Below are 245843 nucleotides of genomic sequence, written 5' to 3' on the forward strand. Positions count from 1 at the left end.
TCACACAGCCAGTAACTTGTGGGTCCTAAATTTGAGCCATGCTGCCTTTAGCAAGAATGGAGGTCAGAGTATCACCACAGCATGTCCACACTGTGGGGTGATAAGCTGGGTCTGTTCCTAGGGGGTCCTGGCAGGGGCCTCAGCCAGTATCGTTCCTGTCCCCTAGGAGTCCCCAGTGCCATAGAGGACTAGAGGACCAGACTCCAAGAAAGACATTTGAAGGTTGAACAGGCCTCTTGGGGCATCTTGTCCCACCTTATCCTTGTACAAAAAAGGAAACAGGGGCCCAGAGAGAGGCAGACACTTGTTCAAGTTCGCACAACCTGTCAGAGGCCTTGCTTCTTAACCAGGCAGAGCTGCCTGCCCGAAAAAGGCACATCGTGCCACAGGACCCCTGGTGGTGCAGACAAGAAGTGCTCAGGGCTTAGAGAAGGGAGAAAATACCGCTGTCTCGGAGGCTAAGCCTGGGCAAAAAAAGAGGACAGAGAGGCTGCCAGGTGGGAGGACCTTTGGGCAAAGGCTTGGTGGTGGGACTTGTGGTCGGGGTCACCATGCAGGTGCATTCCCTGCCTGGGCATGAGGTCAGTCCGTGTGAGTCCCCTCTGCATGCTCACCTTGGTACCTCCCGAGACCAGCTATTCTGCTGCTGAGCTATTCCCACTGCTGTAGTTCTTCCTGCTCCCGAGCTGAAATCCTCCCTGCTCAAGTCTCCACCCGCTGGTCAGAGTTCTGCTGTTTGGGTTCCCCAAAAATGAGTGTCATGTCTGGCACTAGAGCCACTGAGTGGGAGGCTGAATCAGAGATTTCACCTGTGGGCAACTTGTTTGTCCTTCAGAATCCTCTGAGACGTCATCCCTCTCCACTAGGCAAAGTTTCGTCCTTTCTGCATTCCTGTTTTTTCAGTCGGTCTTTATTAAGCACCTAGTGGGTGCCAGACGCTGCAAGATGCTGGTTGAACTATGCTAAGTTAAAGCGACAAAACCTAGTGGAGCCCAAAATCAAGGAGGGAGAGAGAAAAACACATCAACTAATATGCGCAATGATAGTTGGGTCTTTTTACCAAAGAAATCAACCAAGGTTTATACATTACATTTGGTGGTGATGTCTCTTTGAAGTCCCTTATAATACAAAACGTCACCCTCTACTCCTGACTTTCTTATGGCAATATTTATTTATTTATTTATTTATTTTTGAGACAGAGTCTTGCTCTGTCGCCCAGGCTGGAGTGCAGTGATTTCGGCTCACTGCAACATCCGCCTCGTGGGTTCAAACGATTTTCCTGCCTCAGCCTCCTGAGTAGCTGGGATTACAGGTACCCGCCACCATGCCTGGCTAATCTTTTGTATTTTTAGTAGAGATGGGGTTTCACCATGTTGGCCAGGCTGGTCTCAAACTCCTGACCTCATGTGATCCACCTGCCTCCACCTCCCAAAGTGCTAGGATTACAGACATGAACCACCACGCCCGGCCAAAAAAAAAGAATTATTCATAGTGATGGTATATACATACATAGGAAGCACGGTTATGGGGCGTCCACCAGATCTCTTCATTGAAAAAGAGTGATCCTCTTTGCAAATACCAAATCATCTGTGTGGGGCTCCTTTCACACTGTGAGAACATGGTCTTCTTTAAAACTTTTCACCTAGGGGTTTTAGCATCTGTGATGGATTGAATTTTGTCTTTCCCAAATTCATATGTTGGATTCCTAACCCCTAATGTGACTATACTTGGAGACGAGGCCTTTCTGGAAGTAATTAAGGTTAAATGAAATCATACGGGTAGGACCCTGATCTGATAGGGTTAGTGTCCTTATAAAAAGGGACACCAGGCTTGGCATGGTGTCTCACCCCTGTTAACCCAGCACTTTGGGAGGCAGGAGGATCACTTGAGCCCAGGAGTTCCAGACCAGCCTGGGCAACATGCTGAGACTCTGTCTCTACAAAAAAATGAACAATTAGCCGGGTGTAGTTGTACATTCCTGTGGTTCTAGCTACTTGGGAGGCTGAGGTGGGAGGATCGCTATAGCCCAAGAGGTCAAGGCTGCAGTGAGCTGTGATCATATCACTGTACTCCAGCCTCGGTGACAGAGCAAGACACAGTCTTAAATTTAAAAAAATTAAGAGACATCAAAGAGCTTGCTCTCTCTCTGCCATGCGAGGACACAGTGAGAAGGTGGCCATTGCAAGTCAGGGAGACAGCCCTCACCAGGAACTGACCCTGCTGGACATCACTGATGATTCTTTATTTTTATTTATTTATTTTTTTTTGAGACAGAGTCTTGTTCTGTCACTCAGGCTGAAGAGAGGTGGCATGATCTTGGCTCACTGCAACCTTCACCTCCCGGGTTCAAGCAATTCTCCAGCCCCAACCTCCTGAGTAGCTGGGACTACAGGTGCATGCTACAACGTCCCACTAATTTTTGTATTTTTAGTAGAGACAGGGTTTTGCCACATTGGCCAGGCCGGTCTTGAACTCCTGACCTCAAGTGATCCGCCTGCCTTGGCCTCCCAAAGTGCTGGGACTACAGGTGGTGAGACACCACCATCAATCAACCATTGATGATTCCTTAAATCAGTGATGTAATTGGGATTACAAAATGGAGTTTTTCCTGGCTGGGCATGGTGGCTCATGCCTGCAATCCCAGCCCTTTGGGAGGCTGAGGCAGGTGGATCACTTGAGACCAGCAGTTTGAGACTAACCTGGCCAACATGGTGAAACCCATCTCTACTAAAAATACAAAAATTAGCCAGGCATAGTGGCGGGCACCTGTAGTCCCAGCTACTTAGGAGGCTGAAGCATGAGAATCACTTAAACCTGGGGTTGGGGGAGGGGCGTGGAGGTTGCAGTTAGCTAAGATCGCACCACTGCGCTCCAGCCTGGGTGAAAGAGTGAGACTCCATCTCAAAAAATAAAAATAAAAATTTTTTAAATGGAGTTTTTCCAGTTCTCACGTTCCCTCTATATTTATTAGTGGGCATTTTCTTTCTTTCTTTCTTTTTCTTATAGTTCTGGAGCCTGGGAAGTCCAAGATCAAGGTGCTGGCAAGGTAGGTTTTATTTTGAGGCCTCTTCTCTTGTCCTGTAGGCAGCCACCATCTTGCTGTGTGCTCACATCTAGCTGGCATTTTTCTTGTTTTCTTTTTCTTTATGAGACAGAGTTTTGCTCTTGTTGCCCAGGCTGGAGTGCAGTGGTACAATCTCGACTCATGGCAACCTCCGCCTTCCAGGTTCAAGTGATTCTCCTGCCTCAGCCTCCTGAGTAGCTGGGATTTTGGGCGCCCGCCACCACACCTGGCTAATTTTTGTACTTTTAGTAGAGACGTGGTTTCGCCATGTTGGCCAGGCTGGTCTCGAACTCCTGACTTCTGGTTGATCTGCCCACTGCAACCTCCCAAAGTGCAGGGATTACAGGCATAAGCCACCACGCCCGGTTTTTTTTTTTTTTTTTTTTGAGATGGAGTTTTGCTCTTGTTGCCCAGACTGGAGTGCAGTTCCTCAATCTCGGCTCACTGCAACCTCTGCCTCCCAGATTCAAGCAATTCTTCTGCCTCAGCCTCTGGAGTAGCTGGGATTACAGGCGCCCACCACCATTCCCGGCTAATTTTTTGTATTTTTAGTAGAGACAGGGTTTCACCATGTTGGCCAGGCTGATCTTGAACTCCTGACTTCAGGTGATCCACCCGCCTCAGCCTCCCAGAGTGCTGGGATTACAGGCATGAGCCACCACACCCAGCTTTAGCTGGCATTTTTCTACAAAGAGGATCTTCAACTAGAAATGAACCACAGTTTCTCCTTAAAATGGCAGGATAAATGCTTAATTCTCTAAGGAAAGGGTTTTGTTTTTTCTTTGTAAACAAGAGATTCTAGAATGTGTTTGTATGCTAAGAGGATAACTCTGTGGAAGGAAAAGCTGGATGGTACGAGAGATGGAGTTACAGAGGTGTAACATCCCCAGAAGGTGAGAGGATTTAGAATTCAGGTGGGGAAGGAGGAGAAGGGGTAGGATGTTGGAAGACAAAAGAAAAAGTGTGAGCTGCTCATCTGGGCAGAGTGATAGGGCCTGCTTAGTGAGAAATGCACCAGAGGATTGCTGGGCCTGGTTAGTGTCCTACTGAGGCTGGGAGTTGCGACCCTGTCTGCATAGCAAGCAGTTTTCTCCTCCACATTTAGAAGGTAAGGGAGGTCGGGCGTGGTGGCTCACGCCTATAATCCCAACACTTTGGGAGGCCGAGGCAGGTGGATCACCTAAGGTTGGGACTTCGAGACCAGCCTGACCAACATGGAGAAACCCTGTCTCTACTAAAAATACAAAATTACTGCACTCCAGCCTGGGCGACAGAGTGAGACTCCATCTCAAAAAAATAAATAAATAAATAATACAAAATTAGGCAGGCGTGGTGGCGCATGCCTGTAATCCCAGCTACTCGGGAGGCTGAGGCAGGAGAATCGCTTGAATCTGGGAGGAGGAGATTGCGGTGAGCTGAGATCGTGCCATTGCACTCCAGCCTGGGCAACAAGAGCAAAACTCTGTCTCAAAAAAAAAAAAAAAAGAAGGTAATGGTTAGATTCCTGCAGGCCTGGGTTTTCCAGGCAGGTACACTGGAGGGAGAGGGAGGGAGAGGGAGGACGGACAGTGCCAGGTCTTTGCAACGAATGACCATAAGGACTGACAGCAGAATCTAGGCTGGTTGAAAGCAGGAGTGAGAAGAGGAGGAGAGTGATGGCTAGCTGGGAAATGGATGAGAGAGGTCTCATTGGGCTTGCTGGGCTTTGATTTTTGATTTTGGTATCAGTTTTTAGAATTGTTTTATTTATTTATTTAGAGACAGGGTCTTGCTCTGTCACCCAGCCTAGAGTGCAGTGGTACAACCATGGCTCACTGCAGCCTCGAACTCCTGGGCTGCCCAGGCTGGTCTTGAACTCCTGGCTTCAAGTGATTCCCCTCTCAGCCTCCCAAAGTTCTGGGATTACAGGTGTGAGCCACCACACCTGACTTAGAATTGTTTTCAAGGAGCTTGTGAGTACATGGGCTGAAAGGATAGGAAACTGTGGTCAGAGAGTTGAGGTTTAATTGAATGAATGAATGAATGAATGAATGAATGATAGTGAACACTTATGTGGTATTTACTATGTGCCAAACACTCCTCTAACAGCTCACTGATTTCTCTCAAGACTTCTGTGAGGTGAGGTCTACTAAATTTCCATTTTACATATGAGGAAACTGAGGTACAGAAAGGTGAAATAACTTGGGCAGGGCACGGTGGCCCACACCTATAATCCCAGTACTTTGGGAGGCCAAGGCAGGCGGATCACTTGAGGTCAGGAGTTTGAGACCAGCCTGGCCAACAGAGCGAAACCCTGTCTCTACTAAAAATACAAAAATTAGCTGGGTGTGGTGGCTCACGCCTGTAATCCCAGACACTCAGGAGGCTGAGGCAGGAGAATCGCTTGAACCTGGGAGTTACAGTGAGCCAAGATCACATCACTGCACTCCAGCCTGGGAGACAGAGCAAGACTCTGTCTAAAAAAAAAAAAAAAACAGGTGAAATAACTTGTCCAAGGTCAGAGTTGGTCTGCAAACCAGGCAGTCTGGGCCCAGAGTCTGTGTTCCTAATCAAGGTTATTCTGAAAGGATGAATGAGGGCATAGAATCCACTTTGCTCATCCTAAGAAGTGCCAGCTGTCTCCTGACCTCAGATTGGGTCAGAGCCCTAATCTGGTTTAGAGAGGTCCAGAGACAAAAAACAATGAACACAGAAATATATAATTCCAGATTGTGATAGCCATAGAGGAGACAAACTGGATGCTGAGACCGAGAATAAGGAGACCTTCTTAGATGTGGCAGTCGGGGAGGCTTCCCTGAGGAGACGGCACTTCAATTGAAGAATAAAAAGGAAGCAGTACTGTGAAGAGCAAGAAGAAGAGCATCCTAGGAAGAGGGAACACCATGTAAAAACACTGTGAGACAAAAATTCAGTGTATTCTAGGAACTGAAAAAGATCCAAATGTGGGTAAAGGGAAAGATGGCTAAAGCTGGGACTTGAGACGAGGCAGGGGCCAAGCACACAGGGCCTCAGAGGACAAGACAAAGCTGCTGGATTTTATTATTCTTTATTATTATGGTATCGTATGTATTGTATTTTTATTTTTCCAAGCAAAATGAAAGGTAAGGCACTGGGAGATTTTAAGCAAGGGACTAATGTGGCCCAACACATATTTTAAAAAGTAGAAGCAATTTTTTTTTTTGAGACGGAGTCTTGCTTTGTCGCCCAGGCTGAAGTCCAGTGCCGTGATCTCCGCTCACTGCAACCTCCGCCTCCTGGGTTCAAATGATTCTCCTGCCTCAGCCTCCTCAGTAGCTGGGATTACAGGCACCGGCGCCACACCCAGCTAATTTTGGTATTTTTAGTAGAGGTGGGGCTTCGCCAAGTTGGCCAGGCTGGTCTCAATCTCCTGACCTCAAGTGATTCGCCCGCCTCGGCCTCCCAAAACAATGGGATTACAGGCATCAGCCACCGTGCCCGGCCTGAGAAGCAATGTTGTTATTTTGTTCTTCCATTCATTTGCTTATTCAGTCATCAATTCTTGAATTTCTTCATTCATTCTTTCTTACCTTCCATTATTTAGTTTTTCACTGGGCTTTCCTTTGTTCATCTGTTAATTCCTTTGTCCTTTGGTTGATTCACGTGTTCCTATACACAGAAAGCCTGCTACTGTGTGCTGGGCCTTGTGTGGGTACTGGAGGCATCTACAAGAGCCAGACCCCTGCCCTTGAGGAAAACATATCCCACACACCCATCCCCCAGGAACCAGTGGTGCCCCAGGCAGAAGATGCTGAGGTTCTGCTGGGGGTGTGGAGTGGGTAGAGGCAGCAATCAGGGAAGGCCTCTAGAGCAGATGCCTGTGAGTCAGACCTTGAAGGATGACAGAGCGAGCATGATACATTGGGGGGATCCCCCCAGAGCAGGGACCAGTCTCTCATCTCCGTGTTCCCTAAGGCTGGCACCTAAGACACAATTATAAACATTTGCTTGTTTGCTAATTGAACATGTGGGCCGATGGCCAGGCAGGGAGCATTTGATGGCGGAGGTGATGCTGCCCGGCTAGGGTGAAGCCACTCTTCCAGAGACCCTGCACTGCCACCGGCTCCTCTGTCTTCCTCCTCATCCCTCCTCCCATTTCCTAAGAGAAAAGCATTCTTATCTCCATCCCACCACTCTGTTACCCCAGGCACATTGGGCCACACTTGAGCATGTGTACGCATGCACACACACATCCCCACATGCCCCTGCCCATACAAAGAAACACACTTGCCTGCACACCATGGCCTAGTTGTTGATTCCAAAAGCAAAGTCATCATGTCATTGCTTTCTCTCTCTCTCTCTCTCACACACACACACTTCTGTGTTTACGCACACTCTCCCTGCCTCTCACCACATCCCAACAGACACATCCTTCTCCACCAAACAGCCCTCCCCACCACACCTCTTCCTCTCCTGGACCAGGAGGGATATTCCGGGTTCTTGCTTTAAGGCTGAAGTAACAGTGGTGGGAGTGGGGACTGAACCCCAGATTGAGGAGGGGTCAGGGATCCCTATCAGACAGAGAGACTGGAACTGATAGAGGATGCTACCGTGTCTCTTTTTGTTTTTAAAAATCTTTTTCCACATGTTCTAAGATACTCAGTTTTTCTTCCTTTTTTTTTTTTTTTTTGAGATGGAGTCTCGCTCTGTCGCCCTGGCTGGAGTGCAGTGGCGCCATCTCGGCTCACTGCAAGCTCCGCCTCCCGGGTTCACACCATTCTCCTGCCTCAGCCTCCTGAGTAGCTGAGACTACAGGCGCCCGCCACCACGCCCGGCTAATTTTTTGATTTTTAGTAGAGATGGGCTTTCACTGTGTTAGCCAGGACGGTCTTGATCTCCTAACCTCGTGATCCGCCCGCCTCGGCCTCCCAAAGTGCTGGGATTACAGGCGTGAGCCGCTGCACCCGGCCTTTTCTTTCTTTTTTTTTAAAAAAAGTCATTTTCTGCAACAAAACCCACATTCTTTTTTTGTTTTTGTTTTTGTTTTTAAGGCAGGGTCTTGCTCTGTCACCCAAGGTAGAGTGCAGTAGCTCAATCACAGCTCACTGCAGCCTCGACCTGCCTGACTCGAGGGATCCTTCCACCTCTGCCTCTGCAGTAGCTGGGACCACAGGTGCACACCACCACACCGAGCTAATTTAAGCAAAAATTTTTTTGGTAGAGATGGTGTCTCCCTATGTTGCCTAGGCTGGTCTGGAATTCCTGGGCTCAAGCAATCCTCCCACCCAACCTCCCAAAGTGCTGGGATTCCAGGCTGAGCCACTGCCCCCAGCCAGTTACTCAGTTTTTCTAAAACTGGGGTGCCTGGGGGAGGCTGACACCCTTCCCACTCCTCTGAAAGGCAGTTTCCTAAGGGAAGGGTCTTCTGCTGCTCACCACCCTTAACAGCCCTGTGTCCCCAGTGCTCAGCCCCTGAGGAAGGGAAGGCATGCTGACAGGGTCCATGTGATCCATGTCCAGTGGCTCTGGTGACAGTAGTCTGAAGTCAACTGGCTGTGAGAACTCGCGTAAGGCCAGTCCCGATCTGGTCCTCAGTGATGGAGAAAAGCCCCTCTTAACCTCCAATTCAATGATCCTAAAAGAGCAGGTGTTTTGGGGGTGCTGAAACTGCGCTTTTGGAGGGGGCTTTTGGGAAGGCCGGGCTGGGGACTCAGGTCTGGAGGGTGACAGAGCCGACCTCCAGTAAACCAGGGAGGAGGAAGGTGGGGGCGGGTGGGCCTAGGATCTGGGGGCGCCTCCTCGCTGCGGGGAGCTGGCTTGGGGCTAGGGCGTGACTGTCTCCCTGCCACCATCACCGCCCGCCGGCCGTGACTGCAATAAGAGAAGTCCGAGGCGGCTTCCTCCTCCCTGCCCAGCAGGGGCGGCGGTCAGAGGCGGGCAGCACCCCAGTTCTCCCCCGCACGCCGGCACTCGCGGCTGCTGGAGCCCCGGCTGGCTCACCCCGGGGCCGGGCAGAATTGGGCTCCAGGTAAGCGACAGCGTCGGGTGGGGACTGGGCAGGTCAAGCAGTGCCCTCCCCCTCGAGGCTCTGGAGAGAGGACTGGGGGTACAGGGGAAGAGAAGCCTGAACCTGGGGGTGGGGGGACACCTGAGCAAGGTGACAGCCAAAGGGACCCCAGCCCAAAAAGGCCTAAGGAGGAAAACGGGCGACCTGGAAAGCAAGGCTGATAAACCTGGGGGAGAGGGCGGAGGGGAGCACGGGGGAAGCCGACCAAAGGGACCCCCAAAAAGGTCTAGTGGGTAAAATGGAGGGGACTGATAAGAGTTTAGGAAGGGGGCTGAGGTGGGGGAGAAGGACTAAGGGGAATCCCCAGGAGGGTCTGGGGGAGAAACTGAAGGGATCGTGAGAGTGGGACTTTGGGGAGAAGCCGACGGGTCTGATGGGTCCGGGAGAGGGGAAATGGGTGGGGGTGCTGGAGGGAACAGGAGAGGGAGCTGGCGGGAAGGGGGTTGAGGAGAACGACTTCTGGAGGACGGAGAACCTGGGGTGCAATTGCGGGTCCAGGAAGTTCCCCTCTTCCGAGCCGGCCGAAGTCGGGGTGAAGCCCACAGCCCGCAGGGTAACGTTAGCGGCCGCGACCGCGGCCCCGCGACCCTCTCGGCCCGCCCTTGCGGTAGGTTCCGGGCTGCAGGGGACTCCTGCCCGGCGCGCGAGGCGTGGGTCCCCGCTTCCTGGGGAAGTCCCCGCCCTCGGCAGGGACCGGCCTCTCCGGGCGCCCCCTCCGCGCCCGCGGCGGTCTCGGCCCGCGCTCCCCGCGGGATCCGGGAATTGCTGCCGCCCCGACGGAAATCCTGCCTTTGACCGCGAGTGCCCGCAGGGGCTGCCTCCAAGGCAACGAGAGGGCGGGCCGCGCTGGGCCGCCGCGGGGCTCCGGGTGGGCGCAGCCCCCTTTGCTCTCCGCCTTCGCCCCCTTTTTGAATCCTCGGTCTGGTGGGTGGGGGGTGGGCTTCCCGACCGAGGTAGGAGGCGATGCCGCTGTGTTCAGGGATCCTGGGGTGGATGATCTGCTGTTTGAGAGACCTGGGTTCTTAGCAAGACTGGGCCCTTAATTGCTGTGTGACTGTAGGCAAGTTACAGGGCTTCTCTGGGCCTCACTTTCCTCATCTGAGGAATGTGGTGAGAAATGATCCTTGTGTCCACTCTTCCCCCACGAGAATCAGGTGCAGAAAGCAGTTTTTGCTGAGCGTCCTGAAGGGTTAAGGGCTATCCCTGACTCAGCGAGCCTCCCCTTCACCTTCTCAAAAGCATGCAGAGGAGACCAGCCTGGGCAGCACGGGGAGACCCCCGTCCTGTCTCTACAAAAAAATATAATTAGCCAGAAGGCTGGAAGTGGTGGCACCTGCTGTAGTCCCAGCTACTCCAGAGGCTGAGGCCGGAGGATCGCTGGAGCCCACGAGTTCAAGGCTGCAGTGAGAGCTCCTGGATGAGAGAGTGAGATTTTGTCTGTAAACAACAACAACAACAAAAAGCATGGAGGGGGACCAGACTGCCCGGCTCGCACTGACAGGGCCTCCAGGGACCAGCACACAGTTGGTGTCTAAATAGTTTATGGCTCTGATGAGAGCCCATACTGGGGAGGTCAGCAGAGTTGAAATCTGTCTCACACCCTCTCTGATGCTGCATCCAGTTGGCCGCCCCTCGGGTGTGTACTCTCAGGGGCCCTGATGTCCTTGGCATCCTTCCGACTGTAGTGATGATGGGAGAGCAGGACCCTGTTCCCACTTCACAGATGGGAAGATGGAGGTTTGGGAGTTGGCAACCTGCAGGGCCAACAGTAGGGACCAGAAGTCCAGGACATCTCGTCTCTGATGTAGCCTGAGCTGAGGCCTGAATCCTTACCTCATCCCTACCAAGTTTCATGTACCCTCCAGGGAGGAGGGTGTGGGGTTTAGGGGCTTCATGACTACTTCCTGTTCCAGTGAGTAGGTGCTCTCACACCCTCCTCCAGTGAGGGTGTGAGTGTTTGTATGTTTTGGGCTCTGAGTGAATGAGCATGAACCCTTGAGCATATGAGTGGATGTTTGGGTGTTCTCTGCAGCCACCTGGGGCTGATGTGGCAAAGGAAGTGGCCAGACCTCAGGAGGCTGGGTAGGGAACCCCAGAGCTGGGGAAGTAGGGGCCAGGGCTCTTCCCACGCAGAGCAGACTGGGCTGACCTAAGGTGGGAAAAGGCAGGATGTCCCCCTCACCGCCCCACTCCCCTGAGGGACCAGAGAGGGGGCTTCCTGTCTGGCCACACTGTGAAATCTAGACTCCCATCCCTTGGCTGCCCCTGGACCCCCGCCCCCCACCGCCATGGCTTCCATCTCCTGAAAATCCTGAGTCCCAGGCCAGATGGCATCTAAAGAGCTGTGTTTTAGAGGCTGGTGGGTGGTTTTCAGCAACAGGTGGAAAACCACTTTTACCCACAAGACGTGGAAAAAACTGCTGATGGCCTCGGGACCACATGGAGGGTAAAGGCCATCCCCGATCCTGCACACACCTGGCCTCACCACGGTGGTGGTGTAGTCAGACAGGGTTGGGTGGGTATGTCTTCTTCAGGAGGCAGTTTCGAGGCCTCAAGAAAGGATGGTGTGAGATGAAAGGGGGTTAATGAAGGCCGGGCACGGTGGCTCATGCCTGTAATCCCAGCACTTTAGGAGGCCGAGGTGGGTGGATCACCTGAGGTCAGAAGTTCAAGAACAGCCTGGCCAACATGACTAAACCCCATCTCTACTAAAAATACAAAAATTTAGCTGGGCATGGTGGCAGACGCCTGTAATCCCAGCTACTCAGGAGGCTGAGGCAGGAGAATTGCTTGAACCCGGGAGGCAGAGGTTGCAGTGAGCCGAGATCGAACCATCGCATTCCAGCCTTGGCGACAGAATGAGACACTGTTTCAAAAAAAAAAAAAAAAGAAGAAGAAGAAGAAAGAAAGAAAGAAAGGGAGTTAATGAGCAGTGGGGGCCTCAGCAAAGGCACTGGCATTCAGCCAGGTGGAGGGTCTCGGTGAGAGGACTGGGGGTGAGGGATGGAAGCCCGCCCGGTCTGAGGGATAGGGCCTAGTGAGAGATGCGGCACAGTGGGATGGGAGTCACCTGCAGACCTCAGCCTTGCTCCCTGACCCTCCAGTCCTGGCCTGCCCCCGGCCAGCCCAGAGCCTGGAGGAGAAGCCGGAACTCTTGCAGGATGGTGGTTTCCTGCCCCTGCCCAAAGTCCCAGTTCCCTTTTGATGAAATCCCCCAGGCGGCTGGGCCAGCTCAGCCCTCTCACCTCACCCTGGGAACTTCTCTTTCTTCTCAGCCCTGCCTAGTCCTGTACCCTCTGGTCCCACACCGTCACTGCCACAGAGGACCTTCCTCAAGGGAAAGGAGGGAAGTGAAAGTTCACTGGGCACTTACTGTATGTCTGATGCTTTCAGTGATGTGACCCCATTTGATGCTGAGAAGCAACCCCAGGAGGTGGACATTTGTATTCTTATTTTATAGGCAAAGATGCTGCCGCTCAGGGAGATGAACTGACTTGCCCAATGCCTTAAGCTAGTTGTCAGGCAGGCTAGAATTTGAGCCTAAATCTGCCTCTAGATCCCACAGATACTTGGTGAGGGTTGCGGGGGCAGGACATCCTGTGTCTACATCAAAGAACTGGCATAGCTTTGGGAAGTGTGGGCCTCGAAAAAGGATGGGTGGACCTGGGGTTCCTATGTCCAGCAGTAGGGGTGAGTGGGAGGCAGGGTCCCTCCCTGCTGGGTGACCAGCTGCCATATGACAGGGGTGGTGTGTTCGACCGGAAGTATGACATTCACTAGTTAGGAACAGCATGATCTCCTGCTCAGGCTTTGGAGAACCCAGCAGTGGGGGAGGGAACAGAACTCTGGACTTGAATTAATAGTCCTGACTTTGAATCCCTTGTCTGGCTGTGTGATCCTGGGAAAGTAACTTCCCCCTATGCAAAAGAGAAGGTGGAGTGGTAAATGGTCCCTGGGGGCCATTCTGGTTTTGGTTATTGGTCACACTTGGCCACTGCACATCGGGCAAGAGCCACATGTCATGAAGCCCTCACAACAACTACTCAGAAGGTGCAGATGCAACAACTAAGGCTCAGAGGCTTATGTCAAAGATCCAAGGTCATAGAGCTACTGAAGAATGGAGCTGGGGAGGGCCACAGGGCAGATGTTGAAGTGAGGGGCACTGCGGTCCAGGGTTGGACCTCAGTTTGATACTTGTAACCTGATTTTGACCCTGATGGGGATCTCGGAGGCGACTCCTGTAAACCAGATGTTCAAGAGACATATTTATAAACAGAACCAAGTGCCCAGAATGATGCTGTGGCTACTCTCTGAGCTGCCCCCTTTCTGGTATTAGCAGGCAGCGAAGTTCAGTGCTGAGAAAAGAGAGACCTGGCTTCTTCAGATTCAGCGACTGCCTGAGAAAATCTAGGCAGATATGGCTCTCTCTCTCTCTCCTGCGCCCCTCCCTCCCCCAACCTGCGCCCTGCCTGCTGTATCAAGGATTTAGAGCATGAGGCACAGGGCTCAGAACACTAGGTGCTCCTTAAGAGACACACGTTATTGCAGGGGTGTCCAATCTTTTGGCTTCCCTGGGCCGCATTGGAAGAAGAAAAATTGTCTTGAGCCACACATAAAATACACTAACCCTAATAATAGCTGATGAGCTTTAAAAAATTGCAAAAAAGGCCGGGTGCGGTGGCTCATGCCTGTAATCCCAGCACTTTGGGAGGCCGAGGCGGGCAGATCACGAGGTCAGGAGATCAAGACCATCCGGGCTAACATGGTGAAACCCCGTCTCTACTCAAAATACAAAAAATTAGCCAGGCGTGTTGGCAGCGCGCCTGTAGTCCCAGCTACTCAGGAGGCTGAGGCAGAAGAATCACTTGAACCCAGAAGGCGGAGGTTGCAGTGAGCCAAGATTGTGCCACTGCACTCCAGCCTGGGCAACAGAGTGAGACCCCATCTCAAAAAAAAAATCACACAAAAAATCTCATAATGTTTTCAGAAAGTTTACTAATATGTGTTGGGCCACATTCAAAGCTATCCTGGGCTGCATATGGCCCATGGACCATGGGATGGACAAGCTTGCATTATTGCTTCTACTAGGATTACAGAATGGACTAGTGGTTACAGTGGTTTTTGGCAACAAGTTGATCAGCATTGCATTTTAGCATCCTTTACTCACAATGTAATCTTGGGCAAGTTACTTAACATCTCTGTGCCTCAGTTTCTTCATCTGTAAAATAAGGGTAGTCATAAACCCACCTCATAGGTTCACCAAATAAGACCATGACTGGGAATTGCTTGGCAAGATGCTAGTCACTGTGTAACTGTTTAATAAATTAGCTCATTTTTACTGCCACCTGGATTTCTAGGAAGTCAAATTACTCTCCAAAGAATTGGTGGCACATAGAGATCAGAGCAAGAGGAGGATGAAGAGTCCTAGGGCTATTTTCATGCAGATGTCTGAGCAGAGTGAACCCAATCTGCTCTCCCTCCGTCTTTTTCCCTCCTTGTCTCTTTAGCTGTCTCTCTCTCTTTCTCTTCATCTCTGCCTCTCTCTGTTTCTATCTCTTTCTGTCTCTCAGTTACTCTTTCTCCTTAATTCTCATTTCTGCCTCTGTCTCTTTGTCTCTGTTTCTTTCTGGCAGTGTGTGCTGGAGCCAGCTAGTTACTGGCTCAGGGGAGTTCATTTTGTGTGTCTCTTCCACCCCAGCTTTCAGGAAGTCACTTTGGTAGCTTTAAATCAGCCATTGTGGGAATATTTACACCATGGAAATCAGAAAATGTGAAAAATCAGGGCTTTTTCTTTTCTTTTCTTTTCTTTTCTTTTCTTTTCTTTTTTTTTTTGAGAGTCAGTTTACCAGCATACCATGCTGTGTTTCTCTGTCTCTGTCTCTTCCTTCTATCTCTCTGTCTTTCTGTCTGTCTGGCTCTTTCTCTTTATCTCCCTGTATCTCTCAAACTCTGCCTCTCTCTCTCTTTCTTTCTGCCTCTCCTTTTTCTGTCTTTCCCCATCTCTTTCTTTCCTCTGACAAAACAGCATGAACATGGCTACATGCAGTGTGGCCCCTCCCTGCCTTGGGCCATGCAGATGTCATACCCTGTGCCCTACATCCCCTGACCCCTCAGCATACTGGTCCCCTGAGAGCCAGGCCTGGCCAGGGCTTTGGTCTGCATCAAGTTTGGAAGTGATAAGACCCAAGAGCTGCCTACCTCTGCCTGCTGACGACACTGTCAGCCCTGCCAGGGCTCTTCCTGAGCCCACAGAGCTTCCTTCTCAGATGCTGATAGTCTCTCCCTTCCAGCCATACTGGGCATGCAGAATTCAGGGATCCCCTCCATCTGATATAGATATGTTGTGGCAATATATACGTGGGTATTATTGGAAGTGGCAACATTGTATCTGTGTGTGAACATGAGAGATTGTATAAGTCTATGTTCTCCTATAGAGGAGAGCTCTATGTGGGTCCATGTCACCGGAGAGGGCTGTGTATATCTGTGTGTGTCTGTGCGTGTGTGTGTGTGTGTGTGTGTGTGTCCCTACATGGGGGGCAGGGGGACAGTGTGGGGGCATCCGCATTTGTGCATGCTAGCAGGAATGGCTGCATCTGTCTGTATCTGTGATAGGCAATGGAGAGAAATGCTTGAAAGCTCAGATTCTGGAGCCAAACACCAGGATACATCATGTCTGTGGCCTTCTTTTTTGAGACAGAGTTTCACTATGTTGCCCAGGCTGGAGTACACTGGCATGATCATAGCTCACTGCAGCCTCTATCTCCTGGTCTTGAGTGGTCCTCCTGCCTCAGCCTCTCGAGGCACGTGCCACCATGCCAAGCTAATTTTTGGAGTTTTTTTGGGTTTTTTTTGTTTTTTTTTTTTTGAGACAGAGCTTCACTGTCACTCAGGCTGGAGTGCAGTGACAGCCGTAAGCCACCGTGCCTGGCCAATTTTTGTATTTTTTGTAGAGATGGGATTTGCCATATTGCCCAGGTTGGTCTCGAATTCCTGGACCCAAGCAATCCTCTTGCCTTGGCTTCCCAAAGTTCTGGGATTACAGATATGAGCCACTGTGACTGGCCAACCCTGGGCAGGTTTCCAAACCTCTCTGTGCCTCAGTTGCCTCATCAATAATAATAATACTTAGGCTGGGTGCAGTGGCTCACGCCTGTAATCCCAACACTTTGGGAGGCCAAGGCAAGAGGATCACTTGAGGTCAGGAGTTCAAGACCAGCCTGGCCAACATAGTGAAAACCCATCTCTACTAAAAATACAGAAATTAGCCCGGCGTGGTGTTGGGCGCCTGTAATCCCAGCTACTCAGGAGGCTGAGGCAAGAGAATGGCTTGAACCCAGGAGGCGGAGGTTGCAGTGAGCCAAGATCATGCCATTGCACTCCAGCCTGGGTGACAAGAGTGAAACTCCCTCTCAAAATAAATAAATTAATAATAATAATAATACTTAAATCATAGGGTTGTGTGGATAAAATGAGATAATATAGGTAAAGTGCTTATGCAGTGGCCAGCACATAGTAAGTGCTATAAATTTTGTATTTGCTATTCTTTTATAGAGGGTGTGTGTGTGTGTGTGTGCACGCGCATGCACATCTATGTGCAGACGGATGAGGGCTGGAGGTGTGTGTATATGGGGTGTGTGTACACTAGAAGATGTTTGTGCTAGGAATCTGTGCAGAGGAGCCTGGAGCCTGTGCATGAGGCAGCTGAGGTAATGTGCCAACTGAGAAGGGGTCTGAAGGGGTGTGTGGATCTGGGTATCAGCATGGTGCGCCATTTGAGGTGTGTATGTGTGTCTTCCTGTGAGAAGGCTTTATTCTCACCCTTGGTTTTTCTGTTTTCTTTTTAAAATAGAGACAGGGTCTTACTCTGTCTCCCAGGCTGGAGTGCAGCGGTGCAATCACAGCTCCTGCAGCCTCGAACTCCCAGGCTTAAGCAATCCTCCCACCTCAGCCTCCCGAGTAGCTGGGACTACAGGTGGGTGCCATCAGGACTGGCTAATTTAAAAAAATTTTTTTTTGTAGAGACGGGGTGTCCCTATGTTGCTCAGGCTGGTCTCAAGCTCCTGGGCTCGAGCAATCATCCTGCCTTGGCCTACCAAAGTCCTGGGATAGCAGGTGTGAGCCACTGTGCCCGGCCTCACCCTTGTTTTTGTATCAGCCCCATATCTCTTTTCACCAGTCCCTGAAATCCCTCCCGCTGGGCCCTGGATGGCTTCCAGTCCTCCACCTCTATTTTCTGCCCTGGCTCTATAGAACTAGCCCTGTAGCATCCTGGGGCGTTTTAGACACAGTGGTTTCATCCCAGGGAGGGGTCCCGGGGCAAAGGTCTCAGGCAGGGCCCAGTGAACAGGGGCTATTTTAGGGCAGGCTTCTCACCACAGCCCGCCCCACAGTTCACCACATGGGTGTGATGCCCCCACCCCCACCCAACACACACATGAGAGATCACTTAGAGCAAAGGGTGAGAGGGGCAGGTGGGGCTAGGGTGGAGACCAAAGCACTGATGTGACGGAACCATCAGCCAGGCAACTGGACCTGGTGGATCCAGGAAGACTTTCTGGAAGAGGTGAGTGGTGCTAGGTAGGAAGGATAGGACCCAGAGAGAAGAGGAAGAGAATATCTGTAAGGATGACTGGACTGGGGATCGAGAGAGAGAAGCTGGGGGCCCTTGCTTCTAGGACCTTGGGGCCCCTCTGGGGCAAATCAGGGTTCACAAGGTTGGCCCCACCCTAAACTCTCCATTCTTCTCACTTCTTAGGAAACCAAGCCCTCTCACCAGTCGGTTCCTCTCTGAGTGTTGCAATGGCAAAGTTTCTGGCAGGGTGTGGGGGACCCTTGCTCAATGACCTCCTGCCCTGTTGCTCAGAGGATACCGCTGCCAGAAAAGGGTTGGCTCATTGTGGGGCTTCCCAAGGTACTCTGGTAGCCCCAGCTTCTGACCTGGTCCTTTCTCTGGTATGGGGATAGGAGGAGAGCTCCGGAGGCAGGTATCCACTGTCACTCAGCCACCACATGGAACCCTAGGGTGGCTGGGAGCACAGCAGGGTTCAGAGGAAGGACTGTTTTTTGTTTGTTTGTTTGTTTGTTTGTTTTTGAGATGGAGTCTCGCTCTGTCACCCAGGCTGGAGTGCAGTGGTGCGATCTCGGCTCACTGCAAGCTCCACCTCCCAGGTTCAAGTGTTTCTGCTGCCTCAGCCTCCCAAGTAGCTGGGACTACAGGTGCCCATCTCCACATCTGGCTAATTTTTGTATTTTTAGTAGAGACGGGGTTTCACCATATTGACCAGGCTGGTCTCGAACTCCTGACCTTGTGATCCACTCACCTCGGTCTCCCAAAGTGCTGGGATTACAGGCGTGAGCCACCGCGCCCGGCCGGAAGAACTGGTTTTTAGGAGATGGTGACTGGGGACTGTGAGGGAGCTGAGCATGGCTTGATAGAAATCCTGTTAGAGAGATGATTATAATGTACAAAATCATGCGTGTCTGAGTGTGTTCGTCTGTTAACCTGGCAGGCACCACATGTATATGTGCATGTGTATGTGTGTGTGCTATTGTGAGCTGGGGCTTGTTAGAGCCTGTATTGGCGTGTGATGGGGTTGGCACGCACACTCATGCAAATATATGCTGTGAGTGTTATTGTGTGACTGTGCTGGTGGGTCAGGTGAGTATGAGTGTGAAAGAGAGCTGGTGTGGGTGGTTTGCCCTATGTGACGGGGGTTGTGTAAGTGTGCCAGGGGTGATAGGAAGGAAAGTGAAGGCAGAAGTCATGCTGGGGCAGAGCCCAGGCCTTCTGGCTTCCTGAAGAGGGCAGGAGCTGGGCAGCTGCTGACAGAAACATTGGCAGAGACTTCATCTTCCTTGTCCTTCTGTCTCACCCTCAGGTCTCTGACCCCTCCCAAGGATCATGCCGCAGCCCCACTGACCCAGGAGTAGGGGCCTAAGGGGTGAGTGGGGTAGACTGAGGGCTTTCAGGGTCAGGAAACAGGGTGGGGGTGGCCTTCCTGAACCCCACAACTCCTCACAGCCCCCTCCTCCTACAAGGACCCTGTTGCTAGGTAACGGATGGGGGAGCCAGAATGAGGCAGCTTGAGAGGCTGAAGGCTGGACCCACGACAGGAAATGGCCTTGATCCCCCTCTGCAGTGACTCTCCAGGTGCAGACACACAGCCTCACACACACTCACACACAAACATGCGCAGATATATAGACATACATGCAGAGATACACACATCCAGAGACAGGCACACTGCTCCCACACAGAGATAGGTGCACATTCATAGACACACAGACACAGAGACACCCACTCACACAGACAGGCACACACATACTCACACAGAAACACATGCACACAAACACGGTCTTACAGACATATACACATGCAGCCAAACACATACACAGAGACTTTTATACACTCTCATATACACACAAACCTGCACACACAGACAGACATCCACAAAGAGCTGCACACACACGCATACCCACACAGGCAAACTCACCCATACTTAGAGACACACAAAGACGCACATGTACAAGCACACTGAAAGAGTCACAGAAACACAACATATCAAAGCAATAGGACCCAACCTGAGCAATATAGCAAGACCTTGTCTCTACTAAAAATCAAACAAATTAGCCAGGGGTACTGGCACGCACCTGTAGTCCCAGTTCTTGGGAGGCTGAGACCAGAGGATCACTTGAGCCCAGGAGATCAAGGCTGCAGCAAGCTATGATTGTGCCACTGCACTCCAGCCTGGGCAACAGAGTGAGATCTTGTCTCAAAACAAAACAAAAAAAGCAAAGCAATAGGAGGCAAAAATATGCAAATAAGCATAGCAATATCCCAATGTAGAAAGCCAGCCCCAGAGATATAGACATGAGCCAATGGGAAGAGAAGCACTGAGGGGGGACATACTGTGAGGCAGACTGAACGGTACAGTAGGTGGCCCAGTTCCGCCTTTATCCCTTACAGGGAGGACCCCAATCTAGGCCCAAGAGGGAAAGCCACATGCCTGTATGAGCGTATGAGCATGTGCATGCGCGTGTGTGCACAGGGTGGTGCACCTGGCAGGGGCCCTTGAGTGAGGCATGCCCCATTCTGTAGCAGGGAACCTGGAATGGGCTGTGTGTTCTGCAAGAAATTGGAGCCGGCGCCCACGGCCAAGGAGGATGCTGGCCTGGAAGGGGACTTCAGAAGCTACGGGGCAGCAGACCACTATGGGCCTGACCCCACTAAGGCCCGGCCTGCATCCTCATTTGCCCACATCCCCAACTACAGCAACTTCTCCTCTCAGGCCATCAACCCTGGCTTCCTTGATAGTGGCACCATCAGGGGTGTGTCAGGTGAGTCCAAGGGGTCGGAGGCAGGAGCTGCCTGGATCCTGGGAGAAACTGAGGGAAGAAGAAGAGATGCGAACTTGCCCTTAGGAGCCTCCAGGAGGATGTGGCAGATACAACCCCGCTTTCAAGATCACATGGGCTGAGGGAGTCTGTACAGCCCTACCATCAGAAACCACAGTCTGCAGGGGAGGGTCAAGAAGCTCTACTCCCAGTCTGAGAGGGGCAGGATCCTGTGACAGATGCAAGTGACAAAGAGAAACTTCTTGCCCTTTTAGGTGCCACTTCCCAGATGGGAAGTCTTCTTGGCGGGGAAGAGGAGGAGTGGGCAACAAGGGGATCCTCCATGGTGGGAGGAATGGGCTTGAAGTTGTGTGTCCTAAGCTGTGGAGACCAAATCAGAAATTCCTTGGACCCCAAAGGCCTTTGGGAATCGGAGCACTAAAGGAGTGGGGAGGTGCAGCACCTGGCTGGGGAACAGGAATTTGGGGTGCAGCCCCCTTGGTGCTTCTGCCCCATGCCCTACCCTGCTGAGTAGCCCTGACTCTGCAGGGATTGGGGTGACCCTGTTCATTGCCCTGTATGACTATGAGGCTCGAACTGAGGATGACCTCACCTTCACCAAGGGCGAGAAGTTCCACATCCTGAACAATACGTAAGTGACCAGGCCACCTAGTCAGAACATTGCCTGGGCTGGGAGCAGGACACAGACAGGAATCCCACCTGGTCCCTAGCCTCAGAATGCTCCAGCCTAGTTGGGAACACATATACATAACAATAAAAACCCTGGGTGACCGCAACTGTGTGCTGGTTGCGGGGGGTGGTGTTGGGCCACTGCACCCGGCCTGGAGGAGATGATTTTTAAGCTGAGGCTATAAAAATGAAATAGATGGCCGGGTGCAGTGGCTCATGCCTGTAATCCCAGCACTTTGGGAGGCCAAGGCGGGTGGATCACCTGAGGTCAGGAATTCGAGACCAGCCTGGCCAACATGGTGAAACCCTGTCTCTATTAAAAATACAAAAATTAGTGGGGCGTGGTGGCACATGCCTGTAATCCCAGCTACTTGAGAGGCTGAGGCAGGAGAATCACTTGAACCCGGGAGGCGGAGGTTGCAGTGAGCTGAGATTGCACCACTGCACTCCAGCCTAGGCAACAGAGGGAGACTCCATTTCAAAAAAATAAATAAATAATTAAAAAATAAAAAATAAAAATGAATAGACAGTGAAGGAAGAGGTAAGAAAAGAGGAAGAGAGTGAGAGAGAATGAGAATAAATGATGACTTCTGAAAACCACAAAGTGGTTCACCTTAGGTGGTTCATAAAATAAGGGATGCAGAATGGGAGAGAACAGAGGCTAGAGAGGTAGGCAGAGGCAGATTCTGCCAGGCTTTTTTTTTTTTTTTTTGAGTTGGAGTCTCGCTCTGTCTCCCAGGCTGGAGTGCAGTGGTGCAATCTTGGCTCACTGTAACCCCCGCCTCCTGGGTTCCAGTGATACTGGGACTACAGGCAAGAGCCACCACGCCTGGCTAATTTTTTGTATTTTCAGTAAAGATAGGGTTTCACCATGTTGGCCAGGCTGGTCTCGAACTCCTGACCTCAGGAGATCTGCCTGCCTGGGCCTCCCAAACTGCTGGAATTACAGGCATGAGCCACCACACCTGGTCTCTGTCAGGCTTTTTAAGCCACATTGAGAAGTCTAGATTTTATCCAGAAGGAAATCTGTAGCCATTTTCTGTGGGGAAGTGACCTAGTCAGCTGTCCACTGTATTCCCAATCCCCAGCCCAGCCCAGCTGGGGAGCCCAAGGAAGAAGCTAAGAGCCCTAAGTGCCCCTGAGCTTATTCCTTCTGCAGGGACAAGCCCTCCCAGGGAAGCTGCAGTGGCTGGGGCAGAGCAGACAAAAGCCCCAGTGGTGGGGGGTGTCCAAGATGAGGGTTTGGCAGGATTCATCTCTGCAGACCTGTGTGGCTCCACCTGGCCTCAGGGTGCCTTGGGGGCTGGGGGTGCTGCTGACCATGCCCTGTTCTGTGCCTACAGTGAAGGTGACTGGTGGGAGGCTCGGTCTCTCAGCTCCGGAAAAACTGGCTGCATTCCCAGCAACTATGTGGCCCCTGTTGACTCCATCCAGGCTGAAGAGTAAGTAGGGATTGGGGCAAGACCAGCCCTATGGACAGGACCCTGGAGTCCAGACTCCAGGGCCACCTCTTGGACAAGTCATTGCTCCAGTCTGAGCCTGTCTCCTTATCTAATAATTTTGTAAGGTCATTGTGAGAACAAAAGAAGATTGTACTGATAATAATAATAGTAGATAATACTTAAAGAGCATGTACTATGTTCTGGGCACTATTCAAAGTACTGTCTGTGTATTAACGGGGTTAGAAATTACTACTATCCTATTTTACAAATGAGGAAGTTGAGGCACAGAGAAAGTAAATATCCTGTGCAAGTTCACATGGCTAGTGAGTGGTGGAGCTGATGTATGAACCCAGATAGTTGGGCTGCATTTGCTAAGCATTACACATATTGCCTCCCAGTGAAAACAACAGTGTATGAGCTTTAAAAAATTGTAAAGTGCTGAAAAAGTGCAAGGGAGCATTACTAGGAATTAATTCTATTAAGGAGGCAAGAATTTTTCTTTTTCTTTCTCTTTTTGTTTTTCTTTTCTTTTCTTTCTTTCTTTCTTTTTTTTTTTTTTTTGAGACAGGGTCCTACTCTGTTGCCTAGGCTAGAGTGTAGTGTAGTGGCACAATCTCAGCTCACCACAGCTTTGACCTCCCTGGCTCAGATGATTCTTTCACCATGCCTGGCTAATATTTTTTTTTTAAGTAGAGATGGTGTTTCGCCATATTGCCCAGGCTGGTCTTGAACTCCTGAGCTCAAGCCATCTACCCATCTTGGCCTCCCAAAGTTCAGGGATTACAGCCATGAGCCACCGAGGCCTGGCCCAAGAGGCAGGAATTTATCATTCATTGAATACCTTTATATACTTGAGCAAGTATACTACAGCAAGTATTTATCGCCTTGGTTCACTTAATTCTCACAATAACACCGTTAATATTATTAGTTTTTTAAGAGACAGGGGCGTGCTCTGATGCCCAGGCTGGGGTACAGTGACATGATTTTAGCTTACTACAGCCTCAAACTCCTGAGCTCAAGTGATCCTCCCACCTCAGCCTCCTGAGTAGCTGATACTACCGGTGTGTGCCACCATGACTGGCTAATTTTTATATATTTTTTTATAGAAGCAGAATCTTGCTATGTTGCTCAGGCTGGTCTCAAACTTCTGAGCTCAAGCAGTCCTCTCACCTTGGCTTCCCAAAGTGCTGGGATTTCAGGCATGAGTCACCATGCCTGGCCTTGATATTATTATTTTAGACAGAGTCTTGCTCTGTTGCCCAGGCTGGAGGGCAGTGGCGTAATCTTGGCTCATTGCAACCTCCACCTCCTGAGTTCAAGCAATTCTCCTGCCTCAGCCTTCCAAGTACCTGGGACGACAGGCGCACGCCACCACACCTGGCTAATTTTTATAATTTTAGTAGAGACGGGGTTTCACCATGTTGGCCAGGCTGGTCTCAAACTCCTGACCTCAAGTGATCTTCCTGCCTCAGACTCCCGAAGTGTTGAGATTACAGGCATGAGCCACCGTGTCCGGCCCCTTGATATTATTATTGTTCCCATTTTATAGATGAGGAAACTGAGGCTCAAAAAGCTTTTAAAAATCTATCCTCACAAATGTCATACATATATGAGAAAAGAAGGGATTGAAGAGACTTTGCAGAGTGAGAATCCAGGACTCTGTGACTGATTTGGGTTATGGGGAGTGGGAGGAATCAAGGGTGACTCAAAGTCTCCTTAAGGAGCTGGGTGGATGACGGCACCATTTGCTAAGGCGGGAAACACAGGAGCAGGTATAAGTTCATGAGTTCTAGGGGGTATTTGTTGGATTGTGGTTTGTGGAGAGGAACATCCAGGTGGACGAGGCTGCCAGCAATTCGATTAGGTTGTGCTTTGTATGGCAGGCAACCAGCCCATGCTAATCCATGCCCCTGAATCAGCCCAGAGGAAGGGACACCTTTTCTTAATTGCTACTAAAACTCCTCAGTTTGTTTGCTGTGGCCCTTGCAGAGGGCACAACGGGCTAGGGCAGAAATTTGGGACTCATGAGAGTAAAGATGATCATTAAGGCTATATAGGAGGGGGCTGGGGGCGGTGACACATGCATGTAATCCCAGCACTTTGGGAGGCCAAGGCGGGCGGATCACATGAGGTCAGGAGTTCAAGACCAGCCTGGCCAATGTGGTGAAACCTTATCTCTACTAAAAATACAAAAATTAGCCGGGTGTAGTGGCAGGCACCTGTAGTTCCAGCTACTCAGAAGGCTGAGGCAAGAGAATCACTTGAACCTGGGAGGTGGAGGTTGCAGTGAGCTGAGATCGAGCCACTGCACTCCAGCCTGGGTGGCAGAGCAAGACGCCATCTCAAAAAAAATTAATTAATTAAAAAAATTTTAAAAAGCTATATAGACGGTTAAGGAAGAGAGTGGAGAGTGCAAAAGGTTGGCCCTAGGACCCCACTTTGGGGAAAGCTGCCCTCGAAGGAGAAGGAGCCATTGGAGAAGAGAGGAAATCCAGACCAGGCCAAGTCAGAACAACCGAGAGAGCGGAGAAGCTTCAGGAAACAAGAGAGGGCGTGTCAGAGGCTACCGCTGGATTTGGCAGTGGGGGTGACCTTGGTGAGAGATTTCTCTGTGTGAGGGTGGGAGGCGGAGGCCAGACAGCAGAGCCTGGGAGGGAGTGGGAGGTGAGGAAGTGGAGACCCAAGTGTGAAGCACTTTTTCAAGTGAAGGGAAGGTGAGAAGATACAGCAGAATGTTGATGGCAAGATGGAACTTAGAATAGTTTCCTTTGGGGAAATGAGAAATGTGGGCATGTTTGGAGGTTGTTGGAATAGAGAGGCTGCATGCAGGTGGAGGCTGCTGGCAGGAAGTGGGTATCACTGAGCAGGAGCGGGTAGGCGAGGTTCAGAGGTCAAGTACGGTGAGGCCCAAGTCTGGGGAGGTGGTAGGAGGCGTGAAGGAGAGGACGGACAATTATGCAGAGGACAGGAGGTTTGTGGGGAGCTTCATGCTTGTGTCCACATCTTGGAGCCAGTGTCACCAAGCACTGAGAGGTGCTCAGTGCAGTGTTGTGGTTACGGGTAGTGTGGTTAGGAGCACAGGCCCTAAAGCAGACAGCCTGGGTTCCTGTTTTAGCAACTGCTGCCCTGACTGTCTAATGGGGGTTAACAATAGTAGCTATCTCACAACATTGTTAGGAGAATTAAGTGAATACATACGTGTATTAAGGCAGACCCTAACACGAAATATGTGTGTTATTATTATAGTGATTATTAAGGAAATAGCTAATGTCATGCGTGTGGGAGGGGGGAGGGCTTTGAAAAAACTTGACAATGTGTCCTGTCTATACAGTCCCTCAACACTTCCTCCGTCCCCCTCCTGCCTGCCCTCCTGGACACACCACTTGCCAATGCCTTCCCCTGTTTCCTGAACTGTGCCTAGTACCCAGGGGCGGACTGACCTTCCCAGGGTCCACTGAGACTTCCACCACCCTTGGTTTGAAAACACGAGGCTCCTTTAATTCAACCCAAGATGGCCACAGGCCAGTTTCATGATCATCTGAGTCTTCTATGGCACCTGTGGTCACTTCAGCTCCCCCATTGTACCTGCACAGTTGGTTTAGGGCTACGGTTCAATCCCAGAAAGAATCCCCAAGGGAGAGGAGTGATTGAGGCCTGAGGTTGAAGTTTAGACTTAGGACAACATCCAAGTCTAAGAGAGTGCAGGAAGAGCAGTAGCTGGGGCGGGAGCAGCCAGAGAGAAGAGAAGCAGGAGACTGTGCTGCTCTGGAGGCCAAAGGAGGAAAGAGTTTGGAGGTGGAGGTGGGAGAAGGATCTGAGTGATCTGATTACTGGAGTGGTGAAAAAAGAACTAGGGAGAGCGGCAGAGGATTTTAGGTAGAGCTCATTAGCCAGCCTGTGGACAGGTCACTTTCCCTCTCTGAGCCTCAACTTCCTCATCTGTAAAATGAGTGCACAGAGGGGCTACAGTGAGATGAACTGAGGCTCCATGGCACCCTGATGACTGGGATTGTAGCAATTTTAATTCAAGAGAAACCTAACGAGAAGAGATGCTAACCTTTGCTGGGCACCTACTGTGTGCCAGGCATTTTACACTCCCCTTCTCTGTAATCCTCCCAGCCAGGATGTGAAGCAGGTGTACCAGCCCCATTGTACACATGGGGAAAATGGAGTCTTGACTTGTGAGGTGACTGTGCAGGAGGCTGAGGTGAGGTTTGAGCAGAGCGTACCTGACTCTTGCCTGCCTTTCCCAACAGGTGGTACTTTGGAAAGATTGGGAGAAAGGATGCAGAGAGGCAGCTGCTTTCACCAGGCAACCCCCAGGGGGCCTTTCTCATTCGGGAAAGCGAGACCACCAAAGGTAGGGGTGGTGCCACGCGCCAAGGCGACTGGGAGGCCCAGCCATTGGGGTAGGGCTAGGAGCGGTAGGCTGCTTGGGTCAAGGCCAAGACTGGGACCAGGTCCTAGGGATGCTGCTGTCGGGCCTCTCCCAGCTCCCAGACTAGGGCAGAGGAGAACAGCAAATCAAAAGTGATCCTTCTCCACAGGTGCCTACTCCCTGTCCATCCGGGACTGGGATCAGACCAGAGGCGATCATGTGAAGCATTACAAGATCCGCAAACTGGACATGGGCGGCTACTACATCACCACACGGGTTCAGTTCAACTCGGTGCAGGAGCTGGTGCAGCACTACATGGGTGAGGGCAGGGGCCTCAGATCCCTGAACCAACCAACTGAAGCATTGTCCAGATGGGGAGACTGAGGCCCAGAGAAGGGAAGGGACTACCAAGCAGTATTGGCCAGACGGAAACCAGAACCCAAGGATGGGGTCTGCCAGCCCAGGATCCAGCTCTGTGAGCTTCTGGAGGAAAGCAGTCCTTCACCAAGCAGCACCCCCTAATGACTGAACAAGGCATTGGCCAGTTTCTTGCCTCAAGGCCTCAATTTGTGGAAACTTGATGGAGTGTTTGTGCCGCCTGAATGCCCCACCAAGGCACCAGGACTGCCCTGTGGGCAGACAGGGAGCCATCATCACAGGGCCCTGAGCAGGGGGTAACAGAGGCTGGTCTCACTTTTGTGAGAAACTCTGGCTGCTGGTGGAGCTTGGATGCCAGGGGACAAGGCAGAGTGAGGGGTCCATTAGAAGGCAGTGGCCGTTGTCCAGGTGAGAGGTGGTGGAGGCCAGACTAAATCGGTGGCAGTGGAGTAAAGATGAAGCAGACGATTCTGAAGCTGGGTAGGAGGCAGAATAGGCCTGAGTTGGTGGAGAATTGGCTGTGGGGTTGAAGGGAAGGCAGGAGTCAATGCCCACGTTTCTGCCTTGATTGGTTATGCCAAGGATGAGGTCCACGGAAGACCATGGGCCTCATGTCCACACCTTTGCCTGGCATCCCAACCCCATTTCCACCTGTGAGAATCCCACCTTATCCTTCAAGGCCCAGCTGGAGGCTACCTCCTATGGGAGGCCCCCAGTCCTTACAGAAGGCTTACAGGGATCATCTCTCCCTCTGGGTGCCACCCCCTTCCTTGGGCACCAACATGTTCCCCTATTTAGTGGATCGGGTTGCCTTTCTTCCTGGCCTGTGACCTCACTTGGGGCCTAGTTCCTTATAACTGATCTTAGGGTCTGGCACCAGGCTGGGATAGAATAAGGAGTGGAGGGGGGTGTCCTGGCCCACCTGTGACTCTACTTCATGACCCCTCCCCTAGAGGTGAATGACGGGCTGTGCAACCTGCTCATCGCGCCCTGCACCATCATGAAGCCGCAGACGCTGGGCCTGGCCAAGGACGCCTGGGAGATCAGCCGCAGCTCCATCACGCTGGAGCGCCGGCTGGGCACCGGCTGCTTCGGGGATGTGTGGCTGGGTACGGAGCTCCCGGGGGCCGGGGCGAGGGCCTGGGCTCGGGGGAGAGGGTCCTGACAAGACAGCCTCCGAGCAGGCACGTGGAACGGCAGCACTAAGGTGGCGGTGAAGACGCTGAAGCCGGGCACCATGTCCCCGAAGGCCTTCCTGGAGGAGGCGCAGGTCATGAAGCTGCTGCGGCACGACAAGCTGGTGCAGCTGTACGCCGTGGTGTCCGAGGAGCCCATCTACATCGTGACCGAGTTCATGTGTCACGGTCAGGAGGCGGAGCCTGGTCGGGCGGGATTCGGGGTGAAGTTAAGAGGGGAGTTTTCAGGCGTGGGACCTGGGACGCGATCTGTGAGGGACAAGGGACAATGGGCAGAGTCCCACTAAGGGACCAGGTGTGTAAAACGACTGGAGGGCTGAGGTGGGAGCCGGGCCGAGTGAGACCACTAGGGAGCTGGGGAGGGGGGCGGTGCCTCCGGTGTTAGGCGGGTAGGGCTTGGGCTAACGAAGGCAGAATCGGGAATGAGGGAGGGTCTGGGGCGGAGTCTGGGTGGGTCGTGTCCGGGACACCAAGGAACAGAAGAAACGAGATGTGGGCAGAGTCCGTGTCTGGCAGCAGGGCCAGGACGAGACAAGTGAGGGGTTGAGGCACCCGCGGGGTCCTAAGTGAGGGGCGGGTCCAGGTGGGAGGGGCTGAGGGGCGGGGCCAAGCGAGAGGAGGAGGGGCTGGGGCCCGGGGTAGGGCTTTGCCGCTGACTTTCTGGCTTCTTCCCAGGCAGCTTGCTGGATTTTCTCAAGAACCCAGAGGGCCAGGATTTGAGGCTGCCCCAATTGGTGGACATGGCAGCCCAGGTAACTGGGCCAGCAGCCTTTACCTCCCGGACCTCCCACCTATTAACTCTTCACAAATTCTCTGTCCCTTCAAACGCCTGGGAGGGCGGCCCCGCCCCCTGCATCAGCTGTGCCTCCAGCTGTGCCTGAGAGGTACTGCCTCTCTTTCTGGGCCTCAGTCTCCCCCTCTGGAAAGTGGGTTTTTCAAATGGTCCCTCACCCCTCAAACAGGCCACGGTGTTGTGAGTCCACATGAGCTCCCATCTCTCCACACTATGGTCCCCCAGGTAGCTGAGGGCATGGCCTACATGGAACGTATGAACTACATTCACCGCGACCTGAGGGCAGCCAACATCCTGGTTGGGGAGCGGCTGGCGTGCAAGATCGCAGACTTTGGCTTGGCGCGTCTCATCAAGGACGATGAGTACAACCCCTGCCAAGGTGCCCTGTTTCACCCCACCTTCCAAGAGCTCCCCATGCAACAAGGGACTTCCATGGGGCCCCACGCACTCAGGAACCCTTCTTCACTCCAGGTCGCCCGAGTCACCCCATCCTGATGTAGTATGAGAGGGAATTCTGGGCTCAAATCCCAGGTCGGCCACTTACCAGCCATGTGGCCTTGGGCAAGTCACCTAACCTCTGGGAGCTGCCGTTTCTCTTCTGTAAAGTGACAATATTCAGATAACAGCAAATCAGCAGATGTTTACCAGGCACCTGCTATGTGACAGGCACAGCTATAATTCTTGAATGAAAGACAATGGCGTGTAACAGGGGGAATTCTGTAGCCAGAATGCCTGAGTATGAATCCCAGCCAGGTATTAACTCTGTGATCTGGGCAAGTTACCTAACTACTCAGTGCCTCCTTTTCCTCGTCTGTAAAATGAGTCTCTATCTCATGGGGGTTTTGGGAGGGTTAAATGAGTTAATGCATGCATATCACTTAAAACAGTGTCTGGCACACAGGAAAGGCTAGCCAAGTATTGGCCGTTATTAGGATAAGAATTATTGCGATTTTTGGAAAGTGCCCATCACTATACTAGACACATAGTAGGTGTTGACTAGATACCATGTCCTTTCTACTATGCCCAGAGACCCTTGTGCTCAGGATCCCCAAAATCCTCATCCCTAGAGTCCCCATTCTCTCTCTCTCTCTTTTTTTTTTTTTTTTTTTGAGATGGAGTCTCACTGTCACCCAGGCTGAAGTGCAGTGGTGCGATCTCAGGTTATTGAAGCCTCCCAGGTTCAAGCAATTCTCCTGCCGCAGCCTCCCTAGTAGCTGGGATTACAGGCACCCACCACCATGCCCGGCTAATTTTTGTATTTTTAGTAGAGACAGGGTTTCGCCATGTTGGCCAGGCTGGTCTCAAACTCCTGACCTCAAGTGATCCGCCTGCCTTGGCCTCCCAAAGTGCTGGGATTACAGACGTGAGCCACTGCGCCCAGACCCCATTCTCTTAATCCAGCTGTTTCCAGGGACCCCCTCACTAACTTTCCCTGCTCCCCCATCCTCTCCAGGTTCCAAGTTCCCCATCAAGTGGACAGCCCCAGAAGCTGCCCTCTTTGGCAGATTCACCATCAAGTCAGACGTGTGGTCCTTTGGGATCCTGCTCACTGAGCTCATCACCAAGGGCCGAATCCCCTACCCAGGTTTGCCTCGCCAGGGGTAGGGCTGGGATGGGGGATGGTCACGGGGAAGGGCTTCCACCTGGCTGTCCCTTTGACTGACAGAGACCCATCCTTCAGGCATGAATAAACGGGAAGTGTTGGAACAGGTGGAGCAGGGCTACCACATGCCGTGCCCTCCAGGCTGCCCAGCATCCCTGTACGAGGCCATGGAACAGACCTGGCGTCTGGACCCAGAGGAGAGGCCTACCTTCGAGTACCTGCAGTCCTTCCTGGAGGACTACTTCACCTCTGCTGAACCACAGTACCAGCCCGGGGATCAGACATAGCCTGTCCGGGCATCAACCCTCTCTGGCGGTGGCCACCAGTCCTTGCCAATCCCCAGAGCTGTTCTTCCAAAGCCCCCAGGCTGGCTTAGAACCCCATAGAGTCCTAGCATCTCCGAGGAGGTGGCTGCTCTGACACCACCTAGGGCAACCTACTTGTTTTACAGATGGGGCAAAAGGAGGCCCAGAGCTGATCTCTCATCCGCTCTGGCCCCAAGCACTATTTCTTCCTTTTCCACTTAGGCCCCTACATGCCTGTAGCCTTTCTCACTCCATCCCCACCCAAAGTGCTCAGACCTTGTCTAGTTATTTATAAAACCGTATGTACCTCCCTCACTTCTCTCCTATCACTGCTTTCCTACTCTCCTTTTATCTCACTCTAGTCCAAGTGCCAAGAATTTCCCTTCTACCCTCTATTCTCTTGTGTCTGTAAGTTACAAAGTCAGGAAAAGTCTTGGCTGGACCCCTTTCCTGCTGAGTGGATGCAGTGGTCCAGGACTGGGGTCTGGGCCCAGGTTTGAGGGAGAAGGTTGCAGAGCACTTCCCACCTCTCTGAATAGTGTGTATGTGTTGGTTTATTGATTCTGTAAATAAGTAAAATGACAATATGAATCCTCAAACCATGAAATACCCTTGAACCTTCCTTTGGGAGCGGGGGTGGTCAATAGGGGGTGAACGGACAGATATGGCTACAGGCAGCAGCAGGGGAAGCTGGAGAGGGCCCTAATGCCTACCAAGCACGGGGCATCCAAGGTGTGGAGTTTTAGAACACCCAGAGTCCCACTGCTCATCTGCACGTGAGTTTAGAAGACAAGCAACTGAAGATACATTAAAATGTCCCCTTCGTTGCTGATATGGCCTTCAATCTGTGTATAATAGGTTTGCTAATTCTTTATCTGAGTTCATCAGATTTGCCATTCATCACAGGCGCAATGGGACAACCTTAGGCCTCCTTTGCCAGGGCAGGGAGGAAGACCACAGTGGACCCTCTGGAGCTGTCAGACTCTCCAAAAGAGGACAGAAGAGGGGAGGAGAGAGAAGAGGCCTGAGGGTTAGTCTAACTCACTGGATCTCATTAGGGGAGTTTTGCCCCCAGGGAGATTTTGGAGAGGTTTGAAGGCAGTTTGATTTGTTTGGATCCTACAGGTAGGGACCAGGGATGCTGAACAACCTGCAGTGCACCTGCGCGATGATGAATCTTCCCACTCCCTCGTTCCCCTTAGAGAAACTCTGGAAGCTGACATGCCTCCGTGTGGAAACAAGGGGAGCAGGGAATAAAGATTCCCACCTCTCCCATCAGAAAATGTTTGTTGACCATCTGACTTACTAAGGGAATGGACAGAGAAGGAATCTGGGAGCTGGGAATCACTGCAGCAATTGGCAAATCATTACTGAGCATTGACTCTGCAAAGCATTGACTCTTTGCTAAGGAGGACCCTGGGAACACAAACATGAATAAGACCTGTCCCTGCCCTGGAGGAGGAGTTCATAGTCAAGCAGAGGAGGAAAATTATAATAATAATAACTCACTTATTAAGTGTCTTCTGAATGTCAGATGTATTTACAGCCATCTTTTCAATTTAATCCAGTACTGAGCCTGGTTCTGTGATTAGCCCCATTTGTAGGTGAGAAAACTGAGGCTCAGGGGTTACATGATGTACCAAGAGCATGCAGTGTATGTGACAGAGCTAGGATTTGAACCTAGAGCTTACACCAAAGCTCATGGTCTTTTCACTAGACTTCATTGCCTCTAGGCTTTGGGAAGAGAGCCTCTGTGGAGTTTGCGTGTGTGCGTGTGTGTGTGTGTGTGTGTGTGATCCTTCCTCCTCTAGTTATTGGTAGAAAGATTCCCTGGAAATCCTCCTATGCTGGGTGACCTAAAGGAAAGAAAGATAAGGCAATCAATGCAGATTGAGAATTCCCTGTGTCCTGCCCTGTGCTGGGGGTTGCTGAATGAGAGCAATAAGATGGAGAGAAGCCAAATGGCTGCTCAGAGGGGTTGTCATAGGGGTGGGAGCCTTAGCTCCACAGAAAAAGTCTCAGGGGCCAAGGCTTCCCAAGGGCCACAGTTTCTGGCTGACCAAACTCACAAGAGCCTGATGTATAAGCCAGAGGCCAGTGATTCTGCCTGCCATGAAATAAGCAGAGAAGAGCACGGCTCTGGAGCTGTAGTGCCTGGTGTGAATCCTGCCTCCACCACTCACTAGCTGTGTGGTTTAGTGCAAGTTTTTCACCTCTCGAAGCCTCAATTTCCTCATCTGTGAAATAGTAATCAAATGATCAATACATGTGAGCTCTCTCTGTCACTACCATTTGCAAATTGTTGACTGTGTGCCAGGCATCCTGCTAAGTGCATGCATGCTGCGATTTTATCCTCGCAGATCCCTATGAGGAGGAGTTTGTTGTATCTTCATGTTGCTAATGAGGAAACTGAGGCACAGTGAAGTGAATCAGCAGGACAGAAGTGGCAGAGCAGGGGCTTCCACCAAGTCTTCTGACTCCAAAATCAGTGCTCTCAGTCTCCATAGCCTTTTTCTGGGACCAGAATATTCTTGTCTGCCCTACAGGGCTCTGTCTGGTACCAGGATGCCCGTTTGGTTTCAACGAAAGCCCAGCAGGGCAGTGAACCACCTGGAGTTCACCAGGCCCCTCGCTGCTCCTCAGTAGAGACCAGAGCCTCCTGAGCCTGGAATCCCTGTGTCTACTGGTGCCTTCCTTGTCTCTCCCTCTGAAACAGCTAGATGAATTCTCCCTTGCACCCCGTTTTCTGTGCAGCCTTCTGTTCCCTTCAGATAGAGCACAATGCAATTGATTAGGCTTCTGCTTTCTCAATTTCAATCACATCCTCGCCCTGCCTCCCTGAGATTACAGGCGGGTCACCTTGATTGCGGTTTGCACCGTTCACAAAACTCTTCAGTCGTTTACAAAACCATCTCTCGCCTCATTCACTCCCCCACCTGGCTCTTCTCCTCCGTGATGCGTGGATTTTACTGGTTTAAGACTCAGAGGGCAATTTTATTTCCAAGTTCATGGTGGGGAAGGAGGACACCTAATTGACTAATGCTGGGTATTTCGCATGCATCATCTAATTTGATCTTCACCACAAGGCAGCGCAGATGTGTGATTATCCCCATTTTACAAAAGAGGAAACAAGACTCTGAGAGGCTACAACACTGGCTCAAGGTCATACAGGTGGATGGTACAGCCAGGATTTGAACTCAAAGTCTCATGTGTTCCCCGGGTCACATTTCTTTATTTGAAGGAGCAGCATGGGAAAGTGTCATATTGACCCAGAGTCAGGTCCAGGAAGGGCCTGGTGCACGTAGGGCTCAGGGGTAGCTCCCTACATGCTGAGGATTGTACTCGTAAAAGAACTAAGTCATTTATTAATTTCACACACATCTACTGATGTCTCCTGTAGGCTGGTCCTGTCTAGGAGGCAGAACAGCAAACAATGACAACACTTAGGGGCAAGGTCAGTCTGGGAGCCAAGTCTGGGGGATTTCTTGGAGTCTGTGAAATAAAAGTCTGCCTGATGAAGCAGCCAGAGGGTGAGGTCATCTCCAGCAGAGGGAACAGCATGTGCAAAGGCCCAGAGGTATGGTAGAGTAAGGCCCATTCAGGCTAGGCAAGTGCCAATAATTAGGCATGGGAGGGCTGAGGGTGCAGATGAGGCATGGAAGATGAGGGATGGAGAGTCAGAGGCAAGAAGTAGGAGGGGGAAAACCAAGGGGTATGGGCTCTGAGTTGTGGGGAAAAGAAAGAAGAAATCTGGGGGACCCAGGACTTATTGTGGGGAATGGAGTCTAGTCTGGATCCCACTGCTCCGGGACTGAGCTGAGTGGATCCTCTCTCCACTCCACCAGGTACAGTATCGAAGACACACACACACACACACACACACACACACACACACACACCCCCCAGGTACAGTATCGAAGACACACACACACACATACACACACCCCAGGTACAGTATTGAAGACACACACACACACACACACACACACACACACCCTGGTACAGTATCGAAGACACACACACACACACACACACACACACACACACACACACACGCGCCTGGATGGTCCTGCAGTGATGTTCACACTCTCTCTAGTGGTGACTCTGAGTACTACATCCAAAACTGCAAGAAACTTTCCCCACTCCCGGGATGGGAGAACCAGGTCTCTTCAGAAACTTCCCGCCACAGGACAGGAGATATGGCACAGTTCCTGCTCTCAAAGAGGTCACAGTTTAATGGTGATGGGTGCTAACGGGACAGATGCAGGCAGAAAATGACAATAAAGCTATGTGGGAGAACAGGGGAGAGTCCTAACTCAACTGGGCAGGGGAAGTCTGGGAGGCTTCTCAGAGGAGGTGTTGATTCATCAGAAACAAGAGTAAGAGTTTGCTTGGTAAAGAAAGAAGCAACAGAAGGACATTCCAGACTGGACAGAATTAAGTGAGCTCAAAGGCAAGAAATGAGACTGCTCAGGGAGTTACAATTAGGTAGGTGTGCTAGGAATGTGAAATTTCAGAGGAGTTAGTGGCTAAAGATGAAGATGGCAAAGGCAGGCATGGGTCTTGTCTACCATGCACTCGAGCTGGGATCCTAAGCCTTGGACAATGGGGAGCCACTGAAGGGTTTTGAGCAGGTCAGATTCACTTTTTTTTTTTTTTTTAGACGGAGTCTCACTGTTGCCCAGGCTGGAGTGCAGTGGTGCCATCTCAGCTCACTGCAACCTCTGCCTCCCGGGTTCAAGTGATTCTCCTGCCTCAGCCTCCCAAGTAGCTGGGACTACAGGCGGGAGCCACCATGCCTGGCTTATTTTTGTATTTTTAGTAGACACGGGGTTTTGCCATATTGGCCAGGGTTATCTCGAACTCCTGACCTCAAGTGATCCGCCCGCCTCGGCCTCCCAAACTGCTGGGATTACAGGCATGAGCCACTGCGCCCAGCCAGATTCACTTTCAGAAGGAACCCTTTGGTGACAATGGAGAGGAAAGATAGGAGGCGAAGAGGCAGGAGATGGACACCCCTCTTGGACACAAAGAACCATACCAGGTCACACTCATAGGACACACAGCTTTGACCGCGCCTATGAACCAGACATAGCGATACAAGTAATGGCACCTACAGACATGTCAGTGGGACCCCAGGCTGAGCACCCACAGACAAACCTGCACTGCTTCACACTCAGACACAGAAGTCAGGCCTGCAAGCGAAAGCAAACCGAGGACACAGGGTTACCCCCCCAGACACAGGCGCACAGCGGGAACCACACAACCCTGATGGCCACAGGAATTCACACACACTCAGTGTGGCTGTCAAGGGCCCGACCCTGCTCCCCCTCTGTCTCCCCCAGGTCCCTCACCACCTCCGGCAGGAACAAAGCTGACCTTTGCCCTCTGGCCTCTGGCCTCTCCTCCCACACCCCCTGCCCCAGAGGGAGGAGCTGTTTGAAGTCTGGGCTGCAGCTGGGGTTTCCTGTGGCCTAGAGGAATGTGGGAGGACTTGCACGGGGGAGGGGAAAGGGGCTGGCCCAGGAGGAGGGCTAACAGAGCCTGGGGGCCTTAGTCCCCACTGTACCACAATGAGGGAGGCTTCCTGCTTGCGTGGTCTCTTGGGCTCCAGCTTTGAGCTGTTCCCATCCAAAGAAGGGGAAAACCAGGGCCATAATGGCTCCAGTCCAATGGGCCTCTTGTTCCTGGATCTGCAGCTCAATAGCTTAGGATAGGCCCGCAACCTCTCTAAGCCTCCGTCTCCCCTTCTGCATACTGGGCTGAACCACCCTCTAGCAGTCCACACCTCTCCTGAGCAGCCCCAGGAGTAGGGCCACCCCCAGAACTTCCATATTCAGGGAGGGCCGTGCTAGTCCCTACCCAAGACTCACTTCATCCTGCCCTTTCCATGAGGTCTGGGGGCCTGGCTCCAGGCTGCTGGGACCTGTCAGTTATTGTCATTATTAGTGTGACTCATCATCTCTCTCACCATGCCCTTGCCAGTTTTCACAGTGCTTTTACATCTATATGCTCAGTTAATCTTCTCAACAGCTCTGCTTCTATTTTACACATGGGAAAACTGAGACTCACACAGATTGAGGACACACAAGTAAAATCAAGATCAGGACCAGGCCTGTCTAGCTCCTGCTCCACATGGCCTCTCAAACCCAAGGCCCCATTCCAGACTCTCATCTTTATTTTCCAGGGTCTAGCTACACCACCTTCTGCTTACACCGAAACAAAAGCGGCTGGAGGGAGCTGAGCCCAGAGAGGGATGATGCAGGCTCTTCCAGAACCTGTGTCCTCTGCCTCAAGCCTCCTTTCCCTCCTGCTCGCTGACAACTGCTGAAGCAGAAACGAAGATTAGACACTAGGTGGCAGCAGCAGCCCACGGGAAGACAGCTTGAGTTTGGGGAGACCACCCCCCACCAAACTCAACACAATTTGGAGAGGCTCCACGAAAAAGACCAGCCCCCAAATAACAGGGAGACTCTGCAATGCTTGGTTTCCAGTGATGATCAACACTTTAAGGGCCAATGGAATTCACCCTAACAGGGGAAGGGGACCGCTGAAGTAGCCTGGGGTGGGAGGGGCATGCTCGGGAAACCCTACCTAACTTCTATTTCCCTCTAACTCATAGAGCCACGGGCCCTACTAATCCTGCCCTCTGCATCTCTTTACTTAACCTCCCCCTCCCATGCTTTTCCCAAACTCCCCTTCATCTCAACCTACTGGGGCTCTCCACACCCCAGAAACCATCCTATACTATCCCACCCAACTCCCTCCTAAAACTTGATTCAAACTGAGTAGAGTCTTCATGACTACAGGCAGAATCTAATGGGTAATGGGGGAAGGGAGAGAAAGGAGGAGGAACCTGGGTCTCTTTCTCCCTCCCCAACGCCGAAGTCTGTCTGTCCTATAGGGGGCCAGCTAGGGCAAGGTGCCAAAGCCTCATCTATTTGGGATCACTTCAGGCCCAGGCTTTGGAGCTGCAGAATCTCTAATGACTTTAGCCACTACTTTTATGAGCATCTGACCTTATATTTCCCATTCAATGAATAAATCTTTGAACCCAAGTCCTAACTTGTCTGCAAGGAGAAGCTGCTCCAAGATGAGGGCCTCTCCAGTCGGTCATGGCAGCCCCATGATGCCAAATCAATAGTGTCCCATTTAGAGCCCTAGACCTCTCCTATTACTGCTGCACACACCCTCTGCCAAGGGCCAATAGAGAGTGTTCCCCAGATCCCCTCTCTTGTCCTCTGGGGGTACTGGACTGCCATAGAGAAGGAGCTTGGAAGGAGTGAAGGTGTGGGGAAGATAGTGACCAGGGAGTTGCGGTTGGCAAAATGTCACCAGCTGCCTTTGTCACACACTGGCCAACACCCTGCAAGGCCAAAGGAAGAGTCAGAAACAGGTAGGCCAGAGACAAAGGCACTGCTCTAGGAACTTCAGACCTGGAGCAAGATAGACAAGGCCAGCAGACACAGGGTGTGGAACGTCAGACACACAGATGAGGTGGTCCAGTGAGGTGGGACCACCGCAGGGCCAGTCAGGGCCGGCGTTGGTAGACACCTAGGACACAGGACACGACAGCCACTATGCATTATTCATCTCCGTGTCCCTTGCAAGCCCTGCATACCTCAGTTAACATTTGTTGAAGTGCCAAGAAAGGACACACAGACACAGGGAGAGAAGGTCAGTTACAGAAATGGAGGGAGTCACAACTCCTTGTCATAGCCCAGGGGTTAAGCTTGTGGGATTTGGAATTAGTCAGACCCTGGTTCAAATCCAGCTGGGTTCAGCCACTTGCTAACTGGAGAACCTGGACCTCAGTGCCCCCATCTCTAAAGTGGAAATAACAGCACTATTTTACCGCAGCAGTTCAGCCATCTCCGGGGGCGGTAACAAGGCCCTCAAGCAGCGCACATTCCCATCTGTGGGATAGGCTAGGCAGGGGGCCCAGGAGCCAGGGGCTGGAGAACACATGTGACCTGAAGAGGAGGTAGGTGAAAGTGCTGAGCCCAGCCCCCGGCCGCGGCAGGAGGTCAGCACCGTTCAATCTGAATCCTGCTTCCTGACACAACGCAAATGCTCAGCAGAATTCGGAAAAGGGTGTGTGTGTTCTATCTGCGGATTATCCAGGACTTTTGAGCCCTCGCCGCCCTTGGACATATAGGAAAGCTGGGAGTTGCAAGGGCGAAACCGAGGTCGGAGTTTGAGAGGAGGGGTCACTGAGTGAGGAAGCAGCGCTGGCTGGGTCTCCCCTGCTCCCCCGCCCCAGCAGCCCTCCCGCCATATATACTTTAGCTTTACTCAATAAGAAACCTTTTCAGAAAAGGATAACGTCCCCAGATTGAGAGAGCCGGTCCTCTCCTCTGCCCTCTCCCCCTCCCATTTAATTGGGACGCCCCAGAAAGTCGCAGCCCCTTTGGCTAATCCCCTGGTTCCCTATTCCACTCCCATTCCACTCTCAGACCCCGCCCCTTCACTCCCACCCGCAACCTCCGCTCGATCCAGAGCCCCCCGGTGGAGACAAGGAACACGGGGACCATTCTTAACCCTTGGGGAGGATCTTCGCCCGTTGGTAAACGAGGACGCGCTCCAGCCAGACGCGCCCCAGGCGCGGGGTCCCCGGGGCTCCTGGCCGCGCCGTCGGAGCAGCCGGCGCGGCCCCGCCCTCCCCGCGCGCGGAGCGGCCGGGGCGGGGACTACAAGTCCCGGCGTGCCGCGCGCGCGCTCCCCCCTGGGGTTCCGGATGGTGAGCGGCGAAGGTAAGGCGAGCTCGCAGAGGCAGCGGCGGCGGCGGCGGAGACGGAGAGAGGCAGGCAGGCAGGGCGAGGGCGAGAGACGGAGGGAGGGAGCGAGCGAGGCGGACCAGACAGACAGACAGGCGGGCGGGCGGGCAGAGCGAGCCACCCGCCAGGCTGCGCTCAGCCCCGCTCGCAGCGGAGAGAGCAGAAGGCAGGAGGAGGGAGGGGAGGAGGGGGAGGGAGGGAGAGAGGGAATCCAGCTACCACCACCCAAAGCCAGCGTCTGCTTTCTGTCCTCATTTCCTTTTCCCACCCAGCTTGGAGAGCAGAGAAAGGCAGAGAGAGCGAGAAATAGAGACAGTCTGAGAGACAGACAGACAGCCAGAGAGAGCGGGAGGGAGGAGGGCGGAGGAGGAGGAGCAGGAGGACTACGCGGGGCGCGTTCCCTCCCAGGTTTGCTATTGGGGGGGTGGGGGCGGGGGTGTCCAGGGCTGGGAGAGTGTGTGCGCGGCGGGAGGGCGAGGGGGGCGCAGAGAGAGCGAAGGAGTGATCGAGGTGGGGGGGCGCCGCGGGAGCGGGGGGCCGTGTCCAGCGGAGTTAGCGGCGGAGAATGTGAGCCGAGGCGCGAGCCATGCTGTCAGCGACGGCGGGCGGCTCAGGGCTCCTCCACGACTCCTCTCCTCAGCAGCCGGGCGCCCGCGTCGCTGCCACCGCCGGAAGACAGACGTCCCCCAAAACCCCTCGCCTGGCTCGGACCCACGGAGCCGGCAGCCCAGCACTCCGGTGAGTGGCGCCTCCTCCCCAGCCCCAGACCCCCGCTGGGGACCGGCCGGCCAGGCTCTTTTGTGCAGCGCACGGGGGGGGGGCCTGCGTCCCCCGGTCCGGTCCGCTGGACCCGGTGGCTGCGGTGCCCGCGGTGCGATCGGTCTTTGTTTCCACCGGGGCCCGCGGCTCGGCTGGGCTCGGCTCGAAGCCTGGCAGGCAGCGCCGGGAAGGGGGAGGGGGAGGTGGACGGGGAGGGGGGGCGGGGAGGGGGGGTTCTCGGGTTTCCTGGCCGCCCCGCGGCTCCCCCGGCTCGGGGGCGAGGTGCGCGCCCAGCGCTGCCGCGCGCCCCCTCCTCCTTCCCCCTCCCTCCGCCTTTGGATTTAAAACTGCAATTTGCTCTCCAGCTTGCTGAGAATGTGGTGGGGGGGGAATGAAGGGGGGACCGTGGGAGCGGAGAACAAGGCTGGATTTTAGGATCGGCGCTGGGAAAAGGGGAGACTGCGGAGGGAGGAGCCCCTCCCCTCCAACCCCCAAATCCCTAGGATCCACTGGCTCTCGGGGAGTTGAGGGGCGGGGACCTAATGACCCGGAGGGGGTGTGGGGCGGAGGAGGGATTTGGGGGCGGCTAGGGCTGGAGGGGTTGGGCCGCGTGCCCGGTTACCTGGCGAACAAAGTCGGCTTACTTTTGCATAAATAAATAAATAATCGCTTATCAATGCGTTTCCTCTGGGGCTCTGATTGAATCGGCCCCCTCTTCCCCAGGGGGTGGGGTGCTGAGTGACAGCTGTCAGCCCCCTAGGCAGGGAGCTGGGGTGAATTGCTGAATCTCTGCTCGCTGCTTGAGGGCGCCTTCCCCTGCTGGGTCTGGGTCCCCGGGCAGAGCCAGAGGGGCAGGGGGCTGGCTCTGAGTCTAGGAAATAACCTTGTTTCCTGTTCTACAGGAAAAGGGACAGCAACCCAGAGTTTGGGGGCTGGGGATGAGGACTGATGGGAGCTTGGGGGGGGTTCCCCAGCAGCCTGACCCCCCAGCCTCCTGCCAGGCGAAGGGGCCAGCTGAGGGAGGAAGGATGTGGGCCTTGCTGGCCGGAGGCGGGAGCTGGGGCTGTCCCTGAGGCGGGCAGCGGGCACAGAGCGGGAGGAGGGAGAGAGAGAAGCGGGGGCGGGAATTCTCTACCGCAGACCCTGGGGGCCAGGGCCAGATGTGGAGGGGTGGGGAGTCTCCCCTCCCTCCCAGCTTGGGGGCCCTGGGGCTGGGCTGGGAGGGGCTGAGCCTGGTGCCCTCGGTTCTGCACCAGTGCCTGACTGGCAGGGCCAGCTGAATTTGGGCCCAGGCGTCACCCTGGGAGGCAGGGCCGGACTGCACCAGCCTGGTCCCTGAGCACAAGGAGGGACCCTTGGGGGGCCTGTGCCTGTCTGGCTGGGCAGGCGTTTCCCGCCGGACCAGTTGGTGTCAGGCGGGACTTGGCCCCAGCTCCCTGGGCAGAGCTCAGGGTGTGAGGACAAGCTTTGCCTCCGGGTCAGGGTGGCCACATTTTGTCCGCTGCTGCTGTCGCCGCCGGCTGGGCGGGGGCATGTGCCCGGGCCTGGGCAGAGTCCTGCCAGGGGCATTTGGGGTGTTTCTATTGTTGGCTTGTTCCTGTTCTGTGTGGCCCGGTGTGTGTGGCTGTGTGAGCTGGGGCTGTAAGTGAAAGATTACCAGTCTGTCCCCCAACCTGGGGTGGGGGGGCAGGCAGGCTGGGTTGTGGGGGGACCCCCCAGGTGGCATGTGCATGCTGCTTGCCATCTCCCTCCTTTGAGCAGATGTGTATTTATTTTTATAGTAATGGAAAATCAAACTGGATAGTAAGTTGAATTCATTTTTTTCTCCTGCTGTGTCAATAGTTGGAGTAATCCCCAGAGACTGGTGAACTTCTGGCCCCAGAGCTCCCACTCTTCAGGGGTTGCAAAGACCAGTAAGGGCATAAGCTTTGGGGGACCAGTGGCTACCAGCCCAAACCAGTGAGTTGTCCTTCTTCATCCGGCTTTGGGGCAGATGCCCAGGTGGGCAGGCATTGCCCCCTCCCCAGGAATCCCCCACAAGCCCAAGGTGTAGTCTGGCCTTTCTAGTCTGGTCAGTGCCTAACTGTGCCCAAGCCCTCAGGGACGTTCCCCTGGTGGGCGCTCTCCTCCGCCTGGGCTCCCAGCCCACGTGCTGATATTTATTTTCTGTAGTAAAATCCATTTTTAATGCCGTTACTTTTGAAATAATATAGAGAGAAACAAATGTGATGTGTTTAAGTTGCCCTCTGTGAGTTTTTAATGTGATCTATGGCTGAGGTAGTGATGGAAGGAGCTGTTGGGCTTGGAGAAATTTGGTGTCATAAAGAAAAAGAGCTTGCTGTTTATTATTGTTGCTGGGCTGGGGGGTCTGGAACAGGGTCGTGGGAGCAGGGAGCCCCTACCACCCTCAGGCGCTGTGAATGGACAGCATAGCTTCTCAGTTTCAATGCGTGAGGGTTCTGGGGTTATTTTGCATTGCTCCCCAGCCCTTGATGGGGCCTTTGGGGAAGGGGTTTGGGAGCTGGGGGACTTTGTTACCCCCACTGCATGGGCTTAGATCTGGGCTGGGAGGCTTCTGGAACCCCCTGCTGAGCTAAGTGGAGGTGTACAGTAGGGAAGTTGGACTTGGATTCAAAAGATTAAAAGATGGGGTCTCCACCTGATTGCTGTGGTTGTGCTGGAGGCTTGAGGGGCAGACTGCCCCTGGCAGAAGACATTTGGGTAGGGGGAGCTGTTCTGGACTGGCAGAGCCCCAGAGGGACATTGTTGTTCTCCAATCAGCCTGGAGCACTGACTTTGAACCACTCCCACCTCTATGCTTCTGTTCCCCATTGGACAGGGGCTTCCTCCAGGCAAACCTGATCTCCCTCATTTCCCCCTTCCCCTCTTCTGTCCCACCCCCAGGTCAATTTCAATTTTTTTTTTTTTTTTTTTTTTTTTTTTAGTTTGTAGAACACAGAGCTCTGTGTCTCATGCCAGCCACCCAAGACCAGGGGGTGCCATGCCTGTGTACCAGATGCCCAGGCCCTTCTGGTCTGGCTTGGTGAGGTCAAGCAGACTCACTATTATGGGATGGAGCCCAGCTCTGTCTCTGGGTCCCCTGGGTCTCTTGGGACAGAGTGGGGAGGCGGAAGCCAGGATGGAGTGGAGCTGGGGACTATGGGAGGAAGCAAGGGTAACATTGTTGCTAATGCCTGCAGATGGGCCCCCCCAGGGAGGGGGGCGGGGGAGCGACCCACAACCACATGCATGGTGAAGAGAGAGAAAGATGGAGACCAAAGCCGGTGATGAGAGTGAAAGAGAAAACAGGCAAGAAAAGCTGGAATTACAGCCCCTGGAGGTGGGGGCCGGGGACCAAGAAGGCCTAGGAATATACCACTCCCCTCCCTGGAGCCAGAGAGGAGGCAGCACTGAGGGCCTCTCACCCAAGATCAGATTCTGGGGTTGTTTTTGGAGGAGAGACAAGCAGATGTTTGGGAAGAGGGAGGAGGACAGGTGGGAGAGAGAGAGAGACTCTCACAGGAGGAGGGAGAATGGGGAGACAGAGGGATTCCAGGGTTTTCAACAAATGTTTCAGGTCCCAGGGTAGCATCTCCCTTCTGCCCTCCCCAAATGCCTGGAACAGAGCTGAGCTTTTCTTGGGACGGGGCGGGCGGGGGGGGGGGGGGGGGGTGTGGCCTGCGGCAGGTACTGCACCCTACAGGTTGTCAGGTGCTCTGTGCCAAAAGACACCCAGGTTATAAAAGCGGGAAACATTAGGGTCCCAGAGGTGCCAGGAGCGTCATCCAGTTGGACGCCCCCAACTTGTTTGACGAGAGAAAGCCAAGTCTAGGGAGAGGAGCCACTTGCTCAGGGTCACAGATACCTTTGGCAAGGCCAGGCTGGGACCTGGGCTGTTTGCACTCCACCTCACTGTAGTTAGAGAATTGGAACAGCTGCAGGGGGCCTCCTGGGAGTGGAGGGGGCCGGAGCCTGGGGAGAGAAGCAGGCGGGCACCCTTGTGGCCAGAGCCCCCCCAGGGGAGGGGGAGGCGCCGCTGCTGCCGGGAGAGAGAGGGAGGGAGGCGAGAGAGGAGGGGAAACAGTGAGTCAGGCTTCCAAGAGCTGAGGATGAGAGAGCCAGAGCTGGGAGGGAGAGGGCAGGGAGGGCTGCTCAGAAGGGAGGAGAGGGAGGGGGCCCAACCAGGGGCAAGGAGAGCTGGAGAGGGAGGGAGCCAGCCCCTGGCCCTGGCCCTGGCCCTGTGGTAGGGCTGTGTGGAGGGTGTAGCCAATATGGACTTTGCCCATGGTAGGTCAGGAAGGAGCCTGATTCTGCCCCTGCAGCATCTCTTTCTTCTTTCCTCATTTATGATCCTACCCCAGGGTCTCAGGAGGGATGACTGTGTCCTCCCATCCCTTCCTCTTGGGCCTCAGTTTCCCCATCCATTGTGGGATTTGGACTGTGAGCTATTGGAGAGGGAGTGGGGGACAGGGACAGAGTAGCCAGGGAGAATGTTAAGGGATGCTGTCTGAAGCTGCTGGCTTTGTGACGGGGGCGCTGTCACCAGTGCAAGGTAGGGTGCTGGTCTCTGCGTTCATGTCATGACGGTGGATGCTGGTGTTGGGGGGCTTGGGCAGGCGGTGAGCACTGGGATGCACTGTATATATGTGTGTGTGAGGTGCGAGATTCAGGATGCCAGTGCCTAGACAGGGCCAGGGTCACTACATGGCCAAAACCAGCTTCCACTGTTGTGGGGGTGACACTGGTGTGATCCCCCCACGTCCCTATGGGTAGATGGAGGTGGGAATGGCCCCAGTGCAGTTGGCAAGAACAACCCCTCATGCCTGGAACTGGGACCAGAGCAGGAGGGGTCCCCAGGGACTGCCTGGAAAGGAGGAGGGAAGGAGCCCCCCTCCAGCCCAGCTGACAGGAAGCCCTGGCTCCCAGCCCCTCCTTCCCCCAAGGCCTGGCCTCTCCTGGCCCCTCCCTCCTGGATCCCAGCATCTCTTCCATTGGCCAGGGGATGAGGAAGGTGGGCATCAAGGATCCCTCTCCTGCAGGGCCTGGCTCCGGGGGCAATGGTGAAGTGAGAGTAAAGTGAGGCCCTGCCTCCCTCCAGCCCCCTTCCAGCCCCCTCCACCACACACACAAACCCAACTGCAATGAGGCCCTGTTTTCTCTCCTCTTCTGCTCTGGGGTCCTTGGCCTGGGAGCCCAGGGGAGGGGCTGCTTCTGCAGCTGGCTGGCCCCGAACTCCCAATTCAGCCCAGCTGCTACTGAAGCTTCCAGAAGCTGCAGCTCTGCACCCCCTCCCCACCCCCTGAGCCAGGAGAGGCCTTGCTGACCTGGGGGAGGGTGCCTTGGGGAGCGAGTGGGCACCCTTGGAAGGACTAACACAGACAGCCAGACAGATGGGTGGTGGAACAGATGGACAGAGACACCCACACACAGACAGACGGAGAGAGACGGACAGATGGACTGGGACAGGGAGAGACGGACAGACAGAGGTGCTGGCAGAGAGAGGAGGAGGCAGAAAAATGGAAGACAGAGACTTAGAGAAAAGAAAGGAGACAGAGTGACTGAGATGGAGAAGGAGAGAGATGGGGAGGCTGAGAGACAGGAAGAGATAAAGAAAGGGGGAAACCCAGACAGACAGAGAGAGGGAGGGAGAGGGAGGGAGAAGACTGCAGGCTGCAAACCACAAACAGGGATTTGATGAGAATCTGGAAGGTGTTTTCTCCCTCTTCCCTCCCCAAACCCCCAGGCCAGCCAAGTCTCCATTCCTTCCACCCCCGGCTCAGTTTCCAGCTGCTAAAGAGGTCAGGGAGAAAGAGCAAGAGAGAGAAGCCGCCCAGAGCCCCTTGCTCCCTGCTCCTCTTTTCATAGGGGGAGGGGGTTGCTGAGAGGCCTGCAGCCCTGACCCCTGCACCAGATGCACATGTGCACCTCTCTTGTCTTGGGAAACACCACCTCACATTCACCCGGGGGATGCCCCTCATATAAACGCAGCCCCCATGGTCACACCTGTCTACACAGGCCCTGCGTCTCTCTCTCTCTCTCTCTCACACACACACACACACACACTCTCACACTGTCACACACACACACACACACAAATTTGTGACATGTAAATCTCCACCCTCACACTCATTCTGCATCTCACGAACATAGCTGGTGAACACGCACCTGTGCTTCCTTCCCTGTACAGGTGTTGACTCACAGGCCCTGTCATGGGACACCCTCCCACATACAGTGGCAGTCACACCAGAGCACACAGAACCTCCCCCTGCCACCTGCCCCCCACCCCCATACTCTAACCCGGCTGGCAAGGTGGGGAGGCAGAAGGTCCTCTCAGTTGGTGAGAGCCCTTCTGGAAAGCTTCAGGGCCTGGCCTGGACACAGAGAAATGCCCAGTGGCTTGGGTAGTGGGGAGCTGTCTCAAAGGTGGTGAGGCATGTGTGTATAAACATGTGCTTGCATGTGCAGGTAGAAGGGATGGCGAGTGTCCTCATGGAGTGTGAGAGAGACTGGGTGTATGTGAGATAGGGTACGGGTGTGACAGGGAGCTCCAAGGTGTGTGGAGTGTGTGGGTGTGTGTGTGAGAGTGACTTGTCAGGTATGTATATGTGGATGCGCGTTTATGTGATAGGTGTGTATGTAAGATGGGTGTGTGTAACTGTGGGTTTTGCAGGGTGGGGTATGTGTGATGGGGGTACATATATGAAGGTTTAAGGGCATGGGGCAAACTGCATGTGTGAGCGTGCAGTGGCAGGCATGCATGTGGGAAGGTGTATGAGTGCGTGTGAGTGTAGGGACTATGCAGATATGAGGGTGTAGTTCAGGTGTGAGGCTGGGAGCCTGTTGCCTGGATTGGAGCAGTGTTTTCCAAGGCCTGAGTGCTACCTGAACAGGAACATCCAGCACAAGCACGTGGGAAGGGGCCCCCGGCCTGGAAGTTGGGCACTGACCCACACAGATGCACAAGGACAGACATACCCGCCCCTGTCCTCCCTCTTCCTCTCTTCTGGCGTCAGTGGTTTTTAAAGGAGCCTCCGTGAGGACTGTTTGCTGTGCAGTTCCCCCACCCCCAGCCTGTGTGTCTTCAAACACAGTGCTGCCCTCCAGGCAGCTTTGTGGAGGCTCCTGCCTCCACCATCTGAAGGCAGACGGGTGGGCTTGGATCTGCTGCTGCCCCCCAGGGAGCGAGGAGGCAGCTCTGCTCCTTGGGCCTGGGCACAGGCTGAGACAGATGGACTGCCTGTCTCAACATCCCCGCACAGGCACCCCATACCATAGGGGTTCTAGCGGGTAGCCCCCAGTTAGGCCCTGGAGCAAAGGCCAGGATGCTGCCCTTCATTCTCCCAGAGGGGCATCCCCCCTAACACACACACACCCTGCAGCCCCATCACCTCTCTGGGGTCCAGGGACTCAGTTACAGCTCCCAACACCTTCTAAATAGACAACTGCCCCACATACACACTCACAGCTCTAACACCTCTAAAACACAACTGCTCCACCTACAACACCCAGCCCACACACTTCCACAAACACACACACTCTACATACAGATACCTCCCGACATCCAGCTACCTCACATGCACATACCCCCAAACACACAACCACCACATGCTTACCCACAACCTGCAACACCTCCCTGACACCAGGAACCTGGTTTACAGCCCTCATACCTGTGCATGCACGGACGATAGCCTGTGGCACATCTCTGATATCAGAGACCCATTCTTCCCTTCCCACGTATGGAGGGACCTCAGGTCTCTTAACGCCTCCCCAGACCCTTGCAGGTACCCAATTAAAATCCCAATAACCTTTCCAGAGACACTCCCCAGCTCCTCCCCAAAACCACAGTGCATCCTCCACCAACCACAACACCTTTCCAGGCACATGTTCACAGCCCTAGTACTTAACCAAAACCCACATTTTTATGACCCCTCAATACATCCCTAAACACCCCAACACACACACACACACACACACACACACACACACACACACACACACACAGCTATCACACCCTCAGCATATCAACCCCCTATCCAACCCCAACACTGCCAGATACACCCAGGACCCAGCTACAGCCCTGCTACCTTCCCACTGACTCATACCCTCAAAGCCCTGACACCTCCCCAGACACACACACTGCCCACAGCCCCCAACGTTTCTCCCAGCTATAGCTCAGCACTTCCCCAAACACCGGTATCATCCCCTATACCTTTCCAAACATACAGCCTCCCCCTACAACACACATACACTCACTGCTTCAAACACCCACTCAAACAAGAACACCCTCTGTAGCCACAACATTTGCCTCAAACACACAGACATGGCTTCGGTTCTAGTATATCTCTAACAGATCAGGCCCCGAAGCTTCTAATACCTCCTGAAACTTGTGTACACTGCCTCCTGGATCCCGGCACCTCCTCAACAGGCAGTCCTAATGGCCCGGCCCCACCGCTTCCCAGACAGTCTCAGCTCCGGTACTTTTCCTCAGCCACCTAAGGGCCCAGGGACACCCCTACACCTCTCCAAACACCCCGATACCACACCCGTACACAAAGACAGCCTCAGCTAGTCACAACCCTGCACCCATTCTGTGCTCCACCTGCACCCCACGGCACCCTGTCACATACCCCGCCTAATCCTTCTGCAGCCCTCACTCCCACCGTTGGCACATTCCAGCACACCCTCTCCCCCACCTTGTTCCCCTAGACAGCCTCAGCCTGTCACACACATTGCTCACTCTTGTGTGCTCTCGCTCTCTCTCCCTCTGCTGCCCAGGCCTCCCCCTCTTCCCAGAGCCTCCTCTGCCTGGGGAGGCATCTCCACCCCTTCACCGCCCCAGGCCTTTCATTCTTGGACAGTGAGGCTGGACATCTGGTTCAAAGCTGCCCCACCCAAGACCCTGTGCTCTGGGCACCCTGGCCTGGGCTTAAAGGTTTGGGGCCCCTTTGGGGTGGGGGCAGAGCCCCTTGGCACCTGGTCATCCTGGTCTTTCAGCCAGGAACTCTCAGTACCCAGCCCTGCCCTGGCTCTGGCATGTATGTGGGAGAGAGGGACAGGGGGAGTTGCCCCCAGCCCACACTTTTTCAAGTGCTTGCCAAATCACTGCCTCCCTCCCCCAACCCCTTGGCTCACCTGAGAGGGACATGGGGCCTGGGGCTTCAGGGAGAGGGATGGGGAAGGTGCTGGATTGACATACTCCCCCCCACCCCCAAATCCAGGCTGCGGGGCTTGGTCTCCCTGGGAGTCAGTTCCGACAGTGAAGGTTACTTTACTAGATGCATGATTTTAAACGGAATCTCCACCATCTGTTCCACCCCCTAATTACAGATGCACAGAATCCGCCTCAGAGGGCAGCATGAGGGGAGTGATTTAGAGGCTGAGCTGCTTCTGCCTGCATTAGGACTGGGGAGATAGCGGGGCTCTGGGTATTGCTCACAGCCCCCAAATCCCTTCTCTTTCCTAGAGGTCCCTCGTGCCTCCTCTCTTGCTGAGGGAAGGCTCACAGAAGGGCTCCACTGATCCCCAAGACCCTAAAGAAGAAGCAACTGCAGTGCTGTGGGAAGGGTCCCCAAGACATCGCCTGTGTCCCAGCCCAGCAAGTCCTGGGATGCAGGCTCCATTAGGGCCTTAAAAAATTCAGTGCATCGATCTCCTGCCTGCCTCTTGTGCCCTGGGGAGCCGCAGGCACTGGCTTAGCCCAGCTGTCTGCCCACCCTGGGGGGATAGCAGGGATTGGTGAGATAGGGAGGGGTTCAGAGCAGAGGTGGGGCAGCCAGGTTCTGGCAGCAAAGCCCATGGGCAGGCATGCCAAGACCCACCAGGGGTGTTTGCACATATGTGCCCATCCGCCCTGGCACAGCTGGCATGCCTGACCCCAGCTGGAGCCATGGCTGTGGGACTGGGGCAGCACCAAGGGCCAGAGGGAATGGGCCAGGGCCTGGGTCTTAGAGGGTTCTGAGGGACACAGGGCTACACCCTGAGAATGGGTCCATCTTTGCCCATGGACACCAGGGACCTGGGTCCCAGCCTGCCTGGGGGTAGTGGTGGCGGCAGCAGTGGGCACACTGCAGTAGACTCTGGAGCATTCACTGCAGGGAGAGAGGGAGAGAGGTTGGGCTGGAGGAATTTTAAAGATTGCTGCAGGCAGGAGGGTCTCTGGAACCCTGTGGAGCGGGCAGTCATGCAGAAGTAATCCTATCGCTGCCTGCCTGGAGGAGTGGAGGGGGAGGGGAGGGACGGAGCTGCTCCCCCTTCCCCACCTCAGCCCCTGCCCCAGCCAGCCCTGGAGGGAGCCCGGGACCCTAGGGGCCTTCCCTGAGGAGACACCGTGTCTTCTCCGTTCCACCGAGGCCTGTGTCCCCTGGAGGGGCAGCACCGCAGCTGTTGCTCAGCTCCTTGCTCTGGGTTTTATAAATAATGCAGCTCGGAGGTGGGGCCAACTCTGCCCCTGGTCACCTTGGGTCACCCAGTATGGCACCTCCAGCTGGCAGTCCTTTGGCAGAGCCCCTCTCCCGTCCAGCCTGCGCCTCCTCGTCTGCTGTGTGAGCTTGGGCCAGGGGCCCAAGCCTCTCTGAGCTGGGCCCGAGGTAGAGGAGTGCGGAAGAACCCAGAAACCCTGGGTCCTTTCGTCCCACCCCCAGCCCTCACAGGTTAACCGGCAGCCGGCTCAGCCAATCCAGGCTAGAGAGGGATGACCTGTCTACAGGGGCCTCCTGCGTTCCGGCCCCTCCATTTTGCAGATGGAGCAACCGAGTCCAGAGGGGCGCAAGGGTGGTCAAGGCCAGCCAGCTGGGGAGCCCCCTCCTTCCTGCCCCATTCTGCTGTCACTCAGGCTCTTCTCAGCCTCAGCTCAGCTAAGAGCAGGGCCTGGGGGGGGAGGGCGGGGGATGTTTGGGAAAGTGGTTGCGGCTGAGAGGTTGCCATGGCGATGCTGCAGGATGCCGAGCTGAAGTGGGGGTCCCACAGGGTCTCTGGGGCCCCCAGCTCCGCACCCCTGTGGTCTTCTCCTCCCCATCTCCTGTCCCCCACCCAGATGTCTGTCAGGCGGCTCCGGTGACAGGCTGGGTGGGTGACAGGTGGTGCAGGTGATGGGCTGGGTGGGTGACGAGCTGGGTGGGTGACAGGTGGTGCGGGTGCGAGGCAGGCAGGTGACAAGCTGGGTGGTGACGGGCTCTGCGGATGACAGGCAGGGGGTGTGGTTGGCGAGGATGCTGTCTCCTGGCTGGTGGCCTGTTGCAGCCCCCTACCCTCATGCGTGTGCACACACATAGACTCTGGGCTCAGAGCTTGGGGCTAAGATACTAATGAGGCTTATTACTTGTGGAGGGGCAGGTGCCTAGGCTCACTAATGAGAGGCCTTTAACAAATAGGGGACACAGCTAGGGGGCTTCGAGGAATTCAGCTGGCCCTTCTGGGCTGAGACCCTGGGGGTCCTGACCTGGCTCAAGGATGAAGCTGGATCGCCTCCAGCCAGGTCGAGGATCCCTCTTCCCGCTTCTCCCTGGCCACTGGATTTATGTTAATACTAACCACAATTATGATCGCTACCATTGTTCAAGCACTTATTATGTGTCAGGCACTGTGCCAAGGCCTTTGCATGCATTTTCTCATTTCAACTCAACAGTCCTAGGAGAGAGGCACTATTACCCCATTTTACAGATGGGGAATCTGAGGCTGAGAAAAGGCACATGACTTCATATAACAAGTTACTGGTGCAGCTAGGGCATTAATCCGGGTCTGTATGTCCCTAGAACATGTGCTCTTAACCGCCCCACCAGTAAAACTCAGGTCTTGGTGCAGACTCCAGATCCTCTCTCAGGGACTGGAAAATGGGCATGTGGTGGAGGGGTGATCACCATAAACTCTTCAGCTCTGACTTGGGTGGCTGTGAGGACTCCTCCAGGTAGCTGCTGTGACCTTACCCCATCTGGGCCAGATTCTGGACAGAGGGCAGGGCTTAATGCTAAGGGGGGTGAGCCGAAAGGTGGTCACCTGGGATATCTGAGCCACTTTCTGCATTGTGCAGTGGGAAGGCTGAGGCCCAGAGAGGAGCAGTCACCACCCAAGGTCACACACCCTGTGAGCTGCAGGGCCCCGTGGGATCCCAGGTCTCCTGGCCTCTTGAAAGGGCAGGGCTGGGTGTGGTGCCAGAGCGGGGAGGCTACCTCCTCCTGGGCCCCACCCACCAGCCTAGTTTCCTCCCTGGATGTTGTGAGCACCCAGCTTCTAGGAGGGTGCAGGGGTCTGTTGGCAGACTCCTTAGGGCCATGCTCCCTCCCCATCAATCTGAGCCCCTAGTGTCAGTTGTGCCCCTCCCTTTGGAACCCATTGGGGTGGAAACTCCCTGGCAACAGCTGATGGATGGGTTAGGGCTTTGACATTGGCCTGGGGCCACAGCATGGCCCTGGAGGGACCAGGCTGGGGCTGGGAGGTGGGGGTTGGAGGGGAATTTAAGGGAAAAGAATTAGGCTCATAAATCATGGAGCATCTCGTTTCTCCTCCTCAACCTTAATCTCTTAGCAAACCTGCTCTCCAACTGCTCATCCAAGGTGCTGGGGGTTGAGGGAGCCCACCTGCCTGTTCCCCACTCCCTCCAGCTGATGCTCATCCCCTCCGGAAATTGCACCCTCCCACGAGAAAGAAAGAGCTGCAGCCACTATTGCTAGGCAGCATTAAGACAAGTCCAGATGACTGGATTTTGCCTCTGACTCATTGTGATGAGTAGGGCGGAGGGCTTCACTGCCTCAGTTTCCCCAACTTTGGACCTTAAATCCTCTCCTGATGCCTCTCAGCCCAGCCAGGAAGGAGAGCTAAGACCAAGAGGGATTTAACAGATGCAGGACACACAGCCTTGTCCTCAGACCCCCCAAGTCTGAGAGAAGCAAAACACTCACCTTGAGAGCCCTCGGACTTGGAGGTGAGGTGCAGAACCCAGGCTGGGTGTGTGCTGAGGGGTGGTGGGGGTGGGTGGTGCTGGGTGGCTGGCCTGGGAATACTTTCTTAAGCTAAGGCTGGGGCTTAGGGGAGGCCAGAGGAAGGGTAATAGTTTGCCTGGGGGTGCTGGGAAGCCATCTTTGGTTGGGAGGTGTGGGCCTGGAAGGGTCTGGCCTTCCCACAGGCCCAGGCAAACAGTAGATTGGAGTTGTGGGCCTCCCCGCCCAGCTCCCCAGGGAACTCGCTGCTGCCTGGCCCCAGGGACCCAGGCATCCTGGCGGGTGAGGGCGGGTCTCCAGCAGGCGCCCTGCCAAACCCTGCAGCCTGCTCACCAGGAATCTTGTTGCTGAGAGATGGAAAATCCCGGCCGGGCCTGCAGCTCATCCCTCCCCTCCAGGAGAAGGAGGGGCCCGAAGAGTCCTTCCTGTACCCCCAGCTGTCATCTCAGGGCAGGGCTCTCCTCAGCAGTGGGTGGGGCAGGGGGCCCAGGACAGGCCTCTAAGGCCCAGTCACATGTCCTGGAGCCCTGCCCAGCCCACAGTGGGCACTAGGGCACTCTGGAGGCAGAATGAGCCTGGTGCAGCAGAGGAGGGGGTGGGGGTGCTGAGGCCAGAAGGCGGCCTGGGTGGGGGCCGGTGCCTGGCCCTGGCCCCACTGGCTCCCCCAGGGCGGAGGGTGAAGGGTTGGTTCTCTCCTTGGACAGGAAGACGAATGATCCCATTATGGGAGCGTGATTTTATTCCACGTGTCACGGAGTCTGAGATTAACTTGCTCACCAGTCTGTGACAAACCCCTCACACCCAACGCACAGATACAGACACACACATATCCTTGGTCTCACAAACATCACACAGACCTAGATAAGCATCTCCATACTACAACACATGGCATAGTCTCCCATACAGAAACACAAGCACACGCTTAGATACACCGAGGCCTAGACCCACAGTCTCAAAAGCACAATGTGCCCTCACTCACACCAAGGCCGCATGGACCCACAAATGCAAACAGTAGTCCAGCAGGATGCTGGCACTCTCTACTCAGACATGCATGGAGTCTAGGACACACATAGACACCCACAAAACCAGACACTGCCATGCAGACAGGCATAGATCACCAGCCACACACACTGAGACAAAGGCGCAGAAACATATAGAGACAAAGACAGGCACAGACACACAGCCAGTGGTACTCACACGAGCACAGGCGTGCACACCCGGACACAGACAAAGACAAAGAAATGCCCAGAGGTTTTACTGTGGACAGATGTAGAGGCACACGCACATCTGGGCCTCGTCCTCGACCTCCCTGCCTAGGGACATGGTAATCTGGCGCCTGTGGCTCCAGGGAGGACTCTGAGGAATCTTCTGCTCTGTCAGAACCCCCCACCCTGGGCCCAGGGCCAGCCCCCACCTCTGGCACCAGGCCTGTGGTCGAGGCCATGGCAGCTGCACCCTCAGCAGAGCCCTGAAACCTCTTACCTACGTTCCCCACTGGTCACACTCACAGGGACACCATCTCCTCATGCACATGTTCACAACAACAGCCCCCCCGTACATAGTTTCTCACTCACTCACCCTTCCTTCATGTGTTCCCTCTTGTCTTTCTCAATCACTCCCTCCTAGCAGAAGTGCACAACCTCCATCATGTACACACACGGCATCCTGTGCACACAAAGCCTTCCTCACACACACCCATACATACCCAAGCCGTCATGGCACGCGTACACAGCCCCCCTACAAACACACACGTACATGTTTGCATACTTCCCTGCCTTCTCACACAGGCCAATTCACAAATGCAGTACACACATGCGTCCTCACCTCTTCTTGCCCATGTGCACACACACACACTGAGAGCCTCCCTCACACCATCATTTTCCTTCCTCTGTCTCTCATAAACACTCTCTCTGCCAAGAGTGTGGCCTGCTGCAGATTAGCCCTGACGGTATTTGTTACTGCTCTTCACCATGTCCTTGCCCTTCCTGGCCTCAGTCTCTCCCCGTCTACCTCCGGCCCTGCCTGCTGTGGCCTTGTATTCTTTTGTCATTCCTCTGTTTAGTCAGCAGGTCTATACAGAGCATTCATTGATTCATTCAACAAATATTGATTGAGCATTGATGATGAGTTAAGCCCTGGGGATACTGTGGTGACCAAGATGGACATGAGCCCTTCCCTCACAGGGCTCTCAGTTTTGTGACCAGCCTATTTGTTGCCTGTCTCTTCCAACTCCATTGTAAAGTAACCCTTGATCTTGGATGTTGAGAGATGTGTAGGAATTCATAAGAGGAAGCGTGAAAGGGTGTTCCAGGCAGTGGGAATAGCATATGCAAAGCCTGGAAGTGAATCAAGTGTGTTATGCTGAGAAAACGGAGGGACGTTCACAGACCAGAGGAGACACTGCAAAGAGGCCAGAAGGCAGATGTCACGGCGTGTAGATGCCATGCTCTGGGGCTTCAGTTTTATCCAGTGGGCTTCAAGGGGTTATGGGAAATCTTTGCTGGCAGGACCAGGGGAGGGAGAGACTGGAGGCAGGAAGGCTAGTTGAGGGGCTTTGGAAGTGCAAGTGGGAGATGATGGTCTAACCTAGAAGTGGTGAGTAGGATGGAGAGGAGATTCAATTAGGGTTAAGGATCAGTGGGGTTCCAGTTCCTGAGCTGAGTGACCTTAGGCAAGTCATACAACCTCTATGAGCAAGGTTCATCGTGCAAGGAGGGGGCAGTACAGGTGTTGGGCTTGTAGTAGCTGCTCAATAAATAATAGCCATTATTGTCAGTTATCACTTGGACATGGGGGGACATCAGATGAAGAGATTTACTGAGCATCTTCTGAGGGCTGGGTACTGTGCCAGCTGCTGGGGCCCAGACTCTTTTCTTAGTCTACAGAAAGCTCACCTGATAACCATATCACACAGACAGCAGAGAGGGAGTCTTCACCTTCACCTCCACCCCAGAAGCTTAAAGGAAATTGTCAGGGTTCTGGGTGGCTCATGGAGGAACTGGTATTGAGCTGGCTGGTAGAATTTGGGCAGGGAGAAGTTGGGGAAGGAGCTTCCAAGCAAGCTATGTGAACAGCAAGCCCGAGGGCAGGAACTGAGGTTGGTTGAGGTCTAACCAGTTGCTGCGTAGGACAGAAGGGAAAGTTGTGGAATGGGCCTATGGAGGCGAGGCCTCAGAGGCTAGGCTGGGAGAGGGCAGCGTGGAACTGAGCCGCCCTCTGAAAATCCAGTGTTGTAGTGTGACATGGAATGTACCCCTTAGAGAGTCAGCTTCAGGCTCTCCTACTAGGTCACTGGGTGACCACAAACAAAATGCCTTGTCTTCCCCGGCCTCAGTTTCCCCATCTGTGCAATGAGCCGATTAGTCTTGTGTAGGAGGGAATTCTGGCATCACGTCCTAGGGGTTGGTTGGTCTAGCCAACTGGGTCAGGCATTTTTCTGGCTTGGGATTCTGGGCCTCAGCAGTACTTTCTTCCAGAGCATCCTAAGCCAAAAGTGGAGGAAAGTGAGGGGTCCTCAGAGATGGATTTTGGGGCACTCCAAATGAGGGGCCAGGGACTCAGCACAGAAGAGGGGGGTCTTGCCGAGACCTGACTCCAAGCCCCAGAGGGGACCCAGAAGAGAGGACCAGGGTGCCTCTTTTCTTCTGCTCTGACCTGTGTGGTGGTAGATGTGGCCCAGTGTCCAACCCCCCGACCTAGAGGGTGTCAGGACCGTTCCTGTCCACTGACTGGGGAGCAGGGCTTGGAGTGCCCTGGGGATAAGGAGCCAGGAGGCCAATCTGGGGTGGCAGAGCCAGGTGGATGCCTATGGGTAGCTGGGCTCTGCCGTTGATATTTGGGGTTGCCGGGAGTTGTGGTGTAAGGCAGGTTTTGGTGACACACGCCTCCAGCCCAAGCTGCCCTGGATCCTGGCTTCAAGGGCCCCTTTAAGCATCTCACCTGTGAGGTAGGGCTAGGAGAGAATTAATTTCCTGTGCTATTTTAATTTTGCTGTATTTAATCTGCTGTTTATTTTAATTAATTAATGACGGGTAATCGCCTATCATAACCTACTGCCGCTGGCTCCTCTTCCTTTTCAAATGGGTGGAAGGCTGGGCCAGGTGATTGCCAGGTTAGCTGTGGGGGAGAGGGAGGTCCTTGGAGGCCTGTCCCTCTCCCCTTCTGCCTGTCTCATCCCAGGGGTCCTCCCCACCAGGGGTCCTCTCCTCCCATCTCACCTGTGGCTCCTCCTTTCCCTCCCTCTTCTCGCCCAGGTCTGCTTCAGGGCCTTGGAAGTAGTGACTGTGGCAATGAGGGGCCTGACCTGAGGCCCCTGCCTGTCTCTCAAGAAACAGTATTTTGATGTCATAGGATGGTGGTTGGAAGGATGGGGAACTTGCCTTGGATGGTGCTTAGGCACCCTTGGGGAAACTTTTGAAGTTGGGGGTCAGTTTTTAACAGTAGCCCCTTTCCCCTCTCCCCCACCCCAGTGCCCAAACAGCATGCCCATCCACATTGTCAGGCCTGTGCGACACCAGCATGTCTTAGTATCTATGGACATATCCGGAGGTATGATTTCAGTTATTCATTAATCCCTAGGACAGACCTCCAGGGGGGTTAACCCCTTGTATAGAGGAGATCGCTGAGGCTCAGAGAGGCTAAGTAACTTGCCCAGGGTCACACAGCAACTAAGCAGCAGGGCCTGAATTCTGGCCACAGTCTGATTGCATGGAAAGAGTTAACAGTTGGAGGAAGGGGAGGGGAAGTGGCTTGAGGACTAGGGTGGGGGGATTAGGTCAGAAGACTGATTAGGCCAGGAAATGGGGTCCTCTGCCTCTGGAGGATGTGGGGAGGAGGAGGGGGTCCCTGCCACAAGGGGCTTCTCGAAGGTGTGCAGTCTCTGCTACCTCTGCCCGTTCCCTTGTGTGTCTTCAGTTATCTGTTTGGAACAGGGGCTTTGTCACTAGCTCTGTACCCTACCACGGGGACCTTTCTAGAGCTAGGTGGAGCTCAACTTTTATTTATTTAACAAACACGTATATAGTGTTTACTATGTTCCAGATACTATTCCAACTTTATAAACAGATCTTCACTTAATTATTATTGCAGCCCTTTTATTAGTGTCTTTGTTTCATATATCAGAAAACTGAGGCATAAAAAGGTAAAGTGACTTGCCCAAGGTCACACAGTCAGTATGTGGTGGAGCCGCCCTTTGAACTTGGAAGGCTAGGATCCAGAGTCCTCGTTTGTTCATTTGTTCCTTCTTTTTTTTTTTTTTTTTTTTTTTTTTTTTGAGACAGGGTCTTACTCCTGTTGCCCGGGTTGGAGTGCAGTGGAGCAGTCACGGCTCACTGCAGCCTCGACTTCCCAGGGTCAGGTGATTCTCTTCTCAAGTAGCTGGGACTACAGGTGTGCACCACCACACCTGCCTAATTTTTTGTGTTTTTAGTAGAGACGAGGTTTTGCCATGTTGCCCAGACCGAGTAGCTGGGATTACAGGCGCCTGCCACCACACCCGGCTAATTTTTGTATTTTTAGTAGAGACAGGGTTTTACCATGTTGGCCGGGCTGGTCTCGAACTCCTGACCTCAGGTGATCTGCCCACCTCGGCCTCCCAAAGTGCTGGGATTACAGGCGTGAGCCACCACGCCTGTCCTGTCCTGCCCCCTTGATGCACTAAGTAGGAGATGGGAGCCCTGAATTCCTGGGGGATAAGGCATCTCTGGGGAGCCTCTAGTCTAGGCCGAAGGGGAGACCTAGCCCTGCCCTTCCCAACACTAAGTTTGATGGGGTGATAAGGCAGAGTGCTGTGGGGGAAACAGGCAGAGTGTCAGGCTGTGCCTCGCTAGGAGTGTGCAGATCAGTGGTTCAGAAGCCTCTATAGAGCACAGCTCACCCCGCTACAGTGCTGGCCACCAATGGGAGAGGTGGAAGGGTTGGCCTCAGAGAGCTTGCTGCCCAACTAACTGGAAAAACAAGGCTGATATGTGTGGTCAATTCTCAACAGTGGGATAAAACAATAAGAGAAAAACATTGCAAAAAAATCATGTCATTTAAAGAATTTGGGCTTTGAATCCTGTGTGTCCTTAGTTACTTGACTCCTCTCTGAGCCTCAGTTTCCTCACCTGTTGAGGGGAAATAATAATGGCATTGATGCTATAGGGTTTTGTGAGGCTCAAATGAGATAAAACATGAAGGTTTAGCTTTGGAGCAGGGGCTCAGTGAGCATCCATCTAGATGCTAAGATCCAATACCTGGAGAAAGAAAGGGTCCCTCCCTGGGGTTGGCATCAGAGCAGATAAGGATGGGAATGGTGAGGATGGAATGGGCAGTGAGCGTCCCGACTTTGGAGTCAGACTGCTTGGGTTTAAATCCCAGCCCCTGGGAGCTGCTTTCCCTCTCTGGGCCTTGATTTCCTTGTCTGTAAAATGAGTATAATACTAGTTCTCCTCTCCTCCATAGGGTGTTGTGAGGATTAAATTAGCTAATTAATTTATTCAACAACTAATATGAAGCACTTGCTGGGTGCCAGACATGTTTCCAGTCACTGCAGATCATAAGGGGTCATGTTAGCAATCTTATTGTTACCACCATAATCTGGAAAGAGGGGACAACTGCTTGGGAAGGAGGCAGAGAGGAGGCCGAAGCCTTCAGAATGGAGATAAGTGAAATGATAAGATGCTATAGAAATAATAAAGAGCTGATACTTAGTGCTTACTATGTGCCAGGCACATTTGCTCATGAAGCAGGGGCTCATATTATCCTTATTTCACAGATAGGAATCGGGTTCAGAGAGGTACAGTGACATGCCCAAGGAAACACAGCTAATAGGGAGAGGGTGGAGCTGCAGTGTGAGAGACTCAAAAGCCATACTATTAGTCACAAAGCTTTAAACCTGATTAAGAGACGGGTTACGGGTGAGGGCATTGATCCAGCAGAGGAAGGAGGCAGAGACCTGGCCAGGAGAGGGACAGGGGGAATAGAAAGGAAGGACAGAGGTGGGCAAGGCCTTCAACTTCAGGAAACAATTAGAGAATGAACCAAATCAACATACACTCCCCGAGTGGGTTTTCTCAGCAATAAACAACAAGACATGAGCTCAGGGAAGGGAACAAGTGAAGTCTGGAGGGAGGGCTTCCCAGAAGAGGTGAATCTTGAGAAATGGGTAGTTGAAAGAGATGGGGGAGCCAGAGCATGCCAGGCAGGGTGCAGGGCACCAGCAAAGGCCCTGAGGTGAGAATGAACGCGGCTTAGGGCTCAGAAGTGGGAGGAAATTGCTGAGTGAGATCAGGATGAGGATTGGGAGGGCTGGTGGCCTCAAGGACATAGGGAGGGTGACAGATTCGAGAGGCTTAGCTAATGTAGAAATAGAAATAAACGGCCAGGCACGGTGGCTCACGCCTGTAATCCCAGCACTTTGGGAGGTTGAGGTGGGCGGATTACCTGAGGTCAGGAGTTCGAAACCAGCCTGGCCAACATGGTGAAACCCCATGTGGTGGCAGGCACCTGTAATCCCAGCTACTCGGGAGTCACTTGAACCCGGGAGGCGGAGGTTGCAGTGAGCCGAGAGTGCGCTACTGCACTGCAGCCTGGGTGACAGAGGAAGACTCCGTCTCAAAAAAAAGAGAAATAGAAATAAACCCCCATCTGGACAGAAACTACAGTATAGTGATCAAGAAGGCAGGCTCTGCAGTCCAATCCTAGCTAAGTTGTGTCCCACCACGTGACCAGGGCAAGTCAACTGAACATCGCATCTCCAAAACACAGGGTCATCAAAGTACCTGACCCCTCCGATGAGATGCTCTGTGAGGAGTGCTTAGCACAGTGTCTGCCATGCAGTAAGCACTTGACTCATGCATTCATTCCTTAACCATCAAGTGCACACCTGATGTCAGGCACTTTTCTAGGACACACAGCAGTGAACAAAACAGACACAAATCCCTGCCCTCAAGGAGCTTACATTTAGAGGGTAAAACAGACAGTTAATGTAAAAACAAGTGAAATAAATGGTCGTTAGATGGTGATATGTACCAAGGAGGAAAATGAATCAAAGAAGGGGCATTGGGCATGCCCCCATTACAGGATTACTGCAGTTTTAAATCAATGTACAGATGGAGGCTGTTGTTACTCTTATTTGTATAGCAGGTTTTAGTAGAAAAAGCACCTTCCAGTTTACAAGGCAGTTATTCCTTGTGAGAATCAAGTGAGATACAGGTATTGCCATCCCAATTTTATAGATAAGGACACTGTGGCTTGAAGACAACAATCTGACTGAGTCAAGAGTCATGACTTTGAAGACAGTGCTATACCTACCTGCTAACTCCCTATGGGATTCGCTGTTCTGTTCCTGAGAGTCTAGAGGATAGATGAAAAGAGATGATGGGAATTGGAGGGGTGTGGGCAGTGCCGAGGTGGGTCAATGTCCAGGGATGGAGCTGCGCTGGAGAGCAGGGGCAGAGGCCTGTTTCCTGGAGCCAAGCCTGGCCAGCTTCTGCTGGTCTGGCGGAATCAGGGTGAGTTCAGAGGTTGGCTGGACCCAGAGGCAATCCCAAGGGCATAGCAGGGGAGGCCTGAGACACTGTGTGATTGAGCAAAGGGGCAGAATCTGTCCAGAACGGAGTGATTGTGTGGGTGGTGTTGAGACTCAGGGGAGGGGAAGAGAGGAGAGGAAGAAGTCAGCCCCGCTGACCAGATGAGAGAGAACAGCCAGGAGGTTGGTGGGGCCAAAGCTGGCTCTGAAGGCCCTTGAATGTCATGCTAAAGACCTTGGCCTTGATGTTGTCGTCAGCAGTAGGGAGCTGTTAAAGGTTTCAGGGCAGAGACGCAGAGTCATGAGAATGGGATTTGAGGAAGATGTAGCTAGCTCGAAGTGGAAGAGATTCAGGGGAGGCGACTGGAGGTGGGGAGCCCACCAGGAAGCTGTCATGGCCAAGTAGGTGAGACATGATGAGGTCAGATGAGACCACTTGGACTGGAGGAAGGAGTAGGGCCTGGGAGAGGATACCCCTGGGTTCTGGCCTTGGATCTGCCCAGATTTTCTGAGGGTCCCTTCTTTATTACGCACCTCTGTTTTCCCATTTGGATTGAACTAAAGGCGTGCCTGCCTTTTTTTTTTTTCTCTTGGTTACCATTTTGGCTAAGGACCCATTTTGAGAAGATGATGAGACCTAGGGGCTTTCTCTCCAGAAAAATTAAAAAAAAAAAATTTTTTTTGAAGTTTTGAGCCTGGGCAACATAAAAAATTAAGTAGCCAGGTGTGATGGCACATGCCTATGGTCCCAGCTACTTGGGAGGCTGAGGTGGGAGGATTGCTTGGGCCCAGGAGGTTGAAGCTGCAGTGAGCTATGATCACGCCACTACACTCCACCCTGGGATACAGAGCGAGACCCTGTCTCAAAAACAAAAACAGGCGGGACATGGTGGCTTACACCTGTAATCCCAGCATTTTGGGAGGCTGAGGTGGACAGATCACCTGAGGTCAGGAGCTCGAGATCAGCCTGGCCAACATGGTGAAACCTCGTCTCTACTAAAAACACAAAAATTAGCTGGGCATGGTGGCATGCACCTGTAATCCTAGCTACTCGGGAGTCTGAGGCAGGAGAATCGCTTGAACCCGGGAGGCGGAGGTTGCAATGAGCTGAGATGGCACCCCTGCACTCCAGCCTGGCGACAGAGCGAGACTCCATCTCAAAAAAAAAAACCCAAGTTTTTGGTTGGTTAAAATGTTGTGAGGTTTATAAACCTGTGAAGTCCATCTACGGAACTAAGCTAGATGATCAATAGTAATAAAAATAGCAGCTAGCATTAAATGCTTATTATGTGCCAGGCACTGGGCAGAGCGATATACCTCATGATCTTGTTAAAGCTATACAACAACCTGTGAAATAGTTACCATTTTACAGACGAGAAAACTGAGGAGGCCTAGAGAGATGAAGTGGCTTGCCCAGAGTCAGGGTTGGAAGTTAAGCCTGGGCTTGTCAGATCCAGACCCTGAGATCTTAACCACAAAGGTTAGCCAAGGATTCTAGGATTCAGGAAGAAGAAATGGCAGGGAAGGGGACAGGTATGGGAGGGTTTTCAAAGAAAGCCGTGGAGATAGCAGAGCAGGAGAAAAGGGAAGAGGGGTAGTGGTGCCAGCTCAGCTCTGAGGAGAGACGCATCAGGTAGTTGGAGGTAAGGGGCTGGAGATGCGGATTTCATTTAGAGCCCCCTGGCCTGGCTTCCAGAGGGCTTGGTATCTGTCCCACATGACCCCCAGCTAAGTGACCTGCTCTGGAGCCTGCTGGGAAGGGGTGGAGGTGGGGCCACTCTATCTCTTGGCCTCATTATATTTTGCCCCCTTGTTCTGCAAGGGCTTACCCCTAACTCTTTGACTCAGCCTCCAGTGCTGTCTCTGGAATCTACCCTCCCTCCCACATCCCAAGGCCATCAAGAAGGGCCCATGGGCCTTGATCTCTCTAGGGGAGTTAAGAAGTAGAGACACCCTTTCCATCCCAGAGAGGAGTCCTGGGGCCCATCTGCCGAGATCAGAGTAGGATTTGGAACCCAAGCACCAGGGAACCAGTGTTAGGCTCTGGTTTTAGATCCTGGCGGGCAGCACTGTCTAGAACCACAGCAGGAGGTGATCTAGATTAGACTAGGCCATGGTCTTGGGCTGGAATCTAAATTTATAGTGGGTTGGATTTGTTGCTCATCTAAAATGGTCATTCTGGAAAGTAAAAATTTTAGACTTTGTAAGCATTCAGTCTCTGTCATGAGTAGTACTTAACTCTGCCATTGCACCTTGAAAGCAGTCATAGACAGTGCATAAGCGAATGAGCATGGCTGTGTTCCAATCAAACTTGAATTATAAAAACAGACAACAGGCCATGGACCATAGTTTGCCAACCTCTGATCTAGAACCTTATTCCTCCTGAGGAGTGTGTAGATTTTAAACCTAATTAGACAGTGATCTAAGCAAACAATGTTGACATGTCAGGCTGGAACCTAGATCCATGGCAAGTTAACATGAAAGGTGATCTATAGTCACACTCTTGCTGGGATCTAGATATTGGGGATTGATGAACAAGAAATGCACTAAATAGTGTGTATAAAGCAGACTAAGCCATCATCTCTGGCTGAACCTAGATTCATGGAAAACTGGGGTGGGGTGGTGTGGGGTGGTGAGATTTAGACTAACACATAAGGCTGTGGTCTAGATATGAGAAAGTGAGTGAGCTAAAGTCACACAGATATGGATCCAGAGAAGGCAAAGCTTTAGTCCAAAGCCAGAACCCACAAGACCTAGAACACCAGCCTGGGCAACGTAGTGAGGCCCTGTCTCTACAAAAACGTTAAAAAGTTAGTTGGGCATGGTAGCATGTAGTCCCAGCTATGCAAGAGGCTGAGGTGGGAAGATTGCTTCAGCCCAGAAGATTGAGGCTGCAGTGAGCTGTGATTATACCGCTGCACTCTAGCCTGAGTGACAAAGCCAGACACTGTCTTAAAAAAAAAAAAAAAAAAAAAAAGATTTAGAACAGGACTATCCAGTAGACACGTAATAGAAGCCATATATGTGTCCGGGTGTGGTGGCTCACGCCTGTAATCCCAGCACTTTGGGAGGCCGAGGCAGGTGAATCACAAGGTCAGGAGTTCAAGACCAGCCTGGCCAACATAGTAAAACCCCGTCTCTACTAAAAATACAAAAAATTAGCTGGGCATGGTGGCAGGCACCTATAATCCCAGCTACTCGGGAGTCTGAGGCAGGAGAATCGCTTGAACCTGGGAGGTGGAGGTTGCAGTGAGCCGAGATTGCGCCATTTCACTCCAGCCTGTGCGACAGTGTAAGACTCCGTGTCAAAAAAAAAAAAAAGAGAAGCCACATATGTAATTTAAAATTTTCAAGTAGCCACATTAAACAAAGTAAAAAGGCATAAAAGGAAGTAACTGGAATTAATTTTAACAATTTATCTTTCTTTTTTTTTTTTTTGAGAGGGAGTCTTGCTCTGTTGCCCTCACTGGAGTGCAGTGGCACAATCTCAGCTCACTGCAACCTCCACCTCCCGAGTTGAAGCGATTCTCCTGCCTCAGCCCCCCAAGTAGCTGGGATTACAGGTGCCCACCACCACACCCAGCTAATTTTTGTATTTTTTGTAGAGATGGGGTGTCACCGTGTTGGCCAGGCTGGTCTCGAACTCCTGACCTCAGGTGATCCACCCACCTCGGCCTCCCAAAGTGTGGGATTACAGGCATGAGCCACTGTGCCTGGCCCAACAATTTATCTTATATAACCCAATATATCCAAAGTACTAGCATTTTAATGTATAAGCCTTATAAAAATTATTGAGGTATTTTACATTTAAAAAATACATTAAGACTTCAGAATCTGGTGTATATTTTGTACTTACAGTGCATTCCAGTTCTGACTAGCCACACTTGCATGTGGCTAGTGGCTACCATGTTGGACAGCACAGATTTAGAAACAGGCTTTTCTTTGGGACCAGGGTCCAGAGGAGTTATGAGCCAGAATAATCTGGAACAAGTAGGGTTGTACTCGCCAGAGGTTACACCCTTAGCAGACTTGAACTGGGTGTAGTCTGACTGCCTGGGAGAACATCTGGGCTGTGGGCTGGGGAGTCAGGGGTTCCCTCCCCTGGAGTCTTAACTCCCTGGCCTCAGGTGGAATCTCTGTTGGGGCTCTGGCCTCTCAGGGTATTCAGTATCACCTCTGAGCACTGGCCCCCAGTTCCTGTCCCTTATCCCAGTGTCACCTCAGTCTTGTCTGGCCTGGCAGGTCAGGGGGAGGGGAGCAGGGTGGCAGCTGGACCCTTGAGAGAGCAGGAGCTCCACCCCTCCGAGCCAGCTACTGCCAGCCTTCCTGGACTGACTCTGTGGAAACAGGGGGCCCAGAGACAGAAATAAACTGCCAGGTTTCCGGGGCGGAGTGGGGGACTTGCCAGTCTTTGTGCTTCCTTGCTTGGGAGTGGGGGGAGCAGGAAGCAGCTCCAAGCCCTGTCCTAGGCTGTTCCCCTGTATGCCATCTCCCCTCACCCCCAGATGCCCCTGCCCCCATGGCTCTGAGGCTAGGCTGAGTCTAGAATTTGATGGATTAGTGAAACCTAGGGGCCCATAGTCTGGGACTGACACTTGGGAGCAGAGAGTGGTCCTTAGGACTCTGGTCCCAGCTTGGTGCCCATTTCTAGAATCCTGTCCTGGGGGCCCCTCTAGCTGCCGCACGGCAGGAGCTGAACAGATTCAGAGGGCTGCAGTGGGGCAACCGACCAGGAGCTGAATGATTTGTATTGGATGCCCACGTCTGTCATTCACTGGCCAAAGGCAATTTTCTTTCCTCATTTATGATCCTATCCCCGGGTCTCAGGAGGGATGACTGTGTCCTCCCATCCCTTCCTCTTGGGCCTAAGCTTCCCCATCCATTGTGGGATTTGGACTGTGAGCTACTGGAGAGGGAGTGAGGGACAGGGACAGAGTAGCCAGGAAGAATGTTGAGGGATGCTGTCTGAAGCTGCTGGCTTTGTGACGGGGCGCTGTCACCAGTGCAAGGTAGGGTACTGGTCTCTGTGTTCATGTCATGACGGTGGGTGCTGGCGTTGGGGGGTGTGGGCAGGCGGTGAGCACTGGGATGCACTGTATATATGTGTGTGTGTGAGGTGCTAGACTCAGGATGGCCAGTGCCTAGACAGGGCCAGGGTCACGGGTCACCACATGCCCAAAAGCAGCCTCCACTGTTGTAAGGGTGACACTGGTGTGATCCCCCCATGTCCCTATGGGTAGATGGAGGTGGGAATGGCCCCAGTGGAGCTGTTGAGAACAGCCCCTCATGCCTGGAACTGGGACCAGAGCAGAAGGGGTCCCCAGGGACTGCCTGGAAGGGAGGAGGGAAGCAGCAATGCTTGTCCTGCCTGTGTCAGGGTGAACACTGTGTTCAGTGGTTAACGGGTTCTGGAACCAGAGTTTTTCTGACTTTAGGCTCTGACATTGTGTGACCTTTGGTGGGTCACTTAACCTTCGTGAACTTCAGCTTTCTCATTAACAAAAAGGGGATAATATTACCTGCTTTATGGAGGCCTTATAATTGAGTTAGCGCATGCTAATAATGCAGGGCAGGTGCCCTGTGTTAGCAGTGACCATTGGGTAGTCGCTAGGCACAAATAGGTGGTCAGTGAAAACGCATTGTTCAGATGTCCGGACGCTTTCCCTGCAGAGGGCCTTTTCAGACCCCTTCGTTTTAATAAGGAAAACGGAGGCCCCCAATTGTGACAGCGTTTTGCCCAAGGAGAGGCACACAGCAAACAAAACCTTTATATGGCACCTACCCTATAAAGCCGGGTAGCTCATCCCCAATTTACAGGTAAGGAAATCGAGGCCTGTGATTGGCCGCCAGTTCACGGTGGCGCTATCCAGTTAGGCCTCAGTCCGCCGCTGCGGAGGGAGCGCCGGGCCGCCAGTGCTCTCTGGAGGAGGGGCGTGCAGGTAGCGGGCGCCCTGGAGCCACTGCCCGAGCCAGGCACGCTATTAATAACCCCGCCACTCAGCCGCGTCCGAGAGCGCAGGTCCGGACCGCTGCCGGGCGCCTCCAGTCCCCGGGCCGGGGCAGAGCCCGAGCCCGAGCCCGAGCCCGACCCGGATCGCGACGGCCCTTCCCTCCCCCCGCCACGTGACCCCGCCCCCCCTCCCATTCCGCGGGCAGCAGAGGGCCCGGCCTGGCGGGCCGGGGGCCAGGAAAAAGCCGAAAACACCGAGGCCGGGCCGCTCCCCTCCCGCTCAAAATAGCCCCCGGTCGGGGCTGCCACGCATTCCGCCGGGCCCGGGGCGCGGGAAGGGGCGGCCAGCTTGGCCCCCGCCCGGCCAGACGTGGCTACCCGGCCGGGTTGGACCGGGTGGGGGCCGAGGGCGGGCCGCGCGGCAGGCCGGCATGTGGCTCTCCTTCGGGGAGCCTTGGCAGCCCGGGCTGCGCGCTGCGCGGGGATGATGGAGAGCTTCTGGAATTTCCTGCAGCTGGAGAGCGCGGCCGGCCGGGGGAGCGAGCTAAGCACGCAGCTCGGGCAGGGGCGCCTGGCGCCCGACCCTAGGGGGCGCCTCCGCGGCGAGGGTGGTGGGGGGAGACCTCGCCGCCCGGCCCCAGACTGCAGGAGTGGAGACAGCACCCCTCGCCTCCTCGGCCTCTCTTTTCGGGTCTGGCGGGGGTCCAGTCCCGCCCCTCCCGGCTTGCGCGGCGGCGAAGGGCCAGGTGCAGGCAACGCCCCTCCCCCAGCCGCCTGGTTTCCCTCTCCGCCCGTCACCTCCTCCGGGAGCCAGAAACTCTGTGGCCTCATCTGGGAGGGGGGCGGAGGTGGCAGGGATCAGTGGGCAGCTTAGCCTGCCAGGTAGCCCCAGAGGCGGCGGCGGCGGCGGGAAAACTCGGAGGCGGGCTCTTCGGGCCCTGAGAAGTGCTGGGTCTGCGGACTGGAGCTTCTTGCTCGAGCCAGAGGAATCTGAGGGCTGCTAGGAGGGAGGCAAGGCAGTCTTCTCCCAGCATGCAGCACCCCCGCCCCGCCTCCCAACTGCGGAGCCGATGTGGGGGCAGATGTGCTGGGAAAATCCTGGAGAATTTTCCCGACGGCGACAGTAGCTTTCTTTGAGAGCATTTCTGCACCTTGCAGGCCCCAGAGTCCAGAGAAGGGCCCCGGGATGGGAGGGGCTTCCTTTTACAAGAGCCCTGAGAATCCAGGAGTAGGTATGTGACCTCTCAGGGCTCACTCTTGGCACTCTGGCTTGGGGAAGGAAAGAGGTCTACCCTGCCCTTTGTTGGGGAGGGGAAGGGACGCTTTCCCACAACTTTGTTCCCTTCCAGCACCATTTGGTGCTCTGTAAACTGACGAACATTTTGGCAACTCAGCAGGCATCTTCCCCACCTGATGGTGGACCCTTCTCCCCCTGCCAGTGGCCCTTGTTCAGTTCTGTTTCCTGCCCCCACCTAGCATACTCTCAGCATGGTAAACAAAAGCAGTCGGGATAGGCACGCTTCACCTATGCCACAGTTGCCACTCGCTGGCTGTGTGACCTTGAACAAGTCCTTTTACTCCTGAGTTTCCCTTTCCTCACATGAAAAACTAGATAACACTAGATAGGCCATGGCCTTGTGGTGGGGCTTAAAGTTGCACAACATTTCAATCAGTTAGCATAGCATCTGCACATAGTAAGGGTGGGAAATGAAGGGCACCTGTGTGACATCCAGCCCCATCCTGAGGAATAGAGGTAGCCCCCAAAACATTTGAATTCCCTTCCCCTGCACCAAGCCTGTGAGATTTCACTTCCCAAGGTCTCTGTCACACTAGTCTCCTCACAGTGCTCCTTTTGCCTTCCACTGGGGGTGGGGCGGGGGCTGGCAGAGAGCTCCAGGCTGGCTCCCCAGGGGATGGTCCAGGCAGGCTGTGAGGCTGGTGGAATTCTGCTTTCCTCTTCCTCTCATCTCCTTGCTGACCTTTCACTCCATCACTGCCAGATACCCAGATTCAAATTCAGATGCCTTGGGGTTCCTCCTTAGCCCAGGATGTTGGGCCTGGGCCTGTGTCAACTCCCAACCTCTCCTATCCCCAGTTCTCCCTGTTTCCTGTTTGATTGGCCTTCCATGTCCACTGGGAAAGACCCTGGTGTACTGGAAGGAGCTCAAGGCCCCATTTGTTGTCTGTGTGAACTTGAGCAAATTACCCTACCTCTTGTGAGCCTCAGTTTGCTTTTCTGCAAAATGGAGTTGAAATAAAAACTACCTGGCAGAACATCTCTTTACTCATGCATCGCAGAGGCTTCCTGGCAGAGATCTACGTAAATAATAAAAGGCAGGGATGCCCCGGACCACAGAGGGAACTTGCATTCAAGGCCAGGTATAGGGAACTTTGTAACCTTCCCTTGCCTTTGGTTTGGGGAGACAGCTCTCTGGGGCCCTGGGATAGGAAGTGGAGCAGGAATGAGCATCCACCAGCTCTTTTTGGCAAAGCCTGGATCCCACCAAATTTATGTGGCCCAGATTCCAGGGCTGCGAGGTGCTCATGGCTTTGGATGCACTGTTGGGCAGTTCTCATAAACTCTCTAGGACTACAGATTCCCCTCCCAACTAGTCCAGTCCCACCTCCCTCTGCCTCAGAAAAGCCTTTCTGGGCTAACTGTACCCTACTCCCCAGTGTCTCTACCACCCATAGAGGGCTCCCATTGGGGAACTATGAAAGAAAAGGGCTGGCAACCAGTAGTTGGGCTGTGTGACGTTAGGCAGGCTGCTTCCCCTCTCTGGGCCTTGGTTTCCTTCCTCCTGCATAGCGAAGGAGGTTGGATTAGTGGCTCCCTAAGGCACCTTCTAGCTCTGACAGGCTCCAAGCCTGTGTTGACTGATGTATCCTAGGAGATAGGCGCACACAGAGAACCAAGTCAGCTCGGAGATTCCTGTCAAGGTATCTCCACCCCACCCCCAGAAGGCTGGAGTGCCTCCCTTCCTGAGACACACCCTTCAGGGATACTGGTGGAGGTTGTGGTGGATGGAGGGGGCATATCACCCAAGCCAGTGGCACCGCTGCTTCCCTAGGTCTCTGTTGTCTGTGGAGAGGCCTGTGCATAGGAATAAGAGCTTGTGTCAGGCGGGGCTGTGAGACTGTGTGCTTCTAAGGGAAGGGAATGTGTGTGTCAGTGACCAGTTGGCCTCCAGGGAATGGGGGCATGGCGCACAAGACAGCTAGCTCATGGGTTGGTGTCTCCAGAAGAGCGATGGCAGTGGGAGGGAGGAAGAAACATCCATGAAGCAGAGAGCCGGGCTTTGGGTCAGGACAGGCTCCTCAGAGAGGCTCCAGCCTCCTGGGGAAGCGGCTGGAGTCAGCACAGTCCCACACTGCGCGGTTTTGCCTGCACCTGGGTTTGTCAGTTGTTTATGGATGTTGAGCTGAGTGGCACTGTTTGGAATTGGAGTTGTCATGTACTGTTGTGGGGGTATCTGTAGGGGTGTTGTCAGGGCCTCCGAACAGTGCATGTGTGGCTGGCTGGGGTACGACGTGTAGCTGTCCAGAACAGTGTTGTAAGGCAGTAGGCAGCTCCTGGCCGTTTGGGCTGCTATCAGATGTCAGGTTGTACTGGGACCATCCGGTGGTGTTTTCAGGCTGTGAGTGAATCCTGGCCATGTTTTGGGTGCCTCTTCCCCTCTATCTTTGTACAGAGGGGTCCCCCAGGACACCTGGAGGGGGGTCTCCTGTCTTAATCAGTCCCTCCACAGGTAAGCAGGCAGGCAGCCTCAAGCCCCCTCACTCTCAGTAATTTTACCACGGTGCCTAAGTCAGGAACAGGCGTGAATTGACCTTTTAACCCCTTCCCCACCACGGGATTAGACTCTGTTTCCTGTTCAATCTCCTCCAGAACCAATTCCACCCCATCTGGACCACTCCCCAAAATGGATAAGCAACCCCCTCCATTTCTTTTCTCCCCCACCCCTGTCGGGCCTTGAGTTGGGGGGCTGAAGGCCAGGCTGGTGCAGGGTCTGGCAGGAGCTGAGGGCCCGGGCGGGAGTGATAAATATTGAAGAGGAGGGATTTCGGTGTGGGCTGGAGCAGCTGCAGTGGTTCGAGTGTCACACTATCTCTCCCCAGGTTTACTGACCCATTTCCATTCACGCGGCTGCTGGTTTCCTAGCAACGGCAACAGTCCCCCCAGAACAGGCGGAGTGTGTGTCTGCCATTAGCGACTGCCGCAACTGTGTCAAGGTTACCCCGCTCCCTGCAAACCCACCCCGGCGGGTTTGTTTTCTGCCAGCGCCTGGCACACACCATGCCAGCCTGGGAGGGGGAGGGGAGGGGGCTGGGGGCCAGCCCCAGGGCTTGGGTGAAGTAGGGGGCCGAGGAGGAGCTGCTGTTCCCGGTCCAGTGGGAGCCAACTTGGACTGAGGCCGAAGCAGCCACCCCCCCCTCCTTGGCTGGTGGAATTCCTGAGCCTGAGGGGAGCAGGGGGTGGGGCTGTCCCTCAGCCCTGACCCCCGAGATTCCAGAGCCTGGGGGGAGGGCTGTGGGCCAAGGGGGCCTCCAGGAAGCCTGTCCGGTCTGACCCCACCTGACTTGTTCTGCTCCTGCCCTGGCTTCTTCCTCCTCCTGCTGCAGCTCAGGGTTCTGCTCCGCTCCAGGCTCTTTGTCCCAGCCTGCCTCTGTGCCTGGTCTCCCCCATCAGACTCCCCAGGGCAGGGTTGTATTTCTCCTGTTGGACTAGGGGTTCCTGAGGTTGGGGTTCATAATGTCTCCTTTCCTTCTCCACCCTCAGCACTAGCTCATGACTATTTTTCCAAATGGCATGGGAGATGAGATGGGACATTTGGGGTGGCAGAGAATACTAGTGGGGACTCTCTGGATACCCTCATTCCACCACCGCTCGCTAAAGGAGATTCTTCCTACACTCCCTCCACCTGGCAGCCCACACTGGGTCTGGCCACAGGAAGTAGAGTACCCTGCCTTTTCTTCCTGAAAGTCAGGCTGCAAAGGGTTAAAGGAGCTCTCCCACCCCTTGCCTTGGTATGTGAGCTCCCCCAGGCTGGGGGGATGGGAGAGTGGGGGGGTCTGTCACCTTATAGCCACTCATGTGGTCAGCTCAGACCTGACCAGTCACATTCCTGCCCAGGAGGGCTGGGGCTTGAGGCAGAGGGGCAGGGGCAGGGGCCTGGAGGGGGCTGGTTTGCAGGAATGGAAAGGGGGAGCCAAGAAGCTGGGGCAAGGGGCTGCTGGGAAGTATTAAGATACATAAAGCTTGAGTCCATCTCCTCATTCCTCTAGGCCTCAATCTCCCTATCTTTCCTCCCAGTTTGCACCCCCTAAAACCTTCCAGTGGTGCACATGCCTGTGACACAGGTACAGACCTGGTCCCAGTTCTAAACAAAGAGAAGAGTGTGGCCAAGGCAGTTTCTGACATGCAGGGCAGCTCAGGGACTTGTTGGTAGCCTGCAGTGTGACTTTCTGGTGCTTAGGGGAGGTTGGCTAGGTTTTTGGCTGGGTCAGAGGATTTGAGATCTAGGGTACGGATCAAGCTGTGCTAGACAGTAGAAAGAGACCTGGGCGGGGACCCAGGAAACTTGGTTCTTTGCCCAGCCCTGTGCCTGACTCCTCATGGCCTCAGTATCCCCATTTGAAGGGTTTAGGCCAGTGGTCTCTAAAAGCCCTCCTGTCCTGTTAGTCAGTAGCCCTGGGTGAGGGATGAGGGGTGGGGGGCGATGGTCTGGAGGGGTGTGGGAAGCTGCCAGCTCAAGGGGGAGTTTGCAACGTGATCCCAGAGCGAAAATAGCCCAGGTCATTTTCAGCTGCTTGGGCGGAGGTATCTGATCCCGGCAGGGCAGCTTGGGCAGGGGGCAGGGAGGAGCATTCTGTAAAGCTCTCTGGGAAACCAGACCCTAGGATGGGAGGGTAGGGAAAGGTTGGCATGCCCAGCTGGGCTTCCTGAGACCCGCTGGGGGCCCAGGAATGGAAAGATGAGGAATGCAGAGGGTTAACAGGAGGTGAAGGCTGGACTCCAGCCCCCTTTGGGTCCTGGCCTGGCTGAGGTGAAAGGTCAGCTCCAGGGAGTCTAGGCACAGCTGGGGAAAGAGTAACCTGATCCTTCTCCCTAGCCAGACTCAGGGCATCACAGTGCCGCCTCCCCCAGGAAAGGTGCTTTGACATACCCAGGAAGGAGTTTGTTTCTACTTGTTCTCAGCAGGGGTTGGGGCTAGGGGAGGGTCCAGGCCTGTCGGGTCAGGGAGAGAGCTACAGGCCAGGCGCCCCAGCCAATATGGCAGTGCTTTGTCATCCGGGGGTCAGGGGAGGTGGAGGTGAGCCTGCTGGAAAGGTTAGAGGTAGCCTGTTCTGGCCCTGCTGTCACGCTGCCCCATTTATGACTCCTGACGGCCAGCATCAGGGCTGGGGAAGCTTAGAGGTAGGAGATGTTCCTCCCTTCTCCAAACACACTGAGTAGTGAGAGAACCCGCCTGGTACTAGACTGTGACAGCGAGGTATGTTTGGGGTGGAGAATTACACCTCAACTCTGAGATAGATGGCTTTGCTGTCTGCAGTTGTGTGTGTGGTGGGGTGCTAGGGTGTAAGGTGGTGTGATGGGAGGCTGAGATGATGCGACATGGAAGAACATGGGGTTCAAATCCTTGCCTGTCTTAGGCAGGCTATTTTACCCCAGCCTCAGTTCCCCCATCTACAAAATAAGACTAATAGTACTCACCATGTAGGGTGATGATGAGGATTGGCACAGAGTAAGTGCTCAGTAAAAAGTAACCTTAACAAGCCTTATTGGATGCCAAGGTCACACACAGTGTGGAGCCAGGATTGCAGCTGGCAGTGTGACTCCAGAGCAGGGGTTGGTGAGCTATAGACCATATGAGGGAGAAGACAGTTTCCAGAATGTGACTGCGTCAGTGTCCCCAGGGCTGTGCACTGGGTGATGGGGGGTAGTATCCAGATGATTTGGGGTGGGATGGGGTGAGGGGGCTTTGAGTATGTGGCAAGTGGGCGGGGGGGTTCGGGGCAGGGCTCTTCTTACGGCCGACTTCTGGGGCTTTCGCCAGCCCCCCGCGCCCCACCCTGGCAGGCTTTGTGCGGCTGTGTGGGTGTAGCTGTCCCTGGAGTGCGGCTGTAGGTATGTTTGAGAAGGCGCAGGCATCCCGAGAAAGAACAAGTCGCCTTTTGTACGCGTCCAGCCCCAGGCTGGGCTGGGCGCTCTCTGGGGGATCCCCTGTTTCCGCGCCCAGCTCCCCGCCCACGGAGAGCGCCCCGGCCCGGCCCGGCCCGCCGCAGGCTCCCACCTGAGGGGCGCAGCGAGCGGAGCGCCCCCTCCCGGGGACCCGCGCCGCGGCCGGGGGAAAGGGTCCGGGGAAGAGGGCGTGTCCGAAGCCCCGACCCCGCCCCTATCGACATCACTCCAGGTGCTACCAATCTCCGGGAGCCCGGCCCGCGCGGCCCGCCCCCTCGCCGGCACCGCTCCTGGTGTTCGGGACGCGCCGTGGGTGGAGTCGGCGGGAGGTGGAGGAAAAGGCAGGGCCGGCCTAAGGGGCGGGGAGACCGTTGAAGGCCTCGCCCTTCCAAGTCTGGGAGAGGCTGAACACGCGAGCGACCTGAGACCGAGCTGCTCTGCTCCCGTGAAGCTCCTCACAAGACCTCTCTCCTGGAGTGCTCCACCTTCCAGCCCACCTGCCCCAAGATCTTGCCAAGTACCACTTTCTGCAGGAAGCCTTCCTAGAACCTACCCTCCGATCTTTTCTGATTACCCGCACCCTCTAGGACCCTCTGTAGTTAAGGGCAGTACCAGCACTACTGCCAGCGCTAGCTGCCATCCACTGAGCAGTTTGCTCAGTGTACCCCACACTGCTCCATGGAATGGCTTACCGGCTGCATTTCTGCGGGCTGTCCACCTTGTACTATCGGGCCCTTCTCACCCACAGGGTTGGGTGTGCCTCTGGTCAGGCGTTACAGACACCGGCCCGCCTCAGAATAGCCACCACTGCATCCAGAGTCACACAGAGCAAGGAGGTAGGAGCATCAAAGCTGGAAACCAGGTTTCCCAGCTTCCTTCAGGCCTTTGGTTCAGGTGTGTGACTAAGAGCAGGGAGTTGCACGGAGACTTGCTTTAGGCCTCACCTTTCCCCATAGGAGGCCTCTGCCCTTCCCTGTCCCTCCCCACAGACTGGAAGAGCCCTAGGCCTACCTTCCTCTGCAATCCACAAATCTGGACGAGAACCCCAACTTCTGTGAAGAGGGAGAGATGTTGGGGGAGCTGGGAGGGCTTTTGCAAGCCAAAGGGGCAGTTCTGGGCTACAAGTATTGTGGGCACAGTGATTTGGGGGTGCTTGTGTTGGGGACATAATGATTTAGCTTGCAGGTGGGAGGTTCCAAGTTGAGCAAAGAGGAGGGTTAGGAGCCACAAGTATGTGGGGTTCAGTGCAGTGCAAGGGAGGCAGGGATTATGCTGGGCCAGCACTGCCCCCACCAACAGCCTGGCCCGGTGGAATGCTGGGAGGCCCAGGGATGGGTCCAGGCAGCCAAGGTGTCTCCGGTGGCACAGAAGCAGTTAAGAGCTGCCTCAGCCTGTTCCTTCAGACAATTAGTGACATCTCGCTTGACAACACCACACTGAGCCGATGCAGACCTCAGCCCCCCTCCCGGCCCCCCGACGGCCGCTTCAGCTGTTTATTCTTGGGCTTTAACAATTGGGATTCTGACTTGGAGGAGCGGGCGCCCCGCGCTGCCCTCTGACCCACCGTCGCCTTGGCAACTGGAGCCCGGTAGGCCTGGGCTCTGCGTTAGGATTACAGATCCTGAATTCACAATCTTGCTGCTTCCCTGCAAGCAGCAGTGGCAGCAAGCAGCAGCATGCAGGATCTTCAGCTAGACTGGAGGGGACAGAGAGGAGGAGGGTCCCCAGGGCCAGCCTGAGGCGCATGCAGGAAGCTGGGATGCCCACAGACGGCCTGGAGAGCAGTGCACCCTCCACAGCCTCCCTAGGACTGGGCAGGGCCTAGAGCCATGCTCCACTCCCAGCATCTCTGTGGCTCTCTGGAAACTTTCTTCCTGGTAGAGCCCCGAGGGCAGGGGCGAGGCTTCTTCCTTACCCTGCCTTTCTGCCTCAGCCCCCTACCATGCCCAGAGCTCCAAGTGCCAGCAGACTGTGCCCCTGCCGTGCCCGCCTCCATGGCAACAGGCCCCCCTCCCTCGACAGCTCTGCTCCTTCTTCCCCCCACCCTAGCAGCCAACTGCCCCAGCTGAAACCAGAGCCGATGCATCTGTGAGCCTCATGCCCAGACCCACATTCCATTTCTGTCCTCTGTCCCCCCCCAGTTCTGGCAATGACATCCCTCCTCCTCCTCCTCCTCCACCCCCCTCCCTCCTCACCTCTGCCTACTGCTGTTCCCCCCACACTCTAACACTTAGTGTCACCCCCTCTTCCCACCCCATCTGAGTGTGTCTCACCCTCCGACTGTCGCTGTGGGGCTCTGGGTGTGTCAGTCCCTCTGTCTGTCTCCGGCTCCCGGGTCGCTGGTGCTCTGTGCCTCCGCCTGTCTGTGCAGACTCCTCAGGTTCCTTCTCCATCTCTTCCCCCCTGTGCGTGTGTCTTTGTCTCTGCATCATCCTGCCTGTCTCTCTCTTTTGTCTTTTTCTTTCTCCTTGTCTCTCTCTCTTCCTGAGTCTCTTTCTTGCTGTTTTCCTTCCTCTGGCATGGTCGCCCTCTCTCTCCCTCTCTGGCTCTCGCCCCCTCCCTCCAGATCTTTTTCTCCTTCTGCCTCTTTCTGCCCTGTTTCTCTTGCCTCAGTGTCCTTCATCTTTCTGTCTCTCTTCCTGGATCTGAATCTCTGCCTTGATTTCTCCCGCCCCCTGTCTTTCTTCTGACTTTGTCCTTCTAAATACGTATCTTTCTTTCAGAGCTGGGCCTTTCAGTTCTCCTTACTCTATTTCCTACCAGGTTGTTTCCTTCCCAGGCCTATGAAGATTGGGGAGCTGGTGCAGGGGGCAGGGCTCCAGAGTCACCCCAAAGGATCCCTCTTTTAGTAGGGGCCAGATGTCCTGGAAGCCCCACTGGGCTTATGTGGTTGAACCTGAAATGGAGGGTGCAAGGTTGAAGAGCCTACAGAGAGTGTGGCACCAGGAAACAAGAGTGTGAGTCTGCCTTTCCAGGGTTTTAGGGGATGGGCTCCATCCATCTAGTCTACCTTCCACTAGCCCAGGGTAGGAACAGAAGATAGTTCCAGGAGCTAAACTGGCCCAAGAAGCTCGCTAGAGAACAGGCCTCACTGATTCTTGGGATTTGTCCCTTCCCTTGCTAAAATGATGGCAATTTCAGACTATGCCTCAGTTTCCCCAGATGGTATAGGGATACTATCCTTGCTTCATGTCTGACTTCTTTAAAGTGCTTTGAGTTCCTGGAACAAACTCAAAGTTATGAGGAACAAGGAAAGACTAGAGTGACTCCCGCCCCTTGCTCACCAGCGCCGGGGGACACCAGACAGAATGTTTGTCCAGGGCATGGGTGGAATCAGGGTCCTGTCTCCTTAAGGGTTGGGTGGAGGACAGTGCCTCGCCTCCCTTCAAGACTGGCAGCCCCTGCTGTCTGGCCCGCCCTCCCAGTCTGGGCAGTGGCCTCTGTCCTTCCTCTCTCGCCCCTCTTCATGGAATGAGCTTGGAGTCGTGGGCAAGCAGGCCCTGGGGTAGGGGAGTCAGACCTCACCTCTGGGTGTGGTGAGGCCTGGTCAGGCAGACCGTTCTAGGATCCTGGGGTCTGGGCACTACTCACCAAGGGGCCAGGCGGGGGAGTAGGGGTGCCTGGGGGAGGCAGGTTGCACGCAAGGCATGCTGGGCCCCCTCGGCGGGTGGGTGGGGGGAACAAAGCTGGCATCGAGGCCTCAGCTAAAATTAGCCGCTTCCCTGCGCGGGAGCGAGCATGCCTGCCAGCCGCCCAGATCGCCGCTGCCTCGGCAGGCCATCTGTCGCCACGCTTTACTCAGTCCCCCAGGGCCCCCCAGCTCCAGCCACCCCCAGGGGCTAGAGGGACTCTGCTCTGAGGCTGTCCGTGGCCAGGACTCTAGGCTCTTGTGCTGTCGTGCTGTGTGACCTCAGGCTAGGCCTTTCCCTCTCTGGGCTCCTGTAAAACGAGGGGCCCTAGACACTGACATCTCAGATCCCCTAGTCCTTCCAAGCACCAGGTGCTGCTGCTGGTCATGATGGGGTGGGAGGTGGGGTGCCTCCCTCCCCTTAGAGCCACTCCTCTTGTCCAAGCTTTGGGCCAAGTGGGGTTTAGGGTAAAGGTAGGGTATGGTGGACTCCTTTCAGATTCATTGGTCTTCATCGGGCGGCAGGGAAGCACTGCATCCAACAACACCCCAACATCTCCCCTGTCCCCCTCCACACTTGACCTCCAAGCAGTCTTAAAGAAACAGCTCCAGGTGGGGAGCCAGGAGATGGAGGCTGAGTTCAGCTGATCCTAATTTGCTCTGTGGCTTGGGCAAGTCTCTTAGTCTATTTCTCCCTCTCTTCAATCAGAAGCTTCCCATTTCTTGAGGAGCGGCCCACTTTATGCTACCTTGTCTCGTGAGGCTGGCACTCTTGTCCCTTTTGTACAGATGAGGAAGATGAGGTTCCTTGTGAGGAAGCAGGGGAGCAGGGGAGGCGGGCTGGAGCCCTCTGTGGCCTGAAGTTCTGCCTGCTGGTCTCCAGCTTCAGCTTCTTCTTTCTGACCCTGGCACTTCTCTCACTGCGGCCCCTTCCCCCCTCCCCGAAGCCAAAGAGGCTGAGCTGCTGCTCCAAGGTCACCCAGCTTGGCCCTGGAGGAGCTCAGACTGGAACCCGGGCCTCTTGGCTCTTGGCCTCCCTCACCACTATGGCCAGCAGGCTGGGCCTGTTCCCTGGGTGAGTCATATTCCTGGACTTTGGCCTCCTTGTCCCCAGCTCTGTGGCCTGAAGTTTGGAGAGGGGGCCTTTGTAAGGAAGAAGGGCTCCCCTGGAAGCTATGGGGGTCTCAAGCCATTATCCCATACCCTTCCCACTGAGCACATGGTGATAGCAACCCCTAACCGCCCTACTCCCCACTGATCTCTAAGCAGTCTCATAGTAAAAGCGCCTCAGGACAGCCCTCCCTCCACCACTCATTCAGCCCCCTCCCTAGATACACAACTACAGTGAATAAGAAATGGAGTGGAGTGGGGGCTGGGGGAGGTGGCATTTCCAGGTAGTCAGTGTGTCCAGGCAGCTTCCTCCCCAGCACTCCTCTCCCCCAGCACCCGCCACTGGGCGGGAAGCCACAGCACCTCCCCTCCTGGTGTCCAGAGGCCAAGGTCACACCAGAGCCCTGTGTGCCTTCACCTCCTCTGGGGCCAGTGGTGTTTGTCACTGGGGCAATGTGTGGCTGTGCCCGGCTCTGGCAGTGCTGGGGTGACATTCATGCCGTGTGAGCTGTGACGCCTCTGCAGGCAGAGGGACGGCACCACCCAGGCTGGTGACAGTGATGGGGGAGGGGTGAGGTGGGCTGTCACCTGTCCAAGGCAGCCGGGGAGGTGACATGTTGTGTACCCATCCCACAGTCTGCAGGGAGGATTCCCAGGCAGGGGCGAGGTTATGTCCCTGCCTCATGCTGTGTGGTGGGTGGAGGGGTCCATGCCTTCCTCACACCTGGAAGATGGGACTTGTCCCACGTGTGTATGTGTGTGTGTGTCTTGGTCAGCTGTGTGACAGGTTCTGTGTGTGTGTGCATGTGTGTGTGTCTTGGTCAACTATGTGACAGGTTCTTTGTGTGGGTGTGTGCATGCATGCGTGCATGCGTGTGTGTGTGTCTTGGTCAGCTGTGTAACAGGTTCTCTGTGCACTAGTGGGTGTGGGGGTGCCTGGTTGCGTGTCAGTTATGCCACTGTGAGGGGTAACAGACGCCTGCCCCATGCTGTCGAGGGTGTGTCAGGTGTGCCCATCTCATGTTTGGAGGAAGCGACAGGTTATGTGCTTAGTTCATCCCGTTAGGAGGGTTGTCACCAACTTGTGCGCCTGTCTCTGGCTGTTGTGTGTGTGAGATGTCACCATGTGCCCGTCGCAGGCTGTTGTGGGGAGTGGCATGTGTGATTCTCTCATGCTGTTGGGAAGTTGTCAGTAACTTGGGAGCTCGTGTCTCACTCTAAGGAGACGACATGTTTTCTGGTGATATGGGGCTGGCAGCTGGTGGGGCCTTCCCATGCAGACCACAGAGCCCCAAAGGGCTGGCCAGAGGAAATGCTTAGGGCCCTGAGCAGAGGGACAAGTGGGGGCTGGGGGGTGCTCAGTCCCGCATGATCTACCCTCTCACCCATATGTCAGCCCGTGGGACTGTTCCCCAGGGGGAGGGACCCAGCATTCTTCAGATGGTGTGGAGAAGGGCCTTTAGGGCCAGGGCAGGTGTGTGTCTGTGAGGTGGGGCACCAAGGCAGGGTTTGCATGGGGGGCAGGGGGCTGTGTCCCTGAGGGCCTGGGGACCCTATTTCCTGCCTCTCCTGCCCCTGAAACTGTTAAACTAATTCAGGCTCTGGAGCCACAGGATTAATCGGGGCAGCTCTGCGCGGGCCGGGAGCTCAGGTAGTCGATCAGTGCACCGGGGAGGATATTGGATTTCTGAACCGCAAGTCAGCACTATTCGGGCCTGTTATCTCTCTCAGGCTCGGGGGTCAGGAGGCGGGAGGCTTGGCGCGCTGGCCGCCCCCGCCCAGCCAGCTTGGGCGCGTCCACTCCCCCTGCCCACACATCCCAGCTCTGGCCTGTCTACTGCCCACACAGGCCTCCTCTCGGCCCTTCTCCCCGGCCCACCCTGCCTCTGCTTCGCTGCCTCTTTCTCAGGCTCCTGCAGAAACCCCTGGTCCCTGCTCTCTCCTGCCTTTCCCATCTCTGCCTGGCTTGCTTCCCCCGTGCCCCTCTCCCCTCTGGGGCTCTTCCTTGGTCCTTACTGGCCTCAGACTCACTCTGGGCCTGAGCTACCCCCTCCCCTCAGCCTCTGACAAGGTCTCACCCGCCTCTCTCTACCTTCCTCTCCATCTCCCTTCTTCCATGAGCCCCTCATCACCAGTCCGTCTCTGCTTTTGTGTTTGTGCGTGCCCGTCTCCCAGTTTCTGTCTTTCTCTGTCTCTCTGTCTCTGTTTCTCTCCCCATGTCTCTGTGTCTCCCTGTGTATCTTTCTCCCGCTTCCTCTCTGTCTTTTCCTCTCTCCCTCTGGCACGCTCTCTCTCTCTGTCTTTTCCTCTCTCTCTCTTGTGTGGTCTCGGCTGGTGTCTGCAACCAGAACAAATCTCCCCCAGCCAACACCCCCTGAACAAGGAGGCCAGAGCAGCTAATGGGAAACATGTGATTCTGCCTTGCGCCTGGAGCACCGTGAAGGGAGCCTTAGTCCCAGCCCAGCCCCTGCACCCCTCCTTGCTGTGTTCCCCCCACCACACTGTCCTCTGCCTCCCAGCGGCTCCCCCAGCCTGTGTGGGCACTGTTGGAAGTTCATTTACACTGGGTGGGGGCCTGACGTTTATCTGCTGGGGAGTATCAGGTTGTGGAGGGGCTAAGGGCAGCTTTGCTCCTGAAGTCCCCCCAACCCTCAGGGCCAGGCAGACCCCATGCAGACTCCCCCCACCCACCACCACCATATGTAGGAGAACAGGGCCAAGATGAGCCGAGCTGTGGGGGCCTGAATGGGGGGCAGCCAATCTACCCCCACTGGAGGGCTCTAGGGCCACCCAGATTTCCATCTTTTCCTTCCTCCTGGGCCTCTGGGGAGCTGCAAAGGTGGGGGCTCCCCAAGGGCTTGGGAGCTGCCGGGCTGTGTTTCTGTGCCCACCCAACCACAGGGAAAGGGGGGACAGATCAGAGGAGGGAGGCTCTGGCAGGTTGGAATTCTCCTTCTCTGCCTGTGGATAAATTGTCCCTAATCCAGGCTTGGGGAGTTGTCTGGCTCCTACAGAGAGAGAGAGAGAGGAAGGGAGGGAGAGGGAGGGAAGAGGAAAGCAGGCACACACAAACACAGTGACACAGACACACACACACCGTCTCACAAAGGGTATCTCACATGCATGCGCACACGCACTCACACACTGAGCCCTTCACAAAGGTACCACACAAACCCTGGGGCACCGTTGTGCTGACACACCATGGCACACAGACCTGCTCACACATGTTGACGCTGACACACGGCCATACTGGCACAATCATACAGTGACATAGCACAAGGACCCACTGACATACACAGAGACACGCTGTGGTACACAGACACACAATAAGGTCACACAAATCCACACATGCATGGACACACACACGGGCACATACTGACCCATGGTGAAAGAGACCCACAGGGACACTGTGGCCAGTCACACTGCCACACCATGACCCTGAAAACCCAGAGAAAGGCAGAGGTGGGAGGGAGGCAACACTGATCCACAGTGACACCAGTGCCTGCAGTCACAGGCCTCGAGATTGGAAACCTGCAGGGACAGCAGAGGATCAGCCTCACGCCCCCACCCCCTGCCAAACACACATCCAGAGAGCTCTGAGACAGGCAGGAGCCGGTTTGGCTCCTGACACAGCGAGATGCAGAGAGCCAGGCAAAGCGTGTGCACACCCAGGCATGCTCACACCCAGCCACAGCTGGGCTCACCTGGCTACACACAGGCACACATGCACCCCTGTGTCCTCACACACAAACAGGCTTAGCTAGACACACACACACACACACACACAAAACGAATAGAAACGTGAAAAGTGCACATACCCACATGTATGACTGAAGACACCAAATCCAGGCACACACTTAAGCTGGCATCACACATACACACACACAGCTGACCACAGCAGCCACAACTGAGCAAACGCATGATCCCACACATGGACACGCTTAAGCCCACATGTACCCACACGGACATACAGAAATACAGAGAAGCACACGAACAGGCTAAATAGACCCAGGAACCCACATACAGGTATATTTACCCAGACAGCTGAGCCTTGACAGATATGCATTTGCACAGGCAGAATCTCGATCACACGCATACAAACTCCCAGGCAACCAGAACCTATAAGCAGTCCGTGAGGCCTGGTTCCCAGACCCCCTCTGGGCTCCAGTACAGACCTCGAGGAGGCAGACAAATGGGCAGGAAGCAGGGGGGTGGTGAGGAGGGCCATGGTTATTAAAGAAAACAAGAGACATAACTAGTTACTGATGGAAATGGGTAAACGCCAGCTGCATATACACCCTTGTGGAAATTCGCATCCTCCATCACTCTGAACAGCACCTCTCACACCTGCATTGTCAGTAACCTCTTTGCATTATAGTTTCCCCAGATGTTCCTTCCCATTCATAAGACCTCACTTTTCCTATTTTATACATGAGAAAACTGAGAGCCAGAAAAGTTAACCGACTTGCCCAGAGTCACACAGTTATGAAGGTTGAGCCAAGGACTGTCTGACTCCCAAAGGCCAGGTTCCTTTCACTATAGTATATGTGCATGTATATGCATGTGTGTACATAGATGTGCAAAAACATTGCTTCTCAGTAGGAGCCTGGGGTTTCAAGAAACAGGTTTGGCTGGTGCAGTGGCTCATACCTGCAATCCCAGCACTTTGGGAGGCTGAGGCTGGAGGATTGCTTGAGCCCAGGAGTTCGAGACCAGCCTGGGCAAGTTGGTGAGACCCTGTCCCTACAAAAAATTAAAAAAAAAAAAATAGCCAGGCATGGTGGTGCATACCTGTAGCCCCAGCTACTCGGGAGGCTGAGGTGGGAGGATCACTTGAGCCCAGGAATTCAAGGTGGCAGTGAGCTATGATCATGCCACTGCACTCCAACCTGGGCCACAAAACGAGATGAGGCCCTGTCTCTCTTATTTTTTTTTTTAAAAAGAGTCTCACAGTTCCCAGGTGGGATAATGCGATGAGGTTGGAGGTGGATGGGACTCCATGTAGGAGAGCTTCCTGGCTCAGTGTCCCCCTGCACCCTGCTGTCTGGCTGGCTTACCCTGTGTCCATGCTTATCTCTGTGGTGCTGTGTTTGCTTCCACAGATGGGAGCTTGCCTGATTGTCAACCCATCGGCCTGGACCCCAGAGCCCACCCAGCTGAGCGTGTGCAGAGGGCCCCGAGTGCGGGGCGACGCTCAGGCCGTTGCAGAGACCACCCTGGAGATGCTGATGAAGACAGGCCTTTCCTGCTGAGCCCAGCCTATCTTCGCAGCCTGCTCAGGTAACAGTGTGCAGGGAAGTCAGGCTTGGGCCTGCGCCACCCCCAGGAAGTGGGGATCAGGGGAACTTGCCTCCCAGTCCCAACAGGGATCCCCTCCCAGCTTAGGTCAAAAAGAGCTTCTTTACAGAATCAAAACATATTAACCCAACATTTACTCAAACTCCCCATTATCCAGAAAGGGGAACTGAGGCTCATGGATATACAGTGAGTCCTACCTCCTAGCCTGAGGACTCTTCCCTGCGCCTTGATGACCTGAGAGAACTGGGAGGAGAAAGGGGTTGTGACAATGACCAGGACTCAGGGCAGAGGTGGAAACCAGAGTGCCTGATGTGTGCAGCTGCTGACCCCCCAGGACACCTCTCTACCGGAGTCTGTGGAAGCAGAGAACTGGGAGGCCAAGGTGAGGTGCTGGGAGGGCCTGGGTAGCCCAGGTATGCTAAGGTGCCCTTGCAGGACAGGGAGGGGGCGGGGGCAGTGGCAGGACCCACCTCCCTACTCCTGGCCCAGGTTAGCCCACCCAGGCTCAGGAGCTGCAGAGCCAGGTGAAGCTGCCCTGCCCTGCAGAGGCAACTCCCTGAACTGACACATGAAGCCTGCGGCTCCAGGAAGCTCCCTAGAGCTGAGCCTGCCTGGGGACCCCACCCTACTTCCAAAGGAGCATTCCTGGGGCCTGAGGTCTGGGGGTGGAGTCTCCTGGGATTGTAAGGGTGGGGAGGTACAGCTGTGGGAGGATGCGAGGCTGTGTGTATCCGAATGTAAATGTACAGGGCACTCAAGCTTGTGTGCAAGCAGGTGTGTGTGGAAGGCTCTGTCCTTCCATGCACATGGGGTAATATACAAGAGTTGTGTAAGTGGACTGGGCTGGGGAGCGTTCAAGGGCTGTGTATGTGGTACACGGAAGTATGAATATGCAGGATTCTGGGTGTGTACTGGGCAGGTGTGGGGATACTGTGTGTGCCACACTGGATGGCGTGTGTGCAAGGGTGCTAGTGTACACTGGAGAGATGTGTGTATAGACAACATCTGAATACACTGCGATGGTATGGTGTATGCACATGGGGATCTGTGTGTACACTGGCTAAGTGTGTGCTCAGGGTTCTGGGTACACAGTGGGAGTGATGTGCACATGTGGCTCCATTTGTGCTTTGGAGGTGGGTTGGGCAAGCCTTGAGCTGAGCTGGGCTCAGCAGTGCCCAGCCTTGTGGCCAAATCGCTGAAGTCACTTCCTTTCCAGCAGCAACTTTCCAGGAGGAGGAGTTCTTCAGACCTGGGCGGGGAGGGGGGGGGCGTGGAACAAGGAGCTCTCTGGGGAAGGAGGTGGGCGGGGGTGAGAGGCTGCAGGGAGGGCCTAGTGGGGCTGGAGGAGGGGAGTCCTCCGGGAGACAGAAGGAAAGACAAGGACGGGAGTCTGGAAGGGCCAAGGGCAGGAGGGGAGGGGGGCGGAGCAGGGCGGGAAGCTTAGTCCCTGGGTGACCTCGGAGGGAGGAAGGGAGGGCCGCCGGCAGGGTGACCCTCGGGTCCAGCCAGAGCTGGCGGTGGCGCCCGCACACCTGGCACCCAGGGCAGGGGGCTGGCAGGGGGCGCTTCTGGGGCAGACCTGCTTGCCAGGTGCCCTGCTCCAGGGAGGAAGGGGGTGGGCGAGGGTTGCACAAAGGAGCTCTGTGTGGCTGGGGGTAGGGTGGGGTGGGGTGTGCACTGCTGTGCTGTGCTGTGGGGGGGCCCTGATGGCCCCAGGGGGCGGGGCAGGGCCAGCTCCCCTTGGGGGCATCAGTGGCTCCAAGGGGACACCTAGTGGCGAGGGAGAGTAGTGCATCTAGTTGGATGGCTGTTGGTGGGAGGTGGTGACTCGAAGCTGAGAGGAGGATAGATTAGAAGTCAAAAATTAGAACTGATGGTTGGGACTAGGACCGTTGTAGGAGGCTGCAGGGGAGGGGGCTGAATCTCTGGACACCAAAGAAGTTTGATTTACAGAAGCCCAACCTAAATTCAGACACCAGCTTAATTGAATGAGATGGCTGTTTGTTCTTAAGGGCATAACTTAACCTCTCTGTGCCTCTATTTAAATGATGCCAAATGAGTGACAGCTGCCATTATTATTGCCATCATTGTTATTTGTATTATGATATTGTGCCTGGGATCAGGTTGAAAGAAGATCTTCAGGTGTTACTGTGTGGGCAGGTAGGCGGCTGAAGGGAAGGAGGTGGAGAGAGGTGATGACTAGTCCCTGAGGGACAGATCCTGAGAGATAAGGCCCCTGGAGGAAAAGGGAGGTGATGGGAAGGTCTCAGAGCAGCAGTAATGGCCCCTTTGATGCAGTGTTTTCCATTTGAGGACATCCCAGGGCCTTCGAACCAGGCTGGGAGGGAAATGGTAGGGGAGGAGGAGTGTGCAAGCTGGAGAGAGGGTCATGAGGCCGGAAGTGAGAGCTGGGGCTGGCAGCCTGGCTCCCCTGGGGAGGCAGTGGGTGGGGGAGGGGAAGGAGGGCTGGGGAAGGGGTGGGGTGGTCACAGCCACAGCCGGGGAGGGTGGGGCTGGGGACTCAAGGATGTGGGCTGGCGCTTCCCGGCACTGTGCACAGCAGGTTGGGGCCCCCAGCCCCCTCCCAACCAGCTGGTGTCCCTATGGGCAAGCTCAGACACACTGACCCAACAGCAGACAGGCAGACAGAAGTACCCCTTTGACTTTGTCCACAGACCAGGGCTAGGTGGTACCCTTGGGAGGGGTCCAAGAGAATGGCCGCCGGGGTGTGGTGAGGAGGGGAGCCAGCTGCTTCCCTCAGATCCTGGAGGCTGCAAAAGAGAGCAGTGGCCAGCCTCAGGAGGCCTGGCAGGAGGACGTGCCCAGAGGTCTTCACGGGTGGGTTGAACAGAAGCCACCACCGGAGAGGAGGTTTTTCTCTTCTGCCAAGATCACACCCTCAGGCCCCAGCTGGGAGGTCTCCAGAGCGGGGAAGGCTCGGCTAGCCTGACCCTCAGTAAGGGAGGGAGGGAGGGGGCTTCTGGTGGGCATCTCCAAGTGGGTGCCAGGAGCCACGGCGCAACCACACTGTTGGAAATTGGACTTGGAGGTTCCAGAGTCTGAGCCCCTTTTCTCGTTTGTGAGGGTGTCACCCACTGTCCTCCCTGTGAGGGCAACAGTGCTCCAAGTTCTTGGACTAGAGAGATCCTGACCTGGGAGGGGCCAGGTCCACAGCCAGGCCTGGGAGAGAGCAAAGTAGATGGGACCAGTAGGTGGGACAACGAGGAGCAGCTGAGTCCTGGAACCTGCAGAGAGAGAAGGAACAGTGGATAGAGGGATGTTCCACCTGGGTGGGCAACCAAAGGGCCCCTTCCTGTGCCATTTTGTGACCTCGGACAAAGTCTCTTTCCCTCTTCAAGTCTCAGTTTCCTCATCTGTAAAATGGGAGGGGCATGAGATGGCACTAGAAAGTGTCCCCACTGGGGTAGCTGGTTAAAAATACAGATTCCCAGGTGTCCCTTCACATCTATGAGTCACATTCCCCTGGACTAGGGCCTGGGTATCTGGAATGTTACACAGCTCCCCCAGGCCCAGGCTTTGGAAGCCAATGGGTTAGATAATTTTAAGGTTCCTTCCAGCCTTAAATTAGACCACGGCGCTAGAAGGAGCATTTTCAGAAGTGGCTGAAGGATTGTTACAGGAGCTGGGAGTGGAAGGAGGCTTTGGACTTAAGGCAGAATTAGAAATCCTGCCTCTTAGCAGCTATGTGACTTCAGGCAAGTTACACATCCACTCTGAGCCAGTTTCCCCTGTAACATGGGGATAATAAATCATGCCTCCCAGGCTGCTGTGAGGATTCAGTGGGTCACAGATGTGTAGGTGCTTTGTAGATTGCAAATCGCTGTCCCCCAAAGGGGAGTAGAGAAGTGTCTCTTTCTACTTTATCCTGTCCCCGAGTCAGCTCTGCAGTCTTCCTGTGGGGTGACAGCATGGGTAGGTGGGGAGAATCTACATGGGTCTGCGGCACATAGGTCCCAGGGATCCAGTACTAGGTCAGAGCCAAACATTAGGCAGTGAACGAGGTCAGTCTTTAAGACCCTCACAGTGTTGGGGTCCATTCAGCTCCCTGCTCCCTGAGATCCCGGCTCCTGGGATCAGCCATGGCCCTGAGTCCTCAGGCTTCTTGGGGAGTCAGACATGCCTGGATCTAAATCCCAGCTCTGCCCTGACCAGCTCAGGGAGTCAGTCGGTAAATATTTATGTAGCATTCATAGCCCAGGCCCCAGGGTCAGGTGATACAGCGATAAACAAGACGGATGTGATCCCTGCTCCTGAAGAGCCCACACTCTTGTGGGGGACACACTAAACAGCCAGTCACACAAGTAATTGATTATAGTTGTGATGAATACTATGAAGGTGAAATACATAGGGCTCTGAGAGGATGTAGCAGGGGCCAGGACAAGGCCAGAGGTAGGATGGAGCAGCAGAGTTTTTCCGATGAAGGTGGAAGAAGGATCAGAGAATGTCCCTTTTCACATTCTTAGGTCCCTCCCTCAGCATCCTTCTTGGGTCTGGAGAAGAAGAAAGAGCCTCAAGGGAAAAGGCAGGGTTGATTGCTTTGCGTACCTCATTTGTGTGCGTTCATTCATTCAACAAACTTTTTTAATTTAATGTTTTGGAGAAAGGATCTCACTCTGCTGCCCAGGCTGGAGAACAATGGCACGATCATAGCTCAGAGCAGCCAGCCTCAACCTCCTGGGCTCAAGTGATCCTCCCACCTCAGCCTCTTGAGTAGCTGGGACTACAGGTGTGCACCACCATGCCCAGCTAATTTTTAAATTTTTGTAGGGACGAGGTCACGCTATGTTACCCAGGCTGGTCTCGAACTCCTGGACTCAAGCGATCCTCCTGCCTCAGCCTCCCAGAGTGCTGGGATTACAGGTGTGAGCCCCTGCGCCTGGCCAAACAGCTGTTTTTTTTTAAACGCTGCTGTAGGCCATGTGCTGTTCTGAGTGTTGGGAAATACATATAGTGGTGAATAGGACAGATATCCTTGCTTTTATGGTGTTTACCATCTTCCAGGGGGTAGTTTCTGTAAGACTGGGGAGGATAATCATATTGATCTCATGTTTGTCTGGGGAATTTGATGAGATAATCTATATAAAGTGCTTGGCCCAGTGTTTGGCAACAGAAAATGTCCCCAAACTATGGGCTTTTATTGTTGACTCCCGGTGTGATTGCTCTGACCTCAGGCATCTTCACTTTTTCTTTGCAGCTCTTATCCCGCTAGTAATTAAGTCATTTATAATGATCTGATCAGTGTCTGTCTGTCCAGTCCTTGTCCAAAGTAGGTACTTTATAACTAATGAGTGTATGAATGAATGATGTTACTTTTATCTCTGAGCCTCCATTTCTTCATCTGCAAAATGGGGTTATTAATAGCCCCTACCTCACAGGATTGGTATGAAGAATTAAATGAAACGATGCCTGGACAGCTTCCAGCCCAGTACCTGGCGCGCAGTAGGTGCTCACTAAACCTGAGCTGCGATGGTCCTTTCCAGGCGCTGTCCACGCCCCGAGGCCTGGGCTCAGGCCGAAGTTGCTCCACAGCACCCCCAGCTGACAGCCAGCGACTGGCAGAGCCCCCAGGCACGGGGGCCCTCTCTCTTCCAGGTCAGCCGGGTGTCTGCGCTGGACAGAGCGCTGAGGGAGCCGGGGGTGGTACCTGGAGGAGGCCGGGCCGGTGGGCAGGGGTTGAGCTGTGGCCACCAGACCATTTGGGGAATTCAGATCTATTGCCCGTCTTGTTGCCCACAGAGATCTCCAGTGTGACAGCCCAGGCGGCAGAGCCGAGGGTGAGTGGTGGGGGTTCTCCTGGAGCCCTTTCGGGGTAAGAAGGAGGGAGGCCGTGCCCTTGTTAGAACTTCCTGGCCTTCTCCTTAAGTTTGATCACCCTGCTGATGTGCTTCCCTCTCAAAGGCAGGGGTCCTGTTCTTCCTGAGTGCATAGCCAGATTCCCAAAGGGGATGAGCTGTCAATAAGTGAAACTGGGCCGGGCATGGTGGCTCACGCCTGTAATCCCAGTATTTTGGGAGGCTGAGGCGAGTGGATCGTCTGAGGTCAGGAGCTCCAGACCAGCCTGGCCAACTTGGTGAAACCCCGTCTCTACTAAAATACAAAAATTAGCCAGGTGTGGTGGTGCATGCCTGTAATCCCAGCTGCTTGGGAGGCTGACACCTGAGAATCGCTTGCACTAGGAGGCGGAGGTTGCAGTGAGCTGAGATCACGCTGCTTCACTCTAGCCTGGGCGACAGAGTGAGACTCTCTTCCAAAAAAAAAAAAAAAAAAAGTGAAACTGGGCCCATGAGGGGCTCACTATACACATGGTGGTTTGAGAAAGGCTGGGAGTCAGCAAGGGGATGGGGCTTGGGGTGGGGAGGGGAGCTTGGTAAGGAGATGAGACCTCAGGAGGGAGGGGTCCAGGAGCTCATCAAGGATATGGGAAGCTGATGAGGATGTAGGTGTTCAGTAAGGGACCTCCTGCTCTTCCTGCCTGGCAGGTCCTGGTCCCGGCTTCTCGCACCCTCATGTCAGCCCCGGCCCCGCCCGGCGGCCTGCGGAGGACAAGGTCAGGATGCGTGTGAAGCCCCAGGGCCTGGTGGTGACTTCCAGTGCCGTGTGCAGCTCTCCTGACTACCTCCGGGAACCCAAGTACTACCCCGGCGGCCCCCCCACCCCCCGGCCCCTGCTTCCCACCCGGCCCCCTGCCAGCCCACCTGACAAGGCCTTCTCCACCCACGCCTTCTCCGAGAACCCACGCCCACCCCCACGCCGGGACCCCAGCACCCGGCGCCCACCAGTCCTTGCCAAGGGGGACGACCCGCTGCCCCCACGGGCAGCCCGTCCTGTCTCACAGGCCCGCTGCCCCACACCGGTTGGAGACGGCAGCAGCTCCCGACGCTGCTGGGACAACGGGCGGGTGAACCTGCGACCAGTGGTGCAGCTGATTGACATCATGAAGGACCTGACACGCCTCTCCCAGGACCTGCAGCACAGTGGTGTACACCTGGACTGTGGTGGGCTCCGACTGAGCCGCCCGCCTGCACCGCCACCCGGCGACCTACAGTACAGCTTCTTCTCCTCACCCAGTTTGGCCAACAGCATCCGTAGCCCTGAGGAGCGGGCCACCCCACACGCCAAGTCAGAGCGGCCCAGCCATCCCCTCTACGAGCCTGAGCCTGAGCCTAGGGACAGTCCCCAGCCTGGCCAAGGCCATAGTCCCGGAGCCACAGCTGCGGCCACGGGTCTGCCCCCAGAGCCTGAGCCAGACAGCACTGATTACTCAGAACTTGCTGACGCCGACATCCTTAGTGAGCTGGCCTCCCTCACTTGCCCAGAGGCCCAGCTGCTAGAGGCCCAGGCCCTCGAGCCACCATCGCCCGAGCCGGAGCCTCAGCTCCTGGACCCCCAGCCCCGCTTCCTGGACCCGCAGGCACTAGAGCCGCTCGGGGAAGCTCTGGAGCTGCCACCCCTGCAACCTCTTGCTGATCCTCTGGGGCTGCCGGGCCTGGCTCTCCAGGCCCTGGACACCCTGCCTGACTCCTTGGAGTCGCAGCTGCTTGACCCCCAGGCACTCGACCCCCTGCCCAAGCTGCTTGACGTCCCAGGTCGCCGTCTGGAGCCCCAGCAGCCCCTGGGGCACTGCCCACTGGCCGAGCCCTTGCGCCTGGACTTGTGCTCACCGCACGGCCCCCCCGGGCCTGAGGGTCACCCCAAGTACGCCTTGCGGCGCACTGATAGGCCAAAGATCCTGTGTCGCCGGCGGAAAGCCGGACGGGGACGCAAGGCAGACGCCGGACCCGAGGGCCGCCTACTGCCCCTGCCTATGCCCACGGGGCTGGTGGCCGCCCTGGCCGAACCCCCACCGCCACCGCCTCCTCCACCCCCTGCCCTGCCAGGCCCAGGCCCGGTCTCAGTCCCAGAGTTGAAGCCGGAATCTTCCCAGACCCCAGTGGTCTCTACCCGCAAAGGCAAGTGCCGGGGCGTGCGGCGCATGGTGGTGAAGATGGCCAAGATCCCCGTATCGCTGGGGCGGCGGAACAAGACCACATACAAAGTGTCTTCCTTGAGCAGCAGCCTGAGCGTGGAGGGCAAGGAGCTGGGCCTGCGCGTGTCGGCTGAGCCCACCCCGCTGCTGAAGATGAAGAACAACGGGCGGAACGTGGTAGTGGTCTTCCCACCCGGTGAGATGCCCATTATTCTCAAACGTAAGCGTGGCCGCCCTCCTAAGAACCTGCTGCTGGGTCCTGGCAAGCCCAAGGAGCCAGCTGTGGTGGCGGCCGAGGCAGCCACTGTGGCAGCGGCCACCATGGCCATGCCAGAGGTAAAAAAACGACGGCGGCGGAAGCAGAAGCTGGCATCTCCCCAGCCATCCTATGCAGCAGACGCCAACGACAGCAAGGCCGAGTACTCAGACGTCCTGGCCAAGCTGGCCTTCCTGAACCGCCAGAGCCAGTGCGCTGGACGGTGCTCACCGCCCCGCTGCTGGACACCCAGTGAGCCGGAGTCGGTGCACCAGGCCCCCGACACCCAGAGCATCTCCCACTTCCTGCATCGTGTGCAGGGCTTCCGGCGGCGTGGGGGCAAAGCAGGCGGTTTTGGTGGCCGGGGTGGGGGCCATGCGGCCAAATCAGCCCGATGCTCTTTCAGTGACTTCTTTGAGGGCATTGGCAAGAAAAAGAAGGTGGTGGCAGTGGCAGCCGCTGGGGTCGGGGGCCCTGGCCTTACTGAGTTGGGGCACCCACGCAAACGGGGCCGGGGGGAGGTAGACGCTGTGACTGGGAAGCCAAAGCGCAAGAGACGGTCCCGGAAGAATGGGACTCTGTTCCCAGAGCAGGTGCCCAGTGGCCCAGGCTTTGGGGAGGCAGGTGCTGAGTGGGCCGGGGATAAGGGTGGTGGCTGGGCCCCTCACCATGGGCACCCAGGCGGGCAAGCTGGCCGAAACTGTGGGTTTCAGGGGACCGAGGCCCGGGCCTTTGCCTCCACTGGGCTGGAGAGTGGAGCCTCAGGCCGTGGCAGCTACTACAGCACGGGCGCACCCTCAGGCCAGACCGAGCTCAGCCAGGAGCGCCAAAACCTCTTCACTGGCTACTTTCGCTCGCTGCTCGATTCGGATGACTCCTCCGATCTCTTGGACTTTGCCCTCTCAGCCTCTCGCCCAGAGTCCCGGAAGGCATCGGGCACCTATGCAGGGCCACCCACCAGCGCCCTGCCTGCCCAGCGGGGCCTGGCCACCTTCCCTAGCCGGGGAGCCAAGGCCAGCCCAGTGGCAGTGGGTAGCGGCGGGGCTGGGGCGGACCCCTCCTTTCAGCCTGTCCTGTCCGCGCGCCAGACCTTCCCACCAGGACGAGCAGCAAGCTATGGGCTAACTCCAGCCACTTCAGACTGCCGGGCAGCCGAGACCTTCCCCAAGCTGGTTCCCCCGCCCTCAGCCGTGGCCCGCTCACCTACCACCCACCCGCCTGCCAACACCTACCTGCCCCAGTACGGCGGCTATGGGGCTGGACAAAGCGTATTCGCCCCAACTAAGCCCTTTACAGGCCAGGACTGCGCTAACAGCAAGGACTGCAGCTTCGCCTATGGCAGCGGCAACAGCCTCCCTGCCTCACCCAGCAGCGCCCACAGCGCCGGCTATGCCCCACCGCCTACCGGGGGCCCCTGCCTGCCACCAAGCAAGGCCTCCTTCTTCAGCAGCTCTGAGGGGGCCCCCTTCTCTGGTTCAGCCCCCACGCCCCTGCGCTGTGACAGCCGGGCCAGCACAGTCTCGCCCGGTGGCTACATGGTGCCCAAGGGCACCACAGCCTCTGCCACCTCTGCAGCCTCTGCCGCCTCCTCCTCCTCCTCCTCCTTCCAGCCCTCGCCCGAGAACTGTCGGCAGTTTGCGGGGGCTTCTCAGTGGCCTTTCCGGCAGGGCTATGGAGGCCTGGACTGGGCCTCAGAGGCCTTTAGTCAGCTCTACAATCCCAGTTTTGACTGCCACGTCAGCGAGCCCAACGTGATCCTGGACATCTCCAACTACACACCGCAGAAGGTGAAGCAGCAGACGGCTGTGTCGGAGACCTTCTCTGAGTCATCCTCCGACAGCACCCAGTTCAGTCAGCCGGTCGGTGGCGGGGGGTTTCGGCGTGCCAACAGCGAGGCCTCAAGTAGTGAGGGCCAGTCGAGCCTGTCCAGCCTGGAGAAACTGATGATGGACTGGAACGAGGCATCATCTGCCCCCGGCTACAACTGGAACCAGAGTGTCCTCTTTCAGAGTAGCTCCAAGCCGGGCCGTGGACGGCGGAAGAAGGTGGACCTGTTCGAGGCCTCACATCTGGGCTTCCCGACATCCGCCTCTGCCGCTGCCTCAGGCTACCCATCCAAACGGAGCACCGGGCCCCGGCAGCCGCGAGGTGGACGGGGCGGTGGGGCCTGCTCAGCCAAGAAGGAGCGGGGTGGCGCAGCGGCCAAAGCCAAGTTCATCCCCAAGCCACAGCCAGTCAACCCACTGTTCCAGGACAGTCCTGACCTCGGCCTGGACTACTATAGCGGGGACAGCAGCATGTCACCACTGCCCTCACAGTCGAGGGCCTTCGGCGTGGGAGAGCGAGACCCCTGTGACTTCATAGGACCCTACTCCATGAACCCGTCCACGCCTTCCGATGGCACCTTTGGCCAAGGCTTCCACTGCGACTCGCCCAGCCTGGGTGCTCCCGAGCTTGATGGCAAGCATTTCCCACCGCTGGCCCACCCACCCACGGTGTTTGATGCCGGCCTGCAGAAGGCATACTCGCCCACCTGCTCGCCTACACTGGGCTTCAAGGAAGAGCTGCGGCCACCGCCCACAAAGCTGGCTGCCTGCGAGCCCCTCAAGCATGGACTCCAGGGGGCCAGCCTGGGCCACACAGCTGCAGCCCAGGCCCACCTGAGCTGCCGGGACCTGCCGCTGGGCCAGCCCCACTACGATTCCCCCAGCTGCAAGGGCACAGCGTATTGGTACCCTCCAGGCTCAGCTGCCCGCAGCCCGCCCTATGAAGGCAAGGTGGGTACAGGGCTGCTGGCTGACTTCCTGGGCAGGACGGAGGCCGCGTGCCTCAGTGCCCCTCACCTGGCTAGCCCACCAGCCACGCCCAAGGCCGACAAGGAGCCACTGGAAATGGCCCGGCCCCCTGGCCCACCCCGTGGCCCTGCTGCAGCCGCTGCTGGCTATGGCTGCCCACTCCTTAGTGACTTGACCCTGTCCCCCGTGCCGAGGGACTCGCTGCTGCCCCTGCAGGACACCGCCTACAGGTACCCAGGCTTTATGCCCCAGGCGCATCCTGGCCTGGGTGGGGGCCCCAAGAGCGGCTTCCTGGGGCCCATGGCGGAACCTCACCCCGAGGACACATTCACCGTCACATCCCTGTAGTGCCAACTGAAGTGCCGACTGGACCGCGAGGTTTTGTTCCTGGGTGAGTCTGGGGATGTGGGCGCAGTGGGCAGAGGCCTGGGGGTGGGAAGAGGACATCAGAGCTTAGGCAAGGACAGAGGTATGGAGTGCAGGAAGCAAATGCAGGATTTAAGGGCAAGGCTGGGGACTGAGAGCAGGGTGTAGGGATTCAGGATTCGCTGTTGCGGACAGTCTCAGGAGGAGATGGGGTGCTTGGGCTGGGAACTCAGCAGGGGGCTTGAACGTTCAGGGGGGTCTTGTGAATTGAAATGGCCAGAGGACTACACACTGGATGGGGCCCTGTAGTTTGGTTTATTAAGCTTTCAATTATTTGTTCATGCTATGTCTTGGGCAGGAAGTGAGTATTTCCCAGGAAATACGCTGATAAGGGTGGGCATTTGTATCGCCCTGTGTGAGACAGGTGAAGGGAGAAGCAGGTTGGACGGTCGTCTACCCAGGGTCTATCCAGAGGACCAGCCCTGCTGGCACCCCCATTTCCCTGGGAGCTTCACTGATTCTTAAGAGGCAGCCTGGTGAGGGCCAGGCCAAGAGTGGCCAGTATGGCGTGGTCACACACTCTGCAAGGGCTTCACAGGATGGTCCAAAACGTCCTCTCTTGGCCTCCTAAGGTACCCCCAAAGGCTATTTTCCAACATCTTTGGTCTGAGATAGGCTAGGTGTGGCCAGGAGCATGTGGGGTAGGGACCCAGAAGTGGAGAAGGGGTTCTGGGGTCCCACTGTCCCTGCAAACCTGCAGCCAGTGAGGCTATCTTCAGACAAAGGTATTTTGACCCTAGAAAAGCCAGTCCCTTTCCTGAAGCCAAAGACTTTTCTGAGAGTTCAGTTAAAGAGTGTTAAATGTTTTGATACTGTTTTTATCAGGTACTGTGACCTCATTAGTTGGAGTCAGTTTTAGTATTCTCAAGATTTGGTGTTTTAAAAAAGGAAAATAAAAGACAGAAAATGCCCCCAAAATGATCAAAGGGAACAAGGTTGAAGGAGCCATCTTCTTGAAGAACAGCCTGCTCCAGAAATACAGCCGCCACTGGCCCCACTTTTGGACAACAGATCTGTCACAAAATTGGCCCAGATGTGGTGGTTGGTGATGGGGCAGACTGGGGGCATGCCTGCGTCCCTCACCCTTCACCTCTGCTGCCACTGAAGCTTCCTGGGAGTTTCTCTTCCTGGAGGAGTAGCTGGGCTCCTGGAAAGTCCCATCCGTGCTCTGGGAGGCCATTCAAGGCCAGGGTGACTCAGGGTCCTGAAGTCATGTCAGTGGAAACTTGTTGCCCTCTCTCTGCCAGACCCCAGCTCCCCTGGTGCCTGAAGGTGACAAAGGGCAGCATGCAGGAGTCCGGAGGCCTCCGGGAGGACCATTCCCAGATTGGCCACCAACTTCCCACATGCCCTTGACCAAGCTTTTGCCCCTCTCTGGGCCTCAGTTTCCCCATCTTTTCAAGGAAATTTACTTTGATAATCCCTTAGGCTCTCGCAGCTCTGCATGGCAGAGACAATGAAGCAAACTTTTTTTTTTTTTTTTTTTTTTTGGCAGCATCTTTTCCTTCCTAATGAAGCCAGGCCAAGATTAAAATGGCCTTCCATTCCCCATGCGTCTCATTGCAAGCAGCAGAGCCTCAGATCTGAAGCAGGCCAGGGAGAAGCTGCTTAGGGTTTAAAATGTCAAACTCTTGATCCTTCTCACTGGCGGGGAGATGTCTCATGGATAATCCAGAAATGTGAAATAATCCAAAAACCGTTCCTCCCAGGCTCTGGGTGGGAAAATGGACGGGTGTGGGGGCTGGGTGTTTGGGCAGGTCACAGCTCAGTGAAATACATAATGGAACCACCCAGTGAGGCCTGAACGCAGGAGGAACTGGGATGCCATCCAGCCCCACATTCTGGCCCTGCTCCCCACTCAGGGCTGGGAGTTAACTGCGCTGTCCTCAAACCAATGCATTCCATTGTTCTAGAGACATCTGTCCAGCACCCACTAGAAGCCAGGCATTGGGGGCACCACAGTGAACACCACAAATGAGGTACTGGTCCTCAGGGGGCTTCCCATTTAGAGGGAAAGACAGCAAACAGTGGCATTAAGCGTGTGATGATTCCAGCTATGGGAAGCACTGTACAAGAGAAAAAAGCTAGAAGCTTGTGAGCGCACACAGCATGCTGACCGGACCTTGAAGCTGAGGCCTGAGGAGTGATGGGGCTGAACAGCTGGCGGGGAGGGGGAAGAACATTCTGGGCAGAGGGAACAGCAGTGTGGAAAGCCTGGAGGCAGGAAGGGGCTCAGCTTTAAGAAACTGCCTATGGGAAGGCAGTAAAGCTAAGTGAGGGGATGAGGCAAGCGAGGCCAGATCATGCAGGGCATTAGAAGGAGTCTGAATTTCATTCCCAGACACATGGGGATCCACTGAAGAGTTCCCTGCTGGAATTCCCCAGGCCACCGTGGAGCAGGGCTAGTGTTGAAGCAGGGAGACCAGCTGCAGTAGTCCACACATGCAGTGATGATGGCCCAGGCCAAGGTGGTGGGACGGCTGCCCCCTCTCTCTATCTAAGATGACCCACAGGCTCTAGGGCAACCCCCCAGTGCCAGGGGATGATCAAAATCACCACGGGAATGAGAAAGAGTTGGAGATACAGAGAAGGAGAGTGGCAAGGAAAAAGTTCATAGAGGGAGTTGCCACTCTCAACAGAGGGCTTAAGCAGGGAGGACAAGGACACGCTCATTCACCAATAGCAGTGAGCAGTTTTGACGCCAGGCACTGGAGAAGCAGCAGTTGAGCTTAGTTTCCCAACTTGAGTCCCTGTGTGTCCATCCAGTGCTGGGTACTGGGGAGACAAAGCAGGCATGACCCCTGTCCTCCAGTTCAGCCTCCACCCCAGGAAACTAAAACAAGTACACAAAGAACCTGAAAACACCTGGCAGAGAGTGGCAGGTGCCCAGAGGCAGTGAGAAACAAAGATTTGCTGGACAGCTGGGTGTTGTGGTCAGAAGTCAGCCCTCTGCCCCCTTGATGAGAACAGGGACATTTGTGCTGGGCCCTTTATGTAACGCTGCCTCACTGACCCTTCACAGCAGACTATCAGGTGGGGTGTGTCTCCCCACCACAACCCCCTGCCTCCCGCCCTATCCCACATTAGAGTTGAGGAAATGGGTGCAGCTCTGAACCTTGCCCAGGGGATCCATTAGCAGATAGTGGAGCCAGGATTAGAACCCAGTACTGTCCCTCCTGAGCCTGGGTGCTCTGCCATATGGCTGCCTCTCATCTCCCCACGCCTGATTCCCCATCTGCAAAAGGATAGGTTGGATTGGACAATCCCTACACTTTTTTTTTTTTTCTTTTTGAGATGGAGTCTCACTGTGTCGCCGAGGCTGGAGTGCAGTGGCACGATCTCGGCTCACTGCAGCCTCTGCCTCCTGGGTTCAAGCGATTCTCCTGCCTCAGCTTCCTGTAGCTGGGATTACAGGGGCGCACCACTGTGCCCAGCTAATTTTTTTGTATTTTTAGTAGAGATGGGGTTTCACCACATTGGTCAGGCTGTTCTCGAACTCCTGACCTTGTGAATCACCTGCCTCAGCCTCCCAAAGTGCTGGGATTACAGGTGTGAGCCACCGCACCCGGCCCAGTCCCCACAACTCTTGCTGGGTCTGACATCTTAAATGGATTTTGAGGTTCTGTGGAAGAAGCTGCACTGGAGCTCAACCTTCAAGAATAGGCAAGGTTTGCACACATGGAGACCGGGGGAAGAGCATTCTGGGCAGAGGGAGCTGTGGGCAAAGGCAGGTCACATCCCAATGTGGATTAGAAGATAAAAGCTCAGAGGAGACAGAATGGGGAATGTGGAGCCTGACTGATCTGAGAGCTGTGGCTGATGGGACGGGGAACAGAACGGGTCAAGCAAGGAGGGGGCCTTGGCCCTGTGCAGACATCTTCTCTGGGCCTCTAGATGGAAAGTAGAGCCAGACAGACTGGCTCCACGTTGGGCCCTGTGGGCTAAAGATCGACCCTATCAGACCCTGGGGACAGGGGTGGGAGGGTATGAAGGGCCCTCCAAGGTGTTCAGGATTCTCGAGTCCCTCTCCCCTCCCTACTCCCTCTCAGGCCTGACCTGAGGCCAAGAGAAATGTCACAGGTCCTCCAAGGTTACGCCGGCTAGGGCCTGACTGAAGCAGGAAGCAGTTTCCAAGGCCACCATCCAGCCGGGGTCAGCAGGCATGCCCGGGCCTGGACCAGGCCGCAGCTGCTCTGGGCTTTGTCTCTTCGTGTCTTGAAACCTCGAGAGGTCACTTGATCTTGCCTGTGACTCTGAGCAAGAGGCCTTACGTCAGGGCCCAGCCAGTCCTGCCCTGACTCTTCTGGGCACAAGTTCTTCCCCACACTCTCTGAGGCCATCCTCCCTCTGATCCTATCTCTTGCCACTCCTGCAGCCATGTTTAGGCCAGGCCTTGTTCTGAGCCCTCATTTCCTGAAAATGTAATCTCTCCGCGACCATACCAACTCACCCTTCTTCTTTCTTATCTTCCCACTTCCCAGAGCAGGGCCACGGAACTGGAGGGTGGTGGCTGGGAGCCTGCCTGTGGACACAGATAGGCCTCTATGCACAACCCAGTTCCATCCCTTACCAGCTAGGTGACCTGGTGAGTCATGTCACCTGATGAGTCACGTCACCTCTCTGCATCTCTTGTGAGAATTAAATGAGATTACACATGAAGCCCTTGGCCAGGTCCCTGGTACACAGTGAGCACGTAGTCAGTGGCTGGTGATGGGTAGGTAAATACCCCACAGAGGCTGAACTCCGGGGCCTCTGACCAGCCTGTGTGAGTCACACACCTCCAACCCTCGCCTCTTGTACCTTCATGCAGGACCATAGAGCCGGCCCTCCCTTGCCTGTGCCCCTCCTAGGAAGGAGCTTGTATTCTAGTGTGGATTTGGGGCCTTGGGGAGGCTTTGTGATAGCACCTAGTTCTTTGCTTTAGCAATTGGGCCGAGTCCTCCCTGGAGGACCCAAGGACAAAATGACCCGGCTCAGCTAGAAATGCTGTCATCACAGTTATGCACACCAGTCCTCTCCCCCACTGCAAATATGAAAAATATTTTCTTGTGACTGTAATATGTCATGATTTTTCCCCTGGCAGTTGTGCCATCTTTGTCAGCATAACCTTTGCTGCCATAGTGCACTGCGTTTGTGCTGGAAGGCTGGGGGAAGTAGATAAATTCTGTGTTCACACACATGAGCTAGTGACCTGCTTGGGGCCAGGCATTGTATCCAGTGCTGCAGGTATCACTGAGCAAGACACACAGTGCCCTGCCCCCACAGGGCTTGCAGCCTTTTACAGGTGTTTGTTTAAAACCTCCTTGCCAGGCGTGGTGGCTCATGCCTGTAATCCCAGCACTTTGGGAGGCCGAGGGAAGAGGATCACCTGAGGTTGGGAGTTCGAGACCAGCCTGGCTAACGTGGTGAAACCCTGTCTCTACTAAAAATACGAAAATTAGCCGGGCATGATGGCAGGTGCCTGTAGTGCCAGCTACTCGGGAAGCTGAGGCAGGAGAACTGCTTGATCCCGGGAGGCGGAGGTTGCAGTGAGCCAAGATCACGCCACTGCACTCCAGCCTGGGTGACAAGAGCAAAAACTCTGTCTCAAAAAAAAAAAAAAAAAAACCTCCACATGGGCCGGGCACAGTGGCTGATGCCTGTAATTCCAGCACTTTCAGAGGCCGAGGCGGGCAGATCACTTGAGGCCAGGTTGTTTGAGACCAGCCTGGCCAACATGGTGAAACCCTGTCTCTACTAAAAACACAAAAGTTAGCCAGTTGTGGTGGTGTGTGCCTGTAGTCCCAGCTATGTGGGAGGCTGAGGCAGGAGAATTGCTTGAACCCTGGAGCCGGAGGTTGCAGTGAACTACGATCGTACCACTGCACTCCAGCCTGGGCGACAGAGCAAGACTCCATCTCAAAAAAAATAAAAAATAAAAAATAAAAATCCTCCACATGAGCATCACTCTCTAGAACAGGGCCTGGGACACTCCCATGAGAAGGATCAGGGACCACCCTCTAAAACTGTTGTGAGCAGGGCAGGCAGCAGGAGATTCCTGGAGGCAGGAAATGGGTCTTGACAAATTTGAGACTTCAGAGGCTTTAGCTCTAGCTCAGCCATCTGGGTTTCTGGCCCCACTCCCTCCCTGCTCCAAGCACGCACCCCACCCCCAGCCCCCCAGTTCATTCTCCCCATTATGGCCACCAAAGTGCTTGGGTTTTGTTGTTGGGTTTTTTTTGTTTTTTTTTTTTTTTTAGCATTTTTAGATGCACAGTGTCTGGAGTCCCTAAAATATTTATTGGATGAATTGATTAAAACACATCTGCTCCTGTGACTCCATTGCTCTACACCTTCTGATTGCTTCCGTCCCTCTCCAGCCTCCTTCCTTGCCTATAAAATCAAGGCCCAGCTTCCCAGCATGGTATTCAAGGTATTCCAGGCTTCCGTCCTGGCACCTAACCTTTTTTTCAGCCCCGATCTTCCTCACACACACCCTCCCTTAACAGCCAGGAGCATGTGTGGAAACAGGAGGGAGCTCTGGGAGGGCTGGCTCCCAAAGGTGCCCCGTGCTTTTGCTGTTCCTGGCCTGGGTGGCCCTTTCCTACCCCATCTCCCACCTGTCAGTTCCTATCTTTCACTCAGACATCACTTCCTCCAAGAAGCATTCCAGGGTCCTTCTCAGGTCCAATTAATCTCTCACCCTTTCTGCATCCGTGACAGCCCTTCCTGGGAATGCCCTCCTTGCCACGCCATCAACTCCTTTAGGGCAATTACTCATCTCTGGGCACCGTCCTCCCCTCCCCCACCCAGTGTCTCATCATGCCTGGGACATTTCAGGTTTTTTTGTTTTTTTTTTTAACTTGAGTTGAAGAAAAAGCATGTAGAATAGGGAGAATTCTAAGAGGAAAGGTTAAGCCCTGGGGAACGGGATGGGACAATTTCACCCTGTCATCAGGAAGTGCTCCTAATAGAAGGGCAGGGACAGGGTGTGTAAATAAACCAGTTCAAATTCTCAGAGCTCACTGGGCCTGTGGACCTCTCCAAGCACAATCCATCCAGTTTACAAAGAGGGAAAGGTCCTCGCCTGAGGACTCAGAGCCACCTGGTCATTGAAGCACAGAAGGTAGAGCCAGGAAGGGCCCCTGGGGATTGCCTGGTTCCATGGTTCTTGCTCTTTCCTCAGCCTCCACTTCAGTTGCATGTCCAACACAAACCCATCAGGAATGCCTGTCTTTACATATGGCATCTCCAGCTGGAGGGTGGAGAGTGGGGGAGAGAGAGAGAGAGAGAGAGAGAGATGGAGGAGGTGAGGCTAGCCTCCTCCCAGGACAGGTAAGGAATGTGAGGCTCTGAGAGGTGGTAGAGACACAGGGTCACACAAGGCTGGGGAACCCCATTTGGTCCTACTGCCTCACAGCTGGGGAGACGGGAAGAACCTTAAGGAGGGAATGGCTGGCAGAGCTAGAGTTTTAAGGAGCACCTCTGGTCAGTAGTGGACTCACATTTGAAAAAATTCTCAGGCCGGGTGCGGTGGCTTACACCTGTAATCCCAGCACTTTGGGAGGCTGAGGTGGGTGGATCACGAGGTCAGGAGTTCGAGACCAGCCTGACCAACATGGTGAAACCCTGTCTCTACTAAAAATACAAAAATTAGCCAGGCATGGTGGCGCACACCTGTAATCCCAGCTACTCGGGAGGCTGAGGCAGGAAAATTGCTTGAACCCAGTAGGCAGAGGTTGCAGTAAGCCAAGATTGCACTGCTGTACTCCAGCCTGGGCAACAGAGCAAGAGTCCATCTCAAAAAAAAAAAAAAAAAAAAAAATCTCCAGGCCTGGCATGGTGGCTCACCACGCCTGCAATCCAGCACTTTGGGGTGCCGAGGTGGGAGGATCGCTTGAGCCCAGGAGTTTGAGACCAGCCTGGGCAACATAGTAAGACCCCATCTCTACAAAAATACAAACTAGACAGATGTGGTAGCATGCACATGTAGTCCCAGCTACTCAGGAGGCTAAGGTGGGAAGATCGCTTGAGCCCAGGAGTTTGAGGCTGCGGTGACCCTCGATCATGACACTGCACTGCAGCCTGGGTGACAGAGTGAGACCCTATCTCCAAAAAAAAAAAAAAAAAAAAGAAAAGAAAAAAAGCTTCTCTGGAGTAGAGGGAGACACAAACACAGTCTCCCCATCCCTGATTGGGAGCCTCATCGATAATTCAGTGAATTCCAGGTCCAACGGTACTTCTGCATACCAGTTGTGGGCTCAGCCCCCAGGAAGCAGTATCCTCTCCACATGGAGATGACTCACAGGCCTGGCTGCCTAAAAATGTTACAGGGATGGATCAGGCTTTGGGCCTCTGTGGTTTGCCTGTGACCCTTTGTCTTTGGGGCACCATCCCAGTGCCGGAAGATCTCTCCCATCACCTGTTCAGCTCCCTTATTTTATAGAATAGAAACTCAGGCTGCCGCAGTGGCTCACCCCTGTAATCCCAGCACTTTGGGAGGCCAAGGCAGGTGGTTTGCTTGAGTTCAGGAGGTCGAGTCTAGCCTGGGCAACACGATGAAACCTTGTCTTTACAAAAAATAAAATAATTAGCCAGGTGTGGTGATGTGCGCCTGTAGTACCAGCTACTCAAGGTGCTGAGATGGGAGGATCTCCTGGGCCTGGAAGGTGGAGGTTGCAGTGAGCCGTGATTGTGCCACTGCACTCTAGCCTGGGTGATAGAGTGAGAACCTGTCTCAAAAACAAAAAACAAAAAACAAAAAAAACCTGAAGCCCAGAGAGGGAAGGGACTTACTCTGGGTCACACAGGAAATCAGTCTCTCAAATTCTAATGCACTTTTTCTTGTCTGTTTTTTTTTGTTTTTTTTTTTTTTGAGACGGTCTTGCTCTGTCACCCAGGCTGGAGTGGAGTGGCACGATCTCAGCTCACTGCAACCTCCGCTTCCTGGGTTCAAGCAATTCTCATGCCTCGGCCTCCCGAGTAGCTGGGATTACAGGGTGTGTGCCACCACACCTGGCTAGTTTTTGTATTTTTTGTAGAGACGGGGTTTCTCCATGTTGGCCAGACTGGTCTTGAGCTCCTGAGCTCAAGAGATCCACCCACCTCGGCCTCCCAAAGTGCTGGGATTACAGGCGTGAGTCACCCTGCCCGGCCTCATGCACTCTTTTTTGCCTTCTGCTCTACTGCCTTGTTTGACATTGGACCCTTTCAAGAGAGTAGAGACTAGAGAGTAGAGGTTAGACCTTAACTCATGCCCTGGCAGCCAGTGGGCATGAATACATGTTTGCTGTTCACTTAAATGAAAGCACAAATATATATTCCTTTTCCTTTTTGGAGGAGAGCAGCCCCCTCTGGACAACCTGATTTATATGTGCTCTGCAGCACTTTGAATCTCTGCTCAGCTGTCCCTCACTGCTGCCAGTGCCAGTCCCCCCCTTGACAGGCAGAGACCACTTAATGCCCTGGCACCTCAGATGGTGAAACCACCGGAGCATGAGGACTCAGAGGAATGTGGCTCTGCAGTTGTGTGTCACGGAGGCACTAAAAGGTGAAGTCTGCGGAACAGTGGTTGGTGTGCTGGGGGCCGGTGCGTGCTAGCCCTGGGTGTGCAGCAGTACCACATATAGGTTCCTGCCCTGGAGGAGCCAGGTCGGGATGACAAGGGTATCGTAGCTATGGTAACAGGGTGGTCTAAGGAGGTGTTCTGAAGGTGTGCAAGGCCGGAGCTGGACCTTGACATGCTGACCAGACTCAGGTCAGTCCCCGCTCTGTCACTCAGTCAGCGTACGTCTCGGCCCCAGCATGTGCTGGGTAGTGTTCAGCAGTGGTTGAAGAGCCACAGTCTCTCCTGCCACGACCAGGTTAGCTGCCTCCCCAGGACCTTCCGTGGCACAGCCCCTGTCTCCTGCGTGGTAATTACCTGGTTTGGGGTCTGCTTTGCTTTCCCCTCTATCTGTGAGCCTCTCAAAGACAGGAACCAGATCGGTCTTGGTCTCTGCTTTGTCCCCAGTGCCTAGCACTGGGCTGCCTGGCACGTTAGTGTCTGGTCCTGCTTTGTGGAGAGCTGAACCTGGTGAGGTCAGGGTTCCACACAGCCACAGCATTCTCCCCCACCTCCATGAGAACCCTGGGGCTTTTGGGCTTTGATTTCCCCCCTCCCCCGCTCCTTCCCATCCCGAAGATTCTGCCAAAGTCTCTGGCTGGCCAAGTCCTGAAAGCTGGGGAGGGTAGTGGGAGGAGGAAGGTGAGACGCGATGGGCGGCTTAGCAGAGGGTGAGAAAGCCTCCTGCTGCCTGGCCGCAGGCACCGCGGGAATGGTTCTGGCAGGAGCCGCCTGCTGGGCTGAGATCACCATGGAGACCTGGCTTAGAGAGGGTCACTGGCAGTGGCTAAGGGCCTGGGGTGGGGGTGGGGGTGCAGGGATTTGTGCAGAGGCTCCCAGCCTGCCCCGGGGCCCTTGGAGGGAGCAGGGGAGGCTGGCGTTGGACAATATCAGTTTGCCAGTGGTTTGGAGCAGCCCATCCTAAAGTCCCCTTCCCTTGTCACCCCCAACACCCCAACAGAGGTTCTTTAGCTTGGCAACTGTTCTTCAGCCGCAATAGAGCAGTCCTCTGGATAGATGCCCCCAGCGCTCTGGCTCAAGCAGTTACCCCAGATAAAATCATTCTGCTCCCTAATAGACACCCCTCTTGTCTCTGCAGCCTGTTTACTGCCTGACTGTGGAGAGCTTGCATTCATCCCAGCAGCAGCCCTTGCCCCAAGAGCTGCTTTTCTACCTATCACCCCATTGCAGCACAGCTGTCACCCTCCCAGGCACACCGCTCGCCCCTACGGCTAGTATTCCATCCTCCTGCAACTGCAGGCAACCTGACAGCTTAACAAAGATGCAGCTCTTCTCTTCTCCTATGCCTCTGCCTGCCACCTGGTCTGATCCACCAGGATGAGGTGCTGCCCTGCCTCTGCAGGAGCCCACCTGGTTCCCCTGGACCTTGGGGGAGTCCTGGCAAGTCCAGCCTCAGGACAAAAGTCGTCCCCGGGGCTGACTGCCCAGCAGACAGCAGCCGAGGCTGAGCAGAATTTAAATGTGGCTCTGGTAGAAAAGGAAGCCAAGAAAGTACAAGGGAGGAGAGGCTTTCTGCCGCCACCTGATTCCTGCTGGTGTGGGGGAGGACGGATGGGCTCCTAAGGAACCTGAGGAGGCCCTTTCAGCATCCTCACCTCGCCCTTTAATTCGGATGGAGATGGTCGCACACTGAGGGTGGGAGATGTGTGTCTCGGGGCTCTGAGAGGAGGACAGAAGTCTGAAAGGACCAGGCTAATGACTGGAGCTCTTAGGAAGTCCCGAGCCCATCCCTGTCCTTCAGGGGACCTTCTCACTCACCCTAGCAGAGCTGTGAATCCAGGGGATCTAGCCAAGCTGGGGGTCTGGGTAGGGAAGTCAGATCCCCAGGGCCCCGCAAGCATAATGAGAACTGTCTGGGAAAAAGGGGTACTTCCAATCTCGAGTGTCTGGCGATGGGAGGAACTGGGAACTTGGGAGTGTCTGAGCTTCAGGAAGGCAGGGTTAAGCCAAACACAGATGGCATTGTGTTGGGCAGTTTCTCTGTTCTTTCACTGAGAAAGACTTCCTCCTCACCTCACCTCTCTAAGGAACAGAATGGCATTGGTAAGAAGAGGATTGGATTTAGAAGAAATAAAAGCAGTTGTTCACACCTGTGCTGTGTGCTGAGGCCCTGCCCTCCCCATGATGTCATTCCTCAGAACAGCCTAAGTTGGAGGAATTACTAAACTCATCATGACATGAGGAGGCAGGTTTGGAGAGCCCAACTGCCCCAGAAAAATAATAATGAATAATAATCAGTATAATTTATTATGCACTTAAGGACCAGGCTTCATCTGTCCTATACCGCTGAATCCTCCCAGCAAACCAATGGGGTAGTTCAGTTATCTTCTTTTTACAGATGGGCAAACTGAGGCTCACAGAAGTTCAACAACATGCCCAAGGTCATAGCACTATTAAAGGGTGGCACTGGTATTTGAACTCAGCTGTGTCTGATTCCAGAGCCCAAGCTCTTAACAAATTCCACTGCCTGGAACCCCAACTCCTCACCCAGCACCTGCTTCACCCTGTGTTTTGGGGCTTGGACACGCATATTTTACAGATGGGGAAACTGGGCTCAGAGAAGGCAGGTCTGAGTTTTTGTGAGAAAGAACAGTGGTTAGCTTTCCCCCTCACCCCGCTGAATCCTGGGAGGAGCTGGGTGGGGGTCTCCCTCTTCACTTCCCTGATCTCAGAGCACAGTCGATGCCTGCCGCTCACTCCTGCCTCTTCTCTTGTGTTTCTTTGCAGCTTTCAGAAAACCAACGCCAAGATCCCTCCCAGCGTCCACATCGTCCTCTGGCAGGAGCTCCTGCCCCTCTGCCTCCCACCCTGCCCCCTACACCCCCTGCAGACCCATCTCCCTCCACCCCCTCCCACCCATCTCCTCCACGCAGAAGCCGAAGGTGAGCCCTTTCTGCACAAAACCAGCAATTGTAAATACTTTTTAAAAATGTACAAAACTTAAAAACAAAACACAGTTTTAGAAAAAGACAAAAAAAAGAGAGAGCGAGAGAGCGAGCGTGTGCAAGAGGTTGCGAGCGGGGCCCCGAGGTGTCCAGAGCCCCTGCAAGTATGCACTGAGAAATTTATCTACAGGTCGTTTGACAAAAATGAACAATATCCTATTTATTGTATATACTGTTTTATTATAAATCGTGGATTGTATATTGCATTCTGTAAACCTGCTGTGGTCCCGTGGTGTGCAAATTCGCATGGTGGGGGGGAGGGAGAAGAACCTCTTGCGGGAGCTTTTTTTTTCTTTCTTATTTTTCACTCTTTTGGGTTTTCTCTTCTGTTGTTGTTGTTGTTGTTTTCTGTTGGCAGGACACACCCAAAGATCCAAGTTTGTATTAAAAAGAAATGAAAAAAAGCAAAAAAAAAAAAAAAAAAAAAAAACCAACCTTGTGTCTTGTGAAAGGGGGAGTGAGGGTGGAGGGAATGGAAGGGACACCGCTGGGTTTTGTCACCAGCTACTGGTTCTCCAGAGGAGTTGAAATACCTACACGTGTTCCTGGCCACTGAGTTTTCCCTTCTGCCTGAGATCTGGGTGACCCTTGCATCTGGGTTCCCCCTCATTTCACTCCAGGCCCTGCGTCTCCCCTGCCTCTGAGCTCCCCACTCTGCTGCTGAGGACATCCTGGCCCTTGATGATGCGTTCAGTCCCAGGTCCAGGGATTCTGCCTCTTGGACCTCCATTTTGTCCTAGGTCCTGGGTCTCCTCTGACTCTCCCTATATTCTATCCCAAGTCCAAGGTCTCCCCAAATGCTGGGTTTCCTCTCCCTGAAGAACCTCCATCATGGGCTCCTGCTTCTGGACCCCCTTATTCCATCCAAGGTCCCAGGTCTCTGCCTCGAGTCCCTTTGTGTGTCCTGTGTATTCGTGGCCTTTGGGCCTCACAGTTCTACTCTGGTTCAGGGACATCTCTCTTGGCGACACTCATTCCGTCCTAAGTCCCGGAACCCTCATGGGGCCTCCCTTTCCCACTAGGAATGGAGTGCCCCCCGTCTATGTATCTCCCATTTGCCCCAGGTCATCAGTCTTCTCTGCTTCCAGGCCCCTCATTTTACCCCAACACCCCCACATCTGCTTATGCAGAACCTGGGATATGACGAGGCCAGTCACCCCAGTGTTGCTCTGCCCTCCCCTTTCTGTCTACCCTGAACTCCAAATGTTTCCTCCCTGCTTTGGCAAACTTTGGAAAAAGAAAACTCCTAACCCTGTGCCTGCGTCTGGTGGGCCTGGAAGAGCTGAGCTGTTTCCTGATCCCTGACTTTGGGGACCTCTTGGGTGTCCTTGCCCAAATGATGCCCACTTTGGCCTCCCTGGTCTTTGGGAAGCAGTTTTTCCCATAGACTTATTTTATGTTTAAGTTCTGCTGAGTGTGGCTTCACGTCCCTCCTCAGTGAAGCTCAGGGAGATGCCAAGGGATTGTGCCACGGGGCCTGCCCTCCCTGACCCAGCCAGCTAGGCCCTGGCCTCAGGAGAGTCAGAGGAGCCCGTGGTCTGAGGAGGAAACACACCTTCTGGGCACACCTGTCTGGAAGAGGCAGGAGGACTCAGGTCACAGTCCCCTGAAACTGTAGCCTCTGTGCTAGATGCAAAAAGCTCATCCACCCACCAAGCCCCCTCCCTGCATCCCCCAGACTCAGAGATGAAGACATTACGCTACGCTTCCTGACTGCGGACGGGGAAGACAACACTACACTCAAGCTAACGATGCAGTATGAGCTGGAAGTGGGGGCAAGAAGCAGTGAGACCGCCTGAGAGTTAGGGAGGAGGGCTTCTCTGAGGAGAAAGCTTCTACAGAGCCAAGCCTAAGGTGCTGGGCAGAAAAGTGAGGGAGTTCTGGAGGAGGAAGAGGATGTGCAAAGGCCCAGAGATGCGAAAGGGTAACAGGAGGCAGGAGCCACAAGCAGTTAGCTCTGTTGGGCACACGCTGTGTTTAGGGAGGGGAGAGGGCTTTGGCAAGGTCACTCTGGGTAAGGTGGAGGCTGGTTGGAGCAGGTGGGCAGCATCAGAGAAAGCAGTGGGTGAGGCTCAGATAGGCCAACCACAGAGAAACCTGTGTTCAGCCTCAAGAATCACCCGCAGGGAGAAAATGCCTGTGTTCAGCGGCTGCTGAGGAAGAAGAAGAGACTCGGGGAGGCTGTCCAGGTGGGGCAGGCCGGGCCCAGTTGGCTTCAAGGGAATCAGAGTGGGGCCTGGTGAGTCCGGCTGAGGGCTCAGAGGAGTGGCGGCCCAGAGGAGGTTTTGGGGAGGGGAGGAGACAGTGGTGGATTGCTCAGTGGAAGGGACTGGGGATCAACATGAGATAGGTCTTGAGAAGGGGAGGAAGGGCAGTGAAGGGTTGTGGGCCCCAGGGCTCTGGAACTGGGGCAGAGAGAGGAGACCCAGGAAGGAAATGGGAGTTTGACGGGTTGATTATGGCACAGTGAAGGGGCCCCTTAACTCGAAGGGAAGATGGGGGTTCACTATGAAGAGAGGGGCATAGGGAGAGGGAAGTGATGGGAGGAAGGCTTGGTGAGAACAGGGGCTCCAGGAGATGGGAACGGAGGGGCAGCAAGAGAAAGGGTGCTCAGGAAGGGGAGGGGTTTCAGCCTAGGGTCTGCTGCTTAGTAAGGGGTGAGGCAGGCTGTGGTGTATTTTGGAGACCAGACTCGGGAGATGGACCAGGGCCTCTGGGATGGAAGGTTCTCTGTGCCCTTAGTTAAGGGCAGCAAAGACCCTGCACAGTGTATGGTGCAGGTTTGGGGCACACCCTGTTTTGATCTGTTCTTTTCAGAGGTCAGGGTCCTACCACCGCCCCAGTGCCACACCTGATCCCAGAATGCATCAAGGCAATGTGGCTCTCAGATACGTGGGTTTCGCCATCATTTATTAAACACTTCCCTGAGGTGTTCATTCTTCAGAACAATCTTTGAGGTAGAGAAAGATGCTCACTTGGTTTACAGATGAGAAGACAGGTTCCCAGACACAGAGTAAGGGACTGGTCCAAAGCTCACGTGGAAAGTGGCAGAAGTAGGTTGGCCTAGGCTTTAGGCCCTTCCTTTATTTTTTTCCCCCTTTTTGTATTTTTCTTCTATTTCTGCTTTTTAGAGATGGTGTCTTGCCATGTTCCCCAGGCTGGTCTCAAACCCCTGACCTCAAGCTATTCTCCAGCCTTTGCCTCCCAAAGTGCTGGGATTACAGGTGCGAGCCACCACGCCCAGCCTTTTTTTCTTTGTTAAATTTTTTTCCTGCCTGGTGCGGTGGCTCACGCCTGTAATCCCAGCACTTTGGGAGGCCGAGGCGGGCAGATCACCTGAGGTCAGGAGATCGAGACCATCCTGGCTAACATGGTGAAACCCCGTCACTACTAAAAACACAAAAAATTAGCCGGGCGTAGGCGCAGGCGCCTGTAGTCCCAGCTACTCAGGAGGCTGAGGCAGGAGAATGGTGTGAACCCGGGAGGCGGAGCTTGCAGTGAGCCAAGAGCACGCCACTGCACTCCAGCCTGAGCAACAGAGCTAAACTTCGTCTAAAAAAAAATTTTCCCCTTTCCTTTTTCTTTTTCTTTTCTTTTTTTTTTTTTTTTATCCCTAGACAGAGTCTTGCTCTGTCTCCCAGGCTGGAGTGCAGTGGCGCAATCTCGGCTCACTGCAACCTTCGCAGTTGCGGCAATTCTCCTGCTTCAGCCTCCCAAGTAGCTGGGATTACAGGTGCCCGCACGCCCAGCTGATTTTTGTGTTTTTACTAGAGACAGGGTTTCACCATGTTGGCCAGGCTGGTCTTGAACTCCTGACCTCGTGATCCGCCCACCTTGGCCTCCCAAAGTGCTGGGATTACAGGCGTGAGCCACTGCACCTGGCCTTTCTTGCTTTTTCATAACAGTTTTAAGGCGGGGCGGGGGGCGGAATCTGCTTATAAAATCCAAAAATTAATCCATTCTATAATTTAAAAATTTTTAATAATAGATATATGGCACTTATATATGCCAGCTGTTCCAAACGCTTTGCATATGTATTAATGCATTTGGTCTCCACCAGAATCCTATGAGGCTTCGTTGTAATGATTATTATCCCCATTTTACAGACCGGAGACTCAAGTGCAGAGAGGTAATTTATGAAGACCACTCAGTGAGTACATTCAAACCAGAACTTACTAAGTGGTGACACCAGAGTTCAGACCAAGCAGTCTGGCTCAGAAGTCTGTGCTTCACTGTACAGTTAAAAGTGAAAATCCTTGGGCGCGGTGGCGCGCGCCTGTGGTTCCAGTTCCTTGGGAGGCCGAGGCAGGAGAATCGCTTGACCTGGGAGGCACAGGTTGCAGTGAGCTGAGATGGCGCGACTACACTCCAGCCTGCGTGACAGATCCAGACTCCATCTCAAAAACAAAAAAACAAACAAAAAAAGTGAAAATCCTCTCTACTCCCATCCCTGGCTATAACCCCTGTGTCAACACTTGTTAGTCTATTCATGTACATAAGGGGTTCTAGATCCTAGAAAGGAATTGCCTGGAGAGCTTCAAAATGCCGATGCCCAAGTCCTACCCCAAAATATTCCAATTTTATGGGTCTGGGGTGGGGCCTGGGCATGGGGATTTTTGAAAGCTTCTTGGGTGGTTCCAACGCACAGCCCACTGGATAACCTCTAATTGAGCTGTTGAGCTGAGTGTCACACACACCTGTATTTAGTGTACTGTCCTAGGTGTGTGTACACTGTGATATCCATTAGCGTTTTTCACTCTGAGTGGCTGTCAATTACTATGGGTTCTCCCCCACACCAGAGACCTGGTATGAACATATTTATTCAAACATTTCTTAAGCACCTTCCAGGCACCGTCAAAGGCACTTGGGGACTCAACAGTGAGCAGGACAGTCAGGGGCCCTGCCTTTGAGTGTCTAATCTGATGGAATTGACAAATTTAGTCGTGCATTTTTCCCTGTGAGTGGCAGGGGTTCGAGCCCCTTGAGGGTTGCTGAGAGGGGGAAAGAGGGGTGGACATCTGACCCTCAGACCTTAGGACGGGGAGAGACTTTCTGGTGTGGCTGTGTATGCTGGGTCTTCTGGCCCTGTGTGGATGAGATTGAGAGAGGGAGTCCCAGGGCATGTTTCTGGGCTTGAATGAGTGTGGCTGGCTGTGTGGCATGTGTGTAAAGGTGTGCATGATTTGGGCCTGTGAAAATGTGGACGGTGGTGGTGGGGAGAGGAGGTTTTGAATGGAGGAGGGCTGTGTACAAGGTAGGCACTAGCCCAGTGCGTCACACAGATGCACACATGCATGTACACGTGTCCACACACACACAGCCAGCTGTGAGGAGGAGGCTGGCTTCCAGTCCCAGGGCCAGGAGAACTCTGCTTTGGGTATGTGGGGGAGGCACAGCTGGGGCTGGAAACTCTAGAGTGGGAGGGAGGGAGAGAGGAAGGGAGGCTGAGGAGCCGCATCCTTGATCTCTTCTGTTTCTGCAGTTCCGGACGCCGTGCTCTGGGTCTCTGTGTGCCTCTGAGTCTCCCTCTCTCTAATGTCCGGATCTTGGCATCTCTGTGCCTCTCTTCTCAGTCTTGGGCTTTGAGGCTGATCACGTGACTGGGTCTCCACCTCTCCAGCCTACTTGGCTGTGTCTCCCTCCATGTCTCTGTCTCTGCCTCCATGTCTGCCTCTGCCTCTGCCTCCGTGTCCTTCCCTGTCCTTGCCAGGTGGGGGGAGGGGGGCCCAGTGCTCAGGGAGCAGGTGTCGGCTCACTCAGGCAGCAGGGAGTGAAGCCGAGGAGGGCAAAGAGCCAGCAGCCCCTGGACACACAGCCACACTCCAGGAGACGTGGGGGCACTCACAGGAACACACAGTGATATGCATGGAGAGAGGGGCTCCTGAGGGCACTTACAGGGACATAGACGTACAAAAGTCCACACACAGCCACACCCGAAACACTCAGGGATGCCAGACAGATATCCACGGGCCACACACAGACACAAAGGCGCACACACAGGTACTCATTCTGGCACACACGGACATCCAGAGTCGCCGACACACCCAGGGCGTTCCTCCTGGGGAAAACCCAGAGACATGGACGCGCACACGGACACACACACACCCCTTGGGCTCGTACAGACACAGATACAGAGGCACAGGTACGCTCGGTTAACTGGCAGTCACACTCAGGCACTCGGGGCTAAGGAGGCAGATGAGCACAGACAGGCACAGACCCTCCAGGACAATCGGAGACCGACATAAAAGCACAGCAGGCCGGCCGAGGGACCCACTGAGGGGCACACCCAGGCGCGGGCAGAACGTCCTCAAGGACACACTCTTCCCTCGGGCCTCACTCTGGAGCACCTGGGGACACGCCCATGGGCGGCTGCACGGGCGGCAGGACGCCCCAGCGCACCTGGCGCCCCCGGCGTTCCCCTAGGCGCCCGAGCCGAGTGTGCGTGCGTGCCCGTGCGCGCCGCCACCTGTGGGAGGAGAGGTGCGCGCTGCGCCCGGGGCTGCCCGCCTAGCGCTGCGCGGGGGGAGCTGTTGCCATGGCGCGCAGAGCGCGGCCGCATACTAATGGGGCGGCCACGGGCGCTGCCCCCACAGCTGCCCCCCTGCCGGCCGGGCTCCCTCCTCCAACTCCTTCCTCCGGCTCCAGCCAAGTCACCCCGGGGCTGGCGGCCCTGGCCCACGCACCCCACCCGGTGGGCCTGAGCCCCTTGCCTAAGGCCTAGGGGCCCTCGCCTCCCCTTTCCTGGCAGAGAAGTCCCAGGCCGGGCAAAGGGCGGCGCTGGGGCCGGCGAGGGCGAGGGCGAGGGCGAGGGCCTGGGCGCTGCGGGGGCTGCCTGGCCCGGACTCAGGCACCAAGCGGGCACGGCAGCTGGGAGCGCAGGTGCTGCCCTGGAAATGGGGTGGTTGTCCTGGGAGGGGGCGGGAGAGGGGAAATAAAGGGGGAATTTAACCCTTCCTTCCCCCAGGCTTGGCTGGGGAGGGGAGAGGCCTTGACCAAGCCCTGCGCCATCTGCCTCCAGCGTCTCTCCAGTCCTGGTTGTGGCTGCTCTGAGGGTCCCCATCCCTCAGGACGTGCTCCTCATCACTCCAGGCCCTAAAGTGACTGGTGAAGTTAGGGGTGTGTGAAGTGCCCCAGGACTAGGTGGAGGGGGTGGTGGCACGTGAAGGGTTAATACGTCCTCATACCTTGATTCCAGTCCCGGAGCTGCCCTGACCCCCTACCCCCTCAGTCCCGCTGTGTTAATTGGCGCGGAGGGGTGAGGCCTATCCTGGCGTGGGGGGAGCCAGCAGAGGGTTTGCAGGTAGAGGCAGTGGGAGGGGGCCTAATGGAGGGGGGAGCCAGGCGGTTGCCTAGCAACCCCACAGCTGTCTGTTGACCTAGAAGAAGCTGCGCCGTCTTGACACAGCTGGTGTTTACATGTAACCGAGGCTCTGGCTTAGCGCTTGCTTGGAGGAAAGCTGAGGTAGGGCCCTCGTGGCAGCCTGGCCCCGGCCCCCGGCTGTCGTGGGCTCCCTGCCTGCCTGCCCTCTTTGCTTCAGCTCCCACCTGAAGTCCAACGGAGAAAGAGTGGGAGAGCAGATCTCAGGGTTGCAGGCTTTGGGGCTGGGGAAAGTTGCTGAACACACACACACATACACACACACACACACACACACACACACAATGCCTGAGGCCTTCCACACAGAAATGGTGGGAGATTAGGAAAAGCAGAGGCAGATTCCAACCCACATGGAAAACACCAACATACAGAGGGACACGTGGCCCTACAGACCTGCAAAATCAAACTGACCTAGGCACGCAACACAGGCACGGAGGTACCGCAGACATAATGACAACCAGGAAGACAGACACACAGAAACATGGTAATTGAAACACTGACACACAGATGCACCCACATACACCTCCATACACAGAACAAACAGGCACTGACCTTCTGACAGAGACACACACCCGAGCACACTGACACACAAACAGAAACCCCCCATGGTGACATCAGCAACTCCCACATGAATGCAGAGTCCATCCCTGCTAGTATCTGCAGGCCTGCACAATGAAAGGCAGAAACCCACATACACAGTCATCCATGTGCACACACAAGAACACAGAGAAGGTCGGGTGTGGTGGCTCACGCCTGTAATCCCAGCACTTTGGGAGGCCGAGGCGGGCAGATCACCTGAGGTCAGGAGATCGAGACCATCCTGGCTAACATGATGAAACCCTCTTGCTACTAAAAATACAAAAAATTAGCCGGGTGTGGTGGCACACGCCTGTAGTCCCAGCTACTCGGGAGGTGTCAGAGAGAGACTCCGTCCCCCCAAAAAAAAAAAAAAAAAAGAACACAGAGAAACATACAATACACTCAACTTGTACTGATTGACCACAGTGCCCAAGGCAGGCAGTCGCTGACACCACTGATGCAGGCAGGAGCCCGACATGTGGAGAGGCACAGGTCCCCAGAGGACCACGGGCCCTGACATGTCCCACCTGCACCCACACAAGTACCCATAGCACAAACACGTGCCAGCCTAGGGTGTGGTGTGGGCAGAGCTGAGACTCCTCCCTACCCACAAGCTCATCATCACAGCAGATCTGCCCTGGGGTCAGAGGGCCCTAGTGGCCCCAGAACCAGAGCCCAGTGAAGCCCTGTCTGGCCTGGGCTGCATCCGTAACCCTCAGGCTTAGGGAGGAGACAGCACCAGCCTTTTCCCTGGGAGCCCCTGGTCTGAAGGAGACAGAGCTCTGTCCCCTGGAGTCCCTGGATGGGCAGAAGAGGCACAGACCTGCTCTGTGGAGCTCCAGTCTGATGGGGGCCATATCTCCTTGCCAGGTAGACAGACACACAGACACACACAGCTCCTGGGGGGTTCTTGAGGGCTTCCTGAAAGAGGTGAGCCTGAAGCCTGGCTTTGGAGCCCAAGAGGAAAGGGGGAAGGGTGTGTACGGAGGAGGGCCTCCCTTCCTTCCCCTGTACCCCGCCCCCTCATCCAGCAGTTCCTCCTCCCCGCAGGGCCCAAGGGGCCGGCTGGGGCCCCACAGTCCCATCAGCCCAAGCAGTGAGCAGAAGGAGGAGAGCAGATATTTTTAGCTTCTCTGCCACTGACATTTCGCAGCAGGCGACCTGGGGTGAAGCTGAGTGAGTGCTGAAGGCTGGGAGAAGCCGACAGCGCCTTCCCACCCCCATGTACAAGCACACACAACTGTGCACACACACAGTTGTGTGCAATGCTCACAGACGTGGCCCAGCTTCAGGTACACAGTCACACGCCTAGACACACATGCACCTGTGCACGTACTTGGTTCATAGGCCACTTATGCTAGAAACCTCACACACTCAAGACACAAAAAATTTATCCATTCACACACCCAGACACACACGCACGATTCATACACCTAACACACTTCCCACACCCTGCCAAGCATGCACACTTTCATTCATCATTCATTGGAGAAATATGTATACAGTGCCTACTAAGTGTTGGGCCCTATTCTGGACACTAGGAATAGATTAGCAAAATAGTTAGCAAAATAGATAAAAATTTCAGTCCTAATAGAGTTTACATTCTGACAGGGGAAGTTTGACAATAAACAAAAAATAAAAAATAAAGTATAGCCTTAAGAACCACAAATATAGGCCAGGCACGGTGGCTCGCACCTGTGATCGCAGCCCTTTGGGAGGTCGAGGTGGACAGATCACTTGAGGCCAGGAGTTCAAGACCAGCCTGGGCAACATGGCAAAACCCCGTCTCTACTAAAAATACAAAAATTAGCCAGGCGTGGTGGCACACGCCTGTGATCCCAGCTACTCGGGAGGCTGAGGCACGAGAACTGCTTGAACTCAGGAGGCAGAGGTTGCAGTGAGCCGGGATCCTGACACTACACTCCAGCCTGGGTGACAAGAGTGAAACTCCATCCAAAAAGAACCACACATATAACCTAATCCCCCAAAATACACAGCCGCACATGTGAACAGCTTCCTAATATTCACTGCTCCACAAATACACACAACTGCACACACAACCTACAGGCAAGACTCATACAGGTAACTCCACACATATACCTCAAGACAATTACAAACATGTATACACATCCACACATATACGCAGTTACACATTTAACATGTAAATACTTAAGCAATTCAAACACATGATACATATTCATCCAGACACACACACACACACACACACAACACACACAATTGTACAGAGCTATACAGTTCACCTGCCTACATACACAGGATACAGCCTCCCTAAGAACATGTAAGGCAGGTTCACACAAATCCTTCCACACATAGACAACCACTCCCTGCCGGTCATAGACACACATTCCTGCAGTCCTTCCCCTCCCCACTGAAATCCCAGCTTGTCTGCCACTGGGTCATGTATGTTCATGGGTGTCCACACAGAGTCCTAGCATACTCGCAACCTCACGCACACTCTCAACAACCCTGCTGCAAAGAGACCACACACACTAAGTCAACGCATGCCCAGGTTCATGCCCCCTAGGTACCTGCAATCCCCTCCCTCCTTTTCCCATGAGGGCAGTTCGGTCACTGCACCCCACACCTGCACCCCGAATACTGACCCCAGGACTCCAACCCAGCTGCCCCCAGGGTTTGGGGGTTGGGCCCAGACCCTACAGGAGCCCTGGGGTCCCCTCCCCAAGGCCCCAAGAGACAGGACTCAGAGTCTCTGAACTCAGAGCTCGCCCCTGTGCCCAGGCTGGAGGTGGAGGTAAAGGGCAGCCTGGGCTTCTCAGCTCTGCCGCCAGTGCCCTCCCCTTGCTCTTCTCTCCTCCTTCCTCTCGTCTCAAATTCCTTTCGTTCTGTTTCTCTGTCTCCCCATCCCACCCCTATCTCTCCAATAGCCCTTGGCCAAAAACCAAGCCCTCTTCTCTTCCATATTCTGCCAGAGGGTATTGAAGCCCTGTGACAAACAGATGGACTAACAGGCAGACAGACATATCACTTGGGCAGCAAAAGCAACACAAAAAAGAGGTCGTTGTCATATCCCGAAGACCTGGGAGGAAGAAAAGATAAATGGACCAAGGGAAAGATAAGACTAAGTGGCCCATGGGCCAACATGCACAGCTAGGAGAAGGAGCCCTGGATTCCAGTCCTGGTTCTGCTGTGTGACCCTGGATCAGCTGCTGCTCCTCTCTGGGTCTTTTCTGCCTCTGTACAAACAGGGAGTTGCGGTAGGTGTTTTTTTGAGGCAACAGGACTCTCAAAGACACTGCAGCAGTTGTATAAACAGGGAGAGGAGCTGGGGGCCTTGAGGGCCTGGTTAGAGCCATAAAAGCCCCTCCCCAGAGGCTCTCCGCAGCCTCTTCCCCGCCCTAGGCCTGGGCTCCAGTCTGGGTTGAAGCACCAGAGGCCAACAGCACCCCCTGCCCCCAACATGCATAAACACATGTGCTCCTCCGAGACTCAGCTACTTCCTTTGCCCTCTCTGGACCTCAGTGTCCAGGCTTGTGCATTTAGGGGCTCAGGTTTGGGCTCTGTGCCTATGAGCCAGTCTATGTGTGCACTGTCTGTCTGTCTGTCCGTCTGCCAGCAGCCTTCAGGCGCCAGGAGGGGAGGCAGCAGTGGAAGGTGGGGGCAGGGAAGGAGGTAGCGTTGACAAGTTCCAACGTCTGGCTTTCCCTCCTGGAAACCCCGAGCTGGGGCTGGCCCCCCCTTCCCTTCCTGTCTCTCTCGCTCAAGCACGTCCCTTCTAAGAGCCCCTCTCTGCAGACGCCCCCAGTGGAACCAAGCCCAGATTCGCTGCCAAGAAGGCCGACATTTCTTAGACTTGCCACGTTAAAGGGGCCTGCACAGGCACGCACTCAAATCCCCCCCTCCATGTCCTCCGCCTGTGCACATTCAGGCGACCCGAAACACACAAAGACACGGTTGGACACAGCGGCCACCTGTGCACACAGGAGGTAGCACATGGAGCGCATCTGACCCCGGGCTCACAGACAAGTACAAACATAGCCATGGACTCCCTCCGCCCTCCTCCATTCAGCCTGCCACAGACCCAAGCACGCAGTTTCCAGCACACCGCGCTCACAGACACGCACAAACGCAGTCACACGCAGGGCCTTGCCACATAGAGAAACAAGTGCAAACCTGTAGCACAGCACCGTCACCATCACCACCACCGCCGCCGCCACCGCCCTGTGTAAATGCAACCACAGAAACACAATGCCTGTGCTGCCTGTTCCCTGTACACACAGCCAAGCATATACAGTCACACAGTGTTCCCCTGAGTCACTCTCAACAACCACACAGACAAAGTCTGTTGGGCACAGAGGCGCCCATACCCATCCTCTGGACATTTGGACTAGCCCACACCACCAGTACTGTGCCTTCCTGGGCACAAGACATGCACAAAATCCCAGCCACCTGCAGAGTTCCCTTCTGCACACACACTGTCCCTTGCACATACACAGACAAGCTCAAACCCACAGTTATGCTGTTATCCTCTTGTACACCATAAAATCACAGGGGCTCCCAACACACCCAGATGTGACATACACAAACTCAGGCACACGTACCGACTCTTTTGTGCATACAAAGATTTATTGGCACTGACGTGGTGCCCATCCGCTACCATGTGCACACACTGCTAGATCTCGCACGTCTCTGTACACAGGCCTGCGTTCAAACTCAGGGCACACAGCTTTCCCTTGTGCTTACACAAACACACAGTGGCCCCCGATGTCGGCACAAACCCACACACATAGCATCATCACCTGTGCACATTGAGGCAAACACAGACTCACAAACCACCCCAACGTGCTCTTCCATGCACACACATATGTGTGCATGCTCCCACAGACAGACCCAGCTATCGGAACCTCATTCTCAGACACTGCAGTCCCCTGGCCCCCAACCCCAGCTTCCTGCCTCCTTCCCTTGGCCGGCGAGGGTGGGGAAGGGCTGGGAAGGCTGGGGGCTGGCTCAGCCCTTGTTCCCTCCCTCCACCGGCTGGCTCGCTCCCTCCTGTCTGGCAGAGTCAGCCAGCCAGCCCAGCCCCGGCTCCGGCAGCCCTGACTGCTCTGGGCAAACTCTCGGCGGGTTGGTCTCGGCTGATGCCGCATCAGCAGCAGCAGCAGCAGGGGCGAGAAGGCTGAGGGTGGATGCCAACGTGGCAGACGGCAGGCAGGGCGGCAGGAAGGAAGCTGGGCCCGTTCTGCGCCCACTCACTGGGGGAGACAAAACCAAGGGGGCTGGATGAGCAAGCAAGGCAGCTGGGCAGGGGACCTCGTGCACAGCCTGGCTCTGGGCCCACACTGGCCCCAGACTCACGGAGTGACCTTGGGGAACTTGCTCCCCCTCTCTGGCTCTATTTGCCCCTTCAGCAAGTGGATAGTATGGACTGGACACTCCTCCAGGTCCAAATCCTTGCATCCAATTCAATGCTCTGTGGCCTCGGGCTAGTCCCTTCCCCTCTGGAATCTTAGCCTTTCAGCCCAACAATAAAAATTCTTCACCTCTGTATGGCTACGACTACTGATAAAAGGTTTTCAATCTACAAAATTAGCACCATTTTATAAATAAGAAAACTAAGGTTCAGAGAGGTCAAACAATCCACCCAAGGTTACCCAGCAAGAGAGTGACAGAGCTGGAACAAGACCTCAGGGCTTCTGCTTTAGTCTCCAAAATCAGTACTGCCTCCCTTTTCTTCCAGCCATCCCATGCCCCAACTCACCCTTCAGGGTTGTCTGCCCACACCACCTCCCAGCCCTGGGCCCCACTAGAGCCACCTGGCTCTGCCCTGGGGAGTCAGGGTGCAAAGGCCAGACAGGCCTCCCACCAGCATTCCAGCTGCCACTGGGAACACAGCTGTCAGCAGGGCCGGGAGAGCCAAAAGCCGCCTCCCCAGCAGGCCCGCATAATTGGTACATTGTCAGCTCAAAAACAGAACTGCTATGGGATCTTGGGCTCTCCAGGCCTCAGTTTCTTCATCTGGCTGGCTGTCGTGGATCGGAGGAGATGATCTCCAAGGGCCTTTTCAGTTTGGAGTGTTGCCTAAGGAGTGACCGAGGGAGGAGGCAGCTGTGCCAAGGTCCCCAGCCAGCCACGGGTGTGCCTCAGGTGTCCAGAGCCCTGGAATTGGGTCTCTGCCTCACCTTTAGTTTGGGGTGGGATCTGCATCCTCTCTGAGGTCCCACAAAAGGGAAGGGCTTGGAGAGAGTTTGCAGGCCGGATGGATAGACACACAGATGGAGGAACAAAGGTCTGAAGGAGAGAAGGAAAGAAAGTCTTCAACCTGCACTGAAGGAGGGTGCAAAGGCAGAAGACCGAGGGAGGCCCCCATGCCCTTCCTTTGTTTCTTTCGCCACCCTCTCCTGAGGCTCACTCTGCCCAACCCCACAGGGCTCAGTCTGTGGGAAGGACAAATGTGGGACAGTCACAGGTGGGTGCAGCATGCTGTGGGATGAGCCCGGGGACTGTGGAGGAGGCCCTGCTGGTTTGTGGGGGTGAAGAAGATTCTGGGGGAGGCATCACAGGTAATGAGCTCAGGTTTCCAGGAAGAGGAAGAGTTAGCCTGTATGTGCAATGATTACCCCCATTTTACAGATGGGGAAATCAATGCTTAGAGGTAGAGAAACAGAGTCAGGCCTTGCACCCAAGCCTGCTTGACTGCAAAACCAGTGTTTTTTGTGCTATGCCATGCTGCCTCCCGAAGGAGTACATTGCTAATGGTGGCATTTCAGATGTAGTGACAGTGCACCGGGAAGAGGTTCTGGACAGATGGTTCCCAACTGGGCCCCTGCCTCAGGCTAGCAGAGCAGAGGGTTGTCAGGGCAGGCAAAGCACGCCCTCCTCCACTCTGCTAGTGTGTGGGCTGTGGGCAGGTCCCCGCTCCACTCCTCACCATCCCCCTCCAGCCCTTTGGCCTTGCCTGGGTGACCTGCATGAGCTCAGCTTCCCAGCAGCCCTGCAGAGGAGTCAGCCTGGGCAGAGGCTGCCTCTGCCCTCTCGCTGCTTGGCAGTGCCAGGGGAGGCGGGGCCACGGAGGGGTTGGGGAGACTTCCAGCCACCAGACCTCCGGTCCTGTCCCCCAGCTCTGGTGCCCCTGAGGTCTTCTGCAGAGGGCCAGGCTGGGACAGGTAGTGTGGAGCTGGGCACGCTGGTCAGGCCCGTCCCTGTTGCTGCAGCCTTGTTGAGCTGCCATTAACAAGTGGCCGGAGGTTGCCGTGTCTCCATGGAGACCAGACAGTTAGTGCGGCTCCGGGGTGAGGGCCGTGATTAGTGAGTGTCAGCTTTGCCAGCCCTGCTCTTCCCACCACCCGCCTGCCGCTGGGCTCAGAGACAACAGGCCTGGCAGGGGGATGGGGAAGGACTGGGAGGGGGCTCAGGGCCCTCACAGGCAGGGGGGCTCCCAGGCCCAGCCCCAAGTGCTATGTCTTTGTCTCCCCCAGTGGCTCCTCAATTCCCCCTCCTCTAGTCTCCCGCGTTCCCTCCCCAATCCATCTTCCACACAGCGACCAGGGTGAGCTTTCTAAAATACGAGCTGCATCCTGACACTGCCTTCCTTTAGAACTTTCCATGGATCCCCGTCTCCTGGAGGCTAAGAGTCAAATTCTTTATCATGGCATTCAAAGAATTCATTCATTCATTCATCACTCATTCATTCAACAAATATTTTTTGAGCACCTACTATGTGCCAGGGAGCCTGCCAGGTATACATGGTCAATAAAACCAGCGAGATCCCTGCCTTCATGGAACTTCCAATCTAGTGAGGAAGACACACTGAGAATAAAATACAAGTCAAGGGATACACGATTACAATCATGAGAGTTGGGAGGAAGTGGAGAGAGTGCATTGGTAGAGAATAATTTGTAGGGGAGGCAGCCTAGTTAGAGTGGTCAAGGTGGCAGCATTTGGACAGTCACAGACATTGTTGAGGATCCATCAGTGTGCACAGCATCCCAGAAGGGAAGAATACTCCAAGGAATGGCCTGGGCCAGGGCCCCAGTCTCCTACCAAGGTAAGGCTCCGCCCTGCCCCTCTGCCCTGGCCTACTCCTCCCTCCCTCCCTCCAACCCCCTCCTCCATGGCTCCTATCTTGGTTAGAGGCACAGGGCTTACCCAGGTGAAAAAAAAAAACCTCTGAGTCATCACCAACTCCTTCTTCTCTCCCTGTGTTCTCCTCTCATGATTCCTGGGTCCCGTCAATTCTATCGTGTCTCTTCTCTCCTCGCTGCCACCGCAGACCCTGTCACTTTCACTCAAACTATCACACCTGCCCCAACAGGCTTAGCCATTCATTCGTTCCCTACCGATCATGGATTGAGGCTCCAGGCATTATGCCTTAGGGCCTTGTGGATACAGCAGTGAGCAGTGCCACACAGTCCCTGCCCTTGGCCAGAGTCCAGTCGACGAGGCAGGCAGGTGGGCAGGTCTGCAAGCACAGAGGAGGAGTAAGTAGGAGGATCTAATCTGGACTGGGAGGGGTGTCTAGTAGAGCTTCCGGGTGGAAGTGCTGGCTAAACTGAGACCTGAAGGTGGGCAAGGAGTTAGCCAGGCAAAGTCAAGGGAAAGATACTCTAAGCAGAGGCAAGAGCACGTGGGAAGGCAGGAAGTCAGAGAGGTCCGAGCCTGAGCTAGGGCTGGTGAGGAGCATGCTCAGATCTGCTCCCCGACAGCCAGGCTCTCCTCGTACAGCTCAGGCTCCACACTGCGGCTAGAATCACCTTTCTAAAATAGACGCAATAAGGCCAGGCACCGTGGCTCACGCCTGTAATCCCAACACTTTGAGAGGCCGTGGAGGGTAGATCACGAGGTCAGGAGATCGAGACCCAGCCTGCCCCACACGGCAAAACCCCGTCTCTACTAAAGATACAAAAAAATTAGGTGGGCGTGGTGGTGCATGCCTATAATCCCAGCTACTTGGGAGGCTGAGGCAGGAGAATCGCTTGAAGCTGGGAGGAGGAGGTTGCAGTGAGCAGATTGCACCACTGCACTCCAGCCTGGGCAACAGGGCAAGACTCCATCTCTAAATAAATAAATAATAAAAATAAAATAGGTACAATCCTGTCCCTTCCCAGCCCTTAAACTCCTGTTCTGTTTCCCCAGTCCTTTAAAGTCTGCCCTCAATAGCAAGGCACTGGAGGCCCTCAAAACTGCCTTTCGAACCTCATTTCCTACCATTCCTCTCAGCCAACTCTGTGTTCAGCCACACCCAAACAGGTCATATCCTTCCATATCCCTGGGCCTTTGTCCACAAAATACATTCCTCCTGGAATGCCCTCTGCCACTTTTCCAGGTGAACTCTTCATCCTTCAGAGCCCAACACAGATGTTCCTTTTCTCTAAGAAGCCTCTCTGGACCCCCACCTCCCCAACAAAAATGAGTTTCTCTTCTATGCCCCATTACAATTTATTTTTATTTATTTATTTTTTGAAACAGAGTCTTGCTCTGTTGCCCAGGCTGGAGTACAGTGGTGGGATCTCGGCTCACTGCAACCACTGCCTCCCAGGTTCAAGCAATTCTCCTGCCTCAGCCTCCTGAGTAGCTGGGATTACAGGTGCACTCCACTATGCCTGGCTAATTTTTGCATTTTTAGTAGAGACGAGGTTTCGTCATGTTGCCCAGGCTGGTCTCGAACTCCTGACCTCAGGTAATCTGCCCGCCTTGGCCTCCCAAAGTGCTGGAATTATAGGCGTGAGCCACTGTGCCCAGCCTATGCCCCATTACATTTAATTCCAGATAGCTAATACTCACTGAATGCTTCTTTCTATGTGCTAGGCTTTACATAAGCATTCCATGTTCGTGATCATATTTAACCTTCATGGTTATATTATTAGAAAGTGTCATCACTCCCATTTTGCTCATGTGAAACTGAGACTCAGAAAGGTTAAGTACCTAGCTCATTTCACAAACATAATCAGTGATAGAGCTGGGATTTGAACCCAGGCAATTTGTTGCCACCATTTATATGCTTAATCCTTATTCCCCACTACTCTACAGTAAGGTGTTCTAGCAATGTATTTGCCTCCCCTACCAGACTATACCCACTCCAGCACCTAGCTCTGGCACAGCCCCAAAAAGGATCTGCTGGTGGCTTTGGGATTCCCATCCCTTGGCTAGCAGCCCCGTTGGAGTCAGACAGATTCAGCTTTGAGTCCCAGTTCTCCCCTTAGATATAGCAAATGACTTCACCTCTCTGAGTCTTAGCTCTTCATCTTCAAAATGAGCTCAATAGTACCTGCCTTTCAGGGTTGTTGTGAAGATAATGAATGGCAGCCATTTTTACTATTTCCCAAGTGTCAGCTATGTGCTGTGCCAGGGTTTGTCATTTACTCTTAATTAGTACAGACCTTAGGCCCAGGCAACCGTGGAGACAGGGGCCCCAGGGTTTTAGAAGGCCACCTAGCCCTCCTCCACTAGGTGCCTCCCCATGGAGTGAGGAGTCAGAGAGGCCAAGAGGACATACCCACCCAGAGACCACTGTTACCTCTTTCTAGACCACCTCTGAGTACCCAGGATCCTAAATTTTGCTGAGCTAGTTTCCAGGGCCTGGGTGGGCCCTTCCCTCATCCAAACCACATTTCCAGGGTAGATTCCTAGGCCTGAGGGGTGGCCAAGGGCAGCAGGGGTGTGTGGATACAGCTTGACACGCAGGCAATGGGGCAGGCAGGGAATGTGGGAGGAGAAGGGCCTCTGGTGTACTCTTTTTTTTTCTTTTTGTTTTTGAGACAAGGTCTAGCTCTGTCACCCAGGCTGGAGTAACATGCCTGGCTTATTTTTGTATTTTTTGTAGAGACAGGGTTTCACCATGTAGCTCAGGCTTGTCTCAAACTCCTGGGCTCAAGTGATTCACCTGTCTCAGCCTCCCAAAGTGCTGGGATTACAGGTGTGAGCCACTGTGCCCCGCCTGCTGCTATACTCTTATTAGGGACAAGTTTGCCCTCACTAATCTTCACAAATGCCCTGAAAGGCAGGAATTATTAGCTCCATTTTATCTATTATCTTCTATCTATCTATCTATCTATCTATCCATTTATTTATTTTTTTAGAGACAGGGTCTTGCTCTGTCATCCAGGCTGGACAGGGTGGAATGTAGTGGTGTGACCATAGCCCACTGCAGTCTCAAATTCCTGGGCTCAAACAATCCTCCCACCTCAGCCTCCTGAGTAGAGGGTTTTTTGTTTTGTTTGTTTGTTTGTTTGTATTGAGGGGGTCTCACTATTTTGACCAAGATGGTCTCAAACTCCTGCACTCAAGTGATCCTCCTACCTTAGCCTCCCAAAGTGCTGGAATTACAGGCATGAGCCACTGAGCCCTGCCTTGCCCTATTTTATTTTATTTTATTTTATTTTATTTTATTTTGAGATGGAGTCTCTCTCTGTTGCCCAGGCTGGAGTGCAGTGGCATGATCTCGGCTCACTGCAACCTCCGCCTCCCAGGTTCAAGTGATTCTCCTGCTTCAGCCTCCCGAGTAGCTGAGACTATCAGCGCATTCCACCATGCCTGGCTAATTTTCGTATTTTTAATAGAGACAGGGTTTCACCATGTTGGCCAGGCTGGTTTCGAACTCCTGACCCCAAGTGATCCACCCGCCTTGGCCTCCCAAAGTGCTGGGATTACAGGTGTGAGCCACTGCGCTTGGCCCTGGCACCCCATTTTAAAGATAAAGAAACTAAGGCTCATCTAGAGGAGTGACTCCAAAGCCTGTTCATTTTACTCCCTCTGAGGAGGCTTTAGATCTAAATGTTTTACATATATTTTCTCATTTAATCCTCACAATGACCCTATGATGTAAACAATATTATTATCTCACTTTTCAGATGATGAGACTGAGGCACAGAAAGGTTAAGAAACTTGCCTACGATTGCATAGCTCATGAGTGGCAGAACTGGGAGTTGAACCCTGATAGTCAAGCTCTTAACCATGGGCTCTGCTGCCTGTTACCATGATCACAGTTATAACTCAGTTCCTTAACTTGGCTAGCAACCCCCTGCCTCAAACATCTGCCTGAGGACAGGAATACAGTGAAGGTGCTCTGGGTGCGCTCTGGGCGAAAAGCCAGAAAGAGGTAGAAATGGAATCCAATCTGAAGGCACCTGGGCAGAACATGTGGAAGGAGCTAGGGACTGGGGCTTGACCCTGCTCCTCACCCTCTGTCCTGCAGTGCCAGGACAGCTGGGCAGGGCCCCGGGGGCCGTTCAGAGAGAGGGACCTCTGGCCTGAGCCTGACACTATGTCCTCCTTCCCAGTCTGTGGCTTGAGAAGATGGCACTTTCCCAGGACCAAGGCAGAGGCTGCCCCCCCACTTCCCCTCCAAGGCCCAGCTGTGAGGCGCCTGCCCAAGCTCCCACCAGCCCCGCCTCTCCCACTCCCTGGCCAAGCTGCTGCTGCTCTGTGGTCACCTGGACCCAATTTTCTTCTTCCTGCCTCCTCCCATCTCTGGGAAGCACCCCCTTGGTTGCCCTGCCAATTTCCAAAGGCTTCTCCCCCAGGAAGCCATCTCTGCCTTCGCCCCAGTCTTACCCCCAGGTCCCCTACCCCCACTCGGAACACTCAGGCTCCTGTCCTTTCACCCCCACACACAGATAATCACTTGGACCATCAGCCCATTTTCCATTTGGTTCCTGGCGGAACACCGGGTCCGCCTGGCCAAACTATGAATTCCCTTTCCCTGGGCGGTATCACTTCCTGTGCTTCCCTCTCCCCCAGCAGTGCCTGGCAGGGAGGAGGCCACAGCCAGAGGGTTGCCCATGCATCAGGAACTGAACCTTAGCACTGAGAGGCCTGGAATCAGCATGACTATTCTTCAAGCTTTGGAGGTCAACCTCCCTGTCACTTGCTAAATGAGAAAACCCAAGAGGCCCAGGGAGGGGAAGGGACTTGCCTAAGGTCACCCAGAGGCCAGGCCAGGACTCAAATCCAGGTCTTCCAACTCTCAGACCCAGGCTTCTCACACTGTGTGAGATCAAGTTTCCAACCCTCCCAGGTACTCCTCATTTTCAGACAGATGACCAGAAAAGTACCTGAGAATGTACTGTCAGAAACTCAGGAGTTAATTCTGCCCCAAAGGCCATATCTGGAAAAGTCCCAAAGAGATTGTTAGTCCAATCACCCTCCATCCACTCCCATCTTTTTTTTTTTTTTTTGAGACGGAGTTTCGTACTTGTAGCCCAGGCTGGAGTGCAATGGCGAGATCTCGGCTCACAGCAACCTCCGCCTCCCGAGTTCAAGCGATTCTCCTGCCTCAGACTCCTGAGTAGCTGGGATTACAGGCATCTGCCACCACGCCTGGCTAATTTTTGTATTTTTAGTAGAGATGAGGTTTCACTATGTTGGCCAGGCTGGTCTGGAACTCCTGACCTCAGGTGATCTGCCTGCCTCAGCTTCCCAAAGTCTTAGTGGTGGCATGAGCCACCGCGCCTGGCCAACCACTCCCATCTTATAGACAAGCACACTAAGACCTGAAAGCAGACTGTCTCTAAAGAAAACAAAAAGGGGGCAGGACACTGTGGCTCACGCCTGTAATCCCAGCATTTTGGGAGGCCGAGGCGGGCGGATCACAAGGTCAGGAGTTCGAGACCAGCCTGGCCAACATGGTGAAACGCCGTCTCTACTAAAAATACAAAAATTAGCCGGACATGGTGGTGGGCGCCTGTAATGCCTGCTACTCAGGGGGCTGAGGCAGGAGAATCGTTTGAACCTGGGAGGCAGAGGTCACAATGAGCTGATATCACGCCATTGCACTCCAGACTGGGCAACAAGAGCAAAACTCCGTCTCAAAAAAAAAGAAAGAAAGCAAGCAGAATGGACCTCCTCAAGGTCACACAAAGCTGGGGCTAGAGCTCAGACAGGATTCCAGGTCGAGTTCTTGGAAGAATTAAGCATGGCCACCCAACTCATTCATTCAACAACAATTTGTCTGAGAACCTACTAATTCCAGGCTCTGTTCCAAGTGCTGAGAATATAAGGGTAAGAAAGACAATCATAAGGCCAGGTGCGGTGGCTCATGCCTGTAATCCCAGCACTCTGGGGGGCCGAGGTGGGTGGATCACCTGAGGTCAGGAGTTTGAGACCAACCTGGTCAACATGGCAAAACCCTGTCTCCACTAAACATATAAAAATTAGCCAGGTGTCGCCGGGTGTGGTGGCTCACGCCTGTAATCCCAGCACTTTGGGAGGCCAAGGTGGGCGGATCACCTGAGGTCAGGAGTTTGAGACCAGCCTGATCAACATGGAGAAACCCTGTCTCTACTAAAAATACAAAATTAGCTGGGCGTGGTGGTGCATGCCTGTAATCCCAGCTACTCGGGAGGCTGAGGCAGGAGAATTGCTTGAACCCGGGAGGCAGAGGTTGCGGTGAGCTGAGATTGTGCCATTGCACTACAGCCTGGGCAACAAGAGCGAAACTCTTGTCTCAAAAAAAAAAAAAAAAAAAAAATTAGCCAGGTGTGGTGGCACATGCTTGCAATTCCAGCTACTCAGGAAGCTGAGGCAAGGAGAATCACTTGAACCCGGGAGGCGGAGATTGCAGTGAGCAGAGATCACGCGACTGCACTCCAGCCTGGGCCACAGAGCAAGACTCTTGTCTAAAAAAAAAAAAAAGAAAGCAAGAAAGAATCATTGCTGGAAGAAACAGGAGGGGGCTTCTGGGTACAGGAAATGTTCTGCATCTTGATCTGGGGACTGGTTATATGAGTGTGTTCAGTTTGTGAAAATTCATATCAAAGTGTATGTTTTGATATGTGTACTTTTCTGCATGCATATTTCAGTTATATATTTTATTTTATTTTATTTTATTTTTTTGAGACAGACTCTCGCTCTGTCGCCAGGCTGGAGTGCAGTGGCACAATCTCGGCTCACTGCAACCTCCACCTCCTGGGTTCAAGTGATTCTCCTGCCTCAGCCTCCCCAGTAGCTAGGACTACAGGTGCTTGCCACCACGCACAGATAATTTTTGTATTTTTAGTAGAGACGGGGTTTCTCCATGTTGGCCAGGATGGTCTCGATCTCTTGACCTCATGATCTGCCCGCCTCAGCCTCCCAAAGTGCTTGGATTTACAGGTGTGACCCACTACACCTGGCCTGATTTTTTTGTGTGTTTTTTTGAGACAGAGTCTTGCTCTGTCGCCCAGGCCAGGGTGCAGTGGCGTGATCTCAGCTCACTGCAACCTTTGCCTCCTGGGTTCAAGTGATTCTCCTGCCTCAGCCTCCCAGTTAGCTGGGACTACAGGCAGTTGCCACCACACCTGGCTAATTTTTGTATTTTTAGTAGAGATGGAGTTTTGCCATGTGGACCCGGCTGGTCTTGAACTCCTGACCTCAGGTGATACAACTGCCTCGGCCTCCCAAAGTGCTGGGATTACAGGCGTGAGCCACTGCGCCCAGCCTAAAATGGATTTTTTTTATTTTGAGATGGAGTTTTGCTCTTGTTGTCCAGGCTGGAGTGCAATGGCATGATCTCCACTCACCGCAACTTCTGCCTCCTGGGTTCAAGTGATTCTCCTGCCTCAGCCTCCCGAGTAGCTGGGATTACAGACACGTGCCACCACGCCTGCCTAATTTTGTATTTTTAGTAGAGACATGGCTTCACCATGTTGGTCAGGCTGGTCTCGAACTCCTGATCTCAGGTGATCCGCCCACCTTGGCCTCCCAAAGTGCTGGGATTATAGGCGTGAGCCACCGCTCCCAGCCTAAAATGGATTTTTTAAAAAGACAGTCACAAGCACTGAGCTCACAGGGCTGTAGTATAGTAGGGAGGATGAGACATTAAACAAGGAATTACACAAATAATTGTTTAATTACAGTTGTGACAAGTGCTACAATCAAGTGGAAGGTGTTATGACGTATGGAGTAGGATGACCTGATCTAGTTTAGGGGTAGTCAAGGAAGACTTCTCAAAGGAGGTGGGGTATCAGCTGAACTGTAAAGAATAAGAGTTAACAGGGTGGGAATGATTCTCAACCCCTACCTCACACTGCACAAAAATTAATTCAACATGAATCATGCACCTAAATGCGAACACAAACACTTTAAATCTTATAGAAGAAAACATACAGGGCTGGGCTCAGTGGCTCATGCCTGTAATCCCAGCATTTTGGGAAGCCGAGGCGGGTGGATCACCTCAGGTCAGAAGTTCGAGACCAGCCTGACCAATAGGGTGAAAACCTGTCTCTACTAAAAATACAAAAATTAGCCAGGCGTGGTGGCGTGTGCCTGTAGTCTCAGCTGCTTGGGAAGCTGAGGCACAAGAATCGCTTGAACCCAGGAGGCGGAGGTTGCAGTGAGCCAAGATCTCACCACTGCACTCCAGCCTGGGCGACAGAGCAAGATCTGTCTCAAAAAAAAAAAAAGAAAACATATGGGAATATTTTCATGACCTGGAGATAGGCAAAGATTTCTTTTGTTGTTGTTGTTGTTGTTGCCGTGTTTTAGAGACAAGAGTCTTGCTCTGTTGCCCAAACTGGAGTGCAGCGGCATAATCATGGTTGACTGCAGCCTTGGACTCCTGGGGTTAAGCAGTCCTCCTGCCTTGGCCTCCCAAAGTGCTATGACTACAGGTGTGAGCCACTCTTCCCGGCCTAAGCAAAGATTTCTGAGGCATTGAAAGCACTAACCATAAAACAAAATTATCAGGCAGTGGGGGAAACATTCAAGACAGAGAAAACAGTATATGTGAAAGCCCAGAGGGGAGAAGGGGAAAGGTGTGTTGGAAGAGCTGAGGAAAGGCCAGAAGAAGCAAAGTCAGGGAGACAGTGAAGTGAGAGAAGGGCCAAGAGGTTGGAAACGAAGGTCAGGGATAACGTGACTTTAACCAGGGTTTGCAAAAACCTAGTATTACCCTCTTTGACGTGCTCAGGACTACAAGGTGTTGCCTACACAAAAAGGAGAATAAAAGGGAACACGCCCCCCTTCTCCCAGCTCAGCAGCAAGGCAAGGCCAGGCTTGGATTCTGCTTCTTTGCAATCAAGATACAGTTTTTTTACAACTTGAAAAGTCACTTAATCCAGGTGCCAGGATGAGGTGGGGCATTGCAGGTGGGGACTCGGGCTGTTAGGCCCCGTCCTGCCAGGCCCAGCCCTGGTCTTAGAGGAGCTGGAGTTTGCCAGCTCCCACCCACGCCTCAGCTCCTGCTATAGCCCCACCCCACCCCTGCTCAGCACCTGGACCTCCTCATCTCCTCTTCCCTCTCTCCCTCTCTTGGAGGGCTGACAAGTCCCACAGGAAAGAAAGAGCTCAGAGGTCAGAGTTTCCTCCACCTACTCGCACTCCCACATACATCCCAATATACCCCAAACCAGAGCTGGAGAGGGGGGCCTCAGGCAACCAAGTACCCACAGAGTTCAGCTGTCTCATCAGTCAGGCCTCTTCCCTGCAAGGCGCTCAGGAAAGACTGACGGTGGTGACTCCATTCAATTCAACCAACATTGAGTACCTGCTGCATGCCAGGCCCTGTGCTAGAGTTAAGAAGGGTGTTGTTCCCACTCTCTGGGAACTCTTGGGGCAGTGGGGGAAAGATGGTGCACACAGCCAACAGTATTACACGTGCTTTATAGTGGTGCAAAGTGCAATTGAGTATACAAAGTGAGACTGATTTCACTTGGGGAATGGTGAGTGGATATCAAGGAAAATTTCCTCTGAGCAGTGACTTCTGAGCTGGGCCATAACAAATCAGTAAGACTGCCAGTAAGAAAAGGTCTTTGAGGCCAGGCATGGTGGCTCATGCCTTTAACCCTAGCACTTTGGGAGGCTGAGGTGGGAGGACTGCTTGAGGCCAGGAGTTCAAGAGCAACCTGGCCAACATAGCGAGACCGTCTCTAAAGGAAACAAAAAGAAGCCAGGCGCGATGGCTCATGCCTGTAATCCCAGCACTTTGGGAGGCCAAGGCGGGCGGATCATGAGGTCAGAAGATCGAGACCATCCTGGCCAACATGGTGAAACCCCGTCTCTACTAAAATACAAGAAAAAAAAATTAGCAGGGCATGGTGGTGCGTGCCTTGTAGTCCCAGCTACTCGGGAGGCTGAGGCAGGGGAATCACTTGAACCTGGGAGGCGGAGGCTGCAACGAGCTGAGATCATGCCACTGCACTCCAGCCTGGTGACAGAGCAAAACTCTGTCTCAAAAATTAAAAAAAAAAAAAAAAAAAAAGAAGTGCTCCTTTTGGCAGAGGAAAGTATAAGAATTATAGTGACTACCAGGAGTGTGAGGTAGTTTGCTCAGCACCTTATGTATTCATTTAATTGTCACGATGACTTTGTGAAATTGTGTAATTATGGCCATTCTCCAGATGTGGCAGCTGAGGCTTTGAGACACACAGCTAGTAAGCGGCAAAACTGGGATTTCAACTCAGTGCTATCTGCTTCCATGAGTTGAACTTCTGCCACCTAGAGTAGCCTGAGCAAAGGACATGTGGCAACTTGAGCAGAGGGCCATGAGGTGAGGGCTGGAGGGCCTCACCATGAGGTGAGGCAGGGGTTGGGTTGGGGGAGCCTTGGTTGAGGAGTGTGGGCTTTATCCAGAGAGCAATGGCAGTGGGGGGCGGTATGGGAGGTTCACTAATGGGGGTGTGGGGTAAAGAAAGATGATGCTTACGATTAGCTTTCTGTTTTCAGAGGCCCTCTTTGAAGAGAAGAAATTAGAGGCAGAGAAACCTGTGTGGGAGTTGCTGCAAAAATCCAAGAGAAAGATGGGGGTTGAGGGATGAAGAGGAAGGTAGGCACCTGGGAGATACCGAGCGGAACCTGGGGACTGATTGGTTCCAGTGGACAAGTGGAGGGAGGAGTCCAAGCTGATGTCCCAGGATTTTGCCTGTGTGCTCCAAAAGGAAGCCCAATTATTAGGTTTTGTATTTCGTTTTGTTTTTTGTTTTTTGAGATAGGGTTTCACTCTGTCTCCCAGGCTGGAGCGCAGTGGCGCGATCAGGGCTCACTGCAGGCTCGACTTCTCCCCAGGCTCAGGTGATTCTCCCACATCAGCCTCCTGAGTAGCTGAGACTACAGGTGTGCTCCACCATGCTCGCTCATTTTTTGAACTTTTTGTAGAGATGGGGTCTTGCCATGTTGCCCAGGCTGTTCTGGAACTCCTGGGCTCGAGCGATCCGCCCACCTTGGCCTCCCAAAGTGCTCAGATTACAGGCATAAGCCACCATGCCCAGCCTTGGCTACTTTTTTTAATTTTTATTTTTATTTTTTTTTGAGATGGAGTCTCGCTCTGTCACCCAGGCTGGAGTGCAATGGCGTGATCTCGGCCTCCCGGGTTCAAGCGATTCTCCTGCCTCAGCCACCTGAGTAGCTGGGATTACAGGCACGTGCCACCGTGCCCAGCTAATTTTTGTATTTTTAGTAGAGACGGGGTTTCACCATGTAGGTCAGGCTGGTCTCAAACTCCTGACCTCATGATCCACCTGCCTTGGCCTCCCAAAATGCTGGGATTACAGGCGTGAGCCACTGCGTTCGGCCAATTTTTAAAATTTTTTGTAGAGATGGGGTCTCGCAGGCCAGGCGTGGTAGCACACACCTGTAGTTCCAGCTACTCAGGAGACTGAGGTGGGAGCCTGGGAGGTTGAGGCTACAATGAACCCTGATTGTGCCACTGTACTCTAGCCTGTGCAAGAGAGTGAGACCCTGTCTCAAAAAAAAAAAAAAAAAAAAAAGCCGGGTGCAGTGGCTCACACTTATAATCCCAGCACTTTGAGAGGCCAAGGCAGGCAGATCATTTAAGATCAGGAGTTCAAGACCAGCCTGGTCAACATGAGAGATGGGGTCTATGTTGCCAAGACTGGTATTAAACTCCTGGGCTCAAGCAATCCTCCTGCCTTGGCCTCCCAAAATGCTGGGATGAGAGGCATAAGGCACTGCGTCCAGCTCCAGTAATTAGTTTTTAACAACATACTAGGCACCCGCTAGCCGCCTACCATGACTCAGCCCCACATGTGGCACCTGCAAAATTCACTCCTGATGGGTGCTTTATTCTCCTCCAAATACTCATTTATATTCATCACCTATTTGTGTATGTATTTATCTAACATATATGGAGCACCTACTGTATGCCAGATGCTGTGCCAGGAACCGGGGATACATCAGGGCACAAACTAAACCCGTGTCATTAGTGATGTAATGGTTATAGCCGGTGGTCTGCATTTGAATCCTGATTTGCAACTTATTTTTGGTGAGTCCTGGCTCAGCCTCCAACTTGCTGTGACTTCAAGTGAGTCAGTGAACCTCTCATTGTCTCAGTTTCTTCATCTGTAAGATGGGGATACCAACAGTACCTACCATGCAGATTAAATGGGTTAAATGTAAAGTCCTGGGCCCCGGGTCAGCATTTGACATTAGCTATTATTAGAGTTTACATTTTAACGAGGATCCAATTGCACAATTAATTATTTAATTCATTATTATTATTATTGAGACGGAGTCTTGCTCTGTCGCCCAGGCTAGAGTGCAGTGGCGCGATCTTGGCTCACTGCAACCTCCGTCTCCCGGATTCAAGCGACTCTCCTGCCTCAGCCTCCTGAGTAGCTGAGACTACAGGCGTGTGCCACCATGCCTGGCTAATTTTTGTACTTTTAGTAGAGACGGGGTTTCACCATTTTGGCCAGGCTGGTCTCAAACTCCTGGCCTCAGGTGATCTGTCTGCCTCAGCCTCCCAAAGTGCTGGGATTACAGGTGTGAGCCACCACCACCCCTGACCTATTTAATTTATTTTTATTTTTATGTTTGAGACAGGGCCTCACTCCGTCACCCAGGCTGGAGTTCAGTGGCACAGTTACAGCTCACTGCAGGTCACTCCTCAACCTCCCAGGCTCAATCCATCCTACCACCTCAGCCTCCCGAGTAGCAGGGACTACAGGCACATGCCACCATGCCCAGCTAATTTATTTTTTGTAGAGACAGGGTTTTGCCATGTTGCCCAGGCTGGTCTTGAACACCTGGCTTCAAGTAATCCTCCCACCTCAGCCTCCCAAAGTGTTGGGATTACAGGCCTGAGGCACCACACTGGCCAATTATTTAATTATGTACAACCATGATAAATACAGCACTGCCGTCTTTTTTCTTCTGAAGGTGCCTCCTTCAGAAGTTGAGGGAAGGTTTCAGAGCAGGCGATGGTCCCACTGAGCTGAGCTGAGTGAGTTGGGGCTGGCCAGGGAAAGCATGAGGGAGGGAGGGGCAGTCGAGGCAAAGGGCACAGTGAGAAGGCAGACCCGCAGGTGGAAGGAGGCGCTGAGAGCTTTGTATTTCCAGAACTTTACTTGGAGCCTCAAAACAGTGCTGAGAAGTAGGTCAGGCAGATACTATGCCCCCATTTTACAGAAACGGCACTAAGGCCCAGAGAGGAACAATGACTTAGCAGGTCTGTGACAGAGGAGGCTCCGTCAGTGTTCTGCCAGCTGATCCAGGGGGCTGGAGAGGACAGGCCTGAGAAGAGGCCTTTGTCCCTTTGCCGGCTGGGGCGGGAGCAGCAGAAGCTGAGGCTGCAGCTGGCCACCAGCAGCTGTGGTGGCCAGAGCTGCATTCCTTCCCCTGCCAGCGAGCAAGTCCAGGCTTATGGCAGGGGCTGGGAATTTTCTTTTTGTCTTTTAAAAATAAAGCACTTTAGTCAACATTAAGTTGTGACTTCAAACAGACACAGCTCCTAAGTGTCCTCCCCAGCCCTAGTTCTCTCCAACTCCCCAGGGTAAGCCCCCAGTCAGCCAAGTTTCTGGGAAAGGCAGGAGGCCTGGACTTGGAGTCCAAAGACTGTGGTGAGCCTTGGCTCAGACTCCCGCTTGCTGTGTGACCTCAGGCAGGTCACCACCCTCTCTGGGCCTGAGTGTCCTCTGCAAAACAGGGAAGGGAGGGTTGGATGACATAAGGTGGGGTGGGGAGCCCAGCAGCTGGCTCCAGCCAGTGGCAACACAGCTCTGCTGCTCTCCAACTTTGAGGCAGTGGGGCCTTGGGGGTCCGGAAGCTGGGGACAGGCAGCCTTTCATCTCTGCTGGCCCAGGGTCGCTGCAGGTTGGCAGGCCCCACATCCCGAGATCGCGTTTCAGGCTGGAAGGGGCCTTCCTGTGACCTCAGCCGGCCAGGCCTGCCCCTGCCTCCCTCCTCCCCATTCTCACCAGAGGGAAGCAGGCAGTATCCCGCCCAAGGTCACCAGCCAGCAAGTGTCTGTCCTTCGGCCTGCCCTTCCCTCCCACCCGAACCAGCCCCCACCGGCCTCCCACTGTAAAGCCTCAGGTCTCCTGGGCCATTAGGAATCTGCCAGGCGAGGCGTGGTCTTTTTCCTCTCTCTTGTTTCTTGGCTTGTTTTCCCAGTTCTCCAACAGCTGCCTCCTGCAAAAGCCTCCGGGTGCGTGTACAGGAACATTTTTCTTTAAAAAAAAAAGAGAGAGAGAGATTGAAGAAAGACAGAGAAATACAGCAGAGTTTGGGTAAAAAAGCAAGCAACTCCTTAATCCTTTCCCTGTAACCTCTGGCTTCTCAGCTGGGCTGGCCCCAGGAACTGGGAAGGCAGGCTTTGCTGGGGTGAGAGGCCTGGGCTTGTCCCCCACCGCCCCCTCCTCACCCCCCTCTGTTCTCCGGGGTTTGGTCTGACTTTTGGAGCCAGGAGGAGACGAGCTGCAGGGCTCAGCAGGGCTGGGAACACATGGGGGTGCTGAGGAGCTTGGCTGGGACTTTGCCCCCTGCCCACTTGGCCACCTTCTATGGAGGCTACAGGATCCGAATATTTCACCCATAACTCATTCCCTCTCTTCCTGCTTTCGTTCCTTTATCCTCTGTCTTCGGAATCACTGGCCTGTCCAGTGCTAGCTCCCTGAGTGCCGTCTCCCATCCCTGCACCCCGTCACCCCACACGGGGCTTGGCTTTCTTGTTTTGTGAAAGTCATACACTTTCACACTTTGTCTTTATCCAGTCAGACCCCTCTGTAGAGGTGGCACTCAGTGTCCTGCCCTTTGTCCTGTCTGAGGAACCAACCCCTAATTATCTGTTGTAGTCACAGTTCCTGGGTCCATGCCTGACATATAGGAGGTATGTTGGGGTGCTTCTCGAATGAATAAATTCAAATCATAAATAGGTCGCTCAAAATATTCAGAGTGAGCCGGGCGCGGTGGCTCACGCCTGTAATCCCAGCACTTTGGGAGGCCGAGGCAGGCAGATCACGAGGTCAAGAGATCGAGATCATCCTGGCCAACATGGTGAAACCGCGTCTCTACTAAAAATACAAAAATTAGCCAGGCGTGGTGGTGCGCACCTGTAGTCCCAGCTACTTGGAAGGCTGAGGCAGGAGAATTGCTTGAACCCGGGAGGCGGAGATTGCAGTGAGCCCAGATCGCGCCACTGCATTCCAGCCTGGGCGACAGAGCCAGGCTCCATCTCAAAAAAAAAAAAAAAAAAATTCAGAGTGATCCTGCAAAAGGGACATTTGATGGTGATATATCTCTGTTAAAACTCTTCCATGCCTCCCCAGCACCCCCAGAATCCAGTCCAATCCTCTATCTCCACCTCTCCCCACTCACCAGCCCTCATCAAAGGATGTCCTTTTCCCCCAGTGAGCCATCATTTTTTCTCTTGCCTCTGGGCCTTTGCACATGAAATTCCAACCACCTGCCTGCCTCTCCTGGCTGTCTCAAACCTGTTCCCTTGTCAGATTCAAGGAGCAGAACACACATGTGTTCAGAGCCCAGCAAAGCAGGGATACTCAAGACTTTTTTTTCAAATGGTTTGACATTCAATAATTTTTTAAAAATCACTGAAATAGGCTGAGTGCGGTGGCTCATGCCTATAATCACAGCACTTTGGGAGGCGGGCAGATCACCTGAGGTTAGGAGTTCGAGACCAGCCTGGCAAACATGGCGACACACTGTCTCTACTAAAAATACAAAAATTAGCCGGGCATGGTCGTGGGTGCCTATAATCCCAGCTACTCCAGTGGCTGAGGCAAGAGAATCGCTTGAACCCAGGAGGTGGGGGTTGCAGTGAGCCGAGATCCAGCCACTGCACTCACTCCGGCCTGGGCGACAGAGTGAGACTTCATCTCAATAAAACAAGCAAACAAAAAAACACTGAAATAGTGTTCATGGGAAAATTCAGAACTTTATTGGAGCTTCTTGGTCTTATTTTCTGGTGAGTTTTGTTTTTATGTTGAATTTATACCTAGGTTGGTATGGCACTAGGTGACATGATCTGGCTCTGGTCTTTAAGTCTCAGCCTAGATGTCAACTACTTCTCTACTGACTCCTCCAGACCGGTTTAGGTCTCTTCCTGGTGCTCCCGAAGCCCTTCTTTTTTTTTTTTTTGTAGAGATGGGATTCTCACTATGTGCTGGGATTACAGGCATGAGCTGCCACACCTAACCCCCTATGGATTTTTTATATCCATATTTTTGTTTTGCTTATTCCTTTTCATTTCCTTGCCCCAAGTCTGTAAGCTCCCTGAGGGCCTAATATTTTTCTTTTTCTTTTCTTTTTTTTTTTTGAGACGGAGTTTTGCTCTTGTTGCCCAGGCTGGAGTGCAGTGGTGCGATCTCGGCTCACCCCAACCTCCACCTCCTGGGTTCAAGTGATTCTCCTGCCTCAGCCTCCTGAGTAGCTGGGATTATAGGCATGCGCCACCATGCCCAGCTAATTTTGTATTTTTCGTAGAGATGGGGTTTCTCCATGTTGGTCAGGCTGGTCTCGAACTCCCAACCTCAGGTGATCCACATGCCTTGGACTCCCAAAGTGCTGGGATTTGGGATTACAGGCGTGAGCCACTGCACCCGGTCAATATTTTTCTACTTCTTTTTTTTTTTTTTTTTTTTTTTTGAGGTGGAGTTTGCTCTTGTTGCCCAGGCTGGAGTGCAATGGCGTGATCTCGGCTCACCACAACCTCTGCCACGCGGGTTCAAGCGATTCTCCTGCCTCAGCCTCCCGACTAGCTGGGATTACAGACATGTGCCACCATGCCCGGCTAATTTTGTACTTTTAGTAGAGAACGGGGTTTCTCCATGTTTGTCAGGCTGGTCTTGAACTCCTGACCTCAGGTGATCCACCCGCCTCGGCCTCCCAAAGTGCTCGGATTACAGGCTTGAGCCACCGCGCCCAGCCATATTTTTCTACTTCTATACCTGCAGTGCCTAGTATGGAACCTAACATAAAACTGACCCAAGACATGTTACTCTCCAGTCGTTTCTTTTTTTTTTTTTTTTAATTTCTTCTAAAAAAAAATGGGATACATGTGCAGAACGTGCAGGTTTGTTACATAGGCATTCGTGTGCCACGGTGGTTTGCTGCACCTACTGACCCATCCTCTAAGTTCCCTCCCCTCACCCTCCAAACCTCAAACAGGCCCTGGTGTGTGCTATTCCCCTCTCTGTGTCCATGTGTTCTCAATGTTCAACTCCCACTTATGAGTGAGAACATGCGGTGTTTGGTTTTCTGTTCTTGTGTTAATTTGCTGAGGATGATGGCTTCCAGCTTCATCCATGTCCCTGCAAAGGACATGATCTCATTCCTTTTTATGGCTGCATAGTATTCCATGGTGTATATGTACCACATTTTCTTTATCCAGTCTATCATTGATGGGCATTTGAGTTGGTTCCATGTCTTTGCTATTGTAAATAGTGCTGCAATAAACATACATGTGCACGTGTCTTTATAGTAGGATGATTTATTTTATTTTATTTTATTTTATTTTTTGAGACGGAGTCTTGCTCTGTCACCCAGGCTGGAGTGCAGTGGCACGATCTCGGCTCACTGCAAGCTCCACCTCCTGGGTTCACACCATTCTCCTGCCTCAGCCTCTGGAATAGCTGGGACTACAGGCGCCCGCTACCATGCCCAGCCAATTTTTTGTATTTTTAGTAGAGACAGGGTTTCACCGCGTTAGCCAGGATGGTCTCGATCTCCTCACCTCGTGATCCGCCTACCTCGGCCTGCCAAAGTGCTGGGATTACAGGCGTGAGCCACCGCGTCCGGCCAGTAGAATGATTTATATTCCTTTGGGTATATACCCAGTAATGGGATTGCTGGGTCAAATGGTATTGCTGGTTCTAGATCCTTGAGGAATTGCCACAATATCTTCCACAATGGTTGAACTAATTAACATTCTCACCAACAATGTAAAAGCGTTCCTATTTCACCACAGCCTCACCAGCATCTATTGTTTCCTGACTTTTTAATAACTGCCATTCTGGCCAGGCGCAGTGGCTCATGCTTGTAATCCCAACACTGTGGGAGGCCAAGATGGGTGGATCATGAGGTCAGGAGATCGAGACCATCCTGGCTAACACAGTGAAACCCAGTCTCTACTAAAAATACAAAAAAAAAAAAAATTAGCCAGGTGTGGTGGCAGGCGCCTGTAGTCCCAGCTACTCGGGAGGCTGAGGCAGAAGAATGGCGTGAACCTGGGAGGCGGAGCTTGCAGTGAGCCGAGATCGCACCACTGCACTCCAGCCTGAGTGACAGAGCAAGACTCTGTCAAAAAAAAAAAAAAAAAGTTAGCCGGGTGTGGTGGCACCCGCCTGTAGTCCCAGTTACTGGGGAGCCTGAGGCAGAAGAATCGCTTGAACCTGGGAGACGGAGGTTGCAGTGAGCTGAGATCACGCCACTGCACTCCAACCTGGTGACACAGCAAGACTCCGTCTCAAAAATAAATAAATAAATAAAAATAACTGCCATTCTGACTGGCGTGAGATGGTATCTCTTTGTGGTTTTGATTTGCATTTCTCTGATGGCCAGTGATGTTGAGCTTTTTTTCCTGCGTTTGTTGGCCATGTAAATATCTTCTTTTGAGAAGTGTTCATATCCTTAACTCACTTTTTGATGGGGTTGGTTTTTTCTTATAAATATGTTTAAGTTCCTTGTAGATTCCGGATATTAGACCTCTGTCAGATCAGTAGACTGAAAAAATTTTCTCCCATTCTGTAGGTTGCCTGTTCATTCTGATGATAGTTTCTTTTTTCTCTCTCTCCTTTTTTTTTTTTTTTTTTTTTTTAAGACGGAGTCTCCCTCTGTCTCCCAGCCTGGTGTGTGCAGTGGTGTGATCTCGGCTCACTGCAAGCTCCGCCTCCCGGGTTCACGCCATTCTCCTGCCTCAGCCTCCCGAGTAGCTGGGACTACAGGCGCCCACCACCACGCCCAGCTAATTTTTTTGTATTTTTAGTAGAGATGGGGTTTCACTGTGTTAGCCAGGATGGTCTCAATCTCCTGACCTCGTGATCTGCCCGTCTCAGCCTCCCAAAGTGCTGAGATTACAGGCGTGAGCCACTGCGCCTGGCCGATAATAGTTTCTTCTGCTGTGCAGAAGCTCTTTAGTTTAATTAGATCCCACTTGTCAATTTTGGCTTTTGTTGCAATTGCTTTTGGTGTGTTTGCCCATGCCTATGTCCTGAATGGTGTTGCCTAGGTTTTCTTCTAGGGTTTTTATTCCTCAGGCTTTTTTTATTCAGTCCACTTTGCAGGGTAGATCATATTCTGTTCCTACTTCCTAATTCTGCCTGAGGAACTCCTACTCACCCTTCAAAACCCCTTCCAAATGGCCCTTCCTCTGTAAGCCTGTCCCAATCTCCCAGTTAAGTTCTCTACTTCTATAAGCTCATAGCTCCTACTGCAATCAGTGTCTTCCGCTTTTATTGTAATTTTTATGTATATCTTCTCCCTCATCAGATTGGGAGCCACTCAAGGGCAGAGTCTGAGTGGACTGATCCCTCCGTCCCCAGTGCCCTGCACAAGCCTGGCCAGGGCAGGCAGCAATGTATCCTTATTAAATGAATAGACTGGAAGATGTCACAAAGGGGGTAAAACTGAGGCAGGATTTTGGGCTGGGTGCCGTGGCTCATACCTGTAATCCCAGCACTTTGGGAGGCCAAGGTGGGCAGATTGCTTGTGCTCAGGAGTTCAATACAAGCCTGGGAGGCTGGGCCGGGTGGCTCATTCTTGTAATCCTAGCACTTTGGGAGGCCAAGGCAGGAGGATTGCTTGAGGCCAAGAGTTAAAGACCAACCTGGCCAACATAGCAAGACCCCCAGCCCCACCCCCATCTCTATTTAAAAAAAGAAGAAGAAGAAGAAGACCAGCCTGGGCAACATGGCAAAACCCCGTCTCTACAAAAAATAAATAAATAAATAAAAATTTGCCGAGCATGGTGGCACGCACCTGTAGTCCCAGCTACTTGGAGGCTGAGGTGGGAAAATCACTTGAGTCCAGGAGGTAGAGGCTGCAGTGAGCTGAGATAGCACCACTGCACTCCAGTCTGGCGACAGAGTGAGACCTTGTCTCAAAAAAATAAAAAACAAAAATAAATAAATAATTCAGGCTGGGTGCGGTGGCTCACACCTGTAATCCCAGCACTTTGGGAGGCTGAGGTGGGAGGATCACCTGAGGTCGGGAGTTTAAGACCAGCCTGACCAACATGGAGAAACACTGTCTCTACTAAAAATTTAAAATTAGCCAGGCGTGGTGGCACATGCCTGTAATCCCAGCTACTCGGGAGCCTGAGGCAGGAGAATTGCTTGAACCCTGGAGGCGGAGGTTGTGGTGAGCCGAGATGGCGCCATTGCACTCCAGCCTGGGCAACAAGAGTGAAACTCTGTCTCAAAAAAAAAAAAAAAAAAATTCAAGCAGGATTTTGAAGGTAGGAGGAAAGAGAATAACAGGTACTTACTGAGGGCATAGTACCAATAAAAACAGGCTGGGCACGGTGGCTCACGCCTGTAATCCCAGCACTTTGGGAGGCCGAGGTGGGCAGATCACGAGGTCGGGAGTTCGAGACGAGCTTGGCCAACATGGTGAAACCCCATCTTCAAAAAATACAAAAATTAGCTGGGCATGGTGGTGGGTGTCTGCAATCTTAGCTACTCAGGAGGCTGAGACATGAGAATCACTTAAACCCAGGAGGCGGAGATTGCAGTGAGCTGAGATCATGCCACTGCACTCCAGCCTGGGTGACAGAGCGAGACTCCATCTCAAAAAAAAAATAAAAATAAAAATCATAATCATCATCAGCAGCATCATCATCATGGGAACTATCACTAAATGTGCCATAGTGTGATGAGTAAGAGCACAGATTAAGCTCTACCCCTTACTGGCTGTGTGAGCATGTGCAAGTTATAGAAATCTCCTTGTGCCTCAGTTTCCTCATCTGCAAACTGGGGTTAGTAATAATATCTACCGTATCAGGAGTTAAATAGGTAAATATATGCAAGGTGCTGAGAACTATGCCAGGTACACATGGGCACTGTGTATTTCCTATCACTGTTATTCTCTCGATTGCTGAACACTTTGGTCCTGCCAGGCAGTTTTATCTGCCATCTCACTTGGTCCTCACAGCAGCCTGAGAGACAGGGATTATTGTCCCCTTTTACAAAGAAATGAGGCGTAAACAGGCCAGGCAGCTTGCTAAGGTCACTTGCTGGGTAAGTGGCAGGAATGGGATTTGAACCTAGGTCTCTCTGCCCCTCCCACCCACCCCAGTTCCCTGACTGTGGAACCTGCCTGAAGGAGGAGGAGGAGGAGGAGGAGGAAGAGGAGGAGATGGCATAGTGGGAAGGCAGGGAGGCTTCACCGAGCTGGGGCCTCGGAAGCAGAGCAGCAGGCATTTTTTCCAGAGCTTTCATTTCCGTCTGCTTCTTCTAAGCAGGTGAAAAACCCCACAGAGGGCCCTTCCCTGAGTACCCCCGCCCCCACCCTATTTCCTCCCCCACCCAGCACTGCCTCTGTCCCCTACACTGGGAGCAGGGAGGTCAGGCATGCAGCGTGGGGGATGCAGGGGAGGGGAGTGAGGAGGTGGGGGAGCATCATTCCAGATCCTTCCCCTCAGCAACCCTCTCTTCCCCATCAAAGGCACTCAGGGAGGAGAGAGCATTCCAGGTGGAAGGAATGGCAAATGCAAAGGCTGCAGATTAAGGATGTGGAGGTGGGGAAAGCCTGCGAGCTTGGCTGGAACCGAGGTTCGTGGCCCCCTGGGATTGCTCAGTGGAGAAGAACTTGTTTGACGAGAGAGAGAGAGAGAGAGAGAGAGAGAGAGAGAGAGAGAGAGAGAGACTGTGGACCTAGCAAGAGCTCAGGATGCCAGAGGGAGGGGGGTGACCTGGAGATCATTCTGGGCTCTGAGTACAGTGCTCTCCACCCTTCTCCCCTCAGATGGGGGTCAGGGAGAGGGGAGGGGTGATTCTTCCTGGTCCCTATGCTTTGTTGCTCCCCCTGGAATTCCTTAGCTGACTGCACTCTGTCAGTTCTGTACCCAGTGCTGGCTCATAGCTTTTTAACACATTCTCTCATTGCATTTGTATTTTCTCTTCAGCTCCATGAGACTAGTTTTATTCACTCCATTTTATAGGTTAGAAAACTGAGGCTCAGCTAGGTTGTTTTTTTGTTTTTTTGGGTTTTTTTGTGGGGGCGGGGAACAGAGTTTCACTCTGTTTGGCTGGAGTGCAGTGGCGCGATCTCGGCTCACTGCAACCTCTGCCTCCCGGGTTCAAGCAATTCTCTTGCTTCAGCCTCCTGAGTAGCTGGGATTACAGGCGCCCACCACCATGCCCAGCTAGTTTTTGTGTTTTTATTTTTATTTGAGAAAAAATGTTTTTTGAGCCGGGGTCTCGCTCCGTCGCCCAGGCTGGAGTGCAGTGGCATGATCTCGGCTCACTGCAACCTTCGCCTCCCAGGTTCAAGCGATTCTCCTGCCTCAGCCTCCCGAGTAGCTGGGACTACAGGCACGTGCCACCACGTCTGGCTAATTTTTTTGTATTTTTAGTAGAGACAGGGTTTCACCATATTGGCCAGGATGGTCTCGATCTCTTGACCTCGTGATCCGCCTGCAGCTGAGATTACAGGTGCCTGCCACCACGCCCAGCTAATTTTTGCATTTTTAGTAGAGACAAGGTTTCACCATGTTTGTCAGGCTGGTCTCGAACTCCTGACCTCAGGCAATCCGCCCGCCTCGGCCTCCCAAAGTGCTGGGATTACAGGCACGAGCCACTGTGCCTGGCCCTGTTTTTTACATTTTTATCTATTTATGTATTTATTTTGAGCCTAGGTTAGGAAACTGGCTAATTCTTGTATTTTTGATAGAGATGGGGTTTTGTCATGTCACCCAAGCTGGTCTTGAACCCCAGGCTCAAGCGATCCCCCTGCCTTGGCATCCCAAATTGTTGGGAATACAGGTGTGAGCTACCATGCCTGGCCCTTTCCCCTCATTTGTAAAATGAGGATGATAATAACAGGACCTAATTTATAGGACTGAGGCTGGGCGCAGTGGCTCACGCCTGTAATCCCAGTACTTTGGGAGGCCGAGGCGGACAGATCACTGGAGGTCTGGAGTTCACGACCAACCTGGACAACATGGTGAAACCTCGTCTCTACAAAAAATACAAAAATTAGCCAGGCGTGGTGGTGCGAGCCTGTAATCCCAGCTACTTGGGAGGCTGAGGCAGGAGAATTGCTTGAACTGGGGAGGCAGAAGTTGCAGTGAGCCAAGATCATGCCACTGCACTGCAGCCTGGACGACAGAGCAAAACTGTGTCTCAATAAATAAATAAATAATTTATAGGACTGATACAAGGATTGACGAGTTAATGCATGTAAAGCAATTCGCACATTCCTGGCACGTAGCAAATGCTCACTAAATGTTGGTCCTTATTAATATCACCACTAAATGCACAATACCACCTCCCACTCTGAAAGCAACTTCTTTATCTGCATTGCCTAAAAGGAAAAATTAAGGCTCCTATTTTGGGACAACCTTCAAGCAATCACTGTGCTAAGTGTTTCATATTTATGATCACATTTAATTTGAACATATCTGGAAAATAAAAACAATTATGGCCAGGCCTGGTGGCTCACACCTGTAATCCCAGCACTTTGGGAGGCTGAGGTGCTGAGTCCAGGAGTCCTAGACCAGCCTGGGCAACACAGCAAGACCCCATTTCTATTTTTTTTTGGAGACGAAGTCTCACTCTGTTGCCCAGGCTGGAGTGTAGTGCTGCGATCTCGGCTCACTGCAACCTCTGCCTCCCGGGTCTACGCCATTCTCCTGCCTCAGCCTCCTGAGTAGCTGGGACTACAGGTGCCGGCCACCATGCGTGGCTAATTTTTTGTATTTTTAGTAGAGATGGGGTTTCACCGTGTTAGCCAGGATGATCTCGATCTCCTAACCTCGTGATCCGCCCGCCTCGGCCTCCCAAAGTGCTGGGATTACAGGTGTGAGCCACTGCACCTGGCCGACCCCATCTCTATTTTTTAAAATTATTAAATAAAAACAATTATGATTTTCATTTTATCGATAAGGAAATTGAGGCTCAGAGAGGTGAAGTCACCTGCCCAAAGTCACACAGCTAGGAAGTGGTATAATAGTGATTCAAATCCAGGTTTGTCTGGCTCCAAAGTCTCGTATGACAATTCAGGCCGGGCACAGTGGCTCATGCCTGTAATCCTAGTACTTTGGGAGACTGAGGTGGGAGGATCGTTTGAGCCCAGGAGTTTGAGACCAAGCTGGGCAACATAGGGAGACTTCATCTCTAAAAAACAAAACAAAAAAAATCAGCCGGGCATAGTGGCATGCACCTGTAGTCCCAGCTATTTGGGGGGCTGAGGTGGAAGGATTGCTTGAGCCCAGGAGTTCAAGGCTGCAATGAGCCATGATTGCACCACTGCAAGCCAGCCTGGGTGACAGATTAAAATCCTGTCCAAAAAAAAAAAAAAAAAAATTAAGTTTAGATGACAACTTGTCCAGTTCATGGATGTCTGTATCAGCTTGAACCCAAACCATCTGCTCCAACTGCTGCCTCAGGCTCACTTCCCTCCATGCTGGGAAGACCAAGCATTGTTTACCGAGCGACTTTTATATGCCAGACAATTTACATATATTTCCCATTAAATCCTCACCCCCACCTTATGACCCTCTATTGTTATCCCCATTCCTTAGAAGCATAGCTGAGACACAGTGAGGTTTGATGACTGTTCAGGTCACACAATCCTCGGTGAGTTGGCAGAGCTAAGATTCAAACCCAGGTCGGTCTGCCTCAAAGCTTGCATTCTTTCAGGGACTATGAGAAAAGTACAGAGACCCTTGGTGAACAGCACTACTTTCTTATCTATTTATTTATTTATTACGTTTTTAAATAAATGAGATGGGGATCTTACTTTGTTGCCCAGGCTGGTCTCAAACTCCTGGCCTCAAGTGATCCTCCCACCTTGGCCTCCCAAAGTGCTGGGATTACAGGCGAGCCCCCACTTTCAAAGCTGGGTTTCCTCCCCTGTAACATCCTCAGTCATTCATCAACAACCATGATACTTTTCCTGGTGGCCCACAGGCCCTGAGTGCTCCACCCTTCCTCCCCACTGCCACCACCCCCATGGGCTTCCATGCCTTTCCACACCCTTTCCCTTGGCCTGCAACGCTTCTCCCAACCTCTTGCTCATTCAAGAATGGATGAACCCCAGGCCAGGTGTGGTGGCTCATGCCTGTAATCCCAGCACTTTGGGAGGCCAAGGCAGGTGGATCACTTGAGATCAGGAGTTTGAGACCAGCCTGGGCAACATGGCGAAACCCCATCTCTACTAAACATACAAAAATTAGCTGGGTGTGGTGGCACACGCCTGTAATCCCAGCTACTCAGGAGGCTGAGGCACAAGAATCGCTTGAACCCGGGAGGCGGAGGTTGCAGTGAGCCGAGATTGTCACTGCACTCCAGCGTGGGTTGCAGCCTGGGTGACAGAGCGAGACTGTCTCCAAAAAAAAAAAAGAGTAAATGAACCCCCATTCATCAACTCACCTCAGACATCATCTCTTCAGGAAAGTCTCCTTTGACCCCACCCCATCCCCTGACATTCACTCTCATAAACACATTGCACTTTACCTTCTGCTTCCTTATCTCAGTTTCTGTTTTTGATTTGTCTGATCACTTGGTTAACAACTTTCTTCCTTCCCAGACTTTAAGTTCCATGAGGGTCTGAGTCTGTTTTGCTTGCTATTGTAGCTACGCCACTGTCAGGCTGCCCTCTATGTGGTGGGTGCTTAATAATTTTTTATTGAATGGATGAATCCATGAATGAATAAATAGCTACCAGGCACTTTATACACATGACTCATTAACGCTACAATTAACTAATTGAATCCTCACAACTGCCCTTTTGTCATCATTTCAGAGAAGAGGTAGGTGAGGTTCAGAGAGCTAGAAAGTGGTGGTGCTAGGACTCGATCTCAGGTCTGCTTAACCCCAAAGCCACTGCTTTCTGCACAGCTGCCTCCCAGCACCCAACAGCCACAGCCAGGATTTAAATAGTCCTTGGTTGTCAGACCACATGTCCCAGTTTGAGCCCGGAGGACACCAATTCGGATGGCACCGGGGCCCTGCTGGCACCACCCCCTTGGCTGTCTCTGCCCTTCTGAAGTCTTAGGCTGCTTCCCCTCCCACTCCCTTCTTGGCCTCCTTCCTTTCCAGGGAGGGAAAAGGACTAGGAATTACAGCCAAGCAGCTCTTCTGGGAAAAACAATCCTGTGGTGAAAAGAGCCCTGTTCTGAGAGCAGAGAAACCTGGATTTAAGTCCTGGCATGGAGGCGGCCCTGCTGAGGGCTCACAGTGGCATCACGGCCCGCCTCTGAGCCTCTGCGTCCTCGTTTGAGATTCTGTGTAGGTTCTCGACCCATCTGTCACCCCCTTTCCACGTCCTGACTCCTAGGACCCCAGAAACAGCCTGGGCACACCCCTAGTGTCACTTTTCCTCAGGAACCCTGGTGGTTAACAGTAGCTGGGGGGTGGTCTGTGCCCAAGTCTACGTTGATCAGAGAGATGAGGGACTGACCTGGCACCCTTAAGACCTTTCCTGGAATGCTAAGGGGATGGGCGAGGGAAGAGTGGAGGGGAGGGGAGGGAAGTCATTCTCATATGATACCAGGCCTGAAAGGGAGAAATACAGGAATGGAAACCAAAAGAAACAGGTTTGAGTTCCGGGGCTGTTTCAAAGTCCCTGAAGGACCCTGGGTAAGTCATGCAACTTCAGGAAGACTCAGTTTTCTCTTCTGCAAAAATGAGGGTAATACCTGCCATACAGGGTTGCCATAGAGAATTAAGTGAGGTATCTTTGCTAACATGTTAATTTGTCACATTTCTATCTAGCTGTGGCATTTTTTTTTTCTTTTTGAGACTCGCTCTGTCTCCCAGGCTGGAGTGCAGTGGCATGATCTTGGCTCACTGCAACATCCACCAACCAGGTTCAAGCGATTCTCCTGCCTCCCAAGTAGCTGGGATTACAGGCGCGCACCACCACGCCCAGCTAATTTTTGTGTTTTTAATAGAGGCGGGGTTTCTTTTTTCTTTTTTGGAGACAGAGTTTTGCCCTTGTTGCCCAGGCTAGAGTGCAATGGCGCGATCTCGGCTCACCGCAACCTCTGCCTCCCAGGTTGAAGCGATTCTCTTGCTTCAGCCTCTGGAGTAGCTGGGATTACAGGCATGTGCCACCATGCCCGGCTAATTTTTTGTATTTTTAGTAGAGATGGGGTTTCACCATGTTGGCCAGGCTGGTTTCAAACACCTGACCTCAGGTGATCCGCCTAGAGGCGGGGTTTCACTTGGCCAGACTGGTCTTCAACTCCTGACCTCAAGTAATCCGCCCGCCTCGCCTTGGCCTCCCAAAGTGTTGGGATTACAGGCGTGAGCCACCGCGCCCGGGCTTTTTTTTTTTTTTTTTTTTTTTTTGAGATGGGGTTTCGTTCTTGTTGCCCAAGCTGGAGTGCAATGGCGTGACCTCGGCTCACTGCAACCTCCGCCTCCCGGGTTCAAGCGATTGTCCACCTCAGCCTCCTGAGTAGCTGGCATTACAGGCATGCGCCACCACGCCTGCGTAATTTTGTATTTTTAGTAGAGATGGGGGTTTCTCCAAGTTGGTCAGGCTGGTCTCGAACTCCTGACCTCAGGTGATCCGCCCGCCTCAACCTCCCAAAGTGCTGGGATTACAGGCATGAACCACCGCGCCCGGCCAGCTGCAGCCTTTTATAATCAACAAGACGAGCATATTCCCCACTCATGCATGAGTCCTCAACAACCACTCCCGCATGTGAGGCACAGACGACTGCTCCTATTTTGCAGAAGGACAAACTGAGACCCAGATAAATTCTGGAAGTTGTCTGAGGTCGCAGAGTGAAGTGGCTGAACCAGGGTTCCGCTCACTTGACCATGGCTTTTCAGTACTATCCCCCATTCCCAGGACCTGGGCCTTGCCCCGGATGGACTGTGCAGGACGGGATAGAGCTTGTGACTCACTCTCCCCACCCTACTTTCTGCCCTGGCTGAGACCGGAGTGAAGGGACAACACTATGCGCAACTTGAGGGGTGTCCACAGAAAGTTTACGGGCTTGGCCCCTTCCTTTCACTAAATCTAGCGGTTCTTTCAAGGCTAACAAGAAGAATTCATCTTTCAACACACTTTGTACGAGTTTTTACACTTTCTTAGGTGAGCTTTCCCTATTTTGAATTTAGGAGTCGGTTTACCTTAATCTCCACCCCCCACTTCACTTGGTTTGCACCCCGCTGTTTACTCCGATTGCGGAAGTCGCCCGGGTGGAGCTCTGGGGAGGGTACCCGTGAGTACGTCTTTTGCGTAGTTATTTAACTGGCGTTTTACTCAGGCCAATGGAATGCCCCGAAGCCCCGGGTGGGTGGGGCAGTGAGCCAATCAGGGCCATTGGCGGGGTGTGGCTGCGTCCCAGGGCGGGGAATCGCGTAATGGCGGACACAGGCCGGGCGAGCGCGGCTGGGGGCGTAGCGCGCTGAGGGGGTCCGGCCGTTTGGCAGCCCGCGAAGCGGTCCGCGGGAGCACACTCTGTGCGGAGACTGGGCGGCCGGCCGACCCTTCCTGTCGCTGACGGCGACTGCGGGAGGCCAGGTGAGCAACAAGTCCTCTTGGGTAGACCCCGCTGGGAGGCGCGGGCCCCGGCCGGGCCGCTCTTCCCGAGCCGTGCAGGGTCTCGGGGGACTGGGTGCCGCGACTCCTACTGCGGACTGGCAGAGGCCGGGCGAGCGGTCAGCGCGGGGTGGCGTTTTAGTCCACCCCACCCCCTCAGGGAGGGAGGGAGTGACCCGAAGTCCCCTTCGGAAACTTGGAGGGGTCCACAAGTCTGAGGGACTATGAGTGTCCCGGCCTGACCTGGTTTTGCCATCAGCTCGCTGTGTGATCTTGAGCAAGTCACTTTCCTCTCTAGGCCTTAGTTTACCCCCTGTGTAAAACGAGGGTTTCGTCGGCAGATGTATGTACAGGAGTTGGGTCCCAGCTGTTGTCTGAGACCTTGGACAAGTTCTTCCCCAGGCTGAGCCTCAGTTTCCATCTCTGGACCATGAAGTAATTGAGGTGCTCGTTGAGGCCCCGGCCTGCTAAATTAAGGAGGACACTGTGTGTGTGTGTGTGTGCGTGTGTGTGTGTGTGTGTGCGCGCGCGCGCGCGTACAGGATAGTCTGCAGAGTAAGGAGGAGAGTTGTCTAAAGGGGCTGTTCCAAGGAGGACGTGGGTGCTACCCAGACCATGATGGGGTGAGTTGGGGTCCTCTTGGTTCTCCAGGAATCCTAGAGCCTCTGAGAGGGAAAGTTTTAATACGGTTGTCCATAGAACCGGAGAAGAGGAAGGACTCCTTGGAGCCCCTTGGGGCTCTGATTGGAATTTAGGTCCAGAATTCAGGAGGGTTAGAAGGAAGAGGAAGAACTTTTATGGCAGCCCTACTAGGTGTCAACCCTTGCTTAGGCATATGTTCTTATTTTTTTACAGTGACTCTTGAGAATTTACACATAAGGAAACTGAGTTTCAGAGGAGTTAAGTAATTTGCCCAAGGTCGCACAGTAAAGGGCAGAGGTTACTTAACTAAATTGTTTCCTCTGAGAATCACTGGGCAAGGGGGAAGTCACTGCCCACTCAAAAGATAGTGTTAGGGAAGTTTGCCTTGTTACAAATGGGGGCAGAGGTCTGGCCTCAGATATGTGATTTGACTTCTGGCATGGGGACCGTCTTGATCTCTGGAAGGTTAATTATAAGTCCAGCCCCTTTATTCAGTCTGTAAGTTGGAAAGAACTATTTGTAAGTCGTAAAAGTCCCTTTGAAGTGTGTGTCAGGACCTCAGAGAGCTCCATTTGAATCCTGGTGGGGTTGCCTGTAGAAAAAGTTCAGCAGCTATTGGTGTATATAGACTAGACTTTGGTTCAGAGTGGTGCCAGCCCATTCGCTTCTTCTCCTCCATCAGAGGGCCACATTTTCTTGGGATGGGAGAAATTTCCCATTTGTTCAAATTTCTTTGGATTTCTTGGGTGAAAGGTTCAATAGCCCACCTTTGATTAAGCTTAATATCCCTTTCTTTGTGCAACCTGTTATTTGACTTCTAATGAGTGAAGATTGTGGATTTGGGGTAGGCGGTAGTTGGGTGCAATAACTTGCTGCCCTTAATTTTTCCAAACCTCAGAGCTTTTGGTTAATCAGAATAGTAGGGACGGCTATGGGTATTGTTCTCATATGTCAGTAGTGGAGAAGAAAATTGGAAGAGGAAGTTACTGAGAAAGAGGGCGTTTCTTAGCAGTGGAGCCAGTATGTATTTCTTTGTTTGAAATTCTAAAACCAGAAAAGCAGCAACTACAGGAGGAAGGAAGGAAAGAACTGTGAAACTTTTTCTTGTTCAGATATCTTTAAGAGCTATTCCTGTCTCTATCCATGTCCCAGGCTCTACTTTCATAGAAAAAGTCAATTGTAATTTGTTCAGTTTTCTTCTAGAATGAAATAATTTTAAATCTTAAACCCTCTGAGAATAGTTGTTTAAAAATCAGAGCATTTTATTGAGTAAATTATTTACAATGGATTATTCTTTTTCTCAGCATATTACTAATTCGGTCTTATATATAAAATATACATATAACATAAGAATATAAAATAAATATATAATATATAATATACATTATATAATATAATATACATTATATAATATAATATACATTATATAATATAATATACATTATATAATATAATATACATTATATAATATAATATACATTATATAATATATACATTATATAATATGATATACATTATATAATATAATGATATACATTATATATTGTATAAAAATATAAAATATATATCATATATTATATATAATATATATTATATATTATATATAATATAACATATATAATATATGATATATATTTATATAAATATATTTATATAAATATATATTTATATTTGTATATCTATTAAACATATTTATATAAATATATATTAAATATATATATTTATATAAAATATATATTATAGGCCGGGCATGGTGACTCACGCCTGTAATCCCAGCACTCTGGGAGGCCGAGGCGGGTGGATCACGAGGTCGGGAGATCGAGACCATCCTGGCTAACACGGTGAAACTACGTCTCTATTAAAAATACAAAAAGTAGCCGGGCGTGGTGGCGGGCGCCTGTAGTCCCGGCTACTCGGGAAGCTGAGGCAGGAGAATGGTGTGAACCCGGGAGGCGGAGTTTGCAGTGAACCGAGATCGCACCACTGCACTCCAGCATGGGCGACAGAGCGAGACTCCGTCTCAAAAAAAAACTCTCTATATAGATTATATTATATATATAATCTATATTTTATATATATGTTATATATAATATATAATATATGTAACAGATTATAAAATTTATATAATATATAAATGTAGATTATATGTAAATATAATATATAGATTATATATAATATATATCATCTATAATGTATGGGTTATATATGTAAAATATAATCTATATATTATATATATATCAGTCACCCAGGCTGGAGCGCGGTGGCGTGATCTCGGCTTACTGCAACCTCCGCCTCCCAGGTTCGGGCGATTCTCCTGCCTCAGCCTCCCAAGTATCTGGGACTACAGGCATGCACTGCCACGCCTGGCTAATTTTTGTATTTTTAGTAGAGATGGGGTTTTGCCATGTTGGCCAGGCTGGTCTCAAACTCCTGACCTCGGTTGATCCACCTGCTGCGGCCTCCGGAAGTGCTGGGATTACAGGCGTGAGCCACCACGCCCAGCTGAGTCTTTAGCTATATTTTAACTGTGATTTCAACCTAAGGAATTGATTTAGATATTAGAGGATGCAAATATCACCATCACTTGAAAAACACATAATAATGTGTTTGGCTTTTGACATGTTAAGTCTTTTTATGCTTTATTTTCCAGGATTGTGTGTATGTGATAGTTGTGAAGACACTGAATTTATTGCACGTGAAGCTCTATTAATACATTCATTCCCAATATGTTATATTTTCTGTAAAATAATTAGTCTTAATTAGTATACCGGTCCACAGTACCTTATTCAAAATCCTTGGCACCAAAAAAAAAGTTCTTGGGACCAAATGTATATCTGAATTTAAAAATTTTTGGATTTTGGGGTTTTAGAAAAGAAATATGGTACTATGTGTTATGTAATACCCCAGAGAGGTCAGGACGGCACTTTTTAAATCAGATGTATTTTATTATTTCTGTAGTAAAATGTCTGGATGTTCATACTAACTGGGATAAATAAATACTGTGCTGTCATTAGCCTTATGTCATTTCTTGTCAGGTTTTGCCTCCAAATGAATAATGAAAAATTTATTTTTCACAACCTTTGCATTTTGGAGATAAAGTGAAGGGACTGTAGATCTCTATAGGTAAAACTTACGTGATAGGCCAGGCGCGGCGGCTCAAGCCTGTAATCCCAGCACTCTGAGAGGCCGAGGCGGGCAGATCACAAGGTCAGGAGTTCGAGACCAGCCTGACCAACATGGTGAAACCCCGTCTCTACTAAAAATACAAAAATTAGCCGGGTGTGGTGGTGCACGCCTATAATCCCAGCTACTCAGGAGGCTGAAGCAGGAGAATCGCTTGAATCCGGGAGGCGGAGGTTGCAGTGAGCTGAGATCACGCCACTGCACTCCAGCCTGGGAGACAGAGCAAGACTCTGTCTCAAAACAAACAAACAAACAAACAAACAAAATTACATGATAACAAGAGCAATTACAAGGAAAAATATTGTATAGCCCAGTTAATTTCAAAGTCATGTGTCCTAAAAACAATATTACATAGAAGACACCTTTTGTTGTTTCTGTCATACAGAAATCTTACTGTGATTAAAATGTGCCTGATAAGCATTTTTCTTAAGTACCACAATTTATGCTTTAATATCTTCACTAGTCTCTGAAATTTTAGAATGACACCCTCCACCTCTTTTGTTTTTAATTTTAAAAATTTTATTTCTTTTATTTTCTTTTTTTCTTTTTTTAAACAGTAGAGATGGGCTCTCGAAATGTTGCCAGGCTGGTCTCAAACTTCTGCCTTCAAGTGATCTTCCCGCCTTGGCCTCCCCAAAGTGTTGAGATTACAGGTGTGATACTTCATGCCCTGCCCCCACCTCTTCTTTAAATAGTAATTTGTAGGGTCTTTGCTCATCATTTTTTGTATAGCATTTAAGAGAATTGTACTTTTTGCATATAATTCAGAGAAAAACAAATCAAATGCAGATCTGTAGATTCATGTTTGCCAATTTTTTTTTTTTTTTTGAGACCAAGTTTCGCTCTTATTACCCAGCCTGGAGTACAATGGCGCAATCTTGGCTCACTGCTACCTCTGCCTCCTGGGTTCAAACAATTCTCCTGCCTCAGCCTCCTGAGTAGCTGGGATTACAGGCATCTGCCACCACGCCCGGCTAAGTTTTGTATTTTTAGTAGAGACGGGGTTTCTCCAAGTTGGCCAGGGTGGTCTTGAACTCTTGACCTCAGGTGATCCACCTGCCTTGGCCTCCCAAAGTGCTGGGATTACAGGCATTAGCCACCACACCCGGCCATGTTTGCCAAATTTTAAAGCTGATTTTTTTCCTTTAGAGTTTTTTTTTTTTTTTTTTTTTTTTTGAGACAGAGTCTCGCTCTGTCATCCAGGCTGGAGTGCAGTGGCGTGATCTCGGCTAACTGCAACCTCCGCCTCCCGAGTTCACGCCATTCTCCTGCCTCAGCCTCCCGAGTAGCTGGGACTACAGGTGCCCGCCACCATGCCTGGCTAATTTTTTGTTTTGTATTTTTAGTAGAGACAGGGTTTCACCTTGTTAGCCAGGATGGTCTCGATTTCCTGACCTCATGATCCGCCCACCTCGGCCTCCCAAAGTTCTGGGATTACAGGCATGAACCACCGCGCCCAGCCTAGAGTATTCTTTAGAATGAGGTAAAAACTGTTAGTGGGATTTGGGTCAAAATTTTGTTTATTTTTAATTTATGAAGCTTCCACAATTTGCACATCTTGGTGTAAGGAGTTTACTAAAATACATTTAATTTTGAGTATTTTTATTTTAAGTGTATGCTATATGAGAAACTTCTGTTTACCAGCCATATGAATTCGGGTGGTTTCTTTAAATGGCCAAGGGCCTCTACTAGCACAATTTCAAAACTCAGGCTACTCTTAGTTTTCTCGGACATCTCTACTGTAGAGTGAGGTGGACTGGTATTGTTGGAGGATGAAGAATTATTTTTTCTCTTTAGAAGAAAGCCCTATGACAGCATGGATTGTGGAATTTTGTCCTTTAAGAAACCAAGTAGCTGCCTGGTTTGAGGGCCTGAATTCATCCACCTACTTGGGGTGGCTCCATAGTTCCTAAGAATGGTACCTTCACTGTTTTGGAGATACAAAGGATGAGAAACTGTATCAAGAGTTGCAGGTGGAGTCAGTGTGTGATTGGACTAGGGAATGGGAAAAATTATTATCGTTATTATTTGAGACAGGGTCACTCTGTTGCCCTGGCTTGAGTGCAATGGCAGTATCACAGCTCACTCACTGCAGCCTCAACCTCCTAGGCTCAAGCAGTCCTCCTCTTGCCTTAGCCTCCCAAATAGCTGGGACTACATGTGAGCGCTACCATGCCCACCTAATTTGTTAAATTTTTTAGAGACGAGGGCTCACTATGTTGCCCAGGCTGGTCTTAAACTGAGCTCAAGCCATCCTGCTGCCTTGGCCCCCTAAAGTGCTGAGATTACAGGGATAAGCATAAGCCACCATGCCCAGACCCCTCACCCCCTTTTTGTTGTTGTTGTTTGAGATGGAGTCTCACTCTGCCGCCCATGCTGGAGTGCAGTGGCGTGATCTCGGCTCACTGTAACCTCTGCCTCCTGGGTTCAAGGGATTCTACTGCCTCAGCCTTACTAGTAGCAGCTGGGATTACAGGTGCATGCCACCATGCCTGGCTAATTTTGTTTTTGTTTTTGTTTTTGTTTTCTGAGACAGAGTTTTGCCTTGCTGCCCAGGCTAGAACAATGGCATGATCTCGGCTCACTGCAACTTCTGCCTCCCAGGTTCAGGGCGAGTCTCCTGCCTCAGCCTCCCGAGTAACTGGGATTACAGGCATGTGCCACCATGCCTGGCTAATTTTTGCATTTTTAGTAGAGATGGGGTTTCACTGTGTTGGTCAGGCTGGTCTAGAACTCCTGACCTCAGGTGATCTACCCACCTCAGCCTCCCAAATTGCTGGGATTATGGATGTGAGCCACCACGCCCAGCCTAATTTTGTATTTTTAGTAGAGACGGGGTTTCACCATGTTGGCCAGGCTGATCTCGAACTCTTGACCTCAAGTGATTTGCCCACCTCGGCCTTCCAAAGTACTGGGATTACAGGCGTGAGATACTAATAATGCTTTAATTATGGCCTCTGTATTCTGCTTCATTCTTGTGTGCTCCTCTTCCATTTCATGGTCTGACCAGGAATACTTAAGCAGCATCCCTGGTCTCTACTCACTGGATGACTGGATGCCAATAGCACCCCCTCTGCCCCAGTTGTGATAACCAGAAATGTCTCCAGATATTGTTACTTTTATCCTGGGGGGATAGATTTCCCCGTTGAGAGCTACTGTATCAATAGGGGTAGGAGTGGTGGAGCAATAGAGGAAAGTGATTATAGATGTCCTCAGGTGCATGTTCTCCTTTTTCTCCTTCTTTCTGGTTATGCAGTTCCTGTCCCTGACTTTGGATAAGAAAATGAGAAAAATCAGGAGGTGACCATTTAAAAATAGCCCCATTATTTTTATTCTGTTCAAGTTTTATTTTATTTGGTTTAAATATATTAGAGCAGGACAGATAGCTGAATTATTTATGCAGATCTATGTAAATTTAATTTCTACCACTGATTAAGATTACATAGAGTAAAGAACTACTGGACTATTACTACCTACCTTGCATGAAAGACTGTTTCTCGGAAAAGCTCATAGCTGAAAAGTTTAACACTTAAAGGATAACCAGCATTGCTTATATAAAGAACTTGCCAGAACTTGTCAGGATTCTTGCTAATTTTTGAGCTTCATGGCTAAGATGTATCTCTTGATGTCCCTGCATAAACACTTCATAACTCCAAAAAACATGTTTAGAATGGGCATGCTTTTCTAAGCTCAGTATTTTTTGTGACAGGCGGATTGGTCAAGGCAGTGGTCCTTAGTTCCTCTGGGCATTCATAAATTAATGACAAGGTAGTGGTAACATTTGAAGACTTCATTCTCTTTTGGCCAACTCTGTACAATATAACATTATAATCATTCATGTTTTAGTCACCATTAAGGTAAAGTTGAATGAGTGTTTTTTCCTGTTCTGTTTGAAGTTATGAATGGTACTTTACAGAATTCAAATGTATAGTTATGAATAGTATCTCAGAATAGTTACCATTTATGCAAATGCAACACACTTCTTAACTTAGAAACCAAACAGAATTGAATTAGAAAAGAGAAGAATAGAAACAAGAATTGTTGAATGCTTGCTGAAGAAATAATGTTCAGATATAGAAGTATCTCAGAAAAATTTGCTTTTCATCATGATTTCCACAGACTAATAAATAATTTGAGATTGATAGGAGAGGCTATTAAACTTTGCCTGTGATATTTCTTTTCAAGCTCTGTTTTTCTTTCTGGTAAAATACAGAGAAGTCTGAGATGTACTCTCAGCTGTAAGATTAATTCCATTTGAACAAAATAGTTTCTTTTTTTTCTTTTTTCTTTTTTTTGAGATGGAGTCTTGCTCTGTCGCCCAGGCTGGAGTGCAATGGCCCGATGATGTTGGCTCACTGCAGCCTCTGTGCACGCCCTCCCCGCCCACCCCGGGCTCAAGCCATTCTCCTGCCTCGGCCTCCTGAGCTAAGTAGCTGCGATTACAGGCGCCCACCCCCATGCCTGGCTAATTTTTGTATTTTTAGTAGAGACGGGGTTTTGTCATGTTGGCCAGGCTGGTCTCAAACTCCTGGCCTCAAGTGATCTGCCCACCTCTGCTTCCCAAAGTGCTGGGATTACAGGCGTGAGCCACCACGCCTGGCCCCAAGTTTCTTATTTTGAGAATACAGAAGGCTTTTTGAGAAAAAGCAGTGGTTTGACTCATTTCCAATTTGAGTGAACATGTGCATGTGTATACACACATGCGTTATTTTTTTCATACGGAGTCTCCCTCTGTTGCCCAGGCTGGAGTGCAGTGGCGTGATCTCGGCTCACTGCAACCTCCACCTCCCAGGTTCAAGTGATTCTCCTGCCTCAGCCTCCTGAGTAGCTGGGACTATAGGCGCGTGCCACCACGCCTGGCTAATTTTTTTTTTTTGTATTTTTAGTAGAGACGGGGTTTCACCATGTTAGCCAGGATGGTCTCGATCTCCTGACCTCCACACATGCATTCTTTTTTTGTTTTTTTGTTTTTGTTTTTTGAGACAGACTCTCACTCTGTCACCCAGGCTAGAGTGCAGTGGTGTGATCTCGGCTCACTGCAAGCTCTGCCTCCCAGGTTCACGCCATTCTCCTGCCTCAGCCTCCCGAGTAATTGGGACTACAGGGAGGAGCTGGGAGTGGCTGGGACTACAGGCGCCTGCCACCACGCCTGACTAATTTTTTTGTATTTTTAGTAGAGACGGGGTTTCACCGTGTTAGCCAGGATGGTCTCGATCTCCTGACCTCCGCCCGCCTCGGCCTCCCAAAGTGCTGGGATTACAGGCGTGAGCCACCGCACCTGGCCCAACACATGCATTCTTAAATATGTCGTGTGGCTTGTGTGAATTTTAAGCTTTGTAATTGACATAGTAAAGTAACAAGAGCAGTTCATTTACTCTCAAGTATTTTGATTTGAAACCTCCTCTCCTTCCTCCATACCTGGCTTATGCCTTTGTTCTAGCAAGTACTCAGTTTATTTCTATTTTATTATATTTTATTTTATTTTTATTTTCTTTTTTTTTTGAGATGGAGTCTCATTCTGTTTCCAGGCTGGAGTGCAGTGGTGCTATCTAATCTCACTGCAACCTCTGCCTCCCGGGTCCAAGCGATTCTTGTGCCTTAGCCTCTCGAGTAGCTGGGATTACAGGTGCTTGCCACCATACTCGGCTAATTTTTGTATTTTTAGTAGAGATGGGGCTTCACCATGTTGGCCAGGCTGTTCTCGAACTCCTGACCTCAAGTGATCTGCCCAATTCGGCCTCCCAAAGTGCTGGGATTACAGACATGAGCCTCCACACCCGGCCATAAGTACTCAGTTTAAAAAGTTTGCTCTTAAATCAGGTCTTGAGAAATTTTGTTTAACTGTGTAGAAGAAGGTTTTGGGTCATGCCTATTGATACTTCTTTTCATTCACAATTGGGAACTATAAGTGAATTTCCCTTTGTAGAATATTGATAGTCTTTAAAGAATAGTATTCCTGAATACCAACGGCATCTGTGGAATTATGAGAATTATAAGACTAACTTCTTCCCTATCTTTACTTTTAAAGTTCCTTCAGCATTCATTGGATGATAATTTGCAAAGCATAGTGCTCCACTTTGTTGTATACTATTACAGACAGTCCCCAGCACTTGAGATATATTAGTAGCTACTTTTTTTTTTTTTTTTTGAGACGGAGTCTTGCTCTGTCACCCAGGCTGGAATGTAGTGGCGCCATCTTGGCTCACTGCAGCTTCTGCCTCCCTGGTTCCAGTGATTCTCCTGCCCCAGCCTCCTGAGTAACTAGGATTATAGGCATGTGCCACCACACCCAGCTAATTTTTGTATTTTTAGTAGAGACGGGGTTTCACCATATTGGCCAGGCTGGTCTTGAACTCATGACCTCAGGTGATCCACCCGCCTTGGCCTCCCAAAGTGCTGGGATTACAGGCGTGAGCCACCGTGCCAGGCCATTAGTAGCTGCACTTTATAGATAAAGTAAACTGGTTCTGAGAGATTAACTTCCTCAAAATTATTCAACTAAATAATGGAACATTTGAAATTGAAATGTCTTTTTTAAGATGAGATTTATATTTATTTTAAAATTATTTGGAATTTTTAAATAATAAAATAGAGATGAGGTGTGGGTATGTTGCTAAGGCTGGTCTCTAGCCCCTGCCTTCAAGTGATCCTCCCACCTTAGCCTCGAAGGTGCTGCCAAGATTACAGGTGTAAGCCACCAAGCCTAGCCAAGATTTTTTTTTTTTGAGATGGAGTCTCACTCTGTCGCCCACACTGGAGTGCAGTGGCGTAGTCTTGGCTCACTGCAACCTCCGCCTCCTGGGTTCAAGCAATTCTCCTGCCTCAGCCTCCCGAGTAGCTGGGATTACAGGTGCCTGCCACCACGCCTGGCTAATTTTTTGTATTTTTAGTAGAGATGGGGTTTCACCATGTTGACTAGGGTGGTCTTGAACTCCTGACCTTGTGATTCACCCACCTCGGCCTCCCAAAGCTCTGGGATTACAGGCGTGAGCCACCACGCCCGGCCCTAACCAAGATTTTTAAAGGTAAAACTTATATACAGTGAGATGGAAGTATATAATTAGATGAGTTTTGACAAATGTAAACACCTATGTAGCCAACACCCACATCAAGAAATAGAACATTTTGGCTGGGCGCAGTGGCTCACGCCTGTAATCCCAGCGCTTTGTGAGGTCGAGGCGGGTGGATCACCTGAGGTCGGGAATTAGAGACCAGCCTGACCAACATGGAGAAGCCCTGTCTCTACTAAAAATACAAAAAATTATCTGGGTGTGGTGACGGATGCCTGTAATCCCAGCTACTCTGGAGGCTGAGGCAGGAGACTCACTTGAACCTGGGAGGCGGAGTTTGCAGTGAGCTGAGATCACGCCATTGCACTCCAGCCTGGGCAACAAGAGCGAAACTCCATCTCAAAAAAAGGAAAAAGAAATAGAATATTTTTATAACCCTCCAAAGTTCCCTCCTTCCAGTTCCCCTTCCAGTCAATCTCCACCATTTTATAGGCAACCAATGTTCTGATTTCTATCCCCACATATTAAATTTACCTGTTCTTGAATCATATAGTATGCACACTTTTGTGTCTGACTTTTTCTGTTCAACATAAAGTTTTTCACATTTGTCCATGTTAATGTGTATACGAACCCAAGTCCTTTGATGCATATCTAGAGTTCTTTCCAACAAACCACAGCTACTAATTTGCTTATTCTTACATCATATCCTTTTTTTTTTTTTTTGCTTTGCTGTGTGCATGAAATTTATTTTCTACTTCTTTTCTTTCTTTCCTTTTTTATTTTTTTTGGAGGTAGAGTCTTCCCTCTGTCCCCCAGGCTAGAGTGCAGTGGCAGGATCTCGGCTCGCTGCAACCTCTGCCTCCCGGGTTCAAGCAGTTCTTCTGCCTCAGCCTCCCAAGTCTCTTTTTAGTAGAGACGGGTTTTCACCATGTTGGTCAGGTTGGTCTTGAACTCCTGGTTTCAAGTGATCCACCTGCTTCAGCCTCCCAAAGTGCTAGGATTACAGGCATGAGCCACTACACCCGGCCTGCCTCCCATTTCTAATATCCTAGATTTATTTATTTTTAAAATCTCTTTGAAGTTACAAAAGTAATACTTGCTCATTGCAACAGATTATTTTTTATTTTTTGAGACGAAGTCTTGCTCTGTCACCCAGGCTGGAGTGCAGTGGCATGATCTCTGCTCACTGCAACTTCCACCTGCCTGGTTCAAGTGATTCTTCTGCCTCAGCCTATCGAGTAGCTGGGATTGTAGGCATGTGTCAACACGCCCAGCTAATTTTTGTATTTTTAGTAGAGATGGGATTTCGCCATGTTGGCCAGGCTGGTGTTGGACTCCTGGCCTCACGTGATCTGCCAGCATCAGCCTCCCAAAGTGCTGGGATTACAGGCGTGAGCCACCGCGCCTGGCCTTAAAAAGACATTTTAAAAAAATCTGTACTCATATAGAAGCCCCTCTGGTCCCTTTGGTCTTCTGCGATATCTTTCTAGGCCTTCTCTATTTTACCTTTTTTGTGCTATGATGACTACAACTGCACATTCTATTCTAGGTACAGGTACACTTTGGTTTGTACAAGGATAGGATGATATGTTCTGTGTTTCCAAAGCTTTCATAATGACAGCCAGTATTTTGTTGCCTTTTTGTAGCTGTATTCAGGGTACAGTCTAGGGACTTTGAAACCCCTTTCCTATGTTAAAACAGGTAGTTTTAGAGCTCATCATTTGATAATTATAGTTTGAACTATTTTTCTGTCACTGAATTACCTTATTTTTGTCTACATGGAAGCTGTTTTTCACATTGCTGAACACACAGAGCCTTGCACCATTGTACTTCTATGTGTTGCTGTAGAGTCATCTGCAAACTGGGAAGATTTCACTATTGTTTTTTCTAGATAATTTCTAAAAATGTTAATTGTGGTACATTTCAGCCTTGATCCCTTGGGGACCCTTTGTTTATACATCTTTAGAGAAGGGACTGTGTCACAACTCTCTTATTTCTGTTTTTAAATGAATTCTCTGGGGGAAAAATAGTCTACTTATTTGCTCTTTTCAGAAGCCTCTAGAAGAGGTTTTTTTTTTTTAATTTTGTCCACTTAATTCTCATTATACCATGTGATGTAGTTTGAATATGTATCCTCTCTAAATCTCATGTTGAAATGTAATACCCAGTGTTGGAGATGGGGCCTGGTAGGAGGTGTTTGGGTCATGGGGGCAGGTCCCTCATGAATGGCTTGGGCCATCCCCTTGGTGATAAGTGAGCTCTCGCTCTGAGTTCACATGTGAAGTGCCTGCTTGCGCTTTTCCTTCCGCCATGAGTAAAAGCTTCCTGAAGCCTCCCCAGGAGCACATGCTGGCACTGTTTCCTGTACAGCCTGCAGAACTGTGAGCCAGTGAAACCTCTTTGCCTATAAATTACCCAGTCTCAGATATTTCTTTATAGCAATGCAAGAATGGCCTAAGACACCATGTACCTTCTCATCAGATGTGTATATGTGTTACCTAAGGCCTCATAAACAGTAGGTTTTCTGTAAGCCTTTGCTATATTAAACATTCAACAATAGGATAATGCCTAGTATTGGGTTATTAGTTTAACATTCAACAGATGTATTAAGTGCCTACTATGTGTCACGTACTACTAAGGATACAACTCAGTGATCTTGAGAAGAAACAAGGTCCATGCTCTCATGCAGTTTGGGAAGCCTTGGATAGACAGTAAAGACATAAATAAGGCTGGGTGTAGTGGCTCACGCCCACATGGGGAGGCGTGAGGCCAAGTATTTTGGGAGGCCAACGTAGGCAGATCACTTGAGCCCAGGAGTTTGAGACCAGCCTGGGTAACATGGTGAAACCCCATCCCTACAAAAAATACAAAAATTAGCTGGGTGTGATGGTGTGCACCTGTAGTACCAGCTGCTCGGGAGGCTGAAGTGGGAGGATCACTTGAACCCAGGAGGCAGAGGTTGCAATGAGCCAAGATTATGCCACTGCACTCCAGCCTGGGCAACAGAGGCAGACACTGTCTCAAACAAAACAAAACAAAACAAAAAGACATAAAAAGTTAAAGATTGTGATGTATGTTAGAAAATAAAATAGGGTGCTATAATAGAGAGTAATAGAGGAACTTAGATAAGGATGGTCAGGAAAGGCTTCTCTGAGAAGGTGATATACTGAAAGTGAAGAATGAAAATGAACCATCGAAATAGAGAAACGAGGGAAGAGAGTTCCAGGGAGAAGGAACTGTTGATGGCAGAAGCCCTGAATCAGGAAAATCCTTAGTGTATCCTGAGAGTGATGGAAGCCTACCATGGCTATGTATTAGTGAACGGTGGTAACAAAATATGTGATTGGAGAGATGGGTAGGAGCCAGATATTTCAAAGCTTTTTAGGACTGTTAAGGAGTTCTGTTTATTTATATTTTGAGACAAGGTCTTGCTCTGTTGCCCAGGCTAGTGGCACAGTCATGGCTCGCTGCAGCTTTGAACTCCTGGGACTCAAGTGATCCTCCTGCCTCAGCCTCCTGCGTAACTGGGACTACAGTTACATAACACCACACCTGCCTAATTTTTAAATTTTATGTGTAGAGATTGGGTCTCACTGTGTTGCCCAGGCTGGTCTTGAACCCCTGGCCTCAAGCAGTCCTCCTGCCTCAGCCTCCCAAAGTGGTAGGCTTTCAGATGTGAGCCACCACATCTGGCCAGGAGTTTTGTGTGTATTTTGTTTTGTTTTGTTTTGTTTTGTTTTTGAGACAAGATCCCACTCTGTCACCTAGGCTGGAGTGCAGTGGTGTGATCATGGCTCACTGCAGCCTTAACCTCTGTGGCTCAAGTGATCCTCCCACCTCAGCCTCTTGGGTACTTGGGACTACAGATGCAGGTCACCATGCCAGGCTAATTGTTTTATTTTTTATTTTTATTTTTTTTTGAGGCAGAGTCTCGCTCTGTTGCCCAAGCTGGAGGGCAGTGGCATGATCTCGGCTCACTGCAACCTCTGCCTCCTGGGTTTAGGCACGATTCTGCTGCCTCAGCCTCCTGAGTAGCTGGGACTATAGGCTCATGCCACCATGCGCAGCTAATTTTTGTATTTTTAGTAGAGGCGGGGTTTCATCATGTTGGCCAGGATGGTCTCGATCTTGTGACCTCGTGATCCGCCCGCCTCAGCCTCCCAAAGTGCTGGGATTAGAGGTGTGAGCCACCATGCCCAGCCTAATTATTTTATTTTTTATGGAGATGGAGTCTCACTATGTTGCCTAGGCTATTCTTGAACTCCTGGGCTCAAGTGATCCTCAGCTTCAGCCTCCCAGAGTGCTGAGATTACAGGCGTGTGAGCTACTTTGCCTGAGTGTGTCTTATTTTTAAGTAAAATGGGAAGTCTGGAAGAAGTGTTTTGTTTTTAAATTGAGGTGCTTGAAGATTTAAAAAAAAAAACTTTTTAATGAAAAAATATCAAGCATACATGTAAGTAAAGAGAATGATGTAATGAACTCCTATGTATCTATCTCCTAGCCTCAACAAGTATCAACTCATGGCCATTACAACAGGTCTTTGAATAACATTATTTTGTTCACCTTCATTGCGTTATAATGTTGATGAGAAAAAAAATGTATTCCTGGCCGGGGCTACTGTCTGTGTAGTTTGCACGTTCTCCCCACATCTGTGTGGGCTTTCTCCAGTACTTTGGTTTCCCTCCAGGTACTCTGGTTTCCTCCCGCATCACAGAATTGTTCATGTTTGATGAATTGGTGTCTCTAAATGGTCCCAGTCTGAGTGAGTGTGGGTGCGTGTGTGATTGATGGGATGGCATCCTGCCCAGAGTTGGTTCCCACCTTGCTCCCTGGGCTGCTGGGACAGGCTCCGGCCACCCATGACCCTGAACTGGAATAATTAGGTAAATACTTATCTTTCTTGTTTTTATTAATCTTTCTTAAATGTTTGTGTAGCTCACATTTGTTTCAGTGTTTAATATTGGAAGTGTTTTGGTCTTTCTTTAGAAGTTTGGTGATGTTTTTTGTGACCAGAAATATGCTATAGGAACTTAACTCTTGTTTACATTAGACTGTGGTAAAATTGGTTTTGTTATACATTGTTTTGCTTAAAGTAGTAATATCCAAGAATCTATTGATGAGTTAAGTGAGGACTTACTGTGTTGTTTCTTCCAATACCCCTCTTTCCTCCTCTGTTACAATTTTTTCCATGATTAACAATGTAACTTTTTTTTTCTTTCTTTTTTTTTTTTTTTTGGCCATGGAGTCTGGAGTCTTGCTCTTGTTACCCAGGGTGGAGTGCAGTGGTGCAGTTTTGGCTCACTGCAACCTCAGCCTCCTGAGTAGCTGGGACTACAGGCACCTGCCACCACGCCCGGCTAATTTTTTGTATTTTTAGTAGAGACGGGGTTTCACCATGTTAGCCAGGATGGTCTTCATCTCCTGACCTTGTGATCCGCCCGCCTTGGCCTCTGAAAGTGCTGGAATTAGAGGCATGAGCCACCACTATTGGCCATTTATTGGCTATTTATATGTCTATTTAAATCTGTTGCTTCTTTTAAAATTGGGTTATTTGTCCTTTTATTGTATTTTAATAGTTCTTTATTCCAGATACAGGTTGTTTATCAGATAAATTATTTACAAAGATTTTCTTCCATTCTGTGGGTTGTCTTTTCACTTTTCATGATCATGCCCTATAAAGCACAATTTTTTTTGTTGTTTGTTTCCTTTTTTTTTTTTTTTTTTTGAGACAAGGTCTTGCTGTGTCTCCCAGGCTGGAATGCAGTGGTGCCATCATGGCTCACTGCAGCCTTGAATTTCTGGGCTCAAGGGATGCTCCCACCTCAGCCTCCTAAGTAGCTAGGGCTACAGGCTCACATCTTCATGCCATACTAATTTTCTTCCTTTTTTTTTTTTTTTTTTTTGGTAAAGATGGGGTCTTGCTTTGTTGCCCAGATTGGTCTTGAACTCCTGGCCTCAAGCAATCCTTGCCTTGGCCTCCCAAGGTGCTGGGGTTACAGGCATGAGCCACCCTGGTCTGATTTCCCTTTTTTTTTTTTTTTTTTTTTGGAGACAGGGTTTCACTGTGTCACCCAGGCTGGAGTGCTGGAGTGCAGTCGTGAAATCTCAGCTCACTGCAACCTCTGCCTCCTGGGCTCAAGCAGTCCTCCCATCTCAGCCTTCCAAGTGGCTGGAACTACAGGTGCTAGCCACCATGCCTGGCTAATTTTTGTATTTTTTGTAGAGATGGGATTTCACCATGTTGCCCAGGCTGGTCCTGAACTCCTGAGCTCAAGTGATCCACCTGCCTCAGCCTCCCAAAGTGCTAGGATCACAGGCTTGCATCACTGCACCCAGCTTTGATTTCCATTTTTTTTTTTTTTTTTTTGAGTTGGCGTCTTGCTCTGGCACAGAGGCTGGAGTGCAGTGGCGTGGTCTCAGCTTACCACCACATCAGTCTCCCGGGCTGAAGCAATTCTCCTGCCTCTCGAGTAGATGGGATTACAGGCACCCGCCACCACGCCCGGCTAATTTTTGTATTTTTAGTAGAGACAGGGTTTCACCATGTTGGGCAGGATGGTCTCCATCTCCTGACCTCGTGATCTGCCCGCCTCTGCCTCTGAAAGTACCTCGATTACAGGCATAAGCCACCGTGCCTGGCCCTGATTTCCATTTTTAAAAGATTAATCCGGTTGCTACAAAGAGAGTGGATTATTTGGGGCAGGACTTGATTGAGGTGGGTTGAACAGGCTACTGCAGAAATCTAGGCAGTGATGAAAGTTTGAACTACTAGGTAGGTCGCTAAAGAGATGGAGAGAAATGGATGTGTTTAGTATATATTTTGGAGGTAGAGCTGATAAGACTTGTTGATGGGTTGAATTTGTGGGTCAAGGAAGAAGATAAGGATTGAACAGTCCTTCCTTCTGGACATTCTTCTCTTAGCTTTTATGACACAACATTGTTCTGGTTCTCTTTCTGCCTTCCTGATCGTCCTTTGTCAGTCTCTAAGTTGTCTCAGGCCTTGCTTCTCTTTTTTTTGCTTTTGTATTGAGAGGTCATCTACTCTTTGTGTGTGTGTGTGTGTGTGTGTGTGTGTGTGTGTGTGTGTGTGTGTGTTTGAGACAGGTTCTTGCTCTGTTGGCCAGGCTGCAGTACAGTGGCACCATCTCGGCTTTCTGCAGCCTCAGCTTCCTGGGCTGAAGTGAGCCTCCTACCTCAGCCTCTCAAGTAGCTGGGACCACAGATGTACACCACCATGCCCAGCTAATTTTATTTTTTGTGGAGCCAAGGGTCTCGAACTCATGGACTCAAGCGATTCTTCTGTCACAGCTTCTCAGAGTGCTGGGATCACAGGTTTGAGGCTCTGTGCACAGCCTACTCTTATGTCTTCTGTTACAACCTTCATGCAGTAACTGCCACATCTATATTTTTGCCTCTGAGCTCCAGTACCAGAATTCCTATTGGACCGCTTCATTGATATCCTACTTGTACCTCCAGCTTTTCATGAGCTGTCTGCTTTTGAGAACCTGTGGTCAGATTGTACAGGTTGTCTCCTCCTTGCTTGGGAGGCATGTTTACTGGTTTTAAGGATGGGTTTTATACCTTTTATGTAGGTTTTAATGATGAGTCCTTTGCTTTAGAGAAGTGCATTCCCAAGAAAATGCGTAGCACTCCTGGGCAGCATTTTGTTCTTCAGAACCTTGTGAGGAACACAGGTTTAATGAGAAGGTTCAGCTTATCTCCTGCCCACCCCACTCCCCAGCCCCCCAAATCCCCTGACTTACTGCTCTTCATTTTGACTCACGTATTTCTATTTATTTATTCAGTCAGTCAGTCATTTATTGAACACTATTCAGGGCTGGTATAGGTCTGCCAACATGCTAAACATTGGCCCCACCATTCTCCCAGTTCATCCAGTTGTAAAATCTTAGTTACTGTTGACTTCTCAACTCCTGCTTGTTTTCATGCCCAGACACTCTCAGATCCCTCCCTGTCTCTTCCTCCCACTACTGCATTTTAGGTCCTGTGTTACCTTTTGCCTTGATTATTTATCCTTATTTTCATCCCCCTCCCCAGCTCTATTCTTTTCTACTAAACTTAGGTGAGGTGTATAGTTTCTTCCTAAATATTCTATCATCTAGAACTCCAAATGTGTGACTCCCAATGCTTATTGACTAAAGTACAAACTCAGCCTGATATTTAAGATTCTGTGGCCTAGCCCCTACTTGTCTTTCCGGCTCTGTTTCCCACTACAGGCGCAATAATGCGCTCATCTTCATTTCTCAAAAATGTTTCATTATATTCTGCCTTTGTGCTTCTGCTGACACTGTCTGTACACTTCAGATATAATACTCCCTGTCACTACATGTCCAAATCCTGCCTATTTTTCATGCCCAGTTATATGACACTCTTCTATGATGGCTTCTGATATACTTAAAAACTACCTTGCTTATGATACTTAAACCATAACTTCACCTTTTTTTTTTTTTTTTGACACAGAGTCTCATTCTGTTGCCCACGCTGGAGTGCGGTGGTGCGATCTCTGCTCACTGCAACCTTTCTGCCTCTCGGGATCAAGCGATTCTCCTGCCTCAGCCTCCCGAGTAGCTGGGACTACAGGTGCACACCACCACACCTGGCTAATTTTTGTATTTTTAGTAGAGATGGGGTTTCACCATGTTGGCCAGGCTGGTCTCTAATTCCTGACCTCAGGTGATCTGCCAGCCTTGGCCTCCCGAAGTGCTGGGATTACAGACATGAGCCACTGCGCCTGGTCAACTTCATCACTTTTTACCTTGTTTTATGTTTAGGTACTTTTCTGATTTCTCCTATATGACTAAAGTCCTGAAACAAACTGGTTCTTGTATTTCTGTGCATCTTCTACAATGTTAGCACCTTTGTGCTTAATAGTTAATAAATATTTACTGAATGTGATAATGTTGTAGTGTGTCCTGGAGGCGGTACACTAGATCGAATGATCTCTTGAAGTATTAGCCAACTCTGTGACTTATTTTCATATATTTTTGTAGATTCAAAAGCTACAAGAAGTTTTTATAGATAAACTTGTCTGCTCATCTCGTTCTTTAGAAAAGTATAGAAAATTTCAAACATATACAAATGTGGAGAGGGTGATATAGTGAGGCCTTACATGCCCAACACTCAGCTTCAACAATTATTAGCTCATGGTCAGTCTTGTTTCATCCATACCCCTATTCGTTCCCTCATCCCCCTTAGATCATTTTGAAACAAGTCCCAGACATCATATCATTTAAATGCTAATTTCTGTATATAGCTGTAAAAAATAAAGAGACTGTTTTTAAAAAACATAACCACACTGCATCCTGTTAATGTTCAAATTTCCACAATTAATTTCTCTTTCTGCTCTCCCTTCATCCCTGCCACCCCTTCTCTCTGAACATTTGGTTTATTTGAATCAGGTTTCAGACACGGTTGATACATTGATTTGGTTTACATAGCTTCTATGTCTCCTTTTTTTTTTTTTTTTTTTTTTTTGAGGCAGAGTCCCACTCTGTTGCCAGGCTGGAGTGCAGTGGCGCGATCTCAGCCCGTTGCAACCTCCGGCTCCACCACGACACCCAGCTAATTTTTGTATTCTTAGTAGAGACGGGGTTTCACCATGTTGGCCAGGCTGGTCTTGAACTCCTGACCTCAGGTGATCTACCCTCCTTGGCCTCCCAAAGTGCTGAGATTACAGGCGTGAACCACCGTGCCCGGCCTCTTTTACGTCTTTTTTAATCTACAGGTTCTCTCAGTTCTTTTTTTTTTTTCCCCGGAGACGGAGTTTCGCTCTTGTCGCCCAGGCTGGAGTGCAATGGTGCAATCTCGGCTCATTGTAACCTCTGTCTCCCAGGTTCAAATGATTCTCCTACCTCAGCCTCCTGAGTAGCTGGGATTACAGGCGTTAGCCACCACGACCAGCTAATTTTTGTATTTTTAGTAGAGACAGGATTTCACCATGTTGGTCAGGCTGGTCTCTAACTCCTGACCTCAGGTGATCCGCCTGCCTCGGCCTCCCAAAGTGCTGAGATTACAGGCGTGAGCCACTGCGCCTGGTCAGTTCTTTTTTTCTCTGGTGTTTTTTTTTTTGTTATTGCTGCTGTTGTTAAAGAGACAAAGTTGTGTAATTTTCCCGTTCTGGACTTTGCTAATTGAATTTCTGTAATTCATTTATATTCCTCTATCCCTTTTATTCCCTATAAACTGGTTGTTAGATCTAGAGAGTGTTGTCTAATAGAAATATTCAAGCTTCTAATTAAATTTAAAATTTCAGCCTGGTCAACATGGTAAAACCCCATCTATACTAAAACAGAAAAATTAGCTGCTTGTGGTGGCATGTGCCTGTAATCCCATCTACTTGGGTGGCTGAGACACGAGAATTGTTTTAACCCAGGAGGTGGAGGTTGCAGTGAGCTGAGATTGTGCCACTACACTCCAGACTGGGCGACAGAGTGAGACCCTGTCTCAAAAAAAAAAAAATTATTTGGCACATTAAAAAGATAAGAAGAAACAGAAAATTGCTCTGTCACCCAGGCTGGAGTGCAGTGGCGTGATCTCGATGTACTGCAACCTCCGCCTCCTGGGTTCAAGCGATTCTCCTGCCTCAGCCTCCCCAGTAGCTGGGACTACAGTCGCGTGCCACCACGCCTGGCTAGTTTTTTATATTTTTAGTAGAGATAGGGTCTCACCGTGTCAGCCAGGCTGGTCTCCATCTCCTGACCTCGTGATCCGCCCACCTCGGCCTCCTAAAGTGCTGGGATTACACGTGTGAGCCACTGTGCCCCACGGAAATTCATTTTAATAATATACTTTATTTTGGCTAGGCGTGGTGGCTCACGCCTGTAATCCCAGCACTTTGGGAGGTCGAGGTGGGCGGATCACGAGGTCAGGAGATCGAGACCATCCTGGCTAACATGGTGAAACGCCGTCTCTACTAAAAAATCCAAAAAGTTAGCCGGGCATGGTGGCAGGTGCCTGTAGTCCCAGCTACTCGGGAGGCTGAGGCAGGGGAATGGCATGAACCCGGGAGGCGGAGCTTGCAGTGAGCTGAGATTGCACCACTGCATTCCAGCCTGGACACCATCTCAAAAAAAAAAACAGAAAACAAATGAAAAACTTTATTTTACCCAATAGTTGCAAACTATTATTTTTTTCTTTGTGTGTGTGTGTGTTTTGGTTTTTTTTTTTTTTTTGAGACAAGGTCTCACTCTGACACCCAGGCTGTAGTGCAGTGTGGCATTATCTCGACTCACTGCAACCTCCACTTCTCAGGCTCAAGTGACCCTCCCACCTCAGCTTCCCAAGTAGCTGGGACTATAGGCGTGCACCACCAACCCAGCTAATTTTTATATTTTTTATAGAGATGGGGTTTCTCCATGTTGCCCAGGCTGATCTCAAACTCCTGGGCTCAAACAATCTGCCTGCCCTGGTCTCCCAAAGTGCTAGGATTACCAGTGTGAGCCACCGCACCCCAGCCTGAAAAGTCTTATTATTTTAACATTAATATAATGACATACAATCAATAAAAAATTATTGTGATTTGTTTTTTTCTTGAGCTGAGCTCTCACTCTGTTTTTCAGGCTGGAGTACAGTGGCATGATTTCAGCTCATTGCAGCCTCAACCACCTGGGCTCCCACCTCAGCCTCCCAAGTAGCTAGGACTACAGGCATGCACCACCACACCCAGCTAACTTTTAAATTATTTGTAGAGACGGGCTTCATTATGTTGCCCAGGCTTGTCTTGAACTCCTGGCCTCAAGCCATCCTCCCACCTCAGCTTCCCAAAGGCTGGAATTTCAGGTATGCACCACTGCGCCCAGCAGCATCCTTTTTTAATATTAAATCTTTGAAAGTTGGTGCTTTGCACTTATGGCACATATCGGTTTGGAGTGGCCCTGGTTTTGGTGCTCCATAGCTGCATGTATGCAGTGGCTCCTGTTGTGCAGTGCTCCTCTAGAGGCTTGAACTGAATCCGGTTGCTTTTTTGGCAATAATACTTCATAAGTGGTGGTGTATTATTCTGTGAGGAGGCTCATAATGTCCAGATGTCTCTTTTTCTGTTGTACGTGGTCATGGATGATGATTACCTAGATCCATGATTTCATTAAATGTGTGAAAAATGATTAGATTTTAATTCTATCATTCTTTTTTGTTGTTGTTTATCATCTGGAATACTTCAAAAAAGAAAAAGTTTACTTTATCAACTCTTTGGTTACCCTGGGGTTTGATATGTACAAGGAAGGCAAGATAAATACTTAATTCATTCCCTTTATTCTTTTATTTACTAGTTTTCAAAATAATGAGTTGGTTTTCAGATATACTCCAGAGAGGACCAGTGACTTTTTAGGGTTTTTTAGGGCATGATCAGGAACTTTTAGGTGTTAACGTATTTGATGTGTTTTAATCCATTGCAGTTATTCTTATTGATGTTAACTTTGTTTCATATTGGACCAGTGGGAAGTTCTTCAAGCTAGCTCCTGATTCCTTTTGACATAATTTCAGCAGTCTTTGATAGTGTTCCTTGCTTTCTAGCACGATAATGTGTTCCCAACTCATCTTGTACATTTTCTGCCCTTTCCCCTAAGCTCTGGATCCTTTTATTGGGATATTGTGTTTAGAGACCACATTATTAGCTCCCTCATTTTGTAAAAGAGGCAGCTGAAGGCAAGAGAAGTTGAGTGATTTAACTAAGGTAGCACAGATTTAGTACCGTAATCTGCCCTAGAACCGTAGCCTTCCTTAGCCATTGCCATTTTGTCTTGCTTCCTCTGCCTAGTCTCTAGGACAGGTGGTTTAACTACATTTTAGCTTATACTGTAGGGGTCATCAGGGGAAGATAGGTTTTGTGGGTCATCATGGAGGTAGTATTAACCTCATTAATTTGGGCTAATTGGGGGAAAACCTAGTGAGAGTGTTGTAGGTTATTTTTCTTTAGATGCAGCTGTTACTTTGAGTTCATACAGTAATTGAAACTAGGCTAATAGTGTTACCAGGTTATTTTGTTAGATAGAGATCCTCGTACCTGGTTTAATGAATAGCTGAGAATGATGTGCAAATTAACTTTAATTGTATGTAAATTAGACTTGAAATGCTTAAAAACAGCTCATTAAACATTTCTCCCTGCAATCTTATTTAGACTGTTTTCTTAGTCTTTATTAGAGTGCAGAGGTAAACTTCAGCTCAGTTCTGAATATATCTCAACTTTCATGTGTGGAGTCTATATTAATAAAGTGTGGCTGTAGCGTTCAGAGAATTTTAGAAAGATATTTGAGAAGTAAAGAGGAACAGCATCTGAAAGTCAGACATCTGGCAGTCTCAGCCAGTCAGAATGTGTTTACTTGCATCTTTAAAAGTAAGCTGTTTTTCTCCTGCTGCTTTTGGAAATAAAAAATAAAAGTAAAGGCTGTAATCCCAGCACTTTGGGAGGCCAAGGCGGGTGGATCACGAAGTCAGGAGTTCAAGACCAGCCTGGCCAACATGGTGAAACCCTGTCTCTACTAAAAATACAATAATTAGCCGGGCGTGGTGGCACGCGCCTGTAATCCCAGCTACTTGGGAAGCTGAGGCAGGAGAATTGCTTGAACCCAGGAGGCACAGGTTGCAGTAAGCCAAGATCGTGCCACTGCACTCCAGTCTGGGCGACAGAGCGAGACTCTGTCTCAAAATGAATAAACAAATAAATAAATATAAAAGTAAGCTGAAAGTGCTTCTAAGTGGTAAAGATTGTTCATTTTACTTCAACAGTAGCATCAGCTCAGGACCTCACTCAGATAATTGTGTATATTGACACACAGAGGACCCAGGTGTATGAGGGCTGACTGTGTGGCCTATTGACTCTGTGGCCCAAAGTGTCATTTGACCTCTTTGAGCTTTAATTTATTTGTCTATAATTAGGTAGTTAAAATTGGGAGTAGTAATATATGTTTTTTTTTAACCTCACAGACTAATTGTAAGATTCATATCAGCTAATTAATCAAATGATATTTATTGAATTAATGAAAGATATGAAAGTACTTTTTTTTTTTGAAACAATTTTCCTCTTTTGCCCAGGCTAGAGTGCAATGGTGTGATCTTGGCTCACTGTAACCTAACCTCTACCTCCTGGGTTCAAATGATTCTCCTGCCTTAGCCTCCTGAATAGCTGGGATTACAGGCACCCACCACCATGCCCAGCTAAGTTTTTTTATTTTTAGTAGAGATGGGGTTTCACCACGTTGGTCAGGTTGGTCTCTAACTCCTGACCTCAGGCGATCCACCTGCCTTGGCCTCCCAAAGTGCTTGGATTACATGCGTGAGTCACCATGCCCAGCTGAAAGTACTGTTTAAACTAGAAGCTTTGTATGACCAAAATTATTATTAGAATAATATAGATGAGGCTGGGAGGCTGAGGCGGGCGGATCACCTGAGGTCAGGAGTTCCAGACCAGCCTGACCAACATGGAGAAACCCTGTCTCTACTAAGAATACATAATTAGCCGGGCGTGGTGGCACATGCTTTTAATCCCAGCTAACTTGGGAGGCTGAGGTTGCGGTGAGCCAAGATCCTGCCATTGTACTCCAGCCTGGGCAACAAGAGTGAAACTCTGTCTCAAAAAAAAAATAATAATAATAATAATATAAAGGAGGCATGTTAATATATACTAATGATCAGAAGCAGGACAGCAGACAAGAGATTCAAGTTGTCTGTCCAGAACTTTGCAGACATTTTACTATATAGGCATATGTAAACCTCACACCTCAGGTGCCTCTGACAGTATCATAGTTTTTTTTTTTTTTTTTGAGACGGAGTCTCACTCTGTCGCCCAGGCTAGAGTGCAGTGGCGCTATCTCGGCTCACTGCAAGCTCCACCTCCCGGGCTCACTCCATTCTCCTTCCTCAGCCTCCTGAGTAGCTGGGACTACAGGCACCCGCCACCACTCGGCTGATTTTTTGTATTTTTTCTAGAGACGGGGTTTTACCGTGTTAGCCAGGATGGTCTCGATCTCCTGACCTCAAGATCCGCCTGCCTCAGCCTCCCAAAGTGCTGGGATTACAGGTGTCACCGCATCCGGCCAGTATCACAGTTTTATAGCAGTACCACTGCAGATGTGAAGACCCCGAGTTTCTAAGAAAAAGTTAAAATATCTATAATATATTCTGTTCAGAAAATAATTGATATGCACAATATATTTTACAGATTTTCATTAAAATACTTTCAAAAAGCATAGTCTCTAAATAATTATTTCCATTATCTGACAGTTTTACCTTATATGAAGTCTGCCATTCTCTAAAAGCAGCTAACGGCCAGGCATAGTGGCCCATGCCTGTACTCCCAGCACTTTGGGAGGCCCAGGCAGGCGGATCACTTGAGGTCAGGAGTTCAAGACCAGCCTGGCCAACATGGTGAAATCCTGTCACTACTAAAAATACTAAAATTAGCCAGGCATGGTGGCACACACCTGTAATCCCAGCTACTTGGGAGGCTGAGGCACAAGAAATGCTTGAACCCAGGAGGCGGAGGTTGCCGTGAGTCTAGGTCGCACCACTGCGACAGAGTGAGACTCCATTTAAAAAAAAAAATTAAAAAAAAATAATAAAAATAAAAGCAGCTAACACCTGCACTGAATATCAGCAACTGTTCTAAATTCCTTATTATATTTACTCTTTCATTTTTCTCAATAATCTTATGAAGTAGGTGCTATTATTAATCTCCATTTTATAGATGGGGAAACTGATATACAGAGAGGTTAAGAAATCTACCCAAGATTCTTTATTGGGATTCTGGGTTGAGGGAAAAATTTTCCATAAAGAGCATTAGTAGGGAAGGGTATGGTGGCTCATGCCTGTCATACCAGCTCTTTGGAAGGCCAAGATGGGAGGATCGCTTGAGCCCAGGAATTTGAGACCAGCCTGGGCAACATAGAGAGACCCCATCTCTCTCTCTCTTTTTTTGTTTTTCTTCAAGAGCATTAGTGAGACAACGGGTAAAAGTTAGATACGAACTTTACATTAGATAATAATAGTGTGTTATTGTTAAATTTCCTAATGTGATAATTGAACTGTAGTTTGTTTTTAGAAAATAACCCATTGAAGTATTTGGAGAAAGGACATGATGTCTACAACCTATTATCAAATGGTTAAAAAATTAATAATAGGGCCAGGCACGGTGGCTCACACCTGTAATTCCAGCACTTTGGGAGGCCAAGGTGGGCAGATCACGAGGTCAAGAGTTTGAGACCAGCCTGGCCAGCATGGAGAAACCCCGTCTCTATTAAAAATACAAAAAATTCGCCGGGAACGGTGGCATGTGCCTTTAGTCCCAGCTACTTGGGAGGCTGAGGCAGGAGAATTGCTTCAACCTGGCAGGCAGAGGTTGCAGTGATCCGAGATCGCACCACTGCACTCCAGCCTGGGTGACAGAGCGAGACTCCATCTCAAAAAAAAAAAAAAAAGTAATAAAATAGTGAGTGGCCGCGTGTGGTAGCTCAGACCTGTAATCTCCACACTTTGGGAGGCCAAGGTGGGAGGATCACCTGATCCCAAGAGTTTGAGACTGCCTGGGCAACATGGTGAAACCCTGTTTCTACCAAAAATACAAAAAATAACCAGGCCTATTGGTGTGTACCTGTAGTCCCAGCTACTTGAAAGGCTGAGGTGGGCCAGGCGCGGTGGCTCACGCCTGTAATCCCAGCACTTTGGGAGGCCGAGGCGGGTGGATTACGAGGTCAGGAGATCGAGACCATCCTGGCTAACACGGTGAAACCCCGACTCTACGAAAAATAAGAAATTAAAAAAAAAAAATTAGCCGGGCGTGGTGGCGGACGCCTGTAGTCCTAGCTGCTCTGGAGGCTGAGGCAGGAGAATGGAGTGAGCCCGGGAGGCGGAGCCTGCAGTGAGCCAAGATCCGTCGTCACTGCACTCCAGCCGGGGAGACAGAGCGAGACTCCGTCTCAAAAAAAAAAAAAAAATGCTGAAGTGGGAGGATCGCCTGAGCCTGGGAGGTCAAGGCTGTATTGAGTCATGGTAGCGCCACTGCACTCCAGCCTGGGCGACAGAGTGAGACCCTGTCTTAATTAATTCATTAATTAATTAATTCTGTGTGTGTATGTGAATGTGTGTGGAGAGATGTGTAAAGTAAATGTGGCAAAATGTTAGCAATTAGTGAACCTAAGTGAAGGGTATATGGGAATTCTTTGTAATATTCTTGCAACTTTTCTCCAAGTTTGCAATTATTTCAAAATAAAAAGTAAAAACCTTTTTTTTGTTGTTTGTTTTTGTGTTTTGAGATGGAGTCTCGCTCTGTCACCCAGGCTGGAGTGCAGTGGCGTGATCTCTGCTCCCTGCAAGCTCCGCCTCCCGGGTTCACACCATTCTCCTGCCTCAGCCTCCCGAGTAGTTGGGACTACAGGCGCCCACCAACACCCCCAGATAATTTTTTGTATATTTAGTAGAGACGGGGTTTCAGAGTTTCACTGTGTTAGCCAGGATGGTCTCGATCTCCTGACCTCGTAATCCACCCACCTCGGCCTCCCAAAGTGCTGGGATTACAGGCGTGAGCCACTGCGCCTGGCCAAAAACTTTTCTAAGGTTATACAGCTGAAGAGTATATTTAGCAGAGCTGAGATTTGAACCCAGGTCATTTGGTTTCAGAATTCATGTTCTGAATTATAGGACTATTTTGCTCTATTCACAGTGTTAGATAAATGAGGTATATCTGTACTCCATTTTGGCTGTGGGACTATGATTGGACGCTGAACATGGGGCTATGTTAATAGCTCTGCCTCCTGGTTCTTCAAGGATAGGGTGATCATATAATGTGTAAACTGGTTCACTTTTAAGAGTGAGAGAAAATACTTTTAATAATCACTCTGGGATGATTGATGTAAACCAAGGTGAATGGACACCCTGAAAGGATACCTCTTGGCAGAGTTTAGTTTTCACAAATGTGACAGGACATGATAATTGCTTCATTATAATTGAATCTTGTTTACCATGGATTCTTATTTACATAATACAGGTGCATTTTTTCTTTCACCAACAGAACTCAGGCCTTTACCTGATTCATTTTCATATTCTCTCGATTTTGCTAATTCTTTTACTTCCCTCCAGACCACTCAGGAAATATTCTTTGTCAAACTTCATTTCCTCCAAGTCTGAAAAATACCAGCAGGAATTTCTATAACACTTGTCCCATTAAAAAAAAAAATTGGCATTTAAAACCATAAATCCCAAAATATCTTTATTAACATGATTTCTACAAGGAGAGGAGCTGGTAAATGCATCTGCATTACTGGACTGGCAGAGAAATATTACTGTCATCAACTTCCTATAGATATTTGGAAATAACCTTATTGTATGGTACTAGAGGCTGTGTTAATGTTTGTTAAAAAGGATTATACCAGTCTAGAATCAAAGCATATGTGTTATCTCATTGATCTGTTATACTTATTTGCAGTAACACTGTTCTGAAGCTGCGTCCAATTAGAGGTTGTCCTTCACTGATAGAGGGCTAGTATTTGTAGTCAAATCGCTAAACTTTCAAAATTATTCTAATAGAATCTATTGTGGATTTTTAAAGATCAAACTACCTTTTTGCTTCCTTATACAGTATGTATTTAACCAAGTATGTATCCACTAGGGTGATAGGGAGTGGGACAGGCAAGGACACTGAAATTTATATCAGATAGCCTTCCTACCAGTTAACTACTGTGGTATAAAGTATGGGGGAAGAATGGATAAAACACATGTGAACATAAGTTTTTTTTAAACCACTAAAATGACTTTCCCCTTAAATTATGAGATGTACTTTTATAGTAATAATAGTCTTAATTACATTTTTATTTTTTAAAAATAATGTATATTTTATAGTTCAAAGCTGTTTAAATTTCCTATTCTTGGTGGCTGTTTTCTTTAAATTCAGTGAATTCCTATATTTAAAAGGATAGATGTTTTATTTATGTCAAATTTATGAATGTGGCCCAGCAGGATGGCTCAATGCCTGTAAATCCTAGCACTTTAGGAGGCTGGCTCACTTGAGCTCAGGAGTTGGAGACCAGCCTGGATAACATAGCCAGACCTTGTCCCTACTAAAAATTTTTAAAATTAGCCAGGTATGATGGCACATACCCATATTCCTAGCTACTTGGGAGGCTGAGGCAGGAGGATCACTTGAGTCCGAGAGATTGAAGCTACAGTGAGGTATGATCACACCACTGCACTGCAGACTGCATGACAGGCACGGCCAGGTCTCAACAACAACAAAAAATTCACAAATGAGAATGGCCTCTGAAACTTTTTTTTTTTTAGATGGAGTCTCGCTCTTGTTGCCCAGTGGAGTGCAATGGTGCGATCTCGGCTCACTGCAACCTCCGCTTCCTGGGTTGAAGTGATTCCCCTTCCTCAGCCTCCTGAGTAGCTGGGATTACAGGCGCCTGCCACCTTACCTGGCTAATTTTTGTATTTTTAGTAGAGACAGGGTTTTACCATGTTGGCCAGGCTGGTCTCAAACTCCTGACTTCAGGTGATCCGCCTGCCTCAGCCTCCCAAAGTGCTAGGATTACAGGCATGAGCCTCTGCGCTCGGCTGCCAATTTTTACAATTTTTTAAAAATTTTAATTTTTTATTTTTTTTGAGGCAGAATCTCGCTCTGTCACCGAGGCTGGAGTGCAGAGGCGTGATCTCGGCTCACTGCAACCTCCACCTCCCAGTTTCAAGCAATTCTCCTGCCTCAGCACCCCGTGCAGCTGGGATTACAGGCGTGCACCACCACGCCCAGCTAATTTTTGTATTTTTAGTAGAGATAGGGTTTCACCATGTTGGCCAGGATGGTCTCAAACTCCTGGCCTCAAGTGATCCACCTGCTTTGATCTCCCAAAGCACTGGAATTACAGTGAGCCACTGCCCCCGACCTAATTTTTACTTAATTTTTAAAAATCTGTATTTTTGAGGAAAACTACAAATATTTCTTATCTTTAACTGGGATCAGCCATGCATTAATGAAAATGAACTATTAAAATAATAAAATAAATACCTATTTGCCTTGAATTACCAATTTTGTGTTTTTTATTTGACATAGGAAATCAACAAGGCCTTTTTTTTTTTTTTTTTTAGAATCTCGCTCTGTCACCCAGGCTGGAGGGCAGTGACGCGATCTTGGCTCATTGCAACCTCCGCCTCCAGAGTTTAAGCACTTCTCCTGCCTCAGCCTCCCAAGGAGCTGGGACTACAGGTGCAGGCCACCAGGCCTGGCTAATTTTTTTTTGTATTTTAGTAGCGACAGAGTTTCGCTGTGTTGCCCAAGCTGGTCATGAACTCCTGAGCTCAGGCAATCCGCCTGTCTCGGCCTCCCAAAGTGCTGGGATTACAGGCATGAGCCACCGCGCCCGGCCAACAAATACTTTTGACAACACTGTGTGCAAAAGACACAATCTCCTGTCCAAAAGAAACCTGTATTCTGAGAACACAGAGATACGTTAAAATATTGAAATATTAGGCTGGGTGTGGTGGCTTATGCCTGTAATCCTAGCACTTTGGGAGGTAAAGGTGGGAGGATTGCTTGAGGCCCAGGAATTTGAGACCAGCCTGGGCAACACAGTGATACCTAATTTCTACAAAAATTTTTAAAAATTAGCCAGGAGAGGTAGCTCACACCTATAGTCTTAACTACTCAGGAGGCTGAGGCAAGAGGGTCACTTGAGCCCAGGAGTTTGAGGCTGCAGTGAGCTATGGTTAAGCCACAGCACTCTAGCCTGGGCAACAGAGTAAGACCCTGTCTCTTAAAAAAAAAAAAATAGGTCACAATATTGTTGAATCCCAGATCTTTATGTCTGGATTATACTCTGCCATTATTCCATTCTTCCATTCTTCTATCCGTTTTGTCTTAATAACAATAATTTTTACTAATCCACCTCCTGGGCCCAAGTGATCCTCCCACCTTAGTCTGCTGAGTAGCTGGGACTTCAGGCGTCGGCCACCATGCCTGACTAAGTTTTGTAAGTTTTTGTAGAGGCAGAGTTATATCATGTTGTCCAGGCTGGTCTTGAACTCCTGAGCTCAGGGGATCCACCTGCCTCAGCCTCCCAAAGTGCTAGGATTATAGGCATGAGCCACTGCTCCCGACCCTACTAATCAATTTAATAAATACTGTTTAAGTTAATTTGAGGACTTACATAAAAATGGACAAACTCCTAGGAAAAGATAACTTACCAAGATGATGTAAGAAAAAAATAGAAAACCTGGTCTGGCGTGGTGGCTCATGCCTATAATCCCAGCACATTGGGAGGCCGAGGCAGGTGGATCACTTGAGTTCAGGAGTTCAAGATCAGCCTAGCCAATATGGTGAAACACCCCATCTCTACTAGAAAAAAATACAGGCAGGGCACGGTGGCTCACGCCTGTAAATCCCAGCACTTTGGGGGGCCGAGACGGGCAGATCACCTGAGGTCAGGAGTTTGAGACCAGCCTGGCCAACATGATAAAACACCATCTCTACTAAAAATACAAAAAAAATTGCCGGGCGTGGCGGCGGACGGACGCCTATATTCCCAGCTACTCGGGAGGCTGAGGCAGGAGAATCACTTGAACCCGGGAGGCGGAGGTTGCAGTGGAGCTGAGATCGCACCATTGCATTCCAGCCTGGGTGACAGAATGAGACTCTGTCTCCAAAAAAAAAAAAAAAAACAAAACTTTTAACTATTAAATAAATGGAAGTTTTACTTAACTTCTTCCAGAGGAAAGCACCATGACCAAATTATGTATTTATTTATTTATTCCTAACCACTAGGGAATATCCAAATAATTTTCCACTTAAATTTGATCACTTTCAAGATACAGCCTGTAGTTTTAAAATCAGTTCTAAATTTCACTTTCCATGTTGTTGTCCCCTACATTAAAATGGTGAACTATGGTTTACATTTTTACTTCCTGGCCTATCTGATATGGACCTCTACTAAGGGGACCCAGTTGTCCTGTTTTCTTTTTCATTAGCTCCTACTCCTTATCTCCTTCCTTGCCTTTTCTCTGATTTTTTTTCTTCATAGTCTGCAAGAGTCAGAAAGAACCTTTCCATTGTTGTTTTTTTTTTTTTTTTTTTAGAGTCTCGCTCTGTAGCCCAGGATAGAGTGCAGCGGTGCAGTCTCAGCCCACTGCAAGCTCTGCCTCCTGGGTTCACGCCATTCTCCTGCCTCAGCCTCCCGAGTAGCTGGGACTACAGGTGCCCGCCACCATGCCTGGCTAATTTTTTGTATTTTTAGTAGCGATGGGGTTTTATTGTGTTAGCCAGGATGGTCTCGATCTTCTGACCTCGTGATCCTCCTGCCTCGGCCTCCCAAAGTGCTGGGATTACAGGCGTGAGCCACTGCACCCATCCTAACCTTTCCACTGTTTAGAAATTTGTTTCCCCGTAGATTTATGTTCATCTTTCTGTCCATTTATCAGGAATTTTATGAAGATTTGATGAGTGACAGAAGGGCTGCTTAGCACCACAGGATTTAAAAGATAGTACCTTCCCTCAAAGAGCTCACAGTCTTCGTGTTCCAACTGTAATATGGGATGGATTCTATAATAAAGTAATAATAGAGTTCTCTTGGAGTAGATGAAAGCTTGATTAATTTTTTCTGGGGAATGGGGTCAGGATAACTTCATGGAAGCAATTACACTTGAACTGGGCCGGGAAGCGTTAATCACATTTTAAGAAGCAGGAAAAAACAAAAAGGTAAGTAATCCAGGAAGTGGCAAATGTCTTGAGTGAAATCACAGAGACACTGGAGTGCAGGGCTTCTGTGGTGAGCAGTGAGTGGCTGCAGGCTAGAGCATTGGAAAGGTGTGGCCAGAGATGAGGCTAAACAAGTATGTTCGTGTCAGTTAATGAAGGGCCTTAAATAACACATTCTCTCTGATAATTCCTAGTCTGATTTTTCTCAGTCTCGGCCGTTCTCACATCCCTAACCCACCCCCAATTCTCAGATAAAAATTTTCAGGTTTCCTGCTATGTCATGTGTTGATATAGGCCAGAGATTTGGTCATACAGTTTTACCTTAGTGCTGAAAGAGACCAGACTTCATCTGGTTAATTATTAGGAGGCAGCTGCTGGCACATACTCTAGCCATTCCAGACTTTCATGGAGAGAGCTTGATCTCAGTGTTTTGGAAAAACAAAAAGTAACTCCTTCCTATGAAAAGGGTTGGGGTGCTCAGCCTCATCAGTAATCGGAGGAATGCAAATTAAAACTGCAGTGATATATTGGTTTTATGTTCATCAGATTGGTAAAAATTAAAGTCTGACAAAAAATGTTGGGAAGGATGTGAAGCAACTAGAACTCTGCAAGCAGAAGTGTAAATGAGCACAACCATTTTGGAAAAACAATTTGGTATTGTCTCATAATTAAAGATGTACATGCCCTGTGACCCAGAAATTCCACTCCTGGGTATCTACCCTAAAGAACTTTACATATGTGGACCAGGAGACATGTACAAAAACATCCATAGCAACACTGTTGACAATAGCAAAACAAACTAACAGAAAATTCAAACTGGAGAAAAAATCTCAGTGTCGATCAACTTGAGATTGGATAAGTAAATCATGATATGTTCCTACAATAGAATACTATATAGCAGTGAAAAAGTAAATCGCAGCTATAACAACATAAACTAATCTCAAGAACAAAAAGTTGCAGAAGGGTATATACGTTAATATTAGAAATAAAAAAATCAGGTCAAGACCAACCTGGGCAATATAGTGAGACACTGTCTCTACAAAAAAATTTTAAAAGTGGCTGGGCGCAGTAGTTCATGCCTGTAATCCCAGCCTTTTGGGAGGCCAAGGCGGGAGGATCCCTTGAGCCCAGTAGTTCGAGACCACCCTGGACAACGTAAGAAGACCCTGTCTCTACAAAAAATTTAAAAACTAGCAGGGCATTGGTGGTGCCTGCCTGTGGTCCCAGCTACTTGGGAGGATCTCTTGAGCCCAGGAGTTTGAGGCTGCAGTGATCTGTAATTGCACCACTGCACTTCACCGTGAACAACAGGAAAACAGTCTAAAAAAAAAAAAAAAAAAATTAGTTGGGCATGGTGGCACACGCTTGTGGTCCCAGCTACTCAGGAGGCTGAAGTAGGAGGATTGCCTGAGCCCAGGAGTTACAGGTTACAAAGAGTGATCATGCACTGCATTCCAGTCTGGACAACAAAGTAAGACCCTGTATCTTTAAAAAAAAAAAAAAAAATATATATATATATATATACACACATATATATATATATACACACACGTATATATATATATACACACGTATATATATATTAGAGTCATGAAGTTCTAGAATGTGACACTAAACAATATAACATTTAGAGATAGAAATGTGATAAAACTATAAAGTAAAGGAAATGGTAAACACATCACACATTTAAGATAGTTATTTCAGGATAAGGAAAGGAGATGGCTTTGGGAGAGTATGCAGGGGGCTTTAAGGCTAATAGTAATATTCTTTTTTGTTTTTTTGAGACAGAGTCTTGGTCTGTTGCCCAGGCTGGAGTGCAGTGGCGTGATCCCAGCTCACTGCAACCTCTGCCTCCCAGGTTCAAGCATCCTTCTGCCTTAGCCCCCCAGTAGCTGGGATTACAGGCATGTGCCACCATGCCTGGCTAGTTTTTGTATTTTTAATAGAGACTGGGTTTTGCCATGTTGGCCAGGCTGGTCTTAATCTCCTGACTTCATGATCCTCCCGCCTTGGCCTCCCAAAGTGCTAGGATTACAGGCGTGAGCCACCGCGCCTGGCCCTTTTTTTTTTTTTTTTTTTTTTTTGAGACAGAGTCTTGCTCTGTCACCCAGGTTGGAGTGCAGTGGCGTGATCTCCACTCACGGCAACCTCTGCCCCCTGGGTTCAAGAAATTCTCCTGCTTCAGCCTCCTGAGTAGCTGGGATTACAGGCGTCCACCACCACACCTGGCTAATTTTTGTATTTTTAGTGGACACAGGGTTTCATCATTTTGCCCAGGCTGGTCTCAAACTGCTGACCTCAAGTGATCCACCCACCTCAGCCTCCCAAAGTGCTGGGATTATAGGCGTGAGCCACCACTCCCGGCAGTATTCTTCTTAAACTGGGTGATAGATACACTGACATTTGCTATGTCATGATTCTTTAGAGTTTACATATATTTTTAATTTTTAAAATTTTTATTTTAATTTTTTGAGATGGAGTCCCATTCTGTCACTCAGGCTGGAGTGCAGTGGTGTGATCTCAGCTCACTGCAACCTGCCTCGTGGGTTCAAGCAATTCTCCTGCCTCAGCCTGCCGAGTAGCTGAGACTGCAGCTTTGTAACACAACGCCTGGGTAATTTTTTGTATTTTTAGTAGTGATGGGGTTTCACCATGTTGACCAGGCTGGTCTCAAACTCCTGACCTCAGGTGATCCACCCACCTCAGCCTCCCAAAGTGCTGGGATTACAGGCGTGAGCCACCGTGCCCGGCAATATTCTTCTTAAACAGTGATAGATACACTGACATTTGCTATATCATGAGTCTTTAGAGTTTACATATATTTTTAATTTTTTAAATTTTTGTTTTTATTTTAATTTTTTGAGATGGAGTCCCACTCTATCACTCAGGCTGGAGTGCGGTGGTGTGATCTCAGCTCACTGCAACCTGCCTCCTAGGTTCAAGCAATTCTCCTGCCTCAGCCTGCTGAGTAGCTGAGACTACAGGTGTGTGACACCATGCCTGGGTAATTTTTTGTATTTTTAGTAGAAATGGGGTTTCACCATGTTGGCCAGGCTGGTCTCGAACTCCTGACCTCAGGTGATCCACCCACCTCAGCCTCCCAAAGTGCTGGGATTACAGGCACGAGCCACCGCGTCTGGCCTATTTATTCATTTATTTATTTATTTTAGACAGTCTCACTCTGTCACCAGGCTGGAGTGCAGTGGCACGATCTCAGCTCACTGCAACCTCTGCCTCCCTGGTTCAAGCGATTCTCCTGCCTCAGCTTCCCAAGTAGCTGGGACTACAGGTGCGCACCACCACGCCCAGCTAATTTTTGTATTTTTAGTAGAGATGGGGTTTCACCATGTTGGCCAAGATGGTCTCGATCTTTTGACCTCGTGATCCACCCGCCTTGGTCTCCCAAAGTGTTGGGATTACAGGCGTGAGCCACCGCGCGCGGCCTGTGTCTGGCCTATTTTTTTAAAAACTATATCTCTGAATAATTTTAAAGCATTAAGAAAAGATTGCTGACATTTGATCTAGCCTAGTGTTCTCCCTAGTTCTTCTTTTGCAAGTAAAAACTGAGGCTCAGAGAAATTAAATACAGTGGTCTCCTGCCTTATCCAGTTTCAATTACCTGTGTTCCACTCTGGTTCAAAAACAGGTGAGTACAGTACAGTAAGATGTTTTGAGAGACCACATTCACTTAACTTTTACTAATATTACTGTAATTGTTCTATTACTGTTCTTAATGTCTTACTGTGCCTAATTTATAAATTAAACTTTATCTTATGTATGTATAGAAAAAAATACACCTCAGTACTATCTGCAGTTTTAGGCGTCATCTGAGGGTATTGGAACTATGTTCTGAGGATAAGGGGTGACTACTGTAATTTAATTGTTCAAGGAAGAAAGTGTACCTAGTCTTTCAAACCCAGTATAGCACACTTTGTAGCATCCTGTTTTGCAACTCTCCTGTTCTGTAGATTCTGTCAATTAGAAATGCTTCTACTTGGACTTCTGCCTTAGTCTTTCACTCCCTCATGTAGTACATTCTCCATACTGCTGCCAGAGAGAGCTTTCTAAATGCAAATCTGATCATGTCACTCTCTGGCCTCAATCTTAAATAGCTCCCTATAGCTTTTAGCACACTCTGTTAAGTGCTGTAGCCCGGCATACAAGGCTCTCTGTGCCTCAGCTTTTGTCTGCCTTATTAGCCTCATCACTCATGACTTCCTGCACTTCAGCCACATAAGCCATTTACTGTTCCTGGAACACTGTTTTTGCCTCTGCATATGCTACTCCCTCCACCTGGAAGTTCTTAACTAGGTTTATTTGTCCTTTAAGACACCTTTTCTTAACTGACTGCCCCTCTTTGCCCCAACTTGAGCTGGATACTTCCATTATACCTTGAACTTAACATTTGTAGTCACACTTACCAGAGTATTATTGTCCCCTTTATTTATATCTCCAGGAGCTTGCAAGCTCTGTGAGGACAGAGGAGGTATTAAATTAATATCCTAAGTGTGTGGCACAGTGCCTGGTATATAAGTTTCACTGAATGAACAAATAATTGTATATTACTTTATACAAAGACAATATATATGTATGCTTTTTTTTTTTCTTTTTAAGAGATGGGATCTCACTATGTTGCCTAGGCTGGCCTCAAATTCCTGGGCTCAAGTGATCCTCCTGCCTTGGCCTCCCAAAGTGTTGAGATTACCATTTGTGTGCCAGATTTTCACCAGCTCTACCCATATTTATTGAGGAAAGAAATGAAGAAGGGAGGGAAGGGAGGAGAAGGGAAGGGAACAGAAAAGAAGGGAGAAGGAGGCTGGGTGCGGTGGCTCACACCTGTAATCCCAGCACTTTGGGAGGCCAAGGCAGGCAGATCACCTGAGGTCAGGAGTTCGAGACCAGCCTAGGCAACATGGAGAAACCCCGTCTCTACTAAAAATACAAAATTAGCCAGGCGTGGGGCGCATGCCTGTAATCCCAGCTACTCAGGAGGCTGAGGCAGAAGAATCGCTTGAACCCGGGAGGCAGAGGTTGTGATGAGCTGAGATTGTGCCATTGCACTCCAGCCTGGGCAACAAGAGTGAAACTCTGTCTCAAAAAAAAAAAAAAAAAAAGAGGCCGGGAGAGGGAAAAAAGAAAGGCAGACAGCTTGGTGGGTAGATGGGTGGGACAAAAGTATTGAGGAGAGGAAGACAAGAAGCTGGTTTGGGAGATTCAGGGTCTTATTAACATTTTAGGCCAAGTACCTGGAAAGTTTAAAACACCCTGTATTTCTTTGGACATGTGCTAATTATCATGACTTATTCTGACATTTCTTAGCCTTTTTGGAAATTTCTCTTCTTGGCTGATAACTATCATTTTTCTCTCTTTACATTAGGGAGTAAGAGCTTTGAGGTACAAGAATGAGACGGTTGTGGCAGACAGCTCATGTTGTCACGGTAGTCTTGGTCTCTAATTTTTTTTTTTTTTTTTTTTGAGACGGAGTCTTGCTCTGTTGCCCGGGCTGGAGTGCAATGGCGTGATCTCCACTCACCGCAACCTCCGCTTCCCGGATTCAAGCGATTCTCCTGCCTCAGCTTCCCGAGTAGCTGGGATTACAGGTGTCTGCCACCACACCCAGCTAATTTTTGTATTTTTAGTAGAGATGGGATTTCACCATGCTGGCCAGGCTGGTCTCGAACTCCTGACCTCAGACAATCCGCCCACCTCAGCCTCCCAAAGTGCTGGGATTATAGGCGTGAGCCACCATGCCCAGCCGATAATTTTCAACTTCTTTCTCTGCTCTGACCCAGATTGGACCCTGAGTTTGAGGGGTAAATGTAGATCCTCTCTCGTGACCTGGTGGGATGCCAGAATCTATTTCTAAAACAAAGGTTGAACTTGGGTTATCTTCTCTCAGGAAACAGTGCTATAAGACTGGAGTTCCAGACACCCTCCTTATCCTTATCTTTGTGAGAGCCAAAGCACAAGAAGCAACTATGGCTTCATTCATTTGATTTGATAAACTTTTTTTTTTTTTTTTTTTTTGAGATGGAGTCTCGCTCTGTTGCCCAGGCTGCAGTGCAATGGCCCGATCTCAGCTCACTGCAACCTCCGCCTCCTGGGTTCAAGTGATTCTCCTGCCTCAACCTCCCAAATAGCTGGAACTACAGGCATGCGCCACCATGCCCAGCTAATTTTTGTATTTTTAGTAGAGATGGGGTTTCACCATGTTGGCCAGGCTGGTCTCGAACTCCTGACCTCAAGTGATAGGGCCCTCCTTGGCCTCCCAAAGTGCTGGGATTATAGGCGTGAGCTACCGCACCTGGCCTTGATAAACATTTATTGACCATTCTCTTGGTACCTAGCGTGGTGGTAGGCACTAAGATTAGAGATGACTCATAGCAGCCTCAGAGAACTCACAGTCTAGTAAGAGAGCAAGTGAAAAAACCGCTCATTTTAATCCCGTGTGTTGGTATAGACATGGACAACGTGTTATGGATATTTAGAGAACCATTATGGCATGTGGAAGAGGGGACACCAGCTTCCTTTGGGGCAAGGCCTATCAAGAGGTGTTTCGCTTGAGCTCAGACTTGGAAGACCTTATAGGCTGGTGGGGGTTGTGGTGGATGGTCAAACTTGAGCAAAAGTATGGAGGTAAGAGAGAACATAGTACAGTGGGGTGTGATGGGAAGGTCTGTAGGACTGCAAAGAGGTATATGTGTATGAGAATGTGACAGGAGATGAAACTGAAGGCATATAAAGGGCCATATTGTGGATGACCTTTTTTTTTTTTTTTTTTTTTTTTTTTTTTTTAAAGATGAGATCTCTCTCTTTCACCCAAGCTGGAATGCAGTGGTGTGATCTTGGCTCACTGCTACCTCCGCCTCACAGGTTCAAGCGATTCTCCTGCCTCAGCCTTCTGAGTAGTTGGGACTATGGGTATGCACCACCACACCTGACTAATTCTAGTAGAGATGGGATTTCACCATGTTGGCCAAGCTGGTCTCGAACTCCTGACTTCAAGAGATCCACCCACCTCGGCCTCCCAAAGTGCTGGGATTACAGGCGTGAGCTATTGTGCCTGGCCAGTGGATGACCTTTTCTACTTTCCTAGATAAACTGGATTGTCAGTAGAAGTGTTTCCATTTGTCCAATGTTCGGTGTTAGTGTTTTACTATTGTCTTTTGAGTAACTGAGTTTCATCACTTTTTATTTCTTTGATTTGTTCTTTTTTTGATACCCAAATTTGGAACTCTCTTTATTCTTCAGGTGATTCTGCTTTGAGTACGATCTAGTCAAACCCTACACTCAGACATTGTGGAATGGATGATACACTGCTTTTAAGGCAGTTTGGAAGGAGGATGATTTAAATGACCTTCAAAGACTAATGTCAAGCCCCCATGTCAATGTCACTGCAATTCATGCATGCATGGAGAATAGGAAAGGAATTTAATTGTGGAGGAGGGGAATTGTAACCCTGTTTGAATGGGTAGTTGAAAGTCCTGGGCCCGCCCCTAAGGCTCAAAAAAGGACTTTCTTACATTTGCTGCCAAGAGGTCAGAGGGAGAGCCCATATAAATACCATCCTCCCTCGGGGTGTGTGAGCCAGTCTTATTCTTTTACTTCCACAGGTGCAGAACAGGTTCACCAAATAGTATTCTGATCTCCCTTGAACAGAATCTGACATCATATTGTCCTTCTCTAGAAAATCAATCCCTTTAAAGCATGGAACATGGCAATTTTAGGTCAGCAGGCATTTAAAGACACCTTTTTAACTTTCAAGGGCTGGCCTAATAAGATATATTTTGTACAAAATACCAGTGTTATCAAGATGAAACTTGAATCATTTAAATTTTGCAAGGGACTTAGTTTTAGCTGCTGGTGTACCTTTTACCTATGAAATTACTTCTTATTTTAATGGTGCTGTCCTTCTGGAGCACTGTGATCATCATCAGGTATCAGGCTCCATTCCTTCAGCTAAACTTTCGTAACTGTTCGGAATCCATTAGTGTTTGAGATGAGGGAACCCACAGCAACCCATGTCACTGTCTTTTCGGACTATAAAATAACTTTCCATAGTTAGGCTGGATGACTGCAGAAACCAGTGCCTTACATAGTCAGGAGCTGCTGCAACATAGCTACAATCTGAACAACCAAAGGAATTAATCACAGCCAGCCTCATCCATTTCATTAATTTGTTTTGCCAAATGGTATCAGTGAGGCAGAGATACACCTTTGGCTCATTAATACAAGATCTGAACGGGAAAAATCTATTTCATTGAAATCCTTGAGAGTTGCTGAAAACACATGATATGTCTTAGTACTTTAAATAGAACTGTTCTAATTTGGAGGGAAACTGCTGTACAAACATGGCCCATTGATACCTTCACAGCTTATCTATTCATGCCGCTCTTGCCATTTCTGAATTTTGGAAAAAGTTCTGTGTTAATGTAAATATAATTTTATTTTTCTAAATACTCATATCTTAAAATAATACTCATTAATAGATTTTGGTAGGAAAACTCCATCTTCTTAATTTTTCATTTATATAAGCTTCTTCCCTGCATTCTGGAAGACATTCTTCAGTATATATACTGTGTCAAAGCCCATTTTCAAGGCAGTTTATAGAGATTTAGCTATGCAATTTATTTACCATTGGTCACCAAGAAAGTAAAAATGGAAGAACCAGAAGGCCGCTGAGGGAAAATGTTATAACAGCATACTCCAGGGGCTAGAGACCAGAGAGCAAGAAGAATGCTCACGGGTGGTCCCAGGGAACTATGATTGATAGTAACAGAATAGCAATTAGGTAATGGAAAGTTCCGGCTACTGTACCAAAGACATTCCTCATCTTTTTTTTTTTTTTTTTTTGGAGACAGGCTCTCACCCTGTCACCCAGGCTGGAGTGTGGTGGCACAATCTTGGCGCACTGCAATCTCCACCTCCCAGGCTCAAGCGGTCCACCCACCTCAGCCTCTTGAGTAGCTGGGACTACCAGTGTGCACCACCACGCCTGGCTAATTTTTGTGTTTTTTGTAGAGACGGGGTTTTGCCATGTTACCAAGGCTGGCCTCCAACTCCTGGGCTCAAGTGATCTGCCTGCCTCAGCCTCCTAAAGTGCTGGTTGGGATTATAGGCGTTTCTTCTAACAAATTTTGTCTTGGAGTTGTCTTTACAAGTGAAGCTTTTGTGATTATTGGAATGCTATAGAATTCATCTCTAGGCTTCTTGTCCCACTAAAGCATTAGAATTTAAAACAGACCCTTTAACATGATTTATAGCAGACAAGAAATACCAGTTCAGTTTGGGCAGGTGGTATTTAATTGCCCCTCTTTGCGGTCCCTGTAAAATTGTTTGTGGGTGAAATCACAACAAAGATCCATAAAGAACAGCTTTATATATATATTGAAAGAGATATCAGTTTCTTGCATTTTTCTAATGTCAAAGGTTAATTTAAAATATTAATGCTGAAAAGATGAAGATATTAAATCTAGTCAAGAATACATGTACATATTGTAATTACTTTTTACGATTAAAATAACTGGATTATATTTAATGAGCTATTTACATTTAATAATTTAAAAAGACTTATCTTTTCAGTATTTCCTATATGCAGAAAGAGATGGGAGAAAACTCACTTCTGATATAATTATCTTAGTTTGGGCTAAATAGGAAAAACAACTGTGCTTTTTAGAAAAAGAGAAGAATATTATATTAAAATACACATACACAGATTAAGAATTACCCATAGGAGTGTTTTAGTTCATTGTAAAAGAAGATGAAAGATTAGGTGCTTTAAAAAAAAAAAAAAAAAGTCCCTGATGAGAAGATTTGATGAGCTAAACAGAGAATGAAACTTAAAGCGATTCTCAGGGACCCTGTAGATAAAAGTAACCCGTCAGAAGTGTTGGAACCCCTAATGCCTAGCTGTTTGAAAACAGGAGTTTGAAAAGCAGTAGCATCTGCACATGTTATCTGAGGCTGGGATTTTAAATAAGCCTGTGTTTATGTTGTTTAAAGGAAAGAAGTGAAGCCCCTGAGCATCTGGCTAAAATTGGGCGCAGAGAGGGAGAAAGCAGTATGTTATACTCATTAACACCATTTCAGTTTTAGGGTAAATAGGAATGCTTTCTTGTGTTAGCATGCAGTCTTTTTTCCATGGGAGATAAACTAGTCTGGAATTTGATGGCACTTGTGTACAAAGATGAGAACTATGGGCGTATTTGTCTAACTTCTTAGTTTGGGTGTTTTGCATAGAGTCAGTGTGGTGTCATGGAAAGAACATGAATTTTGGACACAGTTGGACCTGGGTTTGAAAGCTGTCTGTCCGTGTGACTTTCATAAAGTTATGAATCACTCTGGGTTTTAGTTTTCTGATCTGTAAAATCAAAATACTACTACTTACCTTGGAAAATTGGAGGACTAGAAATATTCAAGAAAATGTGAATAAATATCTGGTACATTTTAGGAATTTAACAGGTATTTATTGAGCAGACACTGTAGGATGAAAAGAAATGTTAAGAATCCTACTTTGTCTCCAGATAGTTGCTGTTGCTACTACTGCTTTATGTTAGGTTTAAAGATATTTTGTTTTTCAATTCCTGTACTCAAAGAGTTGTATACACCAAAAATCTGTGCTATAAAATAGACTGTAGTGACTGCTGTAAAAGAGGTTCAGCATACCTCATTGGCACTTGGAGGGAGGAAAATGACTTTAGACTGGAAGATTCAGGGAAGGCTTCTTAGAAGTGGTGACACTCACCTCGGGCTTTTAAGATGAAAGATTGTTTGTATGTTTTTATAAAGAAATACCACAATCCAGATAATAGTCTCTTGAAGAATGTTTTGCCTTCAAAGTACTTAAAGTGAAAATACTGGATTGACTCTTGACTGTGATTGGGAAGACTGATACCCTTTGTTGTAATCCTTAAAATAGGTATAATGTAAGCAGAGGCCATCCATCTTTTTCAGTATTTGTCTCCATGTTCCTGAAGAGCCTGTCTCAGAAGGTAAGAGGCCCACCTACTTCTTGGCCTCCACTGAAACCAAATAAAAGAGGACCATTTAGGAACACCTTTGTGTAATGCTCTTTGTTGTTTAATTTGACCTGCTGTCTTTAGATTATTTCATTACTAGGAGGTAGGTCCATATAAACTCGTCATTCCTTGGAGTTAGTAATAATGAGAGCTATCAGTTACTGAATACCTACTGGGTGCTGGGTACCCCTCTGGAATGCTTACATATGTTATCACATCTTATTCTTAGAACTATCTTAGGTTGGCCATGGTGATTTATGCCTGTAATCCCAGCTCTTTGGGAGGCTGAGGTGGGAGGATCACTTGAATTCAGGAGTTTGAGACCAACCAGGGCAACATAGTAAGACCCTGTTCCTACAAAAAGTGAAAACATTGGCTGAGCATGGTGCTGCACGCTTCTAGCCCCAGCTACTCTGGAGGCTGAGGTGGGAGGATTGCTTGAGCCCAGAAGACTGAAGCTGCATGAGTCACATTCACACCACTGCACTGCAGCGTGAGTGACTGAGCCAGACCCTGTCTCAAAAAAATAAAAACAACTAAGGCCAGGCGCGGTGGCTCACGCCTATAATCCCAGGACTTTGAGAGGCTGAGGTGGGCAGATCACAAGGTCAGGAGTTCGAGACCAGCCTGGCCAACATGGTGAAACGCCGTCTCTACTAAAAATACAAAAATTAGCCAGGTGTGGTGGTGGGTGCCTGTAATCCCAGCTACTCATGAGGCTGAGGCAGGAGAATCACTTGAACCCAGAAGGTGGAGGTTGCAGTGAGCTGAGATCACCCACCCTGCACTCCAGCCGGGGCAAAAGAGCAAAACTCCGTCTCTAAATAAATAAATAAATACAACTATAGTATAAGGTAGTTTGTATTTTCCCCATTTTACGGATGAGGCTCAGAGAGATTAACTACCCTAAGGTCATATAGCTAGTGGCTCAAGAAATCCTTGCTTGCTTTGTCTGAACATTCTTCTGGATTTACCAAGCTATATTAAATTTTTTTTTGTTTTTTGAGGTGGAGTTTTGCTCTTATTGCCCGGGCTGGAGTGCAATGGCGCAGTCTTGGCTCACTGCAACCTCCGCCTCCTGGGTTCAAGCGATTCTCCTGCCTCGGCCTCCCAAGTAGCTGGGATTACAGGCGCCTGCCACCACGCCCAGCTAGTTTTTGTGGTTTAGTAGAGACGGAGTTTCACCATGTTGGCCAGGCTGGTCTTGAACTGCTGACCTCAGGTGATCCACCCACCTCAGCCCACCTCAGCCTCCCAAAGTGCTGGGACTACAGGCATGAGCCACTGTGCCTGGCCTTTTTTTTTTTTTTTTTTTAAGAGACGGTGTCTTGCTCTTGTTGCCTGGGTGGGCCTCTTACTCCTGGAGTCAAGCGATGCTTTCACCTCAGCCTCCCAGGTAGCTGGGACCACAGGTACATGCTACCACACTTGGCTAATTTTTTATTTATTTATTTATTTAGAAACAGGGTCTCACTGTGTTGCCCAGGCTGGAGTGCAGTGGCACAATCACAGCCTACTGCAGGCTCGACTTCCTGGGCTCAGGCAATTCCCCCCATCTCGGCCTCTAGAGTAGCTGGGACTACAGGTTTTCGGCACTGTGCCTGGCTAATTTTTTTTTTTTTTTTTGAGACAGATCTGTTTCCTAGGCTGGAGGGCAGTGGCGCAGTTTTGGCTCACTGCAACCTCTGCCTCCCAGGTTCAAGCGATTCTCCTCCTGAGTAGCTGGTTTTACAGGCATGTGCCACCACACTTGGCTAATTTTTGTATTTTTAGTAGAGACGGGGTTTCACCATGTTGGTCAGGCTGGTCGCAAACTCCTGACCTCGTGATCCGCCCACCTCGGCCCCCTAAAGTGCTGGGATTACAGGCATGAGCCACCACGCCCGGCCCTTTGGCTAATTTTTTGTGTTTTTCATAGAAATGAGGTTTATCCATGTTACCCAGGCTGGTCTCAAACTCCTGGGCTCAAGCAGTCTGCCCATCTCAGCCTCCCAGAGTGCTGTGATTATAGGCATGAGGCACCACGCCTGGCCTATTTTTATTTTTAATTTTAACTTTAATTTTTTTGAGATGGAGTCTCGCTCTGTCTCCTAGGCTGGAGTGCAGTGGCACAATCTGGTTCACTGCAACCTCCACCTGCTGGGTTCAAGCGATTCTTCTGCCTCAGCCTCCTGAGTAGCTGGGACTACAGGCACGTGCCACCACGCCTGGCTAAGTTTTGTATTTTTAGTAGAGACGGGGTTTTACCATATTGGCCAGGCTGGTCTTGAACTCTTGACCCTGTGATCTGCCGACCTCGGCCTCCCAAAGTCCTGAGATTACAGGCGTGAGCCACTGCACCCAGCCTTTATTTTTAGTTTTTAACTTTGATAGGTACATAGTAGTTGTATATGTTTATGGGATCCAGCATATTTTAAAATTTTTTGTAAAGATAGGGTCTTTATATGTTGCCCAGGCTGGTTATATTGATTATTTATTTTATTTACTATTTTTTTTTAGAGATGAAGTCTCATTTTTTTGCCCAGGCTGGAGTGCAGTGGAGCAATCAGTCATGGCTCACCACAGACTCAAACTCCTGGGCTTAAAGGATCCTCTTGCCTCAGCCTCCTGAGTAGCTGGGACTACAAGTGCACACCACTGCACTCAGCTGAGTTTTTCTTTTCTTTTTTTTTTTTTTTGAGATGGAGTCTCGTTGTGTCGCCAGGCTGGAGTGCAGTGGCACAATCTTGGCTCACTGCAACCTCCACCTCCCAGATTCAAGTGATTCTCATCCCTCAGCCTCCCGAGTAGCTGGGACTACAGGCATGTGCCACCACGCCCGGCTAATTTTTGTATTTTTAGTAGAGGCAGGGTTTCACTCTGTTGGCCAAGCTGGTCTCGAATTCCTGACCTCAAGTGATCCACCCACCTTGGCCTCCCAAAGTGCTGGGATTACAGGTGTGAGCCACCGCGCCCAGCCACGTTTTTCATTTTTTATAGAGACAGGGCCTTGTCATTTTGCCCAGGCTGGTGTCAACTTCCTGGGCTCAAGTGATCCTCCCACCTTGGCCTCCCAAAGTGCTGGGAGTACAGTCATGAGCCACCACTCCCAGCCAGTATGTATTTGTATATCCAAACATAACTAAACATAGAAAAGGGGCTGGGCATGTTGGCTCACTCCTGTAATCCCAGCATATTGGGAGGCTGAGGCGGGCAGATCGCTTGAGCTCAGGAGTTCGAGACTACCCTGGGCAACATGGTGAAACCCCATCTCTACCAAAAATACAAAAAATTAGCCGAGCGTGGTGGCATGTGCCTGTGGTCCCAGCTACTTGGGAGGCTAAGGCGGGAGGATAGCTGGAACCCAGGAAGGGGAGGCTGCAGTGAGCTGAGATTGTGCTACTGCACTCCAGCCTGGGTGACAAGAGTGAAACCTCATCTCAAAAAAAAAAAAGTGTTATGATCTTATGGGACCACTGTCATATATGTGGTCCATCATAGTCCATCATTGACTGAAATGTTGTTATGTGGTACATAACTATTCTCTTGTAAGTCTGAGTTATAGAATGCATTTTAGTGTTAGAGAGATTTTTTAAAGACCACCTTGTCCACCTTCTGAGGCTGGAGGATTGCTTGAGCTCAGGAGTTCATGGCTTTAGTGCACTATGATTGTGCCTGTGAATAGCCACTAAATTTCAGCCTAGGTAACATGATGAGACCTTGTCTCTAAAATAATATGTTTATATTTCATTGACTCAGGTATACATTTTTTCCTCACATTTTAACATCGCTTTTTTTTTTTTTTTAAGACAGGGTCTCACTCTGTCACCAGGCTGGAATGCAGTGGTGTGATCACTGCTCACTGCAGCCTCGACCTCCTGGGCTAAAGTGATCCTCCCATATCAGCCTCCTGAGTAGCTGAGACTACAGCTGTGCGCCACTGCATTCAGCTAATTTTTGTATTTTTTGTAGACGGGATTTCTCCACATTGCCTAGACTGGTCTAAAAAGCGTGAGCTCAAGCGATCCACTCTCCTTGGCCTCCCAAAGTGCTGGGATTATAGGCATGAGCCACCATACCCACCCCATTTTAACATCTCTTGAATCGTATGCCTCTTTCAATCAGTGGCATCCTAAATTTGATGAAATATGGTAGAAACCCATTGGAATTGTGACTTTTCCATAAATACTAGTGGTAAAGTTCAAGACTTCTGTTTATCATATTAGCTCTCCTTGAAAAACCTTTCCGTCTGTTTTTTTACATCCAAATTCTATGCAGTTCAGATCTTAGGTTTTGGGTTTTGTTTTGTTTACTTTTGTTTTTTTGAGACAGAGTCTCATTCTGTCTCAAAGGCTGGAGGGCAGTGGCATGGATCTTGGCTCATTGCAGCTTCAACGTCCTGTGTTAAAGTGATTCTCCTGCCTCAGCTTCTCAAGTAGATGGGACTACAGGTGTGTACCACTACACCTGGCTAACTTTTAATTTTTTTTGTAGAGACAAGGTCTCACCATGTTGCCCAGGCTAATCTTGACCTCCTAGGCTGAAGTGATCCTCCACCTCGGCCTCCCAAAGTGCTGGGATTACAGGCATGAGCCACTGCACCCAGCCCCAGTTCAGATCTTTAAGGTTCCAAGGAGTCTGTTCAGTCCCTTCAGTTCACAGTGATCTTTTCATCCTGTCTATTGTCATAATTGAACTTCTATTTATTTGCTATATTGTTACTTAACTGTGGTTTTCTCTCTCTCTGAACTAAATTATAAGCTCCTGGAGTCAAGGGAAGAGATTTTATACTTCTTTGTGTCTTTTAGTGTCTTCTTGATAAATATTCAGTGATTGATAACAGCACTATAATTAGTAGTTAACCATTAATATGACCTGAAGCTTATTAAGACAGTATTGTATAATGCTTAAGAGAACCATATATAAACATTTAGAACAGGGCATGTGCTAGATAGATGTCAATCATTCTACTGCTACTACTACTACCACCACTACTACTACCATGATACTACTATTACTACTACTGTTGTTTTAATTATTCTGTGCTAGGCACTGTGCTAAACGTTTTATACATGCATTATTTCATTTTTCTTCACAACAACTTTACAGACAAGGGGTCATGATAATGATTTAACAGGCTAGGAAATAGACTGAGAGACTGCTTGCCAAGGTTCCAAAGCTATAAAATGTGGCAGTGGTGGAGTGAAACCCACACCTGTGTCTCTTAATGTTCATGCTCTTGCTCTGCCCCACTGCTTACTAGATTTTTAGGGCTTTGGCAACTTCCTGGTAAACTGAGGTTAGAAAGGAAAGAACAGATACTTATTTTTCCCTCTGCTCAAGGACTTTAGCTTGTAAGTCTCATGCTTTGAGTGCTGACTAAACGTTGTGAGAGGAAGTGGATGTACAGCTGCCCTTTGCTGCTGACTCTTAGTCAGTTGCTGGTGGCTTGGCCATTAGTGACAGATGTGTGTGTGACACTTTTTCAGGAATGAATTCTTGTTACAGCTGGCTATGGAGTAGTTCATATGGAATTGCATGGCAATTTGCTCCATAATTCCACTCCTTATCTCACATGTAGTTGTGATTGCTAGGTCTCTCTCCTCACTTAAGTTGGTGTATTAATAGTCACATCTCAGGACTGCTGCTTCCGCCCACCTGCTCCATGACCACACAGTGTGTTTGTGTATTGCCCTGAAGTGTCAACAGAACATTTTGCTGAATTTTCTTTTTGTTGTTGCTCTGCAATCATCTTTTCCCTGGCCTTTCTCAGTTGTGTAAAGTTGGTTTCTTTCTTGGTCTTTCCATCCCAGAGAGGGTGCAGTTACTGCAAAGAGAAGCTTGAAATAAGAAGTAAGGCATCATAACAATTAAAACAAATGGTTACACAGCTAGCCAGATGAATTGAGACTTAGTGCCTGATGTGCAGTTCAGCTCTTATTATCTCCTTCCTCTTCTATTTTCAAACCTGCCACTGTAGCTAATCCACCAGTGGGTACTCTAATACCTTGACCAAAGGAAGTTTAACCTAGTACAGTACTCAGTGCTGCTTGCAAGAGCCAAGAAAGAAAGGTTGCAGTCTAGCCCCATCTTCTCCATCGCATAGTATGATAGTAAAATGGGGTTAGACCCTTCCATAAAACCAAGCTGTGTATTGGACTTTTGGCTGTTTGTCTGGGAGAATACATGCCCAGGTTTGGCTTCCTCCCAGGTACTTGGAGAGGAATGCATTTTGTATCTGTCCTCTTATCTCAAATTTCTGGGTACCATCAACTGGAGAGCACTCTCTTCTGTCATTGGCTATAAATTTAAAAAGAATCGTTTAAATATGAAGGGTATTTTATTGGGGCTTGTGTGAGTTATTGACATATTTCTAGTAATCTAGTGAATGATTTGAACTGATTTGTTGAGGTTTGATACTTTTTTTGTTTTGTGTGTGGTTGTTGTTTTTTCAGAACAGCTTAGTTGTTTTTCATGTTAAACTCCTGTGTAAATTTAATGTTCAGTTGATGACAATAGCTGAAAGAAATCTGATACCTTATTAGGAGTAAAGGGTAAGATTTCTCCATTTATAAGTACAATTATTCATAATCTATATTTATCCAATCAAAGTAAAAGCCCATTTAGATGGGTAGTTTGAAGTATTTCAAACCATACAATTTTGGTGATATGGGTTTTACTAGAAATTGGCATTAGATTGGGAAAGTAAAATGAACTTTGTCTGTAACTGAAAGTCATCAGTGACCACATTGTAGATCCTGTGTAATTTAAGTGGATCCATAACAAGGAATTGGGCCAAGATGGAGATACAAGAAATACTTTATGCGGGTAAATCTTTTCCTCAGAGCTCAGAATACTTTGCATACAAAATCTCTGTTTCATATAGCATCTTTCAAGCATTTTTTAGTGTAGTTTACAGCTGGACTAGAGGGATGAATTGAAATTTTATCCCCGATTGCCTGTCATCATTAGACTGAAAGCTAGAATCCAGGTTTCCAACTCACAGTTTAAATGTATTTTCTTTTGGACAACCAGATGGATCCTGCTAAAAAGAGAGTCTAATTTTGGCCATTTAAAAGACAGTTTTCTATGAAAAAGTTGATACTAGAAGAAACCAATTTTGAAGGTTAAAGAGATTCCCCCAATTTTAGTTTTAAGAACGAAACTATGATTAGACCCTTAAGTGTAAAAAGGTAAGAACAAAAGGTGCTATTGCCCCCAAAAGATAATAAAAAGTTATGGAATTACCAGGTGTGAATGAATGGTCCTTCATAGATGTACCTTATGCTCAAGGAGTAAGATACTGGAGTTTAGAAGTTCTGTTTCCTCAGCTACTGTCTTAAAGCCATATCAAGACAAGAAGTATCCCTACACTGATTGGATGTAGGCACAAAATTGGTGTGTCATTCCTTTATGAAATTGGAAATATCTCTTTTAGATCACAAGTAAGCCCTTTTTCTCAGTTTTCCCAGTCAAATACTTTCTGTATCTACCGCAGGAGTTCCATTTCTGTCCTACTAGCTCCTTCGGACATTGTTTTAGTGACCTAAACGGATTTGTCATTCCTTGCGCTTGGAGAGAGTGTGTGGTTATATTTGTTAGTTTAGCCCCACCCTGTATTTCAACAGGAAGTGGGTGGGTGCCTAAGCTTATAATGAAGTGTTCTTCCTTGTAGTTGCTGCATGGTAATGAGGACTGCTATATGCAACAGTAAATTCATACTTTAAACATTTTAATATACAGACTTAAATTTCAGTAAGACCATGTATTGTCTGTCATTTTGAAGTCAAATGACTATTCAACTTTCCAACTGAAATTCTCAAACCTAGTGAAATGCATATTCTTTTTCTTTTTTGTTTCTTTCTTTTTGAGACAGGGTCTGGCTCTGTCACCCAGGCTGGAGTGCAACCACTCCAGCTGGTGTGATCATAGCTCTCTGCAACCTCCAAGGCTCAAGCAATCCTCAGTCCTCCTGCCTGAGCCCCCTGAGTAGCTGGGACTACAGCCGCATGCCACTACACCCAGCTAATCTTTTTGTTTTTAATAGAGATGAGGTCTGGCTATGTTGCCCAGGCTGGTTTCGAATTCCTGAGCTCAAGCAGTCCTCCTGCTGCTGCCTCCCAAAGTATTAGGATTACAGGTGTGAACCACTACACCCAGCCATGTTCTTTAACATAAAGAAATGTATCTCTTGAAAGAGGAAACTCAAGAGTAAACCTCTTCTCATATGTCCCCATCCAAAGTGCTGTTAACTATAGAACAGTGGGAAACGCTGAAGTGAAAGCAGAAGTCCTAATTGCCACACATGCAACATCCCCACATGTTCCGTCCCCTGCTACTGCTGATCAGCATTTTGGGGGTATGTTTCAAAGAGGAACTGCCTTGAGAAGCATTTCTGTTGTGATGGTTATTGCTATAGCTCAAATATGCTTGCTTTTTGGATGTGACCATAGAAATCTGCAGGTGTTATCAGTGACCTTGGCTCAAAATGTAGCATTGTTTATTTGTCATGAACAGCTAGTAATAAACATAGCCAGAAGAATGAGCAGTCATCTGTCTTCTGGTAATAACAGGAATTCAGAGTGTGGGGCACAGATGAATGCATCCTCCCTTCTCTCACAGATATCCCTCCCTTTGTGTTTTCTTCTACCCTCCAACCCCCAGCTCACCCCATCCCACCCCACCCCACCCCACCCCAGGCTGTTGGGAGCAGTCATGAGAGTTCAGAAAGTAGGATGGGTATCAGAGTCTCTGTTGCCTAGACTGGAGTGCAGTGGCACAATCATACACACTGCAGCCTCAACCTTCTGGATTCAAGTGATCCTCCCACCTCAGCTTCCCAAGTAGCTGAGACTATAGGCATGTAGCACCACACACCCAGCTAATTTTTAAAATTTTTTGCAGAGACAGGGTCTTGCTTTTTTGCCCAAGCTGGTCTTGAACTCCTGAGCTCAAGCAATCTTCCGGTCTCAGCTCCCAAAGTGTTGGGATTACAGGTGTGAGCTACTGTGCCTGGCCCCAGAGTCTCTTTTTAACTTTATACTGACCAAATGTGATATACAAAAGTATTCCATGATAGGCTGGGCATGGTGGCTCACGCCCGTAATCCCAACACTTTGGGAGGCCAAGGTGGGCGGATCACTTAGGTCAGGAGTTCAAGACCAGCCTGACCAACATGGAGAAACCCCATCTCTACTAAAAATACAAAAATTAGTGGGCATGGTGCTGTATGCCTGTAATCCCAGCTACTTGGGAAGGCTGAGGCAGGAGAATTGCTTGAACCTGGGAGGCGGAGGTTGTGGTGAGCCGAGATTGTGCCATTGTACTCCAGCCTGGGCAACAAGAGCAAAACTCCGTCTAAAAAAAAAAAATTGCATGATAACTTCAAGTATACAGACTTGAAGAATCTCACTGTTTGAGGGGACCTTAAAGGGCCTCATCCAGTTTCCATTTCAAAGCACGAATGCCATCATGGCACTAACAGTCCAGACTGGTACTGCCAGGCCATGGCTAGGAAGTTCTGGCAGTCTTTTATTTGTTTTCAGACTCATTCTCAAGTCCCTTAGGCTGAAACTTGCTACAGATGAAGATGGGGTTACTGCTGAATCTGGCCTGGACGTCTGGAGCTGGTCCAAAATACAGTTTTTCTTTGAAATTTTTTGGGTAGCTAACTCCTTGATCAGTCCAGGAGCCTCTTGGGTATAAATAACCTCAGGGCTCTGTCTGGAACTTCCTTTGGGCCATTCTAGATCTCCCAGGTCCTAGTAATTAGACAGATGTAGACCTGGAGAAGGGGCATGATTCATGGCTATAATCTGCCCCTCTCTACGGTCCCTAAATGTGCCTCTGATTGTGTGTTCAGAATGCAAGTGGATGTTGGCTGAGTGAGGAGATCATGGCAGCTTGGGTAGAAGCACATCTAGAAATTTTAGAGCTGGGAAGCTTCTAAAAGATGTTTAGCTTAGTCCGTTTATTTTGTAGATGAGGACACAAAGCCCAGAATAAAAATTATAACATCTTTGATTTAGAAGGCATTGTAGAGGTCATCTAGTCTGACTTTCCAACACCTTCATAAATGCTAGAAATTTCTCCCCCAACGTGCCTGATAGCTGGTCATCCAGAGCACAGGGCTGGAGAACTCATAACCTTATCTAAAGATAAGCCATTCTACTATCGGACAATTCTAATTAAAATGACCTAGATAAATTGAAATCTACTTCCCTGTAACTTTTATATTCTCAGCAGTTCTAATTTAATTCCTCTCCTATTTAACATCTCCCAAGGTAAGACCTTCTCAAATCCCCAAATTAGCAGATATCACTATAGTATATAATTTCCCTAATCAAAGTAAAAGATGTCTGAAAAAGACCTTCACAGATACCATAAAGATAGGGCATTCCACTCTTTCATGTATCCAGAATTTCCTTTTTTGACCAAGAACCACCACTTCACTGGTTTTCTTCACTTTGTCTTCGTTTTCCTTCATTGGCACTAGCATTCAGCTCTTTTCTGACGCTTTTGATAAACATACATTTTATCACTTTGTGAGTATAACTGTATAAAACTAAAGAGAGCAGCCAGTGGGGCTGAGGGGCTGGACTCACCCCTGCAACTGCCACCTGTCTAGTTTCTCAGTTCATATTTGCTAGCTGTGGTAGGGTGGGCCTTTACATTTCTACTTTCTCCTTCTCAGCCTGTGAAGAATTTCCCAATTGGTCTTCTTACTTCCAGCCCTCTCCTGCCCAAATATAACTCCTGTGCTTATGCAGAATGATTTGTCTAAAATGCAAATGTGACCCTGTTGTCCTTCCTTAATTCAGTGGTTCCCCAACATCCAGTGCACTATACCAGTAAGGTGCTACTGATGATAGAGGAGCCTTTCTCAACTGGAGTTCCATGAAAGAATTAAATCTTAATGTCATTAGGCATTCATTATATGTAATATATTAACTTTTCTCCAGTACGCGTAGAATGGTGCTAGTTATGTACAGTCTTGAGGGGAATTGAGAAAACTCACTCTAATCATCCTTTTTGTTCTGTGGTTCAGATGAGGAATCCAGTTATGAAAGACTGGAAGAAAGAGATAGTATATGTTCTTCAGGAGGTCCAGGATCACAGCTGGAAGCAGCCTCCAGGAAAAACCTGCCAAATTCCTTTGAAGGCTAGAGTTTTGTCTTTAAATTTTTAATGTAAATATTGCATTCCACCATATAATATGTCTATGGTTAAAAGTATTTTTAAATATTTATCAATGAGGGGCCCGGGTATGGTGGCTCACACCTGTAATCCCAGCACTTTGGGAGGCCAAGGTGGGAAGATTGCTTGAAGCTAAAAGTTAGAGACCAGCCTGGACAGCATAGCAAGGCCCCATCTCTATAAAAAATAATAAATTAGCCAGGCATGGTGGCATGTGCCTGTAGTCCTGGCTACTTGTGAGGCTGAGGTGGGAGCATCACTTGAGCTCAGGTGTTTGAGGTTGCAGTGAGCTATGATCATGCCACTGCACTCCAACCTGGGCAACAGAGTGAGGCCTGGGTGACAGAGTGAGACCTTGTCTCTTAAATCATAAGATAAAATATTTATCAGTGAATAGGATTTATTCTACAGGAGGATTTGCCTAGGGTCTGTGGAACCACAAATAACTGCCTCTTTTTTTTTTTTTTTGAGACGGAGTTTCGCTCTGTCGCCCAGGCTGGAGTGCAGTGGCGCGATCTTGGCTCACTGCAAGCTCCACCTCCCAGGTTCACACCATTCTCCTGCCTCAGCCTCCCGAGTAGCTGGGACTACAGGCGCCTGCCACCGCGCCCAGCTAATTTTTTGTGTTTTTAGTAGAGACGGGGTTTCACCATGTTAGCCAGGATGGTCTCGATCTCCTGACCTCGTGATCCGCCCGCCTCAGCCTCCCAAAGTGCTGGAATTACAGGCGTGAGCCACCGCACCCGGCCTATAACTGCCTTTTTTTAAAAGCCCTGTAGTGGGTCTTTTATTTTATATATATTATTTAATGTCTCTAGGAAAATTGCCCCCAAGATCACACAGTAAGGTGTACTAGTCAGGGTGCTAACCTAAGAATGTGTCGACTCCATAGAGCCGATACATTTTCTATAACTTGAAGTGTGAGAGAGAGAGCCTAGAAATCTTTTTGCCCAATTCTAAGTTTATTTTCACCTGAATGTAAGATTTTTTTCTTCTTGGTCAAGTTACTGTTGTGGTTCAGATCATGCATAACTCCATGCTTCTTGTACAAACCAATCCTTGATTATCCAAAAGAAAAATGAGCAATGGTGCATGTCATTTCACATACAAGGAATTTTGTCTCTCTTTGGTGGCTTTGAAACAAATCACTTTAAACGATAACAGATAAACTTTTCTAATTGTTTTGTCCTAATAGATATTGACATATTCTTATTTCTCGAGTACCCTCCTGCTGGTTGTGGTAACTGGCCTTTTTGACAATAAGCCATTTGCTTTAGAAAACTTGGTTCCAGGTAAACCCCAAACAGATGACATACAGTTAGTTGTTTGTTCTGCTTATCCAAGGCACTTAGAAAACCATAAATGCTAAAGTACCAAGGTGTTAGAATTTGCCCCCCACCCTCAATCTGAAATTTATGTAGCCATCTGGAATCTAGTTTCCATTAGGTATCCAGAGGGAAAGTCCAGAATGCCCTGTCATTGGTCACATTCAGCACAGCATTTCAAGATGGTCTGGTTCTTTTAGCTCCTCTGAGAAGCTGGAATGAGTACTCAAATGATTACCAGTGGAAGAGCCACAGTGGCTGTTTCCAGTCATTCCTGGCTGTACACCAAATTTCTGGTTGATCTTGAAAGTTTGAAATTTGGGAATCTAAGGACACCTAGAGGATGGTGTTCAGAGCCCTGCAAGGTTCTTTCATATGTAACCTCCTCCCACCTTTCCTGTTCTAAACTCTCTTTACCATGTGTTACTGAAGATTGCCTCTTAGTACCTGATACCCTTTACATTAAATAAAAGAGGGAAAGAGTTAAATGGGAAAGTCCAGGGTTTGGACTAGAAAACCCATGGGGTCAAAGGGGGAATTCAGCAGAGAAGTGGAATGGAAATCATTTCCTTAGACAGTAGACAAGTATTCAGGAAACACCTCTGCACCCCAAAGATAGGCACAGCTGCCACACAGTGACTATTAAAGGGAGGTTCAAAGTTATAAGCAAACAGCTGATTCTCTTGGTTCTTGGGCTGTTGCTGTTGGTGACAGGAAATCTTGTTCCCCAAGCTGCTGGCTTCCTGTTTTATTTTTACTTGTAGCAGATCAGAATGTCCATAACAAGGAGCAGTCTGTTCCAAAGGGTTCTACTCTCCCTTTGAGCCTGAAAGATTTTTTTTCTCTTTTGGTCATACAATATGTTTGTAATATTTAGTTTGGTTTAAGCATTTTGTATTCACAGTCAACTTTTTGGTGATGAGCTGGTGTTTTAAGATTTGATGTAAATAAACCCTTGTTTTGCTTTTTTAAATATATAAAGAGGAGTTTATAATATTGGGGACTTGGCCCAGCTATTCGGAAAGCTAAGGTGGGAGGATCATTTGAGCAAGGCGGTCAAGAATGTAGTGAGCTGTGATCGCACCATTGCACTCCATACTGGATGACAGAGTGAGACCCCGTCTCAAAAAAACAAAAAGGCTGGGCGTGGTGGCTCATGCTTATAGTCCCAGCACTTTGGGAGGCTGAGCTCAGGAGTTCAAGACAAGTCTGGGCTACATGGCAAAACCTCATCTCTACAAAAAAATACAAAAATTAGCTGGGCGTGGTGGTGCATGCCTGTAATCCTAACTACTTGGGAGGCTGAGGCAGGAGGATCGCTTGAGCCCAGTAGGTGGAGGTTGCAGTGAGCTGAGATCGTGCCACTGCACTCCAGCCTGGGTGACAGAGCGAGACCCTGTCTCAAAAAAGAATAAAAAATAAGAAAAAAAACTTGAGGACTTAGGTATGTTAACTTTATGCTTTACCTTTTCATGTGAAGTGAATTTGTCATTTTCCCTAGCATGAAAACCATTAGGCTGTTTTAGATTTCTTTAGTTTTATAAGATGTGGAAAGAGGATCAGTCCATTGTGCCTTGACTGTAGTCATATCCATTTTGTGGAAATTAAAACCCTCTCCTATCCTTGTAAAACTAGGAATTCGGTAATCTAAATCTAAAACAATAGCTCAGCATGAACCTGAAGTGCTGGGGGATTTCCTAGGGAAAGGGGCTCAGCCCACCGGATAAGAAACAGTAACTGGAAGGTTTCCGGATCTGCTCCAGACATTTCCTGCTGTCTCTAGAGCCTTTTGGCCCAGGTGTGTTGAACCGGATGGGAGCAAGAAAGGGAGCTGTTGGGTAGAAGAGAAAGCACCAGGGAATCTTACAGCACAGTTTACTCAGCATCATGTTTGACATATTGAATGTGTAAAATTTTTACTTTATATCCTCTCGTTCAGTCAATTTACAAACTAAACTTAAGAGATACTGGCATTAGTAGTTAGCTATACTTTTTTTTTTTTTTTTTTTGAGACGGAGTCTTGCTCTTGTCACCCAGGCTGGAGTGCAATGGCGCAATCTCAGCTCACTGCAACCTCTGCTTTCCGGGTTCAAGCAATTTTCCTGCCTCAGCCTCCTCAGTAACTGGGATTACAGGCACCCGCGACACGCCTGGCCAATTTTTTGTATTTTTAGTAAAGACAGGGTTTCACCATCTTGGCCAGGCTGCTCTCGAACTCCTGGCCTTAGGTGATCCACCTGCCTCAGCCTCCCAAAGTGCTGGGATTACAGGCGTGAGCCACCATGCCCGGCCTAGTGGTTAGCTATACATTAACAGCCATTTACCAAGGAAGGACTGGAAAAGTTATATCCTGATGTATATCAATCACTATTGGCAGCTTGATTTCATTGTGGAGACTATCAGGTGACAGTGTTCTTTTTTGATCTTTATAATTGGTGGCCTAGAATCTGATCTGTCCTGGTTATGAACACCCCAGGGATAGGATCTGTACCGTCCAGTGTCTGCTGAATGGGCTGTTTTCTAACCATGCCTCCTTGCCTCTGGAGACTCTTGTTGGTTGGAGCAGTAGTTGGCACTTTAATGTTTCTGTGCTGCCTATGTACCTCAGGCAGCAGTCACCAGTCCAGAATTTCTAAACTTACATAGCAGATCTTCTAATAGCAAACCTTAAAAAGGGCAAGGGAGAGAGGACTTAAAAATGAAAGAAAAAAAAAGATAGGGAGAATGAAGTTTTTTTTAAAGCTGTTTTAGATCAGGGTAAGACCAAAAAAAAAAAAAAAAGATTCACACAGCCCTAGTGTGCCTGGAATTTGTGGTTGAGTAATACTTTCCTGTTATTTCTTTTTTAGGTTGTTTTTCACCATTCAGAACATTGCCTGAAGCAGGTCCACCATGCCGTTAGTAACGAGGAACATCGAGCCAAGGCACCTGTGCCGTCAGACGTTGCCTAGCGTTAGAAGCGAGCTGGAATGCGTGACCAACATCACCCTGGCAAATGTCATCCGACAGCTGGGCAGCCTGAGTGAGTGCCTCGGAGAGCCTGTGCTTTGCCCTCAGGGGTCGTTGGTGCTCTTTATTTAGTTTCCTTCTCCTCCCGCGTTCCTATTTCTCCCCCATCTGCCTTCCCTAGGTAATGCGAAAATGTATCCTCCCTCTCCTCCCCAAAGAGAGGCTCCCTTTTGGTGTAGCTTCTTCTCTTCAACCTTCTTTATCTACCACCACCCTCTAGGTTCCCTCCTCCCTCCCCCTCCACCTGCTTCAACAGAAATCTGTGGGAAGGGTGGCAGGAAGGGCTGCAGCAAAAACTGCAGACGGAATGACAGAGCAGAATTCTGTGTGTGTAAAGTGGGAGGTTCACAGAGCAGTATCTTGGGTTGGGGAATGTGCCTGTAATTACACGAGCTGTTCGATGTAGCCTGACTTTGTTGAAGCCTCAAATGTGCCAATAGTCTTTATCTACCCAACACCCCCACCCCTTTTCTTCCCAAAGAGGAGTAAAGCAAACATGCCTTTGGAGAGATTCTGACTGACTTGTCCACCCTGGTACACACTTAATTGTGCTGCAAGCCCCCAGGTCCAAGTTCAGGGTACAGATTACTTCTGCAGTCTCTGGGGTATTGGGAGTTTTGCAAGCTGTGTGAACATACAGTGACACAAATAGTAGCTGGAGCCATTCTTCCTTAGGAGGAAGATGGGGGTTAGCCCAGACTGTTTTGGAGCTGAAGGAAAGCCAGCTCAACTATATATATTTTTTTAATTGGCAAGAATGAATGAGACTGCCTTGGGTGGGGTACATGCATGTGGTTTGGATTTCATTCTGAATCAAGTTGACTTTGTTTGCTTGAAGCTGAGATATGGGAAGGGCAGATGCTTGGATTGGCTCTGCATTTATCTAGTGCCACTCCAGCTCCCATAAGAACCTCCGTCAAAATGCCATTTTAGTGATCTTCCTTAGCAAAGGCATCTTGGTGTGAATTATTTCAGATACTCACCCCTCCTATCGCATCACTGCCCTTAGTGAAGGCAGTGTAATATCAAGAAAGCCTGCATTCTCCCATATAGCAATAGGCCCAGCCTTTAAAATAGGAGGCTGAGGAGACAGAACTCTATGACCAGATGATGTATGGAGTCTGAGATTCCTAAGCCTTCACCTACCTCAGGGATCATCTCAGTTGATCCAGGGCTTAGAGAAACCTAGATGGGGCATCATGAAGAAATGAAACCCTGCCAGTGCCTGTCTTACACAAAGGAACACTGACAGTAGCACAACAGCAGTGCAGCTGACAAGGAAGCACATCAAGGCTGCAGAGACCTCACTGCTTTTTAAAGGCATAATTTCTGCCTCTCTCTGTCTCTCTCTGAGAAGGCCAAATGGGTGGAAGTCAATCAATCACACACTGGTTCCTTCTTCATAGGACAAAGAACATCTAGCTAATGATGCTTCTTATTTCCACTTACTGAAGTTACGCTCTCTCTCAGCTATTTTTCCAGGGTGGTGTTGATGGATGCCATTGCTCACACTCCCACTTGTGATCAGACCACTCCTATCTTGGGGAAGCTGATCTGAGGGCCAAAGTCACCTTATGCCCAAGGAAACAAGATTTTCTTACATTGTGGGGGCTAACTGATCCTTTATTCATCCAATAAACTTGTGTTGAACATATTTTATGTACCAGCTGCTGAGGGGATACTCAATAATAATAAGAATAAGAATAAGAGGCAATAATAAGAAATTGTCTCTGCCCTCCAGGAGCTCATAATCTACAAGGCGAGGCAGAAATAAATAATTCCTAAGAGGAGAGAATGGGGAGAGAGTGAGAAGGGAACCCACATTTGTTGATTGCCTACTTTATGCCAGGTTTGGATAAGATCTTGACATAGATTATCTCATTTAATCTTCTCAGTAATCCTATGAGATTAGGTGGTGGTATTCCCATTTTTCAGATAAAGAAAATAAGGCTCAGAAAAATAAGGTAACTTGGCCAGGCACAGTGGCTCATGCCTGTAATCCCAGCACTTTGGGAGGCTGAAGGGTGTGGATCACTTGAGGTCAGGAGTTCTAGACCAGCCTGGCCAACATGGTGAAACCCGTCTCTACAAAAAATACAAAAATTAGCTAGGTATGGTGGCACACACCTGTAATCCCAGCTACTCGGGAGGCTAAGGCACGAGAATCGCTTGAACCCGGGAGGCGGAGGTTGTAGTAAGCTGAGATTGTGCCACTGCACTCCAGCATGGGCGACAGAGCGAGACTTCATCTCAAAAAAAAAAAAAAAAAAAAAAATTAAGTTAACTTGCCTAAAGAGATACAGCCAGTAAGAGGCAAAGTCACTGTTTAAACTCAGACTTCCTACAGATTTCTCAGCTCTGTCCCTTACTCGCTGTCTCTGCCAATATTGCCCTGGTTTAGACTTCATTGACTTTCACCTAAACTATTACCCAAGCCTCCCTCTACCTTCTTTCTCTGATCCAACCCCCTTAAATCTGTTCCTATATCCCTGCCAGAGTGATCTGCCTAAAAATCAAATCTCACTTTTTACTTTTTATGATTCTGAATTTCTGAAGCTTTGAAAGTTCTGTGTTAACTTTTGTAATGTAACAAGTGTTTTTATAGTCAGAGTACACATCGCAACTATTTCTCTCCCCTCTTCCTCACTGTGGAATTATTTAAGTTCCTTGGCCTAGCATTCAGGACCCTGCAAGACCTGCCTTCCTTTCTAGCCTCATTTTCTACAGTCTGTCTTCCATTTTACAATTTTTTTTTTAATTTTTGTGTTTTTGAGACAGAGTTTTGCTCTTGTTGCCTAGGCTGGAGTGCAATGGCGAGATCTCGGGTCCCTCCCTGCAGCCTTCGCCTCTGGGTTCAAGTGATTCTCCTGCCTGAGCCTCCCGAGTAGCTGGGACTACAGGCATGTGCCACCACACCCAGCTAATTTTTTTTTTTTTTTTTTTTTTTTGAGACGGAGTCTCACTCTGTTGCCCAGGCTGGAGTGCAGTGGCGCCACCTCGGCTCACTGCAAGCTCTGCCTCACAGGTTCACGCCATTCTCCTGCCTCAGCCTCCCAGGTAGCTGGGACTACAGGCGCCCGCCACCATGCCTGGCTAATTTTTTTGTATTTTTAGAAGAGACAGGATTTCACCGTGTTAGCCAGGATGGTCTTAATCTCCTGACCTCGTGATCCGCCCACCTGGGCCTCCCAGAGTGCCGGGATTACAAGCGTGAGCCACTGCGCCTGGCCAATTTTTTGTAATTTTAGTAGAGACGGGGTTTCATCTTGTTGGCCAGGCTGGTCTCAAACTCCTGACCTCAGGTGATCCAACCGCCTCGGCCTCCCAAAGTGCTGGGATTACAGGCGTGATCCACCACGCCCAGCCTTCATTTTACAGTCTTTTAAAATGGAAAAAGGGGGCTTGGCATAGTGGCTCACACCTGTAATCCCAGTACTCTAGGAGGCTGAGACACAAGTATTGCTTATGCTCAGGAGTTCGAGACCAGTCCTGGCAATATACTGAGACCCTATCGCTACAAAAATTAAAAAATTATCCAGGTGTGGTGCTGTACACCTGTAGTCCTAGCTGGTTGGGAGGATAAGGTTGGAGGATCGCTTGAGCCTGGGAGTTCAAGGCTGCAGTGAGCCATGATCATGCCACTCCAGCACTGGCCAACAGGGCGAGACCTTGTCTCAAATAAATAAATAAAATGAAAAAGGAAAGCAAAAAAGAATGAATTATCAGCTACTAGTAATTCTCCTGAGACAGACCATGCTCTCTCATATGTCCATACAGTGCTCTTGCTATCCCCACTGGCTGAACAGCCCTTGCCATCTTTGTCTGTCTGGCTGCCTGTAGCTGATCCTTCAAGGCCCAGCTCAGGAATCTTCTCTTCCAGGTTGGGCTAAGACTGTTCCTCTGAGCTCCCGTTACATGCCTATATTATCCTATCACATTGTATCACAAATCACCTATGTCTCAATTAAAAATTATTGGCTGGGCACAATTGTAATCCTAGCACTCTGGGAGGTGGAGGCGGGAGGATTGCTTGGGCCCTGGAATTTGAGACAGCTTGGGCAGCATAGTGAGACCCTGTCTCTACAAAATATAAACGAAATTAGCTGGGTGTGGTGGCGTGTGCCTGTACTTCCAGCTATTTGGAAGGCTGAGGTGCAAGGCTGGGGTAGGAGGATCACTTGAGCCCAGAAGGTGAAGGCTCCAGTGAGCTGAGATAGCACTGCTGCACTCCAGCCTGGGCAACCAAAAAAAAAAAATTGTTGAAGGTAGAAATCATGTGTTGTTTGTTCTTGAACCCCAGTGTCTACCTTGTATAGTACCTGTCACCCAGTAGAAACTCAGTAAATGTCGAATAATTCACGCCTATATATTTCCCACTATTCCGTGCTATTGATGCACAAAGAATGTAGGAATGGAAAGAATACTTTCTGTGGGTAGTGGGGGCACAGGTAGGGATAGGCGGGGTCAAGGAAGACTTCACAGAAGAGGTTACATTTGAATGGGACCTTGAAAGATGACTGGGATTTCATCTAGCTGAGAGGAGTGCAGGGAAGGGTTCATATGTGCTTCAGGCTCATGACCTTGGCCTCATGTGCATTGTACCTGGGTGGAACTTCTCAATTTAGTAGTGAAAGTCTGATTATGGAATGGATAAAGCATAAAACTAAAAATTCCACAGCCATAGATGGCTCTGTGACAGCACATCCAGAATTCTTATTTTTTCTCAGAATAGTGAGATTGGCATTTCCCATATTCGGTTGCTGTATCTTAGGAAATACAGGCACAGCCAGCCAGCACTTTGTATCAGTATTGTGGCCACTTGGGAGAATGGAACCCCCACTTGGGTCATTAAAAAATCAAGCTAGATATTGGGTTTCTAACTGACTGCAATGTGGGTGAGGGGGTGGGGCATGCCATTGGGGAGCTCCAAGACTCCCACTCAGACTTCAATAAGAGCAGCTTCACATTTTTAAACATCAGTTTTACCTGTTCTACTTCCACGTAACATTTCATTTGAAGTGTTCTGCTAAGGAAAAAACAAAATTGAAGACTGCTTCCTAGAATCTTTTGCAAAATGTGATATCTGTATGAATGTTGGATAATGATGGATATTGGGTCTGTCTTGGTAATCTGAGTGAGTGAAATTTAACTCTGAACAAGACACTTTGGTTTTTCCTAGTTCAGTATCACACTTCTGTTTTCAGAAGTTGGAGTAATTTTTAGCACTTGAAGAATAGATACTATCAAATTACTGATTGGAATTATATTTAAAATTTTCCTCTAAGCTTAAAACTTAGGGCATTTAGGCTGGGCACAGTGGCTCACGCCTGTAATCCCAGCACTTGAGGAGGCCAAGGCGGATCACTTGAGGTTGGGAGTTCGAGACCAGCCTGGCCAACATGGTGAAACCCCTTCTCTGTTAAAAATACAAAAATTAGCTGGGCCTGCGCCTGTATTTCTACTTGGGAGGCTGAGGCAGGAGAATCTCTTGAATCCAGGAGGCAGAGGTTGCAGTGAGCTGAGATTGAGCCATTGCATTCCAGCCTGGGCAACAGAGCAAGTCTCTGTCTAAAAAATAAAAAAAAAATTTTTGAAAATCAAAAACTTAGGGTATTTAGAATTAACACCTTTTTTTTTTTTTTTTTTTTTTGAGATGGAGTCTCACTCCGTTGCCCAGGCTGAAGTGAAGTGGTATGATCTTGGCTCACTGCAACCTTTGCCTCTTGGGCTCAAGCGATTCTCATGTATCAGCCTCCTGAGTAGCTGGGATTACAAGATGATGTGCCACCATGCCTGGTTAAATTTTATATTTTTAGTAGAGACAGGGTTTCACCATGTTGGCCAGGCTGATCTCAAACTCCTGGCCTTCAGTGATCCACCCGCCTCGGCCTCCCAAAGCATTGGGATTATAGGCATGAGCCACCGTGTCTGGCCTTAGGTATTTACACTCTTAAGTCATGTAATGTGGTTGAGGAGTATAAGGAAGAATCTCATTGTAACAACTCACATTTTTAGCTCACTTAATCCTTATGGTAACTTGATGTGGTAGATATTATCCCCACTTTACAGATGAGGAAACTAAGGCTGGGAGATTGTGACTTGCTGATGAGTACACGAGTATAAATAGAAAGAGCTGAGACTGATTCAAATTTTCTTTTTTTTTTTTTTTGAGACGGAGTCTTGCTCTGTCACCCAGGCTGGAGTGCAGTGGCACAATCTCGGCTCACTGCAAGCTCCGCCTCCTGGGTTCATGCAATTCTCCTGCCTCAGCCTCCTGAGTAGCTGGGACTACAGGCGCCCACCAACACGCCCGGCTAATTTTTTGTATTTTTAGTAGAGATGGAGTTTCACCGTGTTAGCCAGGATGGTCTTGATCTCCTGACCTCGTGATCCGCCCACCTCAGCCTCCCAAAGTGCTGGGATTACAGGCATGAGCCACTGTGCCCAGCCCAGATTTTCTGGTTTGAAGTCAACTGCTCCTTCCATGTCTCAGTATGGTTCTAAGTCTGCCTCGGGCCTGAGGTGATGAGATAGTGGGGAAGCCTTCACACCACCTCACTTCCTCTTAAAACAGAGATCTTATTGTTACCAGTTTTATATGTTGAGGTTCTGTGTAAGGTTTTTTCTTGAAAACCACTGTGCCACACTGAGCCTCTACTTCTACTATCACTACCCCCTTCACTTAAGGAGCAGGAAATCCTAGGTACTCTTGGTGACTCTTGGTGTAAGTTGATTGGTTTTTTTTTTCCCCTCCAGAATAGCTGGATGGTTAATAGATATTTTTCTTTTTTCTTTTCTTTTATTTCATTTTATTTATTATTATTATTTTTGAGATAGGCTGGAGTACAGTGGCATGATCTGGGCTCACTGTAACCTCTGCCTCCCAAGTTCAAGTGATTCTCATGCCTCAACCTCCTGAGTAGCTGGGATTACAGGTGTCCGCCACCACGCCCAGCTAATTTTTTTTTTTGAGATGGAGTCTCGCTGTCTCACCTAGGCTAGAGTGCAATGGCGCGATCTTGGCTCACTGCAACCTCTGTCTCCCAGGTTCACGCAATTCTTCTGCTTCAGCCTCCTGAGTAGCTGGGATTACAGGCGCCTGCCACCATGCCCATCTCATTTTTGTATTATTAGTAGAGATGGGGTTTCACCATGTTGGCCAGGCTGGTCTCAAACTCCTGACCTTAGGTGATCTGCCTACCTTGGCCTCCCAAAGTGCTGGGATTACAGTCATGAGCCACCACGCCTGGCCTAATTTTTTTGTAATTTTATTAGAGGCAGGGTTTTGCCATATTGCCCATGCTGGTCTCAAACTTCTGGCCTCAAGTGATCTGCCCACCTTGGCCTCCCAAAGTGATGGGATTACAGGCATGAGCCACCATGCCTAGCCTTCTTTTATTTTTAACAGATATTTTTGAGCTTGGTTTATTTTCCACACATAATGTTGCATATTTCTCTGTTTCAACCTTCCAAACACAATTTTCCATTACCTAGACAAGCATGATACAGTATGGTTTTCATAGGAACTTAGCCATATTATGAACAGGGATCAAATAAAATCCTCAACCTGCAGAGTAGAAATGCTTGTCAGCCAATTTGAGTTCTTTGAGCTCAGGAGCTTCCCATAGTTGTTTAGGTCACAAACGATCAATATGCAAGGACTTGCTTCTTCCTTGATTAGAAGTCCTTATTGACTTAAATTTACCAGCAATTCAAAATATGCAGTTGATTGGTCTTATCCCCACTCTTCAGGTTGTACTGGGAAGGTGAGCTGCAGTTCACCCTGAAGGTGCGGTTTTGGCCTTTCAGGCTATTTTTTTCCCCCTCAAATATGGACTAAGCATAAATGTAGTTTTGAAGCTAAAAATTAGAGCCTACTTTAAATAGTTCTCAAAAAAAAATTATCATTTGATTGGGCACAGTCTCTTATGCGTGCCTTCACCTTGCAAGAAGCTCAGAAGGTAGGCCCGGGCACGGTGGCTCATGCATGTAATCCCAGTACTTTGGGATGCTGAGGTGGGCAGATCACCTGAGGTCAGGAATTCAAGACCAGCCTGGCCAACATGATGAAACCCCGTCTCTACTAAAAATACAAAAAATGAGCCGGGCGTTGTGGCAGGCACCTGTAATCCCAGCTACTCAGGAGGCTGAGGCAGGAGAATCACTTGAACCCGGGAGGCAGAGGCTGCAGTGAGCTGAGATTGCGTGCCACTGCACTCCACCTGGGGGATAGAGCAAGACTCTGTCTCAAAAAAAAAAAAAAAAAAAAAAAGCTCAGATGGTATATTTATTCATATGCACCACTTTTCATTCCTAGTAAGAATGTGCCTGTGGCTTGGAATGACAATATAGAGGTAGTGTCAAATTGCTGTTATGTTTCTTTGGCTGCAAATTCTCCTTGCATTCCAGGGTTGAAAGTACGGAACTTTTCTTTTTCTAAAAAACAAGACATTGTGGAAAGAGACCACTGCTATGTTGTTTTTCAGAGAGGGCTTGAAAGTTTCAGCTTTTCACTTGGTTCCTGAGATGTAGATTTGAAGGATTGTAACCTAGAGCAGACTTTGAAAGTTATAGGTTACAAGCCGGGCATGGTGGCTAGAACACCTGTAATCCCAGCACTTCGGGAGGCCAAGGTGGGCGGATCACTTGAGGCCAGGAGTTTGAGACCAGCCTGGGCAACCTGGCAAATCCCCATCTCTACCAAAAATACAAAAATTAGCTTGGCATGGTGGTGCGCATCTGTAATCCCAGTTACTCGGGAGGCTAATACATGAGAATCGCTTGAGCCCAGGAGATGGAGGTTGCAGTGAGCCGAGATCACGCCACTGTACTGCAGCCTGGGCGACAGAGGGAAACTGTCTCCAAAAAAAGAAAAAATATATATAAGTTATAAAACATAAAGTAATCTTCCCACCTCTTAAAAGAAGTTGTATATCTCTGCTATGGCTTGTTGATAAGCTTAGGGCCCCTCAAAGATAACACAACTGATCATAGTTGTTCACTGTATTTTCAAGGCTCCACTGAGGAACTAATTTCCTATTTTTCATGTTAATTTTAGATACGTAGAACGTCCTCTGAACTCCCAATCTGTTTTTCAGAACCGTTTTATAAGGTACTTTTACAGAACAGCAAGAGGCTAAGGGCTATAGGCAAATGTGTAGTGTTTATTTTATTTGGAGTCTCGCTCCGTCACCCAGGATGGGGTGCAGTGGCTCGGTCTTGGCTCACTGCAACCTCCGCCTCCCGAGGTCAAGCGATTCTCCTGCCTCAGCCTCCCCAGTAGCTGGGATTATAGGTGCCTGCCAGCACGCCTGTCTAATTTTTGTATTTTTAGCAGAGACGGGGTTTCCCCATGTTGCCCAGGCTGGAAATGTGTAGAAATATTATCTTTTCTTCCAGGCTTAATTTTTTGCATTACACCTTTCAGTTTTATTCAGCCTGTTTTGAGTCTCATGACTGTTCACGTCTGTCAAGAAGACTCTATTAGTTATAGAACATATGCAGCCTTCCTAAACTATGAAGAGTATTTCTCTGTCTCTAAGAGCAGTCATCTGCATATAGCCCAAACCGTCTTAGGGTATGTGTGTGTATATGTATGTGTTTGGGGGTTAGGGAACACGATCTTTAGTAGCCAGTTTTTGTGACCATTTACGTTACTTCTATGCACTAGTGACTTGGTTTCTTTGCTCTTTCCAGGTAAATATGCAGAGGACATTTTTGGAGAGCTCTTTACTCAGGCAAATACCTTTGCCTCTCGGGTAAGCTCCCTTGCTGAGAGGGTCGACCGACTACAAGTTAAAGTCACTCAGCTGGATCCCAAGGAAGAAGAAGGTAAGAAAGCTGAGCTCAGCATTTGCAGGTTCTGCTGAGCAGTTTTGTAGAATTTTTTTTCCCTGATTTATTTAAAAAAAAAAAAAACGTGAGGAGAGAAATCACAGAGACCTATAGAGTTTTGCTTTGAAATCACACAAGCCTGAGTGCTGGAAAGAACCTTTTTAGCTCCACCACACCCCCATGCACTCCTTTCTCCCATTCCCCCAATTCCTTCTTTCTCAAATTTCCCCTCCCTCAATCGTATTTTGCTACCATAAAAGTACTTGGAAGATTCATTCCTCCTAAGGAGAGGCCTGCTAGATCTGGCCACATAGTAAACCTTTGTGTTGCCTCATTTTGTTCAGTCTTGAAACGACTGGGCTGCTGACAGCCTTGTGGGGCTTCCCCAGAGGGGGAGGGAAAAAAAAAGCCTGGCTGCGGACAGCCGCAGCCAAGAAGTGCAGCAGCTGAGGCCTCTCCGACTGGTGTGACTCAGTGTTTGCTCAAATAGCCTGTCGTCCATTTTCTAACGCCTTCCATCTTCTCTCAGTGTCACTGCAAGGAATCAACACCCGAAAAGCCTTCAGAAGTTCCACCATTCAAGACCAGAAGCTTTTTGACAGAAACTCTCTCCCAGTGCCTGTCTTAGAAACATACAATACCTGTGATACTCCTCCCCCTCTCAACAATCTTACCCCTTACAGGTAATGGCTGGCTAGTTCCTCCCTTTTTCAACCTATGGTTTAATAACACTAGATTTTTTTTTGTCTGAAGCGGTTGTTTCCATCAGAGGATTGTATCTAAAAGCTTACTGCCTACCCCAAAGTTGTGGTAGTTTGTGTGGCAGCAGAAACTAAAATTCACACCATAAAAATTGTCACTTATTATTGTTTGGTTTCTGAAATTCATAGTGAGTATAATACATATTGAAAGTTTACTGTAACCATTGCATGCTACAGAGTTTAATTTCATATAAGCCAGGTCCATCTTGGATTCCATCCAAGGAGTTTAGTTATTATAGAACCAAAAGGACTTTGTTACAAGGCGGTCCTACAGCATGGATCCCAGGGGCAACATTCTAGCAAGGCTCCCACTTACTTGGAAACCACTAGATTACCAGATGTTTGGGTGTGTTAGTGGGGCCAGCCTCTTGGACTGGCTGCTCTGGGCCCAAAGGGGTCTTTCCAAAGCTTAAGGAGTAATTCGCATTCTTCCAAATGAGCATCGTTCACTTTGTTTTGAACATCCTTTGGACATTTCCTTCTGTAAGGACCTACTCTGCTGTGCCTGGACTTGAAAAAGAAGGTAGCCTTATAGACAACTTAAAGCCCCTCTCCTCTAGTGGTTTGGTAGTTTTGTCATCCTGCAAAAAACCACTGAAGAGGGGCAGAAGGCGAATATTTATCTTGCTTACACCCATACATATCTTTGGAGCAGGTAAAAAGTAATTACAGATAGCTGGAGGCAGATGTCTTCTATCAGACATGTGTACACTGCAAGGTAGAGTGTGTGTGTGTGTACCCACGTGAAATTCAAGGACACCAGTCGGATTCAGGGAGCCTTCTCACACAGATATAAAGTACATGGCATCTGTCCTTCATTTTACTTGTAAAATTATGTTTGCCCCTTGGCTTTCAAAGGGACCAGCATAGCAGGACAGAGGTTTGACTCTGCAGCCTCCGTTATTGAGTCTAGTTGGGTTTGGGCAGAGGGGTTGTGGGGCAGAAAGGGGTCATACAACTGATAATATTGTAGCGAGTATAACATAGGGTTTGTGTGGTGAGATTGCATAAACAAATGATATTAGGAGAATTTTATTCTTCAGTTAATGGTATTTTTCTTTTTAGCATACAGTGTCAGAATTAGCGTGGCCTCTCAGTTATCTGAACTTGGTCTAACAGAAATGAGTGGTGGTGTATCTAACTCAGGAGACGATTTAATATAGAAATTATTAATGTTTGATTTGGAAGTGCTTTCTGTGTTGTGATAGGATTGGAGGGTAGGGAATAGAATTGCCTTTCCAGTTCTTTTTAGTTCAGAATAATGTTAAGATAAATGTTCACTCCTAAGCACATCCTTTCTGGATAGTGAGAGGACCTTATCCATGTCAAAATGCAAGATTCCAACTAGGACCATTGAATCTGGCAGATAGCCCTTATATGGATACTAAGTAGTTTACTCTGTCCCACTGGCACAGCCATTAATTAGAAGCTGGTGATTAAACCTTGTGGTCTTACAACAGCTGGCCATCTTTTCTCACTGGAGCCCTCTTGTGGTTGGGGTGTATGTGGATGCTGAGCTGTTCTAGAAGGGAGCAAGAAGGTGGAGTGCTGTGGTTGGTTTTCTGTGTGTGCAGAGAAATAACAGCTGTAAACACACACTTTTCACGTATATATGTGTACATATGCATACACATGAACTCCCACATGTGCACACAGGTTTCCGGTGGGTGGGAAGCTACTGATGCTTCCTAGAGAGTCCTTGGGGAACTGGTGGGAAAAGAGGAACCAGTGGTAGAAATCCCCTCTGATGTACCAGGAAATCCGAATATCCTCAGAGAGATCTCTGTGGCCATGCAGATCATCAGAAGTAATCAGGATCCCTGCTGCTATCACCTGTACTTGCCCTGACAATGCAAATTCATCTACCAGGAATTGAAAGTAAGGCTAAGGTTCTTAAAAAGTCTGATAAGTAGAGAGGTGCCATTTGGGGGCATTGAAATGCTGGTATGGGAGAGGAGGTATGCAATCGATTCAAATGACTTCTTGATTCCTTGGTGTAAAAACTGCTAACTGGTAGGTGTTTGGAATATTGGATTTGGTTGGGAGCTCATCTGTCTACTGACAGCTACTTGTCTTCATTTCTATCCCAGGGACGATGGAAAAGAGGCACTCAAATTCTACACAGACCCTTCATACTTCTTTGATCTTTGGAAGGAGAAGATGCTGCAGGACACCAAGGATATCATGAAAGAGAAGAGAAAGCATAGGGTGAGGGGAAAGGGGCCTCTGTTCTCCACATCAGTAGGCACGATTGTGGAGGGGGATAAAAAGGAAGCCAGTGTTATGTGAAGTAATCATTTCAAGTGGCTGCTTGCTTGGATGCCAGGTGAAACTCTTAAAAAAATGTGTCCACACCAAGCACAACCAAGATGAAAGTATAAATCATACCAAAAATGTGTTTGTTCCCCCCAGTGCTATTAACAATTGAGTATATTCAGGCTGAGTTTTAGAAATTGACTTTTCTATTCACCATTTATTTCTCTTGCAATTTGCACCTGACTCTGCTGGACACTCAAGCTAGGCTAGTCCCTTCTCCACTAGTTTTGCAGCTCATTTCTCAGAGATCAGCACAAGGTTCTGCAGTGTTTGATTTGCAACAGGAGCAGTTTAATGCCTTCGCTACGGGCTGGGCGGGGCTAGGGTGGGGGGATATATGTAGGTTTTGAAGATTCTCCCTCCCCATAGACTCTTCCTGGTATGTATGTGACCTACCAGTTGCAACCTCAGTCCCATTAGCCTGGCTGCCAGGAGGGCCAAGAGAGTGCCAGGGGCAAGAGCAGCTGCACAGGCGGAAAAATTCTTCATTGATTTTTGTTTTGTTTTGTTTTGTTTAAACTATTTCCTTATATGTGCCCCAGATAACTGCAGGTCTCATTACATCTCATCTCTCTTGACTGACCTTTGGGGCTGAGCAAATAATAAATAGCTGTTTACTAACATCTAGCAATTAGAGCTTTTCAAAAATGTGAATGAGTTATCCAAAGAGGAAGTGGGGTTCCCGTTGCTGGAGGCATTTGAGTGTGGGATTGAGCAAATGTTTCACCCGGGGATGGTTTGGATTAGATGGCCTCTGGGTCACTTCAAACCCAGTAATTCTGTAAGTTCTGTAGTTATTGTATGTTGTCTAGGCAGATTATCTCTTAGATACGCATCCATGAAGATGGGTAGAATTTTAATGAAGAACTTGGAAAATATTCTACAAAGACCTTCCTGTTCCTTTTCATTATAGAAAGAAAAGAAAGATAATCCAAATCGAGGGAATGTAAACCCGCGTAAAATCAAGACACGTAAGGAAGAGTGGGAGAAAATGAAGATGGGGCAAGAATTTGTGGAGTCCAAAGAAAAGCTGGGGACTTCTGGGTAGGTAATGCCTTTGTACTGTTGGTAGCATTCTTTGAAGGGGCTGGGGACAACAGTCTGACAGCTCTGGTGTGACACCTTTCACACCCCCTGAAGTCTGTCTCTGTGGCTTAGATCAATACCACTGTTAATCAGCTACTTTAAAGTGCATCCATCTGGTGATGAAAATTTGCTAAATAAATCAAGAGATTCAGCAATTTAAATGAGGTGATTGGAGTGGTCTGGAAAAGAAAGCCCATGGCTCCTAGTGCCCTTACTCTGCGAGATACACATCTAAGGGCCCCAGAGGAAAGACTGGAAAGGGAAGAAAAGTGGTCTTGGGAATCCTTTGCCTCCAGAGCATTGATTTGAAGGTCATGCCTAAGAACTGGGCATTTCACTCTCAGGGCTGGGGAGGGCTAGGCAAGAAAGCTGTTCACATCACCAAAGCAACTTTTCAGTCAGCCTTTGTCAGTCATGGGAGAGAAGCTAGCCAAGGGACTGAATGCAGACCTCATAGACAGTGTGGGAAAGGTTGCTCGGCCAGTATTGAGGCTATATATCTCTGTGGAGAAGTAAGAGGTGTCAGTCTGACCCCATTTCCCAATACCAAATCACACTGGAGGTTTAAAGGGGGAAAAAGATGGTTTTAAAGCTTGGTTTGATGCTTATCCTGGTGTCTGACCTGGTTGACATTCAAAGCCAAGTCACCATGACTGCTTGGCATGAATGTCGCCCTGGTTTTTTCTCTAAATACACTGCATCATGGCTGTCAGAGAACCATGCCAGCCCATGCTGGGTGTCTAGGAATGATAAAAGGAAAGAGTTGAGTTGTTCTTGCTTTTAGAAATAACTCTACCATGAAAATCTTGACTTTTAAAAATCTTGACACTTCTGACACTTGTTCTTCGTGGATTAAGAGATCTGCTTTAAAGAGTGATGAAGATGGTGAAAGGAAAAAATGAACCTTTTTCTCTACTGGGAAATCAGCCCTGAGGGTACCTTCATTACCTTCACCTCCCAGTAAAGGGGGACATTTTGTTCCACGGACCAATCCTGTTCAGACAGGCACTTGTCATAGGTTCAGTGACTCTAAGGCCAGAAGCTTATGTGTTCAGAATGCCAGCTACCCATGTGTGTCTTCTTTTTGTGGAGTAGGAAGATGAGGATTTGCCTTCCATTTTCCTGTTGTCCAGGCGGTTTGGAGTTGGGGCTTCATGGTTAGTCTATCTGGACATGCCTGTTGGTGAACCTATAAAGAGACGTGCCAAGGCTCCAGGGCTCCAGGCCTTGGGGATTTTCCACATCAGAGCATCTTTTGATTCAGTTAGTTTTCTCCAACTCTGTTCTCCCTGGGGTCTGTTTTAGATGAGTTCTTTAGATCCCAACAATGGTGGAAAGAGGGGGAGGTGGAGCAGAGCAGGCCAGATTTTGCTAGCTGATGCTTGGTGTATTTGTGCTTGTTTGAAGTTTTGTTGTTGTTCACCCAGAACAAATTCACCCAAGGCCCAGTGCACTGAGGGACAGGTTTTCATGAGACAAGCCCTAGCACGCTACTTTAATCGTCAGCTCATTTTGTTTGATAAGAGACCTGGCAGAAAGACCACATTTACTACCACATAGCACCCTGCATTCATCCTCAGCTTGATTTTGCAATCCAGTGCCTCCTTGGCCTTCGAGCTCTCCAGAGGCTTGCTGACCTCAAAATCAGGCTGTGTGCCAGTCACGTGTTTGCAGCTCACTAGCCTCTGAGACTTGGCTTCACATTTGTCACAGGACAGACTTTGGGATTCAGGTATATCTGCACCTGACACTGGGGAGAGAATTTAAAAGAACTGCTGGGTTTGACAAGGCCAACACTGGGCAAGGAACAGCATGGTTTTGATAATCTGGGTTGAATCCTGTTACTACAAACAATTCAGCATAAATATCTGGGATATATTTGACAATAGAATATTTAGTCTTAAAATAAAATTTCAGTGTAACAGAAAATATGTGGGAAATATACCTATTTTACTTCTCCCTAATAGCTTTTGTATCAAATGCATTTTTGTAGTACCTTTTAAGAAGAAAAAACCCACTCAGGCTCTTTAAATGACAGTTTTTGGCATTCGGTTCATTGTCAGGTATCCACCCACTTTGGTGTACCAGAATGGCAGCATTGGCTGTGTTGAAAACGTGGATGCAAGTAGCTATCCGCCACCACCACAGTCAGACTCTGCTTCTTCACCTTCTCCTTCCTTCTCCGAGGACAACTTGCCTCCTCCACCAGCAGAATTCAGGTAAATGGTGGTACCTACTCCATCCACTATTGGTAGTTATACACTTGAGAACAAAAGAATGGACCAGGAGCAGTGGCTCACGCCTGTAATCCCAGCTCTTTGGGAGGCCAAGGTGGGAGGATCTCGTGAGGCCAAAAGTTCAAGACCAGTCTGGGTAACATAGCAAGACTTCATCCCTACTAAAAATCAAGAAAATTAGCCAAGCATGGTGGCAAACGCCTGTGGTCCCATCTACTCAGGAGACTGAGGTGGGAGGATCGCTTGAGCCTGGGAGGTTAAGCCTGCAGTGAGCCATGATCATGCCACTGCACTCTAGCCTGAGTGACAGAGCGAGACCAAAAACAAAAACAAACAAAAAAAAAGAGTTAAAACCCTAGGTCAGGACCACTAAAATAACTTCAAACAAGACTGTCTAGATAATAGAAATAATTAACACTGTATGTATATGTTGCTTAATTCTCATAGGAGTCCTCTTTTGAGGTAGGTACTGTTACTATCCCCATGTTACAGTGAGTAAACTGAGGCACAGAGGGGTCAATGAAATGACCCAAAGGTCACAGCCAGTAAGGGCAGAGCCCTGATTGGTCAGTTGAACTCCAGAACCTATATTCTTAACTACTCCTGTTTTGCCTATACCCAAACAAATGGAAATCACCAGCTTCTTTCTTGTTTTTTCCTTAACTTTATTTTATTTATTTATTTATTTATTTTTGAGACGGAGTCTCACTCTGTCACCCAGGCTGGAGTGCAATGGCGCGATCTTGGCTAACTGCAAGCTCCGCCTCCCGGGTTCACGCCATTCTCTTGCCTTAGCCTCTCGAGTAGCTGGGACTACAGGCACCCACCACCACGCCCAGCTAATTTTTTGTATTTTTAGTAGAGACGGGGTTTCACCGTGTTAGCCAGGATGGTCTCGATCTCCTGACCTCGTGATCCGCCCACCTCGGCCTCCCAAAGTGCTGGGATTACAGGCATGAGCCACCATGCCCAGCCTTTTCCTTAGCTTTAACTCATCATGAAATGAAGTGGTACAATCTGCTGTCCATGATATAGTTAGCAGTTACCTTGCCCAGTTGTCTAGGAACCTAGCATAGAGTCACTTCCTCTTAGTGCTTCTGGTTAGTTTCACTGCTGTGTCAAATCTCCAGAAACAATGAAACAAAGGGAAAAGGGGGATGAAACTCCAAATTCGTCCATTTTGATATTTGTGCATGTCCCTGGCAGAGGTGTACAGTGGAAGTGTTAGGCAGTAATGACTGAAAAGAGATCTGAGAATTGTTTAGATTGCACTGTTTTCTCCGTTACTTTTGTCCTTTCTGATGCCTGATAAATGAGAGCTTTGAAAGGTGCACTTTTCTCCTTGGGTACTTCTTAATTAGAAATTGAGTATGTTGAGGACCCCTCGGATGGAGACCTAAAGCTGTGCTGTCCTCCTTCTCTCCCCTCATTCTTCTTGGCCCTAGAAACCATTAATCCCAAATCTCCTTCTGCTTCCCAAATCACTTCCTGCTGGTGGCCCTGTCAGATGCAGCTAAGGCTGGAAGGTCTGTGGAAAATTCCAAAATGTCTGCTTTCCTAAGGAGTAGCTGTTAGTGCAGGGTAGATACAAAGGTGGAAAAAGAAAACCTTCAGCTTCACACATGGCCTGAGACCTTGCAGCTGCAGCCGAGCAAATCTGATCCCAGGAGAGGTGTAGCTTTAATCCTCTTTCAGGCCTGGGTCAGGAGTCTGGTGGCACATTCATTTCCCATCTCTGCAGATTCTCGGATTGAGATTCATTCTCTCTCAAGATTTCCCCACATGAGCACTGAAGATGCATTCACCTAAATCTATATCCCACTCAGGTGTGGTCAGCCTGGCTTGGGTTTCCTGCCCTCTCCAATGCTGGTGAATGTTAATAGCCTGAGAAACAGAGCCTAGTGTGTGGGTGGTGTTTGAATTTTTATTCCAGTTCTTTCTTGCATGCACCCTTAAACTGGCTCCAGGATTAAACTAGCAACTGCCATGGACCATCCTTCTTAGAGAAGGGGAGGGAAGGTGCCTTCCCCTTAGAGCTGGAAAGGCAGAGGGGGCCGAAGAGATGTCTCAGCTAGCCTGTACCTGATAGAGGAATCTCAAGTCCACTTCTTGCAGGTAGTTTTACTCAATCTGTCTATCCTCCTCTACTGGTGGGAAGCTCATTACCTTAAAAGGCTGCTTATTTCATTATTGGTCTGTTAATGACCATCTGTAGGCTTTTCTTTCTGTTTAAGTGAAAGTGAAATGGTATAGTCAACCAAGATAAACCTCGGCCTGTAGACAAGGCTAACTGTAGATAGGTGTCTGCATTCTAAGGGTGATGGTGAGTCTTTTTTTCTTTGGCCTTTTAGTTACCCAGTGGACAACCAAAGAGGATCTGGTTTGGCTGGACCCAAAAGATCCAGTGTGGTCAGCCCAAGCCATCCACCACCAGCTCCTCCTCTAGGCTCTCCACCAGGCCCTAAACCCGGGTTTGCTCCACCACCTGCCCCTCCGCCACCTCCGCCTCCAATGATAGGCATCCCACCTCCACCACCGCCTGTAGGATTTGGGTCTCCAGGGACGCCTCCACCACCCTCACCCCCATCTTTCCCACCTCACCCTGATTTTGCTGCCCCTCCACCTCCTCCTCCACCACCAGCAGCTGACTACCCAACTCTGCCACCACCTCCCTTGTCCCAGCCAACAGGAGGAGCACCTCCTCCTCCCCCTCCTCCTCCTCCTCCGGGGCCCCCTCCTCCCCCTTTCACTGGTGCAGATGGCCAGCCTGCTATACCACCACCGCTTTCTGATACCACCAAGCCCAAGTCCTCCTTGCCTGCCGTGAGCGATGCCCGTAGCGACCTGCTTTCAGCCATCCGTCAAGGTAAATTTCAATGGTGGGTTTGGGACTGTGGAGCCTTGTCTTTCTGAAGCTGGGATGACTGATTGGGGGATGGGTGAGGGGGTCCCTGTGCCCTTCCCAGGAAACGGCTTTCATTGGGTGGGGAGAGATTGGGACATTAGGCCTGGGAGCAGCCTGAGAAAAGGCTTCACCCTAAAAATATGGAGATTTAGATTTCTTTCCACCTTGGTTTAAAGTAAAGGATTCTTTTCTTCTTTTTTTTTTGTGGGGGACGGAGTCTGGCTCTTTCGCCCAGGCTGGAGTGCAGTGGCTCAATCTCGGCTCACTGCAAGCTCTGCCTCCGGGTTCACGCCATTCTCCTGCCTCAGCCTCCGGAGTAGCTGGTACTACAGGCGCCCACCACCACGCCCGGCTAATTTTTTTGTATTTTTAGTAGAGATGGAGTTTCACCGTGTTAGCCAGGATGGTCTTGATCTCCTGACCTCGTGATCCGCCCGCCTCGGCCTCCCAAAGTGCTGGGATTACAGGCGTGAGCCACCGCGCCCGGCCAAAGTAAAGGATTCTTAAGCTGGGATCTTTGAAGTCCTTGGGAAATATATGCTTATGTGTGTTTGCATGCATTTTTTTTTCCTTGGGGAAGGATCCCCATTTTTCATCAGTTTCTCCGAAGGGTTTTGTGCCTTCGGAAAAAAACAAGAATCACTGTCCTAGTGGGTCCTTGTTCAGCTGGACTCAGCAACCCCCCAGCCTTCTCCACTGCTCTGCCCTTCATGTCTTCCTTCCTTGCCCCCTGCCCTCTTTCTAACTCCTTTTTTCTCCCATTTTCTTTTATCTCCTCTTTTCTCCTCTTCCCTCCCCTCCCCTTTCCTCCCCCTTCATCATCTCACCCTCCTGGAACATTGGAGCATTTATTCTATCAGGGGCCAGGTCTGGTCCCAAGGTGTTATCGTGGTTTGTTCTGTTTGTGATCCTCAAAAAACTTCTAATCTAGAGAGGACAGTCTATGGCAGCTGAGCCCCATTATAATTGATGGAATTGGGCAGGCTGAGGGTCTGCTAGATGGAATGTGGTGGCTGCTCCCCACTTCAAAGCCTTATGAGAAGTCCTCACCAGCCTGAAAGTGTGTAAACCAGAAAGGACAGCAGGCTGCCTTTCAGACACACCTGTGACATCAGGGCCATCAATTTCATAAACTCATCTTCTTCTGCTTTTCCATAACAACCTTCTTTTTCTCTATCCTTTCCAATACCACTTACCCATTGGTGGCCACTCCCTCTTACCCAGTTCCAGATGGATTCCAAGGCTGAGGACACGCCTTCCTCACCCTTCTGTCTCTTTGCCACTAGGTTTTCAGCTGCGCAGGGTTGAGGAGCAGCGGGAACAAGAGAAGCGGGATGTTGTGGGCAATGACGTGGCCACCATCTTGTCTCGTCGCATTGCTGTTGAGTACAGTGACTCAGAAGATGACTCCTCTGAATTTGATGAGGACGACTGGTCCGATTAACTCTTTCTGCCTGCTGCCCACCTTCTTTTTCTTTCCTTCCTACCTGCCTTCTTTGATGCCAACCCCAACAGACCCGTAGGGGGAGAAAAGGGAGGAAAAAAGTAATTTTAAGGGGCCAAAGCTTTCCCTGAAGCAACCAAAGATATATCCAAGTGCTTCCTCCAAGTCAACATGTATTTCCTCTCCCCATTTTCAGGCCCTGTGGGGCTCCTGAGGTTCAGTAGCTGGGATGTTCCCTCTTTCCTTCAAGTGCCTGTTGCATATTGAAAGGAAGGAGAAATCCCAAAGCAGATTCCTTTGATCGGGTTTCTGTTGGAGATGAGGCCTTCCCTTAGGAGCCATATTCAACTACAGCCTTCTAAAACCTGTGCCCTCAGCCACTTCGAATGCCAGCCACCTTCTGGTTCTAAAACGGGGAGTGGTCTGAATGAACACAGCTGACCCCTTTCCCGTGCACTGAAAGGGCAGAGTAGGCCGAAGGGTCCAACGGCCAGACTGCCTCACCGTCTGCCCTAATCAGCAGGGTGGGCCTGCCTTTTGCTAAGCGATCTCTATGCCTGGGATGCCCTTTATTCCAGGAGGCATCAAGCCTCTAAAGAATGTCTCACCTCCTCTGCCCAAAAATGATGCCTTTCTGTAGGCTGGTGTTGTTGCCTCCCTCCCAGGATCCCTTTGGTGAGTATGGTGTTCAGGATGCACCACCACCACCTCTAGATACCTTCAGGCAACACAGCCCAGTTTTAACCTCTAGTATCCATGACCAAACTGTCCCTGACACATGAGGACAGGGGCCTCTTCTGGCTGTCAGGAGCAAAGCCTGAAGACTTGGAGCTGCAGGACTGGAAGAACAGTGGAGCCCCGTGGGTCTCACCCTTTAAGGATGCTGAGGCCTAGAGATGGGAAGTGACTTGCTCAAGGTCACACAATTGGATAGTGACATAGCTAGAGCACAGAGTTCCTGATTCCAAGTCACCTGTGCTTTCTGGGACCAAAGAATGGGCACCTGCTGGAGTCCGGGCAGAGCTTTCTCAGTTGTATTGCTACTCCAGACCTCACCATAGGTTGGGGTCCCAGTAGGAAGGCTCAGGGTCTGTGCCAGCCCTGTCGGTGCTGCTTAGACCTTCATAGCCTCTCTTGTCATTCTTTGTTGCCCCTTTTCTGTCACCAGCCAACCACATAGCCTTGGGACCAGCCTCTCTGGGGGACCAGAAGTAGTGAGAGAGGAAGGGGATAGGCAGCTTTGACAGGTGCTGTTTTCAATTCCACTGCAACTCCTCCCCCTTTTATTTCCCCAATTTAAACAAAGATTCTGCCAACTGTGGAAACTTCAGTCCCTCAGGCTGGCAGCCATGCCAGTACCTGCCTGGGGTGGGGGGGTGCCTGGCAGCCATGAAGCAGGCTGAAAGGCAGAGGGGCTCCAGGTCCTGTTTCCAGCTCCCCTCACTGCACATGGTGAAGCTCCCTCCCTCCCTCCCTCCCCGCTTTTCCCAGAGCTAATACACAGGTGCTATTATTCAGAAAAAAACTGGTCAGCTCTAGCCAACAGTGAGGTTTCTTTTCTTCTGCCCTAACTATTGTGTAGCCTCTTATGCTGAAATCGGCTTCTGCTGGCTTCTCCGGCTTTCAGAGCCCTGAAACAAAGAGAAACAGGATCTGTCCCTACCCAGCACAGCAAATGGTTGTAGTAATTGCCAAAGCCCTCATAAAGCCCTCCGGCTTGAGGAGAGAGTGCATAGTCATGGGTTCTGCCTCTGTGCCCTTGCTGGCCGCTTCTCCTCTGCCTTCTTTCCTGGAACTCAGGGTGTGGGGACTGAGCCTGTAGGGGACAGCATGCCCTCTTGCTGTGGCCACTCCCAAGTGTGCCCTCTTCCCTCTTTACACATCAGGTGTCTCTGGCACAGGACTTGGCACTAAGCCCCATGCTGAGACACCAGGCTATGTGGGCCCCCACCTTGTTTCCCAGCCTGCACCTTAGAAGCCGAAGGTGCTTTCATCAGAACCCTAAAATGGTCGTTGAAGGCGCCTGGGCCGCAGCCCAGCAGTAGTTGGAGAGGCAGGCAGAGGGCAGTGGTTCTCCCAAATAGGAGACCTGGGGCCTGGCCAGGCCAGGGTTTGGGCCTAATGGCTTTGACTAAATTACCCCCATCCTCCTTGCCCGGAAAAGGGAGAGCTAGAGCCACTCACTGTCATTCTGCTCTGACCTTGAAGGGGGTGGTGTTGGCCTGGCTTCTGGAATGGACTGAGTCCATCGTGGAAAGGGCTGGGGGCAGGAGGAGGTGGGGAGGGGCACTGCCTGCGGAAGGTAGGATTAGATCATTAGCTCAGTGACCTCCTAGGGTTTCGATGTGCTATGTTCTCATCCTACAGTTGGTTTGGTAATGATCTGCAAGTCCCGGAGAGCAACAGCACAGCTCTGCCTGACGCTCTCATTAAAATCTATGCAGCCAAGCTCGGCACTTTGTAGCAGCCGGCCTTGCGAAGCCTCCTCAGCTCGGGGGGCCGGGGACCCAGTGAGCCGAGAGGCCCTCTGGGCTCCACTTATGCATATGCACCAAAAAAAAAAAAAGGCTTCTTTAGACCCAGAGCCCTTTAAGATGATAAAGGACCCAATGCAGGTAATCCTGTTTTTGGACTCACGTAATGTAGAATGCAAAGTTTAGTGATTATTTAATCTGGGCCTAAGCTAGTGAGAGTATGGAACAATGGCCCATAAGGACTCCTAAGCGCTGAAGCCAAGGAGCCTCCTCCCTTCCTGGTTCACCCCGCCCAAGGGACCTGCCCCCATTCCTGTGGCCCTGGGGCCCAGCTTCCAATAGTGTCAGAAGCGACTTGTGGCTTTGCCTTGGTTGTGAGATGGGTACATTCCAAAGGAGCAGCCTAGGGGAGGGGGCAGGCTCAGCCAGCCCTTGGAGGCTAAGAGCAGCTGGCCCAGGCTCCAGCTCGCCTCCAGTGGAAGCCCGAGTGCCCTCAGAAACGACCCTGGCCAATGTCAACGCAGAGCCGAGGCGGTGTTGTCAGGGCTAATGTGAAATCTCTTCCCGTGGCGCCCATCCTCTGACTCTGCAGTGCCAGCTTGGACAGATTGAGGTCTCTGTGGCTTTGGTGACCCTGCTTAAGCATTCCCACCGTGTCCCAGCTCTGCTCTAGGACTGCCTCCCACTGCGGCCCCTCACCTGACCTCAGGGCATGGGGAGGGAGGGAGCCAGTGCTCCAAGGCCAGGGGGCTTTGCTCATGAGAGATGTCAGGCTTCCTGGGGGCATCAGGCTTTGAGCCCTGCTGGGGTCCAACTGACCTGGGACCAGGTGTCGCGCAGAGATGTGCCTCATTCTGTGCCTCCTACCGTGTTCCCTTTAACTGTGCCTCAGTGTGGGTTAGGGAACAATTTTGTTATTGTATTAAGTTTATTCAGTTAATTCACTTGAGGAACTAACCAGTTTTTACTTTCTGTCTAGAATGATATACATGTAGTAGAGTAAGCCATAATGCTCCCAAAGTGCCTTGTTTTCTCTGATACAAACATATTTATAAGGACATATTCCTGTGGGTTCTTGGGTGTGTTTGCCACATCAAGATTTTAGGGAAGGGGGGTATATGTGTAGTAGGGATGCCGTTTGAAAACAGGCACTCTTCCCCTGAGGATGGGAAAGGAGCTCTTCAGTTGGAGATCTAGGCAGTGGGTTAAGCCAGACCCCTAAAGTGACCCTTTCCTCTTCTGCCCTATTCTTCTCAGACCCTCAGAAAGACATCCAATTTTTTAAAATCCCTGTAGCTCCAAGCCTGGTCTCATTTGCTTCCCTGCCAGGCTCATCGTGTGTATACCACATTTGTGCCCCACTGACCTGAAGGTTCCATGTAACTGTATACACATGAATACTTAAATGCCAACATTTAAAATAATTTGATAAAGTCTTTGTAGCCACTCAACCACCTCTGGTGTTTGTGGTATTGTTTTAATGGGACAAGAGATTAGAAGGAAATGACACTAACAGCCACAGGTGGTGGCCAGAGCTCAGGAGGGGCTCCAGTGTGGGTGGGCCTAAAGGGCAGGAGGCTTTTGGGTGTGGAAAATGCACTGTGTGCAGAGGTGGAGAAGGCTGGAAACCATTTCAGTTTAGGAGGAGACCCAGGTTGGAGGACCTGCAGACCCAGATACCCAGTCCCCTTCTCACCATGAGAAAGGGGGTGTGCTGGGGCCTCAGGAGACAATCTGCTGGCAACTGTTTGCATCAGGCAGGAGAGGAGTACAGGCTGAATGCTGATGCTGCGCCCAACATCTGGCCGGCATCTTGTCTGCCTCTCAGACCCAAGCAACTTACCTTAAACAGAACGATTTACAATGGAATCCGATAAAAGGTTTAGGCTGCTGCACGCCCCTTCTCCTGCCTGAGGAAGGCAAGGGGGCTGGGTTTGTATTCTGACCCAAAAAATGACCTACCCAGGAAGCAACGGTTGTTCCGAGCACAGCTGCTGCGGGTAACTGTCCCTGGGGGTAATTTATGAGCAGACACCCAGTTCCGGGCCCAGCAGACACAGTGTAGTGGCCCCCGGGAGAGGGGCGGGAGCAGAGTTGGTGACTGCGGGTCACGCCTGCTGTTCGGAGAGAGAGTCACCCACTGGCATCCCAGGAGAGGGGGCAGAAGTTTTGAATTGTCAGCAACTGCTGCGCCAGCCGCTCTGAGCTCATCGCTGGAGGTGGTGGTGCAGAGAAGGGGGCCGTGGAGCCAGTTCGCCCTTGCAGAGCCCCTTTGCTCCACCCGCCTGCTCAGGCCTGTGTTTAGTCAGCACTTGGCTTCCCTAGGCCGGTGACTGACAGGCAGCCAGACACCCGCCCTGGCAGAAGACAAAATGGTGGTTCGGGAGCCGCCCTTGCTAGGGAATTGGAGGGAAGGAATGTGGCTCTGGGAAGCAAGAGGCCTGAGCTTGAATTGTGGCCCTGCCACTCGGAAGCTGTGACCCTGTGCAAGTCGCTTCACTTCCTTGGGCTGATCCTGAGAAGAATAAGCATTTATTGAGCGCCCACTACCTGCCAAAGACTGCATATCTTTTATTTCATTCTTAAGAGGCAAGGGTCCCCCATTTTACACAGAAGAGAAACAGATTCACAGTTGCCTAAGATCACATAGCTGGCCAGGAACAGAACGTGGTTCAAACACAGGCCTCTCTCTAGCCAGAGCCCAATGCTCTGTTTACCATGCAACTGAAACAGCTTAAGAGTCTCCATCCAAAATCATTGAGGGCTTTAACGTTGTAGGGAGCCTGTTAAAGGTTTCCATTCTTACCTGCCCCACTCCCTAGTGCCCAGTTTTATAAGGGCAGTGAACGGTGATGGTCATTTTTGCTCTTGCTTTGAAATCAAGTGAGCTTGGCTGAGGGCCTGGCTATCCCAGACCTTTAGAGCAGGAAGTGCCTGCACCCTTGGCTACCTAAGAAGAAAGTGGGTTCCCTATAGGTATGGGCTGGGGCTTCACAGAGACACGTGAGTGGGCACACGAGGACCGGTGCACATATCGTGCACAGATCCCTGTTGTTTGCACAAGGACACAAACCAGCACATGATTTCAGGAACCCATAATCGCAGGCAGCCCTCACACATTCCTCAGGAGCCGCCCTCCCTACTTGCTGCCTCCACCAGTTCCTCACTGCCCCCTCCTGGCTGCCCAGTGGCCAGGGCAACCTGGCACCATTTCCTGGAAGTTCTGCTCAGGGCTAGTTGTCAACTAGTTCCCTCCTAGATCATGGGGCTGGGAGCAGTTTCAGGTGCTCCCCCTGAACTGCCCCTCAGCCCCAGGAGGTGTGGGCGCTTAGAGGGTGCTCTTGAAGCTTAAGGACAAAAAGCCTTTCATGGGCCAGGCGCGGTGGCCTACACCTGTAATCCCAGCACTTTGGGAGGCCAAGGCGGGTGGATCACTTGAAGTCAGGAGTTCAAGACCATCCTGGCCAACATGGTGAAACCCCGTCACTACTAAAAATACAAAAATTAGCCAGACTTGGTGGTGTGCGCCCGTGGTCTCAGCTACTTGGGAGGCTGGGGTACAAGAATCGCTTGAACCCGGGAGGTGGAGGCTGCAGTGAGCTGAGATTGTGCCACTACACTACAGCCTGGGCAACAGAGCGGGACTTCATCTCAAATAAATAAATAAATAAAAAGCCTTTCACATCCAAAGGAATCTTTTATGGGAGAATTGCCAGTCCCTTGATGACAGGGAGAGCGGTTAATATTTGGGCCAAGGGGTCCTGCCTAGCTGCCTTCCCTGCCTTTACCTAAGAAGCTGTCCGTGCATGTCCACGGTATGCACACACGAGCTCACACTGCACACATCATTAAAAAGGAGCAGACTTCCTGGCTGAGAAGTCAGAGGTCAGATCTAGCTCCCACCTTGGGCCTCAGCTTCCTCACCTATTCAACAAAGAGTTGACTGTGATGATGTATGTAGCCCCTCCACTCTGGCGTTGCACCATCTTGGGAACTGATGCTGCTCCCAGAGTGTGTGTCTTGGAAGGATTACAAATACAACGCCTTTTGTTCTATTTTATAGAAGAGGAAACAAGATACAGAGAGCCACAGCAACTTGCCTGAAGTCACACAGCAAGCTAGCAGCAGACATGGAAATAGAAACCTTTTTTCCAATGCCCTAGACTGCCTACAAGAGAGCAGAACACCTTGTGGGCTTGAGCCACAGCCAAGGAGACTGAAACTGCAAGGGAAGCCAGAAGCTCTGGCCTTTTGTGTTGGAACCATGACAGGGTCCGTGTGGCTGCCTGAAGGCTTAGGGGGAGTCCAGAGGAGGTCCCAGGACCTCTCCCCAGGAGGCTGGGGAGAGACAGGTTGGAACTTGAGTGGATTCCATCACTCCCTATCCCCACCAGTAGACTGAGCAAACCTCAAGCTTTTATGTAAAGCCAGAGGCTAGCTAAAGAGGGTTCTCCCTAGCGTGCGGCCATTTGGTAGCTTGTTCATCAGGGCATATACACGCATGTGAGTGGTGTGCATGGATGGATGTGCATGCATACCTGGACTCCACATGTATAAATCATAATGTGGATAGTAGTTGGATGTTGGTGCATGCCTGCAAGCACACTTAGAACCTTCATGGGCATGTGTAATGTGTAAGTGTATGTGTTTGTGAGCCCATATACATGCAACTGCATTCGTGTGTTTGGATGTACATATATAAATGATGTCTGCATATCTGGTGGGTGACTATGAACATATGAAATTTTGCTTGCATGCATACTTGGTACATTTATGAGTGTACTTGGGTCTGTGCAGATGTTCACCTGTTAGTGTGCCAAGTGGGGTGGAATATGTCTGCACACATGGCTGGTGAGTGTGTGTAAATGTGCATGCAGGGCTGGCTTCAGGTGACTGTGTAGATAATGAATCATAGGAGTGCCCTTCCAAGAGAGTATGAAGCCAGTGTTCTGCCCAGCCCTGGAATAGGGGGTGCACTGCCTGGCTCCAGCCAGTCACAATGCAGGGCTTGCAGTACCCCCACCCTCACCCTCAACATGCACAGTATTCCCTAGACCCATCCTGCTTAGCCAATTTGCAGCCTCTTGCTCCCAGCTCCTGAGAAGGCCTGCAGCAAAGTCAAGGGGCTGGTGGCCAATTAGCGAGGGGGTTAATCATGGATCGGAGGCCCCCCGGGGGGCGGGAAGCTGAAGGCAGGCATTGGGGTTGGCAGGGCCATGAGCTGCCTGTGATGACGCAAGGAGAGAGGGGAGACAAGGAGCGGAGGTTGAGCCAGCCCGTTGGTTCTGGAAACCGAGGGTCAGCCTGTAAATTCAGGATTGCTGAGCACTGCCAGCAGCGGGGAACATTTGCGAGTGTGTGTACGCTGTGTGTGAAAGGGCGTGCACATGCATTCATTCAAGTCCTTGAATCTCGTGCTGCATGCAAATGTGTATATATGACTATGGACATTATATACAGTGCAGTTGTGTGTATATGTGGCTGTGCTAATGGGTTTAGGTATGCATACATGGTGGTTGTGCCTGTGTACACACACACACAAGGGTGTGTACATGTGTGCAAGGGCATGTACATTGAAGTGTGTGCTTCAGCACTAAATATGCACAGAAAGTTGACATGGTCAGTGTACACATGTGCAGTGATGTATCTGTGTGCACAAGTGTGTGTGTGCTAGTGTGCAGGTGCATCTGGGTATACCTACATACATGTCTGCCTGTGTGTGTGTTCTCAGAACAGCCAGGTGCCTATACATGTGTGCCTGCATGTGACATGAGCATGTGTCTGTGCACGCAGTTCTCAGCATGGAAGGAGCTGGGGGATGCGGGACTGGCGGTCTCCAGGCTCCAGGAGGGAATCTGACAGCCGAGCCTTGCCGCAGCCCCCAGCCCCGGGAGCCTGTTTTCCAGCCTGCGGAAGCTGTGAGCCCGTGAACTCATCTTATATTAATAGCTACTGTCTCCTCACTTATTGCAAGGAGAGGCGGACATGGCCCCGGCAGGGGCTCAGCACTCAGGGCTGCCCCCACACACCCACATAGGACCAAGGGAGGTGGGGAGGAGAGATGGGCTCCAGCCCCATCCCAGGGCCTACCCCAGCAGGAAGGTGGGGCTCTTGGCCCTAGCCTTGCCTCCCCCAATTCAGGGGGCCACGTCACCAGCTGACCTTCCTGGACCCCTGTAGTTGGGTGGGATCAGGCATGGGGGTTGGAAAGCTGTCAGAGGCAGAGAGGCTGGGAGGTGTGGCTACCCCTCCCCAATTACACACAAGCAAATGCGCGCGCACGCGCGCGCACACACACACACACACACACACACACACACACACAAGCATGCGGTGCTGAGCAGCTCCAGGCTGTGGGCACCAGAGGACTCTGAGGCTTGAAGGAGACACAGGAGGCCTCAGTCTGAGTGGGGAAGACACAGTCCTACCCTCAGGGATCCTCAATCTGAGGCAAAAGACATGACCCTGTTCTCAAGAGGCCCCCAGCCTAAGGGAGGAGACAGCTCTGCTCTCAGAAGTTCCCAGCCTGAGGGGAGAGACATGACTTTGTATTCAGGAGCCCCTAGTTCTGAGGAGAGAGAAAGATCTGCCTTCAGGAGCCTTCGGTTTGAGCAGACAGACATCCCTTCTCTCAGGAACCCTCAACTGGAGGAAGTACACACAGCCCTGTCTTCATTCTGAGGAGGGAGGGAAGACTTCTCTATAAATATTTACTCAGGGGAGGTGTAGTAAGGCATATTGTATGGATCACATTCTCACAGCTACAAAAGGGCTCAGGCAGGGAGGCTTCCTGGAGGAAGCATGGAGTGGAGGTACTGGGAAGAAGTGCTAAGCTGATCTGCAGAATCCTGGGAGGAGGGAAAAGCCAGCCAGCCCCACCACACACACAGGAACCAACCTGAGGGACAGATTCAAACACCCCTCAAGGTAGGCCCAGGACCCAAAGCAGAGACCCCAGATCCAGTCTGCCAGAAACACCTCAGCTCCAGCCCACAGCCACCCCCAGAGAGACAGAGGAAGCCCCTCGGTGCAGGGGCCCGACACAGGCCCTCCCAGACACAAGGATGGCGGCAGGTCCCTTCTTGGGCCCTGGAGCTGGAAGCTGGGCTGCGGAAGCAAAGGGCTGAGACTCACCCAGGGTAGGACGGGCACCTGGCCTCTCTCCTCTGGACCTTGGTGGGGCTCCTCAGGAGCATGATGGTGGAGGCAGCAACAAGGCCCTGCCCTGTGCTTTGCCTCCACAGGCCTGGGTTTAACCTGGAGACCCCCTGCTTTCCCCCAGCCTGGGGATTTACCCCAGTTTCCTTGCTTGATGTTTCTGGGTTGTTCCTGAAACACGCTCCCTCATCCAGGAAAGAAAGAGATTTAGAGTCAAATGGACCTGGGTTCAAATCCCAGCTCAACTCCTTACCAACCCCTCTGACTTTGGACCAATCCAATGTCACCTCTCAGGGAGGCTTTTCCTGGGCACCCTAATTTAAAAATTACTCACACCCTCCCCATCCTTCTTCCCCTGCTCTTTCTCTGAGGACTTACCACTGTGTAATATTACATTTTGGGAAAACTTTGTATTACTATTTCCCCCAGCTAGAATTTAAGCTGTCCACAAGGACAGCAGTGAATGAATGAAGGCCCATTACTCTTGGAGCCTCAACTTCTTCTTTTGTAAAATGGGGAAGAGCAATGGTACCCATTTGACAAAGCCACGGTGATGGTATGGAATGTTTGGCGTGGGGGAGGGGCCTGCTGAGTAGGGACTTTTCCCAGGGACCTGTCAGGAGGGTGGGGATAGAATAAAGCTTGGCCTGACCTGGTGTGTCCTCCCCACTTTGTGCCTGGGCCTATTGGCATGACGACTCTCCTCAGACTACTGGGAGGGATTTTTTTTGGGGGGGTGGGGACGGAATCTCACTCTGTTGCCCAGGCTGGAGTGCAATGGCGCGATCTTGGCTCACGGCTCACTGCAACCTCTGCCTCCCGGGTTCAAGCGATTCTCCTGACTCAGCCTCCCAAGTAGCTGGGATTATAGGCTCCACATCCGGCTAATTTTTTGTATTTTTAGTAGAGACAGGGTTTCATCATGTTGACCAGGCTGGTCTCGAACTCCTGACTCAGGTGATCTGCCCGCCTCGGCCTCCCAAAGTGCTGGGATTACGGGCGTAAGCCACCACACCTGGCCAAGGGAGGGATCTTTACACCAGACAAAAGGGCTCTAACTCTGCCAGGGAAATGGAGAAAGGCCTGTGTCCTAGCCTGGCACAGCTGTGCGAGTTTGAGCAAATGGTTGCTCCTCTTTGGGCCTCGGGCTCCCTGTCTGTATATGGAGGGGTGAGCCAGAAATGCTCCGAGAGCCCCACCTCCAAGCTTTGCCCAAAAATAAGGCTTGGGAAGCTGGGAGGCTTGGCCAATCAAAGCTTCCTCTTCAGCCACACCCCAAACCTGCTGCTGCCCTGGCCTGATAGACACATTCTTTCTGGGGTCAGCTTCTTCTCCTCAAGTACCCAAACTCTGGGTCCTGCATACATATGTCCCCAAAGGCACACACTGATAGT

The 245843-nt window shown here is 50.4% G+C and overlaps 3 protein-coding genes and 1 long non-coding RNA gene across 17 annotated transcripts; 3 read left to right on the forward strand and 1 right to left on the reverse strand.

Moving 5' to 3' along the window:
• The first annotated feature begins 8845 nt into the window (after window positions 1-8845).
• FGR (FGR proto-oncogene, Src family tyrosine kinase) lies at window positions 8846-31807 on the forward strand. 3 transcript variants are annotated; one of them, XM_055096206.2, is made up of 14 exons: window positions 8847-9050; window positions 16939-17061; window positions 18968-19030; window positions 20188-20426; window positions 20973-21075; window positions 22457-22555; window positions 26812-26915; window positions 27103-27252; window positions 28265-28420; window positions 28496-28675; window positions 29183-29259; window positions 29526-29679; window positions 30754-30885; window positions 30982-31807. In XM_055096206.2, the coding sequence occupies exons 4-14, from the start codon at window positions 20201-20203 to the stop codon at window positions 31188-31190; spliced, it is 1590 nt and encodes a 529-aa protein (XP_054952181.1). In that variant the 5' UTR covers window positions 8847-9050; window positions 16939-17061; window positions 18968-19030; window positions 20188-20200; the 3' UTR covers window positions 31191-31807. The 3 variants fall into 3 exon arrangements, with proteins under 3 accessions (XP_034815195.1, XP_054952181.1, XP_003828120.1); XM_034959304.3 differs by lacking the exon at window positions 16939-17061 and having other exon boundaries at window positions 8846-9050; window positions 20191-20426; XM_003828072.5 differs by lacking the exon at window positions 16939-17061.
• An 8101-nt stretch (window positions 31808-39908) lies between these two features.
• On the forward strand, window positions 39909-109582 carry AHDC1 (AT-hook DNA binding motif containing 1). 11 transcript variants are annotated; one of them, XM_034959246.3, is made up of 8 exons: window positions 39920-39961; window positions 40626-40723; window positions 85159-85336; window positions 85512-85736; window positions 90856-90967; window positions 91112-91149; window positions 91855-96783; window positions 109150-109582. In XM_034959246.3, exon 7 carries the CDS (start codon window positions 91929-91931, stop codon window positions 96738-96740), a length of 4812 nt encoding a protein of 1603 aa, XP_034815137.1. In that variant the 5' UTR covers window positions 39920-39961; window positions 40626-40723; window positions 85159-85336; window positions 85512-85736; window positions 90856-90967; window positions 91112-91149; window positions 91855-91928; the 3' UTR covers window positions 96741-96783; window positions 109150-109582. The 11 variants fall into 11 exon arrangements, 10 of the variants coding, with proteins under 10 accessions (XP_054952202.1, XP_034815137.1, XP_063449769.1 ...); XM_034959256.3 differs by lacking the exon at window positions 39920-39961 and adding an exon at window positions 39964-40393 and having other exon boundaries at window positions 90751-90967; XM_034959235.3 differs by lacking the exon at window positions 39920-39961 and adding an exon at window positions 39964-40393.
• Window positions 109583-113543: 3961 nt separating this feature from the next.
• LOC117980080 (uncharacterized) lies at window positions 113544-121665 on the reverse strand. The gene is made up of 2 exons (XR_008620510.2): window positions 121477-121665; window positions 113544-113764 (listed from the first exon to the last, which is right to left on the reverse strand). It is a non-coding gene; the product is annotated as an uncharacterized LOC117980080 (long non-coding RNA).
• Window positions 121666-153933: 32268 nt separating this feature from the next.
• WASF2 (WASP family member 2) lies at window positions 153934-238742 on the forward strand. 2 transcript variants are annotated; one of them, XM_003828070.6, is made up of 9 exons: window positions 153934-154167; window positions 214075-214247; window positions 223931-224065; window positions 224598-224751; window positions 226920-227037; window positions 228059-228189; window positions 230295-230450; window positions 232820-233334; window positions 234660-238742. In XM_003828070.6, exons 2-9 carry the CDS (start codon window positions 214118-214120, stop codon window positions 234815-234817), a joined length of 1497 nt encoding a protein of 498 aa, XP_003828118.1. In that variant the 5' UTR covers window positions 153934-154167; window positions 214075-214117; the 3' UTR covers window positions 234818-238742. The 2 variants fall into 2 exon arrangements, with proteins under 2 accessions (XP_003828118.1, XP_034815076.1); XM_034959185.3 differs by lacking the exon at window positions 153934-154167 and adding an exon at window positions 154707-154808.
• The last annotated feature ends 7101 nt before the right edge of the window (window positions 238743-245843 follow it).

The sequence above is a fragment of the Pan paniscus genome, chromosome 1 (genome assembly GCF_029289425.2).
Source record: "Pan paniscus chromosome 1, NHGRI_mPanPan1-v2.0_pri, whole genome shotgun sequence".
NCBI classification, from domain to species: Eukaryota; Metazoa; Chordata; class Mammalia; order Primates; family Hominidae; genus Pan; species Pan paniscus.

What these genes read in the sequence shown, in the direction of transcription:
- FGR (XM_034959304.3), top strand. Translation starts at nt 20,201, where the DNA reads ATGGGCTGTGTGTTCTGCAAGAAATTGGAGCCGGCGCCCACGGCCAAG. An exon ending in TTCCACATCCTGAACAATAC is followed by an intron (nt 21,076 to 22,456) that starts GTAAGTGACCAG and finishes CTGTGCCTACAG; the next exon opens with TGAAGGTGACTGGTGGGAGG. An exon ending in GGAAAGCGAGACCACCAAAG is followed by an intron (nt 26,916 to 27,102) that starts GTAGGGGTGGTG and finishes CCTTCTCCACAG; the next exon opens with GTGCCTACTCCCTGTCCATC.
- AHDC1 (XM_055096227.2), top strand. Translation starts at nt 91,929, where the DNA reads ATGCGTGTGAAGCCCCAGGGCCTGGTGGTGACTTCCAGTGCCGTGTGC.
- WASF2 (XM_003828070.6), top strand. Translation starts at nt 214,118, where the DNA reads ATGCCGTTAGTAACGAGGAACATCGAGCCAAGGCACCTGTGCCGTCAG. An exon ending in CCGACAGCTGGGCAGCCTGA is followed by an intron (nt 214,248 to 223,930) that starts GTGAGTGCCTCG and finishes TGCTCTTTCCAG; the next exon opens with GTAAATATGCAGAGGACATT. An exon ending in AAGAGAAGAGAAAGCATAGG is followed by an intron (nt 227,038 to 228,058) that starts GTGAGGGGAAAG and finishes TTTTCATTATAG; the next exon opens with AAAGAAAAGAAAGATAATCC.